Below are 240,124 nucleotides of genomic sequence, written 5' to 3'. Positions count from 1 at the left end.
CAAATAATCTTCAGAGTGACGGCAAACTCAGCTGGGATCTGGTCAGAAGTGAAAGCCACTGATTGCTTTTGCCACTGGAATTTTTTATTCTCTCAGGGAGAGAGAGAGAGAGAGAAAGAAAGAAAGAAAGAAAGAGACAGAACAACAGTCAAAACCCTTCAGCTGTTATTTATTTTTGATTCTAAAATACTGAATATATCTGCAGTGCATGAAGTGGGAAAAAATAAATGCCCGTTCTCCCCTTATCCATATGAGGTCTGTCTGTGAAAATCTTTTACTTTTAACAGAGATTTTAGTGATGTTCACATGATTTTTTTTTACATATTTAGATCAGTCTATTTTAGGTGCCCTGTGCTGTCCTCCAGGACACAAATGAGTCAAGAAGTCAGTGACCATCACTAATCATTAATGAAATACTATTGGTACTCAAATAGTACAATTAAGAAGTGTCGGTTCTGTGTACCAGAGAGTTAAAGCACTGGATATCTGTCTCTGTACAGAGGTTCTTGTGCACACAAGATATTTTATGGAAACACATAGAATACATCTGCATAATAAAAATTGCATTATTAATAACATTATAAACAGTTAAGTGAGTTTGAAACATGGCACAATTGCTTTAATTCTCAGCTGTTATAGTATAAAGAATAGCAGTTATGTTATGCTGCAAAGGATCTCAGTTTGCTTTATGTGACGTATCTGATTCTACAACATTGCGTCTGATAGGGAAGAAAAGCACAGTTTCTTACAGGGGGTATGTATATGTTTACTGATAAGATAATGATAATATCTTGTGCATGCAAGATAAAGAATAGCACTTTGTCAGACTTTAGGGGCTGTACTTCAGCAGCACAGTTTCCAGGATCATGTGTTGCCAGTAAACGTCTCTACAAACCGACAGATATGTGTGAGCTCAGTTATTTAAATGCACATAAACATGTGAAGCTTTTGGCTGAAATGAGGAAATAAAGCGTGATGACAACCATTTCCTGCTTATGAATGTGATTCGGTCCAAACACAACAAGCCCCTGGTTAGAGCTAGGATAGAGGTCATGATTTTTCCTCACATTTCCTCTTCTTAAAATGTTTCATCCAACGCTGCAGTGACGTCGTTGGATTCTGAGCCATGGGGGAAAGCAAAAGAATTATCCAAGGATCTGCGGGAGAAAACAGTTAAAGGATATAACAAGATATCCAAGGAATTGAGAATTCCAATCAGCAGTGTTCAAACTAATTAAGAAGTGGAAAATGAGGGATTCTGTTAAAATCAAGCTACAGTTAGGAAGACCAACAAAAATGTCAGCCATAACGGCCAGGAAAAATGTTTGATATGCAAAGAAAAACCCACAAATAACTTTAGCAAACAAACAGGAGTCTAAAAAAAAAAAATGGTGTGGCTTTTTCAAGATGCACAACAAGGAGGCACTTGAAGAAAAATAGGCTGCATGATCAAGTCGCCATTACAACGCCAATGCCACAAATCAGCCCGCTTACAATACGCCAAACAGCACAGAGACAGCCGCAAAACTTCTCAAACAAAGTTATTTAGAGTGATGAGACCAAAATTGAACTTTATGACCACAACCGTAGACGCTACATTTGCAGAGCGTCCTATGACGAAACGTACACCATCCATACTGTGAAACACAAGGGAGATCCCGGATGTTTCGGGGATGTGAGCGTTACAAAGGCACAGGGAACTTGACTGATGGCAAGATGAATGCAGCATGTTATCCGACAATACTGGAGGAAGATTTGCACTCATCAGCCTGAGAGCTGCGGCATACTTGGACGTTCCAACATGACAAGGATCCAGACTACAAGGCCAGGTCGACCTGTCGTTGGCTACAGCAGAAAGAACTGAAGGTTGTGGAGTGGCCATTTCAGTCGCCTGACCTCAATATCATTGAGACACTTTGGGGAGATCTCAAGCGTGCAGTACAGGAACTGGATGTTTTTTTGCCAAGAAGAATGGGCAGCTTGACCATCCGAGAAAATGAAGTGCTTCATCCACAACTACCACAAAACACTTCAAGCTGTCATTGAAGTTAAAGGGGCCAATTCATAGTATTAAGAACTAGGGTATGTAAACTTTTAATTGGGGTCATTTGGGTAGTTTCTGTTGTCATTATGAGTGAAAGAAAGGTTTTGTAATTTTTTTGGGCAATTTTTCATAGAACGTTATTCTGCCAAAAAAAAATCACAAATTCTGTCAGGTTATGTAAACTCATCACTACAACTGTATATTCACACCTACGGTCAATGACTGTCCAATTGACCCCTGCATGTTTTTGAACTGTGGGAGGAAGCCAGAGAACCCTGTAGAAAACCCAGACACACCCAGGGAAAATATGCACTCCAAGCAGAAAGGCGCTTGTTCCAACCAGATTGTGAACCTCCTGTGTTTATTTTATAAATTAACGAGACAATTTATCAGCATTTTACACGACTGCTCAGCAATGGTAATGGGCGACCCACATTGTCCCACATACAAAAATCTCTTTTTTCCTCATTTATTTCATTGGGACCTTGTCATTCTAAAAGTTTAACCAAACCACACAACGGTTTATCATTATCTGGTAACACCTATTAACACTGTCACACTGGATGTGTGCACACATGCAAGTAATTAATGTCATTTTGCTGTTTCGCTGTTATGTCAGAGATGAAGAGAAAACATTCCATCCGTGGAATCCCCTTCCTCACAGTCCAGCTGTCACTAAGTGACCAGTGTCTCACTGTGCGGCCCTGAAGTGCCGATGCGGGCGTTTGGAGGAAGTCAGCTGTCGGCTGACACCCAGCACCAAAGCTGCGAGCAGACAAAACAGTACTCATCAGAGGGGCAAAGGGTCAAGTGGATGAAAGACTGCTATCCTCGGCTGACCCACACGGACCAAATGCTATCTGAGGTTGAGAATAGCTTTGGTGTGATTTGCAAAAGACAATCCTTGCTCAGAGGTAATTGAGACTAAAAATAATACGTTATTACTGTGATAAAAATGTCTAGCTTTACATATGACAGGTGATAAGAAACAAAATAAAAAGGAGAAAGTAGTTCTCTTGTGCAACCTAAACATCGGACATATTTTGATATACAGGGTTAGGGTTAAAGATGTTTTTTAGGCTCTATTTACAGACAAAATATTCTGTATTCAACTTATTTTTCATGACTTAAACAAGATGATGATGAGACTGCACCAATGTCATAAAACACTAAGATAATATTAACAGCATTAGTGTTGACGAAAAAAGATAATACTACATTTTTGCATTAAATAAAAACTACAACGGTGACGACATGCTAGCTTTACACTGCTTTAAAGCTGCTTTACACTACAACTTAAAAGCAGCTACTTCCTTGTTCTACTGTTTGAATTGCGGGTGGCGCCAAGTGTTTAAGCTTCATTACCGCCACCTACAGTGTTGCTAAATGAACATATGAAATACTTTTAATAAATGCATATATATTGTTATTATTTTTCACATTTTAAATATTTTACTTCATTTATTAATTTATTTTCATTAAAATATACAGTACAATGTGGAAATAGATATATTACAGCATTGTAGTAGTGTGTGTGTGTATATATATATATGTACATATTATATTTAAATACAGATACAATGACCGCGCGACTTTAATATAAATCTAAAATTCAAAGTTAAAATAAATAAAACATTAATAATATACAAACTTTCAAACTGTCAGGTCAAAACATTTACATTAAAAACTAAATAACACGTCAAACTATAAATATGTCATATCTTAAAACACAAATAAATGACTAATTTCTTGTCTCAAATGATCTTAAAACCGCGTTCCGGGACAGAGAAAAATATTTATTTCAGGTTTATATTTGTATTATCTGCTGCTATGTTCCGCCGAAAGGCATTCTGGGATACATGGCTTTCCCAAGTACGCTCAAGTTACCACCCGATGCATACTTGGTAAAATGGGTGGAGAGAGAAAACTTCCGGGTTTGTGAACCGTACTCGCTGCTCACGTACTTGAGAATTGGAACAGAACTTGGATTGAGGCTGATGACGTTTTCACAAGTACGGGCAAGTACGCACAAGTATAGATACTGAGAAACGGCCAAACACCTGCTTGGTAAAGGAACATCAGCAGATGGATTGGCACATGCAGGAAGTTGTTTAGGGGAGCTTTATATATATTATATATATATACATATATATATATATATATATAAAAACTTTATATACTTTTATATTTAAAAGTTACACACTACAGCTTTAATGATGCCACTCTGATTGAAGCTGCAATACAATTTGACAACAGTCTGTTCAGAACCTACTGAATGAATGCACTTGCAGAAGAACTGGAGTGTGTCACAGTTTGCACTTTGACCTTCAAGGGCAGGTCATCATAATAAAGTGATTCTCTGGCTGACGCTGCTGTGCTTCTTTCCTCTGGTTTGGCTTAGGTTTTCATCAAAGGCTTCCTGCCTTAAGCTCTGTGCCTATTGAGATCAGAGGAACATGACCCGCGTCTGAGTCGAGGTTACCTATTGCTCCGCTAGAGATTTGGCCGTAGCCCAAGGGCAGAACGTGGCCAACTAAATTCTGGAAGTGCGAGAATTATGATCAGGCCGCACAGAGCCTGGGGGATGTCAGCGATGAACGCCAGCATTGTGGCCTTCATCTGGGATGTAAGAGTGCAGGGTCAGTCCCTAACCCAGATCATGACCTCTTCTATTGCTTACCCTCTATTGCCAGCCCAACTGGAGGTCAGATGCTCTGAGAGCTTCGTCATGAGTGGGCCACTGAGGAATGCCTTCGTTTGATTGAAGTCAAGGGGATCATCTGATTAAAGGCTCATGTGAGTGAGTGGAAGAGTCTAACGACCTTGTGTTAGCAACGTTTGTAGCTTCACTTTAATGCTTTTTTATACTTTTCCTGTTGTAACTGGTTCAATGCATGTGCAGACACCCACTCTTCCTCACCCACTGCATGAATGGTGTCTCAGTCCTCACATGTCATTGGGATTAGTGCAAGTATGGTCCACGTACTCGTATTTTCTGCAACCGAGGCCCTTTCTGGGCGAACACAAGCTCCTCCACATTTAGTGCCCCTGCAAAATGATCGAACAAGACAAAGCAGAAGATGGTGATCAATCCCCACGCGTGCTGCTTCCTTTATGTAATATGAGATTGAACACACATGCAAGGAATGCCCAGACATTTCTATGCACTGTTCATTTAAGAACACTGTTTAACTGACCATATAAACTTACAACTTCTGCTAAAATGTAAGGCAGCTCCATAAGCTTTCAGTCAGTTGTCGCTAAGGGCTTGACTTGAAGTGGTTAAAACATAAGATCTTGACCAAAAACACTGTTTTAGTATTTAGCCCTGAGGGATTCAACATGGCCAAAGCACTGCTGCATCACTCTGTGTACAGTCTCTGGTGCTAAATACTCTTGGTAACGTCTGACTGTAGAACATATCTGCCTCTTATTGAAAGCCAGGAAGTGACAATAGTCATATTCGTGGTGGTTTTTCTACCATCCACCAATTTCAAATATTTAAATCTTTACCAGCTTCTTCCTATTTCCAGGGGCAGGAACTGCGTCATGTGTGCAGAGTGTTTAGACCAGTTTGATTCCACAGTAAAACAGTATTTTTGTCTGGGTGTGTTACTCTGACTTTGAGAAATTACATTTTGTAAAATTCCAGTCGGACGAACAGGTTTGCACGTATTTTAAAATTCCTGACTGACTGATGATTGTGCTCATGTAGATCCTCCTAAGAGTATAATATCCATCCATCCATTTTCTACCGCTTTATCCTCCACAGGAGGGTCGTGGGTGGTGCTGTGCCAATCTCAGCCAATCTCAGCTGACCCTGGATAGTTCGCCAGTCCATCACAGGGCCACAGAGGCAAACAACCATTCACTCTCACATTCACACCTACGGTCAATTTGGAGTGTCCAATTCACCGAATCCCCATATTGCATGTTTTTGGACTGTGGGAGGAAGCCGGAGAACCCGGAGAAAACCCACACACACACGGGGAGAACATGCAAACTCCATGCAAAAAGGCTCTTGTTCCAGAGGCTCGAACCTGGTTCTTCTTGCTGCAAAGGCAAGAGCGCTAACCACTACACCAGCTGTGTATTATATATTAATATATGTTTTGTGGTAGTTGTGGATTAATATATTAATAATATTAATATTATACTAACAGTATAATATTGTTTATTTAATGTGCAAAACAACAGTTACCATTGCATTAAGTATTTTATTCAGTGCAATAACCTTTCAATTTTTTTTAGGTTTTATCAGTTTTATATATTTATTGATTTTCTTTTTCACACTGTTTATTTCTTAATCTGTGTTTTTAAGCTAAAGCCAAGCTTGTCATTGTGTTCTGTTCTGCACCTTTGATGTTTTTGCAGAATGACACTGAAGGGAATCTTGAATATTCACTGTCCATTTTTAAAACTCATCTTAAAACCCATTTTTATTCCTTGGCTTTCAACTCAGCATGAGACTCTGCTCTTGTTTTTAGTGTTGTACTGTTTTTATTCTGTTAATATTTTTATTGTTTTAACATTTTTGTCGTTTTATTGTTTTTATTGTTTTTATTGTTTTAGTATTTTTATCGTTTTACTTTTTGTTTTATTTCTTTTCATGTGCAGCACTTTGTCTCAGCTACGGCTGCTTAAAGCGCTTTATAAATAAAGTTGAGTTGAGTTGAATATTGAATATGAATGACACCATACATACAAAAGTGTCATGAAATACGGAAGGCCCAAGGGATAAATGTGAATTCACTTTTGTCTGCCGAACATCACATACATACGTAACAGTAAATCCATAACAGTGAATATTCCTCGACACATTCCTGATGTTATGGGAGTGTGAACCTGAACTCTTAACCTTGTTTAGGGGTTGGGAGTCCTGAGCTGTAGCTGATGTTGATGGACTAGTGTTTTCACGTGCACAATACTGGTAATTATGGAGTGAAAATGCCAACCAGAGCTACAATTTGAATAGCTGAGCACAGCTCAGGGACAGTGGAATGACTTACATGTAAACGTACCCTTACAACCTTGTAAACAGATATTTCAGCCTGTTTGTTTTCCTTAATCACACAGGACGGGAATCTTTTAAAAGAGCTCAGCACTGAGATGATCTTCATAACATCATAAATCAATGGGACAAAGAGAGCATTGGTGCCATGAGACATTTTAAAGAAACCAGCCACAGAACAAAAGACTGTGGGTTCAGTTACCTTTCAGTCCCAGCTTGTTACTGGATTTTAATATGAGACCTCGCCTTTTGTCTGCGACTGATGAGGAGAAAGGAAGGAAGAAAGAAAGAAAGAAAGAAAGAAAGAAAGAAAGAAAGAAAGATTTTTCTACATTTATTTACAAAAGTCTAACATAAATTACAGAGTAAAACTATTAAACCAAGGGAGAGATTCCATTAAAAATCTCAAAAGTGTTGAACTAGGGAGTGTTTCATGACTGAGCACAGCACACCATGCACTGCCCAAAAGTTCTTAAATGTTTGGATGTTATCAGTCAGTCTGTAGAAACCAAATTGGAGTCGAGCAGATAAAATACAAGTAAAACCCTGTCTGCATCTTCCGAACCCTGACCTCTGACCTTGTTTTTCCTGCTGACGCAGATAGCCAGTGTTGCCGTTCCTGATATATAATTGACCAAGGTGTGTATCTGCTTTTTACAAGCAGAATAATGTGGTCCATGGATAAAAACATGCATAACTCAAGAACTGTCCTTGAACTGGAGATGATGTTAACGATGTTTGAACCTGCAGTAAACAGCACAGCGATGCCAGCAGACACACTAGTGCCATGAGATAAGAGGATGTGGGATCTCCACCACAGAGTCCAGTCAGTCTCATTTTGATTGTCACTGTGTGTCTCCTGCAGCAACACGACCTGTAGTTTGTTTCTGAACAATTATATCAGAAATGACATTTCTTTTATGCTGATCTCGCCCTCCATTGATGTTAAAGGTGACATCGAATGCTTGTATTGCACATATATGTTAGTTATGGAGGTCTATTTACATATATTAACTTGTTTTCATGGTTAAAAACCTCCTAATCGCTGCAAACGAGCCGATCAAAATATCTCCTCACTGACGCTCTTGTCAGCCGCGCTGTTTCAGACCAAAATCACACCCCCAGAACGTGGACTGTGTTGTGATTGGCCAGCCTATGAGAGCTTTCTCACTGTCCTGTGATTGGCCAGGTACCTGGAAGTGACGTAATTGGTAGGCCAGCTCTCAGATACACAGCTCCCCCTCTGGCACGGTGGATGCTCTGCATCTCAGCAGCTACAACAAGAGTAGTTCTTCTTCTTCTTCTTCTTCCGGATGTGCCCGGACTAGTGCCCGCACCAGGAGGCGCTACGGTGGTGAGAGGAGTGGTGAGGATTTCTGATGACATCATCAGCATAGGGAAGTGCCGATCCGCTTCGCAGAGCCCAGGAAAACAATACAACACTATTTTCTCAGCAGTGGCTGAACTGTTTGTTCTGAAACTTTAGGGTTTCATAAACGAGGTAATGACGCAGATACACACACAAACGCAGCGTTAATTGGAGCTTCCGGTCTATGTCGCCTTTAAGAGAACACACGTTCACCAAGTGCATGTCGGCCAGAAGAAGAGAAAAAAACACATTCATCTTCCCGGCTTTTGCGTTTGTCTTCCATTTGTTTCCTGACAGTTGTCAAATGTTTTAACTAACGAAAGCATTTCTTTCCATCTAAAAGAAGCTGTCAGGCTTTTTGTAAAAGGATTTTCCCTCCACTAAGGATGATGTAACATGAGCGGAAAAGAGAGATCACATCTCAATATGGTCGCTAGACAAAAGCATATCAATAGCAATGAGGTGAAATCACACCAAGACATAATTTGGATGTGAAACACGTGTTAACGTCAGGTGCTAAAGGACTCATAGATATACACACGTGCCACTGGGATTTCACCATAGAGCATTTCAAATGTCTGCTGCATATACGTCTTCAAACGTTTTCATTCCAGGAGGCAAAAGAAAACGTTCATGTTCCCGTTTCCTCATGCATGACGAAAAAGATAAATACCAGGTGGGCGTTTTTTTTTTCCTCCCCATTGTTTTGTGAACAGTAGCAGGTGGTGTTGTTTTTCTAGCACCTTGATGCCGTGCAATCAGTTTCAACATCATAATGACAGGTTTATGTGTAAAAATGTTCCATGTCGACTTTAAAGAATGAAATTCAAGCCACATGATGCATCTGTCGCCGCCAAAGGAAGTGATCAAGTTTGGGCCATTTTCAAAAAGACAAGGTTTAAGCCTATAGTTCCTATAGTTCCAGACTAAAGGAGGATTAGAGTTACTATAATAGGACTAAATTGTCTCTTATAAATTAATCATTCAAAGAGGCAGAAACTATTTGGAATATAAATATGGACTACACAGACCAGACAGATGAGTCCATTAAATTAATGAAATTGCAAAATGAGACAAAATGTTCCCTGTTTTCATGTATAATTGTTGCTCTATGTAATGATTATTCAGTTATAATGAATATAGTTATTGTGTTACATTGTTGTGACTGTATCACTTCTGTTTACAGTACTTCAGTGACTTTTGCCTCTCCCTGAACTACACCTACTCTAGTTTTGTGGTCATTTTGGTCACTCTCCTAAAACTGATCACGTTGAAGTGTTTGGCCATCAGGAATCTTTCATTGGGAAACTGGAGATTTGAGTGGTTGCAGTCAAACAGCTTGAGTGTAGAATAGCAGGGCCAAGTGTTTACATCAGGGTTCCTGTAAACTATTAAGTGCAATTCTATGAGTATTTGTACTTCCTGGGAGTGATTAGCTGTACATTAAAATGTAACTAAACCCTTAAACCACTTCTTCTGGTGTATATGATGCTATTTGTTGATCCAGGTGCAAATCTTCACAGTTTAATATGATGCCTCTCTGGTCAAGCACAAGCTACTGCATTCAAATGTTGCCATTGGCTTTCTTAGTCCGTCTTTCTTCATCCTCTTTTCCACACAGCGTGAGGCTTGTTGTCTCAGACCTCCTCCACCTTTTCTAAAAAGCGGAGCTTGTCTCGCTGAGCATCTCGCACAGCTGCAACTCGCCGGACCGCGCTCCCTGCACTGCTCTCCACTGCAACTCCCTCCTGTTGAAAAGGTGCATCATCTGGTCTACTAGCCAGAGGTGGAGTAGACCACTAATTCACGTACTGGTGGTCTATTCCAGTAGAATCAGCTGGAGATAAATGAGTTTGGAACCTGAAAAGTTGATTTCCAGCGAGATACCGAAATATTCTGGGTTTTTTACCCTTGTGAACCACTGATTAACCAAAGAGACATCGACTTAATATAACTACAAATAAACTGGCAAACAATTCGGTGCAACTGACTCAACAGACCTCATAATGAGACACAAAGGAAACTTAAATACTGTCTCAAATAACTAAACGCCAAACCCCCCATGACTTTACATCAGTTGGTTTGGTCCAGTTCACCTGATGGCAGTATACAGGTGCTGCTTGGCCTTGGCCACACCCTTTTGTTCCCAGAGAGTCGCCCCCCCCCCCCCCAGCCAGACAACTCAGAAAAAAGAAACAATAATGAACACAATGTTTAAATCCTACAGTGTTAAGGGATTTTATAAGATTAAATCAAATAAACTATTACAAAACCCAATGACGCAACTTATTTCTTTAACTGAAACCAAATCAACTCACAGCAGGATTCCAGCACACAGAAGCTCAGTGTGATGTTGCCGCTGTCACGTTTACTTCCACGTTGATGACATGGTGTCATGGTGACGTGAAAGTGCCACGTCAGAATATAGACATAATTATACCAAAGATTGTAACTCAAGGATGTCACTGATAGCAGGTTTATTGTGGTCACTTCAGGTTTACATTTCCATGTGCCGCACACTGTTTAATAAATGATATAGGACCTTCCTCCTTACATGACAACCATTTTGTTCTGGGTTGCATCTTATCCACAGGACTAAAGGAAACACACTCATATCTTGGCTTTTAGTGTAACTCGTGGTCCTCGCTGGTATCTCGGCTTTTAGCACTTTAAAGTGTCAAACCATTTGACGTGGGAAAGCTTTATCACACATCTCATCTTTGGCTACATGGGTGGGGGGGCGACGAAGAGCTTAATTTATGGTTGGGAGATTTTTGTGACCAGTGAAGTCTCTGGAGTCTGTGAGGAGTTAAGTTGGAAAGATTTATAGAAGACAGCTCAGTACTGAGGAGAAAAGAAGACAGACTTAAGAGTAAATAATCAAAAAGAAATGGCCATGTATTACAAGTTTCCATCACAGTTTGGACTGTGGAACACTGCTGCTGCTGCATGTTTGTACATGTATGTCCAATATTCTGTAGCTTCTGCACAGATGTTCTCATTCCGTCCATCTTCCAAACCATTAGGGTTATGAACAACCACCACTCTAACAAATGCACGTCTGTTCAAACTAGATGCATCATTCTCATCTTGTAGAAGACTCATTTACCACCATGTATTTCTATAAATGGTGTTATTTCTAGCTCATTTTGCCTTATTTTTTCTTTTTAAAATGGATTTGAACTTTCTTTTTTTACCTCTTTCAACACTTTTAATGTTCTTAATTTTTCAAATGTGTATGTATTTCTCTGTTTTTAAATGTTCCTGTGCAGCACAGGTGCTCTCTAAACAAAACTGATGAACGCGGTCACATGAGCAGCAGAGCAGAAGCCGCTCACTGTGGTCAGTGAAAAAACTCGGCTTTGTGCACAATCGAAAAAGCCCTCGCTGCTTTTTCCTTTTCTCCTCTGACTGCGTCTCTCTCTGATATGCTGTTCCAGGATCCAGACCCGGGAACCCACTGCTGCTCAAATTGTTACCCCCCTCCCCCCCCCCCCTTCCTACTAATTTCTGTCCATTAGCAATCCAGAGGGGGAGCTGAAAACAAACAACAACAAACAAAAGAGCAGAGTGGGGGCGAGGAATGCGGAGGGGGTGGGGGGGGGCTGCAGCGGGAGAACTTCTGTGCGTGAAATAATTGCAAGGAACAATTTCCAACAGATGTCTATTTGGACTTGGCCCTGGGCTCGTGTCCCTGTTTAAATATAGTGATTTGATTGGAAAACAAGCAGTGTGAGATGGGCTGTCGGCCAGCCGCGCCATTCAAGGGCTCTCTAATGACCCGCGGGGGTCGAGGGGTCATCGGAGTAAAAGCAGATCAGAGAGGATGTGGGGCGAGCGGCCAGGACAAGGCCCATAAATCTCACCCATTCTCAGAGGAAGCTATCTTTTTTTTTTTCTTTTTTTTTCACTCACTCTGCCATCAGAATTAAAATACAATCACAATCGCCGCATTGTGCTCTGCTGCCGTCAGCGAGCAGAGGTTATAACTCAGAGCTTGGACACAGCGTTTGCAGGTTGTGTTGGGTGGCAGTGGACTTTAGGGAGGGAGGTCAGTGGGGTCATGTATTTTAGGCTCAGTGAGAACTGCTGCTCAGGGGGGGATTGTGGGAAACTGTCCTATAAATTCATCCGACGTTACTATGAAAATGCTGATAAAAAATAAATCAGTTTCTCAAAATCATGAATGGGATGTATTATTGCAGTGGGAAGAGCATGTGTGAGGGAACACATCTCTGACGATGGCAGAAATGACCACAAGTTTTTCTTCCAATTTTTCCGGCGGCTCAGTTTATCACACATGTGTTGGCGTAGGACGGACAGCTGCGCTTTATGGCAGAGTGATGGCGCAAGATGATCAGGATCGTTTTCATCCCCACTGACCACTGAAGGAACACATGTGCTTTTCACTTCATCAGAAATAATAACTTCATCAGGCTGCCCGGAGGAGAGGAGGAGAGGAGGAGAGACCGAGAGAGGCTCCACCTCCACCACCTTCTCTGTCAACAAAGGGCTTAGTCAGACTGGACTGAGCACAAGTCAGGGTCTCACATCACAAGGGAAGCAGTGCTGTGCTAACCTTTCAAAATAAAAAACAAACAAAACAAACAGGAAGTTGCAGATGTCTGCTGTTACTTTGTAAACTAAGTGTGAGGACGACAGCAGCTGATCTCTGACAGTGATAAGCACAAGCATCACGTTGCTCTGTCACGATGACCTTTCTTGACCCCAAAAGGTGAAGGTTTCACTTTTTCTCACTACCAGTTAGCCATTAGACCAGAGGTCTCAAAACCAACTTTTTAATAACATCATAAAATGAAAACTAGTAAATGTAAATAGTTATATCTATAACGAGAGCTTTCGAGATGCACATGTTGTAACAAACAATACCATTTAACAACTGTAGGGGGAACTACACACCAAATTGTATTTTGAGTTACTGTAGTTACAGTTGGTAAAAAAACAAAAAAACATAAAATACTCCATAAAGACCACAAACACTAGAAACACTCCTTGAAACTGACACTCCCACACATAAAGAATTCAACCCATGTTATTTTTCATAAGGAACTCATTGTCTTCCAGATTACATTTGACATATTACCAACACTGACGTAGTTCACAAGTATCTGAGCCAAGAGCAAGAGTGAGTCGTGGTGGTGTGTGACAAAATGGCTGGCAGGCAGCTGACCACATGTCCAAACCAGCAATCGTTTCACTTAAACAATCTCATTTACTAATAATATTATAAAGGACCCACAGAGTTGGCCCTCATTTACCACCAAAACCTGACTGACTTAAACCTAAACAGTCTCAAACTCAAAATAACACATAAGCAACACTATTATTCTATTATAATTTTATAAATACGTCCACCCCTATGTGTGTATGCATGTGTGTAGTAGTGTTTTCCCTTCCCTTTGCCTTTTTTGTTTCTTTTAGTATGTGAATATTTACTTTTTTAATGTACCTGATACTTTTTCACTAGAAGATTTCATATTTTATAATCTTAATTGTCTAAATCTGTCTATATTCTACATTCACAGGTGTGGAAAGTCATCTATCTCATCTACAGCACATGATTGAGATTGTCCATGTGTTAATATGAAGAAGAAAATAGGAGGTAAAGGATATTTTCCTAACCAGGTGCATTTCAAGCCTAAACCAAACCACATTCATAAGCAGGAAACTGTTTATCATCAACCTCAGACAGTAATAATGCAACTCTTGTGTCTTCCTCTCACATTAACCTTCATTGAGCATTGAAAGGGACATGTCCTGACACATGCCCAGTCTCCTCCTCTTCCTTTCATTACGATGTGCCATACAAAGAACTTACTGACCACCACAATGACCTTCTGACCTCCAGAACATGGCCTCCAGTAGATTTCTGCAAATGTGAGTCAACCCATCTCAACTGACAAGGCAGGAAGTTCAAAACACTGTTGTTGCTTTTACGATTGTGTGAACCTGTCAGACTAAGACATAATGGGGATTTCTCACAGGAAATGTCATGGAGACACGTTCTTATCTCCCAGGTGTGACAACATTGTTACAACACTTGAATATTTACCAATGTGGTGATTCCGTTTCGTATGCCAGTCTTTGTGTTTGTTCTGTAGGTTATAATGCAACTTTGCTTTCTTAGGTGTTAATGGTGAACGGTCTGTATTTATATAGCGCTACACTACAGTACAGTTGTAATTCACCCATTCACTCAAAGTGTATTTGTTATCACATGTCTTTCATTCCCATTCATGGTGTTATGTGTCATGCTCGAGCACATGTCGGCACATAGACTCATGGAGCTGGGAATCAAACTGACAGTCTTATTTGTAAGATGACTCTCTCTACCACTGAGCCGCCTCATATTCTTCACTTCATTCATCCCCTCTGTGTCATTATAATCTGTGCAATAATCCTGTGTCACTGCAATATGTCACGTATACCCTCCAACGAAAGGTGTGTATACTATGTTATAATATGTCATGTATATCATAATTAGATTTTTTTTCATCATATTTTACAGCTATTATTTTTATTCTCATAAATCCCAAATTAAAAGGTCAGTGATGGTTAAAACAAAAAGGGTTGGACTAATCAATAAAATCAGAAGTTTCTGTCTTTTAGTCATGGGCCTTTTCGAGTGTGTAATTATGTGCCATGTTTTTAAATATATTAAACTCATGACAATCTGCGTTTATAGCTGTTGTACATTTTGAATGTTTAATACATTGGATATGTAACATTATTTCACTTGTTATTCGTTTGTTAGTTGCCCTTAAAGGCACTGCATCTACATCTCTGTTCAATACAAAACCCAATGGTGTGGCGCCCCCTTGTGTGTGACACTAGACCATGAATGATGACGCATACTGTATATTCCACTAAAATGTATATTTCTGTGCACTTCTGTGCTCAGTGGTAGAGCTTTAAAAGCAGGGTTGTGGGTTTGATTTGATGGCAAAACTATAGTGTAAAGCTGCTTTGAGTGATCATCAGTGACTAGAAAATGGTTTCTATAAATACACACTAACGTAATAAAGGTAAAGTATGTGCTTAACTAATGCTTAAGCAAGCTCTGAAAGTTTTAGATAGAAATCTGGCATCCGCAGCATCACTGTCAGATATTGAAGAAACATGAACTGCTAAACTGGGATAACACTGTTAAATACACTGACTCAGTTGAACAGTTTTCATGGTCTCACTTCCACTGCTAATGTATTAAAAAAAAGACGTTAAATCCTTTAGATTTGACCTGATTTAAATCCAAAGGCACTTTAGAAGAGCTGGAACATGAGTGCAATTTGTGAAATATGGTTAGTGGAAAATCAAAGCTGCTATCACACTTCTGCATAATCTGGAATGTGTCTGTTATTGTTTTTTTTTATTTTATTTATCTAACTTTTTCTTATTTATTTCAGCACCATCATCCTGACCAAGGCACAAAAGATGAAAATTAACCTTTGGCTACAATCTTGTATATTTACATTTTTAATGTTCATTGTGCATTGTTCCTCTTTAATATATATTATTTCTTCAACTTAACAGTTATATAATGATTGTTTAGTGTCATTATACATAAATAAAGTGTGACTTAAGGGAAACTTAATGTTCAACTTTACTGACACAGAAACCTTACAAATTAAATGTTAAGACATTTAGTTACTTAGAGCTTTAATTAGCTGTCAATTAACAGTCATTACTAACATTAACAGTAGCTTTATAGACCATTGAATAATATATGATTTTCTTTTCTTTTTTCTTTTTAGGTAAAACATGAATTAACTGTTAGTTAATGCTTACCTTTGCTTATAATAGCATGAAGTAAAGTTAATTATTGTACCCATATTGTGATGTGTTACCAAAGTGTCATTAAATTAAATTAAATTAAATTAAACAAAGGATCAATTGATCAAATCAAAAAATAATAAGCAGGATCTGAGAGGTCAGAGTTTGCAACGTCGTCAAAACTGACTGAACAGCACAACTGTTCACATCCACATTCACACCAGGATTTTGAACCTTTGACATTTGAACCTTTGACCTTGCTAGGAGGTTACAGTGTTTGTCATGTGCACTGACAGAAAAAAAAACACATCCTGTGTGTGGTGCTGGTGCTTCAAACGTACATGACATCATCCTTTTCTCAACAGGGCTCCACCCACTTCCTACCGACACAGAGAGACAATAATGCAAAGTGCTTTATTTTGGCTAAAATGCACCAATGAGAACAATCTGCAGAGCATGTCCCCGTTTGAAGTGTCAGTGAGGCAAACTATGAACTAAATATTCTACGACACTTCATCTTTGATTAAATATTCGGCATCAGTGTCGTGGAGCGAAGAGCAAAGGCAGCACATGCTTATAAATCCTAATAAAACAGCACAAAACTATTTTGTTCATTTGTCCTTTTCAGTCTGACTAAATGATGATGATGATGATGATGATGTGTGACTTTTATTATCATGAAAGCTTGCATTTACAGACGTTGTAAGCACACGTGCATGAGAAACACTACTAATTACAAGGCACATTAAACAGATATCAGAAAAGCTGACAAAAACACAAAAGGAACACTAAACAAACACAGGGACACCAACAGTACACTGAGCTTAACAGCATTTTTCTGTACTGTGAATGTCACATGTTTTTAGTCTAGATGGATTTATATACAATCTGTACACCAGCACTGACGAAACACCCTCTGGAGCATGTGAAGGTCATTTCAACACCACGTGTAAACCGTCAGTGTTTTCATCTGCGGAACAGAAAAAGAGAGAAGGTCATTCAAGCGCTAAAAAAAACTTTTAAGAACGGATTCCAAATGTCTGTAATAGTAAGTGGTGACGTTGTTACCTCTGATAGTGCTGATGGTGAAGCTCATCTCCTCCCTGAAGTTCTGCACCATCTGAAACAGACACATTCACCAGTGTGAAACAGTTGATTTACAATTATCAGGATTCACCTCAGTCCTCTATAACAATCAGTCATGAACGGGTGGTATTCATGTATTTATTGTGATGTATGATGATTGTCAGCTTCACAGAGCAACACGGGTGAACACGCACTGGGACTCATCCTCAGAATGATCTCAGAAACATGTGATGACCTGCATCACATCCATAACTACATCGCAATATGTGCCTTTTACATGCTTGTAATTCCCACAAACAAGAGGTTTAACCTCATGTAAATGTCTACTAAACTTTTTATATGTGGACCCACTCATTAATTATTACTGCTATTACATCTAATGTTAGGTAAGCAAAATATTAATCATAGCCTTATATTTTTATGCATGTTTTATTCAATAAATCCTATGTAAAGGCTGGAAAAAGTCTGCAAACAAAGACATCTCCCCAAAACCCATCTGCAGGTCCTGACCCAGGCTCTGAGTACGACGGTTCTACTGGTTACTGCCCAGATCATGGCAGGACAATTCTACATACTGGAATTCACTGCAATGCTGAAAAGTTACCTCATCAGAGACTAAGACGTGGATCCCAGTGGGTTTTTGTCTGTAGATGTGTGTGATCTGCTGAGGAGTGATGCTGTACAGTAGGGCGATCTTTTCAGACAGATCCAGCACAGTCAGCTCCTCCAGGTACAGAGCATGGTAGACTGCAGTGGAGAAAAAGGACACCAGAGGGCACATGTGAACACTTTTACTTTTTCCAGTGGTGATACTTTAACATTCGGAGCCCTATTTTGTAAAATGCACCTATAGTTCACATATTGCAGGATTGAGCTAACATATTCACAGCAACGCTGAGCAAAATGCACCTTTAATATTTTGTCACATGAACCGAGGGTCAGTGTGTCTCTACAGCACCACGCTTAATTCCATGTAAAGCTGTAGTTGGTAAATCTATTGTATATGAGTTACCATCAGTTACATTCAAACCCAATATTAGCTGCAGCTTCTTCACAAGTTTCTCCAGTATGGAAAAGTATTACAATGTTTACAGACAGAAATAAAACAGATCATTTACCTAATATTTTACAAGTAAAAGTACTGGTCTAAAAATGTTAAAAGTAAAAAAGTAGCTTGTTTAAAATGTGCTCAGAGTAAAAGTTACTTAGTTACTATTTTAACAAGGTTGGGGTTCTTTCGTGCAAAAAGTACAAGGGGGTACAGATTAATTTGTATTAGTTTACAAATTACATGTTTACATATTTTATTTTGTCAGCAAATTACGCAAATATACTGTCGTACTTACTGTCTCCGCCCCCTGGTTTGATGGGAGCTTGACCCCTGGTCTGCTGTTGACACACGTAGACGGTCAGACGAGGCTGGATACACCTGGAACACATGAGAAGTGGACACTGTGAGACGATGGAGTGGTCAAATCAAGGTGGCTCTTTGTTTGTCGTTGATGATAATGATGATGAAATGTACCAGGCTACCTGTGGTTGACCAAGTATGAATCCTTATGGAAACTCTAAAACACCCAGTGAAAAAATCCCTCCATTTTCATATTAATCTTTTTGCCCTGGACCAAATAGAAAGTTTATATTATGCTTTGGGTTTGCAGGTTGAGTCTGAGCAAGGAGTAAATTTAACGAATAGCCACAAGGGGGGGGTGATATCACTGGTTGCAAGAAGACGATTTGATTGGAAGGGAAATGAGCTTCAAATTTGTCACTTAAATAATAATATATAGGTAAATGTTAAAGGTCTAAATTGTGAGTTTTGGATCTTCTTTAACACGATAACATGAGAACATGATGAGTTCAAGGAAAACAGACAATATAGTATATGGGTGTAAACTGTGGACAGCTTGTATCATCTAATAGGTGCTTGATTACAGGTGACATCCAAAGCTCCAGTTTCAAAAATTGACATAGTGTTACTAAAATCCCAAATCATGTGGCTCCACAATGACAACTTGTTACCATTTAAGCTTTTAGGAGTGATGTAATATCTCACCTTCCTTTCATTGTGTTAAAGAGACGAATGCCGTCTGCTGGGCCACAGATCTGGATCAGATCATCCCTGCTCATCCTCAGCAAATCAGCACCTGCAACAACAGTCAACCATCGGACTTAGTTAAGATCTTACAGTGATGTTCACCAAACGAGTGCACCAAGGATCAAACAATACCTGAGAAGCTGGTGAAGAGCTTTGAGAAAGAGGAGAACCTGTGACGATGCAGCCACTCCAGAGTGTTCTGTGGCGAGGACGATGGCAGAAGGTGCTACATGTCAGAAAGAAGAAGAGCACCTTGAAATGAGTATAGCAGCACAGCATCCACTGTCTCCAAATAATGGCCTGAAGGGAATAAGAACGCAGCATTAACCCCGTCACACTGCACTGTTCTCCGTTACTTACATCAGAGCAGCCGGCCATGAGCAGCTCCCCTTGCTGGTTTGGAGAACAGTTGCTACAGAAACATGCACATGAGGAAGAAAAACCAGGTTGGAGTGATTGGTTCAGTTGTTTGCTCATTCCTCTGTGAAACACATATGTCTATTTTTGTTTGTTTGTTTGTTTGTTTTTCACTGCTGTCTAACTATAATTATAGAGCTCAGGTTATGTTACCCATAGAGGGAGCTATTACTCAACTCTCGCCTAGAGGAGAAGATTTGAGACTTTTTTTAGGATAACGCCGACTCACTCATCTGTGAAAGTGCAAGATGTTGGTGAACTGTGGTAAACTGGTGATGGGGTGCTGCAGCTGCTGTGGGTGGTCAGGTTCAGTGCGTCGGGCCAAGGTGAACACTTCAGAGAAACAGAGAAAGGAAAAATGACATGGGTTAAAGTCTCATGCTGGAATATAACATTTTTACTATTTAAAATATTGATTCAATTATTTCCAAGATGCAGGTGTTTTCAGACATTAATGCTGGTGGCAGGAGGTTACTGGGAAATATCCTTCATTTCAGCATCTATCTGACGACTGTAATGACAATTTACTTTACAGATAAATATTTGATCAGCAAAACACATGAGAGATGATGAATGATGAAGTTTAGTTTAAATGCTGAATTAAACGACCAAAAAGTAAAGCTATATAAAGTAGTTAAACGTAGCTTTAATATCTCGGTGGCGAAACAAATTTGTGTTTTGAGAAGCCTCAAGTTTTACCTTCATTTATCTGTTTGTCTTTGTCCAAAGGTATTTAACATCATATTTTGTTCAAATTTCTCAGGATGAATTACGAGAAAAGGTTAGATTTTTGATGGGGATCCAAGTATGAGTTTTTTTGGAAATTTTTTCTATAACTCTGCTTAAAATGTCAGTGTTTCTTGAAAAGAAAAAGCAATAGTATCTCATACAGGTTTGTGTTTTTGTGTCGTCTGGTTCATATCTGGATTTAAGTGGGAAACTGAGCAGCCTCGGCACCTGTTTACACTCTCCGAGTGTGAATGCATTAATGAGTAGAGAAAACATTTCACCAAGGCTTAGTTTCCCATACTCTTAATATAACCTACATATATCCCAGAGAATTGTATCAGAATCTATTATCAACTTATTTATAACCTAGTTATAACAAGTACAAGCACTTCAACATTCTTCTTGCCGATATGACTTCTGCACTTATAGGTCAAAGTCTGAAGGCAGGATTTCCTGGGTCAATAATGGCTCGTCGCCTCAGATCTCATCAGGTTTGTTTTCCATCAATAACAAACCAGATTAACAGTAACAGCAGAAACTGTTGCATCACGAAGACCAAAGTGACAGAGAGAGAGAGACGCAATCATTGACCAAACCTAACAACAACATACTGTGATGTAGCAACTGGTTTAAAAGTGCACTTTATGAAAGGAAGACTGACTGGAAGAGGGAAATATTCAGCCTGCTCTCCCAGAAAACAACATTTTGCAGTTTTAATAAAAAATGTTTTTGTTTTTTTTACTTAACCCTTGTGCGTGCCCTTTGCTTTGTTCTTCTTTTATTTTTGTTTTAACTGCACGTACCCCCTGAGTCATCCTGCACTGCGGTCCTACATCATAACTGTGGCACAATCTCAATGATAAGGAAAACAAATCTATTTGGTCCAGAAATATGAGCGTGACACAAATCTGTGGATTACAGGATAGTACTAAACTACAATTGTGGAGACTGGGTTTTGCAAAACATTCAGACTGGCAGAATTAAAAGGACAAGGACTGAGATCACACATATCTCCTAATAAAAAAAGAATTTACCACTGTGGTAGCACATTAAAGTTATGGCACAGCGACACCACTGACTGAGTGTAAGCAAACTCAGGGTCATCTCAGGCCGGCGCTGTTATCTAATGCGTCATCAGATAAAAAAAAAACAACAAAACACGCCTCACCTCCTTCAGCAGCGTGGTCTCATGGGACGGCTGGTACTTTTCTCTGTCCTGGAACGTCTTTTTATCGATCTTGTCCCTGTCTGTCTTCAGTTTTCGATCAGCTCCTTTAGGCTGAGGGAATTGAACATGGATGGAAATTCGATGTAAAATACAAACATGTGGTGGAGACGAGAAGAAGACGTGTGGCGGAGAAAAGGTCTGACCTTGAAGACTTTGATCTGGCAGCTGGAAGAGTGGACGTGCTCCATGTACTCCCCATGCTCGTTGGTCGTGAAAGTGTCGACTTGGATACGAAAGGGAACCCCCTTCTCCCCACCATGCTTTCTTGGGGTGAACTCAGTACTGATGCAGTTGACCTGAGAGGAGAGAAGACTTTACATGAGCAGCAGAGGCAGAGATATTGACTGGCCGTCAGACGTCTGAGCAGAGTCTCGGTGTACCTGGATGAAGACTGAAGCATTCTTCACGGGATCCCAGAGGAACTCGAAGGTGTTGAGGTGCAGAGCATGAGAACGAGGCTCAAGTATCCCCACTGACAGAGGGATATCTGTAAGAGACACAGCCAGTTATTATTTAGGTTATTCACTTCATCATTTTCATCATCTTCATCATCATCGTTTTCATACGTTTACAATTGCTTTAAAACTGAATTGGTCTCCATTGCCTTAGAATAAGCCTTTATATGTTTGCTTAAGTGAAGGGTCTTGCTTTACAGAGGCCACCATCTTGTGCTATCATCATGTTTTAACACCACCAAGTTCCCCGATGTGCTTTGGAAAGTAAGGATTGAGTGGATGAGGCATTTGTTTGGTGCAGTCTAATCATTAGATGCCACAAATGATTAGTAGTCAGTAGTGTAGGCATGAAACCAAAGATTATTTTCATAAATGATTAATCTGTTGATTATTCTGATGATCAATCAATTAGGTGTTTCATCTATAAAAAGTCAGAAAATTTTAAAAACTGATGACGTTCTTAAATGTTTTGTCGACTCAGCAAAATGATTCAATTTGAATGATTCCTTTGTCATATGGTGCAAAGAAACCAGCAAATATTCAGATGAGAAGCTGAAGAGTCTGAGAGACTGTTTTGATCATTTAAATAAACACTCAAACCAATTCATTGATTGTCAAAATAGTTGACAGTGAATTGATTATTAACTAATAGCAATGTTGATGTTGGTTGGTCCATACACAGTGAATTATGTCCTTGAGTGTCTAAAAGAAAGTGTCTCACAAAAGAATGCAAAGCTTCCACATAACAGGACTTTATGTCTGAAGTGAGGGGGAAAAGTAAATAAAAAATAAAATATGTAAATGTGAAACTTGTTGGTGGTGTGAAAACATAAAGAGCGAGACGTCCGCCAAGGAACAGACCAATATTTAAGACTAGGTCAAATCTAGTTGCTGTGTTTACAGTATATGTTGCAACCTGGTGCATTTGTATATTGATTGAAGTGTTAAGAGGACATCCCAGTAACCCTGTGACATGATGTGTTTTTACGGAGAGGATACAAGAAAAAAAGCCATAATATTATCCTCGTCCTAAAAACTGGGAGATGATTATCATCAACCCCACCTCCTCATTTCATATGCAAAGAATCGTTATGACCAAAAACACATTTTAATTCATAAGTAGTGTAACCAAACTTAGTTAGACTACACTTGTTGGGTTGTTAGATTCTCACACGATACACGACTGCATAAATAACTTTTTAATCTTTGTCATAGACATGAGCTTTAAAGATTCATAGGTCATACTGCATATCGGTACTGTCAATTCACCTATATCCAGGATTCGGTCTCCAGGTCTGTTCCACCTCCATCCTTCCAGCTGCTGGTGCTCCATGTACTGCAGCCGACGGTCATGAAATACCACGCGCACAATGCTCTGTGAACAGGTAGCATCAGGGAGTTAGGCCAGACCAGCAGCTACAGCTCGAGCAGAGAAGCCAGCACAGAGCCCAACAGCTGGACTGTAGGGCAAAGTGCAAAAAAAAAGGCTCCCCTCATTTATTCAATTAAACACAAGGTTGACATTTATTCCCATTCCTACTATCACCCAGTACATTTATTTAAAGAGAATCATATTGAACACCCGTGGGTGAAAAATGAAACTGTCCATGAAATCAGGGCTCCCACACTGTCTCGGACAAAGTTATTAAAGATGCCGTGAAATGCACACTTAACAACAAGCATAACTTCCCATTGAAGACCTAGGGGTTCGGTCTGATAACAGGCTTTAAACAAATTTAAAGACATAGTTCAGCGTTATTCAAGTTAGGTTGTATGAGGTTTCTGACACATGAAGGAAATGGATGTTTGTAAACCCTTCAAGCTCAATTCACTCAAGTCCAGAAATCTGTTTTTCGCTCATGGGGACACAGGAGCTCTGCATATCTACTGCTGCCGCATGAGCGAGTCTGCGCCACTTGAGGCAAATCTGAACAAGAGAATTTCAAACACCACGGTCACAAAGAAATGTTTGAATGGACTGATGAAGGCAGCGGTGGATCAACAACTCCTGTGTCCCTGTGGGCTAAAAACACTGGTTCCTCTATGGACTTTGGTGTGCGAGAGAGTGAATGGTTTTTAAAGCCAAACAAGGCTTTTCCAGTCAGAAAAGTCCATCTAAAGGAGGGAAAAGCAGCAAACGAGATATCATGGACTTAAACAGTGTTGATTTCATTCGCTGAACTATTCCTTTAAGGTCACTGTTTTTTCTTCTTCTCCACAAAGGTCTCACATTGGGCAGAAACGCAGTCAAAGCATGCGGGAACCCTGATAACCTGACATCTCCCTTCTGTTAACTACATCGTCTTTCTGTTACTTTTCTGTAAGGTTGGATAATATGTAACTTTATTGAAATGTTCTTAGTTAAGAATATAACTCCACTGATAACATTTCATGGTGTCACCCACATAAAAGAGGGCTCCTTGGTTCCTGGCTCCTAATTTTGGAAGGGTTACTCCAGCAGTTTTAGTTTACTCATTGCTCACTCATTACACATTAGAACAACTGTGCAAACAGTTGTGTAATGGGCTCTGTGACGTTATACAGTAGGATACTGAGCTCAGATACCTCACCCTCGTTTTGAAACATGTGCTCTAATTTTGCAGAGGCACGGTCCCTTTAACAGATTTAAAATCCTGCTCAAAAAAGCAACCAATTAAATGAAGATCCTGTAAAAGCATGTTCCATTTTTGAGATATTTATGGGGGAAGCTCATGCATGACTTAAACTGACACGTCATGTGTTTGTATAGATGCCACCTGTCCCATTCCTGTGTTTCTAGGATGCAAAAGCAAACATTACATTCTCAAGCAGTGGTTGCGTGACAACAAGGGCATGTCGGGTGGATGTATTTATACAGAAAATTAAATAAAACCACCTCAAAATAATCTTAAAAGGGATTGTTGAGGTTAATTAAAATGGGGTTGTATGAAGCACCAACTCCTAGTGAATGACTGTGGGGACACAAGAAGTAGCTTATTTAGCCACTAATAAAATCAAATCTATGTCTGCTTACATCTGCAAGAATATATTCACTGCTTTAACTGCTTTAATTTTACATCAGTGCACACAGGAGTTGTTGATCCACTGCAGCCTCAATCAGTAAGTCCAAATGTGTTAAAAAGGGACACACAAGATAAAAATGGACTCTGTGGAATTTGGTGCAGGGGTGTGAGTAGTTTATATACTTGAGTTTCCTGTTTAACACCTCGATAAAGAGATAATGTGTCGGTATCTCATACAACCACACCTGAGATGACCTGCACTATCACTTTAAAAGAGCATGTTGAAGAATGTCTTTGCAATAAATGGAGTTGCTTTTGACCTGCGGCTGAAATGTTGTGTCACAAGAACGTTACATAACAGACACAGTGAGCCGTTAATAGGTTCCACTCGGAAAGCAATTGAATATGTACAGTCATATACAACTTACACACAACAATATAAATTAGGGATGAGAGGTATTTTGAAGTATATAGATACAATTCAGAGTCATATAAGCATGTAACGATTAATCAGAAGTGTGTGGATGATGGGTATGTATAAGAAAAGACAGGTTGTGTGTTTCAGTAAAGTCTAAGAAGGAGGAGGGGAGAGGTAGGTTCGGGTGAAGGTACCAAGCTCTCCAAGGTCGACACCTCACCCCTGAAGCGGAAGGGAGGGTCGAGGACCTGTGACACACCAGGAAATGGATACATGGAAACAGATACAAGAAGAAAGAGGAAGAGGTCACATGAAAGTCAAAAAAATAGACCTTAACACCTACCTTTACATATTTGCTGCTTATATCTGTATACTCCACTAGTTTTCTGTTAAGCATACGGATTTCGTAGGACTGACCTACATTTTAAAATATTAAAAAACAAAAACTGATTAAAATTGAAAAATGGGAAATGAGTCAATCAGAAAAGAGGGGCAGTGGAGATAGAAACTGAATCAAATTAGGAACTTTTTAAGGTAGATATGAAGGCCAGCCACTAGGAAACTTTGATATACTGTATCTCCATCCTGATCAAATTTAAATACATTAAGTATCATATCACAAGAAAAACCAACAATGGACACTGGAAGACCATCGGTGCTTCTTAAGTATAGTAAAAAAAAAAAAAACTAAGCTACCAACTGATGTCAATTAATGTCAAATCAATATGTGTCGTTTTTAAACGCTTATTTAATTGTTGCATGTTACATAAAGCTCACTTTCATTGTTTTTACTCAAAAACAAATTACTTTAGAGCAGATAAGCAGAGAAAACTTGTAGAAACATAAAGGTTATTAAAGCACAAATGTTTCAACAAGAGAAAAATGAGGGTCGAGATTGATCTAAGGTAAAAGAGAGTACAGAGTTTAAGAGAGGAAAGAAAAGAGAAACAAAAGGGAGGTGAATTATGCAGAAGATGAAAGTCAGAGAAATAAGCAAACATTTCGGCGGTCATGTTGCACTGACAAGTCTGTATTTCTACAATTTCTACAATAACTGCTGTGATTTCTTACTGTGTGACTGTATGGATGTCATTATGCTTACAGTATATCAAATTAACAGTATTTATTTCAGAGCAGACTGTTTCACAGATAATTATCAATAACTGTCTTCAACGACACAAAGGAAATCTATGGAAGCAAAAAAAGGCCATCTTTATTTCACCGTGAAAGGATTCCACTTCTGAACACATGCCAAAAGCCACCAAATGACTTTGAAATGTTTTGAAATCCATCCGTTTAATAGCCTCGATTGACAGTTCCACATTTTCACAATGCAATTTCACAAGAGTTTACAAGCTCAAGTTGAAAAATCTAGCATCCTCTAGCATCCATATAAGAATAAATAAATAAGGAAAAGCTACATAATTATTTTAGTCATTTATATTCAACAATCTGAGTCAGATTGAAAAAAATCTCTGGCTGTACTACAACCGCTGATTAAAAGCTATCAAGCCTGGTGGAAATAATTAAAAAAATAAATAAAATAAATGAATCACAGTAAACTTTGGAGAAAAAAAAAAAGACAATTGCAGAAAGAAGATAACTTGGAATTGCACCATTTAGGATAACTTTCAAAGAAGGGAACTCTCATCAGATAATTCAACAAGATGGATTTCAAACCAATTTAAAATACATTTCAGCATTAAGTATATTTACATATATTATTAATATTTTAAAGTGCAATGATTCGATCAGTGTGAAAATCAATATGTCAACCATTATCTGAGTCCACAAATTATGTTTTTCTTTGGTGAAATAATTCAAAAGGTAAATGGCTAATAAAAGAATGTTGTTGTTTTTTTAATGCAGATTAATACATAATCAAAAAATGTATCAGATGAATTGACAATGAAAATACATTTGGTGCTCATAGATTTTGCAGATTTTAATTATTAAGGCCCTTCCTTGCTTTCACAGACCCGCAATAAGTAACGTTGAAATTCTGATGTTATTGTTTAATCATCATGTAGATTAAAGCTAATCTGGCAAATGACGTGTATCTACACAGACCAGTGTTTACTGTCTGGTCCCAAACTACAGGACATACATGTACAATTATTGAATGTGCATGTAAATATGTGGTAGAATTTGCTAAACTGATACACATAAGCAGTAGTTCCATGTGACAAAATGAGCTCCAGTCCATTCAGTCAACATGGACATTAGACTAGCAGGACTGATAGCTACCTTGGTTGAGATAAGTGAGAGTCTCGTCCTGCTGTTTCACAGCCGGTGAGGTGGCTGCACAGAGAATGTACTGGAACGGACTCCGCTTGGTACTTATGGCAGTTTCTGCCACAAGTCTCGTGTCTTCATTTGTCAGGAAAGGTGCTATGGCCTCTCTGGAAGAGAACAGAAAGACGCAAGGGCTGAGTGTGGAGAAGATGATGGTGACTGTCCTGATTTCTGTCCGAACGTATCTCTTCATTTCACAGGAGCAAACAGAAAACGCAAATGTTGCAAAACATGGGGGTTTGAAAAGACAGAGGAAGCCGTGTTTAAGTTGTTTTTGAATGCAATGCTTCGTCAAAATGACCCCTTCAAAGGCATGTCGCTGCAAATGTGCACATTTTAAACATTTTCAAAATGTAAATGCAGGTTTGTTTACATGTCTGTGCTTTACCTAATGAAACCAGCAGAGTGCTGGTGGTAGGACTCAGGCTGTGAGTGGCAGAACAGCATATTGTCCAGTGCAAACGAGTCCTCTTGTGTCCAGGTTAGAAGTGAAGACAGAGCTTTGTGCGTCTGCTGGCTTCCTCACGCCTTCAGCTCAGAGTGGGGTTTTAGCAGGCGGACCTCATTGCTTGCTTCTTATATGGCCTCTGCTGATATCTGCAGCATAACTTAGATGACATTTGAGAGGTGGAGGGGGGAAGAGAGGGGTGGAACACACCTCCCACAAGCAATGTCTGACCGGGTTGATGCATTAATGGCAGCCTCTCTTCACTGTTTGTTGACACTGCCGACAGTTTGGCCCTAAAGCTCGACTTTAAACTCACTTAGGGTAATTATGTCTGCAGAGAAATGATAAGAAACAAACACTGGGACAATGACAACAATGTGAAGACCACTAAACATGATTATCTGCTGCTATAAGACGAGTGAAGTGAAATGTAAAAGTTTCATCTCAAAATTCATGTTTTTGTGAATATGAGTAAACAGAGAGAGTAAAAAAAAAAAAAAAAAAATCGCATACTTTTCTCTTAAGAGCTCCTCAAAAAGTAGCAGGTTTCATTTCAAACCCGGCTCTGGTTAATGTTTACACAAGAGCGTAAGAACACCTCAGCACTTGGACACGTGCTCATAAGTGGATGGACGGACGGGGAAATGCCCCCATCACTGCTAATGCCCCTGCTGCAGAAAAGTCCAGGTTCAAACCCAACACTGGAGGAGAAGCTGAGGTCTTAGAAGCTGTGATTGTTTTAAATGCTGCCCAACCTAAGAAATGACTGGAGACTGGGGTGAATAAGCAGCACAGATCCACATGAACTCCGAGTTTGTTTATTTCTAGGGCAAAAAAGTTTCTTTATATTGTTGCAAATCTATCACAGGTGAAATGTAACAAAACAAGAAATACTGTACAGTGTATCATGAGGGAACAAAATAAAATAAAACAAGATAAAATACATAAATACAGGTAGGAATATTACATGTGGGATTGGGGGAACAAAAAAGGAAAATGTGTACTGCAGAACATGCATAGTGAACACTTTCCCAGGAAATACCATGTGATGTGTTTGCAGGAACAGCTGTGTGATACTGGAGTAAAAGCAAGAGTGCGCTAATGAGTGTTCTGAAACTGTTGAATGAGTTGAGGTGAAAGTCAGGCAGAGAGGCATGTTGTAGGCAAGTTTTTTTTCAGTACCAGTAAGCACAAAGGATGTTGTGATGCAAATTCTGTACATTATTTTACTTAGATAAGCATAACTGACCCATTCTCAGTGAATTCTCTGACTGAAAAGAGGACCTTATTTAAAGCTGCTGTCAGTAATTTAAAGATAATCATGCGAGTGTTCAGGTACACAGGAAGCTGAAGCTCTGTTGCTCAGTTTCAGAATGGACAAAAGCTTTTTGTTCACAGCCGATAGTCACGTCTCCATTTTGTCATTACAGAATAAAATGGAGGCAGCAGTAAATGTAATCTATTTCATTGATGGGAATGCATTGTGCTTAAGCAAATATTGCCAAATAAAATTAGGCAACTGTGGTAAATATTATTTTTATTCTCTGTTAAATTTATGCTGCAATTGTTAGTATTTATGGACACCTACAGGACAGGGTGAGGAGTTGCCATGATGCTTGTTGTGGTCTATGTATTATTTTTGTCTCTACTGTTTCATCTTTTTTAGAAAGCAATAAAAAAAGAGTTTGTATGCAACTAGGGATGCACAGACATAGATACCAGCATTGGGTCTAATGCTGCATTTGTATACTTGTATTTATAAAATTACTCTGATACTGTTGCACCCGATCACTTTATGTAACTTCAAGTGAGCTGAGCAGGTGTGCGGCAATAAACGAATGTATCACAATGACGACAAGCGTAGAATAGGCTGCAAACTGTGCTCTGCTAGACTGTCAAGAGGAGGAGAAAAGTAGCTCCTTCAACACATTCATTTAATAAAACAGCTAAAGATTTAACAACGCACAGCAATAGATTTGCCACAAAATATTAAATATTATTCATTACAATGTAATTTAAGGTAATCTGTTACTATTCTTTTGTTTACCTTAAAATGTGGTGTTCCAACACAAACGGGGCTATCTTCTAATCTGAATGTAAATAGCTGGAAATAAAAGCATCTTTTCATGTCAAACCCGAATGTTTTACGGCAAAAATAAAGGAATGTTCCTCACTCTTCCAATACATCTTAACAGCAGCAATAGTATCTAAATTTTGTATTTTGTTCCCAAAGTGAGATGAATAAAATGTATTTTCAATTTTTTTTTTGTAGCATTAGGCTGTTTGACGATGAATACACGTCCCGAAAACACGGGGAGCAGAAAGGGAATGCTAACAGCAGCAACAGACAGGAAGTCAGCGAAAGGAAACTATCACTGACAACACGTCGACAATAAGCATCAAACATCCAAAGACTGAGCATGTCCAAAGAAAATCATTAATATTTCCTAATCATTGTGATTATTATAATAATAATTTGAATTATATTATTGATTTGCTAGAAGTTATCAAACGAGATAATGAAAAACAAACAATACCAATCTGATCCTTTCTTACAGTAGACCAACTGTACCAAATCATATCCAGTAATAAGGAGGAAGTCGTCCCATTCAGACTGTCTGATGTCTGAGAACGTAATGTACTTAAATTCACACCACATAGGTGTAGTTTAAAATCAAATCATTGTTGCTCTACTGTGTACCATTTTAATATGATTAATACGTCTTCCCTCTCTGACACATTCCCTCGGAGATGAGTAATCTGATGATGTTGCAAGTGCAAGGGCACTTTAACTGCCGACGACAACAACCTGGGCCCTGCAAAACAGCACAACGGTGACAAAAAGTGCTGCAGATTACATGCAAGTTAGTTTGCTGACATGCACAAAGGTTAAAGGTCACCTGTCCACTCTTTTCATGACTCTGCGAAGCAGTGGTTAAAACGTGTATGTACAAAATACCTTGACTTGTGGTGTTGTGGTTCTTGAAGAAGCTGCGGCTACATGACGTGACATTGAATGAGAGAAGTGGAGACTAATACTGGATCTGCTTCATCAGCAAAAACACCGCCGGCGCCTGTTTTCCTGCAGATTCACATTTTGTTAAGAGCAACAAGCTACAGTGCTGTACATCCCATTCACTGTCTGCAGTCAACAAACAGAGTGTGTAAAATGAATAAGGCCTGGGGGATATCTCTCACAGTCTTGCTTCACTGACTCCAAACGGAGAAAACATGTGGAGTATTTATTTACAAAGAGCGTCCTCTTAACACGAGCGTCCCTCTGCGTACTTCGTACTGAGCGGCACATGACGTCTTCCGTTTGTGAAAATGTTTCTTTTAATGCAGAGTTCAGTGAGAAAATACAGGCAAACCAGCTTTTCCTCTTCATGAACCCCGACTTTGCCTGCTGATTGTGAATTTTATGACAGATTCAGCCATTTTTAGATGTGCACAATTTCATGTTCTGCACCTCAAAGAAAGCACAGTGCACAGCATTTCAAGGATTGTCACTTCAGTCTTATTATCTGCAATGTGGTACCTTGTTGAGTATGAATTTCATGGAAGGGGGATTTAAATTAAGAAGCCTGTCTTAATTAAATAAAGGAATAAACACAAAAAACACTACAGCTGAAGCACAGGCTTCTATTAAACCCTGATCATAATCAATAGACTGAAAACATTAACTTAATATACCTGTACAGAACTTTGTTTTTTATGTCCCATTGTTCCCTTGCACATTTATGTATTTACCCCCCAACATATTTAATTTCCGTGATGCCAAAGCAGAATTCTTCCCATGGCCAATGGGTTTACAACCATCATTGGTCCAGCCAAATGACACTTCATCCCAAACTGGAGCTTGTGTGACAGAAGCTGTGAATAATCCATGTATGGATCAGATTGGAGGGCTCAACGACAAAAAGAGGATTTCATTGACTGAAGGCAGTGTAGAGGTCAAGGAAACCAAAGTGCACTTCCCATATCCATGAAACCTTAAATGTGATGGTTTTTAAAACCAACCCAGAGTTACATTCACAATTTCAGAGAGCGGTGGCGGCGGGGACTAAATGATTAATTGGTGAATGTAAGCCCCTTGAAAAAAATGGAAAGCGTAGTGGAGCATGAGCATCATGACGACGGTGAAGAGGAGGAGGTGGGGGAGCTCAGAGACGAAGATGTCCCAGAGAAGCACATCTAGGTCCCGAAAATCCTACAGCGCCATCCACTCACATGGTTTCCAAAAGAAACCTCCTTCCATTAGCTGTGAGAGGAGACGTCTGAAGAACTGCTGCTATTGCTGTTGGTCGTCTGGGCTCGTTTGATGTACAAGTTTAATAACTTCATCTGCACAAGGAGACAAGAGAAGAGACATTTTAATGTTTACATCAGCACAGTGTGATTGCGTGTCGTCTTCTTCAATTTGTAGAGGCAACAGTTCATGTTTGGGGCTACGCGGTGGAATAGTGTACTGTCACCTTACACCAAAAAGATCAAAAAGAGGTTCTCTGGTTTCTTCCCACAGTCCAAAAACATGTAGAGGTTAAGTGTGAATGTGAGGGTGAATGTTTGTTCATCTCTGTGTGTTGGTCCTGCAATAGATGCGTTCCTGTTGTATCAAACAGTGAGACAGGAATTTCCTTTTCATTATGTATGCAAGTGGTACCCAAAGATTTATAACTAAAATAAAAACTGATGTTCCCTTGTTTAGTTTTAAACAGAACGAAGGACACATTGCAGACCTGGTATTAACATCTGACATGAAATCATCAATCACAAATAGACATTATTAAGTTGATCTGTTCACAGGTGATCAAAGGATGTTTTTAATCAGTCCAGATGTGTTGTCAATGCATTAGTGTCTGTGTGAAAGGCAGGACTACATAAATCATGTTGAACAGTGGTGATATTGTGTGTGGCTACAAATAAAACGATCTAAAGGTGATGATGAAACTATATTAGAATATTGGTTTATAACGATATATTCAACACTAAATAGACCACGCCATTGGTAAAATGGAGGTCTGCTTGTGGTTCCCAGAGTTTCTAAGTGTGAAATGGGGGTCTCTCTCTCTCTCTATTATTCTCATCCATGCTTCATCAAAGGCTTGTCCTTTTCTGAGGGTCACATGAGGACCAGATCCTGGATGAGATGAAGATAGTAGTGATGATGATAATTGTTATTAATGTTGTTAATTTTTTAAATGCTCCTGATCTCCATCTTCTTCTCTTTCCACTCTTTCTAAATGTGATGTTTTGTTTGTAATCAGCTGAACTTGTTTCTGTACAGTACATGTGACACCTACTGCACATCTGTCTATCCTGGGAGAGGGATTCATCCTCTGTGGCTCTTCCTGTTTCTTCCATTTTTCCACTGTACAAGGGTTTTATGGAGTTTTTCCTTACTCGATGTGAGGGTCTAAGGACAGAGTGTGTTACTTGCTGTACGGACTGTAAAACCCTTCAAGGCAAATTGTGTTTGTGCTGTCGGACTACATAAAAAAAAATGACTTGACTTTCAGATAGACAGCTGTCCAAAAGGAAAGTGGGAGTGTTTAGGGAGTGTCTCTTAATTCAGAGGAATTTAAACCTCACAGTGAGATTGTTGCATAACCCAAGGACACGTCGTGTAAACCAGGACAAATATGACCCAGTGCTTTATAATTGAAAAACCAGTTGGAGCCAGTTGAGAAACGACAACATGGGAAGATGATAAGGCTCTGCCTCTGTTGAGGAGGAGGAGGCGTGTGTGTTTGTGTGTGTTGCTTGCAGTGAATACCTTGCTGCCCGTGAGTTGAACCAGATGGGGTTTGAGCTCCTCGCCAATCACAGAGTAGATTGCCACCAGACAGAACACGCTGGCCTTGCGAACGCTGCTCTCTGTGTTGTCATATCCCTGCAGAGAGAAGACACGCACACAAACACACACACACACACAAGCAGGCACGCGCGCACACACACACACAGGGTCAAGCAGGAACACGGGAGGAGTTGCAGCAGAGAGTGCAGAGTACACACAAACATTTCCAGGGACAAATAAGGCAAATAATTCCACTGTCCAAATATGAACATTGTCCAAATAAGCCTCTTTGGTGCTGACAGGATGTTTCTGCTCTCTCTGTTCCCCAGAATCCCGAGCTATTCGATAACTAAAGGCAAATGGGTTAAGGAAAACCTTGAGTACCCATGTCAGGCAAACAATGTGTACTCTATTTTCTAAGATGTGTTTGTGTGGTTAAATGCTGAGTCTAAAACTGTTGTGCTTTTCTCTTTAATGTAAAAAAATGGACTTGTTGCTGTAGCATTTTTATTTTGAACTTTGGTAATATCTCACCTATGCATACTTTTCATAGTAGTATAGTATATTTGTATGCCTTGCATGTCTTAACTCATTTATTACTGAACAATATACATTCTAACTAGTCAAATTTTCCAACTGCCTTCACATCTACTGGGGAATAAGAGTTTTGTGTATTCTGCACCTGCTGCAGACGGACTTTAAACTTTAGAATTAATCTCACTGCTTTAAAATAAAAAAAATAAAGATCTAGAGACAGATTCCTTAAGATATCACCATGTTTAATTCACCTTGAGCTGAGATTGTAAAATTGTGTTTTTTAGTTATTTAACTTTTATCTTCTGTTGTGTTTCAGATTGTAAGTTTCTTTTTTATTTGTGCTGCTGCCTTCCTTGGATAATAGATTCCAAATCTCATTGAGATTTTCTTAATTAAATAAAGTTACTAATAATATTAATAATAATAATAATAATAATAATAATAATAATAATAATACTAATAAAAATAAATGAAATGTTGAGGCTGGTGTCCAGTCAGAAATGGAGGGGGGGAAATCTGGCTACAGCAAGGCAAAACTAGATGTGACTCTGACCTGTAGGAGTCCAGGAATGATGTCAGGCAGCAGCTGCACTAGTGAGTCCTTGGTGATGCGTTCAATGACCTTGGTTTGCATTTTGATGGCGGCCAGGTTGATGGGGTAGTCAGCTGTTTGCACAATAGGGCACAGCACTTTGATGCACTGCTCTGGGTGGATGGAGCCAGCCAAGGTGGCTGCGGCCTCCTCAGCTGCCCTCACCACCTAACAACATAGAAACATAAACGCCAAGATTATCTTCACAGATTAGGAAAGACTATTTTATATGTGTCATTCAGATAATCCATTATTAGGAAACAAACAACTGTCGCTTATCGGAGTGAACAAAATGGCATCAAACACAAATATGTCTCCTTGTATTTAACTGTAAATATCTATTAAATTTGCTGGAAAATTATAGTTAAATATAAAAACTGTCACTATTAAGTTTCATCATACGCATACCGAAGCTGTTTTTTTTCTCTAAATTAACTCTATATAAGCCCTCAGATTTACCCTGCTATGCTGAAGGGTCAAAGGTTAGTTAAGCTCTTGTTATTGCTTTCATACTGATAACTAGATTGTGAAGTGTTGGGTTGTACATAGAAACCTTTAAAACCAACAATTATTAACCTTTTGAAAACAAGTGTGTTGTTATGCCCTGCACATGCATGATTGTGTTGTATTACACCTGTTCTATTATTCCATTTTTCACAATTAAAGGTTTGTAAACATTGAAATGTTTTCTTTGCTCAGCACAAAGGCTACATTGAGGAAAATGTTGTTGAAAAGTGCTTTTTTTTTTTCAAAACAAATATTACTTAACTTATTATTTGTGCTAAAAGTAATTTGCTGTTCTACATCACATCACAAATGACCAGACACTCAGGGTATTTGCTTGCTTTAAACTAAAGACATCACATGGCCTCTGAGAGAATGTTGGGATGATGACAGCTGTTGTGCAAAATGGTTATAAACCAGAAACGGATTTTAAAGCTGAGAAACATAAAATCTGCTTGTGTGAAACTGTGTAAGAGTTTAGCTTCTAAATATAAAGGATATTAAACATGGGCTTCTACACATAACACAAACATAACAAACACTAGGATGTGACCAAAGACATAAAGTTAAGTTATGACTGTTTGATCCAGTTAAAAGCAGCTATCAACATATAAATTGGGGACATTCAGCCTTAAAGTAATGTTTCAGGATTTTTGTTTCAGGAAGTTTGTTTGTATGATGTCAGAAGTGACAGGAAAAATCAGCTATTTTACATTGAGATATGTAATGTCTCAATGTAAACCTACTGTTTTTGAGTAGGTCTTTCTTTCTTTTGGGGTTAGGGTCTGTTTCATACAGGTTTTAGGTGAAGGGGCATTGACTATGTGTCAATATCTGATAAACCAACACTATCCCTTCAAGCGACTGCACTCTAGGCTTCAAACTAGTAGGGCTTTTTTGTAGCCTATGAATCTGTAAAAGTTGCAGGTGAAATGAAAAATTGACGATAAAACACTAACTATTCAGACTTGATAAACACATTGTTCATGATCTCCCAGGATGAAACTGTTGAGGAAGACCAAAGCAGACTTAATAAAGGGATGAAATCTGGACCTCAGGACTGTGACCGATGCTGCTAGTATTTGTCTAACTTTTCTGATCATTTGGCAGCCATACTTGACCTCTATCGATACCCTACCAATAATGCCAGATTCCATATAAAAATGCTACTGGGTTCATGCACCATTATTATTATTACCTGCTTTTTGAGTAGGTCTCTCTTTCTTTTGGGGTTAGGGTCAGGGAGAGAAGTCGGAGCCATGTTCATGTGTGGTTTTTTTTTCTTGTTAAAATGAAAATTTAAAATAAAATATTCCAAAAAAACAAAAAAAAATTTTTACACTAGTGTGATCAGGTTTTTACACTTGTTACACTGCCCTCAAGTGGGGGAAAAAAAGCAACACATAATCCAGTTCTCATGTGGGAGCTGTGTGTGTGTACCTCCTTGTGAGAGTCTTTGTGAGCCTCTAGAGTCTTCATGATGGTCAGCTCAGCATAGTTTTTGAAGCGGGCCGGCTGGTTCCTTAGAATTTCTTTGAGCACACGCAAGGCCAGGGCTCGGATGGTGTACTGAAGGAACGAATAGGGTCGACACTCCATTAAAAATGAATGAACTGCACATTCACACTGTAAACCCACACAGAACTTTGTTGTCTCAGTTTGCAAACAGTCTGCACACACATTCAAACTTCCAACTTCAATCATGCACATTGAAGACTCTATTTATACACCTACGTCTTTATCGCTGAGCGTCTCCAGCAGGAGCAGGAGGATAGTTTTAAAATGTTCATCCCACACAGCCAGGCTGTCTTCCCGTGTAATCTTCAGCAGGTCCACTAGGGCACCTTTACGCTCCTCAGAGCGTTCATTGTGATTCGACAGCTCTTTCAGCAGGTCGGCGACAAGGTCTGAGTGGTCTTGACCAACTGTTCACCAAGAGAAGAGAATACAGTTAAGAATACACAGTAATTAAATCTTATTGTCATCACTTTAAAAAAAATAAAATAATAATAATCAAGTATTTTTTCATACTTTCTTTTTTTAAATGCACTAAGCTAACATGAAATGCTAAGATGAACAATGTAGTACCCTCTATGTGAGGGAAACAGCTCTAAATACACTGTTAAGCTAGGAAGATAGTTACATTTTGGCAGCCAACATTTTGAAAATGTATATGTGGTTTTAAAACTAAATAAAATGTAATTTGGCTGTTGGCTTGCCTCAGGTTGGACAGCCTTACTCATGTCAGTTATGTCTGTGCTCCAGATGCACCCAGTGACCAGTATGTGTGTTACACCATCTTGCAGAGCAACTTCTACTGCAGTGGAGGGTCTCAATGACTCACATGGAGAATGACATTAGGAATTAGTAGTAATTCAGATTTTAAATAATACTTACTGCAAAATACTGCTTTAATAAAGAAACCAGGATACTTCAACATTGATTATTTTAACTAATAAAGTACAGTGTAATAAGCTGATGGGACTTAACTGACTATATTGCTAACATAACCTAGTATTAATATAGTAAATAAGTAAAGCTGAAATGCAATAAAATATTAAAGAAAACTACACATTCTTAGGGGAGCTTGCATTATAACAGACACCACAGTAGTAACAGAGGGAGCTTGCTTAGTGTGATTTGTTTTGTTGTAGCCCTGTGAACATCAAGATATTTATTATTAAGATTATTAAGAAGACAGATCTTACAACCACCCAAACAATCATTTGAGTGGTTGGGAGAGAAAACCACAACCATGTGGTAACCCACCAGTCAGTTCTACACTAAAAGCAAGATGTACTGGACTTAATGAATGTGAAGGGAAGGAGGTGGAGTTAACAGAATTTAGATGTGAGAACAGAGTGAATCATGCAAAAGACAAAGAGTGATGGAGTAAAGGTACAGTCTGTAAATGAGTATGATGGTTATTCAATCATAAAGACTGGAGGTGAATCTTTCAGATAGTCAGTAAGACAACTCAGGCAGGGAGGCTTCTTTACCAGGAGCTAAGACCTTGGGGAGCATCATCTTGTTTTCACCCTTTTCCTGACGTCGGCCTGGATTGAGGTGGGGGAGTGTAGATGGAGGTGGAGGTGGGGAACAGAGGGGAGACAGGAGGCAAAGAATGTGATGACAACAAGTGACACACACACACAGTGGCTTGTCTCTGTACAGCAGAGGAGCTACAGATTCACACAAAGTGTGACAAAGTCACACCTTGCAAGAATGCACTGTTAAACTGAGTAACCAGATGAAAAATAACCATTGATAATAATAATAATGATAATAATAATAGTAATAATAATAATGATAATAATAATACATAATTTGCCCCTACTGCCAGCCATATTTTCACTGAGCTTGCACCTGTCAGCCTCCTGGTTGCTTGCACAAAGATGTAATACAAGATGTAAGTGCCTCATACAACTCCACCTCAAAAATCTCAAACTATACCTTAAAAACAAGTGAAGTACTTTGATCTTAGCAACATCATGTAGTTATATCTTTAAATATAACGTATATTGTTATATCTTAATCATATAAAACTTCCTGTTGGATTTTCATAGCAGTGGACGTCAGGAGTCATAACCAGATTATGCTCTGTAAATTGTAAACATGAATATACATTTAGAACCTCATAATTATAATGTCAGTCAACAATGTATCTGTAGATGAGTTAGAGAGTAATGTGTATGGGACAACAATCAAACTATATAAAATCAAGCAAAAGTTTAAAAAACATAAATGTATGGTATGTGCACTGTATTCTAAGAAATACGCATACAGTACATTGTGAAATTAATTTCTGTCCAGTGTGATAACCAATTTAGTCTTTATCATTGATTAAACTCACAGTCGCGAAACTGCTCCACATCATCGTCAAAGACAGCCTCCTTCAGTGCACTCTTGTCATATGTACAGATGGTATCTCCATAGCCATAAAGGGCAAACTCACGACCACGGGGCCCAGAGAAAGAGCGTGGCGATGGTGTGTTGAGTAGAGACGTTTTGTTGTCCAAGGCAGTGCGTCCTCCTTCCACCATGTCCAAGCCTAAACGAGCGTCAGAGCCAGGGGATGATGCCACTCCTTCTCTCCCAGCCTGTTAAGAAAGCAAGACAGATGGAAGATATGAGACAGATAACGGTTATGATTTTAGTTGGAGCTGTCCAAAAAAAAAGTGATTTAACACATTCAGTGTTGGGATATGCTACTGTCCTTCATGACCAATGGAACTGGAAGTAAAGGAAGAGTCAAGAGCAGCCTGTGTGAGCTGATGGATGAAGAAGAAAACAATCCCTGTTGTCCCAAAGTGCTTTACATGCTTAAATTAAGTTAATGGAAAAAAGGAAAGTCACCAGATAAAATTAGTAAAAACACAGCGATGGAAAATACACATAAAATAATAATAATAATATAATAAGAAGAAATAAGAACTGCTCAACTGGTATTAAAATATCAAAAACTTTAAAGGTTCTGGCAGCCTGAATATAATCAGGCATACTGTTACACAGTTTGGGACCTGCCACAGAAAAGGCCCCTGAAGTTTTAAGTCTGGACCTACTGTAAGAAATTCCAGATGACCTCAGTGCAACAACTCAGTCAGATAGGGTGGCGTGTTATTTTGCAATGATTTAAAAACAAGCAATACATTTTGAACTGTATCCTGTATGTGACAGGAAAGCAGTGTAGTGAAGCCAGAATAGGGGTGATGTATTTGAGTCATCTCTTCACCATCAGCATACGTGCTGCTGCATTTTGGGTCAGCTGAAGACAGTGAAGAGCCGACTGATCTACCCCAAAGTATAAAGCATTACAATATTCCAATGTGACTTGATGAACATAATTAATTACTTTTTCAAATTCCTTTGGGGAGAGATGAGGTTTAACCTTCCCTAGACGTCTAATTTGGAAAGAAAAACTACTTTTAACAACTTGATCTATTGAGTTGTCCATTTTAAAAGCATTGTCAATGAACACACCAAGATTTTTCATGGATGGGTGACACCATTAGAAGACCAGGTTTATTAAATTAAATGATTGAAATTTTCTTTTTGTTAAGACAAAAAAAAATGTAATCCATTCAAGACTTCTTGGAGCCAATTCTTTAACAAAAGAGTGAAAAGAAACATTATGATTTTTTAAAGATGGATCCCAAAGGCAGCATGTAAAGATCATATCATGGTTCATCACAGATGCTAATTACTATCTCACTTCTTTATTAAAACAACAGATTGTTGTTGATTTCTGTATATCTCTTTTTAGCTTTTAAGACTGTAATTGAGGTAAAAACCCTTGTGTTATCCAAGTAGTATTATTGAGGAAAGAGGTGATGTAGTTGAAAATGTTATGACTTACTGCATCATCCCTCTTGCCCTCCCGTCTGATTGGTTCATTCAGGTCCTCCTGGCTACGATAGCTGAAGCTCTGGATGGCCTCAGTGACACCACGGAGCTTGTTGTAGATCTCTTCAGAGTTCATGTTCTCCGTGTCATACTCCATCATACTACCAGACACAAACGCAGATAGTTATATACAAAACTATGTAAGCAAAACATGAGAAGTGGGTATAGAAATATAGAATGATTGCACTGTGATTAGCACTGCTTTGACAGATGCATTTAGAGAGAGCAAAGCTTAATGTCAGTGAAACAGTAACTGTGTTTCCATCCAACCCTTTGCACATTTAACCATATTTCAGATGATTCCCATAGATTTCCATGGTGGAAAGAAAAGTCAACCAGCTAAACTGGACCAAAATGCAGCATAAATGTATCATTGGTGTGTGGAATTGTCAGGTGATTACTGCTGCATCTATTTATTTTCGTCAACTACAGTATGCAGTATGCCAGGGTGACAATGTCTTTTGTAATAAGAATTAGAACACACCTAGCAATTAGTGAGTGAATTATACTTCTGCATCCTTATTGCACAGCAGTAGTGAAGTATAGTTGGATGGAAACATTATTACACTATCATTTCAAGTTATTAGAGTTATTACTGTATTTAGCAGAGAAAGTAACATTTAACTGAACTAAAAGGGAAATCTGGACTATGCAAAAGGTCTGTCCTCCTTGTGGGCAAAATCTCCCACGTGTCACAGCCCACATCATTACCTGGGTGAATATGCTCTGCGTAGGACCCTTAGGGAGGGGGCAGCAGGGGTAGAGTGAGGCGGAGGAGGAGGAGGAGGGGCAGGGGGGTGCTTTGATAATCCATCAACACCCCAACCCCATAACCGACTGTTGCAACAGCGCGGCCGAGAGGGAAGGATGGACAGACAAGAGAGAAAGAGTGGGGGCAAGATAAATGGAAACCAACAGGAGGAGGAGACCACGAGACAAGACGGAGGTGGTGGAGGAAGAGGAAAACAAGCGTGAAAGAGAAGAGACAAAAAGAAACTAGTCTGAGCTTTAAAGGTTAAGGGAAATTGTTAATTTAGAGGAGAGCAGTGGAAAAGTAGCAGCAACCCACAAAGTCAGTTTTAAGTAAAACAAGAGCAAAAAAGCCCTGCTTTGAATGAGGAGCCATTGTCCATGTTTTGTAGCCAAAATGAGCTACGACTCTAAGCTTCTTGCAGCTTCAACTACAGTAATCGCAAGCAGGAAATACAATATATCTATCAGTGTACATGGTATTCTGCTTGCAGACAAAAGTGCTTTAGTTGAATGAGCTGCTCATTTGGAGAAAATCTATATATTTAGAGAACTTTTATTGCTTTATGCTGCCGAGGCCACACTGAATACATCTGCAGTGCGTCTCGACTGCATCGCTGATGATCTGCATCTTGCACGCCTCTGATGTTCACACAGGGAAAAGGTCTACACTAGGGCTGCAATGATCTATCAATGACAAATCACTTTCTAAATGAATCTATCTACAGAGAAAATAGGAGAGAGCTCATGAGATGCTAGTCTCACACAGGCTGTGTGGCTGCTTTAATCTGATAACTTTGGTGCCTAAATGAAAAGCAGGATGTTAACTGACATAGATGTACTGATTACACATCCAGTGTGGCCCAGACATCACACTGACAAAGAGCAAATAACCTTGGTTACCTGATGTTTCAACAGCAGGCAGTAAATGTTTTATTAATAAGCCACATGCTAATCATCTCTCTGAGCAACTCACTCAGTGTTAGTCTCCAAATGAAAGCAGTTGATGCCATACAATACATGATTACATCACAGCCATGCATTAGCAAGTGCTACTGTGTTAAAAGAAGATCAGCGAGGATCTACCTTGGAGAAACTCCTCCATGGGAGCAGTTTGTTGGAGAGGTTAGGGGGCTGGTTCTGCTGGGAGTGTGGCGCTGTGGTGTCCGTCCGATGGTGTTGCTTGGAGACCCCTAAAAGAAGAGGAAACACTAATGACATCGCCAACTAATTAAGGCCTCACACTGATGCAGAGTTTTTACACGGTGTTGGGGATCTGTCTGATACTTAAGCCAACAGGTGTATTCCTCTGGTGCTAATGCAGATAAGAGGGAAACTATCTGGATTGTTGTGTTGCTAACATAGTTTGCTATGTAAAATGGGGTCTCACATCTAATCTAAAAACAATTTGTTCAATGGTAATGGTGCCTCGAGTCTGGCAAGAAGAAAAAAAAAATGTATTCCCATAGTTATATACTTTCAGACCTCATTTGTATTACACAGATCCTACATTTAATTTGAGGACCCCTAACTACGGTGTTGCATCCTACATACCACACTACTGCTGGTATTGCTGGAGTTCTTCAGATGGTTGTGTAAAAGCTTGGTGGCTCCATCCTGGAAGGTTTTAGGCAGTGCTCCCAGCAGCATGGTAAACTCTGGGGTGTTGAGCTCAAACAAGGATATCAGCACCACCTGAGCAGCCTGCAGGCAGATCAGTGCCACAATTTAGGGTGAGGGACACATTTCCTACTGCTGGAAGATACAGTTCAGATGGCGTTCCTACGTTTCAGAGGAACCATAACCATGTGTTTACAACTGAAATTTTACCGGTAAAATTATAGAATTGTACTCATATTATTAAGTATAAAACAGTACAAAAGACTACATTATGAATTGAAAAAAAAAAATTAAAAAAATTGTAATCTGTAAAACCACGGAAGACCAGTCAAACAGACAAATAACAGCCACAACTATTCAGAACAGAAACACATGAGGTTGTAGAAACACGCATAGAAAACGCATTAAAGTTGAGTGATGAAAATTGCATTCAGTGACCAAGACTAATGAAGGACACAACTCTTGAAGTGTACTGGTGTGTGCGCTGTTCATACATCACTGTTAACACATGCAAGTTACTCCAGATAAACTTGTGGAAAGTCATGTTTTTGTAGTTCGTTGGGGATGAAGACTACGTTAAATGGTACCAAGTACAATCCTGCAGACTAAAATCAAACTTGATCAAAAACTTTCATTACAGCCCAACGTGACTTGTTAGTCCTAAGCTGCATGGTCTCTGTTTTTAATCGTTTCTGAGATAGTTAGTGGACACCATCAGCCCTATTCAGACCTGTTGTTAGCATCCAACTATTTTATATTTTAATTCTATTCCACCTAGAGTCGAGCTTTATTGTTGTTGTTGTTAAAAAAAGAAAATTACAGAGCTCATTCTGCACAACAGATCTACCACATAACATAAATAATGTAAAAACATGTATGTTTTTTTCTAGGCCACCACTGGTCTTTAAATTTTATACTACAAAATGCAATACAGTAACTTATTACATGTAATTGTGATGATTAAACTGCTATGAAAGCACATCCATACAGAGCAACTGCTATTAATTAAGTAAAAGATGTAAGCATGTATAGCTTTATACTAAAGCTATAGCTAGTGCACAATACATAATGACATAAAAAATAAAACAATACAATACAAAATGTGTGATTCAAATGCTGTCGAAAAACAAAATGTTAATAGCATGCAAGTATGCAGGTGGTTAGAGTGAATCAAACACACGATGAAGTGTTAGACACACAGAAGTAACAAAATAATACTATAATTGTTGAGCAATTAATCTAGATTAATGGTACATTCATACGAAGCAGCAAGCCTTTGCTGTACATCAGGAAAAAAAAACACAACAAGCTTCAATTGTTTGGTGAGTGAACAAATAACAAGGCAAAGACCGACTCTAAGCAGTTATTACAGCAAAACAGCTGGAGCATTAATGGTAGGGGGTGAGTGAAAAGTTGTCACAGTCCTGAGGGTTGGTGGTGGTTAGGCACCGAGCAGGCAGGGCAGTGCGTGCTTGTCATGTGTTGATTGGCTGCTGGTGCGGGTTCTACCTGCTTACACCTTTCTTCCTGGTTACCCTCAGTGGACAGTAAGGCTGCTGTACTGGACCTGCCAGCTAGTTCCTCGCTCACCCAGCTATGAAGGGTCTGGGGCACAGTGGCAGGGCAGAATAGGAATTACAGCATGACACAGGTGCTCCACCAGAATATGGTTAAACTGTACCAGTCTTTTAAAACAGTTTGGCACAGATCATCACAGAGTGGGTCAGTCTTTCAGCATATTTCTACTCAGTCAGGATTATATTAACTCCTCTGTACAGGCTTGTTTCCAGCCTTCTGGAAGTCAGACTCTGATTAGGAAATAGGTGAGGATTTTACTTGGGGGGAACACAGTGGTTGAAAAACAAACAGAAGGTGAAAGGGAGAGAACTTATGATGCAAGTCAAACAAGCTGCACCATTGACTGAAAGCCATTCAAGTTTACAACTTAAAATAAACCCACCACAGATGGAGAAAACTAAATAAAAATGGTGTGGACATATGTCTGTGGGGAAAATGTTCATTTTGTGGATCCGTTTTGAAAAAGAAAAAGAAATCCTTAAAATGAATCCAATTATTATTTTAGTCTCAAAGCATTTAAGCACTTAGTTTAGCAATAAGCTCGCTCAACTTTGTGTACTGTACCATTGTTTAAACAGTTTAGTAATGCATGACCTTGGTAACTGGCGTTACACAAAACCCTAAAAAACTTTAGGCATGAGATGAAGCATAAGAACACACATACATACCAATAATGACATTGTACCACAATTATTCTATGGGAAGAGTCATGTTAAAGTAAATGTATGCAAAGAGATTTCTGTTATCATCGAGAGCTGGCCTACCTTCCTGACATCAGAGCTTTTGGGTTCAGTGGTCCAGGTGATGATGCGGGACACAGCCAAACGTGTCTCGCTGGAGTTGACGAAGTCTGTTGGGTCCATCTGGCGTCCCAGGGACTCAATGTACTTCAAAATGGCCACCTTCACCTTACAAATCAACAGTCATTTAGTCTTTCTTTTTTTCTTTTTACAAATGCACATTAAACAACCAGCGCTCACCTCTATTATTAATCTGTGTTTTTAATCAGTGTTTCTCATTTGACTTACCTTGAGGTTTGGTGTCTGAGTCTGATCTACAATGAACCTCATCAGAATGTTGAACTGCTGGTCAAATGGAAATGACTCTCTAAATGTGCACGCACACACACACACACACACACACACAAACAAACAAACAGAAACAAAAGAGGTTACATTATTCCTGCTCTATTACACTGTGTAGTGTTTGTTGAGATATAAGCTACATTTGACTAATCCTACTTTCAGACATGCACTTAAGCATGTCTGAAAGCATGGGTATCAGAGGGGAAGCATGTGAGAATGAAAATATATGCAAAAGTCTCTCTGGATGTTTTCCAAATTTTGTCCTGACAGCTCGCTAGCAATATTTCTAGATAACGTCTAAGTGAGTCCATATGAGACACAGCAGACGCTTCAGATAATTAACAGCAAGCAAATGAGCAGTGTCCTATTATAAATGCTGAAGCCAGGCTCCACCCCTTTGTGTGAATTTTCTGGTCATTCTCCTGCTGTGAATACATTTGAGCCAGACAATCTCTAGCTTAATTTATTTGTGGATGGCAAACTTCAGAATATGCCAGGACCCGGAAGTTTGGGTGTACTTGGTAAGCCAAAGAACTCAAAACTACATGTTTTTGGTGCATTGCTAATCATTGCTAAGAAACTCACAAAAAACATCAATTGTTGATGATTTCATTCCACAATAAGAAACTGGACAAAGTAATTCTTAAAAAGTGTAAAGTGTCTCCTCATCCCCTGGAAATGCACAGCAGGTCGTTATCTTAGGTGTTGGACAGACCTTGTGATATCCAGAGCCTTTTGGACTTTGGCCTGGACAGAGCCAAGCAGATCTGCCCCCATTTTCTTCAGCAGCTGAGTGAGCAGGACAAACAGCCAGTCCTGCAAGTCCTCCCTGTGAACTGTGACGAAGTCCACAAGTGTCTCCAGGAACATGCTGAACACCTGAGAAATCAAGTCAACTTCTATTTCACATGTTCTATAATGCATGTAAAAACAATGTCGTCTGATCAATATTCTTCACAAAGTAGTGTACAATTGTAGGTACAAAAACAACATAAATCAGAGACAAAGATATAAGAAAGTTTTACAATGTTTTTTGAAGGTTTCATTAGAGAGGGCATGTACTGGAGCCTGCAACTGAAAAAGAGTGTCACCCTTTGAGTTAAGCTTGAGGGATGACCAGTACTGACTGGTTGAATGACTTTAGGGATCTTGATGGAGTGTTGGGGGCTATAAGAGAAATTGGATAAAAGGAAAGTCCATCTATGGAATGCTTTATAGACTAACTGAATTTTAAAAATGTTACCTAAAGTTGATTGGGAGTAGAGAGAGACAAATAGGGAACCAGTTAAAACCAAGCAGCTGTGTTCTGCACATACTGCAGGCATTTGACTTTTGACTGATTCCAATGCACAGTGTGAAAGTAAATGACTGGTTTGTCATATGGGATTGTTGCTTAATAAGAGGAGTTAAAAGTTCATGTTGAGAGAATGTGTGAGGTCATCTTGTTATGCAATAAAACCTACATGAGACTTGCTCTTCACCTTGAATATACATAATGTGTAACCAGATATAGATGCTTTTTTTAAGATGGCTTGCATTGGTTAAATAATGTGGGAAATAATACGCACTAATCACTTAAGATGCTTAATCTTCTCTCCTCAGTATTGATCAATATTTCTGTTTATCCATTATTTTATTAGACAACATGAAATAACAATAATCACACTGGGAGGTCATAAAATCAAGCCTTGTGGAGATTTCCAAAAAATCAATCAATCAGTAAAATGAACTGTAAAACACACTTACTCTCTGTTGTTAAATCCACAGCAAGGCAGACCATGCAACACAAGACACTCCATTAGTATCAACAGACACATCAAAAGTACATAATAGGTCATCTGTACACAAGCTGCAGGATTTTGTCATTGTAGAGACCCTGTAGTTACAAGAAATGGTTAGTTATTTCTTCGGGCAGTCGAGATGATCTATACCTTGCTATGTGGATCTGCAAACATTCTGGTGAAGATCTCACAGAGTCTCTTCAGCTCCACTCGGCTGCAGTCAACAGAGAGAAACAAACAGAAAATCAGGACATTTGCTATTTTTTGTGGGTTGCTGTTTTTATTAGAAATACTTTGTAACAATGGTTTAGAACTACTCTAGATGAAGCTTATTTTTGATCATACCATAAATCATGTGATGTGAGAGAGAACTACACTTATACACCTCCTCTATTTACAGAGACAGAGAGAGAGAGACAGAGAGAGAGAGAGAGAGAGAGAGAGAGAGAGAGACAGAGAGAGAGAGACAGAGATAACTACTATAAGGATGCCTCAGGTTATCTGTTGTCTATGTTCATCTGATTAGGAGACTCAGATGACAAAAGGTTATTATTTTAAAATCCAGTGGGTGAAACATGATGATTGACAATTTTTGGAAATACGCCATTAGTCTCTTGAGTTCAGTCCCACCTCAGTATTCTTTGGCTCTTGAGGAGGTTCTGCAGACCCAGCAGGCCCTCCTTCCTCTCTGACCAGTTGGAGCTGGCGCAGTGGTTGAGGACCTCTGCCACATCTTCCGTTTGGCGCAGATAATGTGGAATGCCTCCGTTTCGTGAACTGTATGAGCGCTCGGAACAAGCACTTGACGCGTCACTGTTGGCGTCATCATCGGAGTACATCCCTGGTGATTCGTACCTCCGTCTCAGCGGCTTTCGCTACAAGAGAAAACAGAACATGAAGAACATGCAGTATGATACTTTGTTTGTTAACCATGTTCTGCAGGGAAAGTGTTTGGTCGAATACACTCAGCCATGAGGCAAAATCTTCAACACAAGGTCAATGCAGCTGCATCAGGTAGCCATGCAGTTTTTTGTATGGTTCTAATTAATATACAGTATATCTCATATTTTTCTCGTACATACAGTATGTTTCTTTTGACTAAAAGGGTAGATTTGTAAATGTACGATAATCTATTGCTAGGATAAAAATTAACCATAACAAAAGCCAGTTAAGCAGTGAAAAAGTAAGCAAATGACTATTACAAATGCAGAAATCAAAAATGTGAAATCAAATCATGGACTTTATATTAATGTATGAATGAATAATGTGTGTATGAATAAAGAACTGAAACGAGTATCTTTCCACAGATTCCACTTATCTGAGATGCAATGAATATCAACATTCAGGGTTAGCTATACAAATATACAAATAATAATAAAAAAAAGGGACTGGGGTGGTGGAGAGCCAAGCTGTGTTATTTTCTTAACTTGATTAGTGCATGATGGCATTGATAACACAAACAGTGCATAAAAATGACCAACTACCTTATTCCTGGAGTCTCCTAACAGCTGAAATGGTAACAAAACAACCAGGAGGGAAAAAGGAGAGAGGCAAGTTTTAAAGGAGGAACAAAGTACAAAGAAAGTACAGCTCTTCAGGGTAAACAAAAGACATTTTCATTTTTCATCTGTGTGTGAGTTTATGGGTCAAACATATATATTCTGTTTTAAGTTCAGTATAGTGTCCTGCTTTGCACTTTCACTTTCGATATCTGGCAGTGATTCAACTGTTTAGGAATATGGTACTGAGAAGCTGACGTCCTGAGGATGACCAAAATGACAAGTATATGGGCCCAAAGCTCCATTTCTCTGCTTTCCGTTATCAATCCATCCATCAGTCTGTCTTCTACCACTTTATCCTCAACATGAGGGTCGCACTGAGTGCTGTGCAAATCTCAGCTGACATAGGGCGAAAGGCGGTGTACACCTGGACACATCGCCAGCCCATACTTTTTGAATTTTCTAGATATCACAAATGGTCGCATGCCAAATCCTGTCTGTGACGATAGGATTGGTAACAGAAGGGTTAAACATGGTAGGTTGAAGAAGTCACCACAGAACAGGTTGATATCTGTGTCCAGGTTGAAAATAAATTCTCACTGGTGTGTTTGACATTGCATCCTGGCCAAGATAATGCCAGACTTGCATCAGAACACATAGAAAATTGGGGATTTTTAAATAGCTTTTTAAACAGCAGTGAGAGGTTTTGCATGTTAACATACTAAAATAACCTAACGTAGTTCGGAGTATCCTATGGTTATGATGACCTGGATGACTGATAAGCTTCTTACCTATCGGTCTCATTTATTGGGAAGAGACTGGCAACCCAACTTTGAGGGCTAACAAATTGGTGAGAGAGTGGCCCAAGGGAAAACCCATTAATGTTGCTAGTAGCACACGGGTAAAAATTTGGTGCTACAGCAGATTTTATTGATGGCAGAAGAACGTGCTCTTGGACTGCTTTATTTTAAATTTAAAAATATGTTGAGTTGTTGTTGAAAACTTTCCATTGTGCTTTCTGTAAAAATATTAACTTCTTAAAAACAACAAACAGAACACAAATGTTCATGTATCTGCTGAAGTCAAGAACTTACCAGAGCATCTGCAACAGCTGCCTCCACCTCAGTACCAGTATTTAAGATCCTCATGGCATTGACTGATGCTGAGATTCTTGCTTGATGAATCAAACCATACCGGTCTGGACAGGAAGTGGGCAAACAAAAAGGTAAAGGAAGAAAATTATGACAATGAAGCTTTGCAACACAGTTAAGTCGTCACTACAACTTACCAGACAACAGTTTAAGCAAAATAACCTTACACAGCTTATAAAGAGAGGGACTATTTCCTTTAGACACATTGGGCAATTTAGTATCCAACCACCAAAGGCAAGAATTAAAACATTACAAAAAACACAATTAGAGGATGACCAGGCCATTGAACAAAAGCACAGGAATAATTGTAGCTATACCACTTTCCCTGAGAGAGACCACCACCAACACCAACAACAACAACATGCCCCACACAGGAAACACCTGTATACTGTCAGCTTAAATAATAAAAATAAAAGGTGAATCAAAGAGAGAGAGGCACAGTTCACGATGGGTCAATGGATGATACAACTAGATGGCAGCAAATACCAAACATAACAAAATGGGCAACTTCAAAACAAAAAACCCAAAACACTTTAAAGTACAAAAAGATGTCAGATGATTTAAAAAAAAAAATGACAACCCAATAAAAGTGGTAACAAATGAAGTTCAACTGAGTCAGTCATAGTCAATATGAAGAAGGTAATGCACTGAAAATGGTAATGTTGAAACAAGCAGATGTTTTTCCCCCTTAACATGCCACATTTTTTTGATTTGCTTCAATGACGACATAAAACGCAATAAATTGTACAATGTAATGATGGGTGTTTCCTACAGTAACATCATCGCATGCTGGTACAGTAGGCATTATTGCCTCTGAGATAAAGGTAATTTCAAGGGGAACCGAGAGGAGCGATGCGTTCTGATCATGCAGGTCACCTGACTGGCCATGTGGTTCGGCTGTGGAGAGAGCACTGGTTGAACGGGAGTGACGTCGGGAGGCTGCAGGGGACAGGAGAGGTGGGCAACGTATAGACCAAGGGGTTAGTGACGTGCGCGCAAACACACACACACACACAACAGGTTTAACACCAAAGACACCATTTACACACTGCTGACACATCACTGCCCTTAGGCTTTTATATTTGTGTACTTATTTCAATATAATGGTACGATTTAGGTTGACATTTATTCATAATTGGACACTTCTGAAATAAGAACATGAACAATGTTTTATTAATTACAGAGTGGGGGTTAAGTATTGTTTTTAGTGGCTCTGTGTGCATGTCTGTTTGTTTTTTGTGTTTACGCACTTGCCAATATGACCAGCAGAGGCCGCCAGAGGCTTGTTGTGTGAATGGAGTGAAGTCTGCCATCTCTGATTGCCTTGTTTTTAATTGAAATCAAAATTAATAAGATGTACTCTTAAGTCTCTTACCAGCAGTGTAAAAGAGGCCTCTCATTATGTTGTGCAAATGTTAAAATGCTATTTGCGGTGTAGTCAAGACAACGCTAACAAACCAAAATCATACGTATTTAGAGAACTTGTTTTGCTGAAACAAGAAACCACTTGGGACATAACAGTTGTCTGTTAAACCTTTAAAACCCACAATATACTGAACGTACAAAGGTCTATTCAAAAATATAAAACATGATACATGGTACATGATGTTACATTATTATGTAACATGCTATTTATGCCATCTATAAAACAGGATTCACAGACGTAAATAATAGGTTTTATCCACCACATACAACCAAAAACGTCCCCAAACCCCCTACAGACACAGTTAGTTAGTGCATGCACAGAGAAAAACAAGCAGCAGTGTGATAAGACATGAAACATCAACAACAGAGAGTAGATAAGGTGGGAAAGCTCATGTGAGCATGTGGGAAATATTGTCTGGTTGGGACCTTCTGGGCCACAAGAGCTAATGCAGAACAGCTATTAGCTCAGCGGTACTCACCCAGGGGAGCAAAGCCCCGAGCAGGGCTGGTGTCGCGGCTGCTCTCACGACTGGTGTCGCGACTGCAACCCTGACTCATGCTGGGGCGGGGAATGCGGCTCCGGGCTAGCGTGCGGTAGGGAAGAGCAGCGGGAAGAAGAGCTTTACCACACAGGCTGGCTGTCAGAACAACAAGTTAGGTGGGAAGGTCAGTGTATGCATTCATGGGTCAGTGTCGGGGTGAGAGTCACAGACGAAGAGAAGATGAGGAGAAGACGAAGAGGAAGAGGAGATGCCTAATGGTATAGTGCCCTGCAAGTGACACATAGATACTTAGATCTGATTACAGAGGGAATGGGAGTGTATCTATTCTGCATGGAGAAGAAAAAGGATGATTTAAGGGCCCATGGGCCCATGATCTTAATATTGTATACATTGTGATGACAATGCTTAGTTAAGAGACAATTCTGATGTTTGAGGCTCATGAAGTGCAAAAACCAATTATTTAGCTGTTGTTCAAATATAATATACTTGAACAACAGCTAAATTATCGTCCATGGTTTAAAGAGTCTAATTGTCATAATGGGACTCTATGGGAGTAAAGTATACAAAGAGATAAAGGCTTGAGAGGTATTGAAGAATAAACGAAGACAGGAAGGAAGAAGAACTGTAAAAAGAAAGAAAGAAGCAGTAGTTGTGTAGTGCAGAGTGTTAGTGGAGAGTGAGTTGGTGACAAAGCAAACTGTGAGTAAAAGTTAGAGGGTGTCAACACTGAGAACAACAAGGTCAGAAATTAGATGTATAAAAGTAGTATAAGGCTATTACTTAATAAACACAAAGCAATCGGTATTAAATTCTGCGTAATCAGCAATCGGTATTAATTAAGTTGTTAAAGAGGATAACAAAAACCTGTGAACATCACAAAACTGAAATTCTTCAAAAACACTGATCTTTTCTTCTTCTTTGTTACAACTTCCAAACGCTCCCCCTGACAGATGAGGTAAATGATGTTGAAGCAGATGGTGTTTTTTTACATTAGTACATCTGTGTTAAGATAGATGGTGCTAACCAGCAAAACACTTTAACCAGAATTGCAGTGTGTTTAATTACAGTACAAAACAGAATGAGTTTAATTTGATCAAGGATTTTTAATCCACCTGTTTCAAAGAGCTGTAATCACCGTGGTCTCTAAACCAAAAATACAGATGAGTAGAAGTTAAAGCATTTGAAATAATGTTTCTATCAGCTAATAAAATGATAAGTTAGCTGTACCATGTACAATAGCCGTACAACATCGGAGTGCAGTGTGAGTTCTTCTCTCCTTGTCTTCGAGTGAGGATGAGGAGAGGAAATCCAGTCTCACTTTCTTTTACCACTAGCTTTTATCAACTCAGGTCACTTCTTATACATGTGTTCATGACATGTATTCCAAACAGCTTCTTTAAGCTTCTTCAAGTCATACAAACTTCCAGAATATGACATAATTATTCCTGCAGGGCCCCAGCCAATGTTTCAACAGAAAGTGACTTGTGTGAGCTGTGTTTGCCTGCTCTTACCGAGACCCATTCTGCTGGGGCTTGTTTCTCGGCTGCAGCCTTGGCTGCGGGGAATCCTGCTGCGCTTGTCAGCTGGCGTTGTGGAGGCCGACACCGGGGCTCGAGGGATTCGACCATAGCTGCTGTGGCTCAGCAGTTTGCCAGGAGAGCTGGAGCGACTGCCAGCTGTAGACAAAGAGATGACAAACATACACAAAATAAATTACTATAGATACAACAGAAAAGACTGTAAGAAACTGTATGTGCATAATGTATTATTCTGCTTTTATTAAGTGTAAACCTATGTCATGTACTTCTGAATCATTTACTTTTAATCATTTAATTTGAAAGTGCGTGAATTAGGCATGGGACGATATAAAAACATAATTTCATGATGCAATCGAAGTCATAAAATTGCTCTAAAGCACACTGAAATGACTTAAGTAAACACGGTACAAAGAAAAACAAGCATCTTATACAAGATCTTTATTCTGCTTCTGGACAGAAAAATTAAAGTCCCCCTTTGTGGCACTTCAAATGTAATTATGAGGACTCTAATGTTGGAAAGCATGACAGCATTTTCAACTTTATGACATTAAATTATTAATATTTTTCCCCACTCACAATAATCACGATAATTTAAACTCATTGTGAGTGCTTCTTATTCTAACAGTTGATCGTCCCGTCCCTAAAGTAAATATATTCCAGTGTTTTACTGACAACAGAGAAGTGGGAGGCAAACAGAACAGTGATGGGCTGAATCTACCAAAACTGTGTATGTGTGTGGGGGGTGGGACATTTTCTTGTCACCAATGGAGAAAAAAATACAACAAACACCACAAAATGACAGACACTTTCAAATCCCAACAGTTGGTGGGCATACGTAAAGAGTGGAGCATGCTGCTACTACAGTACACATGGTGAAACAAACATATAAAGTGTAAAACTGTGGGACAACAAAGTAATAAACTCTTATGTGCTGGGGGTGGAGCTTAGGGATGAGGCATCTCGCTTTTGATTGGATGAAGCTGAGGCCTTACCACTGATGGGATTGGCCGATCTGGATCCTGGGTGATGGAAGCGATAGGCAGGACAGGGTGGAGATTGGAAATGAGATAGAGGAGGATTGTGGTTATTGAATTCACCCAGCATGCCCTCACAAACGGCTGAGAACATGTTAGGTGTGCATCGATCACTCTCGCAGCGCAACAGTATAACACTCATACACGGTATCCTTGCATGCATGGAATTAGACGTGCAGAAAGAACAGCATATTTGTGAGTGGCTGGAAGTTTCTTCAGGGTGCTGAACCACAGGAGAAACATTTCACACACACAAACAGGAAACGGCAAGACAACTAATTTGATCTTCAATGGAGAAAAAGATCATCGCTAAATATGAGAGGGACAGATTGCATTATGCACACACATAACTATGCAATGTTGAATGTGTAAAAACTGAGAGATTCTGATAAGAGAACTGTGTACATACGCTGGGACTGGGAAACCACTTTGGCTCGACTGCGCCCCCTGCTGTCCACCACAGATGGACTGGCTCCACCCACACTACCGGAGCTTTGTCTCCTGGTGCGAACACGACCTGGATGAAAAGGGAAGGAGAAATAGAACGGAGGGGACAGGAATAAGCAGAGTGACTGAGAATTATCAATATTCGGCTTTATCAACCCTGGACAGACATGTGAAGAAAAGGTCTGGGAAAACACAATGAAGAAGACCTGGACAATGAAGATGACCTGGACAAAGAGACAAAGTGCTGAAAGCATTGAAGAGGAAAACAGGAAAACTTGGGTCAGTAAGAATTGGAATTATTCTCAGAGTTTGTTCTCACCCGTTTCAAAATGAGGGGTTTGCCTCTAAGCACATTTTACTAAAACAAAGAAACACACAAGCCAATAGACTGCTTGAGTGCTTTCAAGAATTTCCCCTCGGGGATCAATAAAGTATTCTGATTGTGATTCTGAGTCTTAACACAAGTATCTGCCTTCAGGTGTTTAAACAAACCATGAGAACATTTTTGACCCAGGTCTGGACAAAGAAAATGGACATTTCACTAACACTACTACAACAATCAACAACATGTTACACACTTACTTTTAACAGTGTGAAGAAATAAATCTGTACATAATTACAAAATCATAACCCTTTCAAAGTCAAAGGTCAACTATGGGTATACATTTCTGAAACAAACTAACACTATGAGACAGGAATCAGGATATGTGTGTGATGTCATACTTGATAAACATTTCTTTGAGAATATGTTAATCAATGTCAATCTATGTTATTGTGATATGGTGCTCTTCTTGAATGCCAAAGGGAGACAATAAAGGCTTATCTTGCAAGCTAATAGCCTTGCATAAGCCTACATGTGTGAGAAACAATAACAATGCTATGTATTTGTATGTATGCAACATTTTAAAGTAACATATAACGGTTTTTTTTAGCATGACTAGCCGCTGCTGTATTTGTCACAGTGGGTCAGAGGTTGTTTTATTTAGAATAGGAACTTCATTATTAGAATAACCCACATGCATTTGATCAAATACAAACCAACACAATCTACATCTCTGAATATTTTCAAACAGTCCTTTTAAAGTCAAAGCAATGTGCACTATGGCATGTGGTGTTGGTTCAGCAAACACACACTCATCTCTACTGCTGGGGGCAAAATCCATCACACCTGTAGCATTGATAAAATTATTTTTGAGTAAAAGTGTTGCAATGACATCCTAAACAATTTATTAACATTTGTCATTTCCTGCTTAAGTATAATAATTTCCTATCCGAAGAGAGAAACACAGTCAATATGTTTAAATGACATGAGAAAAAAAAAAAAAATATCGTGTTAGCCTGTCTAAAACTATGTGCCAACACATCCAGATAATGTGATTGGGAGTCGAGCTACTAACACATGTAAAGCTGAACCGGAGTTGGACTCAAGCTGGCCTAGAGGCTGTGCACATGTGCCACTGTTCCATGCCTGGCTAATACCCGGAAATAATAAAGGAAGCTGGTACACAGTGGAATAAGAGAATGCAGAGACTATTTATTTAACATGCAAATTTAGCAATCCTTCATTGGTTTGAGGGGATGTGAGGGACGGAGGAACAGAGTATACCAGAGTACACCAGTTTATTTATATGGGGTGTCGTCTTTGCCGTCTTTTGACTGACCCACCCAAACTCATGACTTTGACAAACAAGCTTCATTCGATAAATTGATTCCCCACTAGTGCTTATATAATGAAGGGCAGTAGCTCGACTCGACTGTGCATAAAAATATAGTCACTGACACCAGACAACTGCTGTGTAAGTAATAGAGATGATGGAAACAGTTGTTGTTGTTAGGGTTACAGTCAGATGATAAAATCCATGCAGACAGTCCATGCATAGTTCCACATAACCAATGACCACTTTGGGGGGGGTGGTAGTGGGAGTAAAGAGGGGAACAGATGAAGATAAAATGTGTAATTATGTATCCTGTGACAAAAAGACGCATACATTTTCTCTGTCTCATATTCACAAATAGACATACAAGTCTTACCATCACTTTTACCAGGAGTGCCATCTTTTGGGGGGGATTTAAGAGAGGCAGTGCAGCAGCGAGTGGGAGGAGAGGTATAAAAGATGTTAGTAGAAACTGAAGCAGGAGTGAGTGGGAGACCAAAGGGACACCGTCATAATTAGTAATGGCCATTATTGAGCCATGGGGACTCATTTGGAGGAGAAAAGAAATGGGATTCTCTGCATGGGAAAAAATATTAGCCTCAATGTAATCAGTCATGGTGGCAGGGTTGCTTAAATATTCTCCATTAGTCTCAAGTGTCAGTGAAAACATCCTTGAAAATATCAGGACTTTTTGTCACAGTAGAGAGAGGATTACTCATCACTCATCTCATCCCATCAATTTGTCAGGAGTATCAGTGGACGATTTATACAGTTCCTGCTGACAGAGCTGTCTAATGACAGCATTAGTAGCCATTTATCAACCCGGTCAGGTTTACAAAAACCACTGAACACTAATTAAAATGTTATAATACTTCATGATGAGAGAAGACGTTGAAGGATTAGAGGACCCCCAAGAAAAGACCCTGTTAAATAATGGTGCCATCAAATAAGATGAGTCAATAGGAATTGCTGAGTGAAAACATATTGAAAAGTTCACAGGTTGTTACGTTTGTGATGACATATTCAAAACGATAGAGGCCATGGAAGTTAATCTTTCAATGGAATGTAAGTTCATATATTGTAATTTTTGTCTTAAGGCTTTCAGTATTGTTTGATTTGTCTTGGGGAAAGTTTCCCAAGGGGCCTTTTTCTTTATTTATCGCTCCTGTATATCCCTTATATTACATTGACATTACCCAAACTGTGGCTAGCTGGCCAGAGATATCGTTGCACAGCAATATTTTCATGACTTAACCATGTGAACGGCACGCACGCCTTGCATATGATTTAAGTTGGTGAGGCGAATCCAATTTTCCACCTTGGTGGACAATAAAGTTCACAATTTAACACTTGTCGAAAAGACAATCTCACAAGTCTCATTTGAAGACACCCTGATATTGAAATTGAAAATTTAAAACAATCCAAAACAAATTAAAAGTTGAAAAGAAAAAATCAGCCTTCTGATTTTCTTCACCCCAGTGCCAGCTACAGGAGCTCCTTTTACAACACTACCACAAATCCATCAATATCAATATCAAAATCCATACAATTTTTATACTTCAAACACCTATGAAGTAAAGGAGGATTAAAATCTCTGGTGCCATAAAATTGAGGATTCAATACTGAAAAGTTTGGGAACCCTGCTATAGACAGTGGTTCATTCCAGATTAAAGGGGTCTCTATCCTTTGTTATACAAGTCAAGATTAGAAATGCTATCACCTCATTACTGAAGTCACAGGTTTGAAACATAACCGTTCATCCTTGCTTTTAGCTTTAGCTCCAGATATTTGCATCCCTGAACACTGTCTGTGTTTTTGTTTTACTAAAAATAGGTTTGTTTTTTTTGTCTTTAAACAGAGGTAGGTGACTGATGGTTTACCTAATGAGGCGTAGGAGCCTGGGGGGAGGGCAGCTGCAGAGCTGAACGGTGAGGAGGAGGCAGGGACGGTGGACAGACGTGACTTGGCACTAGAGGCGGCGTTTACGTCGATGTCGCTACGAGAACGCTGCAGGGAACCTGATGAAGTTGAAACCCTGGTGCCCACCAGCTTACCTGGAACAGCACAGGACATGTGTGAAAAATACAAACACTACTGTACATGTATGACCATATACATATGCACAAACCATGCCCTATAATATACTCTGACTGAACACTTTATCCCTTGCTCTCAAACTACCTCAGACTAGGGCTAGGACCAGGGTTGAGTAGCCCTGCTGTAGGAGACTATAAGCAAGATGATGTAATGCTTTTTCTTCACCCCAAAATATTAAATGTTTAAGAAAACTCTCATAGCAAATATAAAAATGTTATATACATAATCAATATACAGTTGTCTTTGTCTAGTAAGTAGAAGAAGGGAAAGAGAACATAACTTAAATACAGAACTGTCAGAAAACCACTGTAAAGAACATGCGTTTCAAAGAACTGATACGATATCGGTCATATCACGCTATAAAATATTGCAATATTTTAGAGAATCCATATTTTACTTTCATAGTACTTTCTGATACAGAGTCTTTGAGATACTTGTTTTCCATCAGCTCCTAAATCATATATTGTAGATGTGGCAAGCAGCTACAATAAAGTGATTGGCTGATTCGATGACTGCAGGAAGAAGCATGAGTGCTGGTGTTAATTACTCCGTGATAACATTGACATGATCATCACTTCTGGACAGAACTGCACACAAAGTTATAGTTTAGAACATGACTAATGAAAGAGACTTACTTCTTGTTATGCTTCCTCCAATGACACTCTTCACAGACAATGGTCGGCTGACAAACAAAGAGAGACACTTTCAAGCTCTAGAAGACAACTGATAGGCAATGCACTTCTGAATTAGAACAATCATCGTGGACTATTAATGTAACAAACATGGATAAATTATAGTTGACAGCATGTAAAATGAAAAATGCTAAATGGCCCATGTGTGGTTTGATTCTTTGCAGCTTAATGTGTAGAATTTGAACAATTGTAGAGTTGTATTTAATATGTTACTGGCTGGTTCAGAAAAGCTTCCAGTTGAGCTCATTCCCATGACCAGTTAAACAGTCTCCAGCACACACAAACACAGATGACCACAACAGCTGCAATCCTGTAGGACGAAATGAGGTAATTTGCCAATAAGATCCACTCAGAATAAAGTGACCACAATCTTGCGTGTTTATGTGTCTGTTACTACCCTCTGCTGCCCATTTGATAATAACTACTAATGTCTTTATGATCATCAAAACAGCAGATGTTCATGCCAATCACTTATAATATCATATAGTTGTTTAAAAACTTTGTGAAGTTAGAAAAAGGTAAGAGATGGGACAGACATTTTACAAAGAACGGAGGTGGAATCATGGTAATCAGGGTAAAACAAAAAGGAGTTTATGGATCAAGCAAAGGAAGTGAGGATGAGGAAGCACCTAAATATACTATGGTTCTTACTTAAGACTCTCTTGGGAAGACGAGGAGGAGCGGTCAGATTGGGGTAGAGACACAATGCTGTCTGAGCTCTTCAGGTGAGACTGGAGGGCCTTCTGATAGGTGGACTCTAGTGTCTGGAACAGATGCTCTGCCTCGCGGCTGTAATGACCATGGAAACTCCAGTAGCATCTGTAGGGGAGGATAAGAAAAAGCAGAGGATGATTTGCAGTATAGCCACATTAAAACAATAAAAACAACAATATTCATGGACAAAAACACTTACTTTCTAGCAATAGATCTGGCTTCGGAGTCAGCGTCATGTATACCTTTCCTGATGGTCTCAGTCAGAACAGCCACATGTCTGGGGTAGTAAGGGAACATGGTGAACAGGACAAAGACTGAACGTCACGTCAAGATACAAGCAATAAAGACTCTGTAACCCTAAACATCGAGGTGCTACAAAACAAAGCTCCTGTCCTCTTTCTCTTCTCCTCTCTCTAACAGTTTAATTCCTCTGGTGATCCACAGGGAATGTGGCCACTCACAGGAATTTTTGCCTGCTTTTTAAAGTCTCTGTCATGGTTGCCAGAGTTATGGGGATAGAAAGTTGCCTCATTACTCGAGGTTTTGATGATGATGATGATGATGATGGCTCTCGCAGGATTCATCAATTTAATGGGCCTCATCTGTGGCGCATCCAGACAGTGCTTAGCTTCCTTAAATGTTAACAAACTCAAATGTCATCATCTAAGAGGAGGGAGGGGAGGAAGCAGCAATGCATCTTTGTCTCACACGCACATGTGAGCACCAACTCAATCCTTTTTAAAGACACACACACACACACACACACACACACTTTCTAAGCAGTAGATATTTTTCTCCACTGGAGGTTCAACTTACCTTTCCAGTGTATTAGTGTGCCACTCTTGTAACATGAGGTCTAAGAACTCATAACAGCGCCTGGAAAAGACACACAGTTTAATAACTCTCTCCTAAGTTCGCAGAATGCTACTAAAAAAACACATAATGAGCAGAATATAATGAAATGTCAACAAAAGCCAATCACTCCAAACACAAGAAAACCATCATCTGCAGTCATTCATACTGTTCACTCTTATGCTCATGTTGTGTATACATTTTTTTCTTTAACATTAACATTAAAAAATAGTGTTGTGTCTTGAAAATAATTATGGAATGAGTAAAATACCAAATTTGTGCTTTGTATAATAAATCAATGACCACATTTTGATTTGATGCCAGTGATTATGTTCTTACCGTCTTACTGAGACTGATTTGGCGGTGCAATTACTGGTTATGATGGGGATGAGACGTGGGTAGTGTGTGTGCTGGTGGGGAAATACAAAGAGAGATAAGATTTCATCGCGTTTTCTATAGAATGTTTCACTATTAAACAAGATATGGTGTAATAGCTAAAATGACACTAGCAGAAGTTTCAAATCTAAATTTCCTGACAGTGTGACATGAAAAAATATTTGCAGATGTCCAAAGTCCTACCCTTAGGATGAGGCGGATGGTGGCCACCCCGGATGTGGCCATGACTTTGGCACTGTTGGGCACGAGGTTTAGCAGTGTGGGCATGATGCTCTCTGCTCCATGGTCAAATTTGTTACCCAGAATTGATGATAAATGTCTAAAAAAGAAGTAAAAGATGATCATACTGATAATTTAATATATTATTTAGGTATGAGATGAAAATCATTTTCTTTCTGCAAGATTATTAAGACAGAAGCTGGTCTCTTTTTTTGGGAAGAGAAAAACTGAGAAACATGTAGAAAAACAACTCCACACGTGTTGACAAGCTCAAATGGTGGCATTTGAAAAGATGACAGGATCCACATCACTCCCATTCATTCATCTAACTCCTTTCACTGCTCTGTTGCACCTCATCAAGGTTGTAATAAAAAATTTGGATGACAGATGTTTTGGGTGGGAACGCCCTGATCATTTCTTATCTTCGAATGGGGCTCACTTTAATTAGCTCAAGAGAGTGAAGAGAAAACACTTTAACATGCTATTTTCCTGGTACAGTCTAATTTGTTACACTTTCCTGCTAACATCACTCAAACCAAAGCCACGATGATCATCTTAGTAGGACGATTGATACTGATCATTACCATTTTGTTAGGTCCGTGTGTTAATGCCACGGTATTAGGGTTGAATTTATATATAAAAAACAAACAAACATGGAACAACTACTATATGTTCTGTGCTCTCCACACTCACTCACTGGGATACTAAAATAATTGATAAATATTGTATACATTTAAACTGTACTGTTAATTGTGTTATAATGGCATAAAGCCTAAAGAGGACTGCCAATACCTTGATAAAAGGAATTACCTGTTATTCTCAATAAAATATTAATGTCAGTTTCAAATAACACCAGGTACTGTAGAAGGTGCTTAACTAGTTTCAATCTAAATGTCATTTGGAATTATGAAACAAACTTGTAAACCCAACCATGCACAACTGGGCAATTCCAACTATTTTGTGGTCTTTTACTGGAATTTAAAAGGCAATTTCAAGTTGTATTTACTCAATGAAATGACATACCTATTCCATAACCATCTTCCCCCTCGGCTTCTGCCTTTAGGGGTTGCCACAAAGAATCATCTACCTCCATCTTGTTCTATCCCTTGTGCCCTCTTCCATTACACCAACTGTCCTCATATTCTCCTTCACAACATCCATGAACCTTCTCTGTGGCCTTCCTCTTGTCCAATATACAGTAATAATCAATATCCCTCCTCTGCACGTGACCAAACCATCTCAACCTTGACACTCTTACGTTATTTCCATTTGTGTGTCTCATTCAACCCGAGCTGTCCCTCCAATATGATCATTTCTAATCCCGTCCATCCTGGTCACTCACAATGAAAATCTCAGCATCTTCAGCTCTACCACCTCCAGCTTAACCGCCTGTCTTTTAGGCAGTGTCACTGTCTCCAAGGAATACATCATAACAGGTCTCACTCCACCCTGCCTTCACTCTCTTCTTCACCTTTCTTGTGCACTGTCCATTGTTTTGGATGGTTGACCCCAGGTATTTTAACTCATCCACTTCCTCTACCTCTACTTCTTGAATGTTCCATGAATTCCATAACCATAATTTACCAAAACAATGCCACATTTTTTTGAAGCAAGCATAGTCATTGGGTGTGAGAAGTTGTCTCTGCTGCATCCTTACTTTGAAATGAAGGCTAATATCTAGAAGTGCTAATGGAGAAAATATGCAATTCTCTACTAAATGATTGTTATTATTTGTTAGCGAAAGGTAATACATTGGGTTTCTTACCCCAGTGTGATGCAGGCCTCACGGACCACCTGAGAGCGCAGGTCTTTTGCCGACAGCTTGAGGGGAGCCTCTAAGAGTCGCAGCTGCTGTGTGAAGCCCTCATACTCAGTCGTCCGGGCCAACATGAGTGAACGCACCTTCTTTAGCTGGAGGAGGAGAAGAGAACAACAACGAGGAGAATGAGACACCAAAAGCCTGCATTGTTATGAGGGGAAATATCTGGTTTCCAAGTCTTACAGCCGTCACTCGATGCTCCCAGTCATGTTTGTCATCAGACAGTACTTCTCTGACCTTGGCCAGCTGGTCCTCAAATTCTCTGTTAGAGTGGATCTAGACACAAAAGGACATTAAGCATTTTACTATTATCATTATTATGTGAGAATTCTAAGAACATGACATAACCATACTTCATGAAAATACATCCAAAAATTGTAAAGACTCTTCCCTTCAAACAATAGACGTCGACATTATAGCAGTGATTTAGGAAGTCAGGTGTTCAGTAAACTTATCAAGCAACATCATCTAGTTTCTATAAATGTCTTCACTGAAATGTCTGATGGCTGAGCATCAGGATGGTGTAGAGAAGATGTCATAATGCTACAGGACTGGAATGATGATCACTTTGGCTGTTTCCATACTCCTTCCATAAAAGCACCTCAGTAAATCGTAAGGATCAGATATATTAAGTCTGTCAGGTTCTGTGATGTATTGTTTAATCTCTGTGAATTATAAGTGCGCAGTGAACTCTTAAATCTTAAAATCAGCACTGGTGCTTTTTCCTGTCACACTTTCACATGAGGTCAGAAGCTCTCAATGCTTTTTTTTTTATATATATGAATTATTTGTCATTAGTTTACCTGGAGAGAGGGCACATCTTCAAAGGCTTTCATAAAATCCTCTTCATCAACAGCACCAGCTGCTGCCTCTTTAGCTGGGAAAGAATCAGAGAGGCATTATAGCTGAGACTTAACAGTGCTTCAACCTGTTTAAAGAATGATCTCAGAAACATAAAAGACATAACCGTAAACTAATATAATATATGTTGTTTTGGACTGTCACACCCATTTCAGGTGATGTGGTGTAACCGTGACAATGACAGTGTCTTGGGCGATTAAAAGCAGATGTGTATGGTGACATTATGTTGTTTGGGAACTGAAGATAGAGTATGTAAATAAATGGCCACATGGTATGCAGCCTAAGAGTGAAGTTTGCCCTCTATCACCTAAACCCATATACAATTACCATACAGCCAGTCACATAGCAACAGGAGCTTATATGTGTTAATGTTTGCATCGACTATCAGAATGATTAAAATGTAATCTTACTGAATTTAGTATAGTATACTAAATTTGTTTTTATTTTTTTTTAGTTTTTTATTTATGCAACTGTCTGGCACTTTTTTAATTTTTGACTATACTATACTATACTGAATTTACATGTGGCATAAATATTGGTGCCAAACCAGTCTGAGGACTCTAGACTGCTCAGGCTTGAGACTGTAGGGTCTGAATTTATCACCAGCCTGAATCAGCTTGTCACCTCTTACCACCATTAGACTAATGGTGGTAAAATTATGTTTGAGCACTTATTACCAACCATCCATTGTCAGTTTACCATCTTTTAAGGGCGACTTCCAGCAGGATGTGAAAAAGCTAAAGGGATCTCATGTTCATGAACATGAGCGCTAGACACAGTCTGCATATGTGAATCTTGTATGTGATGTGCAGAACAGGAGATTGGCAGTTGACAAATCAGCAGAGCTGATGTGATGCAGTCAGGTCAACACTGAGCAGGAGCTTATAGTTAAGTTTCCATCATCTTAGGAAGAGGCTGTTTAACCAACTATCCAGTATCAGTGTTCCTTTTTATATGCAAACCTCACCTGAGGGCTTAGCTGCTGTGGCTGAGCTTGGTCTTCTGACGGAGCTCATTACAGTCCTCCTGCCACTGGGGGGTGCTTTTGAGGACGATGAGGAGGAGGACCTGCCTCCATCCACAGAGTCTTCATCCTCAAAGTTCTTATCTGCAGATACAGACAAAAGAAAGAACAAAAAAAAAACACTTATGGTTTATAAACTTGATTAAATCCAGCGGACATGATTATGGTAAATGTTGGCTTTGATGACTGTATAAGGTATTTCTCTCATTTGGATCAATAAATGATTATCCTGTCATCATTCAGAGAACGGATGCTTCCTCTCTTTATATTAATCTTTCTCCAGAGCAACCTGACTCATCCCTGCATTGTATAACATCTTCCCAACCTCTATGTTTGGGGGCTCTGTCAGGTTGTTTCTATCCATCCAAACTTTATCTATCCATCCATCTGACATTAATCTGGTTTCATGGCCATGTGTGAATACATGCCACCTGTCCAATGTGACTATGCACACAGACATGAGCCTGGGGCTGATGCTCTGGTGCTGGGTAACTACTGCCAGCTGAGGTACAGCCACAATGGGAATGATGGCAGCTTAAATGACTCTTTATTTACTTTTATTTATTATTATTTATTTCTGAGGACATTTACATGTTCTCACATGTTAGCCACAAATAAATAGAATACCCAGAAGACAAAAACCACACAGAGCAATGATAAACCCAACACAAAAAAAAATCCTGCTGCTAGGATTTTCACCATGACATTGCGTCTTTTGATGGGCAGGCACACCAAAAACAGTGGAGGACAGAGAGGAAAGGCAACAGGCTGAGGGAGAGGCTAGAGCAGGGAAGGGGAAGTTCAAGATGTACTGGTAGAGAGAGACGAGAAAGAGAAAAGACCAAGGGAAATGAATAGAGTGACACAGCACGAGAAGGGAAGAGATAAAAGGAATCATTCTTACGCGCACAGATTTTCTTGCACACCAGCCTCCTCAGCATGTTTCTGTTGCTGCCTCCTCTAACACTCTCTCTGTCCACACAAGAGGTGTGTGTGCCTGTGCGTCTCTGACATATGCTGAGTTCTGACCATGCGCCAGAATATCCACCTCTAAAGCTTTCCTCCCTGAGTTCAGTTATCAGTGTGTGTGTGTGTGTCTCACAAAGCCATCATCATGGTTATAAAGGGAGGGGTCTGTTGTTGTGAGATCAGACTTTTGGTGGTAACCACAGACACATACACACACAAAGAAAGAAAGTCACTTAACACTTTAATTTTAAGCATAATTATTGTAGAAATTCTGCAAAGTTATTGCAGAATTTGACCACATTTATAGGCAATTTCATTGTTTCTAAATATACTTCACTTAACCTTAAGAAGCCAAAGAATAAAGATAACAGTAGATATTTTATGTGTATTTACAGTGTATTGTCACTTTCCATATCATCATTTTAAACTTAGAGTACACTTTATATAATTCTCAATGTCATTTTCAATTCAATCAATTCAAATTATTAATCAATAATTTTTTTAGATACTTAGATGTGAACATTTCCTTGTTTCTTTTCTCCTCGATGACTAATCACTGTGACTAAATATCATTGGTTTGTGGACATAATGATGTCATTACTTTGAGGTTTAGGAAACCCCCCGGTGGACATTTTTCACTCCTTTGTCATATTTTATGGAAAAAACAACTGATTCATTCAGAAAATAACATTAAGCAATTACAGAAATAATAGTCGGTTGCAGGCCAAAACAAATGTTCAGTACATTGATATAATATTTTGACATTGTGCAAACACTTTTGGAAATGTAACACATAGCACATGTTTAGCCTAATGTGTGAAATTCTATTTTAAAAAGTGTTTGTTGTCTTCACTTCATAAAAAGGAGTTTAAATCTATAATGAACTAGTTTCTTAAAATTTTACTCAGGAGCTAAAATCAGTCTTTTTTTCTGAGATTTATCATATTTATTGACACTAAACGATTGATTGATTGAAAACCTTCATAGTGATAACACTTTGAGATAATATTCAAGTGAGTAACCAGTCAACAAAACAACCTGACTAAATTAGCAAATTTAGGCAAATCAAATCCAGAATTAATTGCTAGCTTTACCAAATAACCTCGATGTTCATGCAAATTGTAAAAAGGAAAGGTTACAGACCATAACATAACAAATGATACAGATACATGCGAGCTCACCTTGCCAAGCCTGAGCATCATCACCAAGTGCTGGCTGCCACACTAAGCACAGTATTGATCACATGTGTCAGCGTATTGTCACCAGTGGTGACATAAATGTTGAGGTGATTTATCTGTGTGTCAGGGGAGCAATTAAAGCTGCGAGCAACTTGTAATAAACAATTCAAATTACACACACAGGTTAGAACAGCTATTCTCATTTGGACACTGCACTGACTTCCATTCATTTGGACAGCCTAAGGAAAGCCTTATTTGTGACCTTAAGCTATAACCAGTTAATGCCTAACTCTAACCTTAACCTGGATACCAGGACCAGGTTTTGGTCTCCGAGGGGACTAATGGTCATGACAAGGTCAGTGTTTTTACTAGAACTGGTACTAAAGAGGTGACACACACACACACACACACACACACTAAGAGGACTGCGTGCTGAAGCAAATCATTACAGCCAGTGACAACAATTGATGACGGTAGCACTGAGCGTACACAGCTCCTGACATCACCGCTGCTTTTCTGATAAGGTACTGATAAGTGGTCTACAAAGACCGACGGTCAGCTGATTATTATGACTCAGCTTTTACCAGATACTAGTGATTTAATGCCATTGTCCATTTTGTAATATTACAATAACTAAAGTGTAGTATCATGGACCTGTGACACTATCAAACAGTAGGTCTTGCAGGGAAAAACTACCAATTACATACATTGTAATATTTTTTATTAAAATATTATAGTGTATCAAGGTCATGACTTGTAATATGCTCCTGTAATGACCGCAGTCATTGAAAATACAAGGGTGTCAATTTTAATCGTATATAGAGTAAGTACTCAACCAGCAATTTCCTGGATTGATGTGGATGTGTTCGGTTTGTATATGGGGAGGGGGGGTGGGAGAATTGTGGAGGGATGCTTTGATAATTTGTTTCGTTTGGTTTTGGGGTTTATTTCTTTCTTTTTTTTCTCTTCTCTTCCCCTTTGGCTCAGGAATCTCATCACGGCCTCCTACGACCTTTATGACCAAGACACTTTTATGTCCTTTTCTGAGCTCTCCAAGTAATTTGACTTACCGAATTCACACCTATTTCGTTTCTTTCAAATAAGACATTTTATTCAGAACCAGAACCCCGCATTCCCTAGTCGTCCACCCGGAAACGCTAGTGGACTCCTTATTGTCTCTTGATCCTGAACATAGGCGGTTGACTTCTAGTATTTACAGCCTTATCGGTTCTGCTATTGACAGCCCATTGTACGGTCCCAGGGTTTCCTGGGAACAAGAGCTGGGATTCACACTGCCTGATGATTATTGGCAACAGGTTTTACAATTGGTTCACTCTTCGATTTGTGCAAGACATGGCCTCCTACAGTGTAGAGTTGTGCACAAAGGTCACTACACTAATTTGAGGTTATCTCGGATTTACCCCAATGTGAGTGCCTCATGTAATAGGTGCAAACAATCTCAGCAGACCATTCTCATATGTTTTGGTTCTGTCCTAGGCTTTCCACATTCTGGTGTGAAATCTTTAAAACTCTTAGCACGGCATATAATACTATTATCACAAATTGAATCTTTGACATCTCTGCCTGATTGTGATGACTGAGCCCCCCCCCAATTTATTTTTTATTATTATTTATTTATTGTAAATTTATTTGATTAGTTATGACTTTTTTTCCTTTCCGTGTGTATTTGTTGTATGTAAGTATCGTTTGACATGGTACTATTGGATGTTCAATATTGAATGCAGGAGGGGTAAAATGTGAGAAAATTTGAGGAATGGAAGTCTTTTGTTACATTGCTCTGCTCTGTTGTTTTGAAATTGCTTCCAATAAAGAAAGTCTGATTTATGATATTAGGATCCTGAATGGGGAAATTGATGAATATTTCACATGAATGATTTGAAAATGTTGTCTAGGTCACCAGCAAACAGTCCTAAACAGTAAAAATATGTATTCTACTCAACAACAATCAGGACAAAATTTCAAAATCAAAAAAATTAAAGGATGCTGAGACGCTCATCCATGCATTTGTGACATCCAGGCTGGATTATTGCAATGCATTATTGTCAGGGCTGCCAAAGAAGAGTTTCAGAGGTCTGCAGGAGGTTCAAAATGTTGCGACTCACATTTTGGCAGGAACAAATAGATGTGAGCACATCAGTCCTGTATTGGCTTTTCTCCACTGGCTCCCGGTCCAAAATCTTAAATGGTCTTGCACCTTCTTACTTATCGGACTTAATATGCATTTATGTGCCCACACGGTCACTAAGATCACGCCTGGTTGTCCCAGTTGTGAAAAAGAAAAGAGTTGGTGAACGAGCTTTCTCTTTTTGGGCTCCTATGCTGTGGAACAGTATTCCTCTTGAGGTCAGGTAGGCCAGCACTGTATGAAGTTTTTAAATCAAAGCTGAAGACACATTTGTTCACTACTGTGTATCAGTCTTAATTAGTAGTTTTTATCTGTCCACTTCCTGTTTTTAAATTGTTAAGCTGCTTTAGGATCACTGCTTTTACTGTGTATGAGATTTTCTCTTGCACTGACTATATACATTTTGTTTTTACTGTTATTATCTTTAGTTTTTATATCATTTTTAATTTTTTTATGGTGTACATTTTATGGTGTATGTTTTTATTTTGTACTGTAAAGCACTTTGATGGAAAGTGCTATACAAATAAATGTATTATTATTGTTACTATCATTATATCATGCTACTTGCCTATGTGAGTCATGAAACCATTTATGACCTCTAAGCTACCACTTCCTTGCCATATTGCTATGTAGAATGTTAAGACAGTGGAAGATGAAGGCAACAAGGCTGAGTAAAAAATATAAATAAAATCTGTTTATACCATTTAAATGTCAACCAGCAACCAATTTCTGGGTGAAGAGAAAAATAGACTTGTGCTACCTTTTATGGCCACTAGATGTCAGGATCCACTGACTTGAAGCACAGAACAATAAACTGAAGTACTCAAAGTTGCTAAGTGCTGAGTTGCCTAAGCACAGTAACCAGTAATTTGTACAGTAAAATGTGGATTTACATAATAGAGATTTTCTTTTCACTCACTCTGATCTAGGGAGAATGAATAAGAGCATAAAGGACATGAAGGATTAGAGCGAGGTTAAGTTCTTGGGGAGAAGACATTCTCTTCTGCCCGGCGAGGAGGAATGAGACAGCAAAACAGCAAGTCACTCTTCCTTTCGCTGTCTTCTCTTATTATGCTCTTTTCTCCCTTCACCTTCCCTGGCACTACCCCGGGATCGCTCCCTGTACCATTACATTAGAACAGATGACTGGTGTTTGGTGTTATGTCATAAAAGCAATGTCTTGTTTTGCTGACAAATCAAGAGAGGCTGCTGGCAGTGAAGAAAGATAACCTCAAGGACAAATAACGTGCATAATAATAACAACCTCTGAAGTCTTTGCTATGTGTTGTCTCTCATTTCCTTTTATCAAACATTACATTACACAAGTTATTGCTCACTGACAAAACCTGCTTCTATCGGTCAGATAACTTAATCATCTTGAAACGTCACCCTGACATTTGTTAGTGCATTATTTGATGTCTCAAAGTGTTCCAAGGTCTTTGGCATTACAAGGCCAACTTTTTTTTAAAAAGGTTAAAAGGTTAAAGTAATAGGTCAGTTTTTTTTAAGTGTGGTTAGATGAGGTACTGACATTCACTGTGTGCACCATGAGCCAAGAATCAGCCTGGGACAGGCATGTATGCTCTCAATCAAAACATGGCTGCCAGCAGGAAAACAAGAAAAAACTCATTTTAGACACTTGACATAAGGCTCACCTATCAAATCTATTGCCACATAATATGCTCACCAATTCATTTCTCACTTGAATTGGAAGCTGTAGTTTTTGTTGCTTTGTGAACCACTAACTCTCCTAATAATAATAATAACAATAATAATAATTATTATTATTATTATTGCTATTATTATTATGATTATTATTATAGTGATAATAATAACATACAGAAAAACAATTAGTTTTTGCCCATTCATTTTTCAAAAGATTTGTCCCTTAGTCAATAAACAGAGATATGTTTTGTGCCAGCATAAAATCTAAAGATATTAAATCAGAGATCAATATAGAGATAAATCAACACTGAGCATTTTCACTTAAAAAACAATCTCAGTGATCAACGTGTTGTCAAAAAAATGCTTGAATCAACAAGTCAGTGGAGTAAAGATTTGGCAAAATCCAGGACAACGGGATGTTTAATGTGTCCTCACACAGTGTTTGTCAGAACATGTTCACAAAAGTACAATGTTTCAAACTCCATCCATCATTGTGGGAGCAGTGGTCTCAGCACAGGGGAAAACAACTCCATTTTGGATTTTGAGCTTCAGCTAAGGCAATAAGAATAAAATAAAGAGTGTAATTTAAGTAGCCAAGTCATGGCTTTAATATGATTGGGTTTATATCAATATGTATATATATAAAAAAGAACTACACAGAAGAAACATCTTTTTAAATGTATAGTTCCCAGATTATATATGGCTCATAATGACTAATAGGTATCATATGCCATTTTTATCCAATTAAGTCAGTGATCCTCCAGTGAGAGGCACTGAGAAATGGTACATATCAGCATCAGTGCAGCGCCATAGGACTTTCCTGGCTTTCGATGTCTATGGGATCATTGCAGCAGTCAATAAGCATGAGCATGCTGAGAAAATCATTAAACTGTTTTATTTGTACCACACAATGACTGTCCAAAAAAAAAGTTTGATGATGCTATAAACCTAGATGAGATTGACTCACAGATGGTCATCTGTGGACTAGTTGATACTGTGACACCACTCCAAGATCACTACTTTTCAGACTCTCCTGCATGGCAGCACCAGCATCAGAGACATAAACATTGACAGAAGTAAAGATCCATTTATTTATATAAACAGTCAATCAGACAGACTTGTATAGATATTTAGTTGTAGATGGTTGGTTGAAATAACCTGAGCCAGTGTCCAGGCCAGTCAAAGACTCCCTTCTCCACCCAGAGTGCACTGAGGGCTACTTGCCCATTTCATTTGGCAGAGTTCATTGGGAGGATAATCACATCATTCAGTAAGTTGGCTACATTTTGCCCTCTCATCTTGTCTCTCTCCATCTTTGTTGTATCCCACTCCCACCAACAGTCCACCACAATAATGAGTATCTGCAATTCTCCGACCATCCAAAGAATGGTAGTGATACATTACACTCAACAAATAGAGCTACTATGGTGATTAACAATGAGTACATTCATAAGCACATCTTTGGCACCACCGAACACACTGAATCTATTTTCCACTTGCTCATTTGCTACCAAATCACACATGAAAAAATAACAATAAACTGATAAAAACAATCAATGTGAACATCTACCATCTATGTCTTAATCACTATTGAAAACATTGTTGCAAGTTAAAATGTACTATAATGCTCTTCGAGAGGGCTGTGGATTAGAGATTGGAGTTAATTCCCCATAAGGTTTAAAGAATTTGTTATTTAATTAAATTAATTAAATTAAATTTAAATAAATTATTAAAATTTTTAAACTAAAACATACTAAACAATGTGTGCAGTACTGCAGTTAGATGACTACAAAGGAAAGAACAGTGTAAAATAAAAAGAGAAAAGTACAACATGTAAAAAAAAAAAGAAATAAGTGAGAGAGTGTGAGAGAGATGATCAAAGTGCTTCCTTAACACAAACATTCCTTTCTGTGCTATCATTCCTCCTTTCTCCACATCACCCACTGGCATTTACTCTTCCCAACATGGTCTAACACATTATAATTCACAAGCACACGCACGCACACACACACAAATCTCTTTAGAGTCTTAAATCCCAGGGACAGTAAACACATCATCTGTGTGATGCTCTCAGTTTGCAGCTCACACTCACAGTGCCCACTGTGTTTATGTAACACTAAAGCACCAGGACCAGAAGACACTGAAGGCAGCATGAGCACACACACACACACACACACAAACACATACAAAAGCCTGAGGGATTCAGCCAGTTACAGAACATGTGTGTGATTGTGTAAAAGAAACTGAGAGGCCAGTGGTCGGGTGCACCATCCTCTCCATATTCACAGTATTCCCCTGATTTAAGATGAGGCTTCTGATCAATTGTCTCCTCTGTAGCTATTAATAATGCCACTGTTTGATGCTTATGTTTGCATTATGTATTGATCTGCTATAAATGAGTCCACAACAGAACCAGACACAGACAGAGCTCAGTTGTGTTAGGAACCAGACTTGACCAGGAATTACAGCCAGCTTTATCTACTGGTGCATTAATGATCAGATTTAATTAAGAAATTATAATGGAGAACATTTTTGCCACACTGAATGACTCACACAACCAAACAACTTATTCATTAAGACAATTATCAGTAGATTCACTGATTGCCCCTTACATGGTGACCAAGCACAAATGCAGCTGCAGTGACTGCTGTGATTTTTCAAATTTCAAATGAATTCTGTTTTGTTACAATAAATATTTATGTGTGCAATACAAACATGCAGAATGCATCTCTTCATCACTGATACATTTAATGCCGCATATTTTGGCTAATGGCCTCTCCATGGCAGCATTTCCCTCACTCACAACAGCCAAACAGTAACCAGTCAGGAGCTAGAACTACTAATGAGGTTGACAGGTTACTAACTAACTAAATAACTAACTAACTAACTAACTAACTTGAACCCTGATTTTAACAGTGCAATTCCCTACTACATTTCTTTATTTATTTGATTACGTAGTTATACCAGCATAACTAAATAATCAAATACATACTCTGATCAATTAGTTGTCACTCCAGTCATTACTGAGGTGAAATTTCTCTCCTGGAAGTGTGACTGTGGGAATCATTTTTAAAATAAATAAATTCCTGATGTTCCATTTGAATGAGACCAGAAAACAAACACACACCCACACATTTGCAGTGAGGACACTCACTGACATGATGCATTCACTCGTCCGGTACCCTAACCTTAACCATCACAACTAAATGCCTAATCCTAACCCTAATGCCAGTCTAATTGGAAGCATTTCAGTGAGAATAACCTGCCCACATTCAAAGTGATTACATGTATTATACAAGTGTCTGTGCAATGCATAAACATATTGATATATACCGAGTCTCTGTTACATTACAGTTGAAGAATGTCACTATATTGTTATTTAAAAAGTGCCCACTCATACATGAGTGACCTGAACACATCATGGTTTGTACTCTGGAAGCAAAGAATAAAACTGAAGGACTAACCACATTATATGAACCACAGGAGGTCTCATAGATTACATTACATACGCATGTAGCCATTGTAACAGTAACTCTCTCAGCTCTTATTGGCTTAAGCAGCAGTTCAGCACTAGCCCAAAAAGAGACATGTGTTAGGGATACTTTAGGACAAGCTGTCGCTGTCAATCGAGATGCTGAGAGAAGAGGAAAGGCGAGAGAGGGAGATGAAGAGACGTGAAATGCATAATTTGTCTGCTGCAATGTAGCGAGCCCTGCTGCTTTTTATTGCAAAGTAAACAGCCACAGTTCAGTGAATACAGTATTTTTTGACTCAAGATGTGAGAAAGTGAAGAAGGTGCTTGTCCTTTTTTGTTTTTTTTCACAAGAATCAATCTTTTATCTTCTCTATGTGCAGGGTGACTGATGATCGCAATCAACAAGATACGTGTGTGTGATCTAACCGCAGTAAAGCAAAAAACATTATTATCTATTTCCAGTCTTACCTTGTCCAGCTGTCATGGTGCAAAGCTGCCCTCAGCACTGATGCCACAGAGGAACAACACTATACAGCCAAAGGCTCAGTTCTCTCTCTCTCTTTATGGTCTCTGCCCTGGTATCTCTCTAGTCTACTGTTTACTTCTTAGTAGTGCTACAAAAATGGCTGCTTTGTTTTGTTCTACCCCTCTCTCTCTCTCCCTCCCTATGCTCTAGTTTTTTCCCTCTGCAATCTCTCTACTGCCAACTCTAAATCCCCTCTTCCTCTGTCTGTGTGACAGCACCACAGCACAGCCAGCCCTCCTCTGCTTCCATGCTCATTACCTTTCCCCGCAAACATCTCATTAACAGAAGGGTTGAAAATAGGTAATTAGGAAAACCTGCAGTGTGACACCGACTGATATTAAGAGGTTGTACCGAAAGAAGCAGACTTACAAAAAGGAAGGGGAACTATGGAGGATTTTACCCTAATTTAACAGTTTTGGAGTTGGGAGCTGTCTTCACTCCCCATACTGTTTGCTAGTGGAAAACCAGCCTTGCAAGATCACCTGCCCGCCGACCCAGAGTCCTCAGAATCAGGAGGTCTTGTGAAATCTCGGGTCTTGTGAGAAACACAAATTTCTTCGGGGCACTACACATCAAGGCAGCAACAGCGTTATTTTAGATATTCATCATGGCAGAGCTCGCTAAAAAAGAAGCAGAGAAAACCATTGTCGGAAGAAGCGAGGAAGCTCTAAGCTCCCTTGAAAACAAATGCACATGGCCAGGAGAGGGGCAGGGAGGGAGGTACAGCAGCTGTGAGTTTTTACAATAGTGAGGATAAAGCAGTAAATAATGGATGAATGGTTGGACGTTTATGGTGGTATCATAAAAATATGTACTCCACATTAAGAGTGAAAAGCTTTGCTCCAGACAAAGCTTGCCCTAGCAGGTCCTGTTTGGTCACTGTCATAAAAATGCATCAGTGGCAAGACACGGCTAAGAACACAGGCACTTTACCTGTTGTGTCATGTTGTGAAAAACACAATAGATTCCAGGTGAAAACTATTCTCTTCATTGTTTTGGAAATGGAATAACCCAGTTCTTCCCTCCCTTTTTCCTGTTCTCTACCCTCTTTCTGACTCTGTCAGAGATTGCTTCCTATTAAAAAGGGAGTTTTTTTTCTCTCCACTGACACCTAATGCTGAATCTGACCTCGAAATTTCGTTGTGCAATTTCAGTTGTATAATGACAATAAAAGATAATTTCCTTTCCTTTCTATGCAATATAAAGTGTACTATGTAAAGTGCACTATACAAATAAAATTTTAAACTCATCAATTCAATCCTCATTTTGCCTAAATTGGACCTAAGCTTAGACATCATTTCATCTTATTTTATGTGTATACTCTCTCATTCTTAGCCAGAACCTCTCTATTTGCTTTTTTTTAGCCTTTAGCACAACTGTCAAATGAAGCTGAAGGCCTGTAGGTATGACCGCACAGTTAATTTCCTGTCCAGATGAACACCATGCATTCCTCTCAGCTCCAAGGAATTTAAATTAACATGAGCCATCATCTGCAGACACAAAGTTAATTTCAGTGCAGCTGTGAAAGAGTGACATCAATGCATATTCTGCTCCATTATCTAATAACTGCTAACCTGAGTCATGTTTGCTTATTACTCTCATCTTTCCAAAGCTACCTTCAACAACTGTGCACGAGAAAAGGAATTGAATGAAGCGGTGATGAATGAGAGGGTCTGTAATGGCAAGAAGGTCTCTCTCCGGTTAATATCAGTTCACCAGACTGCTGCATGTCAGTGTAATTCAGTGCCGTGTGTGACTGTGTGTAAATGTCATGAGAAATTAAGGCCTAGAAACAAAGTGGGGTATTCTATAAATTAAAATTACACATTGTGATCCAATGAAAACACAAAACCCACTTTTAAATGCTGTCAAAGGCATTTCAAGTCAACAGGTGGCAATATAAACGTAACTGTAAAGCCTTGTTGTCCAATCAGAAGAGAGTTAGAAAAAACATAACTGCTGGTTTTTGATAAGCAGTCAACAAAAACTGTATGTATATAAACATGTTAAAAATCCAGTTAGCAACACCAACAGTGAAAAAGATGTCCTACAACTTAACACAACTTGCCTCATGTAAACAAACGTGAGGACATTGAACCCTGTCATCAAACAGACAAGACACTGGCTCACAGGGAGATGTTATAAGCCAAAAACTATTTTCTCTGTCTACAAATAAACACTGAGAACAGAGATTGTGGAAAACTTCACCCTGTCAGGAGTTATCTAAGCCAGACAGAAAAAAAGCTAATTTCTCTACATGAGATTTGTTGTGGAGTGGTGTATAGGAGGTGATGTTGGAGAACCCTGTTATGAAACCCAGGGGTCTGTCTATATGTATTATTTTCAACTCAACTGTTCTCTCTGTCAGATAGACAGTAGATGTACTTTATAGATTCCCAATTGGAAAATTGTTCTAGAGGTGTAAAGGTGGACAGGTACAGGAACATAAGTCTACCTTTATATTTTAACTGTGTCTCCCTCTTCTGTCAATTTATTGGCTGACTAAAAGGCAGTGAAGCAATTTAGTGAAAATGACGCCGTTATTAAACTAATAACATTCAGCTCTCATGGATAACTCCTGAATTTGGAACTACACCACAAAGCAAATAACAACTGAGCTGCAACAGATCTATAAAACTGTCATCAGTTTATACCACCACTATACACAATACCTACACTATACCATATAGCACAGGCTATGTACAACATAGTCCTTTCTTTCCCTTATCATTCCAAGAAATATGTCTACATTCATGGTGCATCTGCTCGTCATAATTCCCCTTCTCCATAATAAGTAAGGAGGAAAAAAAAAACAAGACAATAAATGAGCAATGAGAGGGTCGGTACCTAGCTGTGAAAAACATTCCATATTCAGAAAATCCTTTTCTGACCTTTTCTGAATGAGAACAATTTTGTTATGTTCTCTACATGGATGCACATCAAAAGATCACTGAGGCATCTGAACAACACAGAGAAAACAAGCGCACACGATTCAAAATAATGACACACAGTAGGAGTTACTCACCTGAGCCAGCAGATGAGATCATGTTTCCAGATCTTTGGACTTCATCAAATTTGCTGAAGATTACATTCAACCTATAAAAAGGACAAGGAATAAAAAATAAGTTAAACTGATTTTAAGGAGAAAAAGGGTGTCAGAAAAACGAAGTAAATAATGGACAGCAAGAGAAGAGAACCTGCACCATCCCTGTGTGAACGATCTTCCTTGGCTATGTGGCAGGAAAAGCCAAGACTAAAATAGACCGCATCCAAAACTACCACAGAGATGACGAACTGGCACCAGTGCCAGAGAAAGAGAGAGGAGAGAGTGGTGGTGGTGGAATGCAGAGACATACTTAACACGACATTTGCCTCTAATGATAAATACCTCTCCCTCCTTCCACACCTATATCTATTCATCCAATCTATCTGGTTCATCTTTGGTCCAGCTTAAAAAAACTAAAGTTTTCAAATTTTCTGTTTGAGGTTTGACTGGAAAATGTTATAAACAATGGCAGCCTCTCCTCTCTGACTTCAAAATAATGCAGTCTATACCATTGGACTAAACTGGTGTAAGCATGACTGGTGGTGGATAACTGGAATGTGCCAGGAAGATGTGGGCACAGTTAACTTCAATATATAAAAGCGTAACCTAACTTGTAAAAGCGACTTCTGAGTGAGTTGGCTAACACGTTGATTTGGGTGGTGATGTGATTGATAATTTATTATTATTATTATCATTATCATCATCATTATTATTATTATTATTTGTGTATAAGTATTCATTTTTTATAATTATTTATTTGTTTATTTATTTTGCATTATTATTATTTTTTTCTCCTATGTGTATACTTATATTTGTTTGGTGCTGTGTTGACGATTGTACTCACCGATACTGATTTATTACCTATACTATTTAATTCATTGATCATTATTCTGTTATTAGTCTGCGTTTAGGGAATTTTTTTCTTTTGTTGTTGTTGTTAAGGGTTGATGGGGATAATAAGAAATGGGGGCAAAAATAACTGTCTGTAAAAAAGAGAAATGTTGGTTTGTACTGTTCAACACTGTCATACTTATACTCCTGTGTTTTTGTGTAGGTGGGAGAGAGTGGGATATGATGCCATACAGGAAAACCAGAAAAGGATGAGTGAAAGTGTGGGGAGGTAAGGTTCTCATACCGTGACTGTGGCAGGCCTTTTTTGCTGAGATCCATCCTCACCCTCTCACCCACATGTCTGTAGATTTCCACCAAGCAACTCATTGCTCCATCACGCACCTGATGACAACAACACATTTATTCCATTTTAAGTCTCATGTCAGTCTCAAATCAAATTCAAATCTTATCATCACTCTATTTTCTTTACTCTGACTTTGTTTTTCAAAATATTCATTATGTCTGACAATTGGCTCTCAGTACAACACAGTCCTAAAGCTGTACTACAAATGAAAGGAAACGTATCACTCACTGAAACACTTCCTGAAAATCAGTGACAAAGAAGATACAGAGAAATCGTGACTCAGCATACCTGACTTGTGGGGTCCCCCAAGAGGTTACATATGTGTGGAACAATTTTGCTGAGGGTCAGGCCTTGTGCTCCATATCTGGAGGAAAAATATTAAAATGACAGATGAACAGAGGGGCACTGTATGTCCTCTGTTAACCCTTTCATAATAATATAATTATTATAACAATGATAATGATGATAATGTGAAATGGAAAGCTGGCCATAGAGAAGCAGCTGACCTGATGAAACAACTTGTCAAATACAAAATACAGTATATCTAAAGCTGAACACTGAAATATTTAACAGCCTGACAGCCAAGTCCCTGGCAGATGCCACTGCTAATTTTAGCAGCACACCTACAGGCACAGCTGTATAAGATGAACCTCATGTAATTGAGGCAACAACAGCTACACTGACATCAAACCCAAGACATTTATTAGATCATTTATCAGCTTTAACAAATCATATCAATCCAATATACTTTATTGTTCTTCGGCAAAGAGCTATAACAGAAGAATAATAAACAACATATACAACAATGATAAGAAACAGCCACCAAAGGACATCATTTACAGAATATGAATAACAGAATAAAAAAATGTTTTATTTGTCCTAAAAAATAAGTATTATACCTGCACTAAAACACAGAAAAAGTATAGATTACATTAAATGTAGATAATACCTGACATTAAAAGCTAAAACCAGTAACCATGGTGATGGAGTTAATGCATGAACTTTTCTTCTTCAATTAATGAATTATTAGAGTGGAAATCTGAAGTGTTTATGATTTAAAAAAAAACATTAATATGGATTTAAAAAATCAAATGTTTTGATTTAAAAATAATAAAATAAAGTTATCAAACAAAACTGTAAGTCACTGACAGAGAATGCCTCAAGTTTCACAGGAAACTAATTAGAATTAAAATAATATAGGACCAAAATTAGAAAGACAATATGTTACCAAGCATGTGTATGCAAATTAGGGTTTTTCTTCCATTTTTACCAACGTAATTTAAAACAGAAATGGAAATGAAGCATTTGGCTCACATGCTCAGTGTGGCGATGAGGCAAAGGCACACTCCTTCTCTGGTCCTGTTGTTCTTATGTTTGAAGCCTCCCAGCATTCGGTCCCATACATACTGCAACAACACACATCAGACAATAAAAGCCTATTTCCTTAATACTTGATTGTCCAAGAGACATTTCTTGTAAAATAAATGTTGTGAAATGAATTGTGAGCAAAGTATACACTGAGCTTTTACACTGTATTTTAGTGTAAAATTAATTCATTAAATTAAATTCTTAGAGCTGCAACTAACGATTATGTTCATAATGGATTAATCTGTCGATTGTTTCCCTTATTTGTTATGTGGAGCAAAGAAACCAGAAGACATTAACATTTAAGAAGCTGTGGTGCTGTGAGGCAACAGTGTTTCAACAGTGTTGCCTCACAGCAAGAAGGTTGCTGGTTTGCATCCCGGTCTGGGCCTTTCTGTGAGTTTGCAAGTCCTGGCTGTGTCTGCATGGGTTTTCTCCAGATTCTCTGGTTTCCTCCCACATCCAAAAGCATGTGAGTTTAGTTAAACACTCTTAATTGCCCGTAGGTGTGAGTGAATGGTTGTTTTGTCTCTATATGTTTGCCCTGTGATGGACTGGCGGCCTGTTCAGGGTGTAACAGGCCTTTTACTGTATGTCATCTGGGATTGGCACCAGCAGGCCTGCAACCCTCATGAAGAGGATATTTATTTCAAATATTTATCATTGCAGCCCAAACAAATTTTACAAGCCCAGCTGCTTAGTAGCACGCCATATAACATAACATAAGTTATAGTTTGCTCATTGATAGCTTTGGTTTAAGTCTACTGTTATAGTTTGCTTCCATTAATACATTACAACGAGCTAATAGTAATGGTGGTGGTTTTATTTGAGCAAAGTACCAAAAGGTAATTACAACAGCTAAGTACTGATTTTATCAGAGGAAAAAATTGCTACAACTGAAGTACAGGAACTAGGATTGTGGTTAGTGAGGTAAACCACCATGCATGAAACTATACGTTGGCAGCAAGTCGATATCCATCATCATCAGAGTTCATTCAGGCTGTGTGCTGTACCTGTGGGCTGGCAGCCTGCTCCATGATCTTCAACAACACTGTTTGGTCTTGGTCTCTCACTTGGTCTTTGGAATCTCCCAATCGATCAATAAGGCTGGGCAGAACTGAGAGAGAGGACACAGAGAAACAAAACAATTACCTCTCAAAAATGTAAACCTTTGTTTTAGACTTCTTGGATAAAAATATAACGGAGCCCAAATTATTTTTGAAAATGCATCACCTTTTAACCACCATGACCATAGAAGCATTTAAATTACTCAGCATTAAAATACAAAAATGAACAACTCAAACCAACAAAAAGATTCAACCAGTTATTTAAAAAAATAACTAGGTTGTCTCTAGCTCATCCAGAACTAGGGATGGGCATGAGTACTTGATTATAAAACTACGATCAGTCACTGTGACTATTCATAATATATTAAAACGACGTCACAGCAGTTTTGCAGAGCCATGCAATGACGACCCCACCCATGTTGAGGAGGTACTATGAAGTAATGGAAAACACTGTGCCTGATACCCAAACAGAGTAAAGTCAAGTTGAGTCGAGCCAAGTAGTGCTAGACCTGACTATATCATTAAAAAGCATCATTAGAGAGATATAAAACAATGATGTTTATCAACGATGGCGTTTACAAAAAAAATCTTTCCACTACAGTGACCACCTCATTTGTGGTGCACCTAATGTGACAAGGTGGCAGCAATGAGCACAGTGGCTGGAATTCTGATCCCCAGGAATACATGAACAGAATCACCTGTTTGTTAAAATCTCTCAACTGGTTATCAGTACCAGGTATAGGTACAATCACTACAAGCCCCTTTGGCCTCTCAGGTCATAAGAAAGTTCAGCAAGAAAGTTCAGGTAATGTGATGTGACTCACTGTATAAAATAAATAATAATAAAAAAGGTTTGTATGGGGCTAAAAGACTCAATAAGTTCTTGATCAGAAACCTGGGGCATTAAGCTCCATTCAGACATGAAGGTGCAATGATGGTAGATACAACACACAAACCAAACACAAAAGGACAAAAAAAAAAAAGATTCTTACCTGTCCCAATGTGGGCCCTGAATCGCTCCTGTAACCTTGTCACTAAGGCAGATAAGAGGTCCAAGCCAAGCAGAGCCACCTGGTGGACACACAATAGAAAGCAAAATGGTGTCAAACAAAAACACTTTCTCAAATGAAACTAACTATACTACTAACTAACTTACTAGATGTAACTCATGAGCCCAAATACTAGAAATAACAGTTGTTACAATCCTCAACAAGCTGTGGTGCATTCAAAATGTCATGTTGTGCTTGTTGATAATATTAGACTCCTGTGACTTTCACAACATCAAATTAAGTCTAGGACTCAAGTTACAAATCAAACACTTTATGTACTGTATGACGGTACTATGCAGTAGAGCTGAAGCGATTACTCGATGAATCGATTACTAAATTAATCGACGACCATTTTGATAATGGATTTGACGCTTTTTTTCATGATTAAGCTTCTTAAATGTGAATATTTTCTTCATTTCTTTGCTCTGGATAAGAAAGAAATCATTAAACGTCAATCATTTAGGTTTGTGGACAAAACAAGGCATTTGAGAACATCATTATTTCCAGGTTTGACGAACACTGATCAACATTTTTTAAGGTTTTCTGATATTTTATGGACCAAACGATTAATCGAGAAAATAATCGACAGATTAATCGCTTATGAAAATAATCGTTAGTTGCAGCTCTAGTGTGCAGACACTGATATAAACACACAGTCATTCTGTGACTGTGAAGGAGAAAGGAATTGAACAGATCATTGAAAGCTCAGTAAAAAAGACTTGAGTAACACTATAACAACACTCAGTCACCACCTGAAATCCTTCTGTCTATCAGGCATTTTATTAAGAAAGCTCCAGTCACGTAATCAGGACATGGTCAATGAGAAAAGTGGCATATCTTTGCTGCCACCTAGTGTCACATGATTACTACAACGATAATTAGTGGTATAAGTGGTCTCAGCTATGGCTGTGTCAATTAATCATTTAATAATCAATAACTAAATTGTAATAATAATAAACAAATTCTGTGATTTCAGCTTCTTAATCATTAATGTGTTTTGGTTTCTTCCTACTGAGGGTTTACTATGACCTGCTCAGGTACAATTACTCCAATACTGTATATCTTTCTTATTTTTCTTACTTTGTTTCACTGGGAGAACAGTGATGTTCAAGGGTCTGGTCTCTTTCAGGTCTAATCCTCAAATATGTCCCTTTGTTCTCCAACTGGAGGGAATTACAGTAATTACACTGATGCCAGAGTCCAAACAAAGAGTAGATGAGAGCTACATGACGGATCAGTGGAGTTTTCACAGTGGAATTATTCTCAGGTCTCAACAGCTATGTTCTGCTCTCCTTGGCTCTTCTCTCTAAGTTTGAACTGAGCCAAAATAAACAACATTTATCACAGTAAATGAAAACATACAGTTTGGAGGCATTTTAATGTTTGTGCATACTTAAAGTTTGTTTGTTTATTTGTTTCTCTGCTACCAAAGAAACCAAAGTAATTGTTGGTTTGTGGACAAAACAAGACATTTGAGGACGCTGTAATTTTGAGGTTTGGGATACAATGACAGACTATTATTTAACTATTTCCTCACAATTTATGGACAAAACAACTAATCAAATAATCAAGAAACCAATCAGATCAATTTATGATGAAAAAAATAATTATTGCAGCACATTATGGATATATAGAGGACTTTTATTGTATTGCTAATGAAGACTATTAATGATTATCATTGTGTAACTTTTGCCCTACAGCATTCTGCATTCAGGGAGGCGGTGTCACAAAAGGACCACGACAACATCAGCCTTTTATGAGGGACAGACGAAGAAGAAACAAAGCAGAACCTCTTGTTGTCTATGTACAGTGCCTTGAGATAATGTATGTTATGATTTGGAGCTATACAAATAAAATTGAATTGAATTGAAAACCAATTCAATTTTGCTGTCACGCACATTCGGACCACCAAAAAGCAAGCATCCCCACTTCTCCACAGAGAGCAAATTTCAATTACAGTACTTCCTTTCCTAAGTCCTAAATCCTCTGCATGACATGTGAAGGACTCATTCCTTCTCCTCTGGGAATGGCTCAATACCAATTTTTCGTGTCTGATATGATAATGATATTACAATCTTCAGAATCTTCAGATACCAATACAGTGTTCTTTTTTTTTTACTTATAGGGGAATTCCGGTATTATAAATGTAAACCTACACCCTTGCTTAAAATAATAACCCAAGCCATTTATTGGCCAAAAGAAGCACTTTTTGGATATAAATGAGAATGGCGATTGCCCCGTAAGATTACAGTGCAGCCCAAGGCGATCCACTGGACCACAAAAAAAAAACACATTTATAAACACAGGGCCTAGGTCGAAAAATAATAATATTTTAATAATTAAAACAAGCTTTCAGATTTTTCAGCTTCTTAAATGTGAAAAATTTCAGTTCCTTTTGCTCCATATAACAAAGTAATCATTAAAACTGAAGGAAAAAAAAAAACTATTGTTGCATCCGTAGATGCATTTATGTGATATTTAGGATTTTCTAATTTTTCCGAAATCCAATCCAGTGACTTTGGCATCAGGGCATAATTATTGGCCTATTTAGCACAATAAATACATTTCCCAAAGGGGATAATAAAGTCATTATTTTGGATTGTAACTTACAGCACACACATTGGTCAGGAAACTTGGGAAAATTCATTTCTGAAATACTGCAATTCACACAGAGGCAAATAATTGCTTGTTTAACAGATTTTGAATTTAAGTAAGTTGCAAATAGATGTCTTATGTCACACTAATGCCCTGGAAAAAGCCTTCTGCTTAAACTCACCTGCTAACAGCACACCCTGTTCAAGGGAACACGTGCGTGTTCCTGAGAAGTGCTGAAGAAAAGAACAGAGCACAGGCTCTATCCATCTCTGATGCCAACCAGCCTCTCAATTAAATCAAGGGTTTCTCTCTCACTTCTTGCGCGCGCGCACACACACACACACACACACACACACACACACACACACACACACACACACACACACACACACACACACACACACACACACACACACACACACACACACACACACACACACACACACACACACACACACACACACACACACACACACACACACACACACACACACACACACACACACACACACACACACACACACACACAAAGAAAATGGCACAGGAAATCATTATGTTTGCAGTAAAGCATGTCATTTTCTATAGGCAGAGGAGATAAACAACACACATACAGTACATAAATAAAACTAGATTAGACTAGTAAAAATGACAGCCTCTGTGTCTCTTACTTGTCTGTTTGGTCACTGGTTAAGTCACAGCAGTAGCAAGATGAAGGCAAAACTATAGGTACTTTTCCTCAGACTAAGTGTTATATTGAGTCATAATAAGCACCCTCTGTGGAAAACATGGCAGATAGCAAACAGGTGAACACAGGATACGAAACAATGCAGTTCCTTTGAGCCGTAAAATGATATATATTTTTTACACAGTGAAAGCAAGGCTTATTTGGTATGAATATGTATGTGTGAATGTGGATTTCTGTAATCGCCATTTTTCATTATTCACCGAAGAAAATGTCTGTTTCAGCTTAAAACCCAAAAGTGTGCTGTACCCAACAGCTCCCCATCTTCCAAAATGAGTCCAGGACACCCAAACACCAGTCTATTGCAAAATGCTTTGTAATCATGCAGCAAATCTGTCTCTGCATCCCTGCCTCCTGGCACAGAACAGTAACAGCAATCTGCTGAAGCATTCTCAGACATTTCATAAAACCAGGGCTCCGTCTAGACCAGATCCATTTTCAAGTAAGATTCAAATTACTGTACACTGAAGCTGAAATTCAAAAAACCCACAATCTGAATTCTATATAGTTGTGCAGCAGAGTAATTCAGCATGTAACTCATAGATGCTGACATATGCAGGTACAGAATTACATTTGTAGACAGCTAACTCACAGATTATATCCACACGGAAACTAAATATTTTTCTTCATCGCATCAGGAAATGCTTCCATCCACACAAACCCCCCAAAAACAACTCAAAATGCTGTAGTACATATGCCAGGCCTGTAAGTGGTGATGTATTGCGGCTACACCAAAAACATGGAAGAAGATGTGATACACATTACAATGTATATAATTACAAAAATGGAGATAGAATAAACCAAGCCAGGGGAAAGAAAGAGAAATAAAAGTTAACATAAAGCAAATACACCAAACAACAGTGTTGCCAACTTAGTGACTTTGTCATTATATTTAGAGACTTCTCAGACCCCGACAAGTTTGTTTCTTTTTGGTGTTGTTTTTTCCAAAAAAACTGGTGACACATTTACACACAATCATCGACTGATCATCAGTTTTTAAATTTTAAAATTTTCAGTTTTGTCTAACCAGGATCCAATCCAGTGACCTGAGCAAACGAAAATACTAAAAGACTACTACTATAAAGTCCTGAATAATCAGATGTTTTAACTGTTTTTTTAGGCCTTGATAATGCACTGTAGCCTGACTTGCACAGCATAAGCCCTCTAATAACTCTAACATTATAAAAACTCCAGTGTCAGTGATACTGGCTTAATTGTAATTTACTACCTACTGCAGATTACATTTTGCTAGTACGCTTCTTTCCCACTTCTTCATTTCAATTGTATAATAATAATTGTGTGACAAGTCATGCAGCTAAGGACCACCACTACTCAACACTACAGTGACTATTGAACAAAATGCAAAACAAAAACTGTTTTTAGAATGTGGCATAACACTTACCAAGCCTTCCAAGCATATTGGCAGAATCATTTTAATTCGGGTTGTGAGAAACCTGTTTAGTTTGGTTAAAATATTTCCATTTGCCCGGATTCAGTAGAGTTCATTAAGATTCATTAAATCTGATGAAACCTGGTGCAGACCAGAAGTGAGAATACAGCTAATTTTTGGTTTGATCTTGAAACCCAGTTTTATATATTTAGTCTGCTTTTTTTTAATACATCCAATTCTGCCATGTGGTAAATACTACATTATTCTGTAGTGACAAAAACAACAAGTTTTCACTGAGGATGAGATTCCCAAAACTGCAAGTGTTGCAAGAAGGAAGAGTCTTAGCACAGTTTGACACCAAGTAGGATTTTAACCCTTTAACCATGTGCATTTGTTGAAAAGCTAACGTTACCAATGAACTTCCCCCCCCCGCGACTCTCCTGTAGAGGATATAGTGGTAGAAAATGGATGGATGGATGCACAGATGAAGACTGAAAGCCACAGAGTTAGGGATGGCCTTATGAGGGCTGGGCTGGGCACATCCAAACAATTTCTAACATGCGCTGGTCCCCTCACAGTCATGGTATGAGTAATTCTGATGTTATGCCATGGTCTGCAGACAGCATATTCCTGAGGTGTTATTAGACAGCAGTGACCACATAGTGACTCAGCTTCATTCAGCTCAAACAGACCCCAGGCTAACTGGCAACGAGATGATGGAATGTGCAGCAAGCCCATATTAGCATTAAAACACAGTGCACAGAGAAACAACTTGTTTTACAGTGTTTTACACTCCACTTCTCTCAGTGACAATGCTTCATGACTGACTGGCTGTGGTTAAAAAAGCTAAAATGAAAATGACCCCTTCCAGCAAAGTGCTACGGATATTAATATGTGTCTCTCTATCGCTCTACTCACCAACACACAGTGAATTTTTCCTTTTATTCCCCACCAAAATTTATTAGAATAAATAGTATGTATCACATGGTTCATTACATAATTATATGAGTTACAGGTGACATTAGTTACATCCAGTCTAAAATGTAAAAACATAAGACTTTCCAGTAAGTTTGACTCTGTGCTGTTGTTCATTATTATTATTTGAAAAAATGCCAGTAAATAATCTGCCACACTCTTTTTTCTTTTTTTTTTTTTTTTACCTGAAACCACACTTATTCAAAGAAAGCAAAAAGCACTGGTGTTTGTCAAATATAGTCTTTTCTCAGAGCACTGAGCACATATTCAACCCACTATTTTATTTCAGTAAAAAATGCTGCATATGGGTTTTATTTTTGAAGCTTTTTTGCTGAGGATCCATCCAAACCAATCCATTTGAACTCCAGGTTTAACTCCATTTGAGTTAAACCCTTATCAAATCGCTTCATTTAAACCCGACTATACAGCAGCAGAGTTTTTAAACCACTTCCAACAAGACTTTTGGGGCAAACAGCTGTCCTCCTATTACAATTTTCAGGCATTAGAGTGGACAGAGATTATTTCTGATAAGGAGCTAAATAGGGATGCACCGAAATGAAATTTGCTGGCCGAAACCGAAAATCATGACAACACTTGGCCGAAAACCAAAACCAACATACAGTATTCTTAAACAGACACAGGTAACAAGACACACACACACACACAGAAAAAAACTCGCACAAAATCTAAGATTTCACAAGTTTTCATTCTGAAAAGCAACCATTCCACAAACTGTGAGCAGGCAAAAATCTAATTAATATAAACTAAATGAGAAATAGACAATGAATGCCCTGCTGAATTAATCAGAAATACATTATGCTGAGCCTGACTCCTTTAAATTAAGACTTACTTTACACACTCATCTCTTTCATTAACTTCAAAATAAATAATGAAAATAAGGGAAATAAGTGCGAGGTATGACAATACACAACTCAGTCCAAATGTCTCGATTCTCCGATCATGTCAGTTTGTGTCGGTGTATCATTGTGTGTTTCTGTGAAATCAAAATTGTCCAAGTCTTTGTGACAACTTGCAAAACTCATCAACTTTGTCACTTTATCCTCAGTGAGACAGCTTATTTGGGCTGTTTTGATTTGGTTTTGGAGCGAGAATCTACATTCGGCTGGCGTGCCAGACACGGGAATTATGGCGATCTTCCCCAGCTTCGCCACAGTCAGGGTAGATTTCCCCAAAATCCCTCGACTCTTTCACGCAGAGCTGTCATCAGTGGCACCGCGTCTCGCTGCGCATCTGAGCTATACATTCATCTGTCACATGACTTAGAAACTTAAAACCTAGAATGAGACAAATAAATACAGGGAAACCCTAGCACTAGCTATGTTGACATGGACACAAGTAATCAGAATAAAAGCCTGATTTTTTTGGTTTGGTGCTATCACATGTCTGATCCGCATAAATATTGACATATTTCCATTTTGTTACTGCTGTTTCACTTCTGTACCTAGTCTCATCTTTACTACAGTACTTGACAGTTTATTGGGGAAGTGGACGCTTCAGACACTGGGGTTGGAGCAGTACTTTCTCAGTGGTCAGCTGGGGACCAGAGGATTGACCCATGTGCCTTTTTCTTCCGAAAAATTGGCACCTGCAGAGAGAAACTATGTTATTGGTAACTGGAAGCTGCGGACGGTCAAGCTCGCACTGGAGAAATGGAAACACTGGAGACACAAAAACCTAAAAATATCCTGCTCAACAAAATGACTGAACTCTCGTCATGCAAGGGGCTCTCTTCTTCAACCATTTCCACTTCTCCCTATCCACCAGGTTACAGGAATATCAAGCCTGATGCTCGTTCTTGTCAAAATCTGAGTGAATGTTATGACAGCAACTTGGTATAAATGTATGTAACAACACAGGACAGAAATAACCTGATGACTGATGCAGTAGAGATACAGAGTTTTTGTTTTTTAAATTGCTATTATATATCTGGGGAGATCTGGGGGATGTGAGACACAGGCTTTGATATCCAGAGCCTTTGGGAACCCAACATTTAAAAAAGTTTCACCCAGCTCATCCAGCTGTGTGGTAGAGACACGGGACACTGAGGTGCTCATGAGTCCCAGTGGCCACAGGCACATGACACTAAAAACAGCAGCAGAAGTTGACCACAGTGTAAAACATAACACTAATAAACACAACATACTGTATTTGTAGGGGAACTACTATGGTTTAATTCTATTTGACAGGTTTCTATAGCCTTACCTAAAACCTTGTTTTATTTATAAAAAAAAACAGACAATTGAGTAATTGATTAATAATCAATCTATCAATTAATTGTTGTGTCATAAAGCTCATGTCAGAGACAAACAACAGCAACAACAACAGGACAACAATGACCCACAATATCATTTCATCAGACAGTAAAACTGTCCACCTCACAATGGGAAGTCAAGTGAACATTGTCACAATCAAGATGCACAAAGCCCCACAAAAACTGACATTAAATTACAGTAGATGCAGTGTCATCTAAAGCTAACGTCAAAGTGCTGTCATTTGTAAGCTCTTATCATCATGATCATCATTTCAATTATGATATGGTCATGCAATGGGATAATAAAAATATATATTTAGAAGAATAAATACAGTTTGTGTTCTCAACCTTAAGTAACCACCATTGAGATGGGGCTCCAAGCATTTCCTCAGGACTAGTCTGTTGCAGGATGTGTGTTAATCAGGAAAGACTGGTTTTGCTTTCCTAAACAAAGCCTCTGCACTGTGCTATCAGTTTTCTGTAATATACATCCTGCAGGAGTTTTATTTTTTAGACACAACTGCACTAAATTTAAAAGCACTGCAGGTAAAACAAGCAGGTGACAGAGGTGAACCAGAGACACCTGTTTTGATGAGTCAATTTGAATAGCTCTGGGAGAAACACCAGCCAGTGGCAAAGCAAGTACAACTGGGTGAAGCTCCACTTATGATGTCATCCCATTGATGTATTATAAGAACTGGATAGAGCACCGTCCTCTCTGTGTTGAAGACCATTTTTTCCAGTGGCCACTCGTAGTACTGCAACAAAAGACGCCTGTAAAACTGGGACAACTTGAGACTTTGATATAGGCATTTATAGATCTTTATATTCTATATTTTCAATTCATGGCGTTTCTTATTTGTAAAACCTTCCTAAAGGCCATAAAAAGTCCAGAAAAAACATATTATGGTGCCATGTGACAACTCGGGAACGGCGCTACTGTCAGGGAATCGTCAATTAAGTGATGGGGTGCAAATGCTAGTAGCATTTACTTTCAAAGTCATTAGCGATGTATTAACTAGGTGCTGTGTCTTTATGATTATTATACTTATATAATATCAATGTAAGAATGATAAACAATAATGTTTCAAACGATTCATATGCACTGGAATTGGTTTTTGTAAAATAATTTTAACCCTGGGTTATGAGAAAGCAGCATTTTTGGACAATAAAAATATGTTTACATATAAGTTTGATGATGTCAAATAAACATCGTTTATATGAAATATTAAAATAAAATGGAACTGGGAACATGCATGCACAAGTGGAATATGTGCACAACTCTCTTGAGACACGGAATGCAGAAAGAGAAACTTTTATGATAGAAATATGCCATTCAACAACCATTACAACTATTTTACATTAAAATAACCATAAACTGTGTATAAAATGAACGTAGCCTTTTGGTTGCAAAAACAAAATCCCATTAAGAAGCCTAGAGATTCATGTTTGACCAGCAATGTCAGGCTTTTAAAGTGCAACAAAGCATCATTGCACCATTGCTGTTACAAACAGTGTAACAGCAAACACACAGATGAGACCATTAACTCCTAAGGAAAATGACTACTCATGTTAAATCAAGTAAGAACTACACTCTTCCATTCAATCAGTTATTTTTGCAACCAGCAGAGTCAACCTCTGGTGGCTAATTGCTAATTCCTATCCCCCACTTTTCAAACAAGAAGGCTGGTTTAATAGAAATAAATAAATATCATAATAAATAATAAATCTTTTAGATGGTAATCTAAACTGACTTGTAATGTGGAAATCACTGATTACAGATTACAGAGAGAGTCGAATACACTGATATGCTTTGATTTCTGTGCATTGAAATAACTTCACTCCTCAAATCCCAACAGAATGAATGGACAACATATGGCTGCAAAGGCCTCCGTTGTTGAGTGAACTTACAGTGATTGAAGAAAGTAAAGCATGAGTTATGTGGTGTCGAACTTGTATAACTCACTCTCCATGGGCGATTTATCAGTGTGGACACAGTGATGCAGTGTTTGAGCAGTGAGCTGTGAGGGTAAGAGAGTTCAAATAAAACCCAAGACATGGAGAGAAGGGGGATGTGTGTTTACAGTGTCTGGAGGACAATTATCGCTGCATAACGTGTAGAAGCAGGAGCTAAAAGATTAGATTTACTCTGACATACATTAAACTCCTTCAAATGGAGACAGAGGTACATTAAAATGTTTGGTTGATGCATATACTGCATATAGTGTTTACAGCATGCAGTCCAGCTAAGACACACACGCACATACAATCACGGCCAGTGTTCTGATGAAAAGAGAGCACAAAGTCGCACACAGATGCTCAGCTGATCAATCCTGCCGGTTTTATTTTTATCAAACATAAACACACAAGAAGACAGAGCTGAGGCATGTTTAAAAAGACCTATACTTTTATATTTGTAATGTGCTGATGGCTTCCTACATACAGAGGAAGTTGGTACAGCGCCCCTAAAAGGGACATGGGAGAAAAAAAATGAAACGTTTCTCGTGCGCACAAGATACTTTCTGATGCGCACCAGAAAGCATTGCATGTGGGCATGATATCGGGGAGACCATGATATCTGGGAGACCATGCATTTCAGTTTGCATTTCAGTTTGTGTTTCTGTGTGAGATATAATGATGTGTCTCATGACTATATAGAGTAGGACTAGATGATAAAACAATAACGATATATATCCCAATAGAACTTTTCCTCCATATAAAACAAAATACACTTGATAGAATTAATTTCATCCACATTTTGACAGGCAAGCCAATGACAGTGAACCTATCATGTGTATCACAGTGTTACCAAAGAAGACCGATAAGAGATGACACCTGAAGCAGCGCCATCCCTTGGAGAATACACAATGCAAGACTATACACTATCTGACACACGTACATGCCAGTTGTCCTCCCTAAGTAATACAAGTACATGAGTAATACCTAGAACACACACACAGTCACACTTATGATGATGAGTCAGTGTGGTAGCAACAGTAGACAGGCAGGTTCGGCAGAATACCTGGCACGATGAAGCATCCTCTTTTTTTTTTTTTATTACTCCTAAAGCCACTGTACAGCCTCCAACTTTAGCCAACTGCTCCACTCTGGCTAGCAAATCACATGCGTGTAATTGCGCCCTTTGTGGTTAAATCTTGTTTTATCGTATTCAGATGAATCCCACAGTCATTCATGAACACTGGGCATGCACATGGCCAAAGTTAAACAAGAAGTAAGCATTTCCTGTTCTTATTCCCAATGGTCTCCATTTCTGCCTGTCCACAGCAAGCTTTTTAGGTGTAAAAACTCCATCATATTTGTATTGGTCATTTTAATTTAGATTTTTTTTTATGATAATGACACATTTTACGGAGCCCCTCTGGTGGCATTTGGCCACAAGATAATGCTGCATGGCTATAATAATGATAATAATGTGCGATAATAGGCAGGTTCACAATGCACACTCTGCTCGACACACACAGAGAAAAGTACTTCAGCAATTCTCCTCCTCATCAGTTATATGCAGACTGAATCTCAGTGCAATTCCTTATCCTGTGTAGTCTAATGGAGTTGTTGATGGGACAGAGGGTCAGTAGACGGTGGAGGCAAAAGGACCATGTACTCATTAGTGCATGGGGCTTCTGAGACTGCATAAACGCGTACAGATACACAGGTGTCTCCTTCAGATCTCAATGGAAATCATATCTGCTGCTGTACTTCTGTCCCTACCTCCTCTCCATGAGCAAACTCTTACACTACTGATTCAGCTGAGAATCACTGTGAATCGTCTCCAATGTGAAACAACAATTACTTGTATCATATCCACACACCATGTGAGAGTAATGATTCATTTTATCAGTTACCTCACAAAGTGTGGGCATATAATTGCCCCCCTAGTTGATCTCAGTGTTACCACCCTAAAACCAGTGAGTGGATGACAGACAGTTGTAAATATTATTTGCCAAACCAGTTGCATTTAGTTTACATTTACTTGGAGAATTTGGGGAGAAAGAAACCGGGGCAGGAAAAGTAGATTTCCCTCATGTTGCTTCATAATTGGAAAACAATTACTTGCATCAAATAACATGTGTACATAGAGACACATGGAATTTAGACACACAGGAAAATGCTTGCTCAAACAAGAAAAAAAAGGTAAAGCCTTGAGTCGAGCAGATTAAATAAGAGCAGATTATGACTTCAGTCAGTGACAGAATTTCACTGGCAGTGGCTGGAGAAATAATCATCAGGAAATGGGGATTTACTGCTGATGTCGGTGACAGACGGTCACAGTGGCAGTGGTGGTGAGACACAAAGGAATATCTAAACATGGCAGAAAGCACAGGCTACATACAGATAGAGTAAGTAAGGATGAAGGGAGACCAAGTTTCTGCCGGGTTACTCGTCAGTTTAGTTACAGAGTTGATAAAATACTCAATATTTTTACTGTTTTCAGTTCTCTCTCTCTCCCAAACAATCTCTAATCGATCCTCCACCACTTCAATCCCCCCCGCCCCAACATTTTTTATCACTGGCACTAACCCCTCTGCAGACATGCTGTCTGTTCTGTTTATTAATATTAATATAATTTATATATATTAATTCCTAACAATTTCGAATGTAATTTTATGACTTATTGCAACCTTTCAATCTTTCTCCATGCCTTGACGAATACAAAAACATGCTATATATTACATAGATTATATATATAATCAGCTATATGGAGGTGATCAGTGTACATCATATACACTGCACATGTAACCTTGCACATTATCCAGTTATAAATGGAACAATCTGTCCTTTGGAACTTCTATCTTCCAAACTCAAGCGATTCATTCTGAACTTGGCTTGTGAGCTGCTAAGAACCCGAAAAACAACAGTGTCAGCTTTTCTCTGGGTGTGTTCTCCAGAACACTTAAAATCAGGGTTGCAGTTCATGATTCTTTCTATTATTGATTGGGAGATTAGTTGGTAGTCCGTTTTACAGACCTCGAAAAGGCCTTTGTTCTCCTCAAACCAAAGATACTTCGTTTACAGCCCCAGACAAGCAAAGAAACCATAACATTCAAATGTGAGAATTTGTGAAACCGAAATAACAGAATCTATGTTTAAAAAAAAAAAACACTCAAACCAATTGATTATCAAAATAGTTGATATTTAATAGTTTATAACTTACTGATGGATTGTTATTTAATTTATCACTGTTCCACATTCACCTTGAGGAAATAAAAGGCGGATGTGCAGCACCTGGAAAACATACAACATGCACATGGACATGCCAGAGTGCTTTCATTGTGTTAAATATTTACTGTGCTTTGTCGGTCATATGATTGCATGGCTCCTGGTCCACAGTTTACAATCCGAGGGCGAGACTAAACCATGCACAGACAGTTAGAATCACACATTTATCAATCCATTTTGTTTCCCCTGTATTTTAGAATGTCATATGCTGCAGCTTTTCTCTGAGCTCTGCACAAATCTCAGCTTTCACAGGCTGTGCAGGGTTTGGGATTAATATTTAATGTGGGACCATGGCAGCTTAAGCGCCAAAGTTCCCCTTCAAGCTGAAACATCCAATGAAAGTGGACATTGACGTTTACCTTGAGAACAGACAGTCAGTGCATGTGAGCTTGTAATGTAACCATTAGATTACAAATCTCACAAGCTGAGAATCAAGAGTATAGGTGGCCTTCTGTAAATACAGTATATGTGTGTTTTTGTACACACACACACATTCAGCTGTCTGAGGCTGATTGGCACATAGGTGATTCTGGCCAAAGGTTACAGAGGCTCCGTTATGGTTTAGCTGATGTAGTTACGACAGACTGCAAACATTCACACACTTTATTTCCACCCCAACAATGTCCTGATGCAACAAATGAAAGTTGCTATTGATCAAGGAAGTCAGCAAGGAGAGGCACGCAATTCATTATAGCCGACTGTCTATACAGGATTACTGTCTTGTGATTTGCTGTATAAAGACCAAACCTTACACAGCACATGTACTTGAGGTATTTATGGGACCACATTGTGCCTCACAGCATACTCTTAACTCAGGGCCCGACTTGTGTGTGAGATACAGCAGCTCTGACCTGTTGCACCTCATACACAAGTCTGTCGTTCTCACCAGGTCTCCAGCTCACCTGGAAATTATAATTTCGTCAAGTGTTGTTTTGTTTGCAAACCAAAATCATTTGGTTTTAATGAGTTCTTTGTCATATGGAGCAAATAAACCAGAAAAAATTCACATTTAAGATGAAAAATTATGGACTTGTTTTAATTATTAAAAAACACCCAAACCAATTAATTAATTATAAAGTTAGTTGAATTTAGTTTAGACGATTAATCATTGTGGCCCTGGATTCAAGAGTTCTCTGCAAGCTCCTGTGTGTACTCATCAATGACAGGGAAGGGAAGAATAAAGGCCCTGGCACAGCACACATGGACCCAATGCACACCGACACAAATTGCATCATCAACCATCCGAAAAGAGCGCGTGTAGACAGCACATACACGAACTGACCCTCCGCCCCACCAGTAGGTGGAGTATTAAGACCCACTCACCAAGTGGAAAAAACATTTCAACAACAGAAGTAGTCGCCAAGAATAGTCATCCGAGCCTGGATCTGGCGACCCTCAAACCCGCTGACACTGCGACTCCCCTGCCTGACGGGCCTTTCAGCTGTGAGCCGTTCTAACCAGACATGTCCGAGGGAGCTGTAGCATTGTTTTCTTCTTCTTTGGTAGGACTGCATCCTATTCCATGTGTCCAGACTTGTACCACCACCCAATGGTATAGTGGGATACTACAGGACCCTGACGCACGAGTATAACAGGGTCCGCAATATGCAACGCACAATGTGACGCGCAATGCAACCTGTGCGCGGAACTATAACAGGGCTTTAAGAGAAGAACCCTCAGCACTGCAAAGTGAAAACCACTAGTGAAATGGGTGTGTCATTTCCAACAACAACAACACTGCTGTTTGCTGAAGGCATACTACTTATTGCTTCACATTCACACAGTTTCACTTTCATTTATTTATATTATAGGACTTTGATTAGACACAGGGCCAATAAATAAGATTGGGCAAAGTGTGAATGATGATGCATATTCTCATAGACACATGACTTAGCTATGTTATATGTGGCAGTTAAGAAATGTAAGCACTTCATTTGTTGTCATTGTAACAGTACAATGTCATGCTGAGACATCATATTCCACTGCAGGGCAGCAGAAGCAGCCTTTGTGAGCACAACATCAACGTGTCATCATTTAGCTGCCCCAGTGTTTTGACATAGGTCTGGTCAGACTTTGATGGCATCAGCTGCTGGTCAATCCTGCCTGAAGCCACACACACACACCAACGTTGCTGATGTGTTCCAACTAAAATAACATAATGTAATGTAAATGATTCCGTTTCAAAAGCCTGAAAGCAGATCACATGCACAACTCTTTTCATAATCAATGAATCTTCAAATTATCTCATTTAGTGTTTGTGGCTGAAATCAGAGCAGTTGGATGTTTTTGTTTGGAAATAGGATAAAGGGATTATTTGAAAAAACAAATAAATAGCAGTATATTAGAATTGATCAACTAATCGATCATGTAATCACCTGTCATTTTTGCTTAAATTAAGGCTGAAAGATTTGTTATGGACCCCTTTATTTTGCAACCATTTTGAAAGGTTACAGTAGCTCATTTTAGCTTTTTCAGTTTCATGGTGCATTTTGATTTCCTGTCACACTGTCCCTATGTACAAGAACTGAACAAATCCAATGCTAATATGATCAATATCACTTGTGCTTTTCCTGCTTAAATGTCAAAATGGCTGCTGTGTAATGGGCCCACTGTGATTTTTCTGACAGCTTAATGTTTGTGAAATAATCTTCTTAAATCAAGCTTCAATTCAATACTGACTAAGTAATACTTATAAATGATGGTGCATTACCACATAACAGAAAATAAGTACTCCGTATTCTAATAGAATATAATGTAAAATCCAATATGTAACAAGTTACATTTACATAGACAACAAATCATGCAGGAATGGGGTTAGCTTCCAAGGAAATTAATGCTGACATGGTCGCAAACATTAAAGGATGATGCTCCAGCTTTATCAGCTGCTTTATTCATGTTGAATGTTCAGTCATTCTGCCACAGCCACCACCCAAGAAAACACTGATCATGTTCACCATGTGGTGATGGATGACAGACGATTCATTTGAATCCATTAGTCTCATTGCAGAACTTTCTAAAAATGTCATTATGGGTCACGGAGTATATACTGATGGCCAGAAGTCCCTATATTAAACCTACAACACAATTAAGAGGGGAAAAAAAATCTTAGTTTCAGTGTGCACTGTACATCGGTAAACACATCCCTTGTGGCCTGCTCAGGCCACACAGCAGAGACATGGCTGAAGACAATCACAGGTGGCACCAGGTTGTCTGAACCATTACTTCCAACTAAGACAGAAGTCCTGCCAGGCTGCATTGATTCAGCTGCAAGGCTCAGCTCTGCAGAGGGAGAGATGAAAATGATGGAACGAGGAGGGGACATGATGGATGCTTACTAAAAGAGCCCAACTGAGGTCGTAGAGTCAGGAGAGGGTAAGGAAAGAAAGACAGGAAGTGAAGTGCAAATCACATCCTTGTTTACTGTTTGATGTTTTGTGGTCCTGCAGCAGCAACACAAGATATACCTGGTCCTAAACCTGTCAGAAATCCCCACTGGAGCCACTTACTTGCACCATAATGTTTGAGTGAATATGTCCATCAAACATTCATTATTGTTATCTTTTCTGGCTGTGAGTGTTTTTCCATACACACCATATAAAATATGCCATGTTCCTCGTGTACCACAAAGGAAATCTGTTGAAATCAGTGAAACAAACTGGATTGCCAGTGGGAGGAAGCCCAAATTCAAGTCACAGTGCTGGGCTTCCTGTTAAAGATTGGCAGTACTGCATACATAAAACCCAGGAAGAAGAGAGGAATGCTCTTTTTCTTTATACCTTTGCCACAATTGCAATTGTTTTTGATTGCAATTGAAGGGATGAGCATAATACAGATGTCTGCAATGGTAGGTATATTTTTAATTAATGATTAAACAAGTGGAGTCCACAGGTCATGTTATTTTTACACTAAACAACCATTTCTTAATTTATGGTGTCAACCTTGTTTTCAATGGTTAAGGTTAGTCCATCTTTAGTTTTTAGAAACATTTTATACACCATTTACCTGAGTAACTATTAAGCCATGTTTCCGTCATGTTACAACCAATTTGGTACAATATTGTGTGGTGTGGTTTGGAATGGTAAAGCCCTCGGTTAGGTTTGTGTTTTGACTTTACTTGTAGGCAGGCTGTGCCCGAAGGCCGTGTCAGCAAGTTACATAGCATGACGTTGTACCTGTGTGCCGACAACAAACAATGACATTGAATGCTACACGACAGACACAACGGACAATGGAGGATATCCAGCAGCTTTTTTTCTTTCTGTTGCCCAATCAGCTGATTGTTGTGGATCTAGCTCCACCCGTACCGCACCATTACTCTGGTACCCCAAAGGAAGGGTACCGAAAAATGGAACAGTTGGGGCCAGTTGTTTTGGTACTACTATTAATGGAAACGCAAAACTAAATGTACTGTACCATTACACTCGGTGGAATCACTTGAGTGTGTGTGTATGCGTACATGTTGTATGCTGTGGGGACAAATTTAGTTTCAAAGCTATCTTTGTGAGGACATTTTGGCTGGTCCTCACAACTTTTCAGGGCTTTTTCAGGGTTAAGACCTGGTTCAGGGTTAAGCAATGGGCTAGGGAATGAGTCTATGAGTGTCCTCACAAAGAAATCTGTAAAATAATATGTGTATGTGTGTGTTGTTGTACCCTCATATGCAACAGAGCAAGAAGAGAGAAGAGGAGAGAGCGGATAAAAAAACAGACAACAATCACATGCTGTAGTTAAATAAAACAAGTGTAATGCAAACGATGAGAGCAAGAGTGCAATATTATCAGTGTTTGTATGCGACCACCATTTTTTGCTAGATATGCCTATCCCTAGTATTTCTCTCAAGAAAAAGTAATTAAGACAAAAATATTTAACAAAAATAAGTTGCCTAATAGACATATGTTCAATATAACCTTATCTAGACACTGTAAATCTGTACAAAAACATCATTAACTCTGTGCATTTCTGACAAGCATGCCACTCCTCCCTGGCGTCCTTCAACAGCGTCCCACCTCTGTAATGAACCAATCGTTAGGCAGACATGAGTTGATTAAGCAGCTGGAGCACACCCTGAGATAGACGGAACATACAGAGGGAGTTCACACTGATATATGACAACTGCATCAAGAGTTTCCTATTAGAAAACACATTTACATAAAATAATGACATTCACAAGTAGCCTCATTGAGATCATCAGTAATATTTAAACTTTCTGCTCCGCCATTCTTTCTCAACATAGTAAGCCACTTCAGTTCTTTTTGACATACTACTAGGGATGTCCCGAAAGGGTTATCCCTAGTGAAATCCACGATATAAGCGCTCCAATACAAGCAGTCCATTCCACTCCAGCACTTCTATCCAGCAGCGCCCGTTGTGATCACTTGGGCTCTGCGTGTTGGATGCATATAGAGCCCACATGATCACAACAACAGCGTGTGTGTGCTACAGCTATTTCATTTTCTTTAACCTCTGAAATCAGAGGCAACAAAGCCGCAGAGCGAGCACAAGCTAGCCATTAGCAACACGCTAGCTCATCCTGGGACGAGGATCGATATCGGTATCGGCCAATACTCAACGCTTTAACATCAGTATCGTATCGGAAATGAAAAAGTTGTATCGGGACCTACCTACCACAACTGGTTTATTTACTGGAATAATCATTTATTTAAAACAAGCCCACTTTCCTGTTTCAAAGTTTCCTTGGAGGCATTGGAACGTGTGTAGAGATTATTTGGAAGTCAGGTGAGTGGCATTTAAGAAGTCAGCAACATTGAAACCTACACTTTTATGTTTGACACTTAATTTCAGACTATGTTTGTCCCTCTTTTTTTTAAGACAACATAATTTATTGACAACTAAAATGAAAGGTTCTCATGAAACCAAATCCATATCCAAACTACCCTTCTTCTGCACTCAAGTTTGAGATGTTGAAAAGGATGTACGAATGTACTTTCTTATAATGAACATGCTTTCATGTTTGAACAGCTGAGCAAGAATGTGAGTTTCAGTGTACAAACTACAAACACTGTTCCTGAAACATGTTGTTCACTTGACAATATGTTCTCATTCCAGTCAAGGATACAATAGGAAGGAGGAGCAGACAGAGTGATTTGGTTTCCTCCACACTGAGGCAGTGCAATACTAACTTATCTAAACAAAAACTGTGTGTGACAAAGCAAGCAGACTGTTGCTGGACTGAATCCTTCACAGATGTTAAGGTAAGTGGAGTGTGAAAGAAAGACTGCTGTAAAGCTCCTTCTTCAAACAATTGCCTACTATTAAAGCTACCCCCCACCCCCCAAAACACACTCACAAAAAACATCCATTTATGGTGAGCAAATCCATTGCTCGCTCGCTCGCTCTCTCTCTGCTAACTAACAACACAAAAAAGAAGGTACACTTGTTTAATAAAAGTTAAAGTCCCTGTAAACCTCACAGGGAGATGTGTTATAAACCAACTCACCAGATTTGAGGGATTAAAAGTCACTAAGTGTTCAGAAATTTGGTTTTAAATCATGTAAAATGTGTCCCAGTTTGTACAGAATATTAACATAAACGCTCCGATAACATGTAGAGATGCGACAATTTCACAATTCAGCAGCAGTCCTCTACTGTCTCTCTCCCTCTTCCTCTTTATCAGTAGCACCTGCAGCCTCGCAGCAGGAGTCTTCTCTTATTTCTGTTCTTCTTATCTAATTCATTTAATCATCTTTAGGAATTTTAGTCAAAGTGTCAATCTTATGTGTTTTTTTAAATCCAATATTTGAGGGACAAAAATATCTCATCTAGCTAGGAAAACAAATGTAGTAGTGTAGGAGCAGATGCAGTGACTCAGTGGAGTAGAGGAATTAGAGCCCTGTTGATTATGTGACCCCCTCACCACACCCTTCATTTCAATCAATCAATCAATCAATCAGCCTTGACTTAGATAGCATCAATCATAAAAAGCATGCAACTCAAAGTGCTTAATAGGATAAACGACAAAACAAGAACTAGGGATGGCACAATACCACTTTTGCATGTCCGATACCGTTATCACAAACTTGAGACAGTCATTTTAGACCTTTCAAACTATTAAGCTGTTAACACATTTGTGCTCACCATTGTAAACAATTACATAGACATGACTCTATAACTGTATAAAAAATCCTCTTCTCCCATGCAGAAGAAATAAACAGCCCACAACATGACTCAGCTAAAATGATGTTGTCTGTTATCCCATCCGGTGAGTTTGACCAATATCGGACCGATACCTACAACCTACCATCACCCATCCCTACCAACACACAAGAATAAAACATATTGCAAACGTAGCAGAAACTTCTCTAAACTGTAACCAGGCCAGATCCAATTAAGCCCTCTCTTCTTTGCTTTCAAACTCTTCCTGGCCTCTCATCGCCATTTCTCTCAGGGATGTGTCACACTTCAGACAGCAAAAACAGTCATTTGCAGCATGAAAAAGGGAAACAGCCCACCTTAGCACCACAGAACAGTGACTGCAGAGACTCAAGTCTTCCTCACCCTCCCTGTGCTACAGTATATAGGCCACACACACACACACACACACACACGCACGCACACACGCACGCACGCACGCACGCACGCACGCACGCACGCACGCACGCACGCACGCACGCACACACGCACACACACACACACGCGCACAAACAAACAAAGCAAGAGCAGCATATCCCAACATGAAAACTGGGGCTTTGGTAAACAATGTGTTCTCGCAGTTGTGGCAGAGAAGGCAATCAGTGGCTGGATAGTGAAAGAAATGTGAATGTATTCACGATCCAGGGTGAGATAAATCTGTGTCCCAGATTTAACTCCAAAATAAAAAGCACAATCAATCACAGGATACGAATGTGAGCCATGCTGAAGCAAAGCAATGACATGATGTGCTTTGGCCTGCACAGCAACAATCAGGAAAACTGGAAATTCCTCCGTAAACAAACTAAACAGAAACCATTATATGGTTCTCCAGTTCTACAGGAACTCAACTGTTTACACGTTGCTCTTAGCAATAAAACTTAAAATGTGTTGTTTTATAGGTACAAGCCAGTGGTATATCTACAAACAATAGCCCCCTTTTAAACAAGAGATCTTATCCAATGGCTGACATTTTAAGTTACTCTTAACCTTTCGTCTAAAATAAAAGCATACGTCACACTCTTCTTTTCACACTTTGTTCACTAAAGATATTTTCAGAGAGTCAACAATGAGTAGGCACAGCAATATATACTGATATTATCTATCTGTGTGAGTGTGGCCACTCAATATCCCATCATCCCATGCTTTCTGCCTCATCAGTGGAGTTTACCTTAAAGTTGCTGGAGTTGACCCAGGAGCTGGCAATGCCATCAACCATCTTGTCCAGCGCTGTTTGATCCTGCTCCAAGTCATGAGACTTCTCCTTGTCCAAAATGTAATCGATGATTTCCTGTCCCACCTGCAGTCGTCGGCCCATGTCCTTCTGCAGGACTTGAGCCAGGCAGTTCTCCATGCTGGGCTCCATCATCCAGACCTCTGGTAAACACCTCTCCCCAGCCTCTTCAGTCTGCCTCTCTGAATGAGTGACTATATACGAGCAATCTTCCACTGCTCACAGCAGTGGGAATGACAGTTAAACAAAAAGAGTCTCAGTTGGTGTGTATGGGACTGGCTGACCCGGAAGAGGGAGGAAAAAGAAAAAGGGGCAGGTGTACACAGTCTGCTTGTATTTCTTTTATACCCAAGGACAGGCCTTGTTTTTGTGCCAAGTGCTAGCTGGCTAGCAGGCTAGTGGCCGTGCCCTTTGGATGGATGGAGCAGGGCTTGGGGAATGGGAGTAATGCAGCATGTGTGTGTCTGCACAGCAGCTGGGGGAAGTTTACTACACCCTCCCACTTAGATTTTTTTTCTCCCCCTCTTCTTAGGAGTCAGAGCCAAACCGCTTTAGCTGGGGTAGAAGAGGTGGTTTAGTCGAGAAGGAGGCACAGCAGTAAATGGAGATGGATGAAGAGGATGAGCTTAGAAATCCATGTCATGTTCTGAAGAGTCCTAGAGGAGTAGAAGAGACAATAGACAATGTGAGAGTCAGTTCACTGTCAGATCTCATTCAAATTTAAAACACCATTAGTGTAAAGGTAATAATATTATTAGGGATGCACGATATATTGGCATTAACATCAGTATCGGCCGATGTTCGTCATTTTTTAACATATGAGCATCGGTCCGATGAGTAAAACTGCGCTGATTTTAACAACCGATGTTTATAGCCGTCTAGTTGCTGTTTGTGTGTGTCAGGAGGGGGAGGCCATGCGGCATTTGTTTGGGCATGTGACAGTGTCATTGACGCAGGCACAGCACAGGACTGTGGTGTGTTGAACTAAAGAGAGAAAATGTCAGCGTGTGGGCGTTTTTTCACGGTGTCGATAGATGATACGTGAAAAGCAGTAAGCAATACTTGCAAAGTCGAGGTAATACGAGGAGGATGCCGCGTCAACTCATTCAATACCACAAATTTGATTATGTCATTTGAAAAACCGCCACCCAGAAGTACACAAACAATGGCAGGAAGCTAACGCTGCTAACGTTAGCCAGCAGGCAAAAAAGAAAGCAGCCGCAGTTGGGAGCCCAATACAGCAAGTACTCGACCAAAGTAGTATTCGGAAGACATTTGCCAAGGACAGCGCAAAGGCCAGGGCAATAACGATCAAGGTAATGGAAATGATTGCTCTCGATGACCAGCCATTTTCCATAGTGAAGGACAACCTGCCAAGTCGGGGCTACTTTTCCGACGTTATTGACAATTTTGATTTAGCCTATTTCACAGATTTGAGTTTAAAAAGAGTGGACTCAAAACATGTTTTGCAATTTAATAAATGTCTGGTTGCCATGAATACTGGCAAGTTTGATAAAGTAACTTTGTAAGGGTATTATTTTGATTTATATTCATGTTTGTAATTTATGATCCAAACTTTCTCACAGGAGTTCAGTGAGTTGAGGGAGTAAAACTGTACTTTAATTTAGTTACACAATTGCTACAAGTGGTAAAGATTTCTAAAAACCTTTACTTGAAGTTGGTTACTTGTGTTTTATGGTAGCACTGTAACCTTGTTATTTGGAGGTAAAACATGTTTTGAAAATAAAGACATTCAAAAATTCAGCCTGCATGATTTTCAGTCAGTACAAAATTTTATCATCTCAGAAACTTTTTTTAAAACATATATCGATATCGGTAGATATCGGTTAGCGGCCAAAAGTTTCATATCGGTGCATCCCTAAATATTATAATAATTTAAAATACAATTAATTCACCAGAATTAGCCTGATATACATTCAAATTGTTAGGCTGTATATAACTACTTCATTGTGGTTTATTATGCAAGTTTTGCAAATGGTTATTTGAATTAAAATGTCAGAACAGCAAAAAAAACAAATTTAAACCCAAAGATATTAGAGCTGCTATCAGTAATCTCAGCTATCTTTCGACTAACGTCTTATCCATTGTGGTCAGTACCATTGGTGAATGCTGGGGGGCACAGAGTCAGGTCCATACATAGAGTTGCCAGATTGGTATGGAGGAACTTCATTAGCCTGCACAGAGCCATGACCTCAACCCCACCCAACAGCTTTAGAATGGAAAGCTAGCTGTGACCAACCCTTATTGCTCAACATTTGTGGTAAACCTCGTTAATGCTGTTATAACTGAATGAGAGCAAATCCTTGCCACCACATTCCAAACATCTGGTGAGAGGCTTCAGCAGGATAGTGGAGGCTGCTGTATGTGCTGCAGCAGCACAACAGTCACCATGGCTGGGAGTCAGATACACAGCAGCAACATGTGTGGGCGTAAAAATTATTGTCTTAAATGTCTTGGTTCAGTTCATGTCGTCAGGACAGTACGACAGTGAGCCAGCATGCACCATGAATTAAATTTGACTACATACTGTATGTGCACTACACATGTCTGCCATGTAGTTCTCCCTAAACTGTGTATAAGGCTAGTGTTTCTGAGCAACAGCTGCCAGTGATGAGAAGCACTGCCAAAGCAGTTTGAGACCCTTTTCCACTGGTCAGAAAAACCACTAACTCCCGCCATCATCTGGCTTTTTTTATGCAATGAGAATAAATACAATTGGCATTCACCCCAGAGTCAAATTACTCTGCAATGAAGAATGCTTTATATCAGCTCGGACACCAATCAGTAGTAGGGATGGGCATAAATATTCCATTATTCCATTGATTATAAAAAATCTACTTTGATTTAAAATATTATGTCTTCTCAAATGACCAATTTTATTTGACCGCATGTGTGTTTGTAAAACAGATTAAATTTACGAGGTTTCTAAAATGCATCTTGTTAGCGGCTCAAATAGGGGGGCGGGCGGTAAGGGTGAGTTGTCACAGGGCGTGACAACTCATATAGTGGTTTATAAAGATAAATAAATAAATATTATCAGGTTCTCAATAGAATTTCAATTCGGGGGGGCCTGAAAAAAATTATGTCCTCTATGACAGAAAATAATTGAGAACCACTGTCTTAACTCAACATGCTGTGAACCTGTACCTGTACAAATTGGCTTCTGACAAAATTATGCTTGATCTATTTAGCTCCTCCCTCATAATGACTGGGATGATTAAAAACAAAGAATATGAACATTCTTTCCTTTCGATATCCCCACTGACTGGCAAATGCCTGTACCTTATCCGCAGTGATGTAAACATGCCACCTTTGTGAATTCTGTAATTCTGCTATCTCCTAGTTTATTTGCAGTTTAGTTGCAGACACTGCATAGGTTCGAACTTTCTCTGGCTTGTGCACTAGGGCTGCAACGATTAATCGTCGACGACGACTATAAAAATTGGATGAACCATGTTCCATTACTGACAAGTGCTAGGGCAGTAGGTGTAAGTGCATTCTGAACCAATGAAGAAGATCATCATTACATTAACCGCTCCACTGGATGGTGTCCCACTTATTACATGGCTTCTTACAAACAAAACAAATAGAAACAAAGTATTGATTTAAGAGTTAATAGGAATAAATTATTTAAATTAGGAAAACATCATATTGCTTCCTCATAGCAAAATAATAGTCCTTTAGTTTACGTGGGGTTTGAACTGCAAACATTGTTAGCAACATATACTCAGTCTCTATAGGCTCAGTGTATGTTCCTAAAGTAAATTATTTTTTATTCCTTTACACTGTGGACTTGTCTGGGTTATGTGGCATTACTGAAAGGAAGTAGCATTAAAAAGTGACCGCAAGTTAACGATGAGTATGACGGTGCTCAGAGTAATGCTCATGCGAAAGGTAAGTGGCGCCAACACTTGTATACATATCAGAACAGAAACCTTTTTAGTGGATATAAATGAGACTGACAGGAGTAGCAGAGCAGTGTATGTTCAGTGTAAAGCTGTTGAAGCTGTTTGGTCGGCAAATAAATGCCAAAACCCTTCGAGCCAGAAGCTGGATTCATGTGTGTTGGTTATGACAAGTTTTCCATCGCTTCGGCTCTGGAGCGAAATGAGTCTCCTACGGTCTTTGAGCTAAAAACATGAACACTGTCTCCTTCTCCCCACATATGTTTATGTTAATATTATTAAAATATTCCACTGTGGCAAAGATGTCTCTGACAAGTTACACTTTGATAAAAATGTTTGATTGAAAAAGACTTCTGCGCATTGATACATAGGCTCTCCGTGTCATTAGTCCCGGTCTGTTATACAGAAATTATAGATTGATGAATGAAGCTATTGAACAATTACAATCAAGTGTTAAAACCAAGCGGTGTAATTAGTTGATTAACGTGTTAAGAGGAATTTAGATTAAGAAATTAACCCTCATAGAGTAATTGCGTATTTCCAACAGCTCTACTTGCCTCACCTCGGCACAGCACGGTTTAGGTTGCATCTCCACTACAAAAAAAGGACCAACACACACAAACGAGTGACTAGTGACTTTACACCAGACTGTTTCCTTGTGTGGTGTCCAACAACTATTGTGTGATTGGCCATACAACTTAAGTGGGCATAGATTAAAAAAGTTGCACAGTGTTGCTTTAAACAACCTCCAACTTACTGAGGGGGCTTTGTTTTGTACTGTGTGTCTTGAAATGGGGCAGACAATTATACTGTGTAACACATTTTCCATTATTAGTGAAGTCATGTTGAGAAAAACAATATTTTCAGATCTTCTCATTTCTTACCAATGAACTTACAATAATATGTGTGTGTGGAGATTTATCAGGGACAAAAAGCCTTTTTCACAGCAGATATTCTGACATGGTTTGGCAGGAAAAGCACAGTCATTAACAATCTCTATGTTCAGTTTAAGAAAGTCAAGGCAGCAAATCTGTTGACACTAATAACCAGTATAGTAATATACAACTCTGTGTGTTTCTGAATACTAAATCATAAAAATACATTTCAGACAAAGGTCATTTTCACAGCAGACTTTCTAACATCTTTCAGCAGGAAACACACAGGTGTTACTGATAACAGGAATGATGGTTCTGATCTACAGCCACCATTCATTTGATTAATTACACCTGTGATTTTCGTACAGCGACCTGTCAAAATGTCTGCCATGAAAAAGTCCTGGAGGTATTACATATTATGTTATTTTATATTATTGAGGGTATTCAAACAATTAATTAAGGCTCCTAAAATTGTGACTAAAATGACAGGGGGGGAAAAAATAATGATGTAATTTTATAATCCTTTGTTCAATTTACATCAGACCTTTGACAAGCCACTCAACCTTATCTATCCCTGACACGCGCACATAAACACAACCCTCCGCTTTTGTGCAGCGTTAGCTGAGCTGCAGCTAGCTCCTGCGAGCCTGGCCATCACTTCTAGCCAAGCCAAACGCAGCCTCCAGACAGTGAGACACTAAGACACCGCTGTCGTGAAAACAAAAGCGTCCCCCTATGTTGTCCTTTGTGTCTGCGAATGAAGCAGACAGCTACACCTTTAGCACTGTCTCTGTCACAGTCACAGTAGGTGTGTAAGGGAGGACAGGCTAAAGCTAGCCCCTAGCGAAGCCCTTCCTTTCAATTGAAACGTCAGTACACAGACAGACAGACAGGCAGGCAACACCAAGACAATAATGTGTCCAGGAGGCGATGAGGTGCATTTATAGCATTCCTCTTTCACTCACCATATCCTGCTGGGACGCGGCAGCTGCTTCAGACTCACAACTCGTATCAGTTGCGATAAAAAACACAGAATACGGCTTCAAATCTCCGGCGTATGGCTCTTTCTCTCACTCTCTCCACCCGGAATGCTGCCTGCAGGACAAGAATGGATCGACGAGCGCATGCGCACTCGGTCCAGGGATGATGTTGGCACTTGGAAAACTGTCGCATGGCAATGTGGAAAAAAAAAAACTTGATTTTTTCATGAAAACTCGACATGTAGCGACGCCTGCAGGACATATGGAGTAGGTGCACTGTGAATTTGACTGCCTTTGTTTAGTTTGCATATATTAATTGTACCGTATCATATTTTTTCTATGTCAATTATAGGTCTATTATATTTTAACCCCCTTTTACCTGGATTTGTTGTAACAATTAGTTATCAATTAATAATCAATGACAAAATGATTTAGATAAATTTCACGTTTGAATTTTTCCTCGATCAAAACACGTTATGATTCAGCTCCTCGTGTGAATATGCCCTGGTTTTCTTTGTTCCTGTACACCAAAGAAATAAGAAGGCATTTATGTCATCCCTTTAAGGTTTAAGAAATACAGAATTCACACTTTTACCATCTTTGAATAAAGCTTAACTGTTTTAGACATATTAAGCCATCCATTTCTACCACTTCATCCTCCACTGTGCCAACCTCAGCTGAGACAGGGCAATAGGCGGAGTACACCCTGGACTGTTCACCAGTCCATCAATACCACAGAGAAAACAATCATTCACTCAGTCAATTTACCTAATCCCTATATTGCATGTTTTTGGACTGGCGGGGAGCTGGAGAACCCAGAGAAAACCCACACACGGAATGAACAAGCAAACTCCATGCAGAAAGGCCCTTATTCCATGTCTGACACCCAGGTCTTCTTGCTGCAAAGGCAAGACGACCTACTTGCGACTACACCAACCGTGGCCCAAAAATAAATCAATATTGAAAATAATTTAAGTGTTTATGATTAACAATATGCATTTAATACATTCATGTAGCTATTGTTGCAGCTTTGAGTCAGCAAAGCAAATGGAATATATAACTTTTCTCAGAGCAGTCACTGTAAAACATGACTTTGCAGCTAAGCATGGACACTACAAATAAAGTGTGCCCTTTCTTATCCTGACAGATTAACAGTGACTCCCTGAAACTGTAGCAGCTTAACGGAAATATTGTTTTCCCCCTTGACTCCAACTTAAGTGTGAGATTTTAGTTATTTTAATTATTTCAAGCTTTTTGAAATTGTAACTCCCTAATCTGTACATTTTGACTGCAACTACACCATGAATTCATCAAAGACAATGTATTGTCCCAACTACAGCAGTTGCGTAAAACTGTGGATGTTTTTTTTAACATGAGACAGATGTACTCAGTTTATTGAATATACTTTGATAATGTTTATTTTTAAAGACCATGAGATTCATGGAAGTTCAACCAGGCGTTCAGAGAGTGTGAGTGTGGTTATAAAGTAAAGGAAAATGTTGCTGCAATGTTGCATTTTTCAATCAACACTGCAGCTCTGAAAGGAAACGTCTGCTCAGACACGGACGCAAAACTTTGTGCCTTTTTCCAAACAAGTCCAGGCACAGCTGCTGCCCATAAAACAGACTCATGACCAAGATTTATCATTTGTGAGCATTACTCATGATGCTTCACAATCTTGCACCTCACAATTACAGTGGACACTTATCTTTCTACACAGTCATGTTATTTCCACACACAAAAAAACACTGTGATTCATCACAGTTCAAAGCTGTTCCATCCCTCTCCAGGAATCCTGATGCGTCTGCTCCGACAGCCTCAGTCCACAATAACACAGTTCACTTCTCCTCTGTGTCCTCTTCAGAGAGTTCTTCGCACTCTGAATTTTCTTCATCATCATCACCACCTTCCTCTTCCTCCTCCCCCTCCTCCTCCTCCTCCGAAGAGGAGCCCTCTTCATCTTTCTCTGCAGCCGGAATCTTAACGACGATCTCGTCATCAACATCCTCATCGTTGACGATCATGGACTTCCTCCTCTCCAGGAGGGAGGGGGTGCACAACGGTGTGGTGTCCTGTAGTGGAACAGAGAAGCTCATTAGGCATGAAGTGGATTTCAATCAGCATGTTTTTATGCATTTTTAATTCGCACATAAAAGAATGAGAACATTTATACAATTTTACAAATTTGAAGATGTAAAGAAGAGCAATGGGCACAGATTCAGATTTTGCCTGAAAAACTGAGGTCAGGGAACTGCTGCACTGCCCAAAAATTGGCACATTTTCAGTTGTCAACAGGTTTCGTGGAGAGGTCAGAATGCTGAGGCATTGGTCGTGAGGGTCCTGCAATGACTGCACGCAGTCCAATTTCCCTGATAGCACCTGTTTTTTTTCTTAGGAAAACAAATTCTGCCATAACACAAATAATTAGGCTTAAAAATAAATTAGTGTTGACTTTAAGTGACTTCTTTAAATATAAGGAAAAGTCATCACATACTTTATTATGATATGACGTTATCAAATATCTAAAACCATACCTCGTCTCATGTCATGATATAGATATAACATCGATATATTGCCCAGCTCTATTTGGAAATGGTGGACTAGAGGTGGGATGTATGGATTGATGACAAAAGCCCAAATTAGTGCAAGGGGCAAAAATGACTAAAATAACAGATGGAAGCAAAAAAAGGACCATAAAACACCTACTTGTGTTTTTTATTTACGTCATCAAATTGTGCCTTCCTCTGTCTAAGACTCAGTATGTTGGTACATGGGTTTTATCACGCAGCCACCAAAAGACATACGCGATAAGCTTAATGCACCACAATGCTATAGGCACAGTTATCTGATCCCAGACTACTGATAGACCTGGACTCATTTTCAGTCTGTGCCAAAGTCAAATGTGACATCATGGTTAACGTCCTTACATTACTACACGTCGATGCATCCATGGAGTCAGAGGACTTTTTCTTCAGGGGCATCTGTGCTGCCTGGAAGAGAAAAGGAAAATAAACAACATGATCAAAATACAACGTGCCACCATCTGATATTTCTAAGAGATGAAACTTGTGTTCTGGACCTTCACATTAGAACATAAATGTAATCTGAGATTACAGATTGTAGATTGTTTACACTGTAGGTGTATTTTTATACACAGTACCATACAGGCTGGTGTGAAAAATGCTTATGATTTAGATTTTCCTTCTGTTCTCACTTTTTAGTTTGTAAAAATTATTATATATATTTTTTGAATGTATAAACAATTTATTGTAATGAAACCATTCTTACGGCAGTTACGGATGCACGGTAAATTGTTAAAAACAAAATCGCAATCTGATTCACAACTACACGTGATCTCATTTTTTAATTACGATTGTTCTACATTTTATTTCATGAGCTGCATTGCAAATAAACAATCATATTTTCCTCTCGGAGTTTGAGTACACCAGACTCATGTTAAATGAAATTTTAGACATTTCCTTGCTAGTTGTAGATTAACAACAATAAGCCCATTATGCAGGGCCATGTTCAGGGCCTAAGGAAATCACACCTTTTGAACCTTTGACAAGGTTCAGCAAAATAAAATGGAAAAAAGAAATGTATGAAATGTATGAAATAGAAATTAGCTTGGGGATATAAACATTTTTATGTGAAATGTAAACATATGCAAAATAAATATATTTCCAATGCTTTGATTATTGCATGGACGCAAAGCTTTCCTTTTGGCAGATATTAACAATGCTTCTGCGAAAGGCTCCAACAGACGATTTTTAATTCCAAACCTTAACAGGCCGGTCAGCCTCTAGGGGTCCAATAATCTAATTAATTTAGTGTTGCAATTTATCTCATATAAATAAACGACAGTTAACATTCAAAGACTTACAAAGCCTGGGAAGTCGTACTCGATGCCATGTGCGGCCAGCCTCTTGCGGAGCTTCGATTCTTTCCGGAGGAGTTTGCTTTTCATCTTCTCCAGTTGCTCGGCCGTACGCTCCTTGTTGTACCTCGTCACAGCAGGACGTGAGGGCTTTTTAAATACTTTTTGGGAGCCATCAAACAGCTTCTCGTGCACTTTCTCTGGTGGCATTACATGACCTGGACAAAAGGAAGATGAGATAAAAAGATAAATAAATGTAAACCAGGTTATAGTGAATGTGAACGTGTTAATACCGAGTTGCTGTTCCTATTATTAGTGGCACTGATATTATGTACTTGTGAAATGAAATAGTATGGTCAGGTAGGTCTGTCGCTATATGCAATAAATCAATTAATCACACGATTAATAAAATGAGCTCAACTTTTCCGGCCGCGATAATTTCTATTTGAATACTTCCTCGTCTCTCTCTCCCTCTACCAAAGAGACTGGATGACCACTCCGGTGCATCAGTGACTCTCGTTTCCTTAACGTAACAAGGAGTGAACCCTCTTGTCAGTCAATTGTCAGCCGCACGGTCTCTGTGTGTGGAAGGACGGGACTCCTGGCGTAGCTTACCACAGAGTGCAGCAAGAGTTGGAGGAAGATGGAATCGGTTGCAAAGCCAAACGTGACAGCTGCAGCGTGGTAGCACTTCGGATTCAAACCGAATGGCCGTGGTTAACCACTTAACCTGAGCAAGTCGTTATGTCGCAATTGTTGTAAAACAGTAGCAACTAAACGCGGCAAGGTTAGCACAGCTGGCAACATTGCTACTCCTGAGAGATCCTGCCTTAAGCCACACAAAGTCAACATGCTGAAGAGATCTTCAAGAGAACAATAAAATGTCTGCTGTCTGTCAACATGTTTTACTAAGATCTACTCGGATCTCCTGCACTTCATTGCATCTATCCTCGATCTTCGGCATAAAGATCATTATTTGGATGTAAGGATAAAGCAGTGCGTAGAGAAATGATCCAGGCTGCGTTGGATATGGAGAAGAAAAAAAGGCTTGTCTGTCTGCACCAGATGAGGGGCATGAACCCTTGTTGTGATATGTTCAATGAAATCCTCCTAATTCATAGATTCTTAATTGAATAATTATTTGAAGCATGAATTTTAATCTATCTACAGACAAAGATGCATGCCTCATATGGATATATACATTTTTTAAAAAGGTTTAAAATTTGTCATCCACTTACATTTGCCTCTTAGCTGATCTGACATTTGCTGTGGTGTGCATCATGTGTATGCTCTACTGTGCTCACTTGTAAAATTAATAATTCAAAAGCTCATTATAAATAGTGTTGTGATGTTCTAATGTATTTAAATTCAACAAAATGTTCAGATCCTCTGAATTGTTGTCTGATTGTTCCAGCCCATTGTCATTACTACGCTTCACACGTTGAAATATACGGCTTGCTCTGTGCATTTCGCATCCGTTTAATGTTGGCTATTAATTAAGGGTTGATTTGAAGTTTTTGTACATATCTGTAGTCTAGAACGGTTTTATTTTATGAATAACATCCTTTCTCAGATCTGGAACTCAAAAAAAAAAGAAATATTTACATTACAATCTTCAGCGTGCTGACGATTACCAACAAATGACGACCAATGATAGACCAAGAAGTTAGTTGGGGCAACCCTAGTAATAACACAGCAGGAGAAGCTCCTCACAAGTTGCAGGGAGTGAGTGGGCAAGTGTCCTGCCTCCTGCAGAAGGAACCACCTGTTGTTGGAGGATCCAGACATCCTCCTTTCATTTACTTAACACCAATAATGGAAACACCAGAATGTAGACCCAATTCTACAGACAATAGACTTGAGGTCATGTCTAAAAACAACTTTACAGACTCACACATTGGCAACACTCACATTTGATGATTCTCTCCCCCATTAGATAGTTGTTCATTGTGTCCGCCACAATTTTCGCTACTTCATCACAGTCGTACTCTACAAAGGCATAGCCTTTGCTTCCACCAGTCTGCAAGTAAAACACCAGGTTAAGCAGAAAACAGATTATTACATGCCTAACTGATTTGTAGTGGTCCAACTTACATGATAAACTTAATTAATAATTTTACACAGCAGATTTCATTCATGTGATTATTACTTGTGCTTCTGTTGGCACATGGGTTTTATCACACTGCTAAGAAGTAAGCAGGTGATAAGCTTAACGCGCCAGAAATACTTTGGGCTCAGTTATCTGACCACAGATCACCGTTTCATCTGTGATCATTTTCATTCTGAGCCAAACCTCCGATGACAGTGATTCTAAGGCCCACCAGTTTTACGTGGAACCAAACTTTGTCCCTTATACAGAAAAGGTTGAACATGTCATTTACTTAGCAGTGACACTCCTGCTGTTACCTTTTTGCTTCTCGATAGCCGCAGCCTCAAGACCTTCCCAAACTGTTCAAAGTAAGATTTCAGCTGCGGCTCAAACAGGCCCAGTGGAAGGTGACCCACGTAGACTACTCCTGGAGTCAGACGACTCCGCTACAAGAAAAATATGACAATCAGTACATTTCCAGCATCAGTGGATCAGTGTTAGCCTATCAACTAGAAGGTCAGGGGTCGGTTTCCAATCCAAATGCCAATGTGTCTGAGCAAGACACTTAATCCCATGTTGCTCCTGACAGCTGTTCCAGCAGCGTGTGCATAGTTATAATGATGGATTGATGGAAAAAGAACTGCACACGTGAATGGGTGTGAATGCCAAAACTGTTGTATAAAAGCAGCTTTGAGTGATCATCATACTTTGCCACCATTTATCTATCTATCTATCTATCAGGATGGAGCTGCAACAACTAATTAATTAACTAATTAATAAATTAATCAGCAACAATTTTGATAATTAATCAAAGTGTTTTTAATAATTAAATGAAGATCTGATTTTTCAGCTTCTTAAATGAAAATATTTGTTTTCTTTGTTCCATACGACAAAAAAAAAAATCATTAAATCAGAATACTTTATGGGAACATCATTTCCAGGTTTGAGAAACACCAATCAACATTTAACATTTCTGATATTTTGTGTCCCCACCAGTCTTGTAATTAAACCTACGCCCTTCCTCATCTCAATTTCTTCACACATTTATTCCCATATTACGTACTACTCAATGGGCTACTATAACACAATTTTTCCACACTCATTTTTCCATAGTGGATCTTCATCTTATCAACTATGCAATACTATAAATAATACACACATTTGGCAAAGATGATAACTGCTAAACGGACACAGCATAATGTATCAAAAGGTAAATACGCATCAATAAAAAAAAAAAATTGTAAAACTGTATAAAGTTGGCACCAGTGAATGAATACGAGCTAACGTACATTTTTAGCTTTGAAGTTTTACACGGTACACGTGCACAGTGGAACTCAGCAACGAAACCGGTGCGTGGAAAACTGCGTGTTGTTAGCTGCTAACAGCACTTAGCACCGTGTGTGGTCGTGACACGAGACGACATAATGAAGTTAACAACTTTCGGAAAGGCTGAGGGACTACAGCTGTTAAACAGGTTCCCTCTGAGAATACACTGAGAATACACGTAAGTTACGTTATAATTAGTTAAAAGTAAAACATAACACTTCTGCTTCAGTGGTTAATTTGGACCCACCTGGCCTGACTTCTTCTTCCTCTTCTTCACCTCCTGCACCTTCTTCTTAAACTCGGTCTCCTGATTGGGGTTTAGCGCCAGCAGCTCTTTCACGGGCTGAGCTGCCGCCTCTGCTAAACTCTCAGTCATTTCTCTATAAACTGCACAAACATCAGCAGAAACAGTAAAGCACTAACGCCACACGGAGCTCCAGCTCTATACTAATCCATCCATGCTCCAACCACGTTGGTCTCCTCTTCCGGTTGCCCATGAGGCGACAACCCAAAGAAAAAAGCAAGTTTGTCTGAGTGGAAACTATAGCCGTGAATTTTACAGCGACATCTACAGGCATGGAATACAGGTGCATTTAAGCCACTCCATTAACCTGTTTTTTCTCTCTACTGATGCTTGCTCATTGTGTGAATTGTTGGATTTCTCTTCTGTCTATAACATGTTAAAGGTTTATTCCTTGCTATGTACAATTGAATATTACAATGTCACTTGAATTAAATTTAATTTCATTAAACACCTGCAGAAATACAGTCTCATCACAATCTCCTAATTCAGTGGGAATGCTTTATAAAATGAAAGGTGCACGATTAATTAAATTAAAATTCAATTTGAGAAAAAATAAATAAAAAAATAAAATAAAATAAAAAATTAAATGAATACCTGCAGAAATACAGTTTAATCTAAATTACCTAATTTTATTTTATTTTATTTTTTTTAAATCAGACACTGATTAACTGGCTAGCTAATAATCTACAAGATCATCAAGGGGCATCACTCAATGAGCATTACACCTCATTTTTGCCATTCACCCATTCACACGTACACGTTCATGAAGTACATCTTTACGCACCATCTATAAGTGTCTTGCAGGGACTCATTGGCCTGTAAACAAGAGGAGACAGGTAAACCTCCAAACTGCCTGGTAGAAAATGGTCTGCTCTGTCCACATAGTCATCATTTCAGCTATGCAAGAACATATGAAATGATACTTGAATCGAGAAGTGCAAACTGGACAAAGTTTCTGTCCCAGTTTACGCCTGGATCCTCATAACAATTGCAAAGGCATAACTACAAGATAACTGCTGATATATGATGGTACAAAAGGAAGGGGAGGAGGGTCAGAGGAGAAGAGGTGGAGAGAACAACAACAAGGGGGTGGAGTGTTAGGCAGTCAAATAACGAGATGAGGCAGACGTTAGATACAGATCGGCAGTGTACACTGTATAACATTCATGACATGGCAACAAAAATAATCTATTTCACAGTAAATGGGAGACCAGAGCAGGCTGAGTTCCCACTGGATTGTCCTGCACAGGATGTCAAAGGTAGGAGCATGACGTGTTGTTGCTATTTAAACCTTTCTATTAGGCATGTTGCAGAAAAAAAAGATTTTGATTTGACTGCTACATGGTGAAAGAGAGAAAAAAAAAAGTTGATTAGGACTAAAGTTCCATACCTTTCACATATTGCATGGTTATCAGTTGGTGCTTTGCAGTATTTTATTGTCATTTTAACAATTATATAACATTTTACTGCATTTACAGTATTTATGAATCATTCTTTATGAGACGGGACATTACACCTTGACACAAGAGGGTTAAGATAATGTGGATATCTGCTTTGTAATCATGTACACGTCATTGTGTAAAGGTTAATTAATCAGTGACAGACAAATATTCACATAGACTCCTCACAAATCCACAGTTAAGAAAAAAAAAGAGTAAAGATCAGTCATAAGACAATCAGAGTAAAGACCAGATTTAATGTTTTGTGTGGACGGAAATACAGCTGCTCCTGACAGCTCCTCACTAAGTTTAGGATTTGTCCTCACATGTTCTTTATGTAATCTGTGCTCTCATTAAGTGGTGAGGAAGGAAAAAGAGATTTTAGGTTTGTATATTCTCCCAGTGTTTTTCAACACGTCTTTTTGTCAATTATAAATAAATAAATAAACAATTATGTGTTTTTTCTAAAGCTGATGCCTATCTTAAGAAATCCCTCATGATGCATTATTTATTTATTTCCCTCCATTTAATAACATAACAACAAACAATTTTTCTTGATTTAATTACCATTTATTTGACAACAGTCCAGTCTGCATTGTGTGTGTGCACTGCATGCATTTACATATTTTAGATCAAATGAATAAACATGAAATTGGTCATCACAAGACAAAACCTTCAAATGAGCTTTTTGTTACGTAAATAAATATAATCAGTCAGTTATTACATTTGAATTGGCCAGTGTAAATTATTATTTAAAAATCAATATGGCTAAAGTACTTAATTACATCCATTCTCTTTGGTCATAATACAGTTCTACAAGATTGTGATCTAAAAATGAAAAACAGACTAAATTCAATTTAGTCTAATTTAAGACATGTAACTAAATTATGTCATGGGAAATGAGTCATTCTAATTGTTGCCTGTATCATAATAATGTGAATATAGTTGATTGTTATGAATTAATCATAACGCTTTAGTGAAGAAAGAAACGTTTAACCGTTTCACATACTTAAAACAAGTTTTTTTCTGCTTCATAAATGTGAATGTTTCCTGGCATCTTTATTGAAACGGAATAATTAAGGTTTGTGGACAAAACAAGATATTTAAAAACAGGTTTTTGGAAACTGTTCAACATTTTTCATTACAGATTTATTACTTGTGAAAAGAATTCATAGTTACAGCGCTACAGTATTCATAATTTATAAACGATTAAGTTCCTGTATCCCTGTATGAGCGTCTTTCAGTACAGTCAACCACACTCTATGCTCTTCCTCTGAACAATGACGTGGTAAAATAAGTGATCACCGTGTGAAATGTTCTTTCAGATCTTTTCCGCTCCGCGGCCGAGGCTGGGCCCCATGACATCCTGAAGCTCTACAACCCCAAAGGCAACATCATCAACATCTCTCCGGCTTTGAAGCCCAACAGCCCAAACTCCTGCTACAAGCTGGAGGTGGTGGCCGCTGACTGCAGCAGTGAGCCGTTAGGTATCTGTACCTTAGCAACATGGGATTTACACTGATTTGAATCTATTCCAAAAACTGTCCACAGTCTCCCTGTTTTCATCACCGCAGGTGTGGAGCTTGCTGGTGCATTAGGATTCGACTTCTCGTCCATGGAGAAAAGGTAGAGTGATTTAATATTAAGGGTCCAGAGAGTTTATTGGCAGAAAGAAAATGTGTTGTGTAAGCGTATAATATCTTTAAAGTAAATCAGTTGGTTTTTGTCGCCTTAGAAGTCGTTTATATGTCATTTAGTTGTGCTTATAATAAAGTCTGGGTTTCATTTTGACCCGAAGTTTATTCATTCATTTGTTGTCTCCTCCACGTGAGGGTCACAGGGACATTGGAGTCAATCCCAGCTGACACAGGACAAAAGGCAGGGTCACACACTGGACAGGTCGCCAGTCCATCACGGGGCCAACATACAGATACGACCATTTACACTTACGGTCAATTTAGAGTGTCCAGTTTAACCTCTGCATGTTTTTGGGACTGTGGGAGGAAACTGGGGAACCCAGAGGAATCCCATGTGCACATGGGGAGAACATGCAGAAAGCCCCCCCCCCCGGTCAGGCCAGGTCGACCTGGGTCTTTTAAAAGGCAACAGTGCCAGCCACTGTTCTGCCATGTGGCCAACCCTAAGTTTTTATAAAATGAATTAAATATTACTTTAAAACAGTGTTTTTGTCGAAACAGTCTACACAGGGACTCACTTTTCAAAGACGACAAACTATCGTGACCCAAATCACACAATCCAGTAGTACAAGAAATTCTAAATAAATCAATCCTGATAAAGGCAAATTTGTGCATGATGTAGCATCCAATTTACACCCATATCTGTAACAACTGATACTTTGAATTGGTAAATTAAACATTCATTTGTGTAACACATAAATCCTAAGTAAAAGGTTTTGGAAAATTTTCCAAATTCCTTTGGGGACCCAAAAGAAATCTGCGGCGACCTATCTCTGGGTCCTGAACTAGTGTTTGGGAACCACAGCTTTAAAACATCTGTATCTCTGGAATAACTCAATGCACCTATTGAGGACAATAGTGATTTTGGTAGATAAAGGCCACCAGTTACCTGATGGTTGTGGGAATGGGAGGGTTGACTAGAGAAGTCCTCCTGCAGTTGTAATCTGCAGTCTCACCATTAGGTGTCACTAATTTTGCCTCACTTGACCTTTAAATGTGACATATGTAAAGCATAAAAACAAAATGTCATGAATGCTTAATGCTCCTTGATGTGTGTGACCTCAGACTGCAGGGCCTGGAGAAGAAAATCCTGATTGAGGCAGGTGAGACGCCTGCAGTTGTTTACGAGATGAAGAAGCAGGTGGATTCATTTCGGGAAAAACTGGAGGTAATGGCCACTTTTCAGTAAAAGTATAAAGTTTATGATGTTGCTGATATTTGTCTGTTTGCGAACAATATAGATATTTAGAATTTTCCCTATAGGGCCAATAAAATGATATTCAAACTAACTCATAGTAAAGTAAAGTAAAGGCTTTTCATTAAACGTGGATGGACTGGTGACCTTTCCAGGGTGTACCCCACCTTTCACCTAATGCCAGCTGGGATTGGCTCCAGCTCACCCATGATCCTCATGTGGAGAACAAAGTGGTAGAAAATGAATGAATGAATGAACGATACAGTAGTGAAAGATAAAGCCTCGGCTGACTGGTCCTCTCTCCTCCTGTTCTTTGTCAAGAGTGTGGAGCATCTGAGCTGGCTGGGACTGTTCAAAGATCTGTCAGAGGGAGCACATAAGCCGTCGCCATTCTACCACAAGAGGACGCTGCGGAAAACCAGAGAGGAGTGTGACCATGTGCGGGAAAAGTTCCTACAAATGAGGTATGTTTACATGCACACAGATTATTAAGAATGGCATGCACCAGCCACTTCTCAACGGGCTGGTTTGATTATTTCAGAAACCGCTGATCTACGTCTCTGATGTTAACAGAGAATGACCCAAAAAAGAAAAAAGATCCAGGGAGCAGTAAGATTCTGGGCCAAGTTATAGCTTAAAGTTAAAGTTAATAACTAGGAACGCTAATACATTTTTGAAAAGGTTTTACTATTTGCTCGATTTACCTTACAAAAGAGCACCTGAGTATTTACCTACATCCAATGTTTCTACATTGTAGTTCTGTTTGAGTCTTTAAATGTTTACTTGAATACTTAAGTTTAAAGGAAATAAGGAAACATTGTGTCCATTGATATTATCTGTAAGCGGCAATTCAAATCTAATTTAATAAACTGGATATAAAGCCACACTGATGAAAACATAACTTCCTTGGCAGAGGTAGTACCCAGTTTTTACAACCACGTATGAAGAAGACAGTCCCTCAACTCGCAACAAATCAAACTTTCTTTTCCGATATGATTTATCTATGGATTTTGTTTTTATTTCAAATATATCAAAAGCAGTGATACAGTATATGGACCTTCTTGTGGATTACTGGGTAAGTGAGTAGAAGATAACAATGTAAGATAATGTAAATACAAATGAACCAATAAAACCAGAAGATAGACAGACAGACAGACAGACAGACAGACAGATAGGTGAATGACTTGTTTTCAATTATGGTTGTGTTATCTCCCTGCAGCTCTCTGGAGGTTTCAGAGGAAGTGAGGCAATACTTAAAGACTCCAACCTTTGACAACTGGTGAGTGAAATCTGAACGCCATCATTCGACAAAAGTGGAGATGTCTATTTATTTATTACGATTACTTAGCTGTGACTCTAATAGCAAAATACTTTCTCACAAGAATGGGTGAAGGTCACAGCAGGAGGCTGCTTCTCTTCCTGTCCCCCCCCCCCCCCCCCCCGTACTTACATTAATAGATGTTGTGCACAATGACAGATTCCGCCATAGACTAAATAAAGCAACGATACTGTGATGAAACACACTCATTGTTGCTGATTCATAGTGGGCCACTTTTTTCTGAACACCAAGAAAGTTAAAAGATAGGACGAGTTCCTTGAACCTTAGTTACTTATCTACAGTAACTTTTATCTGGACAAAGGGTTATGCAGAGCTCCACATGTTTTATTTGACGTATTTTTCCGTACTTTTAGCCAGTTAAGACGGTAGAGTGAGGGTTGTGGGTTTGATTCTTGTTCCCCCGCTACTCCTTGAGCACTTAACCGCCACGGTGCGACTGACAACTGTGCCGGCAGCATATGGGCATGAAAGATATGTGACAGAAAAATGTGCTGTATGGTCGTGTGAGTGCAAAGCAGCTTATTATTACTTATTAAGAGCCTTATGCTCACTGGAGCTTACGTCACTTTTGTGACATTTGCCCAGATTATCCGACAACAATGATGAGGAAGATGTGTTCATGTATCACACGCAGCGTCACCATGATGTGCTTGGGTGTCTGTGCACTGGTGTGTGATCACGAACAAGCAGCCAGTCCTCCTGTTGCCTCAGTGCACACACAATGTGACAGATGGTCGACTAATAACACTTGTGGCCCGGCGAGCACCTGTGATGCATTTGTGAAGAGGACAGGAGCCCCCGGGCCTTTTCTTTCTGATTGCCGCACTCATCTCAATATGAAAAGGTGCGCAGAGCGCTCGTAAATCAATAGAGGGTCGTCATAAAAGGCTTAATCAACATACCAGGTCTGAAGTGGGCCTCACAGGGAGAAAGTCCACGCTGCGTTCACTCGTCGCTGAGTCATCATTCTATTTGGTCCGATTTATTTGCTTTTAAAGAAAACCCACATGATGGGGTTGGGCAGATGAGGTGAAACAAACCAAAAACGGAAGCCTGTGATATTAGATTAGAGGAAAATGTATTGGTCCCCTACAGGGGAAGACAACACAATAGAATAAATACATAAACACAATACATCAGCAACATGATCTACAGCAATGGATAAAGAAATAACAAAAACAACAACATGAAAGTGCTCATCAAACAATGTGATTGCTGCTGGGACTTAAGACCTGAGATGCTTCTGAAAGAGCACTGAGGCCAGAGCCAGCCTCATGGCATGAGTGAACCAAGTCCCTGCTTAGGGCCTCAGGACCACCGGGGGGGCCCCTAGAAGATTCCATTCCCGCAGCCCCATAGCGTTCTGGCGGTGAACTGCAATACCATACTGAAAACTGCAACGCACTACCCCGTCAAAGCGTCTGTATGGTCACGGAGTTGGATACACCGAGTACTATAACTGAACCCTAAGAGTGACATATAAATCCAAATTTACTCTTAATTGCTCCTGTGGAGGGGGGTTTGAGGGTGGAGGGGTATCTATAAGGTTGGATATTTAAGCATCTGTTGCAAGATGCAATATTTAAGGTTAAGTGTGACACTTTCTCTCCAGAAATTGAAAATAAAATAAAGTGATACCTCAGTTATTACATTATTGGCTCAGTGATTACATTACATTATTTTTTTAATGCAAGGCCAATAACGTAATAAGTTATTACATTATTGGCTCAACAACTTTATTACATTATTGGCAATTTATTACATTATTGGTTTTATTACATTTAAATGATTACGTTATTGGCCGTTATTACGTTGTCGGTTGCTACAACATGCAGGCTTACATTGAGATGACTGACGTTTTGATGATGCCAGCAACACAGCTACAACTGTGCGGAATTTCCCCAGAAGCATCATGAAATGTATACTGCTCTATTATTAGCTAATAACCCAGCAACTTACCAGCAACGAAAGCTTTAAGCTTGTTATTAAGAATTAGTTTGATAAATTGAAAAAAAACTTTTTGCAGTTGTCCAACTTCTCTAAGGCGGGAACGGTCAAAAGATTTGTCTTTTGCTGAGAATAAATTGAATAGTGCCATTTCAACTGCGCACAATTTACTTTATTGTAAATATTAAACCCATTCTGTATTCTGGTTCCTTAAAGGTACTGTATAGTCTATTTTACTTTTTATAATATTAATGACTGAATCATCTTTATTGTACATTCGTAGATGTGAAAATGCATGTTTACTGAGCTGTGCCTGTTCAGTTTTAATGTAATCTTAAAAGCATTAAGATTATTCATAAGTGTACATTTCATTGTGGTTACATTGCACACAATATTTGGATGATATTAAAGAGTGACTCACCCTTTGGAACATCCACAACTCCGCTTTTGAAAACACATCTGATCAATCTTGCATATTCGCTTGAATACGTTTTATCCATCCGTCGGTTTCAAACCCTTGTGTATATGATTGATTTAAATATTTGGTATGCATTATTAACTGTGTGTACTACTGTACTGTACTGTTATACTTTGTATTTCTAAAAACTCCTAAAAGACCTTGAGTACTTAGGTGCCCCAAAATAAAATGTGTTATCATTATGTTATATCAGCTTGCCCGCGCAAAATCAATCATCTGTGTAGCTGACATGTGACATAACACAACATTGGGCTTGACTTGATTTGAATATGTAGCAGGGAAGGTAGAAGTGAGAGGGTGTGATTTTCAAACTTGAATGCTATTTTGAAACTTTCCTTCTTTTTGGAGAAGTAGTCTAACTCTCTCTGCTATCATCTGTGGCATAATGTGGCATCTGTGTGTGTGTGTGTGTGTAGGCAGTGGGAGGATGCAGAGATCATGGTGCTGCTGCAGGTCATGTACACAGACTTGGATTTCATCACCACCTTCAGGATCGAGACCGAAGTGCTGCAACAGTTTCTGTTTGAGGTCTACAGAAGATACAACAACATCCCGTTTCACAATTTCAAACACTGCTTCTGTGTTACCCAGATGGTAAGTGTGTGTCCATGTGTTACTTGTGTTGTGGGGACCTACATCTGTTTACACAGTCACATTATGAGTTAGGTTAGGGTTATGGTAAGGCCACTAGTAGTTCTGATTAAGGTTAGAGTAATTGATGTAGTTTAAGTCAATGTAATGCCCCATGAAGCGTTGGAAACCAGACTGTGTGTGTGTACTGGTATTTGGTACCTCTTAAGGAGACTTTTTTTGACATAAACACTGACCTTGTCAGGACCAGTAGTCCTCATGGGGACCAAAACCTGGTCCTAATGAGGCAGAGTTTCAAGTTTAGGGCTAAGAGTTGAATTGTTGAAATAATAGCATAATAACCTACAAACAACAAGATCTCCAAATGTTTCCCTTTGTTTTATATTTAATGAAGTATCTTTTACAAAATGTATTATGAACAACCTGACGTTTCCTTAGAAAAACAATGTTATGCAAAAGTTGACCATTTACACATGTGCATCACAACTTACGGATCACAGTGGATCTACAAAGGCACAACACATTTAGTATATAAACAAATATATTCTTTCACATTATGAACAGACTGTAATCATAATGGGAAATTTGAACAAATTCATCTTGCGGGCTGGATTGGACCCTTGGGTGGGCCAGTTCTGGCCCATGGGCTGTATGTTTGACAGCCTTGGGTTAAGCATTAACAAGATATGGTTAACGTTACGGATAATGCTTTGCTGTCCAACACGGCGTCCTTAAAAGGAGAATTGTTTTAACCTTTGTGCGTGAGAGAGAGAGAGAGTGTGCAATCATGCCATCACCTTGTTAGCTACTTGGTGAAGGACATCATGCCCTCAGCATGGGTATACAGTGCTTCTATATATAGCTCACACACTAATGGCAAAGCCATCAGGGGGCAATTTGAGGCTTCAATATCTGACCCAAGAAAACACAGACATGCGGACTCCATTGGTTGATGACCCTTTCCTGACCAAACTACTTGTGCCATAGCCACCAGATTACGTCTGCTGCATTTCCACCAAGCAGAAAGCAGTTCAGCTCACCCCAGTACAGTTTGGAACAGTAAGGAGCTGGCCTTTCTTTCTTTTTTTTTTTAGCAGAAGTTGAAAGAGACTCTCTGCACAATAGTGAACAGATTGTAGTCTATTTAGCTCCACTCTGTGGGTTACTTTGGTCCCCTATACATCTTTTTACAGACACTTCTCAGACAGATGTAGCTGGCAGTCCCTGTCCAAACTGTGTGTTGAAAAGTGGAGAGCAGGCCTCCAATGCAGGATTGTACATGGTGCAACAGCTACAAACAGATATAGAGTGTGGATTCTGCTCACAGACTGAAACTCTTCAGCATCTATTTCTTGTCTGAATGTATGGTTTCTTGGACTAGAGGAGGTCTTTTCTCATGCATTTTGTTTGTATTTGGACCCTAATACGGTCAAAAGAAAGAGGGAGAGTTAATACTAGACCACTGTTAATCAGGATGCCAACATGAGTGCAAATGTATGCTGATGATGTGACGATGCTCATTAACCCAAAGCCTGTCAGGTTTCTACATTCAGCGGAACATCCATGCACCTGCTTGATGCATCTGTTATTGTGCTGCAAGGCTGGACCTCATACAAGTATGATAGGAGAAGAGGGGTTTAAATGAGGTTTATAAGTTCGTCATATCAATTAAAACATTTATCTGCAGAGCATTTAGCATCACTTTATATCATATATATATATATATATATATATATATATATATATATATATATATATACATATATGTATATATATATACATATATGTATATATATATACACATATATATTTACAGTATATGATATGATATGATGATCGTGTGTCAATGTATGTCAATCGTTTCTTTCAATGCCCCCAGGGAGAAAATAATCTATAAATACAGCTTTCATTTTTTTATTCAAATGATATATAACAGAGCATCTCCAGTTCTGACCCTATCCTCCACAATGTCTTTATCTCCGAGCAGATGTATGGTCTGATCTGGCTCATTGACCTGAGGAATAAGATGGACGCCATTGACCTGCTGATCATGTTGACCTCCGCAGTCTGCCATGACCTCGACCACACAGGATACAATAATGCCTATCAGGTTTGTGTAAAGAAAAAAACACCCTCTCTGTGCTTTCACAGGCCGTAAGGATGGTGTAATTGTGCCCAACAACACTGAATCACCATAGAAGGACTGGTAAAGACAAAAGGAACCACTGCTGTGACCACTAATGCACATAAAATCGAATGTCACAAAAATCCACAGCTACATTGTTCCAGGCATTTTACAGGACAGAAACCCGTCAGTGCCACCCTGTGGACAAATCACGTAATGGAAACTGTTAGTCAAATATGTCAAACAGCAGTATGTTTGCAGAAACTTACTGTGGGATAAGTGAAAAGATATTGAAATATGTTTAAGAAACCGCAATGTCTTGTTATTCACATTTATATTAAAATATCCAACTTTCAGATAAATGCTCGGACCGAACTTGCTCTTCGCTACAATGACATCTCTCCGCTGGAGAACCATCACTGTGCTGTAGCTTTTGAGATACTGGAGAAGGTAGAGACCTAAACCTTCTGCTTGTTTCAAAGTTTCTGTCCAAAACCGCTGTGAAAGCAAACTTGAAGGTTTTCTGTTCTTTAGACAGAGAGCAACATCTTCAGAAACCTGTCCATGGATCAATACAAACGAATAAGAGAGGGAATCATCAAGTGAGACCACCCCTCTAATTCTCTTACTGTGCACATTTGACACTGTCTGTACTGTTATTTATGTGAGCAGTCAACATTATACAGAAGGCTTCCATGTTCTGTTGTCATTGCAGGTGTATTCTGGCCACTGACATGACAAGACACAATGACATCCTCAATAAGTTCAAGTCCATCTTGTCTGACTTTGACTTCACCAACAAGGAACACAAAGAGGTGGTAAGAGGAGCAGATGTCCATCCACCCATCCACCCATCCATCATCATCATTATTAGTATTATAATTATCAAATTAAAATGAATTATGACAAATAAGTCACAAACAATACTTTAAAAATAGATAATACAGATAAGAAGGAAAGGAAAGGATCTTTCAGATGGAGGGTTGATCAGAGCCGCTGTTTATAGTAGTATAATAAATAATAAAGCAGAAGACTCCTGGGAGTGGGCAATGGGCATCAAATGAGAGAGTGTGTTATGTATGAGAGCATGACTGGTTTATTTTCAGCCCGTGTTTTTTCGGTTGAAATAGTTTTCTCAGTCCCGCTTATAAACTGGTAGTTTTTTCCAGATTTTCTGAATGAAAAAATTTAATAGTAGTGGGGCAAGTCCATTTAAAACCTTATAAACCAGACAAACATCAAAAAACATCTGAATTATGGCAATGTCTAGAATGACATACTTGCAATAATGACAATGTGTGGGTTTCCTGTCCAGGATTTTGGCTGCCATCATGTGACCATGTTGTGTAACATCCATCTTAGTGGTGATTGCTGTGCTGTCCTATAATTCAGACAGCGAAAGACAGACATACATCAGTGATCCCGTAACGTGGACATTTCAGTGTTACAGCAGCACAGATTAAGTATAATATATTACAGCTGTTAAAATATAGATGGATATAAGAGATGAAATGCATAATACACAGAAGAATAAAATAAACCAATAAAATATTCTTAGAAATAAACACACACAAAGAAAAGGGAATGAAAACGATGCAACCGAATCAACCAAATGTTCTTACCTTGATTGAGAACGTTTATATTGTCTTCTTCTTTGCCTTCTGCTGTAAAACACATTGGATTTCTTTGTAAAATAATGCAACAAATACATAAAATTCTCAAGAAATATTTGATTGATTTTTTGTTTTTACCCCCAGTTGATGATGATCCTGATCAAAGTCAGTGATATTTCTAATGAGGCACGGCCCATGGAGGTGGCTGAGCCCTGGCTAGACTGTCTCCTACAGGAATTCTACAACCAGGTACTGTTTACAACTGCATGAAAAACACAGACTCCACCTTACAAGATGAGCCTGGGTGAACCCAACCAAATCTGGTTTTGTTCTGCAGGAAAAAAAGAGAACCATTTACAAACAGGTTTTTTTTTTTACCTTAACACAATGATTTTTAGCATGTATCTCAATAGTCAAGGCTGCATCATCCAAGTGTGACCCTGTTTGAGGGCCTAAACATGCCGGAAAACTTTGCACACACGCATCAGTCTTGGGGGAAAATGTACATCTGAAAGTTTGGTGAATGGGTGTGGTAAAGTGGAATTGGGAGGGGCTAAAAATGGACCCAAAAAGCTTCACCTGAGAGCCTATGGACTAAACCCAACAGGAAGGCAGCCATTTTGGTTTGAACGGCAACTGGGAGCCACTTTTGCACATGTGGTATTTGAATTACCTCCTCCTAGGGCTTTGTTGCAGTCATCTTCAAATGCACGCGAAGAATTCTGGGATATGGTTGGCCGCGATGTATGTTTCACAGGCAGGCAAGCGTCGGCCACAGTTGCCTGCATGTGAAGGAGGAGTCAATGATTCATGTGGGATAAATCCACACTTGGAGGATGCAGCAATTGAGAAACAGCTTGGCAGCCAACAAAGAGCAGATGTCCCTTTTGCTTGAATGATTGAATAAACTACCCACAAATATGATTGAATATGTGTATCACTGCTATACAATTGAAAAAAGTGAAGTTTTTATAGCTTGATTGAGTCTTTGTTTGCAGACACAGGCACAAAACCATGTTCTTTGAGATACAAGTTTTGCATTGTAGTGCAACGTTTGCCCTCAGAGTGACATGGAGAAGCTAGAGGGTCTCCCAGTGACCCCCTTCATGGATCGGGACAAAGTAACAAAACCTTCTTCTCAAACGGGCTTCATCCGATTTGTTCTTCTGCCTCTCTTCATTGAACTGGCCAACCTCTTCCCCTGTCTGGAGGTAATTCCCCAAGCAAAAAAAAAAAGGTAATTTGCGGTTTGATGAGATATAGTAAATTCTTCTTTTTCTTTTTTATTTATTAATTCTGCAGCAGCACATTATTGACCCAGTCCGGAAAGCTCTCGACTACTACACGGAGATGGAGAAAGCCCTGGAGAGGGAGAAACAGAACTGGGCTCAGAGTGAAAATACTGCGAAGAGCAAGGACAACGTCGAGAGCCACGCAGAGTCTGGGCTCGACGCCGCCCCTAAACTACATGCACAGAACACAACTGTAGTGGAAGAAACAGTGAAGAAGTAATCTGAGGCATGTTCATGGAAAATTGTGCCACATTATATTGAATTGACCAAATTTAAAGCTGTATTGCGTAAGTTTTGGTGATCGTTGTTGTTATTGTACCTCTGTTTGCTCTTTGGGAACGGAAAATGTGTTCATATTGGTTTGCAGTGTATTACCTCGGTCTGTCATGACATTAATCTCATCACTTCCTGTATTTCTATTTAAACGTCAGTTTCGAAATGTAATCAGGCTGTTTGTAAATCCCGTTTTTGTCTTCTTCCAAGTACTCCAGCTTTGGAGTCACATGTCTAGACAGACGTTTGCTTCTAACACAGGCTTTTAGTAGAGTCGCCGTAATAAAAGAGCTAAGGAGGAACTGTAATATTCTTCTTCCTCCAATAATAATATCCAGCTGGCAATACACTGAGAGGTGTAATCCTGCCCTCCCACAGTTTGAAGTTGTCACAATCACAATTCTCCTTTTCATCACAGGTAGAAAATCTTTATCACAGTTCTTCAATCACACATGTCCCTCCAGATCTTTTATAGAACCTCCACATAGACTCTGTAATTGACAACAGATGCAAAAGGCTAAACTGTTGTCATCAAGGTGTCACCAGGAGATCAAAGAAACATCATCAATATCCCTGAGCAGATAAAAGGTGGAGAGGAGAAGAACCAAAGAAGTAATAAGTGTCCAGTATGAGCCTGGCAGACATTATTGAAGAAGATTACTAATGCCAATTTGCGGAACTTTGAACTGTGTCAAAGAACTTTAAATTTCAAAGAACTTTTTCTGTTGAGGGCAGCATTGCACCTCTCAGAGAAACAATTAGAAAAGCTTTAAGCTGCGTTATAGAGAAGCTTCTTAGATAGAAGAACGAAGCAGATATAGTGAACAACCATGGATCGCGGCGTCACAGATACAGCATGTGACATTGAAACCAAAAAAAAGCTGAAGCAATTGTATCAGTTGGTGGACAACCTGGCTGATGATGTTGACCACACAGAGATGGAGCTCCAGGTACTAAACGATGGTCCTCAGCTGCAGTTTGCCGGTCTATGGGATGAGCTGGAACTCTCCAACCAGCTCACAAGGCAGCCTGTCAGTGACCTGAGACCTAAGACTGACAAAGTCTCTGACAAACTGAAGGTTCAGATGAAGAAAAACAAGCATCTGAAAGCCAAGCTGAACAAGGAGCGCATGTGGAAACTGCAGCTGCAGACTGAGATGACGAAGAATGAGATTCTAACCAAAGAGAGTCAGTCTCTGACCAAGAAGATTGAGTCTTTGACAACGGAGAACAAGTCTCTGGGTGAAGAGAATGAGTCTCTGAGGAGAGAGAATGAGTCTCTGAGGAAAGAGAATGAGTCTCTGGACAAGGAGAGTGGATCTCTAGACACCGAGAACGAGTCTTTGACAAAAGAGAACAAGTCTCTGGCTGAAGAGAAAGAATCTCTGACCATAGAGAAAGAGTCTCTGACCAAAGAAAAGGAGTCTCTGAAAAAAGAGAAAGAGTTGCTCACCAAAGAGAAAGACTCGCTGAAAAAGGAGAAAGAGGTGCTGACAAAAGAGAAAGAGATTTTTAACTCAAAGAATGAGTCACTGACCAAAGAGAATAATTCTCTGACCAAAGAGAAAGAATCTCTGACCAAAGAGAAAGAATCTCTGACCATAGAGAAAGAGTTGCTCACCAAAGAGAAAGACTCGCTGAAAAAAGAGAAAGAGTTTTCTAACACAAAGAATGAGTCACTGACCAAAGAGAAAGCATCTCTGAGCACAGAGAATGAGTCTCTGACCAATGTGAATGAGTTTCTGACCAATGAGTATGAGTCTCTGAACAATGAGAACAATTGTCTGACCAAAATGACCCAGTCCCTGACACAAGACAAAGAGCTGCTGACCAAAGAGAGGGAGTCTCTCACCAAAGATAAAGACTGTCTCGCTGCTGCGCTGAAAGAGGGCTGGACCTTGAGACGAGAGTTTAGTCAGGAGATGAAGAGAGTCAGAGCAGACAACCTGAAGCTCCAATCTCAGAACAGTGTCTACACACAGTTCCTGAGAGTAAAGAAGTGTTCGTGTTCAAAGCGGATGCTTCACTTCTTTGGTTTCCACAAAAAGTGAGACTCATTAGTGGTGATTTTGGTCTGGAAATGCTGGTGGGGTCATGCAGGAAAATCTTATCATGCAATCCAGAAATAGCACATATTTCTCTCATACCCTCACAACCAAAACTCAGTAGCAAGAGAGAGAGGGCTCCACAGCACCTTTGACCCAAAAGTGCAGCTGAATAATGGCATCACACAAACAATGTCAATCTGATGACATATATTATCATATCAATAGCGCCACCAAATGGCAGTGTTCAAAATCTCACGATCGAAACAACAACGTGACAACAATAAAAACACAATGCACGACTCATGGCGTGAACGCCGCACACACACACAATATACCACAGCCATTTCAGCACCACGGACAGGTTTACAGCTGCCACTGGGAGCCCACGTGAGGTTGTGTCCCCCACACACACACGTTACAGAAATTCCACTATAATTCAAACAATATGTTAACTACATTATCAATTAGAATAAAAAGAAATTAGACTCACTGCTCACTTGTTGAAGAGGAATGACACCCTGCAGTCCTTCATGTGCGCATGAATGTCTCTGTGACCTTGAATTAACTCCCAATATGGCAATTGATGGAAAAACTCATCTGTGAACATCTGGTTTTGGGGGCTTCACCACTGCATCAAGGTCTTTGTGAAGAAAAATGAGTAGACTCAAATGTTAAATTGCAGGTTTGTATTTATGGTTTATGGTTCCGATTATAATTAGGTCAATCCTGTGTAGCAACATCAGAATTGACAACACAACCTGCAATTAACAATTAGCCAAGTGTCCTTTAGTGACTTTGAACAAAGAGAGGCGTGTGGAACATTACTGAAAATGTAAGGAATTACCAATTACCAGTCCCATAAAAGAGTGTGATCAAAGGCATGAGTCTGTCTGTTAATCGCATACATAAGTCACTTTTATTTAAATCGCCCAGTATCACAAACACAGTTTGCCTCGCAGGGCTTTACAGTGTACAGCAGGTGACACCCACGACCCTTAGACCTTCACATCGAGTGAACTTTACAAAAGAAAACCTCCGGAAGAGCCACAGAGGAGACATCCCTCTTCCAGCATGGACAGACGTGCAGTAGGTAGTGTGTACAGAAACAAGTTCAGCAGATTATAAAAAATATTACAAACAATAGAGGCATGTAAAATTTAGAGGATGGAGAGGATTAAACGTGTTGTGATCACGAGGCATAATTGTCCAACAGGTCACTAGGCTTCAAACTTGGTAGATGACATACTAAGGGCACCAGTGTGGTAGACATGTGGCAGATATATTGCTAAACGAGCCACTTCCACATGCCTAAAGACATCCGTGCCTATAGGCCATAGTGCGTCCATGCATTAGCTGAAGGCTGAGATATGAGTACTGCACTAGAGGCTTGATTCTTACGCCTGACGTCTTGCTCACGCCTCTTCCAGTGACGGCACAGTGACCGATCAGTGGCCGGCAGTCTGACGACCTCAAGCATAGCATCAGCTCAGCTCGCTTGGAACCTCACCAGAGCCGGAACTAAACGTACCAGGTAACAGGTACTATCGCCATGGAGACGCAAAATAACCGTGCTGTGCCGTGCCGAGGCGTGTCGTTAGTTTGTATGGGATTTCACGTTGTGAAAATTTTGTTAACTCAAGATGTTGAGGCCATTCTTTTTCACTAATCGGAATAATGAAAAAAAACGTATTAATCTTGAAGATACTTAAATGTTTACACTGTATAAAAACACTAAAACACATGATGCACAGCCTGGATGATGCCTGTGGAAATGTGGTGAAATACTGTGATGAATTCTTTCGGTTTCTTTAACGAACATTTTCCAGTTCTCTCTGGATCAGCATGTTGTGCACCTTTAAAGGGAGACATTAACAATGAAGGTCTGATCTTCTAGCGCTACACCTACATCCGTCTCTGACAAAATGATTGCGGACTAGAGCTGAATTGCAAAATTCAAAAAACGCAAAATTCTGTATTATAGGATGTAAAGTTCAGGTTCACACTGTAATTACATGCTCTCTTATAAGTGCCTACCCTTAGAATCCAGCAAAGGTCACACGTTAGGTTTTCTATCAAATCATGTAAGAGTGTCAGCAGCAACAGCATCTTGGACTGCAAGTCTACACATACAGTACATCTGTGTTTTCACATAGATGTAACATCATGATATTGGGGCTGTTGGAGCTTCCTCCTGTTGTCAGTGATTTCCCATTCATGGAGTGTTTATATCATCCTACTCTACTGAGTGCTGTATGTTATTGAATGTATCCATTTTTTTTATTTTTTATATATATTTGATCCCAGGCGACTATGTTTGCTACGTCTTTTTTTCTACAGACTGAGCAGATAAAGGTTTTCTCTCCTGTATGAATGCTTTATTTCTTATTTTAGTACAGTAAATGGTCGGTCTCCTGCGTGAATTCTCACTAAATGGTTTCTATTTTCTATGAATTTTCTTATGTGTCCACAGACTACTTTCATCAATAAATCGTTCACCACACTCAGTGCAACTAAATGGTTTCTCTACTGCATGAATCTTCTCGTGTTTTTTCAGATAACCCTTTAAAGTAAACCTTTTATCGCAGGATGAACAATGAAATGGTTTCTCTCCTGTGTGAATTTTTTCGTGGGACCTCAGGAGGCACTCGTGGATAAAACTTTTGCTACACTCGGAACAATTAAATGGTTTATCTCCTTGATGGATTTTCTCATGTGACCTCAGGTTGCTCTTATTGGAAAATCTTTTCCCACACTCGGTGCAACTAAAGGGTTTCTCTCCTGTATGAATTTTCTCATGTGACCTCAGATAGCACTCATGGATGAAACCTCTACCACATTCAGAACAACTAAACGGTTTCTCTCCTTGATGGATTTTCTGATGCGACCTCAGGTTGCTCTTACTTGAAAATCTTTTACCACACTCGGTGCAACTAAAGGGTTTCTTTCCTACGTGAATTTTCTCATGTGACCTCAGATAGCGCTCATGGCTAAACCTTTCACCACATTCAGAGCAAGTGACCGCTCTCTCCCCTGTGTGAAATTTCTCATGTGACCTCAGATACAGCTTTTTCGAGAATTTTTTGCCACACTCCGAGCAACTAAATGGCTTCTCTCTCGTATGAACTCTGTTGTGTTTCCTCAAATCACTCTTCGAGATAAATCTTTTGCCGCACTCGGAACAACTGAATGGTTTCTCCCCTGTGTGAATTCTCACATGTCTCTCCATGTAATCGCTCCGTCTAAACCTCTGACCGCACTCGGAGCAGCTGAACGGTTTCTCTCCTGTGTGAATTTTCTCATGTCTCTTCAGACTGCTCATTTGGACGAATCCTTTACCACACTCGGAGCAACTAAATGGTTTCCCTTCAAAACGAGTGTTCACGTGTATCAGCAGAAGTGACTTGGAGGCAAATCTTTCACCAAATTCAGAGCAGCCACGTTTCTCACCAGTGTTACCACTGGAATCAATGGACAACATTTTATTTTGCACTGTTTTTAAACTTGGGAGTTCACTGGCCTCCTTCAAATCACCCTCACTGTCTTCAGTCTCTGAGTCTTGCGTTCTGTCCTCAGCACCTGGTCCTAAATGACCATTTGGAACCAAGTCCCTAGTTGGTTCTGGTACCTCACAGTCCTCTCTGTTCTCCTCAGTGTCACACAGCTGCGAGAACTCAGGTTTCTCTTCATATTCTTCACTCTTCACAGTCACAGCAATGATATCAGCCTCTTCCTCCTGTTTGATCCACACTTCCTCCTCTTCCTCTTTAATGAGGGGGCACTCTGGCTCCCCTTGGTCCACACTGGGGCTCCGCTGCTGTTGCTCAGGAGGAACCTCTTCTTTAATCACCTTCTGGTCATCTGCTGAAGAGAGTAGAAATGCTTTATAGTGACAAGGAATCACTTACAACCTGACGGTGGTTTGTACCATTTTTTAGGTAAGATTTATCACAACAATAAACCTTGGTTTGGAATAAATAGATGTTTGTGAGAGATGGTTACAAAAGCTACAGTAATCTGAACAACTTGACAGGTTTCATATTTATCTTAGGTAGGATTTAGCACCTTGATATCAACCTTGATAATCTTCTAGATGTTCAAAGCAGGTATATTAATCATGACTAAAATGAAAACTTAAAGCTAGCTTTTATTGTGAATGACTTAAGTTTGTAAGTAATATACCAGTTTCACAAATGAATCATTTTAAATGTACGCAATGTAAATGCAACAGCACAAGTGACACCATGAGATAGATAGATAGATAGATAGATAGATAGATAGATAGACAGATAGATATCCCTCCATACTAAAAGTCTATCAGAAGAGTTATGAACAGCCTGTAGAGGAGCAAGCTTCTTCTTTTTTCTTTCTTTTTTTAAGGTTAAAAGTAAATAAAAACATGTATATTAATTTCCAATTCTAGTTTCAACTGCTTAATTTCATATTGGGGAAATATTTGTTACATTTCTCGGCTTTCATTTGCTTTTCCTAGCATCACTGACTGACGGAAGGTAACCAGTTTGTCTAGATTAGAAACCAGTACGTTTACAACACCTGACCTGCTGTGTGCACACTGACTTCGGGCTTCACCAGAGCATCGAGCAGCCTCCTCCGGTGACAGTTCTCCCTCTCTGACCGCTCCACTGTGTCTTCGTGCTCCGCCATAGTTGCCACAAACAGACCGTCCATCTCCTGCTAGCCGCTCTACTAGCCGCGCGCTCAACGCCGGGACTTGGGCTGTTTCTTCTTTTGCAGCCGAAAATCTTCAGCGGCAGAACTGACGCGGGTTTCTGTGGAAACTAAGCGGTGCGCATTTTCCTTGTTTTCTGCGCAATATACACCTCGGAGCGAAATGTGTATAGACACTGAGTTCCGGTGTCGTGATTGTCTGCCAGAAACTGAGTCGTGTCCGCGGGTGCGCGCACAGCCTGTTAAAGCTGTATCGCGGAATTCCTGCTTTCTCTGGATTAAACGTCATGACGTTTATACATACGTATATAGTGCTATATATCTATTAAAATAAATAAATAAATAAGTTCAGATGTTGTAGCCTTTATAGCTTTAATGAGTCTTTGTACATATCCTATATCTATTTATTTTATTTAACCAGATAAAAGGGTGACCTGTAGCCGTGAAAGACTGCGGTCAAGTGAGCCGTCATTCGTTTTTAAGTGCGCCCGTGCAGTCGAACTTACGGTAAATGCTGGGAGTCGGCTGAGAATCAGCGCTGGTTTGATACCGAGCGAGATCACTTCCGGTTTTCAAAATAAGACAAGTGCAATCAATCGCGCTGATAGCCAGAAGCTATTGAACTAAATATTTTCCTTAACTTATTTAGATTTTTACTGTACAATAACAACACATTGGCCCATAAGTTCTGACAATGGTTGCTACAGTTGAACTCAGGAGCATGCTGACTACTACCTCACTCATTATCAAACATTTTTACTGTATAATTTTTGAGAAATTAAGAATCAAAGTTGTCTTTTTTTACTCAGAAAAAGGCTGAAAAATACATTTTTACTGTACAATAAAATCACTTTTTCCCATAAGTTCTGACAATGGGTGGTACAGTTGACCTCAGGAGCATGCTGACTACTACCTCAGTCATTATCAAACATTTTTACTGTATAATTTTTGAGAAATTAATCCTCAAAGTCGTCTCTGTTTTACTCAGAAAAAGGCCCAAAACTCCATTTTTAATGTACAATAAAATCACTTTTGCCGATAAGTTCTGACAATGGTTGGTACAGTTGACCTCAGGGGCATGCTGGCTACTACCTCAGTCATTATCAAACATTTTTACTGTATAATTTTTGAGAAATTAAGCATCAAAGTCTTCTCTGTTTTACTCAGAAAAAGGCAGAAAACTCCATTTTTACTGTACAATAAAATCACTTTTGCCCATAAGTTCTGACAATGGTTGGTACAGTTGACTTCAGGGGCATGCTGGCTACTACCTCAGTCATTATCAAACATTTTTACTGTATAATTTTTGAGAAATTAAGCATCAAAGTTGTCTCTTTTTTTACTCAGAAAAAAGCTGAAAAATCAATTTTTACTGTACAAAAAATGTTTGATAATGACTGAGGTAGTAGTCAGCATGCCCTTGAAGTCAACTGTACCAACCATTGTCAGAACTTATGGGCCAAAGTGATTTTATTGTACAGTAAAAATTGAGTTTTCGGCCTTATTCTGAGAAAAAAAGAGACAACTTTGAGGATTAATTTCTCAAAAATGATACAGTAAAACTGTTTGATAATGACTGAGGTAGTAGTCAGCATGCCCCTACATACATACATACATATATACATATATATATATACACATACATATATATATATATATATATATATATATATATATATATATATATATACATACATACATACATACATACATACATATATACATATATATATACATACATGTTCAAAACGGGGTCACCAATGTGGCAGGATGAGGAACGGCGGAGACGTAGGTGAGTTTCACAGGTTTATTCTGTATAAGTTGGAACAGCCAGAGCACATGTGCCCCATACAGCAAATATATATATCCCAGAACCACCCCTTACCCAGAAACCAACTGGGTGAGAGAACACACCCCTGAGTGCCCGCCACAATATATACATATATATATATATATATATATATATATATATATATATATATATACATAAAATGACTTGACATTATTTTATATATTATATATATAGCTATTTGTTTTTGATCATGTGTTTGGCAATTTTAAGCTTTTGCCAAACACGTGATCTAAATTGAGCTTTAGTTTGATGGTGCAAACAAAACTATGAACAGGAAATACAGCGAGAAGATACACAATGTAAAAATGCACATTTAAAGAGGGCAGAGTGAATGTTGCAGGTATTGTGACACATAGCATGAATGAAAAGATTTCCATCGATAATCCTCAACTCTTTCCTTTTTAAAAAATAACATAACATGAACTCCAACACACCAATCTACGTCATTTTACTGAGCACATATTAAGAACAGTTAACCTCTTTGGAATAAACTAAGAAACATGCTGATCTGCTTATTTCAAGCCCTACACAATTATTCCATCATGTACAATCTAGTGAGCAGAAGAACGTCACACAACTACATTTAGGAGAGCCACTGACGCTGATAAACAGGAGAGCGTCAGACAGATGTAGAACTCAGTGTTAACACACTTAATTTCTAATTTATCTGGCAATGTAAATATGTCTATGCTTGTGCACCTAATTGTGGATGGTAGGTGTAATGATCTTCTATTGCAGTGCTCTCAGTGCAGTTCTGGTGTAAAGTACCACTCATTAAGGTCATTAACTACATTGTACTCTTTGTATTTTGCGATGTGGTCACAGGCGAGGCAGGTGGGTTGAATGAATTGTTTTGCCACTGTCAAAAGATGAGGAAGGACATCATAGTACTTTCTCCATTCAAAATAACCCATGTATGCTTCATCATCCTTGTCCAGCTGCTGTAGAAACTCTGCCATGGATTTTGCGTCAGGGAAATCATTGACGTGAATGAAGGAGCCATTGGGAAGGAATTGCTCGTAGTTTTCTCTCGGTGAACCCAGAACGACAGGGACTGTCCCTGCTGTGAGGGGCCCATTCACCTTTTCTGTCATGTAATCTTTGAAGAGTGAGTTTTCAAACGAGAGGTAAAACTTACAACTACTGATGGTTGGGTAATAGTCTTCAAAGCTCAACCGGTGCCCAGTATAAGCAGATCCAAAGAGATCAACCTTTATATGTTTAGAAAGTTCACGGTAATATCTATCTCTTGTACTTGTTCCAGTGTTCGCAGCATTGTTACTGACAATCCAACACACCAGTTTGTCTTTCTTGGGCAGAACAAAGTCTTCCCTCATCTCTTCTTTCCTGATAGTCACCTCATCCCTCATCACAATGTCGGCATCTCGTCTGTAGCTCAGTGTTAAGTTGAACAGGTTTTCTAAAGCTGGTTTCTTTGCTGTGTTCCTTGGAGATTCCTCATTAAGCCAAACCCACTTCTGAAATGTTGGGCGTGGATCGAGAGGCATGTTTTTTAAATTCCAATCAATATGTTTGTGGTAGAAAATGACTCCTTCTGCTTTGCTGTACATGGATCTATCATCAGTCAGTATGCAGCTATCAATGTTGAAGTAGGTTGAGCAGATTTTGAAATCAAACCTAAAACCAAGAGGCCAGAACCACAGCAGGACGATGGGCTTTTCAGTGAGAACTGTGCCTTCAGAGGTTTCTTCATCAGCTAATGTAGACGTAGATGGACACAAAGGAGACTGTGGCTCAAAATATAGAAATAAAGCAATAAAAGTGACGGCAAGGCAAATAGCACTTATTTTTGACAGACATGACGGTTTACATAAAAGGGCCATCTGTGGGGACAAAAAAAAATGAAAGTAAGAAGACAGAAACAACATCATGACTTAATTGACAGCAACTCAACTAAAGCATAACTAAAAGAAACCCCTGAAGCAGTCAAATCATAAGTTTGTAACAGTAACTCATCAGAGAAGAGGACTAAACTACAAAGCAGGATTTGTATATATGTTTAACGTTGGGATTTTCTGCTTTACCACATTAAGTATGTTTACATGAAAACGAGAATTGTTGTAAAGACTTTTAAAATACATGTAAACTAAGAGAATAAGGAGCTTCTCAGTTGTACTGACATAAGGCGTGGTTCCACTAGTGCGACTTGATTCACCTCGGCACAGCACGGTTATTTTGCGTTTCCATTAGTGCTAGTACCTGGTACCTGCTCTGGTGAGGTTCCAAGCTGAGCAAATACTGTGCATGACATCATCAGACTGCCAGATTGGTCAGAGTGCCGTCACAGAAAGAGACGTCTGACACAAGAAACAGGCCATACAATGCCGAACTGTAGATCAGTTAAAAAGACTAAACAATTGTGAAAATGTGGATTCATCTCCAACATTTAGCATGAGAAACCTAATCATTTAACAGGAAGTCTGGTGTATTTAGCGACAGCACTACCAGAAACCTGCACACCCTGTCGCTGTATTCCAGCTCAGTGACTGTGTCAGACGGAGTCTGTGCTCCGGTCATGCAGGAAGTACTGAACAAATCTTTAAAAATAAATCCAAAAATAATATACTTACATACACTTTTTGATGTATTCCCAGAACTTGACAGATTTGTTTCTTTTCAACTCTCACTCACTGTGTGTCTTCTACTGCTTTTTCTTTAAAGAAAATGCTTAACATTTCACCTTGTTGAATGTCTCTTGTTTGATGTTGGAAGTACCTTATTCATGGTTGTGATGCTTGTAATTCACAATCTGCCAAATGTGCCAAATGTGCTTGTATCTTAACAGGAAAGGTGTTAACTGAGCCAGTTGAATACCAGATATAAGTTTGTTTAGTCTACTTCCCGTTTTAAATAATAGGCTAAACCTCCTGGAACCTCAAAACAGAGTTTGTACTTGTAGCTCACAATTTATTTTGATAAAAAGACTCACATAAGTATAAGATTTTTTTCTATTACCTGCAAATTAGGACATTGGCAAATCTTATTATCAGTCTTTTACACTCACCTTTCCTTTGAGTTTAAGTAAAAAAACAGGCACATAAAAGAATAAAAGTCCACTTCCTCACCCAACAAGCTCCTCTTGCGATTGTAAATATGACGACGGTAGAACAACAAATAAAGAAGTCATTAAATAATATTTTACAAAAGATCAGAGCACACCCAGCACTAGGGGTGTGACTTGGCTTTCCTCCAGTGTTAAACATGTGCCAAGTTTTATCTGATAGCAATGAAGTAGTGAGTCCAAAGACTCAATACTGTTCTCAGTGTTTTAAACAGGACATGTTTTACACTTATTTACAGTAGGTTGATACTTTTGATTTAGGTCATTACTTGAAAGGTTTTGTGCGGCGTCCTGACTTATCTTTTTGTGTCATATGTACCTGCAGTACCACCCCACACCATTGGGAGCTACAGTTGAACGTTGATCTTATCATTTGGCTTAGTATGCAAAATGGAGAGTCTTTTCCGGTGGAACAATGACTGTGTTATATAAAGATGTGGATCAGCTTGGACAAGCAAGGAAAAGAGGAGTATTTATATGTCTGTGCTTTAAATGTCAAAGATATGGACGTGTGGCAGCATCATGCAGGGGAAACTGGCCATGTGCTAAGTGTGGGAAGGACCATGACATCCTGAAATGTGAAGCTGTAAGTGTTGTAACTGTGGGGAAAAGCCACGTGGCAAGAATAGAATGCAAATGCTGGACAGGCAAAGCTTTTATTTTAGGAAACAGGAAAAAAAAAAAAAGAATATGATCACGATTCTTTGTCATCTGTCATCTCAAAGTAGAAAAATCAGATTTGTATTTATACAAAAGATTTAAATTTATAAATGATAAAAAAAAACAATTAACAATTAGAACCCTGAGATATTCAGTGTCTTCACTGCCTAATAACTTCTAACAAAATGATGTCACAGCAGTTTTCATGTAAAGTACCACTCATAAAGGTCATTAACTACATGGTACTCCTTGTCTTTTGAAATGTGGTCACAGGCGAGGCAGATGGGATGAATGAATTCATTCTGCATTGACAAATGATGAGGCACCACTTTATAATACTTTCTCCACTCAAAATAACCCATGTATGCTTTATCATCCTTGTCCAGCTGCTGTAGAAACTCTGCCAGTGATTTTGCGTCAGGGAAATCATTGATGTGAATGAAGGAGCCATTGGGAATAAACTGCTCATAGTTTTCTCTTGGTGGACCCATAACTACAGGGACCGACCCTGCACAAGACCTACTTCCTGTGTGCAGGTCATAGTTTGCAGACGTGTTCAGGGCAGGCCCTTGAGCTCACATTTCAAGCTTTGAGCCGATCAGTCAATGTATGGGCAAGATAAAGGCACTTCCTGTTTCAGACTACCTACTTCCTGTGTCTTGCAGACGTGCTCAGGGCGGGCCCTTGGTCTCACATATCAAGTTTCTTGGATGGGTCTAGTTCAATTTGAAGCATTTGGCACGTGGTCCCAAAAGGATTTCATGTTCCTCTTGGGCCGAACAATGTTCCCACCAAATTTCATGAAATTCAGGCGCAACTAAATTTCGGCCACTCCATAGTCTTTGACCTGAGGGGGCGCTACTGAGCCATTTTGCATTGGTTTTTCGCAATACCATTATTTTATAAAAAATTTCACCAGTTGAAGGTGAACGCACATCTCATAATATCTTTAAAAAGCTCCAAGGTGGAGCTACACACCCTGTGTGTCTCATACTCATAGATTTTAGCAATAAAACTAGCCATGCAGTGATGACTCTGCCCACATTAAGTAGATACTTTTTTTGTAGTGGAAAATCAATCTAAACCGTGCCGAGGTGAGGCAAGCCGAGCCGGGACCATAGTGGAAATGGGCCATATTAAACAAGTTAAGGGTGTTTTTTTTTATGTCATCATTTGCTGTTACACCTGAATTTGGCATCAAGGCATGACATTACTGTTTATTCATGGTGTTGACAGCATAGGGTAAGAGGTGGACGGACAGGTGACATACTGATGTCTTCATCCTTTTATGAAAGTCCCGCTCATTAATGTAAAGTTACTTTACTGACATGTGAGATTTTTCTTGTGACATATTATAATCCAGTTTTACACATTTAATTATTTAGACTATTTTGAGTCTGATATTATGTTCCAGCTTTGATTTAGATCCAGTTTCTAATCAAGTGAAGCATTGTGAAATTCCCACTCCTGTTTTTTCCTTCAGTTAAAATCATCACATCTGGCAGAATGTTTTATGACCCATTTTCAAGTCAGATGTGTATTTAAACATGTATTGTGTATCATTGCCACTAACATATTGGTATTGCTGGTTGAACATACAAAAACTGGCCGCGTATGGACTAATAATATATATAATATAGTTAATATAATTATTTAAAATAATTGAGGGAAAAAGTGTCAAATACAGCCTTGAAATAGGATTTTGGCCCCTGGTGTAACTCACTTCTATTTCACCCACTTCTATTCATCAAGGTAGTAGAAATGTCACAATTCTAGGGGAGAAAATATCTCCTTTTTATTGACTGAGGTACTGACTGAGGTAGTAGTCAGCATGCTCCTGAGTTCAACCGTACCAACCATTGTCAGAACTTATGGGCCAAAATGATTTTAATGTACAGTAAAAATTGAGTTTTCTGCCTTTTTCTGAGTAAAAAAAGAGACGACTTTGATGCTTAATTTCTCAAAAATTATACAGTAAAAATGTTTGATAATGAGTGAGGTAGTAGTCAGCATGCTCCTGAGGTCAACTGTACCAACCATTGTCAGAACTTATGGGCCAAAGTGATTTTATTGTACAGTAAAAACTGAGTTTTTGGCCTTTTTCTGAGTAAAAAAGAGACGACTTTGATGCTTAATATCTCAAAAATGATACAGTAAAACTGTTTGATAATGACTGAGTGAGTAGTCAGCATGCCCCTGAAGTCAACTGTACCAACCATTGTCCGAACTTATGGGCAAAAGTGATTTTATTGTACAGTAAAAATTGAGTTTTGGGACTTTTTCTGAGTAAAACAGAGACAACTTTGATGCTTAATTTCTCACAAATGATACAGTAAAACTGTTTGATAATAAGTGAGGGAGTAGTCAGCATGCTCCTGAGATCAATTGTGTCAACCATTGTCAGAAATTATGAGCCAATGTGTTGTTATTGTACAGTAAAAATATAAATAAATTAGGGAAAATATTTAGTTCAACAGCTTCTGGACAATGTCACCCAATGTCTTAAAATCAGCATGATTGATTGCCCTTGTATTAGTAACGTCTTATTTTGAAAAGCGGAAGTGATCGCGCCGGTATCAAACTAGCGCTGATTCTCAGCCGACTCCCAGCATTCACCGTAAGTTCGACTGCACGGGCCCACTTAAACAACGAATGACGGCTCACTTGACCACGCGAAGACGAATGACGGCTCACTTGACCACAGTCAAGAAAGGCCGCAGCACACGCCATAGTTCATAAAAAAAAACAGTTACAAAGCAAACACTGAAATATAAAAGTGCAAGTAAATAGACAAATAAAGTGCATCAGTCATGAGTCCACTGTTCAATGGAATTCCGGTCTTTTAAGATAGAGGGGATTCTGCAGCAGCACATTATTGCCCCAGTTCCTCACTCCCCTATCCCTACACTTGCTCCATGATCCCCCCTCTCTTCAGACATCATCATGGTGTCATCAGGAGATCAAAGTAACATCATCAAATGTCCCTGAGCAGATAGAAGGTGGAGAGGAGGAGAATCAAAGAAGCGCCGAGACATTACATCGCACATCTCAGTGTACAGCCTGGGCCTGGCAGACATTATAATTAAAACAGGAGATTACTAATGCCAATTTGCCAACATTTGTGTCAAACTGTGTCAAAGAACTTTGAACTGAAGACAGAAACATATTTTCCTGTAAAAGGCAGCATTGCACCTCTCACCTTATCAGAAATAATTGGAAAAGCTTTAAGCTGCGTTATAGAGAAGCTTCTTAGACAGAAGAACGAAGCAGAGATAGTGAACAACCATGGATGGCGGCGTCACAGACACAGCATGTGACATTGAAACCAAAATAAGGCTGAACCACTTGTATCAGTTGGTGGACAACCTGGCTGATGATGTTGACCACACAGAGATGGAGCTCCAGGTACTAAACGATGGTCCTCAGCTGCAGTTTGCCGGTCTATGGGATGAGCTGGAACTCTCCAACCAGCTCACAAGGCAGCCTGTCAGTGACCTGAGACCTAAGACTGACAAAGTCTCTGACAAACTGAAGGTTCAGATGAAGAAAAACAAGCATCTGAAAGGCAAGCTGGACGAGGAGCAGATGTTGAAACTGCAGCTGCAGACTGAGATGACGAATAATGAGATTCTAGCCAAAGAGAGTCAGTCTCTGACCAAGAAGATTGAGTCTTTGACAACAGAGAACAAGTCTCTGAGGAGAGAGAATGAGTCTCTGAGGAGAGAGAATGAGTCTCTGGAAAAGGAGAATGGATCTCTAGACACTGAGAATGAGTCTTTGACAAAAAAAAATAAGTCTCTGACTGAAGAGAAAGAATCTCTGACCATAGAGAAAGAGTTGCTCACCAAAGAGAAAGACTCACTGAAAAAAGAAAAAGAGTTTTCTAACACAAAGAATGATTCACTGACCAAAGAGAAAGCATCCCTGAGCACAGAGAATGAGTCTCTGACCAATGTGAATGAGTTTCTGACCAATGAGTACGAGTCTCTGAACAATGAGAACAATTGTCTGACCAAAATGAACCAGTCCCTGACGCAAGACAAAGAGCTGCTGACCAAAGAGAGGGAGTCTCTGACCAAAGATAGAGACTGTCTCGCTGCTGCGCTGAAAGAGGGGCAGACCTGGAGACGAGAGTTTAGTCAGGAGATGAAGAGAGTCAGAGCAGACAACCTGAAGCTCCAATCTCAGAACAGTGTCTACACACAGTTCCTGAGAGTTAAGAAGTGTTCGTGTTCAAAGCGGATGCTTCACTTCTTTGGTTTCCACAAAAAGTGAGACGCCTAATGTCTCCCACCACATGGGAAGCAGGAACAGCTGTATGCATGCTCACCTTTCAAGTAACAATTATTGTTTTAATTGGAAACACAAATGTGGGAACACGGAGTGACCTGCTGTGCAGACTGACATTAGGCCTCGCCCACTGCATCAAGGAAAATAAATAGTCTCAAATGTTCAACTGCACGTTTGTCTCAGACTTTTATTCACCAGACGGTGCCCTCACTTTGTTTTACAATATCTTTATATGCTAGACATTACGGTAAGTGCCTGCAATTTCAAAATAAAAGTGATGGATGTGGACTTTCAATGTAAAATAGCATAATTAAAATTTATTCCACCGAGGTCTCAAACTGTGGGCCACATGCAGCCCCTCCAGTCGATTACATGAAAGTCAAATTATGTTGGGCTTTGAAATTCTGTAAACTATTGTCACAAATATTGTTATTGCAATATCATGATGGAATATTACATAATTTGAGGCTCATATTGCACACCCCAGTGCATAATTCACCAAAACACAGTAGTAATAGTCCCAAAGGACTGTGTTATTTTTCACCTGTTGAAATACCTAAAGGGCTAGTGCTAACAGTAACATGGTGTGGGGGGTACCCATTGAAATACCTTTAGAGATGAAATACCCTTTTAAGAATGATTTTGTTTTGTGCTGAGAGAGCTCTAATGTGTAAAGTGTATCCCCCTAATTGCCATCAAAGACGGGATGAAATGTAAATAATCTTTACATTTTATTATCAACAAAACAGAGATTATTGCCCTCAAAGCAGCAGTTGCTCAGAGCTTTGGTGCTAGGGCTGCAACTAACGATTATTTTAATAATCGATTAATCGGTCGATAATTTTTTCTATGAATCGGTTAAAAAAAAGAAACATTTGTAATTGCCGCATCTTTATTCAAAAACTGAACATTTCAAATTCACAGTGCAGACTGAAGTATAAAAACAACAGGTTATTGCTCCAATGTCCTTGAGCTATCAACAGTAATATTAAATTATAAAATAAAATCAAAATTAACTGGAATAACACAAAAAAAACATACAATGTATGACAAACATTTTTATATCTACAAAAATGAAAAGGCTCCTTTTTTTTTTATAAAGTGCACAAAATAAGGTTTTCAGTTGTTTAAAAGTTTCCTGATCTGTTAGATCCGTTTTCTCCGCTTCCGCCACGTTTCACGTCTAAAATACAAGTTTTAGCTCCGTAACTTTCCTGCACCGCTTATTCGCTCCACTATTCACGCGCACGCAAGGCTCGCTGTGGGCGTGGTCGGTGTCTGTAAACAGTTCTACGCCTACAAGTGACGTATTAATCGCGCGACTCAACGAATCGATAACTAAATTAGTTCCAACGCTTTTAGTAATCGATTTGTATCGATTTAACCGATTGGTTGTTGCAGCCCTAGTCTTAATATGGACTATGCTTTTACTATCATTAAAAAAATCCCTACCACATTCATCATCTTCTGCCTATTTTTATAAACTGCTTCAACAGTGCTGCTCTGTCATCAACATGTTAAGCCCACCCTGACCTTTTTAATCATAGTTAGGACATAACATGAACATAAAAAAATGCGTTGGTCTCGAGGACTCGGTCTGAAATTACGAGTCCTTCTCCTCCCACTGTGGTCCGAGTCCGAGTCAAGACCGAGTCTTTGAAGGAACGAGTCCGAGACTGGACTCGAGTACTACATCACTGGGTGTCACAAGGCTTTTAACCAGGTCCAACATTACACAGTTGACGCATGAAAGAGTGACGTATAACATGACATAAGGATTTGGATAAACAAGTTCTGAACCAGCACTAGTACCACTCCACTAGTACCACTCCAGGTTCACTTTGTTGGAAATGGGGAATGTGTTCCTGAGTTCCAGACAGGCCGTGGTCCTGCACAGTCCTCTGTGTCCTCTCAGTCTGACTCTGATTAAGCTCTGACGGGTCACCAACACATTGATGTTTTTCCATGTGACTATGCCGTGTAAATCTTTTTTTACAAACTGGGCAACTAAATGGTTTCTCTCCTGAATGAAATGTCTCATGTTTCCTCAGATTACTCTGATCAATAAATCCTTCACCACACTCAGAGCACCAAAATGGTTTCTCTCCTGCGTGAATTTGCATATGTTTCTCCATTTCGTCTTCTCGTCGAAATCTTTTACCACACTTTGAGCAACTAAAAGGTTTCACTACTGTATGAATTTTCTCATGTTTCCTCAGATTACTCTTCTCAGTAAATCGTTTACCACAGTCCGAGCAACTAAACGGTTTCTCTCCTGTGTGAATTTTCTCATGTTTCGTTAGATTGCTCTTTGTGACAAATTTTTTTCCACACTCGGTGCAACTAAATGGTTTCTCTCCTGTGTGGCTTTTTTCATGTGACCTCAAGTAGCACTCATGGCTGAATCGTTTACCACAGTCGGAGCAACTAAACGGTTTATCTCCCGTATGAATTTTCTCATGTTTCGTTAGATTGCGCTTTGCGATAAATTTTTTTCCACACTCGGTGCAACTAAATGGTTTCTCTCCTGTGTGAATTGTCTCATGTGACCTCAAGTAGCACTCATAGCTGAATCGTTTACCACAGTCGGAGCAACTAAACAATTTATCTCCTGTGTGAATTTTCTCATGATCCTTTAGATTGCTCTTTGTGATAAATTTTTTACCACACTCGGTGCAACTAAATGGTTTCTCTCCTGTGTGAATTGTCTCATGTGACCTCAGATTACTCTTACGAGTAAATCTTTTACCACACGCGGAGCAACTGAATGGTTTCTCTCCTGAATGAATGTTCTCATGTTTCCTCAGACGGCCCTTCTCAGCAAATCGTTTACCACAATCCGAGCAACTAAATGGTTTCTCTCCTGTGTGAATTTTTTCATGTGACCTCAGATAGCTCTCATGGTTGAATCTTTTACCACAGTCGGAGCAACTAAACGGTTTATCTCCTGTGTGAATTTTCTCATGTCTCTTTAGATTGCGCTTTTCGATAAAACATTTTCCACACTCGGTGCAACTAAATGGTTTCTCTCCCGTGTGGCTTTTTTCATGTGACCTCAGATAGCCCTCATAGCTGAATCTTTTACCACAGTCAGAGCAACTAAACGGTTTATCTCCTATGTGAACTTGCTTATGTCTCTTTAGATTGCGCTTTGCGCTAAAACATTTTCCACACTCGGTGCAACTAAATGGTTTCTCTCCAGAAGGAGTGTTCTCGTGTCTTAACAGAAGTGCCTTATAGGCACATTTTTTACCACATTCAGAGCAACTCGATAGTTTCTCTCCTGTTTGACTACTCTGTTGGATAAATCCTTTACCACACTCAGAGCAACAAAATGGTTTCTCTCTACAGTGAGTGTTAACATGTATCAACAAAAGTGACTTACATCCAAATGTTTTACCACATTCAGGACAGCACATTTGCCCATCAGTGCTACCTCTTGAATGACTGGATATTGTTTTATTTTTCACTGGTGGTTCACTGGTCTCCTCCCAGTCTTCAGTCTTCAGTCTCTGATCGGGTTTTGAGGACTCTAGTGTCTCATCATCTTCACTCTTCACAGTCACAGCAATGATATCTGCCTCCTCCTGTTTGATCCACACTTCCTCCTCTTCCTCTTTAATGGGGGGGTGCTCTGGCTCCTCCTGGTCAACACTGGAGCTCCACTGCTGCTCAGGGGGAACCTCTTCTTTAATCACCAACATCTTCCCGTCATCTGCAGAAGAGAGGAGAGAGACATAATAGTGAAAATGGTCTGGAAACCATGAATATATGGGGCGTGGTATTCGAATAGCGGTCATTGTCAACCGCCACATTTATCAAAGGCTGAACATAGGGATAGCTGTAAAGTCACTACACCAACTGTGTGGCCCACAATAGCATGACTACGGAGACGTTGTTAGAACAGAACAAATATCAAATAGGGAAAGTTCCGTTTCCATGTGGAAAAGGCCAAAGTAGAATTTAAAGACTTGTCTTAGTGATTGTAACAGACCCTAGGCGTGTGGCCAGTTTGCAGATTATAATGTTGTCCTATAAAGGACAGAGAAAGGACGAGACAGACAACAGATGATGCGTTTCCTTCTCTCACACTTTTTAACAAACATGCACTTTACACATAGTCTCCTTTTCACACATTTTCCACAAACCTAATACCAGGTCACAACTCAATCTAACAAACTTTCTCTCTGCAATAAACACATTTCTTACAGTCCATGTTAGTGTCCCTTTTCATATATAATGAAATTAAACACATAGTTGCTCCAAATGTCCTTTTGGTCTCAAGCTTTTAGCTCCAAAAAATGTATTCACATACATACATAGATTTCCAGTCAGACTGACTGGCAGCTTGTTCACACTTAGTATCCTGCTAACAGAATATAATGGCAAATAGCATGAGAAAGTGACACAGACAGCGAATGTTTTTCACATCAACTTATCAAGTTACAGAAACATGAACTAAACACATGAACTGTTCCTGTAGAAAACAGTTAGCATATACAGCATTTCTAACCACATGCAGCTGCGAGCCTTAAAACGTGACCTGACAACATTTAGTCCAACACATAAAGCATATATAGCATTTAAGCTAGCGCTGTTGACCGCCACTTTTACTTTCTCTCAGAGGAACAAAACCAAAATGTCCTGGCGAACAAAGCACACAGTGACGCAAGCATTAACCATCGAAATAAACATTATAGCGGTCATATGTGTCTTTTACCAAGTTACTGACCTGTAAAGGACAGAGAAAGGATGAGACAGACAACACAGCAACAAGCCTGTCCCACTGAGGAAGCAATGCCCCCTTGTGGCATAATAAGGATACTGTTACCAAAATAAATAACAATATATATTTTTTTATATATATTATTGTTATTATTATTATTATTATTATTATTATTATTATGAATAATAATAATAATAATAATTTCCAAATAAAATAATCATAATAAAATCACAGTGAAGCAACAGACTATCATACATGCCTCGTGTCTTCACAAAATACTGTTATAAAAGTGTTATAAATTACAACTACGGTGTTGAAATGTGTGGTGAAACAAGGACTGAGTGCGGGGAGCTTTGAGATAGTGGACAGACCCAGAGAACACAGGTGAGGATTAAAATAAATGAGGATGAGAATGAAGAAGAAGAACTGCGATAAAGAGATTTGGGTGGAGAATTTGGAACTGTGGAGGGCTCATGCACTTATTTCAAAAGTAACAGGTACTGATGGGGGGTGGAGTGGCTCAGTGGTTGAGACCGGTACCCTGTGTGCGAAAGACATCATGGTCATCATCATAGTGCCCATTGACTTCTTTATTTAAAGTCCACAGACTCCGTGTTGTTGTTTATGAATGATATTGACTCAAAGGGACGTTGTAAATGAACTGGAGAAGATTAGATTACCTGGATCGGCTAACAAATAGCAGGATAGTCAGTATCTGTGGTTTTCCTACTCCAGTGAGTAAGGAACTGACCTGCTGTGTGCAGACTGAGTTTGGGCTTCACCGCGGTATCGAGCAGCCTCCTCCGGTGACAGGTGTCCCTCTCTGACCGCTCCTCTCTATCTTCGTGCTCCTCTGCGGTTTCCTCAAACAGACCGTTCATCTCGCAAGCTGCTCTCAGAACCGCTGTACCCCGTGTGACCCGTTTCGTGCCGAAAAGAGACTGTTTGCCGAAAATCGTCTGCAGCCGACGTGAACGTACACCCATGTTTTCGAGAAGGATCCGGCAGCTGCAGACTCGCAGACCTCTACACAACTCACCCCGCCCACTGCACGCCACACCCCCGTACTGCACGACACCCCCCCTCACACTACACGACACTCTGATTGGGTCACAGCGTCTGAAACGTGATGACGTTTACGTTGCCGAACAAGTATGAAGAGAGAGCGCCCGAAACAACCAACACGGGAAAAACACGGGAAAATCACAAAACGTGTTGTACTCGTAAAATGACGGAGGAAAAGGTAAGAATAGATAAAAAAAACACATAATGATATTGAACACTGTATGAATAGTCATTATATGTATACATTAAATCAATTAAGTGTGGTTTATTAACCAGTAATGTCTGCATGCTGTAACGATAGCGATTGTAACAGCAAGCAAGACGCAGCGATTTGTTTAGGGGGGGTGTCGTGCAGCAAGGGGTTGTGTCGTACAGTGGACGGGGTGAGAAAAGAAAGATTACTTTATGTGTGCTCACACGAGTCTCTCACAAACACAATCTTCTCTAAAATTAGCCACTTACATTCCTAAGCACAAACCTGAACAACTCAGGATGGTGCCAGCCACAAGTCTCTAATCACAAAGGCCTCGGTGTAGCACTGGCACCAGTCATTTGTCTACAATATGTGCCTTTTCATATTTTCACTGTGCCTGGCCTGACTGGGACAGAGGACTGATAACTCCACTGCGCAGTCCTCCCGAAGGTCAGCTCTATATGTATCAGCAGAGACAGGCCTCCAAACCCTTTAAATATCCTAACTCTGGGACTCACAGTCAGACTGACAGAGGATGCCCAACTGTTAACATCTACTTGTTCATGTTCGGCTCAGTTCTCCTCAGATCTGAGCTGCTTCCAATAAAGCTTTTCAACTTAACTCATCTCTGACTCCAGAAACTCCATCCTTGGTCGGCTCACCTGATAATCAAATCTTCACAACAGATGGGACGTCCCACTGCCTGATGAGCTACGTCCAAAATGGGAGCAGTGGAAAAATGATCTACTTCTTTTGGATAATGTCACCATATCCTCCACCTAGGATTTGGAAAGGTCTCAAAGACAGAGCTACATCATTTCTCAGACACAAGCTTAAAGGGCTATGGTCAGTGTTCGTACCTGAGTCGAAAGTCACGACTATTGCAAGATTGGAACTAACAGCGGTGCTTGTTTCTGTGAAGAAACTACTGAGACTGAGGACTAGGGTGAAGTAATAAGGAGTTGAAGCCTAGTCTGTGCCATCCCATAGAGAACAGTTAAAGCTGAGCTTCAAGTCAAATGTGGAGTCTGCTACAGGAATATGAAAATCACATAATGACGATCCATAATACAGCTGATTCTGAACAAACTAGGGACCCAATCTAATCACGTTCTAGCGCACATTTAGTATTGAAATGTAAATATAACACAATACATATTTGACAACATTTTAGAGGAAGCTGAGCTTCCCTTGCTGTAATCGCCACTGAGTTGGATGCGCATGGAAACATACTAGGGAGCATGATGGGGCGCATATAGGAAGAATGATAAGGAGCATGATGGGATAAATAGGGAGCATGTTAGGGTAAATGATAGGGAGCATGATGGGGAACATGAATCAGAGAATCATAATCAATCTTTATTGTCATTATTACAATTACAATATGTTATTTACCAACTATATTCAAGTTCCCAACCCTCAATTTAGAAAATGTCCAGTTTATTCCCATTAAAGGTTTCAATTTATAAAACTCCCTGAATTTTATAAAGTTATTAGTGGCACTTTGTCCTGCCCTGCTTCAGTTAAAGCAGAGAAACTTTACACTATGTTGTTGTTCTTTTCATACACTAAAAAATACAACATTATGTATATTTTTTTATATATGTATATATATACATATGTATTAAAATTCTCAGTATATGTATATCTCAGTAAAATCTTAACAGATCAGGATTAATCTTGTCATGCTCATGTATGATGGTAATTGTTATAAGCAGGTAAAGTTCTATATCTTGATCAAAATGTACTACTCAGGTGCTGGTATGTAAAACGCATGACATGTATCTGCATGTCACTCAACTCCATGTGTCTCTGAAGCAGGTCCGAGGAATTCATGCTATTTCAGTGCGTCCATCAACATTTGTCTGAACCTCTCCAAGTCAAATTTCTTCATGATGAACACTTTATGTTTCTTGTGCAGCAGGTCCAAGTAGTCAAGCACCATCATGCCTCGGGTGTACGTCCCCTTCAGCTCCACTGTCACAGCCACCTGGTGGGGTAAAACCGGTACACGTGACCTTTCAATGTGTATAAGACACTAAATATGTCGAATTTCTCTTTGCGTTGAAGTACTAAAATGTTAAAAATGTCACCTGTTCACTCTCTGTCACCAGAGTGTTGTTAATGGCTGCAGCCAAAGCGTAGGAGTCACAGGAGTTAAATCCACTACCTGCAACCAGTTCTTTCTGATAGCGCTCAGTCTGGACCATCTGCATCATACAATATACATGCAGTATATGTGACATTTGTTCTGGAGTGTTGTTGAAATAACACACTCGGGATATTCACATACTTCTCTGGTGTGTTGGAAAATCCTCTCCATGAAACGAGCCTTGTCTGAGTCTTGGGCCAGCCAAGTGTCACAGAAAGACTGAAGGAGGAAAAGGAGGAAATATGTGGTTTATTTAATGTGGTCATGATGAAAACTGGTTAGTTTGAAAAAAAAACTGGAATAGTTCTAAGGGACACAGTTTTGTTAAGTTGATCATGCTGAATCTTACAGCAACTTTTTGCCACATTTAACTCCACACAATGATACATAAAAGATAGTGTAAGTTTATTTAATTCATTCAATTTAACCAGATTTAGTTCTAGTTTAAAGATACATCTGTTTTAAAAAAAAGAAACTTAGCTCTTCAGTATGTCAAATGTTCTAAATGTTTGAATCTAAAATGTTAAATTTGCTTAATAATGTTCCTGCCATGCCCACTGTGAGACAGATTGCTGCCAATGTGACTTAAATAAATAAACTTAAACCCTACATTTTTTTAAAAACTTTTTTTTAAATGTGGCCAAATGTTGCCATTAAATTCAGTGGGAACAACTTTACAAATGGAGCCCCCTATAGTTGAGATTGTTAATAAAGACCCAGGGCAGGATGTTCCTGCAGCTGAACTCCCAGGTGGCGATGTAGGTAGGGCAGGTGTAGCGGTCCAACACGATGTGTGCGGCCTCAGAGTCAGCCACGAAGTTAAACTCTCCACATGGTGTGATATTACCCCGGGCTACACACAAACACAGACAAATCAAACATGTTACATTTACTTTTCCCAATCAGCTGATGGTGCCCCCCTCAGCTCTCAGCCCACTTCTTGGCATTGGGCAGAGTTAGCCCCAGAAGAGGGAGTACAGTTACACTTTAATGCAACTTTGCACAAGCTTATCAAAACAATGCCACAATAAATGTGGACTGTAGTTGAGCTAATCCGACAAAATATTGTAAATCAGTAAAATATCTTACATATTCTAATTTATACGTCCATCTCAGGTTTGGTCAAACCAGTGTTTCCCAAACGTCCTACATGAGGACTCACTTTTTAAAGATGAGATAGTTACCCAAATCCCAATATAGCAAATTTGTGCATAATTTGGCAATACATACATTACAGCTATATCTGTACCACCCAATATCATTTTGAATCAGTAAATCAGAATTGGTAAATTAATGATTTTATGTCTATTATTTAAAAAAATTAAATAAAAATGTGTGTATATACTGTATATATACAGAATATACATATACACACACATATGTATATTATTTTATATTTTTTTAATCTAGTGTTTGGGAACCACTGGTTTAAACCATGTCAAGTACAAGGAGTTACAGTCCTCAGTTCCTGGAATTATTCTTACTGTCAGTACCAAAGTGTCTGAACAGGTGAAAAACCTCCATTTTATTGGAACATCCTACAAAATTGTATGAAACTGAAGAATTTGGTCTCATTGGACACTTTTCAAGTGTGTTTAAATGATGCTGAAGCAGAGCTGCCAATATCTTTGACTACTTGTACTTTATATTGATTTTTTTGTGATTTTTATGTTGTATTGTGTATTTTATGTGTAGTTTGTGTGCATCTTCTACACAGTATTGCATACTGAATATTTTTTAACTTTGTCCTGCTGCCTCAGACTGTTCACCCCCATAACACAATTTGACCATGTTGTATATTATTGGGTTTATCACTGTTTACATTGTATATATTGTTCTATATTATATATATTTATTTTCAATATTAAATATTGTATTTGCTCAACAGTGTTTATTAATGTTACTTATAACCTTTACTTTATTTACTCTTCTGTACTGCTGTCATGAAACAAATAAAGGGTTATCTCGGCTTATCTTTGATTAGTTTAGCTAATCATTTACTCTGATTAGCTTAGTTTATCATTTACAGTGGACACAAAACGTGACATACACTCAGTGTTTCCTCCCATGATGTACAGAGCCTTCAGTTTCTCAGGGAGGGAGGGGTCCACTTCAACAGCGACAGCCAGGTTAGTAAGGGGTGCCGTGGCAACCAGAGTCACCTGTACACAGTCCAAGAAAATAACATTTAGAGAGACAAGTACCAAGTGTCACAGTTTGACCAATATCATTTTTCTTGGCCTATGCAGTCAATACCAATTGTTAAAATATTCTATTTCTAATTCATAAAGTCAAGTAAGCATGACATTAAATCAAGCACGTTAACTCAAGTGGAGTCATATGAATATAAAAGATGAAGATGATTTCCCAGATATTCCACGTTTAAATAAAGACATTCTGAACAGTTTTATCTGTAACAGAAACATTGTACTACTCAATGGAAGGACTGCTTCACAAATAAACTATTATAAAATAAAAATATATTTAACCCCCCCGATATATTTAATTATATTATTTATTAATTATATATATATATACATACATATGTATATACATATATAGTATATTCATATTATATTTAATTATATATATATATATATATATATATATATATAATTAATATAATATATATATGTATATTTAATGTATATGTAGGCCTACATTAAACCATGGAAATGAATTTCAAATATTAGTCTTTAGAAAAAGATTAGTGAGATGAGTGCATGAAATGTCACATTTCCCTCCAGGTTGAAATGTATGTACCACCAACCTCTCCAGGATTTTCATTGACGATCCTGATGATGGCCTGCACAGCTTTTTCCTCCTGCAGCAGCTCTAGGCCTGGAGCGTGTGGATCTGGAGCATCTCCCAGTCCGTCCTTCCCATGAAAATCCCCAGCGTGGAGTTTCTGAGCCACCAGAGGCTGTGAGCAGCCACGGTACACTGGGATCTGTGTCATGAGTGTAGTAAAAACAAACCATCCCACTGAAGTCTCACCACTGTGTCTGTACACAAGCTTACATAATAGGGAGCATGAAAGGGTACATGACAGGGCACATAGGGAGCAGGATAGGATGGATGATAGGAAGAACTTACGTCCAGCCTGTTGCAGACTTTCAGGACACGTAGCGTGTTCTTGAGAACGTTTTCCAGCGATGTGTTTCCGTGGCAACAAGTGATCCCCAGGACCTCCACATTGGGGGCTGCCAGGGCCACCATGATGGCCTGAGCATCATCCACCCCAGTGTCCACATCCATCAACAACTTCTTCTTCATCCTAGGATAAACAAGAATGTGAACGTTCCCTCTGCTCCAGTAAACAGTCCTTCACGTTTGTTTACTGGACAAGAGTTAACACAGCTGTGTGGCTGTTTTTAAAGCCTGTTCTACTGGTTTATGAGGGTAAAATGGGTCAAATACAAACCAGGACCCCTCATATACATTCTTACAGCCGATGTTACTCACTTTATTAATACTGCACTGTACATGTCTATTAATAATTCACATGTAGACAGTGATAGCTAATCCACATGACATTGAAACATTTAGCATTGTAGGACATATGTCAATGTATGTCTGTAACATGAGAGTTAAGAGTTTGCAGCTGCACGCAAACATATGTATCAAACATCTTGTAACATACTATAATAATATATACTACATACAAACTCCAACTCGCACAAAGATATAAAAGTAGAGTTAAGAGTTAAAAGTCCTGACCTGGTGAGTGGATCCTGACTCGTTTCTGCTGCTTGAGTGTGGGGAGTCGGCGGCACACTGGTTAAACCAGAGGAGCAGGAATATACAGAGACTCTTAATGCAAAGTCAGCAGGAGAAGCTCCTTTCACATATGGGGGGAGTATGGTATTTTCTTTGGAGCCAGTAGGAAAAGAAAGATTACTTTATGTGTGCTCACAGACACAGATTCACATCTGGAAACAGTTAAGGAAAAGAAAGTCATAAAAAAGGATCTGCGCAGCCTCAGGAAGAAAAAAAAAACAGAGGCTCATATCCATTTCTTCATGTGTTTTTTTTTCCATTTAGCTAAAAGTAGGTTGGTAAATACTGTAGTCTATATTTATGTAGTACTACTGACCACTAAAATCACTTTAAAATACAGTTTTGCCATTGAGTGTCTTGCACAGGGATACTTTGCAGGCAAACTGGAGCAGACAGGGATCAAACTTCCACCCACTGATCCCAATCCCCATCTTGAGAGTGTTATAATGGTCTGAATTTATATCTAGATACATGTCTGTATATCTCGGGTACCCAATCCTCATTGCTCATTGCTAATTGGACACTCAAAATTGACCCCAGCCACTACTCCCGGTGCTGGTCCCAAGCCTGGATATGTGGGAGGGCGTCGCATTTCCAAGACGTTTCACTCAATCTTTGATGTGTGAGAGTTGACACAGTGGCTAGACATAATATACATAACATAACATAACATAATAATCAAATCAGTGGTGTAAATATATTAAACACTTGTGACAAAAGTTTACAAATGTCAAACAGAAAGCCCATCTGGATGTCACTGAATATTGTTCACTTGAACACGAGTAAGCCGCACAACTTGCTGAGCAACTACTGCCATCTGCTGGTTATCTGTCCCAAGTGAGTCAGGAGTAGTTTAAAGGACGTTTAGACAGATAGATGCAATGTGGATGGAAAATAGATGTGTGGTTAAAATCTTAGCGAACATATAAGTAATCGATGTAAGGGTAAACAACTGACAACCAAAAGGAGGCACATGGATTTGTGGTGGATTTAGGATTTAGGATTGACTGATTTTTGATTTACTGATTTAGGAAGATATAATAGCAAACTGAATATATTTAAAGTACACCTCTGTGATATGTGTGGACTTCCTTTGCTGGTTCTTAGGCCTGTAATCATTAGATTACAGCAGAGATGTTTGTTTGGATGACAGGTCTTCTAAGGTTAATCCACGATTACTGCATGTGTTGTAATGTTGACCTCACTAAGCTTATGTAAGCATGTCCATGTGGGCCCCATATTGGTTATATGCTGACAATTTGGGTCCCAAGCTTTTGTCTGTGGTTTCCATGGTGGCCCCACCTGCATTTGTCCATTTCAAGCCCTCATGTCTACTGAGTACCGTAACATGGTTGATTCCCCCAAACCTTTTTTATAGGTAAATAATTATATTGCATTACTGTACTTTCAATTATGAATTGCTAAAATATGTTGTGTGGTTTAAATAAACTGTGAACCTATTAAAAAAATGCAATACAATTAATTCAACAGTTAAACTTTCAAGTCTGAGATTGTGCAGACCTGGAAAAGTGTCCTTGACTCTGCTCTGGACTGACTTTTCTTCATCGTTCTTTTTTCATCATTTATATAAGATATCATTATTATTATTATTTTTATATGGCTTCATTAAAGACAACAGAAGTGTTGGAGGTCACTTTTTTCTGTGCTATTGCAGCAAAAAAAAAACACACCCTAATAAAGTGTCAATTTCAGAAGTGAAGATAAAGCATGTTTGTCACATTACATCGAGATATACCAAACTATGAAATGTTCCATATTTAACATCATTATGTAATTTAAATGTGAAATGGTTTATAATGCAACTAAATTAAACAGTAACTGTTTTGATAATAGATTAAATGTTTTGAGTGCTTTTTTAAATTATTAAAACTAGTTTCCTGACTTTTCAGTTTGTTAAATGTGAATATTTCCTGATGTCTTTGCTCCATATGACAAAGAAATAATTAAAACTGAATAATTTTGGTTTTATGTATAGGGTGTTAAATTATTTATTGGTAGCAGCTGAATATCCCTCATCTTACTCTTCCCTTCCACTTGTGTTGTTGAATCTATTAACACCAAAACTCAAAAGATGTTTAATTTGTCCATTGTGGGCAAAATGGCCCCCCCACCCATATAAGACTCATTCTAGGTTAATGAAAAAAATATTATAAACTGTAATTGATACATCTTCAATTTCTGATGAATGAAAAACATTTCACAGAGATTCTGCACACCTTTCATTTGATCTGTTATTATGTGATACTGACTGGTCCAGGTGTACCCTGAATTTCACCCTATGTCAGCATTGAAGATGGATATGGATGTGGTGTGATACAGTGCCCTCCAAAAGTATTGGAACAGTGAGGCCAATGCCTTTATTTTTCATGTTTTCCTTGGTCTACCTGTTGGACATGTGCTGCTTCGTACACCAGTGGTTTCTTTCTTCTTCGGGACATTCGAAATGGTTGTAATGGCTATGGCCAACGTTTGTGCTATGGCTCTGATTGATTTCCCATCTTCTCTCAAATTCACAATTGCTTGTTTTTCCACTCATAGACAGCTCTCTGGTTTTCATGTTGGTTCCACTTGCAAATGCAGTCTGCACATGCAAAACCTATCCTACCCAATCTGAAACAGAGTATAAACATTCAGTGCTGTTTATTGTTTGAATAAACAATGTAATAGGACACACCGGGGCAACAACACACCTATCAGTCACATGTTTCAATACTTTTGCTCACATGAAAAATGGGTGGGTTCAAACAAAAGGTGCTATATTCTATGTTGTGTATCAGATCCAGATGTAAATACCTGGAAGAGCGAGCTGAAATGTTCATCTTTTGGTGTCAAACCCAAATGTTTTCATTCTATGGCAGGAATGTACATGTGATACCAATTTTGCTTTATTTTCTGGTTTGGCAGAAATGCGCTCCCATACGCGATAGATGGCGCTCCTAGCTGTCCATATTGGATGAGCATCTGGCGCGCGTCTCCGCTCCTGTGATCTCCTCGCGCGCTCGCTCCCGTTTCCGACGCGCGCGAGCGGGACGGTGTCGCGCCCCGTGGTCGCGACTCCTCGTCTTCCTCCGTCGCTGAAGCCGAAGATAAACCTCTAATTCAACAATGGCGCGGTTTTAACGCTTCGCAGCACCTGTTTTTCCTTTTAGAGCTCACGCGTTTGGGTTTTGTTCCCGGTGAAGATGGCGGCGGGGGCGGGCTGGCAGCCTCCGTACATCACCTCCAGCACGGGCAGCACCAAATACACAACAACCTCTCCCACTTCTTCAAGCATGTTTTACGACGGCAGTGTGGCGCTGGAATACACACAAGACCTGCATCTGAAGATGAGTAAGAAGATAGCACAACTGACCAAGGTGAGCTGTTTCATGTAAACACGCAGAGGGTGGAGGGTGTGCTGGTATGTCAGTGCTGCAGGTGGTGCTTATAATACTTCTGAATCCCAGCTTTAAAAACAGGTCATTAAACGCAGCACGATGCTGAGTTTCATGTGCAGCTGTGAGGAGGTTGTGGTGCCACTTCCCTCTGCAGACTTACTCTGCTCTTTAATCTCACTGATGCTCAGAGGAATGTGTTGCATGTGATGGAGCTTCTTGTAACCTGTGCCAGTGTTTTGGCCACTGCCACACACCAGCTGAGGGGAGCTGTTATTATTATGTAATCTTGTCTTGATGCAGTGGTTTTTGGCAGCTCTGCTTCTTTGTTGTAGTCCACCTGAAACCAGTGAAGCATACGCACAGATACTACAGAGGAGCAGGGGGAGGTTTAATGTTGGCAGCTGCCGTGTTTCCAAAACCTAGTACAAATGTGGATGAATATGTAAACAAATCCTCCATTTCAACCACACTAGGAGGGCAAAGTGAAACAAAAATGATTTTACATAACAGACATGGTGATACTGTCCCGCTGCAGAGCTACACACCATGCATGCACGGACAGAAATTAATATTTCTTGCATGTAGCTCTTATAAGAGGGCAATTCCAGAACTGTAGGACAGTTGATGCATCACTTTATTGATTTATTTTATTTTTTATTTAAATTTCATGTAAGAAGTTTAAATATCAAAAAACAAAGTTTTGAGTTGGAGTTTGCATATTGGGTCTAAATATCATCAATGTCATCTGGTGTTTTTAATCGGCCCAATATCGGTCGACTCCCCTCTGGAAATGTATTTCCAGATCAGAAATAAATTTTTGCCATTACTATATTAATTGCAAACTACGTTGGTAATGGATTCATTGCTTTAATTGTTAAATGGATATGACAGTGAAGCGTGAAAGGGGAAGACAGAGGACAGCAGGTTGGAATCAAACCCAGGTCATTGCAATGGGTCCTTTGCCGTACGGGGCACCAGCTCTACTGACTGAGCTATTTGGCACCCCTTTGATTGCAACACCCACAAGGACCTTCTTGTATTTGATTGACAGCTATCACTACTAGACTTTCCGGAGTGGAGAGGAATCGAGTAAGTGAATGTTAGCCTGGAGCCAAGAATTTGTAATGTTCATAAAATGGCTCTGACTCCAAATAAACAACTGCACAGACAACAACTCACATTAAAGCTTATATTTGATGTTAGTTTCATTAAGTAATATTGCACCATATCCACACGTCTTGTAGTGACAGCTGTCTGAACTGCTCTAGGTTGTTTCTCTATGCGTGTGAGGGACCTATATTGCGAGCGCGATGTTAATATCTGTGCGCGTGCAGTCATATTATTTGCTCTGGAGCATGTTTTACTGCTCTCGTGACTTTTGACATAAATGTGACGCCATATTATTCCCTTCTACTGATGGCTATTTGCAATGAATAGACTAATGCTATAGCTGTGCTGTTGATAATGTTAATAAGTAATTCAAATCGTGACATGATAGACCACAAAAGTTGTTTGGTCTCCTTGTTGAAGTCACTCAGGAAGTAAGAATATATTGAATAGCCACCAGGAGGCCTCTGTGCTCGTTGCAAAAACGAGTCTTTTGAATAGAAGTCTATGAGAAAATGAGCTTCAACTTCTCACTTGATTTATAATGCAAATAAACATTTTCCTGAAACATGAATAGTCCATTCATGTCACTAGTTTGCAGATCTTCTTTAATAGAAAGATCGTAAATTATGTGCCCATTTAGAGGAAAATAGTCAACATGGCACTGACCAAATTGCGATACTGAAGGCTTCAAAACAGGAGTTCAGGTCAGAGGTGTAATCGCAAGTCACTGACATTAACAATAGCATTAAAACAGCACCATAATCATCACACATGTAAGAAAGCTGACATTTTATGGACCAAACGATTTCTCAATTAATCAAGGAAATAATATTAATCGATTAATAATAGCAGATGTATCAATTATGGAAATGATCCTTAGTTGTAGCTCTAGTTGTGATCTGTTTTATGTGTAACTGTATTTATGATTATTGTTAGTAGGGTTGTATGTAGTATTTCATACTATATTTCCAGGTTAGGTCTTTGTCTAAAGAAGTCATGGAGGTCCCTCCTCTTGAAAGGCCATTAAAAATGTATGCTTTCAAGTTATTTCAGGGATTAGATTATGATTCACTGCTTTATCGCTGTTCTATTCTGAAGCCTCTTAGCCAAGAGCACTTTGTAGTGTTCAGATCTCTTTGCTTTTTAAAAAATGAAAGTGTTGTGGCACTGCCTCGTGGTTTTCCTTGTGTCTCAGTATGTGATGGCCAACAATATCTGTTTACGGCTCATGCTTCATGTGGTGCATGTGTTGCTCTTCTGTGGAAACAGTGAATGGGATTCATTCCCAGCTTTTATGTGTCTAAGTGATTTGTGCGAGTGGTTTCTTTCAGTTCCCGGGCCTGAGCCTCATTGAATCATCTGCATTGATTCTCTCTGCAACTGTAGGAGGGTGAGCTGAAAAGTTCATAGGCTGACCTATGACTACTACTTTTTTAAGTACCTGCTCTTCCAAGCGAGCTGAGGCGAAACTATGCGTGACGTCGCCAGACTGCCGGTCACAGGAAGAGACGTCCAACACAAGCCGAACTGTAGATCAGTTAAAACTACTTAACAATTGTAAAAACAGGGAATAATCTCCAACAATTACCAGGGAAATGTCTCTAATCTCAATGTTTAACAGAGGAGTCTGGTGTATCCAGCACTGCTGATCACGACCGGTGAGTGGCATCACAAACCCTGCCGTTGTATTTCAGTCAAATGACTGTGCTCCGGTCATGGAGGAAGTACTGAACAAATATTTTTTAATTAACTGATTCTAATGATTCAGTTACACTGAAAACAACTGCATTGTGTGTGTGGCAGTTTCATGCAGCCGTGCAGTGATGACTCCGCCCACATTGCGTAGGTACTTTTTTTGGAAAACCAACCTAAACCGTGCTGTAGCGAGGAGAGCAGAGCTTGGACCATAGTGGAAAAGGGCCAATAGTCTCCTCTGTGGTGGTCTACATACTTCTTCCTTCAGTGTTGCAGCACTTGGAAGGTCAAAGAAGTCCTCAACAGCAGGCATTTCTACTGCATGGACTGCCTTTTCGTCTCTGATCAAAGTGGTGGAAACCAACACTCATCCTAGCAAACTTTCAAGAAAACCAGCTGGGTCTTCTTCAGAATGTGCCAAGTGATCCATCACCATGTAGTGGACGCGATCAATGTATTCTTGGGTGATGGCTGTGCCTTGGTTCATTTTCAAGGCTCGCCCCAAAGCTGGAGCATCATCCTGTAATGTCTGATCTGCAGATGTCTGATAACAAATTTTGCCCATGTTCACGAAATGTTTTTAGTACCAATTTTCCTCAATTAGCTATTAAATGAATGCCATAATTGCCTCCAAAAACCTCAATTTGGCATTAGCAACCAGCCAAATATAGACATTTTATTTTATTTTGAACAAGGGATTTAAAGTTCACATTCAAACTGTATTTACGCGCTGCAGGCTGCATCTCATAAGCTCATATTTTTACCCCTTCAAATCCAGCAGAGGGTGCATTTACAGTTTCCTACCATATCATATCACAATGTCAGCTTCAAATGCAGGCCTGACAGTACATGACAGAAACTCCTGGCTCTATTTTAATGATGTGTGGGTTTTGTTTGATTTTGGTCATTGCCTGCTTTCCACTTCCTGTTCCTGTGCTTTGTTTTATTTTCCCGCCATTAACCTGACCAAGCCCACTTACAGTGGTTTAAGCAATGCCTCTATTTGGAAATGATAGTTTGTTTGCAGGGGTACCGATGATGCTGGGGTGCACAAAAAAACCCACAGCAAGTTGGTAGAGGTTGGGAAACAGCCGTTTACCATGACTATTGGTTTTATGTTTTAACCGATGTAACATAATTATATTTTAGCTGTTGAAGCTTCCTCCTGTTGTCAGTGATTAACCTTTCGGGGATTGGTTATTCCACACTAGCACCACTGTAAACAAAGTAGCAATTATAATAATTGTAAATAAAATAATGGGTTCAAATTTATTCTAACAATTAAGGGTCATTATGAATTAGTTTGAACTTGATTTGTAGATAAAGTGACAGCCCTATGGGGGAAAGCCACAGTCGAGATTGTTGAAAACACTGATTAGCAAATAAATAGATTAGCATTTTTTACAAGTTGATTTTGTCAGTCTTCATCTCTGCAAATGAGATTAGAAGATGACGTCAAGTTAAGAGGGCATGAGCATGCATTCAATCGTTATTTAATCAAACGTATAATTACCTCACCTCTCCATCACTTTGTCTTGATTAGTGTAGTGTGGAAAATAATGTGTGCACATGAGAAGGAAAGAAATATGAAGTGAGAACAGCTATTGCATATTGTTAAATCCATTTAAAAGCAACCGACTCTTTCAGAGGGGCGGATTTACTAAAACCACAGAGACTTCACATCAGTAAATCACCAGAGGCCTCACTGAGATGAGATTTATGTCGACTGGCAGGATTTGCTGAGGTTTGTGGGCCTTTAAGAGGACACAACCTTGGACATATAGCATGTGCCAAGGTCTGCAGTCTGTGCTGTTAAGAAAGAAAGAAAGGCAGCATGAAAGTATCCCTTTGGTTTTTATGGTGCATCGATAGGAAGATTTGAGGTACAGCCATAATGTCTTTCCAGAGCAAAACAGAAGTTTGTACCCAGCTTGTTCCCAAACATCACAGGAAAGCACTGTGGAGCCCTCGTTGTTGCCCGCGGTGTGTTTGACTGTAGTTGTGATGTGGTACAACAACAAAAGAAGAAACACATACAAAAACAATTGTACAGCATGACAGGTAGGACAAGGAAAGCACATACTCACTGTGTGCCTCTGGTTTGCAAAGAGTGTTTTCCCACTTCCTGACACTGGCTGCTGGTCTGAGAGTTAGGTTTAATTGAATCATTTTATCAGAGAAGATGATGCTAGAGGAAAATGCTGCAGCGGTCTTCTCCAATCGTTATTCTGTCGTTCAGTCAATAGTGATCGTCAGAAGGAAATGCCCTTTAGCCTGAGTATCATTTTACTTGGGTGTCCTGTTGTCAGTTTTACCATCTTTCCTCATCTGTTCTGCACTGAGCATGGGTTTTCATCGTGTATGTATTTCTCCTTAGAACACACGTTCTCCTATTTTCTTTGCCGCACTCACTCATTGTATTTTATTTGTTTGAAAATACACTTTTTGTTTTGCAATGATTGGAATTTCGTTGGCTCGGACTGTGGGCGGGCCTAAGGAATCTGCTTGCTGATTTGCTACTCTGTTTTGGAGCGACAGCTCAATGGACCGGAAGTATAGACACGGGCTGGGACATTATATTTTTTCTTTTAGGGCTATGTTTTAACATAACAACATTGGTTGCACTGTTCAGTAAACTTGAAAAATAACTAAACATAAATTATTAAAAACCAGGGTAAATAAATCATGATAAAATCGTCATCGTTTTTTTTGCCATATCGCCCACTCCATAGAGAAAAAGCGACTTTTTTTTATATGTTAACATATACCTTAAACAAGTGACATGATTGAATGAATGAATGAATGAATTAATTAATAATTCAACACAAGAAAATTCTGATTTCATGATCAATATACCTGCCAGCATTTGAGTCATGCACATCAACTAGACACCTTGTCTCGTGCATAGACACTGCATCAAGCTCAAGACTCAGTTGGAAGAGACGGTAATCTAATGTTAAGCATGTCACTTTCCAGCTTCTCTGAACCTTGGAGTTGCTGTGCTAACAAGCTAACCTAGCAAACATTAGCATACTTCATTACCAAGAACTCCCCACCCAGTTAGTCTTATTATGGAGAGGCTTGGCTGGTACTGTATGTTAGTCTGTGGGTGGAAGCATGTCAATAATGTCAATACATCAGTATTGATATTATTGACATGCTTATGTATAGTATACATAAATGTATATATACATGTATATATAGTATAACATGCATAGTATACCCTGCCAGTATATTAAGAGCCCAAGTGCCCTTGACAAGCAGTAAAAGTCCAGTCACCACCAGATGACAATAAGTAAGTAAAAGCTGCACACTCTGAGGATAATTGTCATAAAAATAAATGTTCCAATGTTTAGTTCAGTGTATAGTTCAAATAATTATTCATTTTTTATATTGACTGCTGTCATTAAGTAATACATGAACACCATGACCCCTTTCAATTGTTTGTGCCAGTGTCTCTTCCTTAGTCAACTTATTTTTAGAGTAATTGTTTAAAAAACAACAACAACAACAACAACAACAATTGTCAGCAGATGTTTACTTGTATTTGGGTGGCTAAAGGTCATGGCGGTCTCACAAACAACCCTCTTTTGCCCTCTTAAAATTAATTTAAAGGTCCAGTGTGTAAGAATTAGTGACACCTAAGAAAGCCCTTACTTTTCCTCGAAAGAATGTTGTAATTGTCAGTCGGGAGGGATTAAAACTAAAACTTGGATGAAGGACACTGCATACTAGGGCTGCGATTGAGGATTATTTTCATAATCAATTTATCTATTGATTATTTTCAAGAAAATGTTGAAAAATGTTGATGGGTGTTTCCTAAACTTCAAAATTAAGATTTTGTCATATTTATTGTCTTGCTCAAAACCCAAACATATTCAAGATGAATGATTTATTTGTAATATGAGCAAATATAGAACAAAAATAAATAATTTAAAAAACACACTCAAACTGAATAATTGATATTTAAAATAGTTGGTGATTAATTTAGTAATCAATTAATAAGCGATGTCATTGCCCTGCTTATGTAAGAAGACATACTACTTGAAGTGTATATGAGAAAACAGTCAAAATATTCTTACTTTAAAAACAGACAATTTTTTTTTTTTTTTTTAAATTGTACTAATGGAACTTTGCAAGTCTGGTCACTTTTTTTTGCCTCTTTCTTAGAGGAGTACATATTTTTTTTACATCACTGTAAGCATCCACCCATCCATCCATTATCTACTGCGTTATCCTCACTGTTGATGCTCCCCCTCACTTCCCTCTCCTGGCCATGTGCATTTGTTTTCAACAGAACCCGCAAATACCATCTGTGGAGCCATGACCGTGCTGGCATCCGTTTTGTATGCTTCTGTGTTTTTAATTTTCACCATCTGTAAAAAAAAAAGCCCTGTCCAAGGTTTACTCATGTGTGGCCCTCCCTTGGTCAGACAGTTATTTCCTCTTCCTCGTTTCCTCTAACAATGGTTTCCTGCTTCTTTTTTGAAGGGCCATGATGTTTATGGGCCCGTAAAACAATACGTGTTTCTACCAAGACTTCACAAGACCTCCCTTGCTCCTACCTCAGCCCTTTGACCTGTCCGTATTTGAACTAGCAACCTTCCAGTTACAAGCCAAGTTACCTTTCCTGCTTTTCCTGCTTTGAGCAGAGGTCATTCCTCTGTGCGTGTACTCTCCTGGACTCAGGTGTAAAGAAACATTGAGCCAAAACTGGGAGGATCAATTTTCCCCTGTCCGGAAACAAATTGAAAAATGTCACTGGCAATTAGGATTGTGGCACAAAATGGCCGTTCAGGATACGTGAGTGTAACCGTGGGTCTCCAAACGGATGTGTTGCCTTCAGGCTTGGTTCAATTAGAGCCTCAGGCTTGAAAACATCCGACTCAAACACTCTGGTGTAGAGGAGAGGGAGGGGATATTGGCTGTCACTCTCCCTGTTTTCCTCCATTGTGAGACTTGTCACATCAAGGGAAGAACATTTTCAGTTTGCAGTGGATGGGCTGAGTTGGTTGATAACAATAGGAAGATAACTCTAGACATTTTCATACTGTAATTACTGAACCATATCAATATCAATATCAATCATAAACCGGGCTGAGCAATTTATTGATATTTAATCTATATCGTGACATGTATGGGGTTAAATTTGTTCCAATAATATCTGTATATGTGCAGAGGGTGATCCAAGTATTTCTTGATTTGCATGCGTGTTTTGATATCCACAAATAAAAAAATCCCATTTGTAACTTGTATATTGATTTTTACAAATATAAATGTGTATTTGTAAATAATATGACATTTGTAAAACTGAAAACTGCGTTTGTGAAATGGGATTCTGCATTTGTGGATCGCTAGCACACGCATTCCTCACATTAATTAAATGTATTTAATTAATTAATTAATTAATGACACATTTAATTTAATTTATTTAATTTTAAAGTAATACATTACAGTAATTGCATTACTTTTGTATGTATTACAAAAGTAATGCATACTTTTGTAATGCAAATGTATTACTTATGTATTTTTTACATATCACAGACTGTTACAGCAATGTAGCAACTTGTTAAGGCCTTTTTTTGAAGGCAAAAGGTGACTTTTTTCTGTCACTGCTTGATTATGGTGTAGAATATGCAGGCAAGTATCATTACATTGCCTATCAACTGCACACTATTATGGAGCATTGACATTCATCACAAAACCCTTAAACCCTTGACTACACTGCCTTTTGTTTTCTGTTAGTAGATCATATCACTGGTATATTTGTTTACATCTATAAAACAATCCTTGTCTTGATACAGTACATCCATACTTATAGGGTCCTAGATAATTTCCAAGTTATGGCACCCATACTCTCAGGACTTATTTTTATTAATTGGCCCAAATGTCTGCACTGAACTGGGAAAGAACTTTGCTGCTCCATCAGCCTGGAACAACTTTACAAAAGCAGATCTTAAACTTAATGAGCTGGTCTCACAGAATCTCCTTAAATTAATTTTGAATGACCTAGAGTTATATGAATCTGTCTGGAGACGTTCTAGCTGAATCACTCTGTCCTGTACGGAGCCCCAGACATGACATGGGAGAAAAAGAATTAGTGGCCACTATTTTTCCCCCAAAACACTTAATCCTACACATATGTTAGTTTTATCTTGCAGATTTTATAAGTAACAAGCACATTTACTTTACAGAATTCAACAAAGCCTGTTATTTTTGTTAGTCAAGTCAAATTGTATTTATTGAGCACATGAGCAGATTTTGCACTCTGGTTTTTCCTTGTACTGGTGTCATGTCTCAGTCACTTGATGTTCTCATCTGGGGGATGTGGTTTGTCCCCAGTTTTGAGGCAATTTAAGTGGACAAAAGCATACTGGCAGATTCCTGTTGTACATTTTGGTACTTCTGTTTAAAAGTATATATATATATATATATATATATATATATATATATATATATATATATATATATATTTTAGAGAATCTACCAAGGACAATAGCATCCTGGACAGTAACTTCTTTAAAGTGTAAACAGGTTGTGTAAACAACTCATTTTAAACACATTGAAAACAACTGTAACAATAATATAAAACATGCTTAATCAATTGGCTTGAAGATTGAAGATTGTTGCAATCAAATTGCCCTATGTACCTTTTCAGGTAAGGTGAAGGTCCAGCCAAGTCTAGAAGCTCCTTCACCTTTTTTTACAGTTGTTTATTTTGTGCAATGAAATGATGCAGTCCTTCTGGTGGAAGGGAACTTAATGACATACATTGGGGCCTGAATGATCACTATGTGTCTTATCTGTGCCCAAACAGGGAGCAGTGTGTCCTCGCAGGGACTGGCTTGCATTCATGTGCATAATTCCATGGTGGTTTGGTGATTATGAATTTCTGTTTTCCACCAACAGATCCTTAACAGCCCGATTATGTTCATTGTCAGTGAGATCTACCTCTGAGGACTGGCTTATGGTGTGATCATCCTCTGCTCCTACTGAGGGCTGCTGACCTGTTTTCTTTTTGGTGCACAGCTAAAGTCTCAGACGTTTTACCTTTCTTTGGTTATATAACTCTTCTACTGTATTGGACACATCAACATCCACCGTTGAGCTCTCAATATGAGTTGAATATTGTGAAAAGCGTTTATTTTATTTTTTTTTACAGTCTTTGGGGAAAAAAGATCTTCCTCCATAGCTTTGATATCTGCCACTGTTTTGTCTTTGTCAATAGAAATATGCCTCGTTCCTCCTCACAGACTTCACCTGTTTGTACCTTTCCTCTTCTTCATCAAAATCTATCCAGCCAACCTCAGTTTGTCTCACTTTCTATTTGGCTTTTTTATGTGTCCTGTCCACTTTTTTGAAAGTGTCAGACAGACTTTGTCCATAACCTATAAGTATTGGCTCTATCTCCAACTTTGGGGATGTACTTTAACGGAATGACAATTTCATCAGTCTCGAAAAAGTAAAAGAAAAAAAATTAATACATTTGTCGAGTATGTACTTGCATACTTGGAAAGTTTCTAAACTCATAAAAAGCACACAGGGGACATAAGCATCAGATATTCACTCTGTCAACTTTTGCGACATATTGGTTGATATCCCTGGATTCAGGGCCGGCTCTTGGCATAGGCGATATAGGCGGTCGCCTAGAGCGCCATCTGCTGGAGATCTCCTCCAGATTTTTTTTTTTTTTTCAATGAAAACAAATTTTCATTGTTTTAAATTTTTAAAACAATGAAAATAAAAATGATTTTCTATTCCCAGTCGCCCTCATTTGTGTGTTCTCTCTTGAAAATAACAAATATTAACAAACGAATAAACAATAATGTTCCTAAAATGTGGTGCTGCTGAATCACATGACGGGTGACCTCAGGGTCAGAGCAGGGATCAGAGGTCAGGTCACAGACAGGTGAAGCTTTTGTTATTAACGACATGAAAAGGCCGTCCAAGCCCTTGGACGGGGGGGGGGGGGGCACCGGAGAGCAATCTCGCCTAGGGCACAAAATTAGGTAGAGCCGGCCCTGCCTGGATTTAAAGTGTAACAGGCATTTTTGCCACATCAAGTGTCAACATAAGCAACGGGCATTGTAATGTAAACAATTGCAGACTTTCAGTCAGTTCGACTGAGTCCATTATTAATTGAGAGTTCACCATGAAATCCAAAGCTTGGTGTTTAATCCCATTGCTTACCTATTACCAAAATATCCAGCCACATAATGTCTCTTTCCATTGCTATGCTGACGACACACAGATATACCTCACGCTGAGACCCAACGATCCGAGAAGCCTGGTTGCTGTTTTAGACTGTCTCCATTTAAACATCTCCAAATTGGATATAATACTGCTTAAGACCATCTCTAGTCCCATCAGCCTTGGTCCGTTATCCAGTAACATTAAGCCCACTGCCAGAAACCTAGGTATCATCTTTGACTCAGACTTCACCTTCACCCCTCACATCAACAAAGTTGTTTAGTCCACATCAGAACCATCTCAAAAATCAAAAATATTCTATCACAGCCTGACCTAGAAAAAGTAGTCCACGCCCTCATATTCTCCCATTTAGATTACTGCAACTGCATTCCAACCGGCATCAATCACAAATCCCTCTCCCGCCTCCAGCTGGTTCAGAACTCAGCAGCCAGGCTTCTCACCAGGTTTAAAAGACAACGTCACATTACTCCAATCTTGGCTTCACTGTATGTTTTAGAATTGATTTTAAGATTTTACTGATCACTTTTAAGGCTCGTCAAGGTCCAGCCCCTGAATATATCACAGACATGGTGACCCCGTCTACTCTGACAGAGCGCCTTGGCTTTGGAACGGCCTGTCCGCAGAGATAAGGCTTGCTAAATCATTGTCATCTTTTAAATCTCTTCTTAAAACTTATTTTTATAGACTTGCCTTTATGTGAAGCCGTCTTTACTATTGCTGCGTCTTCAGCTCGCTGGGAGCACATTTGATGGCAGTGATTCACCTCTGTAAAATGGTCAAATGTTCTCCCATTATCCCGTTAGCCTGTCCTGGGGCACAATAGCTATCTTCAATCTTCATGATGAAAACAGCCGACTAAGAGACGAGTTTTCTGAGATATTGCCTGATTTAGGTGCTGCCTACTGTATAAGTCTATGGGATGAGCGGCGTTCTGTCAGTCAAGTGATGTCTGGAGCTCTATAGGAAAATAACTGAAACAATGTGTGGGAAGGTTTGAATGTAATAATGCAAAAATGTTTGTTTTTATAAATGATATATACAGGTAATTGATTTGGTTTCTCCTAATAATTGATAAGTGTATATTCCAGTGCACTGGTGAGCTGCCCAGGGTGCCCCCCCTGACCCTCCGGTGGAGGATAAAGAGGTAGATAATGGATGGATAGATATTCCAATGAAGAATTAATGACATCTAATTGTGAGACTGAGTTTGAGCACAAACAGAGGACTCCTCTGCTCACTCTTCTCTTTCCCAGGCAAGTCAGGACCGTATGGTGGCCTTAACATACCAGAAAGGATAACGTTCTTATTAGTAAGCTTCTGTTTCAAAACACAAAACGCACACGTTTGTCTGCATTCCATTTACTTCATGGCATGGAAGTTGGAACTAGGAGTGACATCACCCCCGAAGTTAGTGCATTTAAATTAGGAAAAAAACACAGATGCGAACATATTGCTAACAATAGCTAGCTAACAATAGCTAGCTATTGTTAGCAATACCAGTCAGTAAAAACACTCTACATGGTGTTTTGTGCACCCAAAAATCAGATGCCAGGAAAAACAAAACTGCCAATAAACCCTCCTACATGTAACACACATTAACTTAAATAATGTTGCATTGTGAGGTCATTTATGTAAAGCGAGCTTTAGTCATTTTTTTGACTGGAGACATAAATAGCGATGCAATTACTCCTGGGAGATGGAGAGCCAAGGGGAAGAGAAGGGGGGGAGGAGGAGGAAAGGACAAAAAGAGGAAAAAGATAAAAGGGTGAGGAGACAGAGAGAGATGAAAAGCAGCAGGCATAGCAGCATCATTACAATAATCATGTATAATTGAAGGAACATTTCCATGGCTGACTCACTGCTGAGAATCAAAGACTCACATCCACACTACCTCACTGTGATTTCTGTCCCTGCCAGCTTTAGGTGTGTGCTCTCAGATATTGGTGTAGGGATTGATACTGAAATATCGACACAGCCCATCCAAGTCATTTGGGGTAAATGTGTAGTGTATCATCTATGGACAGTAACTGTACTATCAGGATCTAGTTGTAGTAGGAACTACTTCTTCTTCCACCTATTGTAGTCATATGTGAAGTATGACTGTACTGAACAATGGCTTAACACAAACGCAGTTGTCATGGAGATTTTGGATTATCAGATGAGTTGACCAATGAGGGAACCCCTGGAAGATTAGAAGATTAGAATTTTCTCTCACAGCAGTCATTTGTGGAGCTTTTTCAGCTCCAGTGATGGTATGGCATGTGATGTGTGTGATGGTGCTGCTGTTGTTGAATGAATGAAAAAATGTAATGGGGAATGAGTAAATAAATACACTACTTTTTATTTAGATTTTCCAAACACATTAATGGTTCAGTGTTTTGACCTTTAACAGATCCATTTGTGACAGAGAGTAGAGTTTAAATTGACTTTTGCTGTGTACAGCTGATATTTGTGATGCTGTAGTACAGTAAGTGTAGTATTTATCTGTTGATTATTTTCTCGAAAAAGCGAATACGCTCTTTTATATACCGATTTTCTGTGTTCAAGAAAAGTTGATATATATACATTTTCTTAAGATGAAAAGAAAAAACTGTTTGTAGCAGTACTGTTGTTAGTATTGTTCATTTATTTTATTTATACATAAGTATAAATAAAGTTTACACGTGTTCTCTGAACATTGATAAATGCTGCTAAGTGACAAAATTGTATTCTTTGATGCAAAGGTTTTTTCTTGTTCTCTTTATTTATTTAATTTTTGATTCAAAGTCTATGAATTCAGTTCAGACACAAATATACATAAATATTTAGTTTTTGTACTACTTACATGTTCATATGCATGCATTAAAGTAGCAGTTGGGGCTTTCATTAAAAACAAAAATGACAAGTTTGCCAAAACTGACACTATACATTCAAAGTACTTCATAAAGTAGATAGTCTGTGTTATAAAATGTCTTCTCTGGTGCTTCTCCTCACGTCAACACTGTGTCGCTTCCCTGCCTTGACCTCGTTCAAGGAAATGTGATGGCAGTGATGGACTCTTTTGTCAGGAACTGCCCATTTCACCTTCCAAAACAACGGCATTCGCTGGAGAAACCAACAAGCCACAAAACATGAACAAAGAAAAGGAATCTGAAGGAAAACACTAGGAATCAAATTGCGCATGCAACTAAATGAGGGTGAACATTGGAGAAGCTTTCCAGAGATGGAGAGAATTGCGAGACCTGAAAGGAAGGAAACTTGATGCCGCAGCAGCCACTTTTCCACTCAACAGGTAAATACTCGTTATTGATGTATATCTTTATTTCTTTTTTTACGTTGTGCTTCTGTGGTGAAGGATTTGGGCTATTGTTAGCTCATTAGAAATGATAATTCTAACACCATGAGTTAGCAGTTAGCCTTATTTGGTTATAAAGTCGTGAAATATCCAAGCTATTTTGTCTGTTTAGTGTTTCTCCTGATATTTATCTCAGCCTGTGCGGCACATATTTGATGTGGTGGTTTACCGTTGAGCAGCTTGGTGCTTATTTGTTATTGACGTTGAAGTAACATCATTAGTTGTCTGCTTATTAGTTTGTCTGCTACCTAATTGTAATTGTATAACGTTTGAGCTTCCCAGACAATGGTGTCTGTTTACTGTTTGTTGTGAGGATTTAGATTGCATATGCTCTCATAGGATAATGGCGTTTAGGGTCCTTCTTAAAACTATTAAAACTACTATTTATTGTACTTAAATATGTGGTCATGCTCTGATCAGTGTTTCCTGCTTCATTTCCCTGAAATATATATGTTTTAGTCCTGAGGTGGTCGTGGTTTGATCTACATTCTTTGGTTTTCTGTAGAGAAGATGCAGATCAGTATTTATTTCTTTTACATATACATATACGTTGGAATTTTAACACATACATTTTGAAGATGCTTGAATATAGATTTGAATTATAAATCCTTTATTTTGCATAGTGCCTGCAGTTAGTCTTTACATGTATAGTATAATATAGGCTCATTGTGCCAACTATTTAGCTATTAAAGGCAACAAAGTGATGTGTAGCTGGATCCCAGGTAAGTGGGGCATGGTGGGTGATCTGTAGTGGAGGTAAGTTGTTTGAGGTGTGAAAGGACATGCTAGACAAGAGGCACTGGCCCTAGAGAAAATACAGTGAGAGCTGTGTAGTCCACACTGCTGGGGATGTTTGAGGCCAGCAGGGGTCATGTTGTGATGTTGTTCCTGAGTTAAGAGCTGACTTTCCACATGTACTGTACTACACACACTTACACAGACAGGGATAGTATGAAATAAAATTTGATTTTGTATCGACATAGGTCTACCTCTTGATTACACTGCTGGATTATTGTTCAAATGTAATGAAATGCTTGTTTTTTTTGCATTACATATACAGTTGCAAGTCCACTGCTGAGTTGGACGGTTTCTATAACCACATCCTGATGTATGCTAGTAAGCATTTCAGCTTCAGTCCCAATTTTACATCCACCATGCCCACAGATGACCAAAGAGACGGTCTGATGTATCCATAGAGTAAGTTAAAAGCAATAAAAATTACTAATTAATGTAATGAAATACAAACTAAAATTGAAATCTTCTTGTTTCTCAGCTACTGCAGAAACAAGAGTGTCTTCAGGACGTGGGCTGCCCTTCGATGTGTCACCTCCATCCACCCAAGAGCTCCTGAAGATGCAAGTCAGCCGGGGCATGAAGTCAATTCCTCAACATGTCTAATCACACAGTTTTGTATTCTCTCCTGACAGGTCAGTCACTGCCACGCAAGTACTGTTGAGGCCCAATAATGTGCCACTAAACAGCACTAAAGTGTAACTGTCTGTAAAAAAAAAAAATCTTTATTATTTATTAATTTGGATCAATTTCTTTTTATACCAGCTTCTATATTATGTGTAGGTATTATAATATAATCCATACACACATTATGTGCCTGATACCCTGTTTACATGTATTAGATATATATATGTATATGTATATATATAAACGTGTAACTCACGATGAGTCACTTACAATAAATTATGCAACCATAAGTGAGTCAGTTAAAAGTTTAGCCCTCTGTTTTTAAATACTGTCTGAAATGGTAACAACATTAAAACTGTAAAATGAATGGCCAAACAGAATTTTTGATTGTGAACACACATTCATTCACATATTATCAACTTTTAAAATGTGCATTTTGGTTCAATCCTAGCACCTGAGCTGATGATAGTGTGTGTTGTCCAAAACATGGTTGTTTGTGCATATTAAAAGGTTCTGTCAACAAATATTTTATTTTCATTAACTGTTTCGGTTCTCCTAAATGTTAATACATAGAATAATGCCCATTGTTATTTTGTTTCATTTATTTCTCCTAAAAAAAACCAATAAGAGTAGTAGTAGTGACGTTAAAATCTTCTCGATATGCATCCCTAGCAGTAACAGGGGGCACATACTCTTCATCCGACCCAGACATTTACCTCTCAAAACTCTGTAGACAAGTAGAATACATATTGCACCAATTGTGGAGCAAATATAAATAAACCACAACAGGCGACGGTACCTCAGTGGTAGAGTGAGTCTTTCAACTTGAAGGTTGTGGGTTTGATTCCTGGCTCCGCTAGTCTACATTAAGTGTCCTTGGGTTATACACTTAACCCCACATTGCTCCTGATTGCAGCGTGTGAATGGGTATGAAAGATGAGTGAATGGGGGTGAATGGCAAAACTGTAGTGTAAAGCAGCTTTGGGTGTGCTATATAAATACAAACCGTTAACTACAGCAGGTTGTTGTGTATGTTCCTTAAGGAATGGACTTGCTGACAAATAAAATGCTGTAGTGACTGCTGCTGTTGCTTGAGCTATAATGAATCATCCACCATGTCCATATTTACAACGCCACCTACTCACCTGGATCATTGACTAACCCTCACAATTTTAATAATCGAAAATGGGCCAGGGGTTAAGACATGTATACCGAGTTTGAAGTAAAACCCACCAAATATTTAGGAGGAGTTGGTTGAAACTTGAACAGTGTGAAAAGTGCAACAATATGGACAAAATCCAAAATGGTGGACTTCCAGTTGGGCATGATTCACCTGTCCAGCAAGTTTCATACACTGAGCTTACTCCTACTGCATGCTGTTCCTGGAAACATACTTTTGACCACAAGGTTGTGATCCTTTTAGACAGAGGTCCAGGACCAATGTTAGATTGCAATATTCACAGATCCTGATGTGCTGTGTGCTCAAAAGGAAGCGAAGGAAAACTATAAGAAGAGTACAATGGATATGTGCATCACTAATTGCCGTGATGTCGTCTTCCTGAATCTTAAAAACCTAAATATTAATCATCTGTTTGAACTTAAGACATGTTGGATACACAAAGAAGCTGTTTGTGTCAAAATGTAAGGTAAAGGTTGAGTAGGAGCATTTTTATTCAGTCTCTGGTTGAGACAGACAAGATATTTAAGAGCAACTGCAGGAGGGTACATCTGTGTTTGTGTCTTAAATCAATTCACCTTAATTATGAGCTGTACTGACTGTTCATTGCAGGATTATTGAATCTTCCATCTGTTTTCCAATCTGCTGTCTGTCTCCAGGTAATTTACGCTCTGAACACCAAGAACGACGAGCATGAAGAGGAAATCGAGTCGCTGAAAGAAGCCCATGAGGACGAGGTATGGTCAGAGATGAATGATCGTATAGATCAGATATAGTATGTTATATTTCTGCTTCAAAATATCTAAAAGGTTAAAGACCCTGTAAAGTGATAAAAAAAAGATATCACTCCACAGGAAAATGTGTTAGTAACCACCTTACCAAAGTTGAGTGATTACATTTTTTTTAATTAAAATTAGTTTTTAAGACCGTTTAAGACACTCCAGGGAGAGATGAGGAGGGAGGAAAAATAGACCTGATAATCACTGTAAAGTCATTTTACATGTCAGACCTGAGAAGAGAGCTGTAGACAGCCAGTTTTAATCAAAACCAGGGAAAAACAAAGAAAGTTGAATACACACAGACACTGTGGCAAATATTCTAAAATACAGTATGTTGGATGTAACCATTTACTCTACTTTATGATGTTATGAGGAAATATTATTATCAATTAATATTATTATTAATTGACTAGCCCTGAAATACATCATTTTCACAACCATGATTGACTCCTTGTGCTCTGTGTAGCACCTAGTCATTGAATAAATCCTGTGCAGAAGCAGGAGGAGCAGGAGAATAAAAAAGCCTCACTGCTTCTGGTATATCACAGCTCGGACTGGGAGGGCAGTTTATTTGCGCTGGATCAGACAATTCCCAACCACCCACTCAGTGACTCTGCAGTGACTTTTTTTTAACTACCTGCTCTGGCAAGGTTCCAAGCATGCTGAGTAGGCACTACATGTGACGTCGCCAGACTGCCGGCCACAGGAAGAGATGTCCGACATAAGAATCAAGCCGAACGATGCCGAACTGTAGATCAGTTATAAATACTTAACAATCCTGAAAATGTGGGTTAATCTCTAACAATTACCAGGGAAATGTCTAAAATCTCAGTATTTAACAGAGGAGTCTGGTGTATTTAGCGACAACACTGCTGATCACGACCGGCATCACAAACCGTGCCGCTGTATTTCTGTCCAGTGACTGTGTCAGACCCAGTCACTTTGATTTGGACAAAAAATATGGGGTGATTGTCGGGTTTGGACAAAACAATTTCGGATAGATGACTTATTTCATTGATGTTTCAAACATCAAAATGCCCTTTTCACAATCTTTAAATATTTTTAAATTCTCAGGTCCAGCACATCGTGACAGAAACCAGAGACAAAATCATGCAGTACAAGAGCAAGATGGCTGATGAGGCAGACCTGAGACGGCGACTGGCCAGTCTGGAGGAATCTGTGGAACTCCACGAGCAACTGAAGAGACAGGTTATTCACTGCTGCTGCTGTTTTCACTCCTTATCTTATATAACATATGAGACTTTATTTTTTTTCTGATTGGCGTCTTTAACAACCCTCATGTCATGTTCCATCATGGATTCTTCCACTGAATTTAAGTGTGCATGTGATCTGAACTGCATGGCATCTTACAATCTCATGATATTATATTCATAGGAATAATGGAGTGTTTCAGTACAATATAATGTTCGTATAATGTAACTGGTAGGGCTGGGTAACATGTATACATATTAAATATAATATATATTTCTGAAATACACTAAATATTATATATATTGATTTGAAAATACTAAATGATATTTGAAAAAGTCAGTTAATAACACTTCTTTAAGTTTAATTATTTGTGTTATAGTAGAATTTGACCGTCTTTATAAACTTTCATTGCCTGTAAATGTAATATTACAACATTTAACATTAAAAAGTGAAAGTATTCTGAAATGAAAGGTAACTGTATTTTAAGTAATACAGATCATAGTAAAGTCAAGTCAATTGTATTTATGTAGCCCAACATCAGCCTAACTATAAGCTTTATTAAAGAGGAAAGTTATGTGTCATCTAATGTCTCTGAGACATTTCTGGAGCTTTATAACCTGCTTACTGTCATACGATTTCATGGATACGTACAACTGTGTCATCTGCATAACAATGAAAATTGAGGTTGTTTTTTTAATAACACGACCTACAGGAAGCATGTATAAGGTGACAAGAACTGAACCTTGTGGAACTCCATTTTTTACTCCAGTGGGCAAAGAAAATCCATCATAAACATGAACATTAACAAGGCACCTCTCTCATAAGTATGATTTAATCCAGTTTAATGCAGTTATTTTGGTCCCGATAACGTGTCGAGTAGATCATCACATAAATCTTTTGCTACAGCTTTTTCAGGACAGATAATGGACGATAATTAGCCAGGAAATCTGGGTTGAGGGTGTTTTATTTTTAAGTAGGGGTTTAATTACGGCAACTTTAAAAGACTGTGGCACATAGCCTGTAAATAAAGAGATTTATCTGATACAATATTTGGTTTGCTAATTAAAGTTATATAAAACAAGAACATAAACTGTAGATCTTTTATTTTGAAGTGTAGAGAAACAGCTTTATATAGCCTAAAAATATCAAGATATTATTTATAACCCCCGGTCTTATAGAAATATTCATTTGATTTATATTGTGATATGTATCGATATCAAATGATGCAAACATTTTCCCATATTGCCCAGCCCTAGTAACTGGACTGTTTTTGGATGATGTAATGTAAGATAATGTAATGTAATGCAGTTGTTCTGTTACTGTCAGGCTTTAGCAGAATTTGAGATGTACAGACAGAGAATGGAGGACTCCCAGCTCTGCACCGAGGCCCAGCACACGCAGAGAGTGGTGTCTATGAGTAGAGAGGTAAGGCTCCACGCACACACACACACACACACACACACACACACACGCACACACACACATACACAGTTCACGCACCTCACCGTTTAAGGAGGTGCCTAAACAAAGCGTGATTCCTAACCCTTAACCATAGCTAGCTAAAGCCTAACACTAACATAATAATAATAATAATAATGATCTGTATTAGTGCCTTTCCAACACTCAAGGACACTTTACAGAATAAACAATATAATAATAAACAATAAAAAACACAACAGGACAACACAGTATAATAGAGTGAAATTAGAGAGTAGGCTATAGTAGGCGGGCGGAGGGCACAGTGAGGTGGATGGAGGAGGAGGAGCTGAGGGAGTGGGTGGAGGTGGTGATGTGAAGAAGGTTGGAGAGACACGGAGTGGCGAAGTTGTGGTTGGCCTTGAAGGCATGCAGGAGGATTTTTGAATTGAATTCTGAAATGAACCAGGAGCCAGTTGAGTTGTTGTAGGATGGGGGTGATGTGGTGGAATGAGGGGGTTCTGGGGATGATGGACCAGTTGAAGTTTATGGAGGGATTTGTGAGGGAGACCAGAGAGGAGAGAGTATGTAAGGGAAGGGCGGAGTCAATTTATTTTGCGTAGATGGAAATATGCAGACTGGGATTGGAATGATAGTGTGCTGTCTAGGATGACACCCAGACTCTTTACCTGAGGGGAGGGGGAAACTGAGGAGCTGTCGATGATGAGGGAAAAACTGTGCAGTGTAGATTTAGTGGCAATAATGTGGATTTTAATTTGAATTAGATGAAAAATAACAATGGAATGCCTCAAGAGCTGTAAGTACAACTCAATAATGTAGGGAAATAGCTTTTAAGTTGATCTTTCGTTAAATATTTAAAGTAAAAGTTTTAATATTTTTTGTAAAATTTGTTAGAAAATTAGATTCTAAAAAAAGCGATAATATGGCCATGCGAAATATTGCAATGTTTCACTGTAGCAAATGTAACCCCCACCCCAATGCATTATCATGTAAGATACCAAAATATTAACGACTGTATATTAATATAAGAACAGCAAACGACTACAACTATTGGATTTGGCTTAGAAAATAGAGCAATTTAAAATTGCATCGTTTCAAATTGTAATTTAAATTTGAAAACATTTGTTGAGCTGAAGTTGATGGTAGATGTTTTTTGATTTTGTGACACAGCATGTATGTGTACATTTTATATACTGTATGTTTTTTCTTGGCCTGATGATTCAGCTATGAAGGACCATAAAATACATTATCATAAAAAAATAAAAAAATGGATGAATAAATAAATACAAAAATAAATGAATACAGAAATCTATAAATTTATAAATAAATTAAATAATAAATAATACATTGAAGAAATGTATTTATCAGTTTATTTTAATGACTATTGATTTATTTTTTCCTGATTGATTGATTTATTCTTTTATTTCTCTATTTCTGTGTCCCACGCTGAGGTAGGAGGGTCTGGCCTCAGGTTAAAGCAGGATTGGTCAGCTAGTGTGTGAACATTCAGTTTGACTACTTCTGCCTTGTTATCCTCAGTGACTCGTGTTTTGTTGTTAGCTTGTAAAATGTTAGAGTTGGTGACATTTGTCTTTTTGTAGCTTCGGTTTATTTTGATGGCATCTTTATTTTACGGTCATTGGCCAACCATTTGGAGAACCCTGCTGCATTCAATGACGACCATCTGTGTCATCTGTGCTGCAGGCTCGTGTTGCTTTTGCCCACAATATTTGTTCCTGTGACTTCATCTCCCTTTGCTAAATGAAGCTCATCTTGTCAGAATGTAATAGTTCAGTACCACAGCTAGATTCTGTGTTTGGGGAGTTTGGGGAGAGTCACTCAATCGGATATGCTAGACTGTAAACATGTAAATAAAAATCAGAAACCACCTTTTTTGCTGAGTCATATTGTGGGCTGATTTTTTTTGAATGCAGTGAATGCAAAGAAAGTTACCTGACATTAAGATTTATGAAATTCATGAAAATTTAATTTGTCCTCAGGTCTTCAGCACCAGCAGCATACAGTAACAGTAATAGTAATACAAATAAAATTCCTAAAAAAATAATAAATAACAATAAGCCTAAAGATTAATCGCGAGAAAATAAGAAAATAAATTACATAAATTACCATTTAACACAGATGTTAACACAAGGTAATTCATTTCGGAGAAATAAAAATGCTAAAATGTCAACTACTTTTTCTAACTAAATGCATACAATTTTGAATAATTAAATTGGACATGATTTTACTGGGTTTTATGTAACAACTGATACATCTTGACCTCCTCAAAACGTACTTACTTGGGACGTTTTCAAGCGACGGAGCAGGCAGGTGAAGTTCCAGAGAAGTCTGAGAAGAGACTTCTTTGGTCATTTGCATTCTAACATACAGCCGAGAACATGTCTGCTCTTCAGTGCATGTCTGAAAACACCTTCAGAACAGCCTGGATCTTGTCGCTGGTCTTGTCTTTTTTGTTTGACGCTTTCTTCCAGGACCACAGAAAAACACATGGACTCAGTCCAAGTCCTGTTACCTATTTATGGTGCGTTCCATTTGTAGTCGGAACTCCGAATTTCTGAAGTCATGGGGCGTTCCAAAAATGGAGCAACCTCACCAACTCCGACTTGCGATTCCAAGCTGGCTGCCACCATACAAACACTGCTACTTATAGCACTTTTGTAGTAGTAGGAAACAATGGTCTAGCCTGAGATTAGCCTGAGATTAGCCATTGTTTCCAGCTTTTGAACTGGAACACGTTGAACTCTGGGGTGATGGCACCCCCAGTTCTGAAAACCGAGTTCCGATGTAAATGGAATGCAGCATTTACACCACGTTTGCATTTGAGTGATTTGTGTACCTTTTTCTGACAGTCATACAGAATATCATGTTTTATCACGCCATGTCACGTCATGTATCACGTCATACATACCATGATGACATAGTATCATCCACACCTGCTTTAGTGGAGTCTGATGGCAGTGGGCACAAATGAACAGCTGAAGTGTATTTTACGGGAATGAGCTGGCGGCTGAGTGAGCTCAGCTCATCCTCACTTCATTTTTGTCTGGATTGGTCAGCCTTTGCTTTGGTCTGGTCCCTCGTCTTCCTCTCTGCCTCTGCCTTCACACTGTTTTGTCTTGTTTGCCTGGTCTGGCTAAAGAGAATGCCTCTTTAGCAGCCTGAAATCACATGACATCACACCTCTGTCTGCATTTTTATATATTTTTTCACACCTGTTTGTCAGATTCAGTGATGCAACATGTTTTTTTTAGCCACCGTTTACCTGTGTAGCTATAGTTGTAGTACTAAGTGCTAAGTTGTATTGACTTAAAGCAACGCAGAAGAATTCCATATGTTCTAATGATCACAGAGGGATCGTAAGGAGATGCTATGGGCGTTTAGCTTGGCAGGGGTAGAGATTTTTTCGGCAGCCACACATCAACAACTCAAACGGAAATAGACAATGTTTCGTGGTTTCAATAGGTGGAGGAGATGCGTCGGGATTTTGAAGAGAAGCTGCGGGTGTTCAGCCAGGCTCAGGCCCAGTTTGAGGCGGATAAGCGGCGAGCGCTGGAGGAGCTGAGGGCCATCCACCGCCAGGAGGTGGAGGAACTCCTCAACAACCAGCGGAACCAGAGCGCCACCTCCAGTGAGGACCAGGAGAAACTGGCCGAGCTTCATAGACAAGAGGTGGGATAAGAGTGTGCGAGAGAGACGAAAGATAGATGTGACTTTTGGAGTTTAGGGGCGTTTATACAGCAAGTTACCTGATGGGGTAGTTGCTGTTTTAGAGGCTTTGGAATGAAAACTGAAAAATGTAGGGTTGTTTCGTTGTTGCACTTGGCTTTTCAGTATAAAGTAAAACCTGAAGTGGTTATATTCTGATCATGGACCTTTGTTGCATGTCATCCCCTTATTTTTCTTCTCCCATTTTTTTTCTTTCGTATCAACTATTTCCTCTTTAATTTAACAGACAAACCCTTAAAGAAGTAGAAAAGATTCAGTCAATATATTGGCATCTTAATGACTACTTATCACCTCTGAGGAGAAGAAAAGCTCATTTTGCATCTGTCCATCTCTCTGTTTAGGTGGAGGCATTGATGGAGAGGGTGGAGGAGCTCACGAAGGACAAGGTCCGCCTGGTGGAGGAATACGAAGCTAAGCTGGCCAAAGCTCAGGAGTACTACGAGAGAGAGCTGGAGGCCATGAGGAGGACACACCAGCTGACCACAGAGAACCTGCTGGCCTGGAAAAGAACTGAGGTAGAACCAAAACACGGAGTCACACGAAGAAATGTGTTAAATTAAAGCAGGGGTTGGTTATATCAGCTTAAATCACAATGATCCAATGTCTCAATAATGATATTTGTGGCAATATTTCACAAAATTTCGAAATAAAAGTGTTTAATTTGAAATGAAAAAAATACATATTTCACAATAAAAGTGCATTTTGATGCATCTGTAAATAAAGATTTTAAATTATTTTACAATCTTACTTTTTACTTCAGAAGAGACAAACACCACACAGTCATTTTCTAGATTTTTTTTCAACACAGCTACAAGTGTTGATAGTCTTCCACAGCCGTGTGTGTGTGTGTGTGTGTGTGTGTGTGTGCGTGCGTGATACATTCACGTGTCACAGAAAATGCTGTAATTTTCCACTCGTGTTCAGGTTGAGCTCCGCAAGGAATTCCAGGCTCAGGACGCAGCGCTGCAGCGTTCGCTGTCCAAACTGCGGAGTGAGCTTCAGAAAGCTCAGGAAGAGGCGAGAGAGAACCGGGACAAAACCAATAGACTGCAGACATCGCTGGTCAACGCAGAGGGAACCATTAAGGTGCGTATGCATTCAGTGGGTGCATGAACATGATAATATACACTCAATACAAGAAAAATAAAATTATCAGTGGGGACACAAATTGCAGAGGACCCCATGGAAACTGAAGTTATGTTATAGGAGTGCCTGCTTAACAATGCAAAGCAAGGGAGAATCTATTGTTATTGGCCGGGCTCCTTCTTCTTTTTCTATTTTTATTACAATTGTTCCCCACAAAACATAAATAGTATAAAGGTTGTTTTTGGGTTGAATGTTGGTCAAAAAAATGTGGTCCATTGGATGAAGAATTGTTAGTGAAAACAGATAAAAGCTAAAGCTTCAGGGCAGAAAGTGTTTTGCAGTAATATCTAATTAGGAAACTGAATGCAGTGAGCACTGATTGCCCTGCAGGCAAATCTGCTGAGCATGTCGGAGAGATATGACTCTCCAGTGTTTAAAAGTTTAAACTGAATTTGTTTCCGATTTTTTCTCTCTTCATGTCTCTGTTTGATTCCATGTACTGCAGAACCTGCACAAGCAGCTGGAAGAAGCCATCCAGGACGGAGAGATCTGGGTGATGCAGCTGAAGGACACAGAGTACGAGCTGGAGAGCAGCAGGGAACGAGTTCAACAGCAGGCAACTGAAATTCTCCACAAAGCCAGTAAGACACAAATACACTGCGTTTATATAAAGGTGTTTGACATGTCTTTTACAATGATATTTCCATGTTTATGACCATTCACTCTGCATTACCGTTTCTTACCATGAATATGCAGACAAATCAAATCCGATCAAATTTTGTTTGTATACCTTACCTTATTATAGAGAGAGAGAAGAGAAGACAACAGCTCACACAATGAGCAATGAGTGTGGGGGACAGGAAGGGGGAGAGGAAAGGAAAGAGGGAGGTGAAGTCCAAGAGACCAGGAGCAGATATCAGTTTGGTAACATTGGTCAGTAAGGTCAGTCCAAAAACATGCAGATTAGGAAAATTGGACACTGTGATGGACTGCTGACCGGTTGTGGGTTGCGTCACCAGCACAACCCTCATGTGAAGGATAAAGCGGTAGAAGATGAGTGATTGAGTAGCCTGTGGCAAAAAATGATACTGATACAAATTTTAATCATAGCATAATAAAGACGACCATACTGCTAGCACTAATAATAATAGCCTCACAACTGGATCTGGATCCTGTAGCCCAGGAGTCACAGGGACCTGCAGAATGAGGACAGAGAGAGAGAGAGAGAGAGAGAGAGGACAGGGAGGAAAAGCACAGACTAGGGGAGAGAAAGAATAGGGTTAGTGTCATGTAATAATGTGATAAGGTTGTGGAACCAGCCCGTTTATAAAATCCTTGCATCCACTTTGAGAGTCTCTTCATCCATTCATTTGTCATGAAAACTATTTAATACATATGTTCTCCTTCTACTCTCAGGTCAGATTGGCTCTCTGCAGGCCACGCAGATGGCCCATGAAGCAACCATCAGGAACCTGGACCAGGAGCAGAGTCGGATTAAGGAGAAGATCAGCAGACTGGAGGAGGAGAGGGAGGCTTTACTCAACCAGAGCCAGACCTCGAGTGAACAGCACAAACAGCAAGTCATCAAACTAGAACAGGTATTTTGGACTTTTCTTTTATGCCACACCAGTCACTCGTCTTTGCCAGGTTGAAGTCAACCTCCCCTCTCCTTGTTAGTCGCTGCGTGAAGAGCACCAGGGCTACGAGAAGGAGCTCTCCAGACTCAGGGCACACTTTGAGGAGGAGAGGATTCGCTTCAAGGAGGCGCAGGTGAGAGCGATTGAGGAGATGGAGGAGAAACACCAGGCCATGAGGGAGGAGGCACTGCAGGAGAAGGAGGAGGAGAAGGAAGTCCTATTGGCGGTGAGTTAGAAGATTCAGTGTTTCCGAGATGTGTAATTTGAAAACAAGGTGGTGAAGGTGGCTCAGTGGAAAAAAATCCAATATTTGCTAATTATTTTTTCAAGTGATATTTACTCCATCATCAAAAAGGAGCAAATATAATATCAGAATTATTTCTACTCATGTCTCTATGAAGATGATGAAAATGTTGAATTACCAAGGAGAACAGAGGCAACATCAGACGTGTTTGTTGCACAGCAGGATGTTACCTCGTATTCTGACGAGCAGCCACGGCTGATACACATGGTCTTAACATATTACCTTAACATATTTCATTAGAACCTGCATGACACAAACTATCTCTGGAATCATCTGCTCTTGGTTCTGATTGGCCTTCCTGGCAAATATTAAAGACTATAGCATTATCTTGGAGCCAAACTTGCATAGAGCATAGTTTCTACATCTCGCTTCAGTGGGAGTTAGATTTTGTTAATGTCACAGGATTCCAGATATGCAATTTCCAGAGTTTTGAAAAAATATGAAAATACTCATTAAGAATATGAGTAAAAAATAATAACAGTTTTTGTTTGTTTTGTTATTTAGTATGGTTCCTTCTTTCCCACATAAGACCTAACATATAGCCCCATCATTCAATTTAAAGCTTCAGTATAAAATATATATATTAGGGCTGGGACTTTATCGTGTTAATTACGATGAATTAATTACAGAAAATATAACGCAATTTTTTGTTTAAGCTCATTTATGTGTCTATTCATGGATTTTGTCATCTACCAAAATGCTTCTCGTGTCTTCTCGTGTCAAATATTGATATGCAATTAATTGAGATTAATTACAAAGCCTCTAATTAATTAGATTACTTATTTTAATTGAGTCCCACCACTAATATAGTATATACATATATATATGTATTTGTATGTATATATATATATATATATATATATATATATATATATATATATATACAAATGCACATTTTGTATCTTTCTAAACAGGGACACTAAAATAGCAACTGTATCTTACAGGCAGTTTTTTTAGCTGAGTGTATCAAAGCCTCTTTCACTGTTAGAAAAAACACCTGCTCAGCAGACTCGTTCTCTTGTGGTTTGACTATTTTAAGATATTTGGACTCGGTTCACGTAGGAAACGGAGCCAGAGATTATTTATTTGTTGTCTTATCTGCTCCGTTAACTATTTATTGGAACTAGACTTGCTTGCAAAAGCGTACCGAACTCAATTTACATGAACTGCACAGTGACAAAAACACAAGTGGACATAGATCTACCTCCATTCCTATGGAGCAACAACATTAAATAATAAGTTTATCTAGTAACGTTATGTACTGATCCAGGTGCAAAACTTCACTCTTTCTAATCACCAGATTACAGTTACAGTTGTAATTGAAGAGGAACACTTGCCCCCCCCCCACATTCATCCCTTAGAGCACATTACACTCCATTTATTCACACTCATGTGAATCCACCTGCACTTGCCTAACAGTTGGCCAAGTGCAGCTAAGCAGCTAACACTCCCATTCATTCTGGATCTCCTTGTTGACATCCAGTCGAAATGATTTAGTGTCGAGGCCTGGAAGCCAAATGATACTGAAATACTGTTCCCTCACATTGCTTTGTCCACAATAATCTATGAACTATTCCTTTAAAATGACGTCTTGTTGTCTCTCATCCCATCCTACTCCTCTTTCAAAACACACCATTGCTTTCAGTGCCGTTTCAAGCTGACCGCTAATTGGCTGATTATCATTGACATTGTGTGAGCATGTGGGCGTGTGTTTATACATTCCCTGGATGAAAGAGCAAGAGCGGATTAAAGTGGAGGCGGGGAATATTACGTAAGCCAGAGCTGTGCCTCGTCATCTTTAGGTCCATGTCTGTTTTTATTTGAAAAACCAAGATTTAGTTTTATATTCCTATATTTTTTTTTTTGCGTTTAAACTCTTAGCGCTGTCAGCAGAACATTTCTAAACTGAGGCAATTAAATAACTATTTCCACAAATTGCTTATTCACTGCAATTTATTGAGAGCCAGATAAGAGTAGCAGCATTTTCATTATCTTTTACTCCGATGATTATTTCCTTGCTAAATTGTTGGCCACGATAATACAGAGAAATACAGGGAGAAATGTCTTCTTCTTCTTCTTCTACTTATAATAATTGCTGGCAGGAAGTACACTGAGAGGTGTAAAGTTCTCCACCCCCTTCTTCTTCTTCTTCTTCACATTTTAAGCGACCTACTCCACAGAAAAAAAAAAGTAGAAAACTACAACAAGCACGTTTGTTGACACGTTTTCCGTCGCTCTGCATACGTCATCTGGATCATTGGTCGTTGGTCTGTCCAATTGCATACAGAGGCATTTAATCTACATCCATTGGTCACTCCTCTTGAAAATGGGAGGTGACTACACCCTCTCCAGTCTCATACTCAATCTCAAATTAGATTGAGGTGCACTATGGCTACATAGATGTCTTGTTTTATCCAAATTACAATAATATGAGTAAAAGAGAGAGAGGAAAAAAAGGAAAATCTCATGTTTGAGAAGCTGAACCTCTCATTCGCTCCTTAAAATATATGAACATATTAATTCAAAGTAGAAAATCCCATTATCAGTTTTGTGGACTATCTGATAGTAGCATATTAGAGTCTGATCTGCTTGGTGTGTTTGTTTATCAGCTTTTTGTTGCCATTCGCTGGAAGTGAAAAAGGATGAACTCACTGTGAGCTGCAGAAGTGTGTCTCTGTGGATGCTGTGATGTTTATCCAGTTGTACGACATAGAGTGTGACGTCTTATCTACCAATGTAATACAAACTGAGCACAATGGGGCTTTTATTTTTATTTTTGGAGAATACATCCACTGAGATGTGAGGGATGAATAGAAAAGAGAGACTACATTTAAAAAGAGGAAAGAATGAAATCATGAAAGGTGAAATCAGAGTGGCTGAGAAAGATATTGCTCTGGTGATGAGGATTATAGAAAGCGGTTGTTTTCTTTTCTTGAGATGGCCTTTAAAGTTTAAATGAAGACTCGTGTGTCTACGCTTCACATAAGACACAAACAGGATTACGTCTTCTCCTCCTTATGAAGATTATACCGCTATGGTTTATATTTCAGGAGAAACTCGTTTTGAAACTGTATCCTTGTTTCTATAAAACACGAGTGATTCATGATTTTAGGCAATAATTCAAAGGTTTTGTGGTTGCTTTTTTAACATATATCATGGATGAGTGCAGCACCTTTCTAACTGTCCTTCCTTCTTCTACTTCTTTGTAGAAAATTAGTCAGGAGTTTGAGATTAAGCGTCTGTCGCTGGAGGAGCAGCGAGATCGTCTCCAACAGCAGCTGGATAACTTGAAGGAGGAGCTCTCGGCCAAACTCAACATGGCCAATCAGGAGGTAGGACACATTTGACATCTATTTTGATGGAAACGGACTGATGTGCTCTTCTGTTTGCTGACCATTCTGGTCATGTGGTCAGGTGTCCCACCTGCAGGAGCTGGTGAGGGAAGGGCAGCAGAACCTGGGCTCAGCTCAGTCACAGATCACCTGTCTGAAGGAGACGCAGGAGAAACTCAAGGTAGAACTGGACGCAACCAGAGCACGAGTCCGAGAGACCAGTAATCTGCTGACTGACCTGCAGGTGAGCTAAAAACCTAGATAGAAAGAATGTTTCTAATTTATAGTTTCCTAAATTCTTCAAGTCACTTGAATATGGATCATACCATGTACTGCTAAATTCCAGGAGTGACTCTATGCCATGTTGTTGTGTCCCAAATGATAAGCACTATCACAAACTTTACAGATACCAATAACAGCTTACAGCTCTTTTCAAGCTCTTTCAAAAAATAGGGACGTCTCCATCGTCTTTTTTTGTCCTCAATCCTGTAGCTGTCAGGATACTACGATACTTGTCTTTGCCTAGATAGATAAGACTTTGAGACAAAGACAAAGATGAGCAGACTCCTGCTGTGAGGCTGCAGGTAAAGACGAAGAGGGCAACTGTTTGTGTACAAGATGCTGTTAAAGTACGTTCAAAGCGGTAAAAAAATATCACTTATTTACTTACTTAGTTTGACACCAGAGCGTTTATGTTAATATTCTGTACAAACACTGATCACTGATGAGTGCTGATGTTCACCTGCTTTGACCTGCACTAAAGCATGTGTGAAGCACGTGGACAACTCTGCATCTGTATAAGATTGGGGTTACTGCCGATCTCGATACTCGATGCTTGAGATCGGGATCAGGACATCCTTACCAAAATCATCACGCACTAACTGTACAGCAGACAACTGGAGAGCAGATGAGGAAGAAGGATGGTTGAAAGCAGGGAAAGAGTGAAATACAGGCAGCTCTGAAAGGCAGCTGTGAAATAGTGATGATGAGGCTATTGTGAGTTGAGTGGTGCTGTGTTGGTATGAGCGAGGAAGGTGTGTGTGTGTGTGTGTCCTGAATTGCAATTATTTTGATCAGGATAATCGTGACAGGAAGTGTTCATATCATTCCATGCTGAACTGTTTTCATTGTAGTGGCTGTGACTAGTGATGGGACAATATATGATATTATTGCTCGTCGTGATAAAAAGCACTTATAGTAAGTTCATCTTGGTGAATTTAGATTGTCGTGATGATCGTGAATGGAGAAAAATATGAATATTTCACGTGAGTGACTTGAAAATCCTGCCTAGCTGACCAACGTACAGTCCTTATTTTTTTAACGTGCCACAATGGGGAGCTGCATCTTTCCTCATGACTTATTATGATCTTATTCAATTATTTTATATATATATATATATATATATATGTATATTATATATAATATAATATTTATATTATATACTTTATATTTTATATATATGTATTATAATTTATTATCAGTATTATTATTATTACTATTATCATTATTATTATTAATAATGATAATAACAATAATAATAATAATAATAATAATAATAATACTATTATTATTATTATTATCTTATGTGTATTTGGCCACCGTACACGCAGACACAAACAAACACAAATAGTCTGGTTAGGATGAAATGGTCTAAGGTCGCTGTGACCTTACAAAGCATGTTTGATTGGACTGTAAGGAAATTCTTCAAATTTGGGCATTAATAAATAATAAATCTACATATATTTTCCAAGTAAAAAAGATGGCAGAGAGGAGGCTGATTACAAGTGGAGAGGAGACAGAATGCAGGGTGATAATTGAATGCCACTGTCAAATGGAGCTTTTTTGCTTTCCCAGCAGCTCTTCTAGAAAAAGTCTATCTGGTATGAACAGCAAAGACCCACTTCACAGCTAATCTCCTCCAGCTATTGTGTAAAGGGATAGTAGAATGAGTCAATTTATAGCAATGAATTAAACACGTCTATTTTTTTCCCCACTCCTGATGATAATGTGATTATAAATCAAAAAAATAATGAGACTGCAACATAAAGCTATGTCCTCCAAGAAATGTCACTGAGAATCACAATATGGTAAAATGTTATGATTATTATGATAAAACTGTAAGACTCAGTTATGTGACCCATCTCTGCTAAGAGCACAGCTCTGAAGAGCTAAGGGTGCGTTCCATTTTAGAGTCGGAACTCAGAATTTCCTAGGTCAGGGGGCGTATTTGACATGCATGCCTCTCTGTAAAGTTGTGGGTGGCTGTTTCAATGTGTTGCATGAATAGATTCATAGAGAACAAAATGAGGTTACATTATTAAACAGTTGCTTCTGCACCAAACCAGCCTGTTTACAATAAACCAAACAACAGTGAACATCTGGCACAAAGTCATTTGGAAGGATGAGAACAATTATGAACTTTATGATCCCAACCATTAGCAGTGTGTTCGGACCATGGAGGTAAATATTGACAACAGCACAGGGCATTTAGCCAATTTTGTAGGCATGAATTCAAATTCAGCATCATTTGTATCAAGCTTGATCAAAAAGGAAAGTTTTAAGTCTAACTTTAGTTACAAAGAGGGTTGGTTCAACAGGAGAGGAGCCTGGTAACTGAAGGCTTTGCTCCCAATTCTACTCTTATAGACTCTGAGAACCACCAAGTTCAGTGACCTCAGACTCTGCACAGACATTCACATCACTGATTTTGTAGGATTTTAGAAATGAAGGGAAGATTTGATATTGGTCGGTAATTAGCTAAAACATCTGGGCTGGGTTTGCTTTTTTGAGAAGGGGTTTAATCACTGCTACTTTAAAAGCTTGGGGCGAATATCCAGTTAATAAGGATAGACTCATTTGAGTTAATATAGAGCTGTTAATTAAAGGAAACACATCTTTAACCAGTTTAGTGTGGATGGGATCTAACTGACAGGTTGATGGTTTGGATGATGATACTAATGATGTTAACTCAGGGAGAAAACGGCGTACTCTGGTGCTCCTAAAGCTCTTCTGCTAAATACAAATGAATCAGTCTCACTAGGAGGGAGGATGTGATTCATGTATTCTCTAATTGATGTTATTTTATTCACAAAGAAGTTCATAATGTGGTCACTGCTCAGTGTTAAAGGAATGGATGGCTCAGTAGAGCTGTGACTCTGAGTCAGCCTGGCTACAGTGCTGAAAAGAAAACTTGTCATTCTTATTTTCTTCAATTAAAGGATAATAATAGGTAGCTCTAGCTTTATATAGGGATTTTTATATGTTACAAAACCACCTTCCCAGGCTATATGACATTCAGAGTAGTGGAATGCCGTTTTCTTTCTAATCTATGTGAAGCTTGTAAGATTATAAGTATGGGAGTTATTATTCTCTTATTCACCACTGTCTTTTTCAGAGGGGCAACACTATCTAATGTAGTACGCAGTGAGGCTGTTGTACTATCAACAAGGTTATCTATGAGGGTTGGTGTAAAATCACAGCAGGTAACTTCAGGTGTATTGACATACGGCACTGAGTTAAATAAAGGTAGCACTGTCTGCTTCAATTTATCAATAGTATGATCAGACAGTCATAGACTGTAGCGGTATTTTTTATTTTAACAGCAAATTAAATGCAGAACTGGGAATGGGGATCATTCAAGATCAAAACTTTAACGATTCTACTACTTTTTTTTATACTGCTTATCTATCTGCAGCTTTGATAGTAGGCCTACTCTTATTTGTTCTTTTTAGGAGAAAGAATTAAACATGACTTGATTCATTTATTTTTTTTCAAAAAATTTTAACAATTAAGGGAACTATTTTAAAGCACTTATTTAGAAGTTTAATGTTAGAAAATATTTATTAAATATTATATGCTCAAACAACCATGTTTTAGACAACACACTATTATCAGCTGCTAGGATTCAACCAAATTATTGCAAATTGATAATATGTGGATGAATACTCATCGTGATAAATTCTGTTTGGCTATTCATTTTACCTGTAATTAACATATTTATCTGTTAACGGAACAACAGCTTTGACAATGGAACCATTTCAGACAGTATTCATAAACAGATAGCTAATCTTTAAACTGACTAAAAGCTACTATTAACTCATGGTTGCATTGTTTAAGTGACTCATCGTGGGCTCCTGCATAACATACCAGAGGTGGAAGGCGACACGGAGAAGAAATACATGTGTTTTGTGTTATCATTCCTGTTTTTTCTCTGTCTTACAACATAGAAGAATTGTCGGTCTAGATCATCCTTCTAGGTAATTTGTCATAGTCTATTTACTTTACAAACATCATTACATATTCTATTAAATTGGATAATCAGAACTATTTCTTAAAAATGCAAAAAAACATCTACTCAGTTGTAAAATGTCTATAATTTCCCCTCAAAGCTTTGAGGTCTCTTAATGAGCTTGTCAGCAGATAAACCCCAGAGACTCTTCAGCAGCTGGAAAGCGACTGACCTGGTAAAGTTAGTTTCTGCCTGAGAAGCAGCACAGTACAAAATACCCCATAGCTGTGACACTATGAATAGATGTGGAACTGTGAGTCATCCAGCCCCTGGCTATTAAACTTCTGTATCCGGTCAGAGACAGCAGCTTGTAAATATTTCCTTGCATTTAGAGGGTTTGCAACGTTAGCGTTAAAGCTATAGTGTGTCATTTATGTCACAATCAAGCCATTTTTAAATGAGCTCACACAGTATTGATTAAGTCTATCAGCTCCACTCAACTCTTGTGTGTTTAGATCCTGTGTTGCCTGGGAACAATGGCGTAATGTGCATGTCGGGGTGTGGAGCCACTTTGACACTGGTGCCTGCCAACTACTCTAATTATCAATCATAGCAAGTTTGGCTGTGATTGGACCTTATATTGCAAAGTTATAACAGTTTTAGATTTTCTGGTGAGTCATCAAACTTTAATCCTTAGGATAGGAAGAATTTGTTCAGATACCACATGTGCAAAAATGGGCAAAAAATGATCCAAAATAGCTACCTTATTGTTGTGTTTAGCCAATAAGTCCGAGATACTTCTGTCTAGATTTTCTGATCTCTGAAATCATTTTCTACGGCTGTTTATTTTAAATGTTCTAGGTGGCACTGTGGAGCCATTGTGCCACACACAGTCCTGTGATCCACATGTGGGATGTTACACCCAAAACCTGTTCAGCAGTTTGACGGGATGGACTCTTCTTGTCCCCTGCATGTCACACAAGATACAAGGACTTGGACCCAATTGCACAACTCGGGAGACACCGTGAAAAATAAACAAACTTATTTGTGCAGCAAAAAAAACGCTTCTAAGAGGAAAAAACTACTAGAAAAAACTTGACAAAGTAACAAACAAAAGTACAAAAATCCTGACGAGACAGTGGCATGGAGCAAATACTGATAATTCCTGACACGACAAAGGTACAGGAGTTCCTTTGGTTCTCTGGTTCACAAGACAAGACGAACTGGCAACAGACAAAAGGACACACAGACCATAATATATACACACGGTAATGGGGAACAGGTGGAAACAATCAGACTGGCAGAAAAACACAAGGTTACCTGAAACCTGGAGAGAGAAATTTCAAAATAAAACGACATTGACAAAATGTATGCACCACACAACACTTCAAACTCTTTTTACCAAGTATTAAAGCAGATATTTGAACCCCTACAGTCTATAACACGTTATAATAAGATGTGGATGAAACAGGTTCATAAAAAAAGAAAGGGAAGATGAAGTAGCAGAGCACCTTTTATCTTTGCAGGAGGAGATCGAGACCCAGAAACAGCAGCATGATGCCAGACTGATGTCCATCAGAACCGAAGAGAAGCAGAAGACGGACAAGATGGCCGACGACCTGGAGCAGAAGTGGAGAGATGCACTGCAGTAAGATCCTCGCTCCTCATGTGTCTCACATGTCGTTCAGTCTCGTTCTGCCAAGTGACTGAACGCCTTTGAATAAGAAGGAGTAGGAACACAAGTGAAAGCAACACTTTGTTTACAGATTCGCTTTAGTACAACCACAAAGTGTGTGTGTGTCGCGCTACAGGGAAGAAGTGCGCTTGTTGAAGGAGGAGCTGAACGAGGAGTACGAAGCGGACAAGCAGTCTGCGCTGACACAGCTCTCTCAGCAGAAGGAACTGGAGCTGATGGCAGCAAGAGAAGGCTGGCAGAGGAAGGTGGAGGACCTGCTGGAGCAGGTAACACACACACACACGTGTTTACATCTGGATGTATGCTGACACAACATACAGTCACATCAACAGATGTTTTGTATGAACCACACACGTTTTCAAACCGCCGTTAATTAACTGAATGTTTCTCAAATGAAGTTTGATTACTTCAAACTACAGATAAATATAGAAATGTGTCTCACGGTATTGTAGTGGCTTACACTACTATTACACTAGTGGTTTGAAACCCTGGTAAGACCAAGGGCCATTTCTGTGTGGCCTTTATGTTCGATGGTAATGTAACACAGCATGAGAGCAGTATAATTACATGCACAGGTGGTGGTGTTCAGATGTGACCTGGTTCCAGGCATTTAGATTTAGAGTTTTCCCTGACGCAGCTTTGTAGGAATAGAAATAAAAACTGGGGTAAAAACAGCTTTCTGTGATAGAACCAGGACAGACACACTGATGCACAGATCAGATCAATGTTGTCATGAGTGAAATATGAGCAATATCAACAAGCTTTGTTGTGTCTAATATGACAAGTACGAAAAGTGCTGTATAAACAACACTGATCTATGCAGATATTGCACGTGACATTTTGAAGGGGTTTATCAAGATTAAATATCACCTGTCAACTGTTTTTTCTTTTTTTTTTTTCTTTGCAAAGCCATACGCTGCAGCATAACCTAAGGACGACATGCTCGTCATGCTGCATAGAGCACATCCTGCTGTGCTAATCAGTTTGTTCCCATCGCACACCTGGTGCAGCCAGGTGTACACATGCGGTTTCTAGTTCTTTGTATATATATATGTATATAAATACATATATATGTATATGTATTTATATATATATATGTATGTATGTATATATATATATATATGTGTATATATATATATATATATATATATATATATATATATATATATATATATATAAAAACTCACCGCAAATGCAAATCCCTATCTTTGTCCTGACCATGTATTTTTTTTGCATGCTTCTAAGACTTTGCAAGACCTCCTGATTCTGATGACTCCACTAAATGCCATGCCTGTTTTCCACTAACAGACATTTGGGGGAGTGGAGACAGCCCCCAATCTCCCTGCAACAAGAGATTTAACTATTACAATGACTCTGAATCTGTTAAATGATGAGTATTCTTCAACATTAAACATCAAATTTAAAAAAAAAAAATAAAAATAAATCCTCATATCCTCATACACACGCAAAAAGAAAGACAATATGTGCATTCTAAAGTCTATATGATAGATACTGTACATTGTTGTTATGGCTTTACCTGCTCAGTTCAGGTTCAGTTCAGTGAAAGCTCTGTCTGTGTGACACTGGGCCCAGAGTTCAGGCTTTTGTCTCCTCAGCTTCCTGTGGCTGACTGTGCTGAGCATAGAGTGCCTCTGGGGATAGTGAAGCTCAGCTGAGTCACAGCTGAAGAGGCTTGTCCTGATTTTGCCAAGACACCGGTGGCCTCGGTAAACAGTTTCTGACAAACTGGCTCCAGCGACCACCCACATCAGTTTGGTAAAAGAGAAAAATCTGAAGCAGTCTGAATTAGTTGCTTTCAGTTCTCCCCTCATTTTTTCATCTTTATGAAACAGCTCAGGACCTTTCTGCATGGAGTTTGCATGTCCTCCCCATGGAAGCAGCACCTTAATTTGACACGTCTTTGATTTTATTTTGGACCTGAGGGATCCTGTAGCTGCAGGGTTTTGGATGTCTTGGAGTCTCTGGAGACTCTGGCTATGGCTCTTGATGAGAAGTGCTTTGCAGTGACAGAGGCGTGGACCAGGTTTACAGCATCCGAGAGTGGGGCGTGGTTTGGCCATGGGAGGTGGTTGAAGGAGATCTTGCAGATGTGTTTAATATGGTCCATTTCTACTCATTATCTGGTCTCGAAACTCTAAAAGCCACAGATTTACTATCATTTAAAATAAAGCAAATGCTTCTGAACACTTATTAGTAGGTAGGTAAATGACATATCTGAGCTTAATTATGGAGTGAGCAGTGGATCATCAATAACAGCAACCCTTACAGGCGGAGAGAGAACGTTTCCTGGCATCTCTCTCATAAGAGGGCAGATCTGTGGGATCTGATCAACCCCAGTGAGTTTTTACGACACCACCTTGGAAAGATGGGTCTTCTCACAACCAGGTGACACACTGTTATTACAGCAAGGAATTATGGGCCGGGAATGATCCTTTATCTGTTTTGCAATATTTTATACTGATACTAACCTTGAAGTAGGTGCGTACATTTACACTTAAGTTGAACATGAAGGTTTGTTGATGTGCAAATCCTTAATCTATAATGACTTTTTCTTCATTAAGGTATTTTCATTGTAAGGTCCCAGCCTCCAGGCTGCTGCGTGTGTGTGCATGAATGCGTGTTTAATTACTGTTGAAGATATTTCCACCTCATTAGTCTTGTTTTTATCTCTCTCTAAGTTTAAAAATGATTAACTGACAGTCACTGGACACGAAGAGAGAGAGAGAGAGAGAGAGAGCGAGAGAGAGAGAGAGAGAGAGAGACCGTGCAGGTCATCTGTCTGTCTATTTAAATCCACATCCAATGTAGAAGCCCCAAATCTTCATTCCAGCCCTTCTCCTCATCCTCTCAGTAGAAATCCATCTTACCTTACAGTAGTTAATGTAAATCCTGCTGGGTATTTATCCACTGCAGCTGAAGGAAGAGTGACGTATGAAGGAGCAGAGCCGCTCAACTCATTCACAGACACTCAGGCCAACTAATAGATCCGATATCTACACAGCATTTAATGAAACTCCTGGGTTTATATTAACTGCTGTGGAAAGGTTTGGTATTATGGTGTTATTACTTCACCCCACAAAGTGGGAATAAAGTATTGTTTTTAGTGGCTCTGTGTGTCTGTGTGTGTGTCTGTCTGTTTGTGTTTCCGCAATTTGCCAGTATGACCAACAGAGGCCGACAGAGGCTTGTTGCGTGAATGGGGTGATGCCTGCAGTCTCTGATTGCCTTGTTTTGCATAGTCACCAAAATAACCAGCACCTGCCATTCTGTATCATATCCATGTGTCAAACACTTGAAGAACCTGAAGCACTGAAGTCAGAGCCCCACTTTATTTGAGGGGCCACAATCATGATAAAGTCATGGGGAAGTAATGCTGAATTCATCATGACTACCAGATTTGGGATTAAGCCGTTTTTTCCCCCCTTGTTTTGTCCTTTCAACTACAGATAAAGTCATTGTGAATATCATTAATGACTCATACGTCATGATGATTCCAATACCTAAGTTAATAAAATGTCATGTGCCTTCATGAAGTCAGGCATGAATAAACATTACATGTGAATTAATCAGGTAATTCATAATAAGTGTACCCTAACTGTAAAGTTTTAACCAAAAAGGGTTCTCATGAGAGTACATATTTTTACAACATGTACCATAAACATCCAAGCATTGGATTTGGACAAAGAAAGTTTATGTGATGTTGATGTACAGTCAGAGATAGAAAACCACTTGAAGCTGCAATTACTTTTTTATGTTTAGGTCACAGGCACATTGACCTGTGGAGATTTGCTTTTAATCATCATCCCATCTGTTTATCTCAGTAAGGCTTGTTATGCCCTCCAGTGTGAACACTAGTAATCACGGCCTTACCCTCCCTGTGTCTTCCTCTGTTCAGATCTCGCTGCTGAAACAGTCCCTGGAGCTGCAGTTGTCTCAGTCGCAGTCAGCGCTCCAGCAGCTGCAGTCCCAGTTCAACCAGGAAAGAGAACTGCTGAACCAACAGCTTAAAGGTAAAGAACATGTCCTGAACGCGAGCAACAAGCAATCTTATCTGCAATTTCCATCCGTGCATCGTCTTTAAAAAGGATTAAAGCTTAAAGGAGTATTTCACTGCTGCAAAGATGAATGTTCATTAAAACCGGGTCATCTATGTAGTGGAAATGCATGTAGCCATAGGCCACACCCCTTGCTTACCAAATGTAGTCAGAGTGCTAATTATGTAAACACACAAATCCCAGTGACATATTAGTTAAAACATGCATCTTTTCCCCTCGATATGGTGCCGGGATGAAAATTTTAAACAAGGAACAAGGAAAGGGCAAGAAGTAAGTTTCAAGTTTAGAGCAAGATGATGCAAGGCAAGAACATTATTCTGCTACCGTTATCTCATCTAATTCTCTTATATGTCCTCTAATGGAGCTAGAAAATAAGCCACAGCCAACATGAATTTAAACTGCTGATTAAAAAAATATTGACCATATATATATATACGAATAATGTCAAAGCTATTATGTACCATGTAATGACATGTAATATTATATTACTATTACTATAACAGTCTCTTTATAGCTGCAGTACTGCCCGTCGGGAGCTGAGTATCTTCTGATTTTCTGAACAACACAGGCAGGTAAAACAAGACCAATGCCTTTCCCCTCTCTCGCTGTGCAGGATCCCTTCCATAAAGTGATGGTCGGCTGTTAGGCCATATTTTTTCAACATTAGTGATGCAAGCTGTACAAATGCTAACCTTAGCTCAGCTGGTGGTACATACCAATGGGGTGAAAAAGAATAAGAATAAACTATATATAAAAGTGAAAAACAAAATATACACCTTATACTCAGACATCTATTGCTCCCTGCGGGCTTTGGCTGGTGTTCACCTTGGGGATCCTGGAATATGTCTCTAGGAGCAATCTATCCAAGCTTGGAGCAAGCTGGGGTGCTCTGTTGCACGTACTGTCGTTTCCTTGGCAGATACCGAGATTTCTTTAAGAGGAAATTGACATCAGTGAAATTCACGGCAGCATAAGGACTCTCTGAGAGGACAGTGTGAGCACTGGCACCACCAGTCGGCCCCAGCTCAGGTCAGCCCGGCACCCTCATCCTCACTGACAGGCAGGTCTTGCACCTCAGCAGCGGTTGCCTCCTCCATTATCCTCAACTGTCCCTTGCTGTATTCCAGCACCAGATGTTCAAATTTTCCTCCTGCCATATCAGTTTGAAAACTACCTTCCACCATCGTCGTCACTTCTCAGCTTTGGTGCAAAATGATGCGATTGGAACATCTAAGGATTTTTCTCAGACAAGAAATAAAGATATTTCTCGACTCAGGGGAAACTGAGGGAGGGAAACGCGATCATTCGAAAACACTACCAGTATTCTAATAAGACATAGATTTCTGCAAATGAGTGAAATATTCCTTTAACCCTTGAGGGTCAATACTACCCATGAGAACATGTGCTCAGAGTGCACCGATGTCCCTGGAACACACACATATTTTTGAGTTATGGGTATTTGGTGCACATCATGTTTTTTCCGTCAAAGTCACTGTCATATGATATGGTAAGAAACCTTAAGTGCACCCTCTGCTGGATCTTAAGGCATACTACTCCAATAGGTGCTACAGTTGAATGTGAATTTTAAAATCCCATGTTGGAAGTAAGAGCACATTTCTAATAGACAGTAAACAATAGTTACTGCATGGGTAACATACTGAACTGACCTGCTTGATAGAAATGGGTATTTAGACATGATCATTTACAACAGAAGGTTAAAAAAAAAGGTTTTTAATCATGATTTCTCACCATCTGATGGAGGAGGAAACCAAAAAAAACTCTCTGTTTGTGTGAGGAGCATAAAGTCCTAAATGATATGTTTTCATGCTCTGTTCATTGTGTCTGAAGCCAGCATGATGTCATCCGTGCTCTTAGGACAAATGGAAGCACGTACGGTAACACAGGGTGTACAGCACTAATGTATCTGTTTGCTGTTTCCAGAGATGCAGAGAGAGCATCAGAGGAGAGAGCATCGATTACAGGAGGCTCACTGCTGTGCTCTCAGCACCATGGAGGAGGCCAGGCAGCACCAGATCAGGGTGAGACACACACACACACACACACAGTCTGGTTTCCATGAATTCAGAGGACATTACATTCAATTCCTGGGGACTCTTACCTTAACCAACTATTACAGGCCTAACCTGAGCCCTAACTCTGTTATGGGGACTTGCTTTTTGTCCCCATAAGGAAGTCAGCATAAAGTGACTGTGTAAACAGATTTAGGTCCCCACAACATGAGTAATACCAGACACACACACACCAGAAAGATACCGCCTCGTACAAATAGATTTTTTAGTTATTTCATTCCGTGTTTACGGGGAGGAGCAGCTGCAGTTTAGCTGTCTGTGAGAAAAACAGCCAAACCCACTGAGGCGACACACAGTTCCCCAAGTAGAGGAGTCCGTGTTTCAGTTGTTTTAATGTGCTTAGTGTTCATTTAATTGGACCTCATCCCGCTTAATTGGAGGTAAACGAGTCATAAAGCAATTGAATCAGCTGGAGGAGCTAACACATTTCGTTTGCTTTGTCTGCTTTCATTTTCTCGTTAAAGATAGGGAACAGGAGGTGCATAGATGTTGAGGCACGTTTTGTGTCAGACCTCTTGTGATGTTGTTTTATCATTAGATTAACATTGTAGATCACATTAACCCTTAGTGCTCACGGTGCACAGGTGCATCCATGGTAATTTGCCGGTGGGAATAACACACGACTCCTTATATGGACATCCTGGGGGGGGTGTGTTTATAGGTCACATATTCAGGCTTTAAAAAATTATTATTTTTTGTTGAGTCAAAGTTATGATTCATTTTTTATCGCATTTTGAGTAGCGATATAAAGTAGCAATATTTGTGCAGAAGTCACAATATAGACAGGTTTTTTTTTTCTTTATAAAAACAAGCCAAGTGAACTTTGAACTGTGACATGTTTTCAAATTTCACAAATTCAATCTCATTTGAAACATTTTGAGTACTTTTTGCTCAGGTGTGTTTATATAGTTGGTGAAAATGCCTTGGTTGCCGAGGTTGTGCTAAAAAAAAGGATATAAGACACTCTACATTGCACTATTCTTATACCCTCTGTATATACCATATGTTTAAACATAGTAATGGAAAAAAGCAGCCAAAATGCTCTTTGTTCTAAAGGTTAAGCAACTCTATGGAAATGAGACTGTTTTTTTGGGGGTGGGGGATTTGAATTTGAATGCATTTGTTGACATTTAAACTCGGTGTACATGAACTTTAACTATTAAACCACAATGACGAGAACAAAAACTGTTCTATTTCCATTGGAACTCAGATACTAGTCATCAACAACAGCGCTCTACATGGTCATTTGTGTGCAGACAAACATCGTAGCAACATGTCCATGGTTATTATTATTATTGTTAGTATTATGTGTACCACTGATTTACTGTGAAACAAATGCCACTAATGATGGGTCGTACTGTGCCGATGCTTCAGGGTGACCAGAAAGGAGCTGCATGGGGTCTTGGTGTCAATGATTTGATAGGAAAGCAAATCTTTATTGTTATTATCACACCGAAATTGCAAAATGAAAAGTACAAGGTCAGTTGAAGGGTTGATCAGAGCCCCTGCAACTGAGTGCGCCACCACAATGAACAACTTTTGATGGTGGGAGGAAACTGGAGAACCCAGAGGAAACCCACACAGACACAGGGAGAACATGCAAACTCCACACAGAAAGGTCCAAGAGTGGGAATTGAACCCAGCACCTTCTTCACAGTGCTAACCTCTCATCAGCCTTGCCGCCCAGGTGCAAAACAGGATCCAACCTATGTCCTCCCAACAAGAAAGGTGTGTTTGGTGACATGGATGAAACAGGAGAGTACTATTGAGTTTAACAAATAGATTTTATTTTCTTCTTTTAACCTTTAAGAGAGAAAGAGAAAGCCAAAGCTGCAGTCCAGATTGTAGCAGCAGTCAGCTTGACAGCAGATATGTGGACATCCATTAACATGGATGACTACCTGGCATTGACCTGCCATTATATAGATGGAAACACCTGTGTCCAGTCAGCTTTACTGAGTGCAGTGAAATTCCCACAGGCACACACAGTAGGAAATATAGCTTGTGTGATGACATTCCTCATGGAGGAATGGGGACTAACAGCGTGAAGCTCAAATAATGGGCCGAGTAACTGATGGTGCAACCTGTAAAAAAGGCTCTCGACCCCAGTCCTGTCCTCATTTCGTTCCAAGGTGAGAAAGCTGGTGCGATATTTCCGAAGCAGCACAACTGCAGAAGTTGGTTCATCTCTCTGATGTTTTTATATCTGTTAATGTATTGTTTGTGTATGATGATTATGACTATTGCACAGGATAAAGCACTGGTGTACAGGCAGTAGGCACAGATGATGGAGCAGTTCTTGTGCACCCCTGCCTCATCTGTACACTGTGAAAGAGTTTGCTCCAAAGCAGAAGTTATTCCTAAAAGAAGGAATTGGAGTGGGAAATCAGAATCTTTTTTTCATTTTTGTTGTATGGATGTAGCATAAATCAGGATCTTAGTGGTGCTGTCTCACAAATTCAAATATTTCTCATAATTTAACTATGAGCAATTCTATTTTTATGCAGTGCATTTTTGGACAAATAGCATAGCATCATCAGCATACTGAATAAGCAAGCAGATAAGTCGGCATTGACTATTTTGAGTGTCTTTAATGTGCTGATAATTAAAATTGCTAATAATTAGTGTGGAAGTGGGACATGGCTTCTCCGGTAATGTTGCCTCATTGTCTTGTGGGTTTAATTTACCATCAGCTTATAATTATGTAATTTTTTTCCCAGCTAATTGTAGAAATATTATCCTTGCACTAACAATTAGGTTTTCACTGTTGATGCTACTCATGTAGAAGTAGTATGTTTTTTCATGTAGCATACTGAGCCTTTCATGCCTCCACTTTCCATTTTCTCCTCTTTCCCCACTGCCAGGCCCTGGAGGAGCGCCTGAAGCAGGAGCAGAGGGAGGAGGTCCATGCTCTGAAGGAGGCCCACAGGAGGACCTTAGATATCCTGAGGCAGCAGTCGGACCAGGAGCTGCAGACACTGCGGTTTGAACTGGAGGACGAGGGGAAAGCAAAGCTAGGTAACTAATCAATAACTCATCACTGTTTAGACAACCTCAAACCACAGCAAGCAAAGATGTCAACTCTCCATATCTGTCATGTCCAAAGCGGTGATTAATATATCTGTAGATTAAATTCAGTAGATTTAAACAAGGATTAAATATATAGTATGACTGATTGGAAGACAAATAGCTGATGGTAAGGTTGTTTTGAGTTGGACTCTCTCTGTCCTGAGCCCAAAAAGAGTTGACATGTTTTATTCCGTGAAAAATACAGGGACAATAAAATTCTATTTATCTTCTCCCACCAGATGAGCCCAGACAGAGGCTCACATTTCATACACAACAGATAATCCAAGACAATTTCTCCAGCTCTGAAATGCTCTGCCCATTTTTGGGTTTACAGCTTTTATCCTGCCAGTAAGAGCAGCAGCTTTTCTCAAGGCTGTAAACGAAATCTAGTTTTATCTCATGATGATTTACAATATGATGAAAGGTTGTTATGGATTTATTGACCAATAACAGCACAAATCTGTCACTTACACCAACTTTAAGGTAATAAATGAACAAACTGGCTAATGATACAAACAGTGTGTTCAACCTGTAGGTCTTTAAAGATGCTTTGTCCTCCTCAAGTTTAAAATGGCTCCTTGGATTTAAAAGCATCAGTGATCGGCGAGCAGATAAGCTGTTTTAGCTGAACTTTATACATGACAAAAGGGACAGATGCTCCTGATATGAAGCCAACCTTGAAATTAAAACTCAGTTTAAGAGGTTTAAAAAGAGTTAAAAAATAATGTGAATAATTTAAATAAAAACATATTCCTAAAATAAATGTTTAGAAATCACGTGACAAAACTAGAACTTAGCAGACTAGAAGGCATATGTCAAATCAAATCAAATGTACTATATCACCCCCACAACAGCTGCAGAGCAATACACGGCATAACAGAGTTAAAAAACAGCCTACAACAGACAAATATACAATAATTCACAGAATATAAACAACACAGAATACAAAATATTGCACCAGCATAAAAAAATGTTTAAAACACCTGCTTAAACCCACATTACCCACATTAAAAAGAGTGGACTGATGAGGAAACCACATCATTCTTTGACTCAGAGCAAGCAAATAGATGGAGATGAAGTACAGCAGTGAAGCACCATCATGTATCAACAGCTACTGTCGTCTTTTATTTATGTCCTCAAATTACACCTTCGTATCCTTCTTCTGTGGTGACCTGGACCTGGATTTTGTGCCATTAATAGCACTTGTGTCGTATTTGTTCCACAGTAATGCATAGTGCTGTTTCATTTTTAACTGTAGACATGTTGCTACGCTGTTTGTAGATCGTTGTTATTGACTGGTATTGCTAACAATGGCTAGCCAAAGATACATTTGTGTTCCCAGTTCCAATGTAAATGGAATGCAACATAAAAAAAACTAATATTTCTGCATGAGTGTGCTATTTTTTGCTTTAAAAAAAAAAAAAATTTGGCTAGATTTGGCTAAAATGTATGATTTATTTTAGTGTCTTGTCAGACATATGGTCAGTGAAGTGCATTGTCTCCATCTGGCAGCCTCTCTTCGTGCAGAGCTGAACCACCTCCATGCTTCAGCTGTTGAGCATCTCAAGCAGATTCACCTTAAAGAAAATAGTGCCGTTAAACGAGAGCTGGAGAAAGCCATGGAGCACAGCCACCAGCAGGTAACACCTTTAGCATCTTCTCAAAACATCAACACATTTTTTAATTAAATTCCCTGTAAAGCAAATACAGTTAAGAGTGAAAACTGTTTATTTTCAGGATTTTTGCAAAAATATGCAGAAAAGCTCTGCCGCTTTATTTAAATTTCCTCAAGATGAGGAAATGAAGTAGAGAAGAAGAACAGACATTGATGTTGATGGACTTTGGTCCCCACTAAAGCTATAAGCCCGTATGGGTGTGGTAGTGCATTAGGAGAAGAGGACAGGGCCCCTTCAGTGGACACATACTTGCATGCACACTTTAGTTAGGACCAAAGTCGGTGAACTTTCTTTCTCTACTTGCTTGTTGAACAGGAAGTTTGATACCTGTGCGGTTAACGTTTGTATTCTGTACAAAGACTGACAAACTTTGGTCCCCACTAAAGTGTTTAAATGATAATGTGTGTCACAGTGCATTAGGAGGAGAGGACAGAACTTCTCCAGTGGACATTGGCTCACATACACACTTAGGTTGGGACCAAAGCAGGTGAACGTTGCTTCTCTACTTGTTTGTTGAACAGAAAGTTTGACACTGGTGCATGTATGTATATGTTCTGTGCAAACACTGACGAACTTTGGTCCCCACTAAGGAAAATAAACCAGTATGTGTGTTTAAAAACCTAATTTTTAAACACTTTTTTAGTCATTCAAATTTAGTAAGGTGGTGGTTAGTAACACATTTTTCCGTGGGGTGACAAAATCAGGAGAGATAGTTGTATCACTTTACAGAGACTTTAATGTTTTAATGTGCACACACACTTGTTTAAGGAACAAGAGCTCCTGGTTCGCCTCTCAGACCTCCAAGCAGAGGTGTGTTCCCGCAGCAATCGCATCACCAATCTGGACCATGAGATCCACTCCCTGAACGAGACCATCGACACTCTGACCAGAGAACTGGAACTGAAGGGCAAAGAGGTTCTGCGGGTCCGTAGTGAAGCCAATCATCAGATAAGGTACATGATCGGAGGCTGTAGCCACCAACTCCAAGATCATATGTAAACCACATCCATTCAGGTTGTCATTATCGAGAATTAACCTGTAAAATAGACAGATATTTGTGTACATACTCCTGCTAATAAATATTTTTTTCTGTCAGTTATGAGTAATTAACTGTGACTGTCAAGAGATTAAAGACTGATAACATGCGTTACACTGAGTAGTGGAATATACTACTATATATAACTGTAAGAGCTGTCATCCTTCTCAACCTCATCTCAACCTTCATTTGCTCTTTAAATTATGTAAACAGAACGTAAAACATGAGGACATATAGCTATATATACAATAACACTAAATAGTAGCATATGGAGCGGGTGTGTGTTGTTCTCCTCCTTGTCTGCCAGTCCCCTGCCTCGCACAGAATTGGCCCTTTTCCCCAGTTTGTCTAGGCATCTGCAGTTTCTGTCTGTAATGTTGCTCCCTGAGTTAACAACAGCATAAAACAGCCACCACTCATTGGTAGAACATCTGCAGCATGTCACTGCAGACATTGAAGGACCTGAGGCGCCTCAGGAAAAAGAGGCGGCTCTGCCCCTTCCTGTAGACTGCATCTGTGTTAGCAGACCACTCCAGCTTGTCATCCCCAGGTACTTGTAGGACTGCACAACCTCTCAACCTCCACTCCCTTAATGCACACTGACTGGCATGGCTTTTTTGATCTCCTGAAGTCCAGTCAGTGAAGGTCTTCACAAGGTCCCTGTATTCCCCTGTATTAACCAACAACACACCAATCTCTAATCTTCCTTTTATAGCCAGTATAGCCATAGTCTTAACATTCGTAATTACTTCCTTCATCTTTGATTGTACACAGATACGTTTAAAAATATCGGCATTGAGATGTTCCTAATGGATTTCTTAATCCCTGCTGACTTTTGTCATAGCTGCACGTCTTATATGCGTTCTCTATAATTTAGTAACCTGCGGCATCAATCTCACGGTTCCCGACCAAGAAATGAAATGTATTTGTGAGTTACATCCACAATGAGACTCTTGTGTGGTTAAAGACTCCCGTGGCTCATTATTGAGTGCTGTTAGTGTGTTAACTGTACCGAGCACACACTGGGTTTTCCAGTTCCACAATGAAGCAACAGTGCAGAACACAATGTGAAGTGTGTGTGTGTGTGTGTGTGTCTAAGTGTGAAAACATAGTCTCTGTAATTAATGTAAAACACTGTTTTGAGTTTTGTTCGTCCATGCCTCCATCCTGCAGGGCTCATGAACAAGACTTGGCAAAGAGACACGAGAGGGAGCTGGGAGAGATGAGTGTGGTCCATCACAGAGAAACACAAATCATGCTGGCTGACTTCAACAAGGCTCAGGAGGTCCTCAAAGACAAGATTTCTGCTCTGCAAATACTGTAAGTGACAGAAACAGGTGTGCTTAAGCCTTTCTCTGTATTTACCGGCTCCTCCTTTGCATGGTAGCTCAGTGGTAGAGGGAGTTGTCTTTCAACTCAAAGGTTGTGGGTTTGATTCCTGGCTCTGCTCGTCTACATGCCCGATGTGTCCTTGGGGCAAGACACTCAACCCCGCGCTGCTCCCGACGACTGTGCTGTGCTTTGTGTCCAGGTTGGAGGGGACAGAGGAGAAGTTGAGGAACAGAGAAAGTCGACCAGAGGATCTGCATCACATAGCAGAGCTGAGAGAGATGGTCACAGAGAGAGAAGCTCTCGTCAAAAAGCTGGTGGTGAGTAAACAGGGTGGAGAGACCTTTCCTCCATCAGAGAAATACATCTTAGCCATGTCACATCCTTTCCTCAGTAAGCTCAGTATTTTAAAACGCTGAGAAAAAACTGTTAACCCTGTCTGTGAGGGGAGGGTGGAGTGTCAGGGGTGAGTTTTTACAACAGTTAGGATAAAGCGGTAGACAATGAATGCATGGTTTCCAATGGTGTTGTAAAAATATGTACTCTGAAACTGTAGGGGGCGCTCCTTAGAGAAAGAGGCTAAAAAGTGACCAGACTTTGTCATTCTGATCATACTGACATATGAAGAGAACAACATTTGCTGTTCAGGTTCCAGACATTGTACAATAAAGTGCATTTTAAGACAAAAAGTGTCTTAAATATGTAAGTACAAGTGTTCAATATAAAACTACTTCAAAAATAACAAAAATGATAATAAAATGAATGGTACGCACCATTCATGTAACAAGCTTCATCCAAAACTTCATCCATCTTTACAAACTCCAACCTTTTGGCCTTTGAGATTTTTCTTTACAGCAACTGTAATCTATGTTGATTTATTCCAACAGAGCAGCGAGAAAAAAACAAACACTCTACTTTATAAAAATACAGGCAGTATGAAACATCAGTTCAGTTTTTGACACTCCACTCCTGACATTGTGTCCTACAGGACGACAAGAAGTTCTACCAGTTGGAGCTGGTGAACAGAGACACTGGTTTCAACAAGGTGTTTAACTCCAGTGCCAACGTCGGGGTCATCAATCCCCTTATCAAGGTGAGTGGTCACATGATCTGTGGGGGAGTGTGTGACTCCCAGTTTGAACGTTATACTTTATGTTATGTCAAAGTAACAGCTATCATGAAGCATCTGCAGTGTAGTGTAAAGGTGGGTGTATTAAAGGTTCAGTATGTAATATTTAGAGTATATTAGGAGTTATTGGCAGAAATACAATATATATATATATAAAACCCATTATTTTTGTATATTTTTTTTCTTTTGGCTTCGCCACCTATCGGGGTCGCCACAGCAGATAATCCGTATTTTTTTAAGCCTGATGTTTTTCCTGACGCAACCCTCCCATTTATCCAGTCCTTAAAGTTCCAGTGTTCTAAGAATTAGTCTCACCTGTGGATGACACTAATTCTTACACACTGGAACTTTAAGGACTTGTTAGTTTAGATTTCTGACAGATGTAGAGGTTTGTTAGCTTGATTGGTTTGTTTAAAGCAGTGTATTGACATTTTCCCCTATTTAATTTAAACTTGAATCAAGTGTAGCCTTTAAAAACGGCATATGCTTGATTTGACTTCTTCTGTTTTGTTCATATATTTGTTCATTTTTTTATGATTCGTGCCTCAAGTGAATCTCACAGTTTGATCACTATGAATCACTGAAGCACAAAATCCCAGCATTCTTCCCAGATGAGCTGTCTCGCATCAAGACTGATCTCCGTTATCAAGGCTGCTCATTGTAAACACACACCTGTCATACCAGCTGCTGCACTCACTCACAAACAATAATGGTTGATTAAAGCGTCATTAGTCTCCTCCTCCTCATCTTCTTCATAGCTGTGTTGCTCACTCTGGGTTCTTCTTATCACATTTACTCCCTCATTTACACTTCTAAGCATCAGTGTGTACAAACGTCAAGAGAGAAAACAACCGATACTATATTGAAAATAAAGAGTTATCAACTGTCCTTCTCTGCCTGCACAGATCTCCTGTTGACTCCAGTAATCTCCTTCATTTCTCAGAGCTGCTAGATCCTGCCGTTCTATGTGTGTCTATAGTTAAAAACAGTGTGAGTCATGAAGGACAGGAGGTGGAGGAGGTAGAATCCCGAGGCGGCTTTCCACCTCCTCTCTTCCCCCTCCTCCATCTTAGGAAAGCCCTGCCATTGCTCAGCTCTCTTCCTCCTCCTTCCTCTTTCTCAGCCTCTTCCTCTTCTTCTTCCTCCTCCTTATCCTCATCCTCCACCTCATCCCATGCCAAGCCTTGCTCCTCCTCATGCTCCTCATCCTCAAGAAGCCCCGGTGCAACAAAGCGTAAGGAGGTGAGAACTATTGACTGACTTATTTCTGCTGCCCTCTGTTCACGTTCACATCACCAAAGTTCGGGGAGTCAAATACTTGATGTTTGCTGCCCTCACTGCCTTTCTCCTTTTCACCTCACCCCTTCATTTCTTTCCCCTCTGTCCTCACCCCTCTGCTCAAAGCAAAGATGGATAGTTATATTCATATAATTATCTGCAGCCACTTAGAGATTTAATGGCTGAATTTGGATGTGCCTGCAAAACCTTGCCACTAAATGAGTCAAAGCGCCGTTAACCTTTAATATCTTTTAAATTATGGGTTCTACGGAATCTCTTTTAAACCATAAATTCTCATTTAAATGAGACTGCTGTTGAATAATGAAGTCCCTCTACACACCAGTCTTGCTTGTTTGCCTCCTGTATTAAGTAGCACACTGCCACTTTTTATTTGTAGCAAATGATTTTTAAAATAGTATTTAAAATTGAAGTGCTGCTGAATTTGGTCTGTGAAAGCTGGTGGTGATTAATGAACAATATGTTAGTATTTAATGTGACATGTACCAGAGTTCAAGAAACAGCAGTCGTTATACGGGTTGTTGTTTAATTTAATTTAAGTAGAGAGAGTTTAAAAGTGTTTATTAATAAGTTAATTTACATACAGCAGTTCATATGAAGCTAAAAATAAGACAGTACATTTCATTTTACATTTTATATATATAGTGTGCATATTAAGGACAGTGTCTTTGTACTGAAGGACTGTGTTTCCCATAATGCTTTGCAGCCATAGAGCAGACAATATATGACAGTTCAGTATCGTGTTTACAAAAAAGTTCCCACACTTGTCATTTGTTCACTAAAGTTACCAAACCCTTCAAGTCATGTCGTTTTTGGATGTAGTTGGGCTAAACTACAACATGGGTACCTCAAGAATGTCTCTGCCTCGCTTCAAAACAAGGGGTGTTTTGAGGTGAACCGTTTTGGGGCTAGTCGCTACAGCTAATGACTTAGCTTCCATGGTGCGAAGCGTAGATTATAATAAATAAAAAGCCTCTCCTTCGTAGTTGCAGATAAACTACTCTTATTACTCGTACCGTTAGTACTAAAGGAGGCACAAGAATAAGTGAACATGTTTCAGACAGAGCACGAGAGAGCAGGTGAGTGAGAAGCTATCGCTAAAGAGATAGCTTGCTAGGTTAATACAACCACATATAGTATTAGTATAGTATTACATATAAGAGAAAGAAGTGAGATGTAAGTGTTCATGCATCTCATGGTGCATTCCATTTACATCAGGCAATATGAGCCTAAAATTATATAACAATGTGTCATTTTTAATCCTTTCTTATATGTGTTTTATTGCCTCGTGTGAGGTTTTATATCTTATTTTTGGTGTTTTTTATTTATTATTCTGCACTGCTTCTGTACAGCCGTACAGGTCTACTGTGGTTGTTTTTAAAGTGCTTTGCAAATAAAGTTGGATTGGATTAGAGAACTTTAAAATAAAAAAAAGGTTAGGGTTAGTGTACTTTTGTGTGCAACTGATTTACTGTAAAACTAATATGACAGAAGTGTTATTAAGTAAAATTAGCCGTGGTTGTGTGGAGGCACCCATCTAAACTAGGGCTGTGTGAGTTTGCTCATATATTTGATACTGTAGTATTGAGTGATTTAGTAATACTAATATTTTTTCCCCACTTTAAACACTGGCCCCATGACCCTAAATTCCAATTGTCGACGAACGGAACGCAGCATTACTCGCCCGACTTGTAACTGTCTGACTTACAGTATATCTGTTTTTTCCACCACCACCATTTGCAGAGTGATGATGAAAGTTTGGGTCAGGCTCCAGATGTGACCTTCTTTCATGAAGGTGTTTGTTATTTCTTTTTCTGTGAGATTTTCAGGCCAAGAACATCAACAGTTCTAATCCATCCCATTCATTAGGGTAGTGACAGAGATAACGTTATTCGTTTCATTTTTTATTATATAGTATATATATGAAAATGGACCCCCAAAACCATGATATGAACCTAACTGTTCTACCCCTATTCCTTTGTACCTCTACAGACATTCAACAGAGGCTGTTGTTCATGTATTCAGTCAAACAAACTCCCAATGCAGCAAGAGATGCTGTATCATTCTGAATTATTACTGCAGAAAAAAATACTAAATGTAAATCAGTACTACAAGCAGTGGGGTTTGACTTCATGATTTAGTGCTGTTGTCTTAATAATGTCGGCATAACTAAATTTTAAACTACTTATACTCCAGGGAGTACATGGAAGGAGGACAAATAATTTTTCTTCTTATTCTACTCCATAAAAGTAAATTCTGCTGCCATGTGGGATTTAAAGGCCTGAATTTCCTTCACGGAATTTGAATTTAAGCTACAGCCAGTTGTTAGCACCATATTGATTTGTTCATTTCACAGAAGGCTCCTCGTTTTTGATCCATCATGCTCTGATTTTCTACCATGGAGCTGTCACAGAGAGAGTTGTGTTTTATTTTCCCAAAAAGAAACCAGGCCTAAAAAGTTTGCTCTAACAAATCAGTCTCAATGGGACTTCAACCACAGAAGCATAGAGAACAGAGAGAGTGATTTCAGTACATTGCATCTCCCTGCTTGACTGTTAGTGTTAGATATAAGATATAAAGGAGTGTGCACGTGTGTGCGTGCGTGCGCCCTCCAGTCCTGCCACTGGAGGGCGCACATGTCAAATAAACCCCACTACAGTTAGTTTAATTTTAAATGTTTATGTTTCCTTTTTTTAGAAGATAAGTTCTAACGCTTGGAACGTTTAGAAGATTTTGAGCTCGTTTTTTTTCGGACAACACTTTACAATAAGCATACATTATATAAGCATTTGCTAACTGTTAATTAATTATAGTTAATATATATAGTTAATCCAGACTGCACGTCTGTCTGTTTCTTTTGGCTTCTCCCTCTCTACGGGTCGCCACAGCCGATCACCTGCTATTTTCATTGATCCTTATATTTGATTTAATTAGATTTTTTACGTCAGATGCCGTTCCTGACCCAACCCTCCCACCCTCCTTGGGACCGGCACTAGGAGCACACTGGTTGTTAAAAAAATCTGGAAAAGGTTGCAAGAAGGATGCAATAAAGCATTAAACATTATTGTAATGAAATATGCAGGTAGACGGGTCATTACTAAATGATTCGTGGCGTTAATTACTGAATGGTGAGGGCTAGAGAACTTATATTGTTGTTGGCTATTAGATGTAAAGAGGATTCCAACAAAATTGATTTAAAATGTGTTTTAGGGAAACTATTGGCTGTGACTCTTAAGTTAAATATTGCAGGGCTGCACCTCAGGTTGAGCACCTTCTCAGATAAATGTGTCATATACTGTAAGATTCCCTTGACTAATGGGTTGCAGTCATCACCCTCTGGTCACTCACAGCATGTGAGGGTTATTTCTCTGTACTCACAGCCTCTTTGTATTTCACTTTAAATCACCACGTTACCTTTTGAATGTGTGTTTTCTCTCCTCTCTCTCAGCCCTCCTGAAGCTAATGCTGTGACACCGTCAGACTCTAGGGGAGTGGGAGAAAACAAAGGACATGTTTCACAAGAGGAGGAGTTGTATGCACAGTACTTTACTTTCTGACCAGCAAAAAAACAAACAAAAAAGAACTTGGTCAAAAAACATAAAACCACACAAAGTAATGGGACAGAGAGCTACAGCTGAGCCGCATTCAAAACACATTGTGTTCAATTGTGCGTTGATAACAACAGCAGCCGAGGTCCTCCATACATGAGCATTGTACACTGTGTGCTTGGTCATGAAAGTGCAAAGTGTTAGTTAGGGTTTAAAAACATTGGGTTTTTTTGTGTTATTTTAGAGTGTATAATTCAGTGAGATATTTATGAGCCTAGTAAAACTGTGATTCTCATACTAAAATTATCTAAATCCATTCTAATAGGTCCAAATTCCAAACATCTATTTAAAAAGAAAATTTGGTTGCCAAATATTTTTCTTGGATTTCCTTGTGTTTTTGTACTGAACATCAACTTTAATCGAAGCGTAACCAAAAGCAATCGGAAATCAAATTGAACTGCGAGATTCCATTTAATAAATAACCACTAGTACAGAACTGTACCTGTTCTCTTTTATTTCTATTCATTTCTTGTGTGAAATCTGTGACATCTATGCAGATGAATCTTAGTTATTGACCAATTTCCAGATCACACACTGTGGGCTAATTAGTTCCATATATCATTAGTTATCATTATCATATCAAAATATTCAGTTTTTCCCCCTTTTTTTTGGACACTTTCTTGCTAATTCTCCTCAAAATATAATTTGTAGTTTCAGGGAATCTATTTTTTTTGTTTTCTTTACAAACTCTCGATCCGACTGGATGATCCAGGACGGACTGATTTCCGTCCTCATACTCATGGTGTGAGTCATGTGACATGTATTGGAGGATCTAGCTGCTGATCCTGGTTGTTTTTTGACCGTACACCACAATAACAACACCAGCAAAGGAAAGACTGACTGTAGCTCTCTGTCTCGGGTCTTTGACGTGTACATTTTCAAATCTTTGAACCTGCTGAGGGGTGCTCGATGAGTGGAAACATCACGGAGACGGAATCAAGCGCTCCTCACATTTTTATTATTCTAGTATTTATAATCTAAAGAACTGCTGTTTTTCTATGGTCTGCCGGTGATGCCAGAGGAAGAGTTCTGCTGTCATTTATGGACTCCTCGATAACTTCTTATGGCCAAGGAGGGTTTATTATTAATCGATCTTTAACTTGCATCACGAGCCAGGAGTGCATGTCTGTGAGCGAACTCTTCCTCTGAGAGCATGTGGAAACAGAAACGCTTATCTCTCTCTTCACTGGTCTGTCTTTTTAAAACCGGACTCTTTACAAGTTTACATCGTTCTTGTGTGGCGTGGTTTTCATGAGTAACTTGTACAGTTTATGAACTGCATGAAGAGGCACTTTTTTTTCCCACCTTTTCCAACACGGACAGACGTTTAACGAACCCATTCAGTCACATCAGTGCTCGTCTTCCATAACAATCAGCTGAGGTTGTGTTCGCACTGTAGTCAGAGAATGATATACAAACACCTTTGGACCAGTCTGTTCCCAATTCAACCGCTATAGATATTATATATAGCTAAGTGAAACATTTTACTAGGAATTTTAAAAGGAGTTATTCTTCATTTTCTGTCAAAAGAATCACAGCAGCAGGTTTCTGGACCTACAAAAAACACCAAAAGGAAGTTCACCATGTATTTGAAAGAGCTCAGGTCTAAACAGATGATCTTATCCAATGTAAAGTTGCTCAAATCACGACAAACAAATAAAAAAAAGTTGATTCTGTGGGGTGGGTAACGTGACAAAACTATAGTTTATTATTTTATTAATATATTTCTTATTTTAGGGCTTTTAAGTTGTGATTTTAGTGGAATCACTTTATACAGTTGTTTTAAGATAAATGAGGATCATCATTACTTTGATCATCTTTCTCATGTTTTACAATAAAAACCTATACTTTAGCTTTTTTATGTTATTTATAAAGAACGAGTGCCACATTTTCTGGAAATTTCCTAAAAAAAAAAACACACTGTACATGATAAACCTCATTATTCAACACAACATAAGTCTGTACACACATTTAATTTCATTCCCTTTGCAGCAGGTTTGCATGTGTTTTGTGTTGGGGGTTAAATAATATATGAAATGTCAGTATGTGCACCTCTGTGTTGTCTGAAGGAAACGCTTCCTGAAACCAGGTTTGAGCTCAGTGTTGCATGGAAAACACTGGACAGGAACCTTGTGTTTGTACAATAAGACTCTTTCTCTCATACAAGAAGGCAGCCTTATGCTGAATTAAATGCTATAATTGTAAATAATGACCTGTAAAGTGACAAACCCAGTCAAATATAAAAAGAGACAACAGCGTCCGCACTGGGTGCTTGTCCCGAAACTGAACCACGGTTGGTTCATTCCTCCATGCACTGTGAAGATTCTATTTATTTCATTTTTTTAAATTATTATTATTAATAATAATAAGACATTTTCCTGCAATCAAATCTGCTTTTGTTTCACATATTTGCCTTTTAAAAACTAATCTCACTGTACTTATAATAATCCAACACGAGGGTGACACCGTCTCCCCCAGTGGAGAGTGAGAGAGAAGCACATTCTGGGTGACAAGCCTTTTTTACTGTGATAGTTAAAGGACCACGCCGGTGTTTTTTTTGCATGACGAAATCCACGCGATGCCAAAGTTAATACTGTGTTGCTTTTTCATTCTCTACTTTACTTTAAGTGAATTTACTTTACTACATTACATGGTCTGTGCAGTAGATACTCATCCCTTTGTTCATGTGTCAATTTCTTATCACTATAAATACCTGTTTTTGCTTTTCTTTTCTTTTCTTTTCTTTTCTTTTCTTTTCTTTTCTTTTCTTTTCTTTTCTTTTCCTTTCTTTTCTTCATTTTCACTGTCACTTTAACTGTTCTCAGCCATGACAGTCATCAGCATCTGGTGTTTGCTAAGTTTAATAACTGTTAAACCTTCTGCCGATGGAAATCAAGCTGAGACACGAGTAAACATGTAAAAACACTGGTTTGGTCCTTCAGGTTTAGTTTTACATGTATTATAAAGCAAAGAAAAAAACATTATTTAACTGTTTGTGTTTGTAGTTACTGTATCTGTCAAAAGTTTCATTCATCCTCAGTTGAATGGGGTTTTTTTTCTTTGTTTTTATTACTTTCTACATGGTAGGTTACTACTGAAGACGTCAAAACTTCAATTAATTGTCTATTTTTTACCATTATGTTGTGTTTTTCTTCTTCTAGGGTTTATAACAGCAGCTTGCATCCATGATGTTTATATTTTTTTTTTGATGCTCCTGTCATAGTCTTGATGTCTTCAATATTAATCTCCAATGATGAAAGTAATACAAATCCACTCTGACTTTTCTCATTTTCATTTTTAATGTGTCCTGCATGTTACCTGACCGTGTGTTGCTTTACATGACCTCTGATGTGACCTTTAAAATGAGTGGGCAAACATCAACTCTTGATTCTTAAGACCTCACAGAGGAATTGTTGTTGTTGTTTTTTTTACACGACACTGTCATCAGCCGGCCATCAGTGAATCATGGGAACTGCAACTTATAAAAACATAAATGTCTGTTTTTTATGTGACGATATACAGACCAGGGCTCAGTTCATTACACTCTCAACTCAGTTTTGAACAAAAATTGCGGGAAAAGGACAATTCCTGCGTTTGCAGGTGTTTTTAATGACTTAAGAAAAAAATTACAATAACAATTTTTGACTGGAACTGAGTTGGAAGTGACTGGATGTCACCCTTGTGACTTCTCATTTATTGATGTCTGTCTTGCCCCCCCTTTTTTTTTTTATTCAATATATGACAATTATAACAATAACAATATTGGTTTATATTTGTATAATTTCTGTTGTATGTTATGGAACAGTAAAATAATGATTGTGACATAAAACTGTATTGTGTGTGTTCTATTTACAGACTATATATAATGAAATTCATGGACTGGGTGTCATTTTATTTTGATAATCCATGTAGTATCATGTCATAAGATAATCAGATGACGTAATTAACAGATAAGTACGGTGGCCCTGAAGACCCAACACAAACGTGGACGTGACACAACACGTCCTCTAGAGGACAGTGTTGCGTTTGTATAGGTTCAGGGTTAGAAACACTTGAGGTGGTCGACTGGTTGTTCATTGTATGTCATTTACCAGTTAACCAAGTGTAAACGGATCATCTGTTGACATGATACTGAATACATGTTGATTACTAACAGAGAGTCAACAATGGACTATCAAAATAAAGCGTTACCATGATCTGTATTTTTTCCCAAATCATAACAAACACAAGAAAAAACCTTTTTCTTTCATGTGAATATACATAGAAAGGCAGCATGGGTGTCAGGTAACTGCCCGTTACCTGTGTTGTTGTTGTTGCCACATGGCGGAGTTGTGGGTAGAATTGTTGCCTTACAGTGTTCACTATCTGCGGGCCATATGTGGCCCCCAAACAATTACATGCGGCCCATCACTTAATATCATGTTATAATTAACTATATAAAATTATATTGGCCAGCAATATTTGTATTACAATCAGCAGTAAATTCTATTCATACGCTTATTTAGTGTCTTAATTACAGCTTTACTTCATTTCACATTTATTTTTCTTTGTTTTTGATTTTAATAGATTTATTTTTGCGGCCCATACATGTTTTTATTGTGAGGTATGCATCATTTCCATAGCAGTACAAAGACTTTTACTTTTAAATTTATGAAATATCATCACGTTTATCTTTATTTTTGATATCATGATGGAATATTATGTTTTACTTTCAAGATTAGAATTGCCCACTCGCGACCCAACATTTGTTTTCCTCACTTTTGTCTCCAGACCGGCCCCCTCTTGACCAGACTACACGCTCATTGGCCCCCAGGTCATTTGAGTTTGACCCCTCCGCTCTAAACTGACCATGGGTGTAAATGTGAGGGTGAATGGTTGTCTGTCTCTGTGTGATGAATGAAAAAATGAATGAATATTTTCCAAAAACTGTAAAAAAAAAACAAAAAAACATCCACACCTGCCTCAGAAAACACTTTCCATGCAGTTTATTCGTGGTTCATGATTTCAAACTCCTACACAAAATAATCCTCACAATATTCACAATAATACACATGAGATATATAAATATACTGTATATACAGTATTTGTGTGTGTGTGTGTCTTTTACAGTTCTGCAATTGACCAAACATGATAGTCAGTTTTAATGATGATGTATAAAATGTCATTCAGTGATGTCACACCATGCAAAAGTGAAGGTTTCTGCGCTGATATACTAATAAACGACGGCCAGTTCTGCGTCGTCAGAGACTCAACTTTTAGACTTTCAAACATGTGTCTTGTGTCTTCTACAAACTCAGTTTCAAACAAATAAGCTAACAGAAACATGTACGGCTTAGTGACAGGTTTCTAAAAAAAAACAAAAACATTTGAATCCCTCTGCTGCAAGAAGGAACAGGGTTCAATGGGAGGTGGGAGTTAAATTGAAATACAGACACGGTTGCATTGTTCTAATGTGATATTTTCTACTCAGGAAAGTCAATTTAACCCTAACTAATTTAGTGTTATACCAACTAGAGAGTGGTCTATAGTAAATTGTACATTTTGTAAATATACCCATTTTTGGTAAAGTAAGACAAGTAAAGTAAATTATCTTATCTTATCATACACGTCACTGCAAAGCTAAAAAGTTTGAAAATATAAAAGAGAAGAGAACAGCAATCAGTTTGTAATAAAGTGTTTAGAAAAACTAGTTACAGTTATTAGATAAATTGAGTTTTATTTGAGTCTCATCCAATTAAAATATATAAGAATTGTTCTGTTCTCTTTTATTTATACGTTGAAGAAACACGGGTCGCAAGGGAGTGATGCCTTTTTTGTTGCCCAATCAGCTGACTGTCATGGGTCTCGCTCCACCTGTGCCGTGTCATACCATCACTCTGGTCCCCCGAGGGAACTGAACTGTTCCACTTGGTGAAAAAACGCCCTAATGGGTCACCAAAATATACACCAGCGTCTTCTAATTTCTCCAGTTTGGGGATTAACAGACCCCAAATATATGCCTGCCTTGAACCGGCTTAAATGTAACACTATTACGTCATGTCATTTTGGTCTTAATCAGACTTAGTGTTACTTTAACTGTCTTAAAAATGGGAGAGTGTGTCTTTTGAAAATTTAGAACATCGCTAACAAAGCAGAGGATTGATGCGCATGAGCAGCAGGCAGATGTTTACAGGAGTTCAATGAAGATGCAGCTGATGATGGACCATGGACGAGACTGATCCCTGATCAGCTCTTCCAGAAACATCCTCACTGATCCCAGCTGCAGCCGTGACCTGTTCACACACACACACACACACACAGAGTGGACTCTTCCTTCTTCATGGTCAGACAGGTCAGCGGAGAGAGAGAGAGAGAGAGAGAGAAAGAGAGACAGAGAGAGAGAGAGTCTGTCCTCAGCTGCTGAGCAGGACGATGATGTAGATGAGGAGCAGGCAGATGAGGATGAGGGTGAAGTTGACAAACAGCTCCTGCAGGTTCCTTTTGGTCTGTGGGTTGACCTCGATCTGTGACGCTCGGCGGATGGCCGACTTGGTCATGTGCTGGACACGCTCCATGGCGATGCAGGAGGAGGAAGAGGAGGAGGAGGGGTTCGATTTGGACGAACTGGAGGGAGAGAAGAGGGAAATATGTCAGGCTTCCAGACCTGTGTGTGTGTGACTCTGTGTGTCGTGTTTGACCTCTGTGTGGACGTGTGAGTCAGTATCTCATACATGGTGTCAGCTGAGGTCTGCTTACGTGTCGGTGATTGCAGCAGCAGCAGCACAGAAGCCACAATGACAGAGTGAATGACTTTAAATTGTGTTAATACATGAAAGACTGCAACTTAAAAAACAGGAAATGACATAGCACACGTGTCAGTATGACAATGGTGAGTCTGCAGAGTCACAGTCAATGGCTGCCGTTGCCACATGTGGTAAATATGACATTAATAAATGACTGTTACATGTTAACTGAAATAGATTGAATGTTTGTATGTTAGCGATTTTAATGCTCTAAGAGACAAAAGCATGTGAGCGACACCCTTGAGTCACCTGATCTGCCACTTTGATCAATGTCACAGTGACAGTGAAGGGATGAGCATACTTGTGGCTCACACAGCCAGTGAACATCTTAGCACTTGTTGACCACCTCTGCCAAGTGTGTCTCTATTTTTAACTCTATTGAAACTCCTGCTATAGTGACGATAAGAAAGTTATGTATTCGTAGAGTTATATTTATACTTTAGTAACAGGAACATGTCCACTTGTTTCTGCATGGGATGATAAAAATGTAACTTTTTAAAAACACTTTTATCATTTTATCATATCATCATCATTTTTATCTTCTCCTTCCTATCTTCTCCTTCTTCATGTGAGACTGGTGGGGAATTCACTTTTGTCCCCTTAAGGAGGACAAGTCCCCATAATGTGGCTGTGTAAACAGATTTAGGTCCTCACAACATGACTAAAAACACAGCAGTAAAACATAGGTGTCTGGTGCTGACCTGTTCTTCCACAGCAGGGGTGTCAAACTCAAATGACCTGGGGGTCTATGAGCATCTAGTCTGGTCAAGAGGAGGCCGGTCTAGAGAAAAAAAAAGTGCGAAAAACACACAATTTCCACCATGACGTCGCATCACATATCCATGTTTTTGTTTCGATATGGACTTACAATCAAAATGATGCACAATAAATCTATTAATATCAAAATCTGACAGAAATAAGTCTAAAATTAAGTAAATAATAATGAGGACAACACCAAACAAGCTTAAATATATCTAATTTAATGTTGAATGTAATACATTTAATAATGTATGTGCAATTACAACCAAATGTCTTATTATAACTATTATAAAAATATTGCGAGCAAACATATTTAGTACGATATTCTGTCTATATTCTATTTTTATTATAACATGATATTAAGTAGGCCACATGTATTAAAAAGTTAAGTAAAGGATTTTCACGTTTTTTAACCAACACTCAAACTAGATATACTTTTATATTCAGGGATATCAACGGCTTTAAGTTCATTTCTATGTTATTTAGTGTGGTAAAATACTCCCTACACTACATGCCAATGTGTCCTTGAGCAAGACCCTTAATCCCATGTTGCTCCTGACGGAGTGCTGTGCATAGATGTATGAAAGTGTGAGTGAATGGCCGTGAATGGCTGAATGTAAAGCAGCTTGGAGTTGTCATCATGACTAGAAAAGCGCTATATAAATACATTTGAACTTATTAGGCAGCAAGTAACATAGAAATGAACCCACAGATTTAATCTATACACTCTGGCAGTGTATAGATTAAGTCTAAATCTATAGATTATTTTGATATTTTGCATTGCTATTCTGTGTAGTTTTATGTTACTTTATTTTCTTCATTTTCAACCCATCACACATTTTGAGCTTATGCAAAGATTTTGTATTTGTCGTCCTCTAGTGGACATTATGGGAACTGCACCTGAAGAAGTGTCCCCTTTATTCCAATGACTGAGAATCGTATGATCAATTTAAATTGCCATCCACACAATAGACGCAAAAATATCTTGCATTTAATTGAAATTTGACACTTTTGAGAAATTCTTGAATATCGTCCTTCGTTTTCTCCTCAAATCCAGGCCAGTCATGTGACCTTTGATACTGTGAGGTCGTGGGCCTGTGCCATGGTGTGATTGACAGCATGTGAGTCAGTGCTGTGCCACATTACGCTTTTGACTTCTTCTCATTTTGTCCACGGTAAATACACAAATGCGACCTGTCTGTTCACACTGTTTTGAAGCAGCAGAGTGTTATTTTTAGCTGTGTCTGAGTTAATTCGTGGGTTCTGTTGAAAGGACCACGTTGTTGTGCTCGTGTAAACATGATCAGCTGTTGTTTCGCCCAATGTTTCCGAGAGGTAAATATCTGCAGTCTGACCATCAGAGAGGAAGTGACACAGCTCTTGTTTTTTAAATGTGAAATTTAAGATGTGGAAATGAAGAGATTGATTAAATGAATCCCCATCACAAATGTGTGTGTGTGTGTGCGTGTGTGTGGTCTATGAGGACCTCTGGATGCCTGTCATTCCACGGGTGTGAGTTTTATCAGTGTGTGTCAGCACTAGCATGCTGTGGGGTTAGGGTAAAACAGAATTCTGCAGCAAATATCACTCAATCAACAATCTTCAACTACCAGTTAGAGCATTTTATATTTACAACCTTGTGTGTTTGATAATAATATAATCTTTCTATATCATAACCTTAAAAACACTACACTAAAAATATATTTGAAAGTTCTTTTACAACGATGTGAGCTTCTTTTCTGATATAAACTTTTTTTTAACATTTGTATTCTTTTATATGACTTTATTTTAACTAAACAGAGTTATTTTTAACGCAGTTCTATGCTTTTATTTATTTATTTAGGCAGTTAGTTGTATATTACTTACTCTTACCTCTTTAAACCATTTACCATTTTCATTTATTTAAACTCTTTTGAAGCGTTTGTTATGGACTGTTTATTTTGACATCTTTTAGTTCTTGTAAGCCTCTGTGCTGTTTTTCAAGGTTTCAAAGATCTACCTTTGTGTATTGAAAGTGCTTTATAATTTCAGAGGGCCTTGTGTTGGAAGACGGTGACTGGAGGGTTGGACTGCTCTTAAACCCAGAGCCGCCGTCGTTCTAATGATGACATCAGTGTGTTGTTTGTTGATTTTAGATCCTCGATGCGCTAAAATAAAGTTGTGAGCCTCTGATGGGAAAGTAAGACGTGCAGATGATGAGATGAGATGTTTATCCCCCTGGGAGGTGCAGTCCTGTTTCCACTCTCCCTCCTCCTCCTCCTCCTCCTCCTCTTCTTCTTCTTCTTCTTCAGAGCTGTGTTTACTGAATGTGTACAGTGACTTTATTTGCATGTGATTTATATACAGCCGTCCCCTTTATCTTAACTCAAACACAGACTCCTCTAACGCTCACTGATGATGTCACGCCCTAACTGTGATTTTTAGAGTCTGTTACTGCGCAGAGAATGTCAGCCACCACTTACTGACAAGTTGAAGTTTCAAAGGTAGCCCATTTATTACGAATAAGCATTTGATTAGCATGTATAGGTTATTAATCGCCTCAATTTAGTGTCTAAAATACTGACAGAGAGTCAGGAATGGATGCTGCTTCTTACCTTTCAGAAGAGAACTGAGCTGGTTGGAGTTTGGGAGAGAAATGTCAGATATGCAGCGCTCTCCAATGCTGTAAACACGATGTGTGTGTGTGTGTGTGTGAGAGAGAGAGAGAGAGAGAGAGAAGGGGGAGTGAGTGGGTATTGGGAGAGGCAGGACATTGAGAAGACTGGAAGAGAGAGGGGATACCAGGATGTTTAATATTATGATGGAGCAAACTTTCTATATGTGCTTTTTTGAGATTTTTTTTTTTGTTCTGTTTTCATACACCGAAAACATTTTTTACAGCTTTGAGGAAAAGTGTCAACTTTAAAGTGACAGAAAACCAACACCAGACTTTATATAGACTTTTATATTCCATAAAGCCTTATGTCACATGTTACACATTTGACCTTTAACCCCCGGGTATTCTCCTGTGCCAGCAGTGTGTGAATAGGTCAAATCAATGTGTGTACAGATGTGATTCAGATGTGATTCAGATGTGATTCAGATTCATACAGTGTGAACGAGTGAACAGGTCAATGAAAAACTCGACTGCTAAACGACTTGTCATCGAGATTAGAATAACACTACATACCTTGTTAAAAACATCTATTACATGATGTCAAACAATGAAACGACGGAACCACTCGCTGCTTCAACAATATCTGGATCCCGAGGAATCAGCTCCCAGCCGCTGCACTGGTGTGCTCATGGCCAAACTGTATATTTAGAAGTGCCATCAGCTGTTCCATGGCACCAGGCTAACGCCAAGTGTCTCTCGGCCTGTCAGGATAATAAAGACAATAGACGACGCCGCGCCGTGGCGTTTGATTTCAGGCCAAACTGCAGGCTTTGCACCGCCGTGATGCGTCGCCTCGTTTCCAGCTACTGTGTCATAGACATGTTTAACAGAGGATGAAGAATTCTAATCTGTGATCGCCCACAGTGGCACAAGTACTCCCGACTGTTGATGATTAGTGATTTGATTCAATTGAGATTATCGTTATATATCATTATAATAGTTCTCCGTCTTCTTACTGGTTTTTGGTCCAAAAACCAATTGCTTAGACACTAAACTGCAAATGGGTGTGAGTGTGAGAGTGAATGGTTGTCTGTCTCTATGTGTTGGCGATGTGTTCACGGTGCGAAACAAGGGGGGTCGGGACCCACAGGTTGGTCGCAGAGTTACATTGCGAGGACCCAATAAAAAGAGCAAAAAGTTCTCAATAAGGGTTAAGGTCAGGTGAGGAAGGGGACCATTTCATTATTCTGTCATCTTTAAGGAGTACTGGGATGCATGTGATGGAGCATTGTCCTGCATTAAAAGCATGGCCTTCTTGAATGATGTCGACTTTTTCTTGTACCACTACTGAATAAAGTATCTTCTAAAAATTGTCAGTAGGTTTGGGAGTTGATTTTAAGTCCATCTTTAACCCAAAAAGGTTTAACCAGGTCATCCTTAACAACATTAGCCCATATTAATGCAGCTACCTCCACGTCGTGTTTCAGTCTCCCTGATCTGGGCACTTCAGGTAGGTTGCATTTCTGGAATGTGGAAAGGAACTGCCTAATAATTATCCATACCTTTATGTAGGGTGTTGATCACTTTAGGCCACACCCTCCCTCATTATACAAATACACATCATCTTTAAATCTAATTAACATTCACGTTTATATAGCTTAGAGTTGGAAAATATGCATCAAACATACTCACTAATAAATGAAGTGGTATTCTTCTTTTTCAGTCAAATATATATCATCATTTTGTGTGATGCAAAATGAACAAATGAGACATTTTAAGGATTTAAAGCATTTTCTCTTTTACCACAATAATATTACATTTGCTCTGGAGAACCGCAGCATGTTTTTCATCATATAATATAATCTGCTCTATATTATGAATATAGGTTATTTTTCAAAGGCCCTGTTTTTGTGTGCATGAGCTCTGATGTGTTTGAAGTCCCGGACAGCTTCGTTCACTTGGGAGAAATGAAAAGAGACATGGGGGCTTTAAAGAAAAATCCAGAAAAAGTAAAAATAACTCTGCCTCTGAGGCTCCGAGACGATTACATCTGCCTTATAAGGAGAATCTGCATGTAAACAGGCTGTCAGTCACGTACTGGGCTGGTGCTGCTTCTCACTGCTCTGCTCTGGATGCACGCCGTATTTCAGAGCGTCTGTTTCTGTCACCTTTCATGACAACCGTAATGTTTTTTTTACCAGAGATAACATGATCATTGCTTAATGTCGCAGAAAAAGATTTAAGATAACTAGTATATATAGGTCTTGCCACTGATACGCAGACATAAATGTAACATTTATAAGATGTATTGTCTCTAAAAGTTACATTTTCACACCATCCACTTTTTAAAACCATTAAATATATATATATACAGTATATATCTGAATTCTGTAAAATCTAAATTTTTATTTTAGCTATTCTTTGAGTCATAGTCAAAGGTCCACTGTGTAGGAGGTTTTACTTGCAATTAAATGTATACAAAACGTACAATAAGTATGTTTTGTATAAGTACGGAAGAGGATTAGGGCCACGTGTGAAAATGTTTTGGAAAGAGTTTAAAAAAAGGAAGAATTCTGAGATTAAAGACATGGCATTTAACAGGTTTATTATATAAGTTTTATTTTATATTTCATATAAGGCTATGAAAACCAAACACTTATATATATATCAATATAAGTTTGTCAACCACTTTCTTTTTTTTAGTGAACATAAAGCTGCACATAAAGAGTGAAAGAGTAGAGACAGTTTAAAAACAGTGTCCACATCCTTTCTGCCATGTGAAGGCCACTGTAGTTTTCTGACGTGCTGTGGGGGGGAGGAGCATCTTATTAGATGCCTCTTATTCTCACAAAGTCTTACACACTGAACCTTAAAAAATGGGAATACGTTTGTAAGATAAAAAAGAAAAAAAAAGAAAACATAAAATCTATATTATTTGAAGTTATTTATATAGTTGTGTATTTTCTTCCATGCTATTTTGAGTTCTCTGTCAGTGCAGCTGCTCCTCAGAGGAGGAAGATTTCGGGTCAGGACTGAGAGGAACCATTTGAGATTAATTCCAGCCATCAACACCAAGGTGCATGAACTATGAACAGCTGGTTAGATCAGATTAGATTAGATTAGATTAGATTAGATTAGTAGCTGCTCTGGTAAAAGTGTTTAGGTGTGAAACAGAGGGGTTAAACAATAATTCCTCTCCCTGTTCTGTTCTGTATCTGATGGACTGGTCACATAGTTAGTTAGTTAGTTAGTTAGTGGTTCTTCTTCACTTTCTTTACCTGCTTCCCTCCCTCTCCTCTTAGAATCAGATGGACTGTATGTGTCTCAATGATCAATTTGTGTTCATTCTTTTATTTAACACACTGCTTTTATATCTAATTATTATAAAAATCCAACTCCGCCATGAAAATAGTTTCCTTCTTCTTTGTGTTTGTGCTGAGGAGCAGCTGATCTCTGCAGCCTTACATGGTGACATGTAAGACTAGAGAGAGAAAGAGAGCGAAAGAAAGAAAAAAGAAAGAGAGAAGAAAACACAGAGGCAGAAAAACAAGAGGGAATTTTTCTATGATGCAATTTTAAAGGAATAGCTCATGTTTTTTTGAAGTTCGCTTGTATGACGCATTTACACATAAGCCTTTTTCAGACTAAAATGAGCAAATATACCGAGCATTTATTTTAACACAAAAAACCCATTTAAATCGAGTAGTAAAGATTGTGTTATGTGAAAAATATCACTACTTGACTTCGTACCTGTTACTTTATTGTAATCTTGCCAAATTCAAATGATTACAGTTTTTCTCAGTCGCTTTGGTGCTTTTCTCAGATCAGAATGAAAATTCTCAGAACTATTATTCATTTGTGCACATCATAGTAGCAATTTCTCCTTCCTCTGAACAAATTGCCAATGTCAGTCAAAATAAACTATACTTATGGATGCTGAAGAGTCGTTCCTAATAATAGTCTTCATTTCATTGCTTGAGTCAATACATACAAAATTGTTGAACTAGTTATCAAGCAAATTTTATACCTTTCTTTAGCGTTTTTTCCTGGAAATGTCTCCTAAATTGAACAATTGCTCTCAGGTGAACTTCAGCTCTCACTCACGAGGAGGTGTAACCAGTGACAAGCCACTTGTTCACAGTCACTCAGGGATGAATCCCTTGGCAAGCATATATGAACCGTGGAAGAGGGGTGAGGATGCGGGGAGGAAGGGGAAGGGGAAGGGGACAAAACAGGGGACGAGGGAGAAGAGGCCAAACACATAGGCAGATTCCTAAAGAAATTAGGGCTACGGTTGTGGACCATGTTGTCAATCACTGCCTCACAATGGCTGAGGCTGGTCGGAGGACTGCAACCAAATGTGGGAAGAACCACTTCGTAGGGACAACAGGTATGTATGGTACTGGACAGTAATCCAACATCTCATGTTTACTGTTGAATGACAACCTCACATTTGTATTCTTATGTTTGTTCTTAATAAGTGACTGTAGTGTATGATTCTTTTGCACAATGCTGGAGAATTGCAAAGAGCATATACAGTAAACATGTGAAACGTACGTGTTCAGTGTCTTGTACTCACTTACTCCCCGAACTACAGCGACGTGTAACTTTACTGTAGTTCTCAAAGTAGTGTGTAGTGCTGTCTTGAGCATTTTCAGGTCGTGTCACCGAGGTTCTGACCTTTTTTTTTTTGCATTGAGAGAATAAACTGTCATAATGAAAACTCGACAGAGCCATTTGACTATCTTGTCTAAAACAATGGTGTCGAGACTTCTCATTTTGATGACACTGGCACTTTCATTGACCTTTTGAGCAAGTGGCGTGCTTCTGCAGGTTATCCACTAGGTTTTGAGAAAAGCACCAAAGTGAGTGTTAAAAAGTTTGGTTTCTGCACTGGAATGTTTTGGGGGCGTTTCAACACGCAGACGTATATGCTTTAGTGGGGACCGAAGTCCCTGAATATCGATGTTCAATAGTGTTTCTACAGAATATAATTGTAAAGGCAACAGTATCAAATATACTGTCCAACAAACTGCTTTTGCTCCCCACTAAAGTGTGGATTTGAGTGCTTGTCCACTTTGTGCTCCGCCCTTATGCCCCAACCCCCCCCCCCCCGAACACACACAGTGGGGACAAAAGCAGCTGAACGTCACTGTCAGTGTTAGTAGATATAAACATAAATGCTACGGTTACCACAAATCTAAATATGAATAATAGTGTCACTTTATGACACACATTTGTGTCACTATATGATAGATGGATGGATAGATAGATAGATAGATAGATAGATAGATAGATAGATAGATAGATAGATAGATAGATAGATAGATAGATAGATAGATAGATAGATAGATAGATAGATAGATAGATAGATAGATAGATAGATAGATCGATCCCCTGTGAGGGATGGAGGGAGGATTTGCCCCATCAGCTGTGTTTACCCTGGGAGACTTACTGCTTCTGTTGGCAGCTTCACACACATTCTCTCTCTCTGTCTCTCTCTATCTGTGTCTCTCTGTTCTCCACATATAGGCAGCTATGTGGAGAAGCCCACAACTCGCTTCTCTCCAGAGGCTTCTGTCAAAGAGCAGGAGGGTTTTATGTGACGTGAGGCGTTTGAAGCTCAGCCCCGATCCAACATAACAGTTCTCCTCTGAGCTCCACACAAATGACATTAACGTGTTTGTGAAAAGAGGAATTTGGTTTAAAAATATTTGAATTAAAAAATCGTTTGTCAGGGTATTTCAATCACTCACTCACTCACCCACTTCACTTCTACCTCTTTATCCTCCAAGGGCCACGGGGGGGAGGGGGCACTGGCGCCAATCCCCACACCCTAGACAGGCCACCAGTCCATCACAGTGCCACATAGAAACAAACAACTATCCACTCTCACACTTACATCTACGGTCAATTTAGTATGTCCAATTTGCCTAATCTCCAAATCTGCATGTTTTTGGACTGTGGGGGGGAAATCTAATAACCCTTGTTCTGACTGAGTTGCTGCAGAGGCAAGAATGCGAACCACTACCAGGATATTTTAGTTGTTCCCTAAAAAATAAAATACATTTACTGCTTTAGTTCATGCTTGGAGACCATGAGATTGTAAAAGTTGAGTAAGAGCTCCCCAATTTAAGTCTTGTCCACTTTGTCATTAACATGCTTCAAATTGAGAGATAAAAAAGGCATATTATAGCACGCAGGAGTGGTCAATAATTGTGTTTCTTTGTGTTTTTAGGCACACTCTAACCTGGCTGCTGTCGCCTCACTTTACAAGCACGATGTTATTAGTGTCTTGACATAAAATGAATCACTTCCTGTGTGCAGCGCAGCACGAGATATAAACAACACAGAGAGAGTTGCTTGTCTGGATCTGATGGACTTTTTGACAGTGGTATCACAGGTCTTTCCTCCCTGCTGCAGTCAGACTGTACAACCAGCACTGCCAGTAGACCACACCCACACCGAAACTGCCTCATTCTCTGGTCAATACTGCAAATTATAACACTGTATATACTGTGTATAGGGAAGCTATTGTCGTTTATCTTGTTTTGACTTTGCACATTTAATTGTATTTAATCGTATTTTTTTTTCTTGACCTTATTTATACTTTTACTGAATTGTAACGATGGTCTTTCCACATGCTTTACTCTCTGGTTCACGGCAGCAAACAAATGCTGCATCTAATTTGAAACCCTTAAAGAGATTTGAACTTTAACTATCTTAAGTGCCTGCAAACAAGGATGAAAAATGGAAGTCTTTAGTGGCACTGTCCCAGCTGCCACTGCTCCCCACACAAAATAAAAGTGTTTACCCGTCACAGTGTTACCATGACCAGCATGACTCGCGTGTCTGACAGAAAACCACAGTGTTCAGCCCACTCAAGATGAAACGCGTCAAAATCCAACAGACACAACAGTTGTCACCATCTGCTCATTTCAAATTACATAAATGACTCCTAACCCAGTGTCTACTGATGCACCACATGAGCCAGAAGTAAACACAGTGGGCCACTGCTGTAAGCCTAATCCACCGTAGACAAGGATGATGGCATGTGTGTGTGTCAAAATGCAGCCGGGCCTCTCAGAATAAAACCATACAGCACCTGACGTGCATTGTCTGCTGTCACGTCTCCAAAGTAGTCACTCAAAATCCAGCACCTCCAGAGGACGGCATTCCCCAGAGATACCCAGCAACAATCGCTCAAATTCAAAGAAAGCCCTGTGACTCCAGGTCTCTAAAAATAACTCAAATCCAGTGTGCACTGGATTTTTGGCCACACTTGTCATTCCTCTGAGAATAGAAACTCAAATCAGGAAGGGCCTATCGACTGTGAAATCACAGCTGAATTATTTTTAAAAAGCCTTTTAATTTAGTAACAAATGTGTACTACACACTGTCGCATGGAGGCTGTGTGAGCCTTATGAAGTTTTAATGGTGCTAGTAATTTAATCCAGACTACGGCTAAGGTGATTTTCATCCATTTGTAAAACCCCTTCTTCCCTGACGCCCCGTACGGGGGGCAGCGTTGCACGCAGCAACAAACACATCATAAAGCCATGTCTAACTCTAATAAACCCAGACATGCTGCATACCCACCGAAAGGTCAGAAACTGGACTAAAAGCTCATAAAAAAACCGTCTTATGTTTACCAAACACAGTCGATCAAACCAGCAGGAGCCGAAAACACCGTAACAGTGTAAACGTTGAAAAGCGGCACTGGTTACGTGAGTTTTTATGCTCCTGCTGCACATTTTTAAAGGTGATATTTACTTTAAAATGCAATGTTTGTTTAGGCGAGGGAAAACAATCCTTCATTTATGCTGGGTTCCTGCATAAATCTGCATTTACTCTGACACAGTGGCATTTGATACCAAGACAATAGTATAATAAATAATAATTGCAGAGATATACTGTTTTGCAAAAAGAGAGTTAGGGACGAAGAGCTTAATGTACAGTTTTTGTAAATAATAAAGGGAAATTTGCGCTTTTATAGAAAATATTATAGAAAATATAGGAAAATCCTTTATAGGTTGCATGAAATTTCCAATTTAGTGACTGGAACACAGTGAACATGGGAGTGAGGTCACTCCCAATTCCAACTTCTGAGTAGAGGTTGCTATCGATTGCTATGGCTAATAATGACTAGTTTCTTTTTTTTCCCTACTTTTCTCTGGAATGCCGTGAACTCGGAGGTGACGTCACTCCCAGCTCATCTCATCCGCTTTCCGACGTCACTTCCTCTCATTGTGCTCATGAATCTCTGCTGTGTTTATTCTTCGATAAACACGGAGAGCTTCATCTTTTCATATTACATTTCTCTGTCAAACAGGCGAAAGTGAAGCGTCAGCACCACCAAAAGTGGGGAAAAACCCCTGGAGCCTGTGCTCTGTGACAACCTCCATGTCCTCCGTAACTCTACAGGAAGAACGGATGTGTAACTCTATCCTTTCCTAATATAGATGGCTGTTAAAGATAATCCATAAACATAATCCAGCTCTGACATTTTGATATCATACTCACATGGTGTATTTTTGGGTCTGAGGATTCACTCCACTTGATCCACCAGCTTGAAATGAGCTTAAAAAAAAAAAATAAAATCTACTATTTATTCCATTTACAGCCCAAAAATACACTGTAGAATTTGTAAATAATAACCCAGTGAAGCATTACCTTGCTCCGACTGTGGAGTCACAGGGGATTACAGTCAGTGTGTTGCATATAGTGCAGCCCATTAATGCAGAAGTACATGTTCTTATCTTATCATTCTGTGTTATAGCATCTATAAACAGGTACAATAGGCAGAAACTGAAATGAACTACCCAGGAAGCCTTTTCCAGGAGAGGTAGATAGAAGGAAAATGATTGATAACCCTGAATACATACAGTATCATTCATATTATTGTTAATTCCAACATGTTCTATCAACGTGGGGTTAACCTTTTCTGAGATTAAAGTCAAAATTCGGACTTTTTCTTATCAGAATTGTGACTTTAATCTAAGAGTTCACATGTGGCCCTAATCCTGCTGTTGTAACAAATACAAATTCCATAATTTCCAAAATACAAATTTTCAATTCAGACATGTTTTTTAATCTGAGCAATCCTCCACCCTGAGGTCAGTCCACACCATTACAACATTTCTTTTAAGTGCTCTGATATGATAATGAAAATCACCTCCAGCGCTCTCTGATTGGCCGTTAACACGGATCGCGATTGGATGCCGCTTCATCTGAAGGGGTTGGTGCAGTGTCTCCAGTGTGATGCACACACAAGTTGGAGCAGAGCAGTGGAAAAATAACTGCTCTATTTATATAAAGGCCCATTTAACAGAAGAGGGTCATCTGTGTCCCTCACAGGAACACCGTCTGTCCACTTGTCCTGAGAACTCATTCCACCTTCAAAACCTTCTTCTTTGTCTTCTTCTTTTGACTTAGTCAAAGTGGATCATCTGACTCAATCTTGCCCTCACCTTTGTGTCCTCTGTCCCATCCCCTGTATCCTTGTGAAAACCAATAGAACCAGTATTCTGTAGACATCCTGATACATCTAATTGACGTGAAACAATTCCAACCTCATGTAGAAATGAAAGAATATTCAACTTGACATTGGATTGTTGGTCCCTGCTCATATTTTCTTCATCTTTCATAGAGATGCCTCTGGATTCTTTACCCTACGTTATAACAGACTTTATCTCGGTATTTCGTATGTGCATGAAACATAAACTAATGAGCCTTTCTT

At 39.1% G+C, this 240,124-nt stretch overlaps 13 protein-coding genes, 1 long non-coding RNA gene and 2 other non-coding genes across 28 annotated transcripts in view; 5 read left to right on the top strand and 11 right to left on the bottom strand.

Moving 5' to 3' along the window:
* Positions 1 to 16,865: 16,865 nt before the first annotated feature.
* Positions 16,866 to 29,093, bottom strand: tfcp2l1 (transcription factor CP2-like 1). Of its 3 annotated transcripts, none has more exons than XM_058616893.1 (15): positions 28,332 to 29,093; positions 27,896 to 28,050; positions 25,992 to 26,065; positions 23,498 to 23,603; positions 22,154 to 22,260; positions 21,917 to 22,069; positions 21,714 to 21,824; positions 20,046 to 20,149; positions 19,760 to 19,880; positions 19,532 to 19,625; positions 19,358 to 19,448; positions 18,648 to 18,730; positions 17,906 to 18,048; positions 17,284 to 17,335; positions 16,866 to 17,185 (listed from the first exon to the last, which is right to left on the bottom strand). In XM_058616893.1, exons 1-15 carry the CDS (start codon positions 28,388 to 28,390, stop codon positions 17,148 to 17,150), a joined length of 1,491 nt encoding a protein of 496 aa, XP_058472876.1. In that variant the 5' UTR covers positions 28,391 to 29,093; the 3' UTR covers positions 16,866 to 17,147. The 3 variants fall into 3 exon arrangements, with proteins under 3 accessions (XP_058472876.1, XP_058472882.1, XP_058472891.1); XM_058616899.1 differs by having other exon boundaries at positions 19,760 to 19,811; XM_058616908.1 differs by lacking the exons at positions 25,992 to 26,065; positions 28,332 to 29,093 and having other exon boundaries at positions 27,896 to 28,023.
* Positions 29,094 to 29,193: 100 nt separating this feature from the next.
* clasp1a (cytoplasmic linker associated protein 1a) lies at positions 29,194 to 111,134 on the bottom strand. Its single transcript, XM_058616920.1, has 41 exons — positions 111,004 to 111,134; positions 105,175 to 105,893; positions 83,589 to 83,667; positions 82,543 to 82,646; positions 81,479 to 81,570; positions 80,453 to 80,528; positions 80,105 to 80,202; positions 78,949 to 79,019; positions 65,908 to 66,048; positions 64,883 to 64,956; positions 64,263 to 64,355; positions 64,026 to 64,171; positions 62,225 to 62,360; positions 61,985 to 62,055; positions 61,610 to 61,669; positions 60,993 to 61,070; positions 60,731 to 60,898; positions 60,023 to 60,069; positions 59,171 to 59,344; positions 55,598 to 55,705; positions 55,147 to 55,173; positions 54,128 to 54,292; positions 52,593 to 52,751; positions 51,565 to 51,627; positions 50,632 to 50,735; positions 48,669 to 48,913; positions 48,189 to 48,252; positions 48,004 to 48,006; positions 46,973 to 47,136; positions 46,201 to 46,279; positions 45,937 to 46,080; positions 43,529 to 43,678; positions 43,061 to 43,167; positions 41,936 to 42,061; positions 41,178 to 41,325; positions 39,675 to 39,921; positions 37,556 to 37,746; positions 37,262 to 37,390; positions 35,279 to 35,485; positions 34,168 to 34,284; positions 29,194 to 32,735 (listed from the first exon to the last, which is right to left on the bottom strand). The coding sequence occupies exons 2-41, from the start codon at positions 105,370 to 105,372 to the stop codon at positions 32,649 to 32,651; spliced, it is 4,740 nt and encodes a 1,579-aa protein (XP_058472903.1). The 5' UTR covers positions 105,373 to 105,893; positions 111,004 to 111,134; the 3' UTR covers positions 29,194 to 32,648.
* Positions 111,135 to 112,418: 1,284 nt separating this feature from the next.
* Positions 112,419 to 118,790, bottom strand: nifk (nucleolar protein interacting with the FHA domain of MKI67). The gene is made up of 6 exons (XM_058622906.1): positions 118,558 to 118,790; positions 117,302 to 117,430; positions 116,807 to 116,915; positions 114,902 to 115,113; positions 113,946 to 114,008; positions 112,419 to 113,090 (listed from the first exon to the last, which is right to left on the bottom strand). Exons 1-6 carry the CDS (start codon positions 118,684 to 118,686, stop codon positions 112,857 to 112,859), a joined length of 876 nt encoding a protein of 291 aa, XP_058478889.1. The 5' UTR covers positions 118,687 to 118,790; the 3' UTR covers positions 112,419 to 112,856.
* On the bottom strand, positions 113,777 to 113,907 carry LOC131455678 (small nucleolar RNA ACA64). The gene has a single exon (XR_009239827.1). It is a non-coding gene; the product is annotated as a small nucleolar RNA ACA64 (small nucleolar RNA).
* On the bottom strand, positions 117,051 to 117,181 carry LOC131455677 (small nucleolar RNA ACA64). Its single transcript, XR_009239826.1, has one exon. It is a non-coding gene; the product is annotated as a small nucleolar RNA ACA64 (small nucleolar RNA).
* si:dkey-219c10.4 (high affinity cGMP-specific 3',5'-cyclic phosphodiesterase 9A) lies at positions 118,275 to 132,905 on the top strand. 4 transcript variants are annotated; one of them, XM_058622897.1, is made up of 14 exons: positions 118,275 to 118,488; positions 119,814 to 119,873; positions 121,379 to 121,679; positions 122,816 to 122,918; positions 123,267 to 123,409; positions 124,165 to 124,224; positions 127,126 to 127,303; positions 129,288 to 129,410; positions 129,783 to 129,875; positions 129,960 to 130,027; positions 130,141 to 130,243; positions 131,183 to 131,287; positions 132,103 to 132,249; positions 132,341 to 132,905. In XM_058622897.1, the coding sequence occupies exons 3-14, from the start codon at positions 121,669 to 121,671 to the stop codon at positions 132,548 to 132,550; spliced, it is 1,344 nt and encodes a 447-aa protein (XP_058478880.1). In that variant the 5' UTR covers positions 118,275 to 118,488; positions 119,814 to 119,873; positions 121,379 to 121,668; the 3' UTR covers positions 132,551 to 132,905. The 4 variants fall into 4 exon arrangements, with proteins under 4 accessions (XP_058478880.1, XP_058478879.1, XP_058478878.1 ...); XM_058622896.1 differs by lacking the exon at positions 118,275 to 118,488 and having other exon boundaries at positions 119,749 to 119,873; positions 121,379 to 121,540; positions 121,628 to 121,679; positions 130,141 to 130,240; XM_058622895.1 differs by lacking the exon at positions 118,275 to 118,488 and having other exon boundaries at positions 119,749 to 119,873; positions 121,379 to 121,540; positions 121,628 to 121,679.
* Positions 129,149 to 131,304, bottom strand: LOC131455338 (uncharacterized). The gene is made up of 3 exons (XR_009239790.1): positions 131,177 to 131,304; positions 131,048 to 131,089; positions 129,149 to 130,806 (listed from the first exon to the last, which is right to left on the bottom strand). It is a non-coding gene; the product is annotated as an uncharacterized LOC131455338 (long non-coding RNA).
* A 130-nt stretch (positions 132,906 to 133,035) lies between the features above and the next one.
* LOC131455332 (golgin subfamily A member 6-like protein 7) lies at positions 133,036 to 135,465 on the top strand. Its single transcript, XM_058622901.1, has one exon. It carries the CDS (start codon positions 133,434 to 133,436, stop codon positions 134,652 to 134,654), a length of 1,221 nt encoding a protein of 406 aa, XP_058478884.1. The 5' UTR covers positions 133,036 to 133,433; the 3' UTR covers positions 134,655 to 135,465.
* A 1,619-nt stretch (positions 135,466 to 137,084) lies between these two features.
* LOC131455331 (gastrula zinc finger protein XlCGF57.1-like) lies at positions 137,085 to 139,602 on the bottom strand. Its single transcript, XM_058622900.1, has 2 exons — positions 139,208 to 139,602; positions 137,085 to 138,512 (listed from the first exon to the last, which is right to left on the bottom strand). Exons 1-2 carry the CDS (start codon positions 139,335 to 139,337, stop codon positions 137,089 to 137,091), a joined length of 1,554 nt encoding a protein of 517 aa, XP_058478883.1. The 5' UTR covers positions 139,338 to 139,602; the 3' UTR covers positions 137,085 to 137,088.
* Positions 139,603 to 141,130: 1,528 nt separating this feature from the next.
* On the bottom strand, positions 141,131 to 152,685 carry LOC131455333 (4-galactosyl-N-acetylglucosaminide 3-alpha-L-fucosyltransferase 9-like). 2 transcript variants are annotated; one of them, XM_058622902.1, is made up of 2 exons: positions 152,607 to 152,685; positions 141,131 to 143,033 (listed from the first exon to the last, which is right to left on the bottom strand). In XM_058622902.1, the coding sequence occupies exons 1-2, from the start codon at positions 152,646 to 152,648 to the stop codon at positions 141,933 to 141,935; spliced, it is 1,143 nt and encodes a 380-aa protein (XP_058478885.1). In that variant the 5' UTR covers positions 152,649 to 152,685; the 3' UTR covers positions 141,131 to 141,932. The 2 variants fall into 2 exon arrangements, with proteins under 2 accessions (XP_058478885.1, XP_058478886.1); XM_058622903.1 differs by lacking the exon at positions 152,607 to 152,685 and adding an exon at positions 144,215 to 144,359.
* Positions 147,775 to 149,727, top strand: LOC131455334 (girdin-like). The gene has a single exon (XM_058622904.1). It carries the CDS (start codon positions 148,217 to 148,219, stop codon positions 149,204 to 149,206), a length of 990 nt encoding a protein of 329 aa, XP_058478887.1. The 5' UTR covers positions 147,775 to 148,216; the 3' UTR covers positions 149,207 to 149,727.
* On the bottom strand, positions 149,727 to 154,957 carry LOC131455328 (gastrula zinc finger protein XlCGF26.1-like). Of its 3 annotated transcripts, none has more exons than XM_058622892.1 (2): positions 154,699 to 154,957; positions 149,727 to 152,936 (listed from the first exon to the last, which is right to left on the bottom strand). In XM_058622892.1, exons 1-2 carry the CDS (start codon positions 154,931 to 154,933, stop codon positions 151,027 to 151,029), a joined length of 2,145 nt encoding a protein of 714 aa, XP_058478875.1. In that variant the 5' UTR covers positions 154,934 to 154,957; the 3' UTR covers positions 149,727 to 151,026. The 3 variants fall into 3 exon arrangements, with proteins under 3 accessions (XP_058478875.1, XP_058478877.1, XP_058478876.1); XM_058622894.1 differs by having other exon boundaries at positions 154,628 to 154,716; XM_058622893.1 differs by lacking the exon at positions 154,699 to 154,957 and adding an exon at positions 153,954 to 154,011.
* A 1,728-nt stretch (positions 154,958 to 156,685) lies between these two features.
* Positions 156,686 to 161,217, bottom strand: LOC131455335 (inosine-uridine preferring nucleoside hydrolase-like). Its single transcript, XM_058622905.1, has 8 exons — positions 161,078 to 161,217; positions 160,454 to 160,634; positions 160,128 to 160,307; positions 159,408 to 159,519; positions 158,074 to 158,210; positions 157,499 to 157,576; positions 157,299 to 157,415; positions 156,686 to 157,195 (listed from the first exon to the last, which is right to left on the bottom strand). Exons 2-8 carry the CDS (start codon positions 160,631 to 160,633, stop codon positions 157,043 to 157,045), a joined length of 957 nt encoding a protein of 318 aa, XP_058478888.1. The 5' UTR covers position 160,634; positions 161,078 to 161,217; the 3' UTR covers positions 156,686 to 157,042.
* A 2,966-nt stretch (positions 161,218 to 164,183) lies between these two features.
* On the top strand, positions 164,184 to 220,418 carry LOC131455601 (protein FAM184A-like). 4 transcript variants are annotated; one of them, XM_058623341.1, is made up of 25 exons: positions 164,184 to 164,514; positions 182,141 to 182,218; positions 183,335 to 183,469; positions 184,799 to 184,897; positions 188,393 to 188,599; positions 188,998 to 189,171; positions 189,581 to 189,742; positions 190,248 to 190,383; positions 191,159 to 191,340; positions 191,420 to 191,605; positions 194,893 to 195,015; positions 195,098 to 195,259; positions 200,770 to 200,891; positions 201,055 to 201,205; positions 204,856 to 204,970; positions 206,957 to 207,054; positions 209,970 to 210,123; positions 211,687 to 211,814; positions 212,263 to 212,337; positions 212,619 to 212,803; positions 214,060 to 214,206; positions 214,418 to 214,535; positions 215,204 to 215,308; positions 216,468 to 216,586; positions 220,089 to 220,418. In XM_058623341.1, exons 1-25 carry the CDS (start codon positions 164,341 to 164,343, stop codon positions 220,195 to 220,197), a joined length of 3,444 nt encoding a protein of 1,147 aa, XP_058479324.1. In that variant the 5' UTR covers positions 164,184 to 164,340; the 3' UTR covers positions 220,198 to 220,418. The 4 variants fall into 4 exon arrangements, with proteins under 4 accessions (XP_058479324.1, XP_058479326.1, XP_058479325.1 ...); XM_058623343.1 differs by lacking the exon at positions 188,393 to 188,599; XM_058623342.1 differs by lacking the exon at positions 212,263 to 212,337.
* A 5,407-nt stretch (positions 220,419 to 225,825) lies between these two features.
* Positions 225,826 to 230,494, bottom strand: pln (phospholamban). 2 transcript variants are annotated; one of them, XM_058654756.1, is made up of 3 exons: positions 230,384 to 230,494; positions 227,732 to 227,811; positions 225,826 to 226,851 (listed from the first exon to the last, which is right to left on the bottom strand). In XM_058654756.1, exon 3 carries the CDS (start codon positions 226,800 to 226,802, stop codon positions 226,641 to 226,643), a length of 162 nt encoding a protein of 53 aa, XP_058510739.1. In that variant the 5' UTR covers positions 226,803 to 226,851; positions 227,732 to 227,811; positions 230,384 to 230,494; the 3' UTR covers positions 225,826 to 226,640. The 2 variants fall into 2 exon arrangements, with proteins under 2 accessions (XP_058510739.1, XP_058510740.1); XM_058654757.1 differs by lacking the exon at positions 227,732 to 227,811 and having other exon boundaries at positions 230,384 to 230,491.
* Positions 230,495 to 238,682: 8,188 nt separating this feature from the next.
* Positions 238,683 to 240,124, top strand: part of si:ch211-132g1.1 (T-cell surface antigen CD2) — a 12,101-nt gene continuing 10,659 nt past the window's right edge. Inside the window, exon 1 of the mRNA XM_058654832.1 lies at positions 238,683 to 238,822. The gene's annotated coding sequence lies outside the window, so the exon portion shown is untranslated. The remainder of the gene's footprint in view (positions 238,823 to 240,124) is intronic.

The sequence above is a fragment of the Solea solea genome, chromosome 2, assembly GCF_958295425.1.
Source record: "Solea solea chromosome 2, fSolSol10.1, whole genome shotgun sequence".
In the NCBI taxonomy this organism is placed as follows: Eukaryota; Metazoa; Chordata; class Actinopteri; order Pleuronectiformes; family Soleidae; genus Solea; species Solea solea.
Note: the sequence above shows the minus strand (reverse complement) of the source record. Positions and strands in the feature narration are given on the sequence as shown.

Excerpts from the sequence above, each read along its gene's own strand:
- tfcp2l1 (XM_058616893.1), bottom strand. The coding sequence starts at position 28,390 with ATGCTGTTCTGCCACTCACAGCCTGAGTCCTACCACCAGCACTCTGCT. Across the intron at positions 26,066-27,895 it reads TCTCACTTATCTCAACCAAG|GTCAGTCCTACGAAATCCGT; the intron begins GTAGCTATCAGT and ends TTTAAAATGTAG. Across the intron at positions 17,186-17,283 it reads CACCATCAGCACTATCAGAG|ATGAAAACACTGACGGTTTA; the intron begins GTAACAACGTCA and ends TCTGTTCCGCAG.
- LOC131455334 (XM_058622904.1), top strand. The coding sequence starts at position 148,217 with ATGGATGGCGGCGTCACAGACACAGCATGTGACATTGAAACCAAAATA.
- nifk (XM_058622906.1), bottom strand. The coding sequence starts at position 118,686 with ATGACTGAGAGTTTAGCAGAGGCGGCAGCTCAGCCCGTGAAAGAGCTG. Across the intron at positions 114,009-114,901 it reads AGTACGACTTCCCAGGCTTT|GCAGCACAGATGCCCCTGAA; the intron begins GTAAGTCTTTGA and ends TTTCTCTTCCAG. Across the intron at positions 113,091-113,945 it reads ATGCATCGACGTGTAGTAAT|GACACCACACCGTTGTGCAC; the intron begins GTAAGGACGTTA and ends GTTCCACTACAG.
- LOC131455328 (XM_058622892.1), bottom strand. The coding sequence starts at position 154,933 with ATGGGTGTACGTTCACGTCGGCTGCAGACGATTTTCGGCAAACAGTCT. Across the intron at positions 152,937-154,698 it reads ACTCAGTCTGCACACAGCAG|ATGACGGGAAGATGTTGGTG; the intron begins GTCAGTTCCTTA and ends TCTCTTCTGCAG.
- si:dkey-219c10.4 (XM_058622895.1), top strand. The coding sequence starts at position 119,786 with ATGGCAACAAAAATAATCTATTTCACAGTAAATGGGAGACCAGAGCAG. Across the intron at positions 122,919-123,266 it reads CATTTCGGGAAAAACTGGAG|AGTGTGGAGCATCTGAGCTG; the intron begins GTAATGGCCACT and ends TTCTTTGTCAAG. Across the intron at positions 130,244-131,182 it reads ACAAGGAACACAAAGAGGTG|TTGATGATGATCCTGATCAA; the intron begins GTAAGAGGAGCA and ends TTTTACCCCCAG.
- LOC131455335 (XM_058622905.1), bottom strand. The coding sequence starts at position 160,633 with ATGAAGAAGAAGTTGTTGATGGATGTGGACACTGGGGTGGATGATGCT. Across the intron at positions 160,308-160,453 it reads AAGTCTGCAACAGGCTGGAC|ATCCCAGTGTACCGTGGCTG; the intron begins GTAAGTTCTTCC and ends CTCATGACACAG. Across the intron at positions 157,196-157,298 it reads TGGTGACAGAGAGTGAACAG|GTGGCTGTGACAGTGGAGCT; the intron begins GTGACATTTTTA and ends TTACCCCACCAG.
- pln (XM_058654756.1), bottom strand. The coding sequence starts at position 226,802 with ATGGAGCGTGTCCAGCACATGACCAAGTCGGCCATCCGCCGAGCGTCA.
- LOC131455601 (XM_058623341.1), top strand. The coding sequence starts at position 164,341 with ATGGCGGCGGGGGCGGGCTGGCAGCCTCCGTACATCACCTCCAGCACG. Across the intron at positions 201,206-204,855 it reads TGGAGGACCTGCTGGAGCAG|ATCTCGCTGCTGAAACAGTC; the intron begins GTAACACACACA and ends TCCTCTGTTCAG. Across the intron at positions 216,587-220,088 it reads GTGCAACAAAGCGTAAGGAG|CCCTCCTGAAGCTAATGCTG; the intron begins GTGAGAACTATT and ends CCTCTCTCTCAG.
- LOC131455333 (XM_058622902.1), bottom strand. The coding sequence starts at position 152,648 with ATGGGCAAATGTGCTGTCCTGAATGTGGTAAAACATTTGGAT. Across the intron at positions 143,034-152,606 it reads ATGTGGTAAAACATTTGGAT|ATGGCCCTTTTATGTAAACC; the intron begins GTAAGTCACTTT and ends TTGTCCCCACAG.
- LOC131455332 (XM_058622901.1), top strand. The coding sequence starts at position 133,434 with ATGGATCGCGGCGTCACAGATACAGCATGTGACATTGAAACCAAAAAA.
- clasp1a (XM_058616920.1), bottom strand. The coding sequence starts at position 105,372 with ATGATGGAGCCCAGCATGGAGAACTGCCTGGCTCAAGTCCTGCAGAAG. Across the intron at positions 82,647-83,588 it reads CAGGGCCCACATTGGGACAG|TTCTGCCCAGCCTTATTGAT; the intron begins GTAAGAATCTTT and ends CCTCTCTCTCAG. Across the intron at positions 35,486-37,261 it reads ACAAAGACTCTCACAAGGAG|GTGGTGAGGGCAGCTGAGGA; the intron begins GTACACACACAC and ends CTATGTTGTTAG.
- LOC131455331 (XM_058622900.1), bottom strand. The coding sequence starts at position 139,337 with ATGGACGGTCTGTTTGTGGCAACTATGGCGGAGCACGAAGACACAGTG. Across the intron at positions 138,513-139,207 it reads AGTCAGTGTGCACACAGCAG|CAGATGACCAGAAGGTGATT; the intron begins GTCAGGTGTTGT and ends TACTCTCTTCAG.